Source organism: Bufo gargarizans, chromosome 2 (genome assembly GCF_014858855.1).
Source record: "Bufo gargarizans isolate SCDJY-AF-19 chromosome 2, ASM1485885v1, whole genome shotgun sequence".
NCBI lineage: Eukaryota > Metazoa > Chordata > Amphibia > Anura > Bufonidae > Bufo > Bufo gargarizans.
This window is the reverse complement of record NC_058081.1, coordinates 50,966,849-51,255,206: the sequence shown is the minus strand read 5'-3', so window position 1 is coordinate 51,255,206 and position 288,358 is coordinate 50,966,849. Positions and strand designations below refer to the sequence as shown.

The window sequence follows — 288,358 nt, the reverse complement described above, 5'->3', positions numbered from 1 at the left end:
ACTATAATACTGCTCCTATGTACAAGAATATAACTACTATAATACTGCTCCTATGTACAAGAATATAACTACTATAATACTGCCTCCTATGTACAAGAATATAACTACTATAATACTGCACCTATGTACAAGAATATAACTACTATAATACTGCTCATATGTACAAGAATATAACTACTATAATACTGCCTCCTATGTACAAGAATATAACTACTATAATACTGCACCTATGTACAAGAATATAACTACTATAATACTGCCTCCTATGTACAAGACTATAACTACTATAATACTGCCTTCTATGTACAAGAATATAACTACTATAATACTGCTCCTATGTACAAGAATATAACTACTATAATACTGCTCCTATGTACAAGAATATAACTACTATAATACTGCTCCTATGTACAAGAATATAACTACTATAATACTGCCTCCTATGTACAAGAATATAACTACTATAATACTGCCTCCTATGTACAAGAATATAACTACTATAATACTGCCTCCTATGTACAAGAATATAACTACTATAATACTGCTCCTATGTACAAGAATATAACTACTATAATACTGCCTCCTATGTACAAGAATATAACTACTATAATACTGCCTCCTATGTACAAGAATATAACTACTATAATACTGCCTCCTATGTACAAGAATATAACTACTATAATACTGCCTCCTATGTACAAGAATATAACTACTATAATACTGCCTCCTATGTACAAGAATATAACTACTATAATACTGCTCCTATGTACAAGAATATAACTACTATAATACTGCCTCCTATGTACAAGAATATAACTACTATAATACTGCCTCCTATGTACAAGAATATAATAATTATGCTCCTATGTACAGGAATATAATACTATAAACTGCTCCTATGTACAAGAATATAACTACTATAATACTGCTCCTATGTACAAGAATATAACTACTATAATACTGCTCCTATGTACAAGAATATAACTACTATAATACTGCCTCCTATGTACAAGAATATAACTACTATAATACTGCCTCCTATGTACAAGAATATAACTACTATAATACTGCTCCTATGTACAAGAATATAACTACTATAATACTGCCTCCTATGTACAAGAATATAACTACTATAATACTGCACCTATGTACAAGAATATAACTACTATAATACTGCTCCTATGTACAAGAATATAACTACTATAATACTGCCTCCTATGTACAAGAATATAACTACTATAATACTGCCTCCTATGTACAAGAATATAACTACTATAATACTGCCTCCTATGTACAAGACTATAACTACTATAATACTGCTCCTATGTACAAGAATATAACTACTAAATACTGCTCCTATGTACAAGAATATAACTACTATAATACTGCTCCTATGTACAAGAATATAACTACTATAATACTGCTCCTATGTACAAGAATATAACTACTATAATACTGCTCCTATGTACAAGAAATATAACTACTATAATACTGCTCCTATGTACAAGAATATAACTACTATAATACTGCTCCTATGTACAAGAATATAACTACTATAATACTGCTCCTATGTACAAGAATATAACTACTATAATACTGCTCCTATGTACAAGAATATAACTACTATAATACTGCTCCTATGTACAAGAATATAACTACTATAATACTGCCTCCTATGTACAAGAATATAACTACTATAATACTGCCTCCTATGTACAAGAATATAACTACTATAATACTGCTCCTATGTACAAGAATATAACTACTATAATACTGCCCTATGTACAAGAATATAACTACTATATACTGCTCCTATGTACAAAGAATATAACTACTATAATACTGCTCCTATGTACAAGAATATAACTACTATAATACTGCCTCCTATGTACAAGAATATAACTACTATAATACTGCTCCTATGTACAAGAATATAACTACTATAATACTGCTCCTATGTACAAGAATATAACTACTATAATACTGCCTCCTATGTACAAGAATATAACTACTATAATACTGCCTCCTATGTACAAGAATATAACTACTATAATACTGCTCCTATGTACAAGAATATAACTACTATAATACTGCTCCTATGTACAAGAATATAACTACTATAATACTGCTCCTATGTACAAGAATATAACTACTATAATACTGCCTCCTATGTACAAGAATATAAACTACTATAATACTGCTCCTATGTACAAGAATATAACTACTATAATACTGCCTCCTATGTACAAGAATATAACTACTATAATACTGCTCCTATGTACAAGAATATAACTACTATAATACTGCTCCTATGTACAAGAATATAACTACTATAATACTGCTCCTATGTACAAGAATATAACTACTATAATACTGCCTCCTATGTACAAGAATATAACTACTATAATACTGCTCCTATGTACAAGAATATAACTACTATAATACTGCCTCCTATGTACAAGAATATAACTACTATAATACTGCCTCCTATGTACAAGAATATAACTACTATAATACTGCTCCTATGTACAAGAATATAACTACTATAATACTGCCTCCTATGTACAAGAATATAACTACTATAATACTGCTCCTATGTACAAGAATATAACTACTATAATACTGCTCCTATGTACAAGAATATAACTACTATAATACTGCTCCTATGTACAAGAATATAACTACTATAATACTGCTCCTATGTACAAGAATATAACTACTATAATACTGCTCCTATGTACAAGAATATAACTACTATAATACTGCTCCTATGTACAAGAATATAACTACTATAATACTGCTCCTATGTACAAGAATATAACTACTATAATACTGCTCCTATGTACAAGAATATAACTACTATAATACTGCTCCTATGTACAAGAATATAACTACTATAATACTGCTCCTATGTACAAGAATATAACTACTATAATACTGCTCCTATGTACAAGAATATAACTACTATAATACTGCTCCTATGTACAAGAATATAACTACTATAATACTGCCTCCTATGTACAAGAATATAACTACTATAATACTGCCTCCTATGTACAAGAATATAACTACTATAATACTGCTCCTATGTACAAGAATATAACTACTATAATACTGCTCCTATGTACAAGAATATAACTACTATAATACTGCCTCCTATGTACAAGAATATAACTACTATAATACTGCTCCTATGTACAAGAATATAACTACTATAATACTGCTCCTATGTACAAGAATATAACTACTATAATACTGCTCCTATGTACAGAATATAACTACTATAATACTGCCTCCTATGTACAAGAATATAACTACTATAATACTGCTCCTATGTACAAGAATATAACTACTATAATACTGCTCCTATGTACAAGAATATAACTACTATAATACTGCTCCTATGTACAAGAATATAACTACTATAATACTGCTCCTATGTACAAGAATATAACTACTATAATACTGCTCCTATGTACAAGAATATAACTACTATAATACTGCTCCTATGTACAAGAATATAACTACTATAATACTGCCTCCTATGTACAAGAATATAACTACTATAATACTGCTCCTATGTACAAGAATATAACTACTATAATACTGCCTCCTATGTACAAGAATATAACTACTATAATACTGCTCCTATGTACAAGAATATAACTACTATAATACTGCTCCTATGTACAAGAATATAACTACTATAATACTGCCTCCTATGTACAAGAATATAACTACTATAATACTGCCTCCTATGTACAAGAATATAACTACTATAATACTGCTCCTATGTACAAGAATATAACTACTATAATACTGCTCTATGTACAAGAATATAACTACTATAATACTGCCTCCTATGTACAAGAATATAACTACTATAATACTGCTCCTATGTACAAGAATATAACTACTATAATACTGCTCCTATGTACAAGAATATAACTACTATAATACTGCCTCCTATGTACAAGAATATAACTACTATAATACTGCTCCTATGTACAAGAATATAACTACTATAATACTGCTCCTATGTACAAGAATATAACTACTATAATACTGCCTCCTATGTACAAGAATATAACTACTATAATACTGCCTCCTATGTACAAGAATATAACTACTATAATACTGCCTCCTATGTACAAGAATAACTACTATACTGCTCCTATGTACAAGAATATAACTACTATAATACTGCTCCTATGTACAAGAATATAACTACTATAATACTGCTCCTATGTACAAGAATATAACTACTATAATACTGCTCCTATGTACAAGAATATAACTACTATAATACTGCTCCTATGTACAAGAATATAACTACTATAATACTGCCTCCTATGTACAAGAATATAACTACTATAATACTGCTCCTATGTACAAGAATATAACTACTATAATACTGCCTCCTATGTACAAGAATATAACTACTATAATACTGCTCCTATGTACAAGAATATAACTACTATAATACTGCTCCTATGTACAAGAATATAACTACTATAATACTGCCTCCTATGTACAAGAATATAACTACTATAATACTGCTCCTATGTACAAGAATATAACTACTATAATACTGCCTCCTATGTACAAGAATATAACTACTATAATACTGCTCCTATGTACAAGAATATAACTACTATAATACTGCCTCCTATGTACAAGAATATAACTACTATAATACTGCTCCTATGTACAAGAATATAACTACTATAATACTGCCTCCTATGTACAAGAATATAACTACTATAATACTGCCTCCTATGTACAAGAATAACTACTATAATACTGCCTCCTATGTACAAGAATATAACTACTATAATACTGCTCCTATGTACAAGAATATAACTACTATAATACTGCTCCTATGTACAAGAATATAACTACTATAATACTGCTCCTATGTACAAGAATATAACTACTATAATACTGCCTCCTATGTACAAGAATATAACTACTATAATACTGCTCCTATGTACAAGAATATAACTACTATAATACTGCCTCCTATGTACAAGAATATAACTACTATAATACTGCCTCCTATGTACAAGAATATAACTACTATAATACTGCTCCTATGTACAAGAATATAACTACTATAATACTGCTCCTATGTACAAGAATATAACTACTATAATACTGCTCCTATGTACAAGAATATAACTACTATAATACTGCTCCTATGTACAAGAATATAACTACTATAATACTGCCTCCTATGTACAAGAATATAACTACTATAATACTGCTCCTATGTACAAGAATATAACTACTATAATACTGCTCCTATGTACAAGAATATAACTACTATAATACTGCTCCTATGTACAAGAATATAACTACTATAATACTGCTCCTATGTACAAGAATATAACTACTATAATACTGCTCCTATGTACAAGAATATAACTACTATAATACTGCTCCTATGTACAAGAATATAACTACTATAATACTGCTCCTATGTACAAGAATATAACTACTATAATACTGCTCCTATGTACAAGAATATAACTACTATAATACTGCTCCTATGTACAAGAATATAACTACTATAATACTGCTCCTATGTACAAGAATATAACTACTATAATACTGCCTCCTATGTACAAGAATATAACTACTATAATACTGCTCCTATGTACAAGAATATAACTACTATAATACTGCCTCCTATGTACAAGAATATAACTACTATAATACTGCTCCTATGTACAAGAATATAACTACTATAATACTGCTCCTATGTACAAGAATATAACTACTATAATACTGCTCCTATGTACAAGAATATAACTACTATAATACTGCTCCTATGTACAAGAATATAACTACTATAATACTGCCTCCTATGTACAAGAATATAACTACTATAATACTGCTCCTATGTACAAGAATATAACTACTATAATACTGCCTCCTATGTACAAGAATATAACTACTATAATACTGCTCCTATGTACAAGAATATAACTACTATAATACTGCTCCTATGTACAAGAATATAACTACTATAATACTGCTCCTATGTACAAGAATATAACTACTATAATACTGCCTCCTATGTACAAGAATATAACTACTATAATACTGCCTCCTATGTACAAGAATATCACTACTATAATACTGCCTCCTATGTGCAAGACTATAACTACTATACTACTGCCACCTATGTACAAGAATATAACTACTATAATACTACCTCCTATGTACAAGAATATAACTACTATAATACTGCTCCTATGTACAAGACTATAACTACTATACTACTGCCACCTATGTACAAGAATATAACTACTATAATACTACCTCCTATGTACAAGAATATAACTACTATAATACTGCTCCTATGTACAAGAATATAACTACTATAATACTGCCTCCTATGTACAAGAATATAACTACTATAATACTGCTCCTATGTACAAGAATATAACTACTATAAATACTGCTATGTGCAAGAATATAACTACTATAATACTGCTCCTATGTACAAGAATATAACTACTATAATACTGCCTCCAATGTACAAGAATATAACTACTATAATACTGCTCCTATGTACAAGAATATAACTACTATAATACTGCTCCTATGTACAAGAATATAACTACTATAATACTGTACCAAGGTCCCAGACTTATATCTCCATGATGAGTAGCTAATATTGGAATATTTCCCTTTAAAGGGAACCTGGCACCTGAATTTTGGATATAGAGCTGAGGACATTGGTTGCTAGATGGCCGCTAGCACATCCGCAATATCCAGACCCCATAGCTCTGTGTGCTTTTATAGTGTAAAAAAAAAAGATTTGATACATATGTAAATTAACCTGAGATGAACCCTGTCCCTGACTCATCTCACCTACAGGACTTATCTTATGTTAATTTGCATATGTATCAAATCGTTTTTTTCCCCACAATAAAAGCACACATAGCTATGGGGACTGGGTATTGCGGATGTGCAAGCGGCCATCTAACAACCAATGTCCTGAGCTCTATACGCAAAATCCAGGTGATAGGTTCCCTTTAAGAAGATTACCATGTGATCAGCTACAATAGCAGTTCCTCGTTAGTATAGTGGTAAGTATCCCCGCCTGTCACGCGGGAGACCGGGGTTCGATTCCCCGACGGGGAGGCTTCAACTTTTTTAAATAATTCAATTTTCAGAAAAAAGAAATAAAATAATAGAAGAATCAAGAAAACTGTAGAAAGGAGAAATAGTGTTTGGTCGTTTTACTTGGTAATAAAGATTTATTTGTTGGGAGGTTCCTAGGGAAGAAGCTATGCCTCCTATGTACAAGAATATAACTACTATAATACTGCTCCTATGTACAGGAATATAACTACTATAATACTGCTCCTATGTACAAGAATATAACTACTATAATACTGCCTCCTATGTACAAGAATATAACTACTATAATACTGCCTCCTATGTACAAGAATATAACTACTATAATACTGCTCCTATGTACAAGAATATAACTACTATAATACTGCGTCCTATGTACAAGAATATAACTACTATAATACTGCTCCTATGTACAAGAATATAACTACTATAATACTGCCTCCTATGTACAAGACTATAACTACTATAATACTGCTCCTATATACAAGAATATAACTGCTATAATACTGCCTCCTATAATACTGCCTCCTAGGTACAAGAATATAACTACTATAATACTGCTCCTATGTAGAAGAATATAACTACTATAATACTGCCTCCTATGTACAAGAATATAACTACTATAATACTGCTCCTATGTACAGGAATATAACTACTATAATACTGCTCCTATGTACAAGAATATAACTACTATAATACTGCCTCCTATGTACAAGAATATAACTACTATAATACTGCCTCCTATGTACAAGAATATAACTACTATAATACTGCTCCTATGTACAAGAATATAACTACTATAATACTGCGTCCTATGTACAAGAATATAACTACTATAATACTGCTCCTATGTACAAGAATATAACTACTATAATACTGCCTCCTATGTACAAGACTATAACTACTATAATACTGCTCCTATATACAAGAATATAACTGCTATAATACTGCCTCCTATAATACTGCCTCCTAGGTACAAGAATATAACTACTATAATACTGCTCCTATGTAGAAGAATATAACTACTATAATACTGCCTCATATGTACAAGAATACAACTACTATAATACTGCTACTATGTACAAGAATATAACTACTATAATACTGCTCCTATGTACAAGAATATAACTACTATAATACTGCTCCTTTGTACAAGAATATAACTACTATAATACTGCTCCTTTGTACAAGAATATAACTACTATAATACTGCTCCTATGTACAAGAATATAACTACTATAATACTGCTCCTATATACAAGAATATAACTACTATAATACTGCTCCTATGTACAAGAATATAACTACTATAATACTGCCTCCTAGGTACAAGAATACAACTACTATAATACTGCCTCCTAGGTACAAGAATACAACTACTATAATACTGCCTCCTAGGTACAAGAATATAACTACTATAATACTGCCTCCTAGGTACAAGAATATAACTACTATAATACTGTCTCCTATGTACAAGAATACAACTACTATAATACTGCTCCTATGTACAAGAATATAACTACTATAATACTGCTCCTATGTACAAGAATACAACTACTATAATACTGCTCCTATGTACAGGAATATAACTACTATAATACTGCTCCTATGTACAAGAATATAACTACTATAATACTGCTCCTATGTACAGGAATATAACTACTATAATACTGCTCCTATGTACAAGAATATAACTACTATAATACTGCCTCCTATGTACAAGAATATAACTACTATAATACTGCCTCCTATGTACAAGAATATAACTACTATAATACTGCTCCTATGTACAAGAATATAACTACTATAATACTGCCTCCTATGTACAAGACTATAACTACTATAATACTGCTCCTATGTACAAGAATATAACTGCTATAATACTGCCTCCTATAATACTGCCTCCTAGGTACAAGAATATAACTACTATAATACTGCTCCTATGTACAAGAATATAACTACTATAATACTGCCTCCTATGTACAAGAATACAACTACTTTAATACTGCTACTATGTACAAGAATATAACTACTATAATACTGCTCCTATGTACAAGAATATAACTACTATAATACTGCTCCTTTGTACAAGAATATAACTACTATAATACTGCTCCTTTGTACAAGAATATAACTACTATAATAATGCCTCCTATGTACAAGAATATACCTACTATAATACTGCTCCTATGTACAAGAATATAACTACTATAATACTGCTCCTATGTACAAGAATATATCTACTATAATACTGCTCCTATGTACAAGAATATAACTACTATAATACTGCCTCCCATGTACAAGAATATAACTACTATAATACTGCTCCTATGTACAAGAATATAACTACTATAATACTGCTTCTATGTACAAGAATATAACTGCTATAATACTGCTCCTATGTACAAGAATATAACTACTATAATACTGCTCCTACATATAAGAGTATACTATTGGAGACAGGAGATACAATTATGGGACATATCAGTCAATGATTTGGCAAGATCAGAAGTTCCTATGCCTCCAGTGTATTTGCAGGTCACTCTGAGGTTACTATACTGTGTGCCTGAGGTAGAGAACCAGAACCAAGGTCCCAGACTTATATCTCCATGATGAGTAGCTACTATTGGAATATTTCTTTTTAAAGGGAATCTGGCACCTGAATTTTGGATATAGAGCTGAGGACATTGGTTGCTAGATGGCCGCTAGCACATCCGCAATATCCAGACCCCATAGCTCTGTGTGCTTTTATTGTGTAAAAAAACCCTGATTTGATACATATGTAAATTAACCTGAGAAGAACCCTGTCCCTGACTCATCTCACCTACAGGTCTTATCTCATGTTAATTTGCATATGTATCAAATCGTTTTTTTCCCCCACAATAAAAGCACACAGAGCTATGGGGACTGGGTATTGCGGATGTGCAAGCGGCCATCTAACAACCAATGTCTTCAGCTCTATACACAAAATCCAGGTGACAGGTTCCCTTTAAGAAGATTACCATGTGATAAGCTACTATAGCAGTTCCTCGTTAGTATAGTGGTAAGTATCCCCGCCTGTCACGCGGGAGACCGGGGTTCGATTCCCCGACGGGGAGGCTTCAACTTTTTTAAATAATTCAATTTTCAGAAAAAAGAAATAAAATAATAGAAGAATCAAGAAAACCGTAGAAAGGAGAAATAGTGTTTGGTCATTTTACTTGGTAATAAAGATCTATTTGTTGGGAGGTTCCTAGGGAAGAAGCTATGCCTCCTATGTACAAGAATATAACTACTATAATACTGCCTCCTATGTACAAGAATATAACTACTATAATACTGCCTCCTATGTACAAGAATATAACTACTATAATACTGCCTCCTATGTACAAGAATATAACTACTATAATACTGCTCCTATGTACAAGAATATAACTACTATAATACTCCTCCTATGTACAAGAATATAACTACTATAATACTGCGTCCTATGTACAAGAATATAACTACTATAATACTGCCTCCTATGTACAAGAATATAACTACTATAATACTGCTCCTATGTACAAGAATATAACTACTATAATACTGCCTCCTATGTACAAGAATATAACTACTATAATACTGCCTCCTATGTACAAGAATACAACTACTATAATACTGCTCCTATGTACAAGAATATAACTACTATAATACTGCTCCTATGTACAAGAATATAACTACTATAATACTGCCTCCTATGTACAAGAATATAACTGCTATAATACTGCCTCCTATGTACAAGAATATAACTACTATAATACTGCCTCCTATGTACAAGAATATAACTACTATAATACTGCCTCCTATGTACAAGACTATAGCTACTATAATACTGCCTCCTATGTACAAGAATATAACTACTATAATACTGCTCCTATGTACAAGAATATAACTACTATAATACTGCTCCTATGTACAAGAATATAACTACTATAATACTGCTCCTATGTACAAGAATATAACTACTATAATACTGCTCCTATGTACAAGAATATAACTACTATAATACTGCCTCCTAGGTACAAGAATATAACTACTATAATACTGCCTCCTATGTACAAGAATATAACTACTATAATACTGCTCCTATGTACAAGAATATAACTACTATAATACTGCTCCTATATACAAGAATATAACTGCTATAATACTGCTCCTATGTACAAGAATATAACTACTATATTGCTGCCTCCTATGTACAAGAATATAACTACTATGTAGGCGGAGCTTGACTTCCGGCCAAGCCAGACGCATGTGAGAGAGCTCCTCTCCATGTGAGCCAGCAAACTGGTTTATTTCGCTTTCCAGCCTATCCAGAATGGGTAAAGTGGGACGGTATATCCCTAAAGACAAGCCAGAACCTGCCAGATTGGACCGAGGTCCCCAGGACATGGATAAATTCCTGAACAAGAGGCCTCCGGCCGCGAGTGCTGCCAAGATGGCGCTGCCTGAGCACGAGGACTGGTTGCAGGAAGCAGAGGGAGCGGACGGCGTCTCATCAGATCTGGACGCTGGACCCCGCACCTCCACCTCAGCGCCTATCTCGCGCCAATTCATCCAACAAGCCCTATCAGCAGCGCTAGCTCTGGTGATTCAAGACCTCACCGAAATCAAGAGCGACGTGAAACACATTGGGCACCGCGTCGAGAAGCTAGAGCATACACAGGCGGCCATCCTGACCTTTGCTCACACGCTGGGCGATAATAGTGCCGCGCTCGCTGCCTCCTTGGACAATGCCTACGCTCTGATAGAAGACCAGGAGAACCGCAGCCGACGGAAGAATATCCGGCTGCGAGGTCTCCCAGAGCGGGTGTTACATGATGCACTACCTGAAGCGGCAACCGCCATTTTCTCCGGCCTGCTAGGCGCTGAAAGAGCTGCTGAAATCTGCGTGGAACGTATCCACAGAGCACTCAGGCCGAAGCCGAGGGACAACGACCCATCGAGGGATGTGGTCTGTGGCCTGCTACGGTATGTTGATACGGCAGCTATCCTTAAAGCCGCAAGAGAGCAGAAAGAACCACTATACGAAGGAACCAAGATCCTCTTATTTCAGGACCTGGCACCCTCCACTTTGAATAAGAGAAGGATACTTCGACCGCTTACGGACCATCTAAGAGCTGTTAAAATGCCTTACAAGTGGCTATTCCCATTTGGTTTGACTTTCGCGTCCGAGGGCAAAAGATGCACGGTCCGCACACCAGCAGACTTACCAGCGGCGTGGACTCTGCTTCAGACGACCCCCCTGGACATTCCATCATGGCTCCCGTCGGCCGACACAGGAGTCCCATTGCCTGACTTGCCGGAAGAGCAAAGATGGGTTAAAGCTTCTACTAAGAGGAAGCTCAACAATAGGCCATAAGGCCTGCCGTCATGATTAGCATCCTTTGCCTCACCCGTGGACGGTAGCTTACCGAATCGGTGCGGCAGAGCGACTGGACATTGCAGACGATCTTCGGGTCCCTGAGCGCAAGTATCTGGTGCAGTCATTCATGCTATTTATGTTTGTAGCCTGTGTCGGGTCACCGGAGGCGGCCTAATGGTCCGAGGACTTGTCCTGAGATGTCCCGGGCAGATGGTCAGCGGGCGGTGGTTTCCTGGGTTGGGTAGGCCCGGTCGGGCGACCCGTGACACCGCTGCTGTACCGTCACATAGTCAATTTTGTGGTTAACACACATTTCATATTACGTATATCTGTTATACATGTTTTTACTGAGTTTGTTCCTGAGCCTGATGGTCCTATAGCAATGGTGTGGCAATAAGGAGTGTCAGTCCCTTTGATTGACCCCTGGCTCAGTCAGACTATTTCGCTATGGGTTGGCTAATCAGCGGAAAGTTTAATGCTCTGTTTGCTATGGCTCGTGGGTCAAGCCGGTTTACTCCCCCTGTATAACCGCTTGCCTTAGACCGGTATGGCACTCACCAGGGACCTTATGGCGCAACCCTGGTGCAAGCGCCTTACAATTGGCTGGCTTGGGCCATTCGCGCTTGGCCTTGTTTTGCTGGGCCGCGCGCTGGGCACAAGTCACCCGAACCTTATGTTGGAGATTTTCTCCACTCCCCGGTTGTTCTTGAGGTTAGATACTTCTCTTAGTTTCCCTGGTCACACGCATGATTCCCAGCAACTAATAGCCCTATGGTCTACACTCAGAATACGTCATGGCATTGATTAGGTGTACCTCCCTTAATGTCAGAGGATTTAACACACCGCAGAAGAGGTCGCGGGTTATACGTATGTTAAGGTCATCGCACACAGACATTTGTTTTCTCCAGGAACTACACTTCAAGTCAGCACGTGTGCCTACTCTCCCTAAGTCCTACTTCCAGCACTGGTTCATTAGCACGTTCAGCAGTGCAGCTAGAGGAGTTGGCAATGCCATATCAAAGAAAGTCCCTTTTCACTTATTATGCATACAGGATGATCCAGAAGGGCGCTATATATTTGTAAAAGGCTCAATAGGCACACAGGTAGTGACCTTAGCCAGCCTATACTGCCCCAATCGTGGCCAAACGAAGTGGCTTGTCAATACTTTAAAGAGGTTTGCCTCCTTCGCAGAGGGAATCAGATTAATAGGTGGGGATCTTAACATGACGCTGAATCCCTTATTGGACGCGTCCGATGGCTCCTCCCAACTGACCCAGGCAGCGTTGGGTAGGGTTAATGCCTATTTAGCAGAGGTTAACTTAGTGGACTCTTGGCGGTTGCTTCATCCTGCTGACAGAGACTATACCTTCTTCTCGGCACCACATGACACCCACAAGAGGCTGGATTATATCCTGATCTCGGGCAGCTGCGCAGACAGGGTGGAGCAATCTACCATTGAGCCGGTCACAGTCTCAGATCATGCCCCGGTGTCCACTTCGCTTCACTTCCCTACGTTGCCTACACAAACTAAACAGTGGCGACTGAATGAGACACTCCTAGATAAAAAGTCAGACTTAGACTCCCTCAGTCAGAAACTATCATGGTTCTTTACCGAAAACTCTACGGAGGGGATGCCACTTACTACTATCTGGGAGACACATAAACAGGTCATGAGAGGCGAGCTCATTGCACTGGGCAGTCGGGTTAAAAGGAATAGACAAGAGCATTTGAATTCCCTACTTAAGCAAATTGCGGCTATTGAGTCTGTTCACAAGCGCTCAAGAGCCCTAGAGGCTAGGGAACAGCTAGCCACCCTGCGTAAGCAACTAACGGATCATTTAAATGTATGTTACGCAAAAACATGCCAATACTCGCAATTTCGCTTTTACTCCCATGGGGACAAGGGCACGAAATTGATGTCCTCTCTCCTAAAACAGAAGAAGGACTCAATGTATATAGCAGGGATTAATAAGAGAGACGGTACCACTGTTCACAAAACATCAGATATAGCCAATGAGTTCCAAAAATTTTACCAAGACTTGTACGGTCTCCCTGAAGGGGTAGCAGGATCCTCTATGGATAGGGCCTCCTTGATCGATACCTTCTTACAGCACCTACAGCTTCCCACTCTAAATGAAGAGGAGGGTCAATCCCTTCTAGCCCCAGTAACGGAAGATGAAGTATTGAAAATTTTAGGCTCCATGCCTATGGGGAAGAGCCCGGGTCCCGACGGGTTCCCGGTGGGATACTATAAGAAATTCTCCAAAATACTAGCCCCTCGTCTTGCTGCCTGGTGCAATGAGCTCCTGAGTGGCTCACAGTTACACAAACAGTCCCTTGAAGCCACGGTCACCATTCTTCCCAAACCTGGGAAAGACCCTAAGTTGTGCGGCAGCTATAGGCCAATTTCGCTTTTAAACGTCGACATCAAAGTCTGGGCGAAAATACTTGCGACTAGAATTGGTGCCCTTCTTCCGAAACTCATTAACCCTGAACAAGCAGGCTTTGTCCCTGGCAGGGAAGGCAGTCACAATTCCTGCAGGATACTATCCACCATTCAGCTGGCAATGAAAAATCGCCTCCCCCTGGTCCTGCTGGGTGTAGATGCGGAGAAGGCCTTTGACCGGGTGAATTGGGCTTATATGATACAAACCTTGCAAAAGTTTGGCTTCCCAGTGCAATTTCAGAGAGCCATAATGTCGCTGTATGGTGATCCTAGCGCCCGGATCAGAGTTAATGGCACCTTATCACCTCCCTTCCCCATCAGGAATGGGACGAGGCAGGGATGCCCCCTGTCCCCTGCCCTGTATATTTTAGTCATGGAAACTTTGCTCCAGGCCATTCGAGAACATCCCGGCATCCGGGGACTCAAGCTGGAGAATAGCCCCACAGAATACCTTAACGCAGCCTATGCAGACGACCTCCTAGTCATGGTTTCCAACCCGGTCGAGGCCTTCCCGCATCTATTATCCCTGTTCGAACAATATGGACAAGTGTCTAACTTTAAAGTAAATTACACAAAATCAGAAGCCATGAATATATCGGCACCGGCCAAACAAATTCACCTGCTAAAGACGAAAACCCCTTTCATATGGCAAACGTCTCACCTATCTTACCTGGGAATTAAGATCCCTTGTAGATTAGAGGAGCTTTTCTGGCTGAACTATGCTGCACTGCTGAACGATACCCAACAACAACTGCACACGCTGAGAATCCCGTATGTTTCCTGGATGGGCCGTAAAAATCTGTTAAAGGCATTCATTATGCCCAAAATACTGTATGCCATGCAGATGCTGCCTGTCTTTCTTCCCTCCTCCTTCTTTACACAAATTAGAAGGCTCTTCAGCACCTTTCTTTGGGGGGGGGAGGGGAGCGAGACTGGCACATCGCACGCTGATTCTAAGGAAGAGTCAGGGAGGTATGGCTCTACCTGACGCTCAGTTATACTACCAGGCCATCCACCTGAAGAGGTGGCTACATATCCACGCCCCCTGGTCTACTATCCTAGGTAGGGAGCTTGAGATATCCCAGCTTGATAAAAAACAGAGAGCGGGGTTATGGGGTCTGAACTCATCTTCACTTCACTCCCATGTACTGCTTAAGGGCACAGCGGCAGTTATCAGACAACTGAACAAAGACAAAAGCTTGTTGCATGCTCTATCACCACTGATGCCGGCCGACCTCGCTCCATTCATTGTGAGAAGCACCGCTGATACTGTACCCTCTGCGTGGAATAAACTGCGCAGTTACACTGTCACGGAGTTCTTAGATGGGGCATCAGGTGCTCTCCCCGCACATCACCCCCTAAATCACACCTTATACTCTAGCAACTTTCTGGAGACCATAGAATACAATTCTATCAGCAAGCCACTATTAACTTCTAGACAGTCCGCCCCGGAAGCAACATGGTTCGAGAAGTTGATGCACTTAAAATCCCCCCCTAGTAAAATAATATCTAAACTATACTTGGCCCTTAATGTCCAATCCCCACCAGGGGTCCCACAGTACTTGAGAACCTGGGAGTCTGAGCTTGGATTAGACTTTTCGGAAACTGACATATTGCGCATACATGCCCACTCCCACGGATTCTCAAGATGTGTAAAAGTGCAAGAGCATTCCTACAAAGTGCTGACCCAGTGGTATCAAACTCCTAAACAACTGTTCTTAAAAGGTTTCAGTCAGTCCGACTTGTGCTGGAGGTGTAAGGAGGCGTCAGGGACACAAACACACATATTCTGGTCCTGCCCTAGGCTCCGCCAGTATTGGGACGGGGTCTCAGCAGTAATAAATGAAGTAATGGATGCTTGCATTCAGCTATCGCCTGAACTGGTACTTCTCTGGCTACCCACACCGGCCTTCACACCATCCAAAAAGAATTTAGCAACGCACTTGATTCAAGCAGCGAGGCTACTCATACCACAGAAATGGCTTAGCGAAGAGCCACCGACACTTCCACATTGGGAGCAGAAAGTAGATCAAATTTGCAGATTGGAGGAGTTGGCTGGGTGGGAGGCCAGATAACACGAGAAATACCTAAAAGTTTGGGGACCATGGCTGGAATTCCGTAACAACAGAGGGAGCCTGGACCCTCCGAGCATTAGTGAAGCAACTTAACCTGTAGTAACCTGTAACCCTCTAAGGGTCTTATCACAATGCCATTTGTACTTAACGGCGTATGTTAAGACTGGGCTTAGACTATTATACTTAGCCGAGAAGCTTCTTGAACTTGCGTGTACAGGAGGGCCTCATATTGGGGCCTGTTTACCCCATCCCTCCTCCGGCCTCTATCCAAGTTGCAGAAATGCAGTTCCTTACCCTTCCTTCCCTCCCCCCCCCTTCCCTGCCCTAGTTTGGGTATTGACCTTCTCCCTACCAATGACGCCTACGGTCGTCCCTGTTTGCGATCATTGGGATGGAAATGATTTGCACAGCATGAGTTTAGCAGATTCCTACTAAATAAAATCTTCCGGCGTCATTTGCACAATTTGCCCTTGATCTGACAGTCCTCAACAGCACCTTATAATGTCTACTTTGCCTTCATGTCAATTGCTTGTTAGCACTAAAGTTTTAAGCATTTCGATGTTAGCCTTAGCATACACTGTCATGTATTCACATGTATATGTTGCCTACACCTGCTCTTTGTATACATTTATGTGATCTGCTGTCACTTTGTATGTGCAAATGTGGTAAGGGGTTGGATCCTTCCACCCATTGTTGTCTCTTTCCAATAAAAAGAAATTTGACAAAGAATATAACTACTATAATACTGCTCCTATGTACAAGAATATAACTACTATAATACTGCCTCCTATGTACAAGAATATAACTACTATAATACTGCCTCCTATGTACAAGAATATAACTACTATAATACTGCCTCCTATGTACAAGAATATAACTACTATAATACTGCTCCTATGTACAGGAATATAACTACTATAATACTGCTCCTATGTACAAGAATATAACTACTATAATACTGCTCCTATGTACAAGAATATAACTACTATAATACTGCCTCCTATGTACAAGAATATAACTACTATAATACTGCCTCCTATGTACAAGAATATAACTACTATAATACTGCCTCCTATGTACAAGAATATAACTACTATAATACTGCTCCTATGTACAGGAATATAACTACTATAATACTGCCTCCTATGTACAAGAATATAACTACTATAATACTGCCTCCTATGTACAAGAATATAACTACTATAATACTGCCTCCTATGTACAAGAATATAACTACTATAATACTGCCTCCTATGTACAAGAATATAACTACTATAATACTGCTCCTATGTACAGGAATATAACTACTACAATACTGCTCCTATGTACAAGAATATAACTACTATAATACTGCCTCCTATGTACAAGAATATAACTACTATAATACTGCGTCCTATGTACAAGAATATAACTACTATAATACTGCCTCCTATGTACAAGAATATAACTACTATAATACTGCCCCTATGTACAAGAATATAACTACTGTAATACTACCCCTATGTACAAGAATATAACTACTATAATACTGCCTCCTATGTACAAGAATATAACTACTATAATGCTGACTCCTATGTACAAGAATATAACTACTATAATACTGCCTCCTATGTACAAGAATATAACTGCTATAATACTGCCTCCTAGGTACAGGAATATAACTGCTATAATACTGCCCCTATGTACAAGAATATAACTACTATAATACTGCCTCCTATGTACAAGAATATAACTACTATAATACTGTCTCCTATGTACAAGAATATAACTACTATAATACTGCCTCCTAGGTACAACAATATAACTACTATAATACTGCCTCCTATGTACAAGAATATAACTACTATAATACTGCCTCCTAGGTACAAGAATAAAACTTCTATAATACTGCCTCCTATGTACAGGAATATAACTACTATAATACTGCCTCCTAGGTACAAGAATATAACTACTATAATACTGCGTCCTATGCACAAGAATATAACTACTATAATACTGCTCCTATGTACAAGAATATAACTACTATAATACTGCCTCCTATGTACAAGAATATAACTACTATAATACTGCTCCTATATACAAGAATATAACTACTATAATACTGCTCCTATGTACAAGAATATAACCACTATAATACTGTCTCCTATGTATAAGAATATAACTACTATAGGGGCGGAGCTTGACTTCCGGCCAAGCCAGACGCATGTGAGAGAGCTCCTCTCCATGTGAGCCAGCAAACTAGTTAATTTTGCTACCTAGCTTGAAAAGAATGGGCAAAGTGGGTCGATATATACCCAGAGACAAGCCTGAACCTCACAGATTGGACCGTGGTCCGCAAGAAATGGACAAATTTCTGAACAAGAAACCTCCAGCCGCGAGTGCTGCCAAGATGGCGCCGCCGGAGCATGAGGACCGGCTACAGGATGCAGAGGGAGCGGACGGCGTCTCCTCAGATATAGACGCTGGGCCCCGTGCTTATTCCTCAGCACCCATCTCGCGCCAATTCATACAGCAAGCCCTGACCTCAGCGTTGGCTCCGGTGATACAAGATCTCAACAAAATTAAGAGCGACGTGAAGCACATTGGGCACCGTGTGGAGAAATTGGAGCACACACAAGCGGCCATACTAACTTCTGCCCAGACGTTGGGTGACAACAGCGCTGCACTTGCCTCCTCTCTGGGCACTGCGTAGGCTCTAATAGAAGATCAGGAGAACCGCAGTCGGAGAAAAAATATCAGGCTGCGGGGTCTCCCAAAGCTAGTGCTGCATGAAGCACTTCCGGAAGCGGCGGCCGCCATATTCTCCGGCCTATTAGGCGCCGAACGAGCCGCAGAAGTTTGTGTGGAGCGAATCCACAGAGCGTTACGGCCGAAGCCAAAGGACACTGACCCACCGAAAGACGTAGTCTGTGGTCTCTTGCGGTACACAGATACAGCGGCGATCCTTAAGGCCGCCAGAGAGCAGAAAGAACCGCTCTATGAAGGAGCCAAAGTTCTCTTGTTCCAGGACTTGGCACCGTCAACATTGGCCAAGCGGAGAGCCCTGAGGCCGCTCACGGACCATCTGAGGGCTATCAAGCTTCCCTACAAGTGGCTCTTCCCATGTGGACTGACTTTCTCCTCTGAGGGTAAAAGATGCACAATCCGCACTCCGGCGGACCTACCAGCGGCGTGGACCCTGCTCCAGACGACTCCCCTGGACATTCCGTCATGGCTCCCGTCTGCAGATACGGGAGTCCCACTGCCTGAATTGCCATCGGAGCAGAGGTGGATCAAAGCGGCGGCGAAAAGAAGATTCAATAACAGGCCCTGATCTGTATGCCTTGCTTTTAAGCGCTCATCTTGCTGGCAGAGGGCGGCTGCCTGAACCGGAGAAATTGGGCCAACTCGTGTCATAGACACTTCCAGCGATCGGTTGTGCAAGTATACACTGACACTTTATATGCCTGTTTGTTTGCTACCTACTGGGAGGTGTTCGGTCGCTACCTCGGGTCACAGGGCCCGGAATGGGATACACCTGGTTGCTGGGTGGCGGTTGTGCAGCTCCCGGGTGGTCCGACCCGGCTGGGTGGTCCACGGTACACTTCTATGCAACACCCTCCCTTTTACCATAGCTGTGGTGTGTAACTACACTCCAGACATCTCTATGTATACCCCGTATATCCGTTATAATAGTTTGTAGCAGTTCATATGATATGTTTCACTACTGCTGGGGTAATGTGGTATGGTCTGTCTGGGCCTACTAGAGAGCCTTGGGGTTGGTTGGACCATTAGATTGATGGCTAGGTTGATAAGCTATTCGTCTTATATATGATTCTGTTTGCTATGGCGTGGGAGACTAAACGGCTCCCTCCCCCCCGACCGTTGTTTGTCTTCGGACCTAAATGACAATCACCAGAGATTTATTGGCGCAATCCTGGTGCAAGCGCCTCAAAACAGGCTGGCTTGGGCCATTCGCGCTTTGCCTCCTTCTGATGGGCTGCGCGTTAGGCACAAGTCATCCGATTCCTATGTTGGAGATCTACTCCATTTCCCGGTTGTTCTTATCGGTTCTTGTTTTAACATGTTTCCCTGGTCGCACGCATGTACCCGAACTGCTGATAGCTCTATGGTACCCATCTAGCTTGTACTATGGCACTGATTAAATGTACCTCATTTAATGTTAGAGGGTTCAACACCCCGCAGAAGAGGTCACAGGTAATTCGCATGATGAGGAAATTACACACAGATGTCTGTTTCCTGCAGGAACTGCACTTTAAGTCAGCGCATGTTCCCACCCTCCCCAAAAATTACTTCCAGAATTGGTTTACTAGCGGGTATAGCAGGGCAGCAAGAGGGGTGGGCATTGCTATATCGAAGAGAGTCCCTTTCCAATTAAATTGCACACAAAACGATCCGGAAGGGCGTTATGTATTTGTGAAGGGCACAATAGGTACCCAGGTAGTGACCCTTGCCAGTCTATATGGCCCTAATCGAGGCCAGACAAAATGGCTCATTAATACCCTGAAGACATTCGCATCCTTTGCAGAGGGAATCAGGTTAATAGGAGGCGACCTTAATATGACTCTAAACCCCTTGGTAGACGCGTCTGATGGCACGTCTCAATTGACTCAGGCGGCCTTGGGACGGGTTAACGCATATTTGGCTGATGTCAATTTAGTAGAATCATGGAGGTTGCTCCACCCTGCCGAAAAAGACTATACGTTCTTTTCAGCCCCGCATAATACCTATAAGAGGTTGGACTATGTCCTGATTTCGGGTAGCTGTGCTGATAGGGTGGAGAGATCTACCATTGAACCCATAGTGGTCTCCGACCATGCACCAGTGACTGCCTCCCTCCAGTTTCCGACCCTACCAACACATGCCAGACAATGGCGGTTAAAAGAGACACTTCTAGACAAACAAGCGGACCTGAACAACCTCAACCAGAAAATGACCTGGTTCTTTAAAGAGAACTGTACAGAAGGTATGCCACTCACAACTGTCTGGGAGACGCACAAGCAGGTCATGAGGGGTGAGCTCATTGCACTGGGCAGTAAGGTTAAAAAAGACAGACAGGAGTATTTAAACTCTTTACTTAAAAAGATTGCCGCTATTGAATCGGTGCATAAACGTTCTAGAGCCCTGACGGCCCAAGAGCAGCTGACCATATTGCGTAAGCAGCTGACAGACCACCTGAACGTTGGATATGCTAAAACGTATCAATACACGCAATTTCGCTTTTATTCCCATGGGGACAAAGGCACGAAACTCATGTCCTCCCTTCTTAAGCAAAAAAAGGAGTCGATGTATATAGCGGGAATTAATACGAACGATGGCACTACCTTGCATAAAACATCAGATATAGCAGACGAATTTCAGAAATTCTACCGCGACCTATATGGTCTCCCTGATGAGGTATCTGGGTCTACTGCAGATAGGAGCACACTGATAGATAATTTTCTACAACACCTACACCTCCCATCCTTGACAAAGGAGGAAGGTCAAACTCTACTCTCCCCCGTAACGGAGAAGGAGATCACTAGCATCCTAGGATCTATGCCAATGGGGAAGAGCCCGGGCCCTGACGGCTTCCCAGTGGGATATTATAAAAAATTTGCAAGCACCCTTACTCCCTACATGGCTGCCTGGTGCAATGAGCTCCTGAACGGTTCTAGTCTACCTAAACAGTCCCTCGAGGCCACAGTCACTATTCTCCCTAAACCCGGAAAAGACCCAAAGTTATGTGGCAGCTACAGACCAATCTCGCTTTTAAATGTCGACGTCAAGGTCTGGGCGAAACTCCTAGCAACTAGGATAAGTGTCCTCCTACCGAAACTCATTAACCCTGAACAGGCGCGTTTTGTCCCTGGCAGGGAAGGCAGTCATAATTCCTGTAGAATTCTGTCCACCATACAGCTAGCCGTGAACAAACGCCTCCCTCTGGTCCTGCTTGGTATAGATGCGGAGAAGGCTTTCGACCGGGTGAACTGGGCCTATATGACGAGAACCCTGCAAAAGTTCGGCTTCCCCCAACAGTTCCAAAGCGCTATCATGTCGCTGTACGGTGACCCTAGCGCCAGGATTAGAGTCAATGGTACCCTATCACCTTCCTTCCCTATAAGGAATGGGACGAGGCAGGGCTGCCCTTTGTCACCCGCCTTGTACATCCTTGTAATGGAAACTTTGCTCCAAGCTATTAGGGAACACCCCGGTATTAGGGGTCTTAAGCTGGAGAATAGCCCTATTGAATACCTTAACGCAGCTTATGCCGACGACCTTCTAGTTATGGTCTCCAACCCGGTCGAGGCCTTCCCGCATCTGTTGTCCTTGTTTGAGCAGTATGGGCAGGTGTCCAACTTCAAAGTAAATTATACTAAGTCAGAGGCCATGAATGTGTCTACACCCGCTAAGCAGATCCACTTACTCAAATCCAAAACGCCTTTCCTGTGGCAAACCTCTCACCTGTCCTACCTGGGTACCAAGATCCCTTGCAAATTAGATAAAATATTCCCACTAAATTACGCTACGTTACTAAAAGATATTCAACAACAGTTGCACACATTGCGGATCCCGTATGTCTCGTGGATGGGCCGGAAGAATTTGCTGAAGGCATTCATTATGCCTAAGTTACTGTATGCCATGCAGATGCTGCCTGTCTTTCTCCCCTCTTCCTTCTTCACACAAATCAGACGGCTTTTTAGCATATTCCTCTGGGGGGGGAGGGGAGCGAGACTGGCACATCGCACGCTGATACTACGGAAAGCCCAGGGAGGCATGGCTCTACCTGATGCCCAGCTATATTATAAGGCCATACACCTGAAGAGATGGTTGCACTTACACGCCTCCTGGTCACACATTTTGGGTAGGGAGCTTGAAATCTCCCAGCTCGATAGGAAGCAGAGAGCAGGGTTGTGGGGCTTGAACTCCTCTTCGCTTCACTCACAAGTTCTACTTAAGGGTACGGCGGCCGTCATCAGACAATTGAATAAGGACGGAAGCTTGCTTCATGTCCCGTCACCACTGATGCCAGCTGACCTTGCCCCTTTCATTGCTAGACCCACCGCAGACAATATATCACCAGTGTGGAGCAAACTGCACAACTACACCATCACAGAATTCTTAGACGGAGCTTCTGGCACCCTTCAGGACCAGCACCCCATTCTCCGCGTTCTGTCTTCTAGTAACTTCCTAGATACCATTGAACTTAACTCTGTTAGTAAACCATTGCTGGATAGTAGACAGGGCACAGCAGACACTACTTGGTTTGAGAAGCTGATGCAGTTGGATTCTCCCCCTAGAAAAGTGATTTCCAAGTTGTACTTAGCACTTAATGTGCAAACCCCTACGGGGATCCCATACTACTTAAAGACATGGGCCACTGAATTAGATCTAGATTTCTCTGAAACTGACATTTTGCGCGTTCACGCACACTCCCATGGCTTTTCGAGATGCGTGAAGGTGCAACAACACTCATACAAAACGCTGACCCAGTGGTACCAGACTCTTAAACAACTATTCACCAAGGGCCTAAGCAAATCTGACCTGTGCTGGAGGTGCAAAGAGGCGACTGGAACGCAAACCCACATATTTTGGGCTTGTCCAAAACTTTGCACGTATTTGGGATGGGGTCTCAGCTACGATAGATAAAGTAATGAACACTCACATCCAGCTGTCACCAGAGCTAGTGCTTCTCTGGCTTCCCACGCCGGCCTTGTTCCCATCTAAACGGAGCTTACCTACACACTTGATACAGGCAGCGAGGCTACTTATACCACAGAAATGGCTCAGTGAGGATCCGCCATCTCTATCGCACTGGGAGGTGAAAGTGGACCAGTTGTGCAGAATGGAGGAGCTGGCCGGGTGGGAAGCCGGACGACATGAGAATCACTTGAAAATATGGACCCCTTGGCTGACATTTAGGAGTCATGAGTAAAGCTGTATGGGTGGTAGATAGTGAGTCTGTACACTAATTAGATACCCTCTTCTGAGCTTATCCTAGACCATTAGACAGTGGTACCGCCTATTAGAGCTCTTCTAAGGCAATGTTCACATAGGAAGCACTTGAGACATGCGAGTCCAGGGGGGCCTCCTACACGGGGCCTACTTATTCAATCCCCCCCCATCCCCAGTTACAGGATTGTGATCTTCCCTCTCTCCCCTTCCCTCCCTGCCCTATCCTTATCCGGATCCTGGCCCTCTTCTTAGCCTCTGTATACTTCTATTTCGAAATGGGCCATGTTTGCCTGGTTAATAGGGGACAGGGTTCACACTTAGTAGCAGTACCCAACCTGTATATACTTGAATAAAGTTTGAGCCTTCTTTGCACAAAGCGACCTTATGGTTGTGGCACTTTACATGTACTAGACTGTTTGCACAAGACGATTGCCTAGTACTTCATACTATGTATACCATGACTGTAAAACTCTAATGTACTGTATGAGGTGCTTATATGCATTGCCTGTCTATGTATGCCTTTATTGTCTCTGTATTGACTGTGCAAATGAGGAGAGGGGTTGGATCCTTCCCTTTGTTGTTGTCTTTACTCAATAAAAAGAAATTTGACAAAGAATATAACTACTATAATACTGCCTCCTATGTACAAGAATATAACTGCTATAATACTGCTCCTATGTACAAGAATATAACTACTATAATACTGCTCCTATGTACAAGAATAGAACTACTATAATACTGCCTCCTATGTACAAGAATATAACTACTATAATACTGCTTCTATGTACAAGAATATAACTACTATAATACTGCCCCCTATGTACAAGAATATAACTACTATAATACTGCCTCCTATGTACAAGAATATAACTACTATAATACTGCCTCCTATGTACAAGAATATAACTACTATAATACTGCTCCTATGTACAAGAATATAACTACTATAATACTGCCTCCTATGTACAAGAATATAACTACTATAATACTGCCTCCTATGTAGAAGAATATAACTACTATAATACTGCCTCCTATGTACAAGAATATAACTACTATAATACTGCTCTTATGTACAAGAATAAAACTACTATAATACTGCTACTATGTACAAGAATATAACTACTATAATACTGCTACTATGTACAAGAATATAACTACTATAATACTGTTCCTATGTACACGAATCTAACTACTATAATACTGCCTCCTATGTACAAGAATATAACTACTATAATACTGCCCCCTATGTACAATAATATAACTACTATAATACTGCCTCCTATGTACAAGAATATAACTACTATAATACTGCTCCCATGTACAAGAATATAACTACTATAATACTGCTCCTATGTACAAGAATATAACTACTATAATACTGCCTCCTATGTACAAGAATATAACTACTATAATACTGCCTCCTATGTACAAGAATATAACTACTATAATACTGCTCCCATGTACAAGAATATAACTACTATAATACTGCTCCTATGTACAAGAATATAACTACTATAATACTGCCTCCTATGTACAAGAATATAACTACTATAATACTGCCTCCTATGTACAAGAATATAACTACTATAATACTGTTCCTATGTACAAGAATATAACTACTATAATACTGCTCCTATGTACAAGGATATAACTAATATAATACTGCTCCTATGTACAAGAATATAACTACTATAATACTGCCTCCTATGTACAAGAATATAACTACTATAATACTGTTCCTATGTACAAGAATATAACTACTATAATACTGCTCCTATGTACAAGAATATAACTACTATAATACTGCTCCTATGTACAAGAATATAACTACTATAATACTGCTCCTATGTACAAGAATATAACTACTATAATACTGCTCCTATGTACAAGAATATAACTACTATAATACTGCTCCTATGTACAAGAATATAACTACTATAATACTGTTCCTATGTACAAGAATATAACTACTATAATACTGCCTCCTATGTACAAGAATATAGCTACTATAATACTGCCTCCTATGTACAAGAATATAACTGCTATAATACTGCCTCCTATGTACAAGAATATAACTACTATAATACTGCTGCTATGTACAAGAATATAACTACTATAATACTGCTCCTGTATACAAGAATATAACTACTTTCCCCTATCGTCCACCGACAGCACATCATTATGGGTTAATAGTTGGTCATCTTCTTTCTAGGACCGCCCACCTAGTAAAACAAGTAATCAATTAATTTAATTAATAGCCTCCCCTACAAGGGACACCTCCCAGAATGCCTCGGCGTGTTTTTTATTTGTCCTCTTCTATATAGGATGTAGCCCACCTACAGGAAGATTTCTGTGGCCGCAATACCTTGACACGGTTATGGCCGTGGGAGTGGGAATAGCCATGGTGTCCCCTGGCTCCACTCCCGACCGCTTTAGCGCCATCCCCGAAGCCCCTGGTTCTTCGGCAGCAGGTCCCGGTTCTCCGGATTGCAGCGCGACCGGAAGTCTAAAGCCGAACTTCCGTTTTTTTGCGGTGGAACGCATCGTGACACGCAGGCGCTTCCGGATGACGTCACAGGCGCACCCGGTCCTGTTTGCGCGCCAAATTCAAATCTTGTAAGGTATTTAAAGCGGTTTTTAGCTGGAGCTCGGTGCCAGGCAGCAGAGCTCCAGCATTTCAGAGGTATATGTGGATCTTTTCACTCTGTCAGGAGAAAGATTCTTTTTCTCTTTTGCCTCTATAATTTATTTGTCCTCCCTTGAATTGCAGATGTCCACCGCATCAAGCAGGGGGGAAAAGAGAGCCAGAAAGAGCAGACACAGGATGTGTCAGGCCTGTGAACAGCCGCTCCCTGATGATTTCCCGCAGGATCTATGTGTCAGGTGTCTCCGTGATACTCAAGATTCCTCGCCATCCAAAAAGAAACAGAGGTCTCAGTCGTCTCTCTGTATTTCGTGTCTTCACCAGTTACCCGCGGATCATTCCTCCAATATTTGTGAGAGTTGTACTCAGCCAGATAATCCGTCAGATGCCGAAACATAAAAAATTATGTCTCTGTTCAAAGAGTTCCTTAAACAATCTAAAAAGAAGAGATCAAAGAAGCCGTGTTTATCCCCATCAACTTCTGAGGAATCTCTTCGTTCGGAAGGCGAGATTTCTACCGACTCAGATACGCACTTCATTGAAGGTAATTTTTTGAAAGATCTAAGTTAGAAGCAGAAGGTCTCTCACAGTCTGTCATTAATACTCTGCTTGCCTCTCGCAAAGACTCGACTAACAGGAAATATTCTAAAATATGGAGGAAATTTGTTTCCTGGAGTTCTGATTCTGGCCACAATGACCTTGACGTCTCTTCAGTGCTGCAATTTCTACAGGATGGTTTTCATAAAGGTCTCAAACCAAACACCTTGAGAGCCCATATGACTGCCATTAACTCTATGACAGAAAATAGATTCCTTCATCACCCTCTAATCCTCAGGTTCTTCAAGGCAGTTAGAAGACTGCAACCAGTGCATAGGGACCCTACACCTATCTGGGACCTTTCCTTAGTCCTAAAGAGACTTACCTCAGCACCTTTTGAGCCTTTACAAGATGTAGATCTCAAATGGCTTTCTTATAAGGCTTTATTTCTGACGGCCGTCACTTCCGCTAAGAGGCTCGGAGAACTACAAGCCTTGTCATCCAGATCTCCCTATGTACGCTTTTTACCAGATGTAGTCCTACTGCGTACAATTCCGACTTTCCTGACGAAAGTGCCTTCTTCAGCTAACAAGAACAGGGAATCATTTCTCCCGGTATTCTTTCCTGATCCGATTAACGAACAACAGATACTTCTGAATACTCTAGATGTTAAGAGAACATTACAGATCTACCTCCAAAGAACTAAAGACTTCAGGAAAACCGAAAATCTTTTTGTTCTCTTCGCTGGTCCAAGAAAGGGACAACTGCCTTCTAAGGACTCTCTTGCGAGGTGGATAAAATCCACAATTATGGAAGCCTATTCTTTTGAAGCCATTCCTCAACCTTTTCCAATCAGGGCCCATTCCACCAGAGCTGCAGCAACCTCCTGGGCAGAAATGGCGCAAGTTCCCATTGAAGATATTTGCAACGCCGCATCATGGTCCTCGTCTCTGACGTTGGCTAAGCACTATCATCTGGACATCAATGCTAGGAGCTCAGCCTTTGGTACTGGGGTTTTGTCAGCAGCCGTGGATGAAAAAGTCCCTCCCTATGAGATCTATAAAAATCCCATGCTGTGCTGCCGGAGGACGATAGGGGAAAGGAAAAATTCGTACCTGGGATTTTACTTTCCTTGAGTCCGGAGGCAGCACAAGTTTACCCTCCCTAATAAATTGTTGTTTTTTTTTGTGCATATGTTTGTCTGAGTCTATTTTTTTAACACGCCGAGGCATTCTGGGAGGTATCCCTTATAGGGGAGGCTATTAATTTAATTAATTGATTACTTGTTTTACTAGGTGGGCGGTCCTAGAGAGAAGATGTCACACTATTAACCCATGCAGTGCTGCCTCCGGACTCAAGGAAAGTAAAATCCCAGGTACGAATTTTTCCTATAATACTGCTCCTACATATAAGAGTATACTATAGGAGACAGGAGGTTAAATTATGGGACATATCAGTCAATGATTTGGCAAGATCAGAAGTTCCTATGCCTCCAGTGTATTTGCAGGTCACTCTAGAGGTTACTATACTGTGTGCCTGAGGTAGAGAACCAGAACCAAGGTCCCAGACTTATATCTCCATGATGAGTAGCTACTATTGGAATATTTCTTTTTAAAGGGAATCTGGCACCTGAATTTTGGGTATAGAGCTGAGGACATTGGTTGCTAGATGGCCGCTAGCACATCCGCAATATCCAGTCCCCATAGCTCTGTGTGCTTTTATTGTGTAAAAAAACCCTGATTTGATACATATGTAAATTAACCTGAGAAGAACCCTGTCCCTGACTCATCTCACCTACAGGACTTATCTCATGTTAATTTGCATATGTATCAAATCGTTTTTTTCCCCCACAATAAAAGCACACAGAGCTATGGGGACTGGGTAATGCAGATGTGCTAGTGGCCATCTAGCAACTAATGTCCTCAGCTCTATACACAAAATCCAGGTGATAGGTTCCCTTTAAGAAGATTACCATGTGATCAGATACTATAGCAGTTCCTCGTTAGTATAGTGGTAAGTATCCCCGCCTGTCACGCGGGAGACCGGGGTTCGATTCCCCGACGGGGAGGCTTCAACTTTTGCATATAGAACAATACTAAGAAATAGAAGAATTAAAAAAACTGTAGAAAGGAGAAATAGTGTTTAGTGAATATAAGTACTATAAAACTGCCTCCTGTATAAAAGAATATAACTACTATAAAACTGCCTCCTGTATAAAAGAATATAACTACTATAATACTGCTCCTATGTACAAGTATATAACTACTATAATACTGCTCCTATGTACAAGAATATAACTACTATAATAATGCCTCCTATGTACAAGAATATAACTACTATAATACTGCCTCCTATGTTCAAGACTATAACTACTATAATACTGCCTCCTATGTACAAGAATATAACTACTATAATACTGCTCCTATGTACAAGAATATAACTACTATAATACTGCTACTATGTACAAGAATATAACTGCTATAATACTGCTCCTATGTACAAGAATATAACTATTATAATACTGCTCCTATGAACAGGAATATAACTACTATAATACTGCTCCTATGTACAAGAATATAACTACTATAATTCTGCTCCTATGTGCAAGAATATAACTACTATAATTCTGTCTCCTATGTACAAGAATATAACTACTATAATACTGCCTCCTATGTACAATAATATAACTACTATAATACTGCCTCCTATGTACAAGAATATAACTACTATAATACTGCCCCTATGTACAAGAATATAACTACTATAATACTGCCTCCTATGTACAAGAATATAACTACTATAATACTGTCTCCTATGTACAAGAATATAACTACTATAATACTGTCTCCTATGTACAAGAATATAACTACTATAATACTGCCTCCTATGTACAATAATATAACTACTATAATACTGCCTCCTATGTACAAGAATATAACTGATATAATACTGCTCCTATGTACAAGACTATAATACCGCTACTATGTACAAGAATATAACTGCTATAACACTGCTCCTATGTACAAGAATATAACTACTATAATACTGCTCCTATGTACAAGAATATAACTACTATAATACTGCTCCTATGTACAAGAATATAACTACTATAATACTGCTCCTATGTACAAGAATATAACTACTATAATACTGCTCCTATGTACAAGGATATAACTACTATAATACTGCGTCCTATGTACAAGAATATAACTACTATAATACTGCCTCCTATGTACAAGAATATAACTACTATAATACTGTACCAAGGTCCCAGACTTATATCTCCATGATGAGTAGCTACTATTGGAATATTTCCCTTTAAAGGGAATCTGGCACCTGAATTTTATCCCAGGACACGGAGGCTCATATTGCTGTCTCTCTCTTTACTGAGATTCCATAGCAGCAAAGAAAAAACTTTAAACATGCAGTAACCATGGCAACAAGCCCCACCCTGTCACTCCCAGTGTCCATATAACCCCTGGTCACACTGGAGCAGCCCTCTTTCTTTGCTGCTCCAGTTAAGTATACACTTCCATAGCAGTTGTTATGCCCTGAGGGGTTCCCACTTGGCATCCCTTGGGGCATCATATCATATCGTATTGTATATATATATATATTGTTAGTATTTTCTGTGACCTACAGTTTGGTTTCTGGGGTTTTTCGCCCGTATTAGTGCGTTTTTTCGCTTATTTGTAGGGTATTATTATTTCCATTTACCCCTCCGTCGCCGCTCCCCGCCGTTGCGGCGTTCTCTGCTGCGGCTGGGGAGGAGCGGGCACTCCGTTCTACCTATTTTCAAGTGCGGGGGTATTACCTCTTACCCCTCATCTTCCAGACCTGCGCTGCTAGTCCGCACTTCAGGGGGAGGCGGCGCCATTTCGCGCGCTTCTTCTCTTCTTCTCCTTCCTCCTCAGTCTCGCGAGATCTCGGGCGCTAGCTGCGGCCGAGGTCTCGCGGGATTTCGTGTGGTGTGCTGTCCGGAGCGGTTTCTCCTGCCTCAACGGAGCCTCCTGCAGCGCCGGTCCTGCTGTTTTACGGTCTACTGCTTTTCTGTCCGCCTATTTCCTTCCTTTTCTCCTCCTGCCTTCACAGGGTGATTAACCCTAGTTATGTCGCGCCATTCCCGCTCCCGCTCCCCCAATGTCGGTCCCTCTCAGGACCTGGAGGCCAGGGCCCACGTTTCCCCCTCAGCTAGGAGGTCTAGTCTCCCTACCAGGGAACCCCCTATTGTGGATGCCCAGAGCTTGGTCATTCAGCGCTCGATTTCAAGCGCTATCATGTCTGCCATGGGGTCAATGTCCACGGCAATTTCACAGTCTGTGACTCAAGCCCTAGCTGTTCAGCCCCCTCATGCCTCCAGAACAACGGAGAATGATGGCAATGTTCCATCCACTGACAACGCGCTAAGGTCGCGTAAAAGAGCCTGTCCGCGCCAGGCAGAACGTGCGCGAGGTTGGAAGTCGGCGCGGTCACAGCTCGAACGTGTTTCTGACTCTGATAGAGAGTCTGATGAGGAGGCACAGCGCTACTCCCTGCATGGCTCAGAGGAGGATTTGACCGGGGTCGCGGTTGATCCGGTGGATGTAGATTTGCCGCCGCCCCCTACTGCGGCATTCCCGGACGCCCCGTCTGGGTCCGCGGATCCTCTTTTGGATCCGTTGGGGGATCCTATGTTTGATCCCAATGCCTTACACCACCCGCGGTCTTCTGAGTGGCTCCCTGCCACGCATGTGGCCCAATACATTGAATCTATGGCCCGTAAGCCTCTCACAAAGGAGGCACGTACAAAGCTGCGGGCTGAATGCCCTAGACCCCTGATCCCGCATAAGGTTTGCGAGACGCCGGTGGTGGACCCGAAGATGGTCCAGTTTTTGACTAAGACAGGGTTTAATCCCCGTAAAGGCCTGGATTCCGCCCTTAGGGCATGCCAGGATAAAGTGCTGGACATTATGGGGCCACTGGCCAAAATTCTGGATATGGCCGAAGCGGCCAGGGCGGCTGGTAGTCAGGTCGACCCTGAGGAGTTAACTGGATGGGCTCAGAGGGCAGTTTGCCTTACGGGCAACGCTAACACCTCGTTAGCAATAGAACGGCGCAAAGCGCTTCTTATGAAAATTGAGCCGAAACTGGCTAATTTGGCCATTTCTGAGGCGGGCAAGGATGCCCAGGGGCTCCTCTTTGGAGAGCCTTTTATTAAGGAGCTTGGGAAATACGTTGGGGCTTTTACTGCCCTTGATAAGGCGCAAGCGTCCATGCGTAAGGTTTTCCCAAACCGTTTTTCAGCCAGGGCCGGCAGTTTCAGGGGCCGTCTGCCCGGCCGCTCCTCCTCCTATGCCCGTGGTTCGGGCAGAGGCTCCTTTGGCCACAGATCCTCGTTGCAGGACCAGCAACATCAGCCTTCCTTTTTTCCTACCCGGGGAGGCTATAACCGCGGCAGAGGATTCCGTGGACACCCTGGATCCAGGAAACCATACGGTGAGTCAATTGTTCAATGTTCCTCCGAGGTCCAATTGTCCTGTGGGGGGAAGACTCCGGCTCTTTTCCCATGCGTGGAGAAAAGTTACTTCCGACCCGTGGATTCTTTCCACGGTCAGGGGTTTTGTGATCGAGTTGGTGTCAAACCCCGTGGGGCTTGCCCCCCCTTGTACCCGCATGCCGTCCGGGCCCGCCCGCACCCTCATAGAGTCGGAGCTCTCGGCTCTTTGGGACAAAGGGGCGATAGAGTTGGCTCCCGAAGACACCTTGGGGGTCTTGAGCAGCATCTTTTTAGTGCAGAAAAAAGGGGGTCAGCTGCGCCCCGTCATCAATCTGAAGGCTCTGAACAGTTTTGTCAGGTACCGCCATTTCAAGATGGAAGGGATTCATCTTTTGAGGGACATGCTCCTTCCGGGAGATTGGATGGCGAAGGTAGATTTGAAAGACGCCTACCTCACGGTGCCGGTGGCACCGGAGTCGAGGGATTTGTTACGCTTTGCCTGGAGAGATCAGGTGTGGCGCTTTACGTGCCTTCCCTTTGGCCTCTCCTCCGCCCCCTGGTGCTTCACCAAGCTATTACGTCCTGTGGTAGCCTGGTTGCGCAGTCGGGGGGTGCGTCTGATAGTTTACCTGGACGACATTCTGTTCATGGCGTCCAGTCCGGCCACGCTTCTGTCGCACCTTCAGTTGGCCACCTCCCTCATCTCCGGACTGGGGTTCGTCATCAATCAGGAGAAATCTTGTCTGATACCGTCCACCACTATGGAGTTTCTGGGCTTCCAGATCGACTCGGTAGCACAATCCCTCAGTCTACCGCAGTCCAAGGTTCTGAGTATTCGGAAGGAGTTGAGGCACGCTCTGGCGTTACCTCATTTATCCCTGAGACATCTGGCCCGGATAATCGGGCTGCTGGCTTCTTCCATCCAGGCAATCTTTCCTGCGCCCCTCCATTACAGGGCGCTGCAGCGCCTCAAAATTGCCCACCTTCGGGAGGGTGCATCTTATGCCGATACCATCGTGCTGGATACGGAGACCAGGCACGAGTTGAGCTGGTGGATCCACAACCTCTCAATGTGGAACGGCAGAGCAATTTTTGGCCCTCAGCCGGACCTTGTCATCGAGTCGGACGCCAGTCTCCACGGGTGGGGCGCTCATTGCAACGGCGTCTCCACCGGTGGTCCTTGGTCCCGGAGCGAATCACGGCTCCACATCAATTCCTTGGAACTGCTGGCGGGATCTCTGGCGATCCGCAGCTTTGTCAACAACACGGTCAAGGTTTGTGTCCGACTCCGCATGGACAACGTGTCGGCGGTCCGGTACATCAACTTTATGGGTGGAACGCGCTCTTCAGTGCTCACTCATTTGGCCATGGATTTTTGGGACCAATGTTTCTCCAGGGGGATCATGGTTGTCGCGGAATACCTTCCGGGGCTCCACAATGTGAGAGCAGATTGGAGTTCGCGGTATCTTTCGGATGCCAGCGACTGGAGATTGGATTCAGGGGTTTTCGATGCCGTGTCATCCATATGGGGTCCATTCTCCATCGACCTCTTTGCATCGCGCCTCAACGCTCAGCTGCCCAGATTCTTCAGCTGGCGGCCGGATCCGGAGGCGGAAGCGGTGGACGCTTTCCTCCAGGAGTGGTCGACTCCGGTCCTATACGCATTCCCTCCTTTTGCTCTAATCCCGAGGGTTCTTCTCCATATCCGCCGCCAGTCGGCGGAGCTGGTCCTCGTTTTGCCTCTGTGGAAGTCCCAGTCGTGGTTTCCCCACCTTCTGGATCTTCTCATCGCCGAGCCAGTCTTGCTCCCCGCGTTTCCCCACCTGCTCCAGGATCCGGCGGGTCGGTTTCACCCTCTACTCGTCGACGGCACTCTACACCTCCTCGCGTGCCGAGTGTCGGGGGTCCCTGGGAGGTCTCAGGAGTTTCGGAGACGGCTCGCTTCTTGCTGGCAAGCGCTTGGGCACCCGGAACCAGACGAGCTTATCGCTCGGCTTGGGATTCCTGGGCTCGTTGGTGCCTCTCAGGGAATCTGGATCCCACTGAAGCTCCTGTAACGGCTATCTTATCTTTCTTGTCGGCCTTGTTCGATGAGGGCAAGGCATATCGGACTATCAATCTGTATAGGTCTGCCATCTCGTCTAGGCACTTGGGGTTTGACGGTCGTCCGGCGGGCCAGCATCCCCTGGTCTGTAGATTGTTGCGCGGTTCTCGCCTTTCTCGTCCTCCGAGGCCGCGGTTTTCCGCTACTTGGGATGTTTCCATCGTTTTGTCCTTCCTGCAGGATTGGCCCTCTAATGACGTCCTGTCGTTAAGGCAGCTCTCGGCGAAGCTGGTCACCCTCTTGTGCTTGATCTCCTGCAAGAGGGTTTCTGACGTCCGGGCGTTGGACCATGACGCCCGCTCTTTCTCGCCGGTGGGCGTGACGTTCAACATCTCCCGGCGTACGAAGACAAACATTCGCTCGGTTTCCTATCCGTATTTTCCGGAGTCTCCGCAGCTTTGTCCTGGCACTTGTCTGCAGGAATACGAACGTCGTACCGGTCGGTTGCGTGTTCCTGAGTTCCCTCATCTTTTTATCTCCTTCCGTAGACCTTTTCACCCGGTGACCAGTGTTACCCTTTCGCGTTGGGTCAAATGGGTCCTATCTCTGGCGGGTATCGACACCTCCATATTTACGGCTCATTCGGTTCGCAGTGCCTCGGCCACCTCTATGACGGTTTCTGGTGCCCGTTTAGAGGATGTTATGAGGTTAGCAGATTGGTCTAGGGCTTCTACCTTTCGTGAATTTTATTTTAGGCCACCATCTCATGCTTTCTCGTCTGTGGTGGCCCAGCTTTAAACTTGCAATATGAGCCTCCGTGTCCTGGGATAAAATTTCATGATTTTACTATTTCATGACGTAAAGTCATGATTTTATAAAGGACACGGAGGCGAGTATTGCCCTCCCGTTTTTCCCCTCCCTGGAATATCAGTTGTTTTATATGTCATAAGGATGTGTTGATTTGGTTCAGTTATATGAATCGCTTGATATGTGTTTTCCGGAGTCGGAATTGTATACTACCATATGTGTTTGTTTGGTTTTTTTTCCTAGGCTAATGTTCCAGCCAAGATGTCCGGAATTTTCGCGGCTTCGTTGCTCAAGGTTCCTGGCGGGTTGTCCGGAGTGTGCACAGTTTCGTGGGCATGTCGGATCCGAGCCTTCGTTCCAGTTGGTCTGTTCTAGTTCAAGAGACCTGAAGTCTGTTCGTCAGGCGTCCATCGGTTTGCAGTGGGTGGACCATCAAAGAAAGAGGACTGCTCCAGTGTGACCAGGGGTTATATGGACACTGGGAGTGACAGGGTGGGGCTTGTTGCCATGGTTACTGCATGTTTAAAGTTTTTTCTTTGCTGCTATGGAATCTCAGTAAAGAGAGAGACAGCAATACTCGCCTCCGTGTCCTTTATAAAATCATGACTTTACGTCATGAAATAGTAAAATCATGAAATTTTGGATATAGAGCTGAGGACATTGGTTGCTAGATGGCCGCTAGCACATCCGCAATATCCAGACCCCATAGCTCTGTGTGCTTTTATTGTGTAAAAAAAACCCGATTTGATACATATGTAAATTAACCTGAGATGAACCCTGTCCCTGACTCATCTCACCTACAGGACTTATCTCATGTTAATTTGCATATGTATCAAATCGTTTTTTTTCCCACAATGTCCTCAGCTCTATACACAAAATCCAGGTGATAGGTTCCCTTTAAGAAGATTACCATGTGATCAGATACTATAGCAGTTCCTCGTTAGTATAGTGGTAAGTATCCCCGCCTGTCACGCGGGAGACCGGGGTTCGATTCCCCGACGGGGAGGCTTCAACTTTTTTAAATAATTCAATTTTTTGAAAAAAGAAATAAAATAATAGAAGAATCAAGAAAACTGTAGAAAGGAGAAATAGTGTTTGGTCGTTTTACTTGGTAATAAAAATCTATTTGTTGGGAGGTTCCTAGGGAAGAAGCTATGCCTCCTATGTACAAGAATATAACTACTATAATACTGCCTCCTATGTACAAGAATATAACTACTATAATACTGCTCCTATGTACAAGAATATAACTACTATAATACTGCGTCCTATGTACAAGAATATAACTACTATAATACTGCCTCCTATGTACAAGAATATAACTACTATAATACTCCTCCTATGTACAAGAATATAACTACTATAATACTGCGTCCTATGTACAAGAATATAACTACTATAATACTGCCTCCTATGTACAAGAATATAACTACTATAATACTGCCTCCTAGGTACAAGAATATAACAACTATAATACTGCTCCTATGTACAAGAATATAACTACTATAATACTGCCTCCTATGTACAAGAATATAACTACTATAATACTGCGTCCTATGTACAGGAATATAACTACTATAATACTGCCTCCTATGTACAAGAATATAACTACTATAATACTGCCTCCTATGTACAAGAATATAACTACTATAATACTGCTCCTATGTACAAGAATATAACTACTATAATACTGCGTCCTATGTACAAGAATATAACTACTATAATACTGCCTCCTATGTACAAGAATATAACTACTATAATACTCCTCCTATGTACAAGAATATAACTACTATAATACTGCGTCCTATGTACAAGAATATAACTACTATAATACTGCCTCCTATGTACAAGAATATAACTACTATAATACTGCCTCCTAGGTACAAGAATATAACAACTATAATACTGCTCCTATGTACAAGAATATAACTACTATAATACTGCCTCCTATGTACAAGAATATAACTACTATAATACTGCGTCCTATGTACAGGAATATAACTACTATAATACTGCCTCCTATGTACAAGAATATAACTACTATAATACTGCCTCCTAGGTACAAGAATATAACTACTATAATACTGCCTCCTATGTACAAGAATATAACTACTATAATACTGCGTCCTATGTACAGGAATATAACTACTATAATACTGCCTCCTATGTACAAGAATATAACTACTATAATACTGCCTCCTAGGTTCAAGAATATAACTACTATAATACTGCTCCTATGTACAAGAATATAACTACTATAATACTGCCTCCTAGGTTCAAGAATATAACTACTATAATACTGCTCCTATGTACAAGAATATAACTACTATAATACTGCTCCTATGTACAAGAATATAACTACTATAATACTGCTCCTATGTACAAGAATATAACTACTATAATACTGCTCCTATGTACAAGAATATAACTACTATAATACTGCTCCTATGTACAAGAATATAACTACTATAATACTGCTCCTATGTACAAGAATATAACTACTATAATACTGCTCCTATGTACAAGAATATAAGTACTATAATACTGCCTCCTATGTACAAGAATATAACTACTATAATACTGCCTCTATGTACAAGAATATAACTACTATAATACTGCTCCTATGTACAAGAATATAACTACTATAATACTGCTCCTATGTACAGGAATATAACTACTATAATACTGCTCCTGTGTACAAGAATATAACTACTATAATACTGCTCCTATGTACAAGAATATAACTACTATAATACTGCTCCTATGTACAAGAATATAACTACTATAATACTGCCTCTATGTACAAGAATATAACTACTATAATACTGCTCCTATGTACAAGAATATAACTACTATAATACTGCTCCTATGTACAAGAATATAACTAATATAATACTGCCTCCTATGTACAAGAATATAACTACTATAATACTGCTCCTATGTACAAGAATATAACTACTATAATACTGCTCCTATGTACAAGAATATAACTACTATGGGGGGGCGGAGCTTGACCTTGAAGCTGAATGGCAGCAGCTTCCTGAGCTCCTCACTTCTGCTGGTGATTAAACCCCTTTATCTGCTATAAAAACGCACATTAATGGGGAAATTAAGCAAAGACCGATTCCAAGGAACATCTGGAGCTGACACCCGCCCGTTCGAAGCAGCCTGATATGGAGCAGTACCTCACAAAACAGGCAAAGCTGCGTCCCACCGAGAGCTCCAAGATGGCGCCGCGTGCACCACAGCCGTCAGACGCTGAAGACCCGTCTGAAGCGGGAAGCGCATCGGAGGCATCGGTATGCAGACTGCCGCAGAGGCGCTCAAACCTATCTAAGGAAGTTCTTAAGGAGCTTCTGGATGCGGCTCTGGCTCCCCTGAAGAGGGATCTAGAGGATATTAAAGAGGACCTCCGGGGCCTGGGCCATAGAGTAATGGCGCTTGAAAACTCACAAGAAGCGATCCTCCTGCATGAAGGAAAGACCTGCCAGGCTCTACAAGCGCACCGGGATATGCTTAATGAAGCCTTACTCCGGATAGAGGACCAGGAGAACCGGAGCAGACGCCGGATCCTGAGAATTAGAGGCTTGCCGGAATCCATTGCGCACGAGGCCCTCCGCAAGGTAGCGTCTGAAATTTTCGCCCAGCTACTAGGCCCAGACCGGGCAGCCGCGGTGGTGGTGGAGCGCATTCACCGCGCATTGCGACCAAAGCCATTAGACCCACCGCGTGATGTGATCTGCGGTCTGCTGAGCTATGTGGATACAGCAGACCTGCTCCGATCCGGCAGAGAAGCTGAAGACCTGAGGTATGCAGATTCCTCCATATTGTTTTTTCAAGATCTGGCGCCCACTACGCTAGCAAAGCGGCGTATACTTAGGCCTTTACTGGAGGCCTTAAAGGCATCCACCACACAGTTCCGGTGGCTATACCCATTTGGCCTAGCCATTTTAAAGAATGGTAGGCAGCTTACGGTCCGTACACCGGCAGATTTGAAATCCATTTGGGGTCCGCTGGGCCTGATGCCTATTGATGTCCCGTCTTGGATGCCTGCAGACCAAGGAGAACCCTTACCTGCTCCTCCAAGCGTTGAGACCTGGTCTGACGTCTCTCCAGGGAAGGCTGAAAGAAGCAAGAAAGGCCGCCAAGTTACCTGAGCTGCAAGTATTAGCCTCCTGCTATCCGCATAGGGCTCTTCATCTCCTCTTGTACAGCAGTTGCAGCTGTGCAGCATAATACCGGGCTGTATGCCCCTATCTCCAGATCCTGTGATCGCATCCGAATGGAGAAGTTCTGTTCTAAGTTATGGACGCTATCCTGTTTTGCTGTTCATAGTGGCCTGGTTACCTGGCTGAAGATTGGGACTGAATGTGTGGCCTACTGACCACATGAGTCCGTATAGCTACGTCCTGGTTCGGACTGTTAATATGGATGTAATACGTTCCATCCCAATTAGTCCAGTTATGGGGTTTCACCAGCCCCTCATCATATGAGGTTCATCCCCCCTCTGAAAGCCTCTCAGCGGCTCTCAGTTGTCCCATGGAAGCCCCCCTCTGATGTTAGATCCCGGCTTGACGTCGTGATGAGAAAGGGTCCAACATGCATCAGTTGTTTCATGGGACTTCTCCAATGCAAGTTAGATTGTTTGATCCAATTGATCATTTATTTGTCCTCATTTTGCTTTATCACCCATTTGTTGTCTCCCCCTGTCTGTCCGTCTGTCTTTTCCTTTTGTTCTCCTTCCATGCTCTATCAAGATTTACTACATATTCGCAGTATGTGTTTCTCAGGTGGCATATGCTCTTTTTTCCACTTTGTACTAGGTTGTCATGACTACCTTTGTCGTATCCTCACTGAATGCCCGGGGTCTGAACGAGCCATGTAAGAGATCTCAGGTATTGTCGCTTTTGCAAAAAGATAAAACTTCTATAGCTTACTTGCAGGAAACACATTTTAAAACTGGGAAGATCCCAAGGTTATCTGCTGCAAGATTCTCCCAATGGTACCACAGCACCCATTCTTCGGCTAGCAGGGGGGTCAGCATTGCAGTGCACAAGAGTCTTCCGTTCAAGCTTACTGCGACCTCCACAGATCCTGAGGGGCGCTTTCTATTCCTCAAAGGCCTGATTGCTGGACACCTCTGTTACCATTGGCGAATGTATATGCCCCTAATAGGGGTCAGGTCCCATGGCTCGTTCAGACCCTTAGACAGTTGAGCTCCTTTAAGGAAGGAATGCTTATTTTAGGGGGGGATTTTAATGTGGCCCTGGAACCGTCTCTGGACTCCTCTGCAGGCAGGTCGTCCATTACACACAGACTCTTGAGACGTCTCAAGATCTCTTTGAGGAGACTGGGGGTAATGGATGTGTGGCGCACATTGAATCCCTCGGGAAGGGATTATTCTTTTTATTCTCATGCCAAAACATCGTACCATAGGATTGATTATCTTTTTCTGTCATCAGCTCATGCCCCACTTGTCTCGGGTGCTAAAATTGGGAACATTGTATTATCTGACCATGCGCCAGTCTCCCTGACCCTATCTCTGACCGACCTCCCAAAGAAAGACTGGACATGGCGAATGAATGATACCCTTATTCAGGACCCTGATAGTGTCTCCAAACTGTCAGCTTTACTGGTAGAGTTTTTTAAGATAACAGCATCCGGCCCGTCTGCTCCATCTATTCCCATTATTTGGGAGACGCACAAAGCTGTGATTAGGGGAGAGCTGATTGCACTTGGCTCTCATATCAGGAAGAAGCGTTCCCAGGCCCAGAACCTGTTAGTGGCCCGAATCTCGGCCCTTGAGCTTTCGCACAAGCAGTCCCAGGCCTCCCAAGTAGCTGCTGAGTTATATGAAGCTAGAAATGATTTAAAGAATCTTTTAAATGTCACCTCTGCCAAATTACTGTTCAGAGCGAAGTTTAAAGCCTACGCTCATGGTGACAAAGGAAATAAGCTAATGACAGCGCTCAGTAAGAAGCAGCGGACAGACTCCTTTATTCCTGCCATTAAGGACGCAGCGGGTATTAAACGTAAAACCACACCTGAGATAGCGAAGGCCTTTTGTACCTTTTATTCCGACTTATATAATTTGCCTCCCCAAACCAGGCGACTCCTGATATGATTGCCGAGGCATCAGATGCTTTCCTTAGCTCAATTAATCTCCCATCACTGAACTCCTCTCAGGTCTCCCAGCTCACCTCTCCGATCACAGACGAGGAGATATTGAAAGTATTATCTTCTATCCCTTCTGGGAAAAGCCCCGGCCCCGATGGTCTAAATATCTCATACTATAAGACCTTCAAAGACACACTGCTCCCCTACTTTAACTCTCTATGCAACTATTTACTAAAGGGCGGTTCTTTGCCCTCACAATCCTTGATGGCCCATGTGACCATTCTCCCTAAAGTGAATAAAGATCCCCTTGAATGCGGCAGTTACAGGCCCATCTCACTATTGAATGTAGATGTCAAGTGGTGGGCGAAAATATTGGCCCAGCGTCTTCAACAGATACTCCCAGATATAATCTATGGTGAGCAGGTTGGCTTTGTCCCTGGCAGACGGGGCTCAGAGAACACCATTCGTCTAATGCATTTGATGTCTTGGGCGAGAGCTAAGGAGGTGCCCGTAGCATTGCTGAGCACTGACGCAGAAAAAGCTTTTGACAGGGTGAGCTGGCCCTTCATGTCCAAAACAATGTCAAAATTTGGAATACCAGAACAATTTATTTCTGCCGTTTTCTCATTATATTTGGCCCCCTCTGCCAGGGTCAAGGTCAACGGAACCCTTTCCCCATCATTTGGCATCACAAATGGCACGCGTCAGGGATGCCCACTTTCTCCAGCACTATTTGTATTGGTGATGGAGACACTTTTAAGCAAAATTCGCCAATCCTCTGGGATTGAGGGAATCACCATTGGAACTCAGAGACACCTGACAGCTGCCTTTGCGGACGACCTCCTGGTGATGACCTCAAACCCTAAGACGTCTTTCCCTAAATTGCTTGCTATTTTTGAAGATTTTGGTTTTGTTTCCAATTTTAAGATTAATTACTCCAAATCCGTGGCCCTTAATATCTCCTGCCCTACTAATGTGGTGCAACACCTGAAAAACTCCACCCCCTTCAAATGGGCCCCGAAAGAAATACCATTTCTTGGCATCCGTGTCACAGCGGATCCCAAAGAGCTGTTCCCATCTAATTACCTGCATCTACTGAAGTCTGTCAAGGCGCAGCTTCAATCCTTAAAAATTCCATTTATTTCTTGGATAGGAAGAAAAAATTACTTAAAAACTTATATAATTCCCAGGTTTTTGTACCTTATACAGACATTACCAATATGGATTCCGCAGTCCTACTTTACAGAAGTCCGCCGGACGGTGTCCCTCTTTCTTTGGAGAGGTCGGTCCCCTAGAATAGCCTATACCATTCTGACTAGGGAGAAGAGGTTTGGGGGCTTTGGGCTGCCTGATGTCCATGGGTACTATAAAGCAAATCTTATGTGCAGGGGCATGGACCTCCTTTCAGACCATTCTGGAAGTATTTGCTCACACCTGGAACGAGCGTTACTCACCGACCGTGAAAGGTTAATATTGTGGGGTATTCGCTCATGTTCCCCTACAGCTTCTAAATTACCAGTTGTTGTGGAGAGGGGTGCTACTCACCTGGTCTATGTTGTATGGCTCCAAGACGCTTAACTTCCCCAGCCCCGACCTTCCGCTACATCTCCTGCAGTCCTTTATCAATCCTACAGTACCGAATGCTACGGGAGTATGGGCTTTGCTCAGAAATCACACTTTACAGGAGGTGATGTCTACAGGGGGAGGGTTGGATTGGGAGGGGATACTCGGATTGCCCAGGGTTAAATCTATAGCATTTCTTCATCTTCATAGCTTTAGGAGAGATATCAAGCTTTTGAAGCTACAGACCTCTCACCTTACTTCACCCACTTGGCTGGAGGGGAGGCTGAGGTCCGCTCGACCCTCCAGCAAACCCTTCTCGGTTATGTATAAAGAATTACTATCTTCTGCGTATTCTGAACCCCACTTCATAGGCTCCTGGGAAAAAGAATTATCCCTTACACTGTCTGACCCAGAGAAAGCCTTTATATTGACCCACTCACACGGCTTTAGCCGTTGCATTAAAATTCAGGAGAACTCGTATAAGTTGCTCACCCGCTGGTATAAAACACCGGAGTTCCTTCATAGACTTAACCCGGAGATTCCTGAGGTCTGCTGGAGGTGTGGAGCGGGCATCGGCTCTCTCTCGCACATATGGTGGAGCTGCCCCAATATTCGCCCCTATTGGAGACAGATAGAAAATGAGCTGAACAAGATTTGCTCTACCTCCATTGTCCTGGATCAAAAGCTGATCTTACTCTGGTGCCCAAACGCGTCGCTCACTCCAGCTAAATCAGATTTACCCACTATACTTATTACAGCAGCCAAACTACTGTTATGAGGTGGATGGGAAAAATAGATCAGTTATACAGGTTTGAGGAGCTGGCCCATTGGGAATCACATACCCGTGCAAAGTTTCTGAGAACATGGCGCCCCTGGGAAAACTTTAAATGCCCTGCCAGTTAGAGCATCTTCCCCTTCCCCCCTTTCCCCCTCTTTCCTCATGTTTGTCTCCCTGTCCTTTTTCTTCTCATTTATTTTGACTAATATCTATTTTGATATTTGAGTAATGGTCCATGTGCTCACGTATAGATGATGTCTTTGTTCATCACTGCTTTGAGCAGATTGCTGAATGTATCTGAAGAGATGTGTCTTACTTCTGCTTTCTTTGACTCGTCCTGTATATGTATTGATGTAAAATGGATTTTGTGTCAGTATATTTATGTTTGCACATGATATGACCAATAAAAAGAAAATTGGTTAAGAACATAACTACTATAATACTGCCTCCTAGGTACAAGAATATAACTACTATAATACTGCCTCCTAGGTACAAGAATATAACTACTATAATACTGCCTCCTAGGTACAAGAATATAACTACTATAATACTGCCTCCTATGTACAAGAATATAACTACTATAATACTGCTCCTATGTACAAGAATATAACTACTATAATACTGCTCCTATGTACAAGAATATAACTGCTATAATACTGCTCCTATGTACAAGAATATAACTACTATAATACTGCTCCTATGTACAAGAATATAACTACTATAATACTGCCTCCTATGTACAAGAATATAACTACTATAATACTGCTCCTATGTACAAGAATATAACTACTATAATACTGCCTCCTAGGTACAAGAATATAACTACTATAATACTGCCTCCTATGTACAAGAATATAACTACTATAATACTGCTCCTATGTACAAGAATATAACTACTATAATACTGCTCCTATGTACAAGAATATAACTGCTATAATACTGCTCCTATGTACAAGAATATAACTACTATAATACTGCGTCCTATGTACAAGAATATAACTACTATAATGATGCTCCTATGTACAAGAATATAACTACTATAATACTGCCTCCTATGTGCAAGAATATAACTACTATAATACTGCTCCTATGTACAAGAATATAACTACTATAATACTGCTCCTAGGTACAAGAATATAACTACTATAATACTGCTCCTATGTACAAGAATATAACTGCTATAATACTGCCTCCTATGTACAAGAATATAACTACTATAATACTGCTCCTATGTACAAGAACATAACTACTATAATACTGCCTCCTATGTACAAGAATATAACTACTATAATACTGCTCCTATGTACAAGAATATAACTACTATAATACTACTCCTATGTACAAGAATATAACTACTATAATACTGCCTCCTATGTACAAGAATATAACTACTATAATACTGCCTCCTATGTACAAGAATATAACTACTATAATACTGCTCCTATGTACAAGAATATAACTACTATAATACTGCCTCCTAGGTACAAGAATATAACTACTATAATACTGCCTCCTAGGTACAAGAATATAACTACTATAATACTGCCTCCTATGTACAAGAATATAACTACTATAATACTGCTCCTAGGTACAAGAATATAACTACTATAATACTGCCTCCTAGGTACAAGAATATAACTACTATAATACTGCCTCCTATGTACAAGAATATAACTACTATAATACTGCTCCTATGTACAAGAATATAACTACTATAATACTGCCTCCTATGTACAAGAATATAACTACTATAATACTGCCTCCTATGTACAAGAATATAACTACTATAATACTTCTCCTATGTACAAGAATATAACTACTATAATACTGCCTCCTATGTACAAGAATATAACTACTATAATACTGCTCCTATGTACAAGAATATAACTACTATAATACTGCTCCTATGTACAAGAATATAACTACTATAATACTGCCTCCTATGTACAAGAATATAACTACTATAATACTGCTCCTATGTATAAGAATATAACTACTATAATACTGCTCCTATGTACAAGAATATAACTACTATAATACTGCTCCTATGTACAAGAATATAACTGCTATAATACTGCTCCTATGTACAAGAATATAACTACTATAATACTGCTCCTATGTACAAGAATATAACTACTATAATACTGCTCCTATGTACAAGAATATAACTACTATAATACTGCTCCTATGTACAAGAATATAACTACTATAATACTGCTCCTATGTACAAGAATATAACTGCTATAATACTGCTCCTATGTACAAGAATATAACTACTATAATACTGCTCCTATGTACAAGAATATAACTACTATAATACTGCTCCTATGTACAAGAATATAACTGCTATAATACTGCTCCTATGTACAAGAATATAACTACTATAATACTGCTCCTATGTACAAGAATATAACTACTATAATACTGCTCCTATGTACAAGAATATAACTACTATAATACTGCTCCTATGTACAAGAATATAGTTGGAATTTTACTTACGTAATTATACTTTCTTCGAGTCCGAAGGCAGCACAGAAGGGATATTTCCCGTCCCAGTCACTCTATCATAGGACCGCCCACCTAGAAAAATCTAACAATCAAACAATTAACAATTAACACAATTGACAATACCCTAGGTACTCTATATAACACGCCAAGGCACTGCATCCATTGTGTAATAACGTAGACCAGCTCATGCAAGTAAAATTTATTGGGAGGGTTAGTGTGCTGCCTTCGGACTCGAAGAAAGTATAATTACGTAAGTAAAATTCCAACTTTCTTCTTCGTCCTACAGCAGCACAGAAGGGATATAACATAGAAATTAAAGGGGGGGAAAGCTCTGTTTTACTGCTGACAAAACTGCTGTGCTGAAGGCTGAGTTCTCGGGTCCATTGCTGAGCCTGTAGTGATGCACAAACGTAGAGGATGAAGTCCAGGAAGCTGCATTGCAGATGTCTAGGAGATCAACTTGCTGTCTTTCAGCCCAAGATGTAGAGGTTGCCCTCGTGGAGTGGGCTCTTAACGGCCGAGGCGGTTCTTTACCATCTAAGATGTAGGACTCCGAGATGGTTGTTTTAATCCAACGACCCAGAGTGTCTTTTGAAGCTTTCATACCCTTCCTCGGACCAGAAAATAAAATGAACAAATTTTCTTCCTTTCGGAAATCTCTCAGCCTTTCAAGATAGCAAATTAATGCTCTACGAATGTCCAGAGTATGGAGTCTTATTTCCTCATCTGACTTAGGGTCAGGGTAGAATACAGGAAGAACAGATTCTCTATTGATGTTAGTTGAAGACGCAACTTTTGGTCTAAATGAAGGCATGGTTCTTAGTCTGACACCATTTGGCAAAATTTTCAAATATGGCTCTCTGGAGGACAAAGCCTGCAATTCCCCTAGTCTCTTTGCGCAAGTGATGGCAATGAGAAAAAGGATCTTGCAGGATAACCAGCTAAGATCCACTTCGGCAATAGGTTCAAAGGGAGGACCTGTAAGTCTATTTAGAACCAGTGATAAATCCCAGATGGGCATAGGCGGTCTCACAGAAGGCCTCAACTTTTTCAATGCTCTGAAATATCTAGCTATTAAAGCGTCACCTGCATATTGTCCATCTGTCCAAGCATTAATGGCTGTCATGTGGACTCTTAATGTATTAGGCTTTAGGCCTTTTTCGTGCCCTTCTTGCAGGAATTGCAAAATGGAGTTGGTGGAGACTAGTAACTCTTTTTCCTGCAACCAGGAAGAAAACTTTCTCCATAATCTGTTGTAAACTGCAATAGTGGACTGCTTTCTGGAGGACAGTAAAGTAGAAATGACCTCATCTGAAAGGCCCTTCTCTTTTAATCTTTCCCTTTCAGGTGCCACACGGTTAAATGCAACTTGTTCAGTTGAGGATGGTAAAGGTCTTCCTGTAGAAGAAGATCCGGGTACAGAGGCAAAGTCCAGTGATCGTTTTTCGAAAGTTGAGATACGGCAGAAAACCAAGCCCTGCGGGGCCAATATGGAGCTATTAGAATTGCTTCCGGTGCTTCTGAGAGGAGTTTCGGTATGATCTGAGGTAACATTGGTATGGGAGGAAACAGGTAGACAAACTTGTGGCTCCAATTCAGAGAGAAGGCATCCAGACAGTCGGGTCTGTCCGTTCTCCTGAGAGAACAAAACTTCAGGGTTTTCTTGTTCTTCCTCGTTGAAAACAGATCCCATTCTGGACGACCCCATTTCTCCACTATCTGGGCGAAATATTTCGGGTTCAATTCCCATTCTCCTGGGCACACCTTCTGTCGACTGAGTCGATCTGCTCTGATATTCTCGGAGCCCTTGATGTGAACTGCCACTAGGCTGTGTAGGACTGGCTCTGCCCAAGACATTATTTTGTCGCAAATGGACTGAAGAGAGAGACAACGCGTTCCCCCTTGTTTGTTCACATAATATGCCGCCGTTGCGTTGTCCGTCTGCAGGAGAACTGATCTGTGGTAGAGATGAGGTTCGAAATGCTGCAGGGCTAGTTGAATGGCTTTCAATTCCCTGAAGTTTGAGGATCGCCTCATTGTGGTTGAAGGCCATTCCCCTTGAATCCACCGATCTCCCATGTGCGCACCCCAACCCTTGCGGGAAGCATCTGTGGTTATCACTACTCTTTGAATGACTCGGAAATCTTTTCCTTTTTCCAGATTTTCTTCTCTTGTCCACCAAAGCAGCCCCCTGCGTGTTGCATATGATATCTTCATCATAGTAGTCAGTGATTTGGGATTCTTGTCCCAACAGTGAAGAATTTCTCTTTGCAGGTCTCTCATATGAGCCTTCGCCCATGGCACCGCCTCTATAGCCGCTGTCAACAACCCGAGGGTACTCATCGCCGAACGGATGGATATCTTCGTTGTAGAGATCAGCGACTGAATTCTGCGAATGATCTGAGCCACTTTGAGAGGAGGAAGAAATACCTTCATTACTTCTGAGTCTAACACAAGACCCAGGAACTGGATTCTCGTAGTGGGGACCAGCTGCGACTTCTTTTGGTTGACAATGAACCCAACTTGCTGAAGTAGATTCATAGCAGCGTGAAGATCCGATCTCAGAACCTCCTCGGAAGCTGCAATAAGCAACCAGTCGTCCAGATATGGCACTATCCTTAGACCTTGAACCCTCAGAGCTGCAATAAGGACGACCACTACCTTCGTAAAGATACGAGGTGCCGGAGATAGCCCGAAGGGAAGAGCCCTGAATTGATAGTGCCAAATCCGACCTAGAGTCTTGACCGCCACCCTGAGAAATCTCCTCGATTCTTTGTGGATAGGTATATGAAGGTATGCATCTTTTAGATCTATAGATGCCATCACCTCCCCAGGTTGCAGGATGCTCAGGACAGATCTTATGTTGTCCATCTTGAATTTTATCTTCTTTAAATGGTTGTTTAGAAACCTTAAATCTATGATGAGGCGCCACCTGCCGTCTGGTTTTGGAACGGGAAACACTCTTGAATAGACCCCCGAATACACCTCCTCTTCTGGAACTCTCTCCAGAACATTCATCTGTAGGAACTCCCGAAGAAGGGGCATGATTCTTGGATCCTCCGTGTTGTTTAACAGGAACCTTTCCCTTGGAAGATGAACGAATTCGAGTGAATAACCGTCTTTGATGATATTCCGAACCCAGCTGTCTGAAGTGACACTCTCCCATTTCATATAAAAGTTTCTTAACCTTGCGCCTACAGTGAGGGCAGGCTTGATGTCAGAATTTTGAATTGGAGGCAGGGGTTTCAGAGGGTTTCTTCTTTCCCTTGTCCTGGTAGCGGGAGCGAAACCTCTTCCCTTGCTCCTGTCTATTACGACCCTGAAAAGAAAATCTTCCTCTCTGCGTACGAAATCTGGTAGATTTGGGCCTGAAAGTTTGCGGAAAGGCTAAAGCCTTCTCTTTTTTATTTTCTTCCAGGATCTTATCCAACTGGGATCCTATTAACTTTCCCGGTTCAAATGGGAGAGCGCAAAAGTTGGATTTAGAGGAAGCATCACCCGTCCAAGGTTTTAACCAAATCGATCTTCTTGTGGAATTCGCTAAGGCCATGTTCTTGGCTGAGATCTTTATGACATCAAGCGGAAAATCACAAAGGAATTCCGCAGCCGTCTTAAGGGTCGATACTTGGTCCAGCAGTTCATGCCTTGGTACCCCCTCTTGGATGTCTCTGGTTAGTTCGCTGAGCCAGACTCTTAACGCTCTTGCCACAGGCACTGAGGACATAGCTGCCTTCTGTAGAGAAGCCAGGTTGCAATGAGATCTCTTTAGGAAAGTGTCAGCTTTCCGATCCATAGGATCCTTTAATAGAGAAGAATCGTCTGATGGAAAAAAAGATCTTTTGGACAGACGTGCAATGGCTGGATCAACTTTAGACGGTACTTCCCATTCCTCTGATGCGGCCGGGTCTAACTTGTATAAAGACTTGAAGCGAGGTCCTAAGTCCAGGCGTTTATCGGGTCTTTTCCATTCCCTTTCCATGATGGTCTTTAGAACCGGATGAGCAGGGAGGACTCTGGATTTCTTCTTAGGGAAGTAATACAGGTTACCCTTATCCTGTACTAAATCTTCTTCATCATTAGTTTCCAGACAACGCTTTACGCGTCTGATGAGTTTTTCTGCTGAATCCTTTTTCAATAGAAAAAATTCTTCACTACCTGAATCTGAATCTGAGGATAGGTCAGATTGAGATACAATAGCTGATGATTGAGACATGTCATCTGAATGATGATGATGATGATGGCTTCTTTCCTTCTTACTGCCAGAAGTAGACGCCAAATTCTGCATATTTTCTCTGAACCAGGAAAAAAATTTTTTTGCTTCTTCTGCTAACGGGTCCTGTGGGGTACAATCCAAACAGATATTGGATGTCGCTTCTGGAGATAAAGGCTGTAGACAAGTGATGCATAGCTTAGATCTTGCGGGCTGCGGATCAGGCGTGCGTAACTTCTCTGCACAGATATCACAGATGTCATCATGTAAATCATCAGGAAGCGGCAATCTACAACCTGCACAAACACGGTGCTTTGTCTTTTTGTGGCTCTTCCGGCTCGACATCTAAGAAAAAAATAAATGTATTAGATGCAAAAATATAGAGCATAAGGGAGGCAGACAGAGCAGCAGTACCCTATGGTAATACCTTCAGAGACTCAGAACTCGGCTGCCCCGCACAGCAGGAATGTGCACACAGCTTCTGAGTCTCTAAATAGGCACCAGAGTTTGAAATTGCCGCCCAAAACACGCCCCCAACGTGATGACGTCACAGGACCTGGACGCAGCACAGGAGAGGAATGTGGCTAGAGATAAGGGAACTGAGTGCGCGTGTCTAAACAAACAGAGACCGCAGCGCATAGAGAAATTAACCCTTCCTGAACTTACCCAGGGTAACACCATCAGACCAGAGCCAGGCATCGCCGGCAGACAGCCTAATACTTACCCGGCTGCAAACGTCTGTACACCGGGAATCAGGTCAGCCAGGCAAACGCACTGGACACAGACCGGCGACCTGCTACAGGTATTACCAGGCAAACGCACTGGTAGGCAACAGCCACAATACACTATAACAGGTCTGGGCTAGGAAACCACTAGCCAGACCGACGGAGCCTGAACAACGCAAGGCTCGAGTCCTTTCCAGGTGGGCAGCAAGGTGAGACAATCACCTGCTAGAGTAAGGACTAGAAAAAACACAATGGATGCAGTGCCTTGGCGTGTTATATAGAGTACCTAGGGTATTGTCAATTGTGTTAATTGTTAATTGTTTGATTGTTAGATTTTTCTAGGTGGGCGGTCCTATGATAGAGTGACTGGGACGGGAAATATCCCTTCTGTGCTGCTGTAGGACGAAGAAGAAAACTACTATAATACTGCTCCTATGTACAAGAATATAACTACTATAATACTGCTCCTATGTACAAGAATATAACTACTATAATACTGCCTCCTATGTACAAGAATATAACTACTATAATACTGCTCCTATGTACAAGAATATAACTGCTATAATACTGCTCCTGTGTACAAGAATATAACTACTATAATACTGCCCCTATGTACAAGAATATAACTACTATAATACTGCTCCTATGTACAAGAATATAACTACTATAATACTGCTCCTATGTACAAGAATATAACTACTATAATACTGCCTCTTATATACAAGAATATAACTACTATAATACTGCTCCTATGCACAAGAATATAACTACTATAATACTGCTCCTATGTACAAGAATATAACTACTATAATACTGCCTCCTATGTACAAGAATATAACTACTATAATACTGCTCCTATGCACAAGAATATAACTACTATAATACTGCCTCCTATGTACAAGAATATAACTACTATAATACTGCTCCTAGGTACAAGAATATAACTACTATAATACTGCCTCCTAGGTACAAGAATATAACTACTATAATACTGCCTCCTATGTACAAGAATATAACTACTATAATACTGCTCCTATGTACAAGAATATAACTACTATAATACTGCCTCCTATGTACAAGAATATAACTACTATAATACTGCCTCCTATGTACAAGAATATAACTACTATAATACTTCTCCTATGTACAAGAATATAACTACTATAATACTGCCTCCTATGTACAAGAATATAACTACTATAATACTGCTCCTATGTACAAGAATATAACTACTATAATACTGCTCATATGTACAAGAATATAACTACTATAATACTGCCTCCTATGTACAAGAATATAACTACTATAATACTGCTCCTATGTACAAGAATATAACTACTATAATACTGCTCCTATGTACAAGAATATAACTACTATAATACTGCTCCTATGTACAAGAATATAACTACTATAATACTGCTCCTATGTACAAGAATATAACTGCTATAATACTGCTCCTATGTACAATAATATAACTACTATAATACTGCTCCTATGTACAAGAATATAACTACTATAATACTGCTCCTATGTACAAGAATATAACTACTATAATACTGCTCCTATGTACAAGAATATAACTACTATAATACTGCTCCTATGTACAAGAATATAACTGCTATAATACTGCTCCTATGTACAAGAATATAACTACTATAATACTGCTCCTATGTACAAGAATATAACTACTATAATACTGCTCCTATGTACAAGAATATAACTGCTATAATACTGCTCCTATGTACAAGAATATAACTACTATAATACTGCTCCTATGTACAAGAATATAACTACTATAATACTGCTCCTATGTACAAGAATATAACTACTATAATACTGCTCCTATGTACAAGAATATAACTACTATAATACTGCTCCTATGTACAAGAATATAACTACTATAATACTGCTCCTATGTACAAGAATATAACTACTATAATACTGCCTCCTATGTACAAGAATATAACTACTATAATACTGCTCCTATGTACAAGAATATAACTGCTATAATACTGCTCCTATGTACAAGAATATAACTACTATAATACTGCTCCTATGTACAAGAATATAACTGCTATAATACTGCTCCTGTGTACAAGAATATAACTACTATAATACTGCCCCTATGTACAAGAACATAACTACTATAATACTGCTCCTATGTACAAGAATATAACTACTATAATACTGCTCCTATGTACAAGAATATAACTACTATAATACTGCCTCTTATATACAAGAATATAACTACTATAATACTGCTCCTATGCACAAGAATATAACTACTATAATACTGCTCCTATGTACAAGAATATAACTACTATAATACTGCCTCCTATGTACAAGAATATAACTACTATAATACTGCTCCTATGCACAAGAATATAACTACTATAATACTGCTCCTATGTACAAGAATATAACTACTATAATACTGCCTCTTATATACAAGAATATAACTACTATAATACTGCTCCTATGCACAAGAATATAACTACTATAATACTGCTCCTATGTACAAGAATATAACTACTATAATACTGCCTCTTATATACAAGAATATAACTACTATAATACTGCTCCTATGCACAAGAATATAACTACTATAATACTGCCTCCTATGTACAAGAATATAACTACTATAATACTGCTCCTATGTACAAGAATATAACTACTATAATACTGCTCCTATGTACAAGAATATAACTACTATAATACTGCCTCCTAATGTACAAGAATATAACTACTATAATACTGCTCCTATGTACAAGAATATAACTACTATAATACTGCTCCTATGTACAAGAATATAACTACTATAATACTGCTCCTATGTACAAGAATATAACTACTATAATACTGCTCCTATGCACAAGAATATAACTACTATAATACAGCCTCCTATGTACAAGTATATAACTACTATAATACTGCCTCCTATGTACAATAATATAACTACTATAATACTGCTCCTATGTACAGGAATATAACTACTATAATACTGCCTCCTATGTACAAGAATATAACTACTATAATACTGCTCCTATGTACAAGTATATAACTACTATAATACTGCCTCCTATGTACAAGAATATAACTACTATAATACTGCTCCTATGTACAAGAATATAACTACTATAATACTGCTTCTATGTACAAGAATATAACTACTATAATACTGTCTCCTACTGTCCCGAGTAAAGGGGCTGAAGATTTATGTCAATGCAAGATTTTAGATTTTCCTTTACAGTAAATTAGTAAAGATTTTGAACATACTGTTCTCACTTTCTCATTATGGGGGACTGAGGGCAGAATGATGGGGGGGGGGGGGGGGGGGGGGGAAGACACTCAAGAGCCAAGATAACAAAATGTGAAATGAAAGGGTCTGAAGACGTTCTTCATGAGTTGTAATACTCCTCTCTATGTAGAAGTATACATCTACTATATCACTGCTCTTATGGTCTCTCACCATTCCTGCCTCCTCTATGGAAATGTTATCTCCTGGGGTTGGTCACAGGTCATAGTCCTCTCTGGATCTGTCCTCTATCATCTCTAGGGTCTCTGGTACCTGACAGTCCTCCCCTCCCCCACCACCTCATCCATCACTATGGATGGAGCCTGCTGTTCCCTCCTGGTCCTCCATCCCAGCATTCCTGGTACTGCTCACCTCTCACCTCTGGTCAACAAGCAGAATAGGAAGGAATCATCAGATACATCTTACTAACCAGGAACATTCTGGTTGTCGCTGGTGAATAAAGTTGATTATAATCAAGGATGGAAGCATGGGGGTGCAAATCTATGACATCAGTGCTCCTACTGCAGGTGAGCCCACACACTGCGCAAGCGGTCAGTCTACGGTGGAAATATCATGCTGGGTGAATATGTATTGATATATACATTTCACATTGAAGTCAATGAGAGAAATATCTGTATACAGTGAGCCCCCCTAGTGGCGGTTGTATAAATCTGTATACAGTGAGTGCCCCCTAGTGGTGGCTGTATAAATCTGTATGCAGTGAGCTCCCCCTAGTGGTGGCTGTATAATCTGTATGCAGTGAGCTCCCCCTAGTGGTGACTGTATAAATCTGTATGCAGTGATCCCCCAGGAGTGGTGACTGTATAATCTGTATGTAGTGATCTCCCTCTAGTGGTGGCTTTATAAATCTGTATGCAGTGAGCTCCCCCTAGTGGCGACTGTATAAATCTGTATGCAGTGAGCTCCCCCTAGTGGCGACTGTATAAATCTGTATGTAGTGAGCCCCCAGGAGTGGCGACTGTATAAATCTGCAAACTCTCTGATCCATGATGGTACCATTAGAATGATACATGTTATAGGGAGGATGGGAGTTATACTTTACCATCTCTGAGCTGGAGCATGCACTCAGCGTACATGCTGGGCTGGGGACGTGGAGCCAGGATTATAGATCTTGCACTCAGTGTATACAGTGCCTTCAAAAAGTATTCATACCCCTCGAACGTTTCCACGTTACACCCACAAACTTCAATGTATTTTATTGGGGTTTTATGTGATCGACCAACACAAAGTACAAGTATGTGTGAAACTCGAAAAATTTGAATATCGTGCATTACTGCAATTCCTTTTAATTTTCATTAGGCCACATGCACACGACGTTGTTTTTTGCGGTATGCATATAGCGGATCCGTGTTCCTGTTTTTTTTTACATCCACATCCGTTCCGTTTGTCCACAAATTTTGTAGGTTGTGTTTCCGTGTGTCTTCAGCGGTCCGCCCAAAAACCTGAAGGCTGTAATTCTTGAAATTTAATTTATATTTCCCAGCAACCATCCACAAAAAAAAAAAAAAAAGGATGCGAATGACATACGGATGGCTTCCGTTGGCCATCCGGATTTTTTGGCGGACCTATTGACTTCAATGCGTCTGCAAAACTTTTATTGCGGAGAAGAATAGGACATGCAATACTTTTTTTGCGGACGGGAAACACGGACAGCAGACGCGGAAAAGAAATGGTTGACTACACCGCAATTTTAATGGCTACATAGAAATGCATGGGTAACCATCCGATCAGCCCAAAAAAACCGGAACGGACGCAGAGAAAAACAACTGTTGTGTGCATGTAGCCTTACTGAAATAAATGGACTTTTGCACGATATTCAAATTTTTCGAGTTTCACTTGTATCTGTGACGTGAGAAGATAATGATACGTGGTTTTCAAAATTTTTAATAAATACAAATGTAGAAAGTGCAGCGTGCCTATGTATTCAGGCCCCTGAGTCAGTACTTTGTAGGACCACCTTTTGCTGCAATTACAGCTGCAAGTCTTTTGGGAGATGCATCTACCAGCTTTGCACATCTAGAGCCTGACTTTTTTGCCCATTATTCTTTGGAGAATAGGTCTCGCTCAGTCCGATTGGATTGAGGGCGTCTGTGAACGGCAATGTCCACGTCTTGCCCCAAATTCTCACTGGGATTTTGATCTGGTCTTTGACTGGACTATTCTCATAATTATGCTTTAATCTAAACCATCCCATTGTAGCTCTGGCTGGATGTTTAGGGTCGTTGTCCTACTGGAAGGTGAACCTCTGCCCAAGTCTTTTGCAGCTTCCTCCAGGATTTCTCTGAATTTAGATCCATCAACTCTGACCAGCTTCCCTGTCCCTGCTGAGGAAAAGCCTCATCACGGCACGATGCTGCCACCACCATGTTTCACAGTGGGGATGGTGAGTTCAGGGTGATGTGCAGTGTTACTTCCATTTAGTCTAAAAAGTTCACCTTTAGTCTCATCTCACCAGAGCACCTTCTTCCATATGTTTGCTGTGTCCCCTACATGGCTTGTGGCAATCTTCAAACGGGACTTCTTATGGCTTGCTTTCAAAAATGTCTTTCTTCTTGCCACTCTTGCATAAAGGCCAGATTTGTGGAGTACACGACTAATAGTTGTCCTGTGGACAGATTCTCTCACCTGAGCTGTGGATCTCCAGCTCCTCCAGAGTGACCATGGGCCTCTTGGCTGCTTCTCTAATTAGTACTCTCCTTGCCTGGGTTGTCAGTTTAGGTGAACGGCCATGTCTTGGTAGGTTTGCAGTTGTGCCCAGATTCCTTCCATGTTCGGATTATGGATTGAACAGTGCTCCATGATATTCTTTTTTTTTTATAACTTAAACCTGCTTTACACTTCACAACTTTATCCCTGACCTGTCTGGTGTGTTCCTTGGTTTTCATGATGCTGTTTTAGCACTAACGTTCTCTAACAAATGTCTGAGGCCTTCACAAACAGCTGAAGTTATACTAGGAATAAATTACACACAGGTAGACTCTATTTACTAATCAGGTGACTTCTGAGGGCAACTGGTCACACTGGATTTTATTTAGGGGTATCACAGTATAGGGGACTGAATATAAATGCACGCCACACTTTCTAGATTGTTAAGTAGTAAACATTTTGAAAACCTTGTATCATTTTCTTTTCGCTTCACACAGAGGCCTCATTCACACATACATGGATTTTCACGGACCACGGTCCTTTTTATACCCGGCCTACTATCCTGCTGAGTTCACTGCGTCATTGGTCGCACTCAGCAGGATGGGTTTTCAGGGACCGTGGTCTGTGAAAATCCACGTATGTGTGAATGAGGCCGTACTTGTTCTTTGTGTTGGTCTCTCACATAAAATCCCAATAAAATACATTTAAGTTTCTGTGTGTAATGTGACAAAATTTGGAAAAGTTCAAGGGGTATGAATACTTTATCAAGGCACTGTATTCTAGGTTTGGAGATGTAGAGTGCGGACCTAAGAGCTTGCACTCAGCGTACATACTGAGTTGGAGGATGTGGAGTCTAGACCACAGAGCTTGCACTTAGTGTATATGCCTGGGTTGGGGGATGTGGAGTCCTGGCATTCCTGAGACCTTATGCAGAATATTAGGGGAGTGAAGCTGGTGCATTCTTAGATAAGGGGGTGGGGGTGGGGATGGGAAGGGGTCTGGAAATAAGGTCCTGTTATGAAGATTAGGAGAACACACAAAGAGAAGGTCCATGCCCCGATCAGACGTGATGGGAGAAGATACCTCTACTCTGCCACCACCATATACGCCTGCACCCCCAGTACCCCGGGAGCCCTTGGACTGCTGGGCATGTGCCGTGCTGATCACTGCCCACAACCTGTTGGTGGGAGCCGCCAATCTGGGGATCTTCATCGTGATGTGCGGAGGAGCTCTGGTGCCATCTGCTGTCATGCTTCTCTATGGGTTCCTGTGCCACCCGCGGGTCAGTACCATGATATGTCTTCTCTTATTCTGTCATTGTCTCCCTTTAGCATGTTGGGTTTGTGGTCAGAGACCTCCCATCCACGGATGGTGGAAGAACTTGTCCATGGAACCTCACAGCAGAGACATCCTGAGACTTGTACTTTCACTGACAGTGGAGGGCCATGTGGTACCTGAAAGCCTTCTTAGAAGTCCTGGACCTGGTGCCTCTGTATGGACGCGATCCGTAGAAGGTTCTATACTCCTCATTGTATCCAGGGATTGTCAGTATGGCCAGTCAGCAGATGATGGGAGTTACAGCACTTTTTGGTCACTGCTGTTCCATTTCTTGCTGATACATTTTTCCACTACTCTTTCCAGTTTTGGAAAGTGGGTGGCAATGTTGGACGTTGTCCTGGCGAGGTGGTTAAAATCAGATATATTTTCTGAGACCTCGATGTCACTCCAGAGAAAGTGCAGAAATTAGAGGAACCTCTCAGCATATAAGGTCTCATTCACATGTCTGTATCCGTGGTGCCATTTGTGAAGATGTCCATGTAGAATCTGTGTTTGGTCCGTGTGTCCTCCGTCTTCCACAGAGCACTGCTAGGCTAAAAAAGTTTTCCCAGAGCATCTCCTAGCAACGATCCATAAAAAAACACGGACCAAAGAGGGATGGCATCACGTACCCACAGACTATAACATGGGTGAGGGATCCGTAATCACAGGGCATGCTCCTGTGATGTCACCACCGACCCATGGGACGTGGAAAACCAATGATGTGTGAATGCACACATTAAAGTCAATGGATGTGAGAGCAGTCTGTGGAGAACATGGACAACACACGTGTGTGACTCACTAACATGTGAAAGAGGCCTGACTGATCAAACACTGGGTGACATTGGGTGGATTTGGTGCAAATTAGGGCAATGCAGAAAACCGACAGGGATTTATAAATGACCCCTATATTTCATGAGCTTTCCATGCAGCAGACTGGCACTGAGCAGAAGCAGATGCATAGCTCTGCAGATAGTATCACACAGGATAGGATTAGATACACAGCTCAGCAGTCAGTATCACACAGGATAGGATTAGATACACAGCTCAGCAGATAGTATCACACAGGATAGGATTAGATACACAGCTCAGCAGACAGTATCACACAGGACAGGATTAGATACACAGCTCAGCAGACAGTATCACACAGGATAGGATTAGATACACAGCTCTGCAGACAGTATCACACAGGATAGGATTAGATACACAGCTCAGCAGACAGTATCACACAGGATAGGATTAGATACACGGCTCAGCAGACAGTATCACACAGGATAGGATTAGATACACGGCTCAGCAGATAGTATCACACAGGATGGGATTAGATACACAGCTCAGCAGACAGTATCACACAGGATAGGATTAGATACACAGCTCTACAGATAGTATCACACAGGATAGGATTAGATACACAGCTCTGCAGACAGTATCACACAGGATAGGATTAGATACACAGCTCAGCAGTCAGTATCACACAGGATAGGATTAGATACACAGCTCAGCAGACAGTATCATACAGTAAAAGATTAGATACACAGCACAGCAGACAGTATCACACAGGATAGTATTAGATACACAGCTCAGCAGACAGTATCACACAGGATAGGATTAGATACACGGCTCAGCAGACAGTATCACACAGGATAGGATTAGATACACAGCTCAGCAGACAGTATCATACAGTATAAGATTAGATACACAGCTCAGCAGACAGTATCACACAGGATAGGATTAGATACACAGCTCAGCAGACAGTATCACACAGGATAGGATTAGATACACAGCTCTGCAGACAGTATCACACAGGATAGGATTAGATACACAGCTCTGCAGACAGTATCACACATGATAGGATTAGATACACATCTCAGCAGACAGTATCACACAGGATAGGATTAGATACACAGCTCAGCAGACAGTATCACACATGATAGGATTAGATACACAGCTCTACAGATAGTATCACACATGATAGGATTAGATACACAGTTCAGCAGATAGTATCACACAGGAGAGGATTAGATACACAGCTCAGCAGACAGTATCACACAGGATAGGATTAGATACACAGCTCAGCAGACAGTATCACACAGGATAGGATTAGATACACAGCTCAGCAGACAGTATCACACAGGATAAGATTAGATACACAGCTCAGCAGACAGTATCACACAGTGCAGGATTAGATACACAGCTCAGCAGACAGTATCACACAGGATAGGATTAGATACACAGCTCAGCAGATAGTATCACACAGGGTAGGATTAGATACACGGCTCAGCAGACAGTATCACACATGATAGGATTAGATACACGGCTCAGCAGACAGTATCACACAGGGTAGGATTAGATACATAGATCAGCAGACAGTATCACACATGATAGGATTAGATACACAGCTCAGCAGACAGTATCACACAGGGTAGGATTAGATACACGGCTCAGCAGACAGTATCACACAGGATAGGATTAGATACACAGCTCAGTAGATAGTATCACACAGGATAGGATTAGATACACGGCTCAGCAGACGGTATCACACAGGATAGGATTAGATACACAGCTCAGCAGACAGTATCACACAGGATAGGATTAGATACACAGCGCAGCAGACAGTATCACACAGGATAGGATTAGATACACAGCTCAGCAGACAGTATCACACAGGATAGGATTAGATACACGGCCCAGCAGACAGTATCACACAGGATAGGATTAGATACACAGCTCAGCAGACAGTATCACACAGGATAGGATTAGATACACGGCCCAGCAGACAGTATCACACAGTACAGGATTAGATACAGGCCTGTGTATATATGGTCTCCATACCATTGCTGTACACAGCCTCCCTCGCACATTCCTCAGCTGGTATCAGTCTCTCGGTACCACCACCCGCCTGTTTACATTATTAACCCTCTCGGTACCACCACCCGCCTGTTTACATTATTAACCCTCTCGGTACCACCACCCGCCTGTTAACCCTTTTCTCTTCTTGGTTTCCAGTTCCGCAAGCCTAAAGAGACGCTGTGCCCGGCGATGCTGACCCCGGCCGCCTGCGTGTCTCTGCTGGTCTTCGGGGTCCTGTTGGTCTTGCCCTTCCTGATCCTTGGATTGGCCGGTTACGCTCGGATCGTACGCTGCTTCCAGCTCAGCTCCTGCTTCCTGCCCTACAGCCGCGCCATGTATCAGGGAACCCCACCCCAAAGACCCTCGGCCAACGAGAGCCCCAAGGATGGCAAGGCCTGGGTATGAGGAGGCCCGGGGCCACAGAGACTATACCACACCACTGACCCCACCGTTTATAAGGACGACCGCGCCGTACTGTGATTACCTCAAGGACATGAGCCTAGAGGTGGCCCTGACGGTGCAGAAACATGGCTGCCACTGCTTGCTGGGACTAGTAGTTTCATTATGGCGGGTGGGGGGCTCCTCCGTTATTTCTGGGGCATCGTGATGTAATCTCAGGTTTTACATATCATGTTAGATATCTTCATTGTAAATACAAACTGTTGCTGAACTACAACTCCCAGCATGCATGAGGCTTGTGGACGTCATGCTGAGAGGTTTAGTTTCACAACAGCTAAGGGCACACAATTACATATGTGAGGACTTATGCACCAATCACAGCTAGAGCTGCACTCACACTTCTGCTCCTCCCCATGCTCTGTCTATAGCAGACACAATGCAGTGCAACGGAGTAGAGTGCATGACCTCCCCGTTATACTGAGAGGGGTGGGACTGTCAGCACTGCGCAGGCAGCTTCGGAGGTGACCGGAGTATAAGACTCATCATTAGAGATGGTTTCAGGTTATGAAATTCATTCACGCTTCGTTTACTGGTAAAAGGTGAGTTGCGTTATGGATTCTGTTACCACGGACCGTAACGCAATTCTGCTTCTACCACCAAACGAAGCGAGAACGGATTTTAAAATAAGACATTCGCTGATCTGTACTTCTCATGGATTGCGCTCACTGTTATGCGGTGGGGCAGTGTCAGGCGGGGATCAGCCATTCCACGGTCATGAGGCTCCAGCCTAAGGCCTCACGCACACGGCCGTTCCGTGCATTGGGGGATCGAATTTGCGGTCCTCAATGCACGGGCGACATCTGTGCGGCGGCCGGATCGAGACCCATTCAACTTGATTCGTCAGTACCTTAAAAAAAATGGAGCATGTAAAAAAAAAATTGCGGTGCGGAGGCACGGACAGAAACATCACAGAAGCACTCCGTAGCGCTTCCGTGCCTCCAATCCAAGTGAATGGGTCCGCATCCGTGATGAGGGAAACACGCGGCTGGTGCCCGGGCAACGGCCGTGTGCATGAGGCCTAAAGGGGACGACAGTGGGATCTGCACAATGTCCACATTATCCCATGTGAATCATGTACTGCCGCAATGTGCAAAATAAAAGATTTGTTCCCACTGTATGGCGGTTTTATTGGGGCACTTCACTGTATGGCGGTATTATTGGGGCACTATGTGATAGTATTAATTCCTATAGAAACATAGAATGTGTCGGCAGATAAGAACCATTTGGCCCATCTAGTCTGCCCAACATACTGAATACTATGGATAGCCCCTGGCCCTATCTTATATGAAGGATGGCCTTATGCCTATCCCCTGCATGCTTAAACTCCTCCACTGTATGTGCAGCTACCACTTCTGCAGGAAGGCTATTCCATGCACCCACTACTCTCTCAGTAAAGTAATACTTCCTGATATTACTGTTAACCTTTGCCCCTCTAATTTAAGACTATGTCCTCCTGTAGCAGTTTTTCTTCTTTTAGATATTCTCTCCTCCTTTACCTTGTTGATTCCCTTTATGTATTTAGCAGTTTCTATCATATCCCCTCTGTCTCGTCTTTCTTCCAAGCTATACATGTTAAGGTCCTTTAATCTTTCCTGGTAAGTTTTATCCTGCAATCCATGTACCAGTTTAGTAGCTCTTCTCTGAACTCTCTCCAAAGTATCAATATCCTTCTGGAGATATGGTCTCCAGTACTGAGCACAATACTCCAGATGAGGTCTCACTAGTGCTCTGTAGAGCGGCACTAGTATTAACCCCTTTTGAGATGTAAGTGAGCAGCGCTCTGAAGCGCTGCTCTGAACAGTGCCCGGCGCATGCGCATTAAGCAGAGGTTGCAGCGGCCTCTAAGACGCAGACTGTCTGTACGCAGGCGCGGTGTGACCCCAGCCGGGCGCATGAGCTGAAGATTAGACGGTGGATTGAATTGGGCATGCGCAGGATCTTGAGTCAGGGAGAGTAGTAGCCGCCGCCCAGCGAAGTGAATATTGATGAGCTGGGCGGGGCTTCAGAACGGCAGTTGGGAGCGGCTGGCTGGGCGCAAGTGGAGATGAAACGCCGCCCCTTGGGCAGATTGGAGACGAGTCAAGCAGGTTATAAAACTTTAGTTTTCTGTATTTATAAGGTGGTCGGGGGGGATACTTAGATGATTGTAATACACTTTTTAAGACCTGTACTGTCATATATATATACCTAAATATGCTTATTGGGCCTGTCAGTGTCCCTTTAAGTATGGTTTCCATTAATTTCCCCACTATTGATGTCAGGCTTACTGGCCTATAGTTGCCCGATTCCTCCCTACTACCTTTCTTGTGAATGGGCACAACATTTGCTAATTTCCAATCTTCTGGGACGACTCCTGTTGCCAGTGATTGGTTAAATAAATCTGTTAATGGTTTTGCTAGTTCACCGCTGAGCTCTTTTAATAGCTTTGGGTGCATCCCATCAGGCCCCTGTGACTTATTTGCATTCATTTTAGACAGCTGACTTAGAACCTCTTCCTCTGTAAAGACACATGCATCAAAAGATTCATTAGTCTTCTTTCCTAACTGAGGTCCTTCTCCTTCATTTTCCTTTGTAAAAACTGAGCAGAAGTATTCATTGAGGCAGTCAGCTAGTTCTTCATCTTCTTCCATATACAGTCAGGTCCATAAATATTGGGCCATCGACACAATTCTAACATTTCTGGCTCTATACACCACCACAATGGATTTGAAATGAAACAAACTAGATGTGCTTTACCTGCAGACTGTCAGCTTTACCTGCAGACTGTCAGCTTTACCTGCAGACTGTCAGCTTTAGGGTATTGACATCCAAATCAGGTGAGCGGTGCAGGAATTACAACAGTTTGCATCTGTGCCTCCCACTTGTTAAGGGACCAAAAGTAATGGGACAGAATAATAATCATAAATCACACTATTACTTTTTAATACTTGGTTGCAAATCCTTTGCAGTCAATTACAGCCTGAAGTCTGGAACGCATAGACATCACCAGACGCTGGGTTTCATCCCTGGTGATGCTCTGCCCGGCCTCTACTGCAACTGTCTTCAGTTCCTGCTTGTTCTTGGGGCATTTTCCCTTCAGTTTTGTCTTCAGCAAGCGAAATGCTCAATCGGATTCAGGTCGGGGATTGACTCGGCCATTGCAGAACATTCCACTTCTTTCCCTTAAAAACTCTTTGGTTGCTTTTGCAGTATGCTTCGGGTCATTGTCCATCTGCCCTGTGAAGCGCCGTCCAATGAGTTCTGAAGCATTTGGCTGAATATGAGCAGATAATATTGCCCGAAACACTTCAGAATTCATCCTGCTGTTTCTGTCAGCAGTCACATCATCAATAAATACAAGAGAAGCAGTTCCATTGGCAGCCCTACATGCCCACGCCATGACACTACCACCACCATGCTTCACTGAAGAGGTGGTATGCTTAGGATCATGAGCAGTTCCTTTCCTTCTCCATACTCTTCTCTTCCCATCACTCTGGTACAAGTTGATCTTGGTCTCATCTGTCCATAGGATGTTGTTCCAGAACTGTGAAGGCTTTTTTAGATGTCGTTTGGCAAACTCTAATCTGGTCTTCCTGTTTTTGAGGCTCACCAATGGTTTACATCTTGTGGTGAACCCTCTGTATTCACTCTGGTGAAGTCTTCTCTTGATTGCTGACTTTGACACACATACACCTACCTCCTGGAGAGTGTTCTTGATCTAGCCAACTGTTGTGAAGGGTGTTTTCTTCACCAGGGAAAGAATTCTTCGGTCATCCACCACAGTTGTTTTCCGTGGCCTTCCGGGTCTTTTGGTGCTGCTGAGCTCACCGGTGCGTTCCTTCTTTTTAAGAATGTTCCAAACTGTTGTTTTGGCCATGCCCAATGTTTTTGCTATCTCTCTGATGGGTTTGTTGTGTTTTTCAGCCCAATGATGGCTTCACTGATGGTGACAGCTCTTTGGATCTCATCTTGAGAGTTGACAACAACAGATTCCAAATGCAAATAGCAAACAGCAGACTGGAAATGAGCTCTGGACCTTTTATCTGCTCATTGTAATTGGGATAATGAGGGAATAACACACACCTGGCCATGGAACAGCCGAGAAGCCAATTGTCCCATTACTTTTGGTCCCTTAACAAGTGGGAGGCACATATGCAAACTATTGTAATTCCTGCACCGTCCACCTGATTTGGATGTAAATGCCCTCAAATTACAGCTGACCGTCTGCAGGTAAAGCACATCTTGTTTGTTTCATTCCAAATCCATTGTGGTGGTGTATAGAGCCAGAAATGTTAGAATTGAGTTGATGTCCCAATATTTATGAACCTTCCATATACCTTCCTTTTGTTTTTAATTTGGTAATTCCTTGTTTTAGTTTCCTTTTTTCATTTATGTATCTGAAGAATGCCTTCTCGCCTTTTTTCCCTGACTGAGCTAATGTCTCTTCTGCCTGTGCTTTAGAAGCTCTTATAAATTGTTTGGCCTCTCTCTGTCTAATCCAGGGTTTCTCACCTCCGGTCTTCGGGACCCACCTACCAGTCTGGATTTGAGACTATCCCACAGAATGAATACCTGTGGTAAGTCCTGATGCATTGACACTAATTATATCACCTGCTCAATACTAAGGAAATCCTGAAAACATGACTGGTAGGTGGGTCCCGAGGACCGGATTTGAGAAACCCTGGCCTAATCTTAGGCCCCTTTCACACGGGCGAGTATTCCGCGCGGGTGCGATGCGTGCGGTGAACATATTGCACCCGCACTGAATCCTGACCCATTCATTTCTATGGGGCTGTGCACATGAGCGGTGATTTTCACGCATCACTTGTGCGTTGAGTGAAAATCGCAGCATGCTCTATATTGTGCGATTTTCACGCGACGCAGGCCCCATAGAAGTGAATGGGGTTGCGTGAAAATCGCATAGCATCCGCACGCAAGTGCGGATGCGGTGCGATTTTCACGCATGGGTTCTAGGTGACAGTCTATTCACTGTATTATTTTCCCTTATAACATGGTTATAAGGGAAAATAATAGCATTCTGAATACAGAATGCATAGTATAATAGTGCTGGAAGGGTTAAAAAATAAAAGTTAACTCACCTTCTACTCTTGATCGCGTAGTTCCCGGTCTCTTCTTTACTAGCTGTGGGCTAAAGGACCTGTGGTGATGTCAGATCACATGCTCCATCACCACAGTGATGGACCATGTGATTGGAGCATGTGATCTGACGTCACCACAGGTAATTTAGCCCACAGCTCATTCAAGAAGTAAAGAGACCGGGAACTACGCGATCAAGAGAAGAAGGTGAGTTAACTTTTTTTTAAATGTATTTTTAACCCCTCCAGCACTATTATACTCTGCATTCTGTATTCAGAATGCTATTATTTTCCCTTATAACCATGTTATAAGGGAAAATAATACAATCTTCAGAACATCAATACCAAGCCCGAACTTCTGTGAAGCGAATTCTGGCATAAATTTGCTATTAAAAAAATGGCGGTAAAAATAATTTAATTATAGAAAAGTGAATGTACACAGAGCTATACACAGGCGTGGGGGAGAGGTGGAGCCTCCCGGTGCCGCCATCTTGAGTCACAGGTACTGGGGGGAAGTGACGCTCTCCAGCTCCACCTGTATGGACACGATGTGGTGACCGGGGACCATGGCCAGGCCCAGGACGCGCGGCTCTCGCACAGGGAACGAGTCTGCAGGGGAAGGAGGGAGAGGGTTAATGGGTGGAGCTTGGCACTTCTATCAAGGCCACCGCCATCTTAAAAGGGGCTCACCTGAGGGTCGGAGGAACTCCTGCGCGGAGCCCAGGATGACGTTGCAGTCTCGGTCGGTGCACAGGAAGCAGCCGATGAGCGAGCGGCCGTCCGTCATCTCAATGCGCATGTTCCGGTTCAGCAGAGACTCCAGCTTCTGCCGGGCGCCGTCACCCGCCTCCACGTCCGAGTCCTGGGGGCAAAAACAGGCGACGTCACTGGGACACACAGGCTCATAACATTACCCGGCACCCAGCTCTCCCACAGTCCTGACTGACAAGTCCATGCGGGGAGGCAGCAGAAGACGGTGGAGGGCAACATAAGTGAGGCTCTGTAACCCGTCAGAGGCTGGGAAAGCTGGGTGCCACAGCCTCCATATTGGATACCACCCAGCTTTCCCATGCTCCTGACTGACACGACTTCCATACTGTCTACCACCTAGCTTTCCCATGCTCCTGACTGGCACAGCCTCCATTTTGGATACCACCCAGCTTCCCCTGCTCCTGACTGGCACAGCTGACATGGCCTCCATATTGGATACCACCCAGCTTTCCCATGCTCCTGACTGGCACAGCTGACACAACCTCCATTTTGGATGCCACCTAGCTTTCCCATTCCCCCGACTGGCACAGCTGACACGGCCTCTATATTGGATACCACCCAGCTTTCCCTGCTCCTGACTGGCACAGCTGACACAACCTCCATTTTGGATGCCACCTAGCTTTCCCATTCCCCTGACTGGCACAGCTGACACGGCCTCTATATTGGATACCAACTAGCTTTCCCTGCTTCTGACTGGCACTGCTGACACGGCCTCCATATTGGATATCACGTAGCTTTCCCATTCCTCTGACTGGCACAGCCTCCATTTCGGATACCACGTAGCTTTCCCTGCTCCTGACTGGCACAGCTGACACTGCCTCTATATTAGATACCACCTAGCTTTCCCTGCTCCTGACTGGCACAGCTGACATAGCCTCCATATTGGATACCACCCAGCTTTCTCATGCTCCTGACTGGCACAGCTGACACGGCCTCTATATTAGATACCACCTAGCTTTCCCATTCCCCTGACTGGCACAGCCGACATGGCCTCCATAATGGATACCACCCAGCTTTCCCATGCTCCTGACTGGACCAGCTGACATGTCCTCCATATTGGTTACCACGTAGCTTTCCCATTCCTCTGACTGGCACAACTGACACTGCCTCTATATTGGATACCACGTAGCTTTCCCATTCCTCTGACTGGCACAGCTGACACGGCCTCCATATTGGATACCACCCAGCTTTCCCATTCCCCTGACTGGCACAGCCTCCATATTGGATACCACCCAGCTTTCCCATTCCTCTGACTGGCACAGCCTCCATATTGGATACCACCCAGCTTTCCCATGCTCCTGACTGGCACAGCTGACACGGCCTCTATATTGGGTATCACCCAGCTTTCTATACCTGCCTTCTACAATCAGCCTTGACATTCGGGATCCTGGGAAAGCTGGATCTTAATAAGACGTAATGAAGAGCGGCCATTGTCACCCAGCTTTCCTGGATGAGAACCCTGACACCTACACGTTCAGGCGGAGCTGTCACTCTGAGGTCGGGGTCACCCAGCTTTCCCGGGGTCCTGAGAGTCGCCGTCTCATACATAACTAGCGGGGTGTGTCATTCAGGGGTCAGGGAGAGCTGGGTGCCGCCAGCACAAGGGCCATCACCCAGCTCCTCCAAAGTCCTGATCGGCAGCGCTCCTGTACTCCTCACAGCTGACATTCTGGGACCCGGGAGAGCTGGGTGACAGCCCCTGTGCGAGGGTACGTGGCGGCCATATTGGTTGTCACCCAGCTTTCCCAGGAAACGGCTCGCCATGTTGAGCCCCTCCCGAGTACACTCCTCTGTATGCCTCTGAAGGGGGCATGAGGCACTGCTCTACCTCACACCGCAGCCATGACACTCACCCCGGCCGGAGGGCTGCAGCCATTCTCCTCCAGTACAGCGGCCATAACTCCTCCGCACAGGCTGACGGGGAAGAAAGAAAAGACTACATCTCCCAACATGCTTTACAGGAAGGTAGGAAGGAAATGATGTAGTTAATGTGAGACCAGAACAGGAAATTACGTCAGAGCAGCGGCTGGAACGCGGAAACGTAGAAAGAGGACTAATAACGGAAGTGACGTTGGGAGACGCCGGATGTGACCATGGGAGCGTCCCGTTGCCGGGGTAACGCCAGAAAGCAGCTAAGTGTCAGGCATGAGTCCCGCCAGAGCGTCGTATTATACACCCCGGGAGGTCTCCCGGCACTGCACGATCAACGACCTGTGGGTGTCCTTCCTGGGCCGGGTCTACGACCTCACCGCCCTAGCCAAGGAGCACCGAGGTGACCGGAGACCCCTGTCTTCTCCTGTCTGCTGCTCTCCCCCGTCTTCCTTCCTGTGCCCTTATGTTATAATCCCCAACCGCTCTCTGCTCCCCTTCTGTTCCACCTGGCCTCTCCTCTCCCTGTGCCTCTCCTCTCCCCACCGTCTCCCCGCGTTTCCATGTCGCATCTCCTCAGCCCTCCGCGTCGTCTCTCCTCGCCCATCCTCTCCCTATTGCCCCTCTTCCAGTCCTTTCTCCTTCCCCCCTCCATCTTCTTCTCCCCCCCGTTGACTCTCTTCCCCCCCGTTGACTCTCTTCCCCCCCGTTGACTCTCTTCCCCCCGTTGACTCTCTTCCCCCCGTTGACTCTCTTCCCCCCGTTGACTCTCTTCCCCCCCGTTGACTCTCTTCCCCCCGTTGACTCTCTTCCCCCCGTTGACTCTCTTCCCCCCGTTGACTCTCTTCCCCCCGTTGACTCTCTTCCCCCCGTTGACTCTCTTCCCCCCGTTGACTCTCTTCCCCCCGTTGACTCTCTTCCCCCCGTTGACTCTCTTCCCCCCGTTGACTCTCTTCCCCCCCCGTTGACTCTCTTCCCCCCCCCGTTGACTCTCTTCCCCCCCCCGTTGACTCTCTTCCCCCCCGTTGACTCTCTTCCCCCCGTTGACTCTCTTCCCCCCCCGTTGACTCTCTTTCCCCCCCCGTTGACTCTCTTCCCCCCCGTTGACTCTCTTCCCCCCGTTGACTCTCTTCCCCCCGTTGACTCTCTTCCCCCGTTGACTCTCTTCCCCCCGTTGACTCTCTTCCCCCCGTGACTCTCTTCCCCCCGTTGACTCTCTTCCCCCCGTTGACTCTCTTCCCCCCGTTGACTCTCTTCCCCCCCCCGTTGACTCTCTTCCCCCCCCCCCGTTGACTCTCTTCCCCCCCCGTTGACTCTCTTCCCCCCCCGTTGACTCTCTTCCCCCCCCCGTTGACTCTCTTCCCCCCCCCGTTGACTCTCTTCCCCCCCCCGTTGACTCTCTTCCCCCCCGTTGACTCTCTTCCCCCCCCCGTTGACTCTCTTCCCCCCCCCCGTTGACTCTCTTTCCCCCCCCGTTGACTCTCTTCCCCCCCCGTTGACTCTCTTCCCCCCCCGTTGACTCTCTTCCCCCCCCCGTTGACTCTCTTCCCCCCCCCGTTGACTCTCTTCCCCCCCCCCGTTGACTCTCTTCTTCTCCCCCCCCGTTGACTCTCTTCTTCTCCCCCCCCGTTGACTCTCTTCTTCCTCCCCCCCCGTTGACTCTCTTCTTCCCCCCCCCCCGTTGACTCTCTTCTTCTCCCCCCCCCGTTGACTCTCTCTTCTCCCCCCCCCGTTGACTCTCTTCTTCTCCCCCCCCGTTGACTCTCTTCTTCTCCCCCCCCCCCGTTGACTCTCTTCTTCTCCCCCCCCCCGTTGACTCTCTTCTTCTCTCCCCCCCCCCGTTGACTCTCTTCTTCCTCCCCCCCCCCGTTGACTCTCTTCTCTCTCCCCCCCCCCGTTGACTCTCTTCTTCTCCCCCCCCCCCGTTGACTCTCTTCTTCTCCCCCCCCCCCCGTTGACTCTCTTCTTCTCCCCCCCCGTTGACTCTCGTCTTCTCCCCCCCCCCGTTGACTCTCTTCTTCTCCCCCCCCCCCCGTTGACTCTCTTCTTCTCCCCCCCCCCCCGTTGACTCTCTTCTTCTCTCCCCCCCCCCCCGTTGACTCTCTTCTTCTCCCCCCCCCCGTTGACTCCCTTCTTCTCCCCCCCCGTTGGACTCCCCCCCCCCCCCCGTTGACTCTCTTCTTCTCTCCCCCCCCCGTTGACTCTCTTCTTCTCCCCCCCCCCCGTTGACTCTCTTCTTCTCCCCCCCCCCCCCCCCCGTTGACTCTCTTCTTCTCCCCCCCCCCCCCGTTGACTCTCTTCTTCTCCCCCCCCCCCCCGTTGACTCTCTTCTTCTCCCCCCCCCCCCCCCCCGTTGACTCTCTTCTTCTCCCCCCCCCCCCCGTTGACTCTCTTCTTCTCCCCCCCCCCCGTTGACTCTCTTCTTCTCCCCCCCCCGTTGACTCCCTCTTCTCCCCCCCCCCCCGTTGACTCTCTTCTTCTCCCCCCCCCCCCCCCCCCCGTTGACTCCCTCTTCTTCTCCCCAGTCCCCTCCATCACCTCTGCTGTTCTTGGGCCCCTAAATTAGATGGGTACTTATAGGGCCTCTGTCACCCCACTAGTCTTTTTTTGGGGGCTAATTATAATCCCTATACTGCGATATATCAATCTATATAATGCTCTTACTCATTTTGGTTCAGTAGTTAATTTAAAAAACTGACTTTTATAATATGCTAATTACCTGCTCGTCCTCTGGCTGGCCCTGTCTGCATTCAAAATCTGGCGCCTACGCCGTACCGGTCTTCTGTCGGCGCAGGCGTACTGAGAGAAAGACGCTCGCTCGGCCGCTCCTTCCTAGTGCGCCTGCGCCGGGTGTAGATATGACGTCATCGGCGCAGGCGCATTGAGGATGGAGCGTCCTCCTCTCAGTGCGCCTGCGCCGACTGAAGACCGGTACGGCGCAGGCGCCAGATTTTGAACGCAGACAGGGCCAGCCGGAGGAGGAGAGCGCTCGCTGGCCATGTCAATCAACAGGAGGAGGGGGCGTCTTTATGAAAGCAGGATGCGGCGGCTACCAGCAAGTAACCCCCTACTTGCTGGTAGAGAGGTAATTTACATATTATAAAAGTGTGTTTTTTTAATTAACTACTGAACCAAAATGAGTAAGAGCCTTATATATATATATATATATCGCAGTATAGGGATTGTAATTAGCAAATAAAAAGACTTTAGTGGGTGACAGAGGCCCTTTATGTGGAGGACGTTCCTCGGGGACTGTTCACACTGATTCCTGCCTTGTCTTCTGTCAGGTGACATTTTACTGAAGCCGATCATCGAGGCGGCAGGAAAAGACATCAGTCACTGGTTCAGTGTGAAGACTGGAGAGGTAAGTGTCCATCACTGCCTAGAGCGGGGGCCCTGGGAATAGTCGGGGCCCCTACAGGTTACGTCAGGAAATGGGTAAACTTTCTAATATACTTTGAGTAAATGAAACACAAACGCTCTGCTTGTTGTCAGCGAATGAGAACATTCTAGTTTGCATTCAGAAGCTCCAAATATGCACGCCTTGTCCAGCACACAGCTGAGGGTTTGTTACAGTCGTACCCAGTCTGTAAAATCCTCTATGAGCTGACCACATTATCGGCACAGATCTCTCTCCTGGGCCGTTTGTTACAGTGTATCAGCGCAGCTCTCAGCCTCGGGTCTAGACGCACACAGGGGTGTTCTTACTTCGTGCAGGTGTAGCAAACCCTCAGCTGTGAGGAGTATTCGCTGTAGGAAGAGGTTTCAGTGCCTGGCTATCAGGCCATGATGGGAGTTGTAGTTTTGCAGGAGCTGACTAGCTTCAGGTTGGAGATGGCTGTAATCTAATGGTCAGCACATGGGAATATTCTTGTGTAGTTGTGGTCACGGTCATTTACATGTATTTATGGAAGACCCCTTTAAGGTTATGACCGACTACCAGCAGAATATTATCCACGAGGCAGATCTGGTGCAGACTATAAGCCATCTGCAGTTATGAACAAGGCAATTAATGGCCGTCATTTACGGAAAGTGTGAGTGATCGCCCACCAGGGGGAGCCCACAGCATACAGATTTACCATTGAGCTCCCCGATAATTGTTATAGGCGGAAAGGATTGTGACACAACACACAGTCCTGGGGGGACAGGGGACGACCACCGCTACCCCCTTGTCCTGATCCGTCATGATGCATTACTTACTATAAATGTCTCCTCCTTTCATTCATCTCCACAGATTAAGACCCACATAGACCCACAAACTGGCTGCTTGAAATACTACACACCTCAGGGACGTTTTCTTCACGTGCCGCCCTCCTTCCCCTGTTCAGATTGGGACACTGATTTTGGACGCCCCTGGTGGCGAGACCCCTCTTATGAGGTCGGCATCTTGTCATCCAAAACCAGGATCCTCCGAATCATCAACACATTGACATCCCAAGAGCAAATTCTCGAGGTAAGTCAGCGATAGCAACAGTGACCCAGAAATATCTGCCCCTCCTCCTGCAGGGTGATACATATAGAAGGAGCTATGAGTCTGCCCCTCCTCCTGCAGGGTGATACATATAGAAGGGAGCTATGAGTCTGCTCCTCCTCCTGCAGGGTGATACATATAGAAGGAGCTATGAGTCTGCTCCTCCTCCTGCAGGGTGATACATATAGAAGGAGCTATGAGTCTGCTCCTCCTCCTGCAGGGTGATACATATAGAAGGAGCTATGAGTCTGCTCCTCCTCCTGCAGGGTGATACATATAGAAGGAGCTATGATTCGGCTCCTCCTCCTGCAGGGTGATACATATAGAAGGAGCTATGAGTCTGCTCCTCCTCCTGCAGGGTGATACATATAGAAGGAGCTATGAGTCTGCCCCTCCTCCTGCAGGGTGATACATATAGAAGGAGCTATGAGCCTGCTCCTCCTCCTGCAGGGTGATACATATAGAAGGAGCTATGAGTCTGCTCCTCCTCCTGCAGGGTGATACATATAGAAGGAGCTATGAGTCTGCTCCTCCTCCTGCAGGGTGATACATATAGAAGGAGCTATGAGTCTGCTCCTCCTCCTGCAGGGTGATACATATAGAAGGAGCTATGAGTCTGCCCCTCCTCCTGCAGGGTGATACATATAGAAGGAGCTATGAGTCTGCCCCTCCTCCTGCAGGGTGATACATATAGAAGGAGCTATGAGTCTGCCCCTCCTCCTGCAGGTGATACATATAGAAGGAGCTATGAGTCTGCCCCTCCTCCTGCAGGGTGATACATATAGAAGGAGCTATGAGTCTGCCCCTCCTCCTGCAGGGTGATACATATAGAAGGAGCTATGAGTCTGCCCCTCCTCCTGCAGGGTGATACATATAGAAGGAGCTATGAGTCTGCCCCTCCTCCTGCAGAGTAATACATATAGAAGGAGCTATGAGTCTGCCCCTCCTCCTGCAGGGTGATACATATAGAAGGAGCTATGAGTCTGCCCCTCCTCCTGCAGGGTGATACATATAGGAGGAGCTATGAGTCTGCCCCTCCTCCTGCAGGGTGATACATATAGAAGGAGCTATGAGTCTGCTCCTCCTCCTGCAGGGTGATACATATAGAAGGAGCTATGAGAATGCCGCTCCTCCTGCAGGGTGATACATATAGAAGGAGCTATGAGTCTGCCCCTCCTCCTGCAGGGTGATACATATAGAAGGAGCTATGAGTCTGCTCCTTCTCCTTCAGGGTGATACATATAGAAGGAGCTATGAGTCTGCTCCTCCTCCTGCAGGGTAATACATATAGAAGGAGATATGAGTCTGCCCCTCCTCCTGTAGGGTGATACATATAGAAGGAGCTATGAGTCTGCCCCTCCTCCTGTAGGGTGATACATATAAAAGGGAGCTATGAGTCTGCTCCTCCTCCTGCAGGGTGATACATACAGAAGGAGATATGAGTCTGCCCCTCCTCCTGCAGGGTGATACATATAGAAGGAGCTATGAGTCTGCCCCTCCTCCTGCAGGGTGATACATATAGAAGGAGCTATGAGTCTGCCCCTCCTCCTGCAGGGTGATACATATAGAAGGAGCTATGAGTCTGCCCCTCCTCCTGCAGGGTGATACATATAGGAGGAGCTATGAGTCTGCCGCTCCTCCTGCAGGGTGATACATATAGAAGGAGCTATGAGTCTGCCCCTCCTCCTGCAGGGTGATACATATAGAAGGAGCTATGAGTCTGCTCCTTCTCCTGCAGGGTGATACATATAGAAGGAGCTATGAGTCTGCTCCTCCTCCTGCAGGGTAATACATATAGAAGGAGATATGAGTCTGCTCCTCCTCCTGCAGGGTAATACATATAGAAGGAGATATGAGTCTGCCCCTCCTCCTGTAGGGTGATACATATAGAAGGAGCTATGAGTCTGCCCCTCCTCCTGTAGGGTGATACATATAAAAGGGAGCTATGAGTCTGCTCCTCCTCCTGCAGGGTGATACATACAGAAGGAGATATGAGTCTGCCCCTCCTCCTGTAGGGTGATACATATAGAAGGAGCTATGAGTCTGCCCCTCCTCCTGTAGGGTGATACATATAGAAGGGAGCTATGAGTCTGCTCCTCCTCCTGCAGGGTGATACATATAGAAGGAGCTATGAGTCTGCTCCTCCTCCTGCAGGGTGATACATATAGAAGGAGCTATGGGTCTGCCCCTCCTCCTGCAGGGTGATACATTAGAAGGGAGCCATGAGTCTGCTCCTCCTCCTGCAGGGTGATACATATAGAAGGAGCGATGAGTCTGCTCCTCCTCCTGCAGGGTGATACATATAGAAGGGAGCCATGAGTCTGCTCCTCCTCCTGCAGGGTGATACATATAGAAGGAGCTATGAGTCTGCTCCTCCTCCTGCAGGGTGATACATATAGAAGGAGCTATGAGTCTGCCCCTCCTCCTGCAGGGTGATAGATATAGAAGGAGCTATGAGTCTGCTCCTCCTCCTGCAGGGTGATACATATAGAAGGAGCTATGAGTCTGCTCCTCCTCCTGCAGGGTGATACATATAGAAGGCGCTATGAGTCTGCTCCTCCTCCTGCAGGGTGATACATATAGAAGAGCTATGAGTCTGCTCCTCCTCCTGCAGGGTGATACATATAGAAGGAGCTATGAGTCTGCCCCTCCTCCTGCAGGGTGATATATATAGAAGGAGCTATGAGTCTGCTCCTCCTCCTGCAGGGTGATACATATAGAAGGAGCTATGAGTCTGCCCCTCCTCCTGCAGGGTGATACATATAGAAGGAGCTATGAGTCTGCCCCTCCTCCTGCAGGGTGATACATATAGAAGGAGCTATGAGTCTGCTCCTCCTCCTGCAGGGTGATACATATAGAAGGAGCTATGAGTCTGCCCCTCCTCCTGCAGGGTGATACATATAGAAGGAGCTATAAGTCTGCCCCTCCTCCTGCAGGGTGATACATATAGAAGGAGCTATGAGTCTGCCCTCTCCTCCTGCAGGGTGATACATATAGAAGGAGCTATGAGTCTGCTCCTCCTCCTGCAGGGTGATACATATAGAAGGAGCTATGAGTCTGCCCTCTCCTCCTGCAGGGTGATACATATAGAAGGAGCTATGAGTCTGCCCCTCCTCCTGCAGGGTGATACATATAGAAGGAGCTATGAGTCTGCCCCTCCTCCTGCAGGGTGATACATATAGAAGGAGCTATGAGTCTGCCCCTCCTCCTGCAGGGTGATACATATAGAAGGAGCTATGAGTCTGCTCCTCCTCCTTTGGGGTGATGTAACCAGATGATGTTGGTATTGCAGGTGTGTTCGGAGGAGACGATATGGGAGATCCTGGCCCGGTATTTGCCGTACAACGCCCACGCTGCCAGTTACACCTGGAAATATTGTGGGGTTCCGCTGAACATGGAGCAGACGCTGGAGGAGAACGGGCTCCAGGATGAAGATGAAGAGTTTGAGGAGCTGAAGATCGATTGTGACTCTTATACGGCGAGTCTACACTTGTACTTCAATGATGATCTGACACAACTGTGAAGTGTGGGGAGGACGCCAAAAACACAGCTCCCCATGATGATGAGAGTAGTAGTGTCCATGTGATGTGCAGTAGCCAATCTATAAGTGAATCCCCCTGCCTGTAGTAACCGCTCTGGTCGGGTCACGTGCCATCTCCTCATGTGCCGAATAAAAGATGTTTTATAATACCTGGACGCGGGTGAAGGACTCTTACTCTTGGGGGGGGGGGGGGGGGGGTTCTAGGTTTGTGTAAAGGGTATGTAGACTTTTGCAACAAAAATGAAATGTTCGTTATTTTTTTTCGGATGCCTCTAAAATTAAAGAAAAAAAGATGAATCAGCCTTGCAGATAATCCCAATGATAAATGTGCCGTTTTGTGTATACAGCTCATACGCAGAGCTATGTCTCCATGGCCGGATCCTGCTGTCACGTGTTCCTCCGTATCAAATGTAGAAAAAGTAGATGAGGAATAACTGCAGCGTCTGACTACACAGAGTTTGTAGTCTGTAACCATGGAGACACCTTGGTTTGCACAGGAGCTGTATACACAAAAGCACATAATAACTTGGTGCACGCCATGTACGACACTTTTGGTGCAATTTCTGCCTGAATTGTGGCAATGCCCGCAACCTCGACTTGTTGTCTGTGAATGGAGACACTGATATTAACGTCTAGAAGCTGGAATCCTATACAGGTCTTATACTTCTCACAGCTGAGGGTTTGTTACACTTGTATTCAGCCTAAAGAATCCTCTGTCAGAGGATCCCCCTCCCCATGGGTGTTTTCATTCTGTTTGCACCAAAATGTTGGTATCATAAAGTTTAATTTTTTTCTTGCATTTTTACCCAGGTCTTGCCACTTTTGGAAAGTGGGTGTGGTTTGCTATGCTAATTAGCGGTACTCCAGATTCATCAAAAACCATTAAAAAGCCGCAAAGCAGGGGATTTGGAGCTCTGTATCAGAAAAATTGCTGTTACAATTGACTGAAATGGAAGCTGTAATAATCTGTTTGCACTTCGCTCCCCCTAGTGGTGGCTGTGTGAAAATGCAATGTTTTCAAATCTGGAAGAAAAGGAGGCCCCACTTCCCGGACTCCATAGCAGTTGCCTCCATTGAAAGAACACTGCTGAATGTAAGGTTTTGCAGGTTTGGTAGATCTTCTGGGTCACTGTGGCCTGCACAGTCTTCAGCCACGTTCTAGCACAGGGGTCAGCAACCACTGGCACTCCAGCTGTTGTGAAACTACAACTCCCAGCATGCTCCATTCACTTTCTATGGGCGTTATGAGATCAGCCAAGCAAGCGTGCATGCTGGGAGTCATAGTTTCACCACAGCTGGAGTGCCGGAGGTAGCTGATCGGAGCACCATACCTGTAGCCTATGCTGCAGACCTCTGCTGTTTGACCCATAGTCCATCACTACAATGGAGAACACACAGAGGGTGCGGCACGTCCTAACACTTGTCTGTGTCATATACCATGTGGCCAAAAGTATGAAAACTTCTCCCCAGACCTGCTCCCTGGCCTTGGCTGCCTTGCTCAGTTCCCCTGCTGACAACATCCACTGTGACGCAGCTGCAGCCAATGCCTGCCCACAACGGCGACCTGATCCCTTTGCTACTTGTCAATTGGTCACGTGACGCAAGGGGACAGGACACCACTGCGGCCATTTATTGGCTGCAGCTGCGTCAAAGCGAATGTTGATAGCAGGGGAAATGATCGAGGCTGGAAAGCGAAGGAGCCGGGGCGCAGGTAACTATTCTTCCCTTTCGAGGTCTTGCCAGGGGGAGGAGGGGATTTCCCAAAAACTAAAGATGACCAAACCTTTAAAAGAGTTTTTTTTTTTTTGTTTTTTTTTTTACTGATGACTCAGGTTATTAGTATCTCCGACACCCTGGACCCCCACTGATCAGCTGTTTGAGAAGGTACCAGGACTCCTGTGGGCACCGCTGACTTCTCTTCGCTCACCAAACACAGCGCCGTACATTGTATAGCGAGCTGCCACTAGGCCACGTGACCGATGAACATGTTGTCATTCGGCCCAGGAAAAGCAGGAAGAAGGCCACAGCGCCACTGCCTTCTCGAACAGGGGGTCCCGGGTGTCGGACCCCCACCGATCAGATACTGATGATATATCCAGAGGATAGGACATCAGTAAAATAAAAAATTGGGAAAACCCCTTTAAGGCCTTGTTCACATTTCAGTTATTTGATCAGCCAAAACCAGGAGTGGAGGCTGCACAGAGATCAGGTATAAGGGAAAGATCTGCTCCTGTTCTGTGTTTTTGACCGGCACCTGGTTTTGGCTCCCAATTACTGAAGTGTGAACAAGGCCTAAGCTTGTGTGCAGCTACTCCATTCCATAAAGTCCCTGACACCCAGATTGATGTCACTTCTAGATGCAGTTCGGAATGATGTAAAATGTTGTGTGTGGTCCCGCTTTGTCTTTGCGTGGTCACTGTTTTGTGACTCGTAGACGCTTTCATGCCACATTACTAGCACTTACAGGTGACCCTGGTAGATCAGAAATTACTCAAACTTGTGGGAAGGTGGCATCCTTTGACAGTACCACGTATAACGTCTCTGAGGTTTGTCTGGAGATTACATGGCTGTGTGCTGGATTGTATGCACCTGTTTGCAAACGTGCACTTAAAGGGATTGTGTCAGCACGATTTCTCATATTAAACTGCCAGCAGGCTCCCTGAGGTCTCCTGGAGGATGTTAGATATAGACCTGTGTCTCACATATGAGCGCTGCGGCCCTAGAAAGCGAAAAGAGCCCAAGGGGCTGTCCTAGCGGTTAGTGGAGCCCAGCCGCCCCCATTCTGGCTGAGCCCCGCACCTCCCCTCATCCTGATGTCCTCTGACGTCAAGCAGACCCTGCACTATAATCTCATGCAGGTGCAACAAGATGTCACTTGAGCTCCCGCACGGTCTGCGATCCCTCTACCGGCTTCAGCTTCCTTTAACCTACTGCGCAGGCGCAACAAGAGGTGATACTTTTGGTCATTTAGCGTACAGTATATTACTGCATTATGGTTTATAAAGCACCAAAATAAAACCTAAAAAGGGGTTTGTAAGTCATAAAAATCAATTGTAACCGACAGTGCAGCAGTGATGAGCCTGTACAGCCCATGTTACCGCTGCAACTGATCACTGTGATTGGCTGCTGTGGTCACCTGCACTATAGGGGATATCATCGATGCAGTGGGTTCAGAACGGGGACTAAAACTTTTATTAGTTTAAGACCTTTTCATGCCTGCTGTAATAATTTTTCTTTAACTCAGACAACCCCTTTAAGGGTACGGCTACACAACGACATTTGTCGCGCGACAAAAGGGTACAACTACACTGTGATGTGTCGCAGTAATGTTGCGCAACATTTTTTGTAATGATATCTATGGTGTCGCACTGTGACATGTGAGATGCTGCAACTACGACACGACTTGGATGGATTTTTGGGCAACTGTTGTGTCGCAGTCGCAGCATGTTGCATGTCACAGTGCGACACCATAGATATCATTACAAAAAATGTTGCGCAACATTACTGGGACAAATGTCGTTGTGTAGCCCTAGCCTAATCATGTTTTGCAGCATAATATACACATTAGGATCGAAGCGTTCCTCCAGCAAAAAAGTAAACTCGACGGGAAGGCCCAAAAAACATTTAGGCCCCTTGCAGACGAGCGTGTCCGGATTAGGTCCAGATGCGTTGCGTCTGCGATCAGGGAAAATCGTGCGAGTAGGTACGCAATTGCCGTCAGTTTTTACTGTGATTGCGTTCCGATGTTCAGTTTTTATAGTGTGGGTGCAATGAGTTTTGCACGCGCGTGATAAAAAAACTGACTGTACCCAGACCCGAACCTGGACTTCTTCACTGACGTTCGGGTTTGGGATCGGTGTTCTGTATATTTAATTATTTTTTTCAATTATAAAATGGTAATAAGGGAGGGAAAATAATAACATTCTTTAATACAGAATGCTAAGTAAAAGGTCCATTGTGGGGTTAAAAATAAAAAAAAATGTAACTCGCCTCATCCACTTGATCGGGCAGCCAGGCTGGTCTTCTTTCTTCTTCTTCTTGCAGGACCTGGCTGGAAAAGGACCTTTGATGACGTCACCATGCTCACCACGTGGTGAGCGCAATTACGTCATCGAAGGTCCTGAAAGAAGAAGAAAGAAGACGATGCCGACTGCGCCATCAGGTGGATGAGGTGAGTTAATTGTTTTTATTTTTAACCCCCTAAGCCAGTGGTACCCAACCTTTTTTGCACCAAGGACCAGTTTCATGCAAGTCAATTTTCCCAGGGACCGGGTGGGGGGGGGGGGGAGAAGGGGGCGGTGGTTATGGGGCGGGGCTTAGGGGGTGGGCGGGGATCTGACTGATTCACGCGCATAACAAAGCACAAGGTGCATATTAAAATATATAACACTATATAACGACTATATAAACTGACTATGGTCTCTTCTGCACTGTACCGTATTTTTCGCCCTATAAGATGCGCCTAGTTTTTGAGGAGAACAATAAGAAAAAAATATTTTTCATTACACCTCAGGTCAGACCAGCAATCAGACCCCCAATATTAATCAGACCTCAGATCAGACCCCCAATGGCTCAGATAAACCCCCAAACCTTTAGCCATCTATCAGCCCCCAATGTCAGCCATAAACCTCCCCAATGACAGCCATAAACCCCCCCCAATGTCAGCCATAAACCCCCCAATGTGAGCCATAAACCCCCCAATGTGAGCCATAAGCCCTCCATTAGCCCCTCATGTCAGCCATAAGCCCCCCATTAGCCCCCCCCCCAATGTCAGCCATAAGCCCCTTATTAGCTCCTCATGTCAGCCATAAGCCCCCCATTAGCCTCTCATGTCAGCCATAAGCCCCCCATTAGCCCCTCATGTCAGCCATAAGCCCCCCATGTCAGCCATAAGCCCCTCATGTCTGCCCCATGTCCCCCAGGTCAGCCATCAGACCCTAGTGCAAATAAAATAAAATAAACCACTTACCTCTCCTGCTCCTAGTCACCATCGCGATCCTCTTCATTCTGCTGTCGGCTGGCTGTGTATAGCAGCGCACAGTGTGAGGTCACAGAGAGACCTCACGCTGTGCGCAGCCGATAGCTGAGTCGTGGACCAGGAAGCGGTGAGTACAGATCCTTCACCGCTTCCTGGTCCTTCTGTACTAATGAAGCGCTTCCATAATGGAAGCGCTTCATTAGTACAGCGTTAAAGACTGCCCTGATCGCCGCGGCCTGGCAAACCATCCTCCAGGGCCCGTTCCTGGGCCGCGGCCCGGCGGATGGGGACCGGTGCCCTAAGCAACATTTTACTAAGCATTCTGTATTAAGAATGCTATTATTTTCCCTTATAACCATGTTATAAGGGAAAATAATACAGTGAATTTACTTTAATGGGGTCCGGAGTTGATCACTATCATCTCCTAGCAACTATGTGTGAAAATTGCACCGCATCTGCACTTGCTTGCGGATGCTATGCGATTTTCACGCACCCCTTTCACACGGGCGAGTTTTCCACGCGGGTGCAATGCGTGAGGTGAACGCATTGCACCCGCACTGAATCCGGACCTATTCACTTCAATGGGTCTGTGCAGATGAGTGGTGATTTTCACCACATGGTTGCTAGGAGATGATAGTGTTTCCTGTCCGTCAAAAAAATAGGACTTGTCCTATTTTTTTGACGGACAACGGTTCGCGGACCCATTCAAGTCAATGGGTCCGTGAAAAAACACGGAGGCACACAAGATTGTCATCCGTGTCCGTGATCCGTGTCCGTTTTTTTCCTATCATTTTCAAGGCAAACTTGACTTAGATCACGGAACAACGGAAACCGTTTTTGCAGACCGCAAAAAAAAACTTCCGTGTACATGAGGCCTAAAAGGAATGGCACTGAAAACATAGGTGACAGACCTCCAAGTTCTGCTAGAAGTGCACCCATGAATATTGGCACTACTATATACAGCCTCTTTAGGGGATAAATTGGTTAGACAGAGGGGCGGCTCTGGATATAGTGTTGTTTTACTGCAAAAGTATTTCACATTATCCCTCACAGATTTCTTATGTTAATGTTTTCCAGGATCCTGATGTTGATGATCTATCCTCAGGATTGGTCCTTAATATCCAATTAGTGAGGACTTCCAGTTCCGGCGCTGGGATGTGAGCATGCAGGAGTGAGTTGCTCCTGTTCCCACCAAGAAAACAGACATTTAGCATCACTAGATGTACAGTCCTGGCCAAAAGTTTTGAGAATGACACAAATATTAGTTTTCACAAAGTTTGCTGCTAAACTGCTTTTAGATCTTAGTTTCAGTTGTTTCTGGGATGTAGTGAAATATAATTACACGCACTTCATACGTTTCAAAGGCTTTTATCGACAATTACATGACATTTATGCAAAGAGTTGGCCCTTCTTTTTCAGGACCTCTGCAATTCGACTGGGCATGCTCTCAATCAACTTCTGGGGCAATTCCTGACTGATAGCAAACCATTCTTTCATAATCACTTCTTGGAGTTTGTCAGAATCAGTGGGTTTTTGTTTGTCCACCCGCCTTTTGAGGATTGACCACAAGTTCTCAATGGGATTAAGATCCTGGGAGTTTCCAGGCCATGGACCCAAAATGTCAACGTTTTGGTCCCCGAGCCACTTAGTTATCACTTTTGCCTTATGGCACGGTGCTCCATCGTGCTGGAAAATGCATTGTTCTTCACCAAACTGTTGTTGGATTGTTGGAAGAAGTTGCTGTTGGAGAGTGTTTTGGTACCATTCTTTATTCATGGCTGTGTTTTTGGGCAAAATTGTGAGTGAGCTCACTCCCTTGGATGAGAAGCAACCCCACACATGAATGGTCTCAGGATGCTTTACTGTCGGCATGACACAGGACTGATGGTAGCGCTCACCTTTTCTTCTCCGGACAAGCCTTTTTCCTGATGCCCCAAACAATCGGAAAGAGGCTTCATCAGAGAATATGACTTTGCCCCAGTCCTCAGCAGTCCATTCACCATATTTTCTGCAGAAGATCAATCTGTCCCTGATGTTTTCTTTGGAGAGAAGTGGCTTCTTTGCTGCCCTTCTTGACAAAAGGCCATCTTCCAAAAGTCTTCGCCTCACTGTGCGTGCAGATGCGCTCACACCTGCCTGCTGCCATTCCTGAGCAAGCTCTGCACTGGTGGCACTCCGATCCCGCAGATGAATCCTCTTTAGGAGACGATCCTGGCGCTTGCTGGAGTTTTTTGGACGCCCTGAAGCCTTCTTAACAAGAATTGAACCTCTTTCCTTGAAGTTGTTAATGATCCTATAAATTGTCGATTGAGGTGCAATCTTAGTAGCCACAATATCCTTGCCTGTGAAGCCATTTTTATGCAACGCAATGATGGCTGCACGCGTTTCAGGTCACCAAGTTAACAATGAGTTAACAAGACGATTACTGAAATGATCTCAGCAGGTCCTTTAATGACAGCAATGAAATGCAGTGGAAAGGTTTTTTTGGGATTAAGTTAATTTTCATGACAAAGAAGGACTATGCAATTCATCTGATCACTCTTCATAACATTCTGGAGTATATGCAAATTGCTATTATAAAAACTTAAGCAGCAACTTTTCCAATTTCCAATATTTATGTAATTCTCAAAACTTTTGGCCACGACTGTACACACTTGGTGTACAGGATGATGAGCGCTACCTTCGAGGAACCCATCCTGCTGCGAGAGCTGTCTGCGACCTCCTCAGAGCGTGATATATGACCAGAGGATCACTGTCGTAGCAGTGAACTGCCGCCATCTTGGGCTGCGCATGTGGTAGGGGAAACCTTGGCAGCTATGCTCTGTCCCAGAGGGGATACTTCAGCAACCTGGTAACAATGTCTCTGCAGGGCACTCCGTACCTCCACCAATAAGCTGTTCCTTGATGTCTTTGACCCTGGAACTAACACCTTGAATGACATAGGAAGCACAGCTCCGTTCAAAGTGTAGTGACCATGTGGGTTTACTGCATCTCAGCTCCTATTCACTTCAATGGCCACCACACTTTGAACAGAGCCATGCTTCCTGTTCCATTCAAAGTTCCAGAGCCAGATGCACATGAGGTTCAATGTAGATAAATGTGAGGTTATGCATCCTGGTGCTAACAATCTTGATCTGATAAATCCTTACATTTCCCTTCATTGGAATTAAGGGGCCTAGGACAACGCCTGAAAAGCATCACAATAGCATTATCCCTCCTCCACCAAACTTTACAGCTGGCACAATGCCGTCAGGGAGGTAACGTTCTCCTGGTATTCACTAGACTCATCCATTAGACCACCAGGTCGATTCAGTACTCCTCAGAAGACATTTCCACTGCTCCAGAGTCCAGTAGCGGTGTGCTTTATACCACTGTGCTTTGCAGTGTAAGATTAGTGTGCAGCTGCTCAGATATATAAAACCCATGCCATGAAGCTCCTGGTGCACAGTTTTGTGCTGATGTTAATGGCAGAGGAGGTTGGCGACCTATGCACTATGCACCTCAGCTCTCAGCTCCCCAGCTCTGCAATATTACGTGGACTCCACTTTGTGGCTGAGTTGCTGTGGTTCCTTAAATCTTCCACTTCAAAATAATACCAGTAACAGTTGATCATAGAAAATCTAGGAGGAAAGAAATTTCATGAGCTGACTCTCTGGAATTCAGAGAGCTCTATACAACAGCCCATTATTTCACTAATGTTTGTAAAGGCTAGGGGCTGGATGGGACTGAATGAAACACCTGAACTCAATGACTGAGAGGTGTCCCAATACGTTTGTCCACTAGGAGCGTCAGAAGGATATGGGTGCACTTGTAGATCATAGAGTAAAACACCATAATGTCAATCAACTGCTTCTAAGGCCAGAGGAATATTGTCATGTATTAAAAGGGGCATGGACTAGTGAGACAGGGATATAGTATTACCATTATACAAATTGTTGTGGCCTCATCTGTAATACAGACTTCAGTTCTGGGTACCAGTTCATAGAAAGAATGCCCTGGAGCTGGAAAAAGAACAAAGAAGGCAACTAAAATGTTAAGAGGCATGAAGGGTTGACACTGGCCGACAATCAGGGCAAATATTGGGAAGGAACATTCCCAGGAATGCTCATTCTTGATAATTGTAAAAGTGGCACTGATCACCAGATGAGTGAGCAACGCATAGAGCAAAAGCATCACTGGTGCATTTCTGGGCAGCAGATCATGCCATGTAAACAGTGATTTGCTGCCTAGACCTAGGTCATCGGTATCTGATAGGTGGGGTCAGACACCCGGGACCCCTGCTGATCAGCTGTTTGAAAAGGCACCCGCTCTCCTGTGAGTGCCGCAGTTTTCTTGCACCTTTTCCTAGGCCAGTGACAACATAGAAGTGGGGCTGGCGCTGTGCTTGGTGAGCTGTGAGAAGACCGCGGGGCTCACAGGAGCTCCGATGTCTTCTCAAATGGCATATTGACGGGAGTCCCAGGTGTCTGACCCCCAACTATCAGATACAGATGACCTATCCTGAGAATAGTTCATCAGTATTAAATTCTCGGAAAACCCTTAGAATGTTAATAGATTGTTCATACAATTGATCTTCACTCACTTTCCCAATTTTTCTTCCCATGTAGAAGGACAATTAGCCTAAGGGGCTAGAAAAGGTCTGCCTGTGCAGTACACATGTTGTGTTAAACCATGCCCAGGCATCTTTAAAGTTTCCTGCCATCAGCTTTTTTCAATTAGACATGGAAACGTATCCACTACTGAGCACTCTCGATTTTAATCTTTTCTTTCTAAGGGTTGTATTACATCAACAGATTATCTGACAGATTTTTTGACCAATCATTGGTCAGATGGCCGTTTACACACAAAGATCTTTTGTTATAAACAACTATTGGTCTGATTTCACCGAAATTCAGTAATTTGTTGGTGTAATACAGGCCTAAATCTGGATTTACATTGGCTATAGCCATCTCTCATCCTCATACAGAATGTTGGTTTCTGAGCAGCAGATAGCTGTTTAGACCGCATGATCTGCTGCCCAGAAACCATGATCGGTAATGCCTGCATGAACGACAGGATCACCCGGTGAGCGTTTTGCCCATTCATCCTGGCGATCGGCAGCACATTTACTTGGTCAGATTGTCGGGAACGACTGTTTGCAGGAACAGTCATTCCCAATAGTCTGCCCAATTCTCGGGCCGTGTAAACGAACCTTAAGGCAGGGATCTGCTACCTCTGGCACGCCAGCCAAGTAGGTGTGCATGCTGGGAGTTGTAGTTCCACAGCAGCTGAAGTGCCGAAGTTTGCTGATCCCTAGGTTAGAGCCTCTTGTAGACGACATTATTTTGTATAGAACATGTCCTATGCTTGTCTGTATTGTGTACAAGAATAGTCATTTCTAATGATGGGAGTGAGCAAAATGGAGACTGCACACGGAAAGTGTCTGTATTTTGCGGGTCTGCGGTTCGCAGACCGCAATACAGACACGATCGTGTGCATGAGCTTTAACACTGTACAAATGTATTTTTCCTCATGCATTATGCAAACAGCCCATTGATTTCAATACGTGTCAGGTAACGTTTCATTACCCTGTGGCGGCACTGTAGGGATACTGAGCCCTTGCTGCAGATTTGAGTTGATTGCTGGAGAGTCTAAGCTGCAGGACATTCTGTGACTAATTTATTGTCTGTGGAACCTGCTAACAAAAATTGATTATCCAAAGTGGGGAACCCCTTTAAGGCACAGTATATACAATATACAGACTGTAAAGTAATAGTAATGTTACACTCTGTGCTGCCTCTACCACGGTGGATCCCTAGACCCTGCAATCCTGCCGCAGTGATTATTTTCCTTTTAGCCTCCTGCATTATGAAGCTCGTCAGTCTGAGCATTTATTATCATGCAATCATTTCTTCTCTCAGCCGCCACATGAAGGGCTGCTCCTCCAGAATGTCCTGTCTTCATTCATTTGGTTGCTGTTATCGTCTCTCTGCCTTCCTTTTTTACTCTTCTGAGCGCCACTGCCTTTCGTATATTTCCCATTTTCATAAATTATCAAGGTTTTGAGCATAAATTACGGTATACATCTGTCCGACAAGTCACATGGGGTCTGGGCACGTTTTGTGTTTATGATGATAGCTAAGGATGGGGTCTGCAGCTTGTGTTTTACAGACCACTCACGTAGCTATGCACAGAAGATCAAAATGTTCTTTTTAGTGCACAAGTGAAAATCTGGAGCTGTTGCTACTCTACGGCTCCCCCCCCCCGAATGTTGCTGTATAATCAGACTTATGACACTTTCTGAACTGCATTGTGACTGAAGCCTATATTTTTTAATAAATGAGGCTAATGTAATAATGATGACCGACCGCCAATGGAATATCATTACACCTTAGTACTATTTTGGTTGTTTTTGAATTCTTCTCTCGAGTCCTTTCTCGTTGTTTTTTCTCCGATTCCAGACAAGGCATTCAGCTTTGCACGCAGAGTTAAATCTTAATGTGAGTCTGATGTCAGACTGAGCATGACTGCTGAATGCCTCACCCCTCCCTAAGCTCACAAAAGAAATATATATTTATTGTCTTTCTTTTAGCTGAAAGGAAGAAGGAAAAAAAAATAAACAAGTGAGCGGCATGCTGCAGGAAGCCATTTTGAGTTCTATATCAAAGAACAAAGAAGACTGAAATCATGAAATCTATTAGTTTGCACAAGAAAGATGCCCGTAAATTAAAATGAAACACTTGTGTGGGGGAGGTGTAATAGAATTATATTTCCTCCTGTTGGTTTGTGGAATAAATTGCTATGTAAATGCATCCCTTCTTCAGGTTGATTTAATCTCTTCACCTCCAGGTCTGAGCTGATGGCGCATCCCTGCTCGATGTCATGTACCCCTCTTTATTTAAATTGGCGACAAGAGGGTTTCTAAACCATCAAGGGTAACGAAGATGAGGACAGATTAGATTTTTTCTTTCGCTAACCAATCCTTTGTTTCCCATGAAATAAACGGCATCAGATAAGCCACATGTGGCCCATAGTTTTCAAACTGTCCGAAAACTGAGCCATAGGCTACTATTACTAAAGGGGGTTGAAAACTAGTGCATCTGCAGATGATAATTCCAACAATTGACAGGATATGCTGGAAGTCGATGACTGCAGGGGGTGTGTGAAGTATGTGCATCAGGTCAGGAGTGGCGCTGTGCAGAGAGTGAAGTAACTGCGGCACTTGATGAAATGTTTCATGGAGTGCGTTATGTCATTTAGTAGTTCTCAGGGGAAGTTCCTCTTTCTGAACCTCCACCAATTAGAGTGGAGTGCTTTACACTGCCCAAAGGTCGGGCAGATGATCGACAATGAGCGTCTGTACGAAAAAGGTGTGACGGTGCCGGTGATTACCCGATGAATGAGCAAAACAGTCTTTCATCGGGTTACAGGATTGTTCATGCGGACACCTAAATCAAGGTTTGCCAGAAGCAGATCATGGCATCTAAACAGCGATCTTCTGCTGGCAATGATTCTGTATGAGGACGAGCGATGGCATTAGTAATCACTACACGTAAACAGAGGTCTCCTCCACTGACAAACAGGCGATTGTCGGGAAGTAACGGTGCCTTCCCGACAATCCTCTCCTCAATTTGGCAGTTTAAAGGGACCCTAGACCTATTCGAAGAGGAAATCTCATTGAAAAAATATGTATCAATATAAGAAAGTTCCTGTCCACTGGAAACCTCCCAGGAGGCAGAGGGCAACTAACAAATAGAAGTTGATGCTTTTTCCGGAAATAGAGATCTTTTACCAAATGCCGGCCTCTCTAAACAGAAGATTCATACTTACCTGTTCTCTGCGCTGCCTCCTTGCCTTGTTTTCTTCCAGCACTGTATAGGCATGGTCACATGCTCCACAGCAGCCAATGATTGGCTTCAGCAGAGGAAATTATTATGGCTGGCACTACTCTATAGTTGGCTTCCCAGATATACCGGCTCAATAAGTAGAGAAAGTCAGTGGTGCTCAATGTAAAAAGTAATAAATTGCAAAAATAGAAAAAAATATAAAAAACGCTCCATGGCACTCACCGATCTTTATAAATCCCATTTATTAGTCAATTCTATTTGTGCAACCACAGGAGGAAAGACAAGTGATCTGTATCACCAATAACAACCATACGATCGTTACATATAAATGCGCGTCTTTACCCATCAGACTATGTGGGGCAATTAACTGATCTGAACAGAGGCTGCATCTTACCCTTGAGGTGGCTGCTACATGGGACCTCAACCTAATTCACTGCCTGAAGAGGTATTTCCTTGCAGGTCCTGTTAATGTTTTCTGCTATATCTTTGCTATGGTACTTGTTGCTGGTCTTCTGACGCTTCCCTTGCTTTATCTTTTAAACTGATGTGCGGCACTTTCATTTCTTTACCGGTACTGACTTCATCTTCCTCCTGACCTTGCTTTATCTTGATGTTTCACGTTCAAGTTTGACTACCTGCTGATGACCCCTGGCTTGCCCTGGATTACGTTTTCTGTACACTGCACTACAGCAGACAATTTGAGACTACCCCGTGGGAACACAACCTGTGGATTCCCTGCAGTGCTTGGTTAAAACATCAATACCAGGGATAACACCTTGGTGTAGCTGGTGACAATTGGATTGAAGCTTAAAGTTCACTTCCAGTTCAAGCATAACTGTATCTACATCATCTACCATAAGGTGTGTAACACAATCTGTTGTTCAAATCTAAAAGCATGTCATAATTTACCTCTCTAAATTGACGGCCAACCATTTTCAGACTCAAGCTGCTGTCGTCTGAACACCAGCCACCAGCTGTCTTCTTTAACTCCCACAGGGAAATAAGTGGCTGCCAGACTCCGATGCTCTCTGGAGGAAACAAAGAATGGCCAGATTACAATCCAACCTGTTGATTCCTTATTTCCCTCGAAAGGAAATGTCAAGGGACTATTGGACAATCCTTGTAGACATTAAGATTCCTTTCAGGTCCTGGCGAAATTGATGGAATCTGAAATCTAAGGTCTATTTTTGGTTTTAAATCCATGTAAGCATTTCTTTGATTTATATGGTTTACAAAGGCATGCTAACCACGTGAAGGCCATCTTGTCGAATGGGTCAGAGCCTTCAACCACAAATGAGATGTGATTTAATAGGGGACTGAAGAAGTGTTTTCCAGACCTGGCACAACAATTCTGGGCTTTGGATTCCTGCCTTGCCTTTAAATAACAGACACTCTTCAGTGCTTTACCAATAAAAAATCAATTACTAGGTTGGTTTAAGTAAGTGCTGAGTAATACCCTTCACCACAGGCAACAGAAAGGCTTAGACAAAGGATGTATCAATAGTGGTCCTCAAGAACCAGCAATGGGTCGTGTCTTGAGCATAATCATGCACGGCTCAGCTAATGCAATTCCCTGGGTTAAAAATTAACTCTTGGACAATACTTACCTGGGGTGGGTAGAGTACCTAAAGCAATAATAATTTGGATGCCTTTTTATTTTGTCACAAAAAAAATGTATTGGTGTTCGAGAGACTTAAAGGGGCTTTCTGAGATCTTTGAACTGATAACCTATCCTCACTATCTGGTTTGTGTGGGTCCGACACCTGGGACCACCGCCGATCAGCTGTTTGAAAAAGCATCGGCGCTCGCAACTGCGGCCATGTCATATTCATTGATCAAATGGATGGCGCTTTGCTTGATGAGCAGAGAGAAGGCCGTGGTGCCACTGCCTTCTCAAACAGCTGATCAGCGGGGATCACGGTTGACAGACTCCCACCAATCAGATACTGATGACCTATTCAGAGGCCACCAGTAGAATGAAGTGACAGTGGTGCTAGTAAAGTGCCGTACCATTTCAGATCCAGTTTGTTTTTTTCAGATCCCGTTATAGCCATTGGACGACCATGTGGCCTTTGGAAATAAGCTGATTGGAAAGGAAGGGCCAATGGTTATTTCCGAGAAACACTGCTACAAGTAGAGGCCACGGATCACAGCAGTTAGACCCCTACCGATCAAACATTAAGGGGGAGGGGTTGTCTGGGATTTTTCTATTGATGACCTCTCCTCAGGATAGTTGATCAAAATCTGATTGGTAGGGGGTCCGACTCCTGGCACCACCGTGACCAGCTGTTTGAACAGACTGCGGCCTCTTCCTGGGCCAGTGTCATTACCTGTCACAATACTTCTTTGCAGCTCAGTCCCATTTAAAGGGAGTCTGTCACCAGATTGTAACCTTATAGACCGCTTACATTGCGCTCTAGCATAGCAGTCTATGATTCTAATGGTACCTTTGATATTTGCTTGTGAAGTTCCCCCAAGGCAAAAACGGGCTTTTATTCAAGGGCTCTCAAGTGCCCAGGGAGGGGTTCACCTCGTTGGAGCCCAGGCTGTTCTGCCTCTTTTCGCCATATCCCCGCCCTAGCCTCTTTCTTTGCCTGCCCCGCTCTTCCTTTGCGTCCTCCTTCTCTGCAGCGAGATCCCGCGCCTGCACTATCCATTGCTTCGCCGGGGCATGCGCACTGCTATGCCCATTGTGGGCACGGCATCGCAGTAGCTAACACTCATGCGCCGGCCAACGGCGAAAAAAAGCGGCGGGGAGGCGGACCAGAGACACCCACAATGGGCATCGCAGTGCGCATGCCCCGGCCAAGCAATGGATAGCGCAGGCGCGGGATCTCGCTGCAGAGAAGGAGGACGCAAAGGAAGAGCTGGGCGGGCAGAGGAAGAGGCTGGGATATGGCGAAAAGAGGCAGAACAGCCTGGGCTCCAACGAGGTGAACCCCTCCCTGGGCACTTGAATAAAAGTCTGTTTTTGCCTTGGGGGAACTTCACAAGCAAACATCAAAGGTACCATTAGAATCATAGACTGCTATGCTAGAGCGCTATGTAAGCGGTCTATAAGGTCACAATCTGGTGACAGACTCCCTTTAAGTGAATGACCCTGAGCTGCAATACAATGTATAGCACTGTGCTTGGTAAGCTGTGAGAAGTCTCCAGTGCTCACTGGACCGCCACGGTCTCTTTAGCTGATCAGTAGAGGTACCTAATGCTGGACCCCGACCGATCAGATATTGATGGCCTATCCTGAGGATAGGCCATCAATATAAAAATCCTGGACAATGCCTTTAATGACATATCCTACTAACGTCCTAAGTGAAGCAAGCCTTCTTCTATATCTCATTACTAGTATCAGCTGCTCCCGTGTACTAACTAGGCCTCAGTGACTGTGTTGCTGAAGGACATTATGTCAGAAAGGAAAAGACATCCCATGTTCACACAGCTATTCAAAGACAAGGCCCGTTTAATTTTCATTACTATGGACACAACCCCAAGTCCTCTTCAGCACACGGGAGCACCATTAGGAGACTTCATACAGTAAGTCTCTAACACAATATATCACCTTTTGAATTATTCCTTGCATTTCCTCTATTTAAAACGCTTTTCAAAAAAGAAATGCTGGGAAGTCTTTCGACAAACCGATCTCCCGATCCCCAAGGATGCAGTTGTATTAGGCGTACCTATTACGCCGCATTATTGCTAATGTAATATCACATTAATGTCAAATAACTAGATTGTCCAAAACTGCTCTTCCTCTTAAGAGCCCAAACACGATTTGCAGGGCTTCTGATAAAAATCCTGCCATCAAGCGCGGCTCTCTCTCTGCTGCCAGCTACACTCCACTTCAGGGTAGCCTTCGTACTGACAAGGACACCCCTCCATGGATTTCCCTCCCCTCTGACATGACCCCTTTGCCTGGTATGCTCTGCTCTGAAGCTTCTGTACTGCAGCTACTGAATTAGGTTTTACAACTGAGCCATTGATCCTCCACAGGTAATTAACAATAATTTTAGGCAAACCACACAAGTTCGCTGTCGACTGCAGATATCTTCTACATGCCCTTAGGTATGGTAGTGATGCCAGATATACCCATTAAAATGCCGCAAAGCTGTGAGGAAGGTGGAGCAGGCTTCAAATCAGAATATTTGCACATGGCCATGTGACATTATGTCACCATAGATGCAACATCGCTGCGGCCTAGTAAACAAACGGGACCAAAGGAAACCGATTCTGTGGGGCAGAACATCAACATAAGTCTGTTAATTTTTATTTCAGAAATCTCTTAGCCGTACTGCAGAAATATGGCAGCATTACAGACTAACAGAAAAAATGGCGTGTTAAACAGGCAGGAAGTGCTTACAGACTACCTTCATTTTGGGAGCCAGTACAACTTCATTTTCTGACACTTCTACCATCTCAACACAGCACATGCAAACGAGCTACTCATACGATCATCAGCTGTCCTTTACACAGCTGGAGCCAAAATATCACGTCAACGGTGTAATATACCAACGGAGGAGCAGATGGGCACCGGAACGCTGTAGCATCAGAGCACTAACTAAAGGAAGATGAGGCTTTACAATAATCACACAGCAGCAGTTCCTCCTGGGAAGAACAAGAATTTGTTGGCCTACATATGGGAAGAGAGGGACTTAGACGTGTTACAAGAAATAAACCCAAATTTCACAGGACAGATTTATTTTATGCCAAGAACTGGGCGCGCTCACATAACAGACAGAACATACGGTACATTATAAACTAACACTACAGATATAAGGTAGGTGATCGGTCAATTGCTCTTTTCTCCTCCCTGACCACCCATGACAATTTAATTTTATGAGCCAGCTCCTCCAACACGAAGAAGAAAGCTGCAGCATTGCAAGTGAAAAGTATTCCACAAGGTTCATTCGCATCAAGGAGAAGCTACGTAATAATACATGGTCGTGCCCAGTCCTCCTGCACGGCACGGCGGGCGCTTCTCTGGTTGATGGAGCTACTCAGGGTGGCACAGCCTTATGCCTTACCAGGAGTGGACACAATTTATCAGGCTAGAACTGTTGCAAGGCCCCGTTGAAATCAGTAGGATCACAGCCTTCGAACGTGATATGTTCTAGGTTAACATCTGACACAAAGTCAGCATTATCTATCAGTTTCCTATATATAACAAGAAGGATAGCACAGCATACAGCACTAATTTTCCTGTCAAAGTATCAAACTCCATTATAAATAAAAGGGGTCCTTCGGGTGCTAATGATGAACCTTGTGTGAACATAAGCCCTGTTCACAATGCCATCAGACGATCCGTTCCGCGCATCCGTCAGCAATCCCGACAGGTTTAAAGAAAAGATAGAACAGCATGCAGCTCTACTCTTCCCGGCAGGAAGACTTTGGGGTCCGTCGGTGACTGTGCAGCAAAGCAATGCCACATCTGTTACACGACAGACACCTACTCTGTTCGCACCTCCGCCAGAGGCTTCATTCATGCCTTCTCCAGTCTGGGTCGATCTGGCAGAAAGAATAGAACAGCATGCAGCACTATTCTTCCAGTCAAGACGACAAATTAATGGGGTCCGCTGGCGACTATGAAATGTCGATCTGTTCCACAACAGACCCCCAACTCACACCTCTGTTCGGTGCCTCTGTCAGCAGTCTTGTGCATTTGACAGCACGCAGCACTATTTTAGACGAGTCAACGAGGTCCATCGGTGATTTCGCGATCGCGCGACGCTGGATCTGTCGCGCGTCAGACACGAAACTCTGTTCACACTGCTGTCAACGGTCTCGCCGCACTTGACGGAAAGAAGCATGCGCCATACAGCGGTATTTTCCAGTCAACAGGTCGTAGGGCCCACGTCCACCACGTGATGCCTCCGACAACCAGTTGCAGGCGTGAACAGAGCCGCAGATGGTCAGCTTTGTGCATGACTACCAAAAATAAATTAGCATAAAAACCTTTATTAAAAGAAAAAAAACACACAATACAAAAAGAATCAGCTTTACAAAAGCTCCATCTTTGTCTGTAACTACAGAAAAATCTATAAATTGCTAGATTTTTATGTATTTCAGTAATGTTTTTTTGTCGACACTACTTCTCCTCCCCCATAACTCCCCCCCCCCCTTCTTCTTAGCAAGATCCTATTTGACTGCACATTTACATCTGTCTGGCCTTACTCTGACATAGCCACACCCATGTATTATTATATGCCTATCATAGCCTATATCTATATATTTTTTTTTATACTTTTTTTTGTGCCAGCTGTCCCCCCCCCCCAGCCATTTTGTGCAGCTTTCACCAGAGAGAGGCTGCTGTGTATAATAGAAATGGTCTTAATAAAAAAGGGGGAGTAGCTGCTGTGTGATTCAGGTGGGGGAGGGATGAGGAAGGTTTATAAATATCTCACACAGCCTCATTTTATTATTTTTTTTTTTACTTTACATATAATAATTGAAGGGGCGGCCATCTTGGTTCCCTGTCAACTTTCCTATTTGATCTGAATAAAAATAAATCCCGATTCTTTTACTAAAGATTTATTTTTTACCCTCTCAAGACTTTTCTTCCTGAATATTTTTAACCCCTTTAAGTTTTCTTAAAGGGGAGGGGGGCAGAGATTTGAGAGATTTTTTTTTTTTGTGCTGGTTCACAAATAAAACACGGGGTTTTGGACAAAGAAAGAAAATCAGATTTTTTTATATCCTCCCCCCACCTTTTTTGTGTTGATGTTTTTGACCCCCCCTTCTAAGCGATTTTTTTTAATGATTTGTGAGGAATTTCTGAGGAGAATTTTCGAGAATACCGTTGGATGAAGTCGTCTTTAGGGTTATTTTTGAATATTCCGGACATTTTTTGCAGTTTTTCCTGTCAGGAAACTTTACCGTGAGGCAAGCGGGCGAGCGAGGAACAGAAAGCGGGCGGCCGATGTCTTCCTCCCCGCTGAGGGACGAAGAAGAGGAAGAGGAGATGGCCGTGTCCGAAGAAGGGGACGGCGAAAAGGAGGAGGAAGAGGATGATGAAGAAGAAGAAGAGGACGAAGAGGAGGAGGAAAGAGAAGTCGACAACGAGGACGATGAGCCCGAGGCGACACCGAGGCGCCATAGCCCCAGCCTTCTCTTCCCGCCAACGTCCTCCAGGGAGCCGGGGAGTGTTGAAACCTACGACGCGCCAACCGTCGCCGCTGCCGCAGGTAAACAGGGAGCGACTGACGGGGAAGGGGGGTGAAGGGGACTTGAATGCGGGGGCGGCTTCAAGTCCCCCCTCTTTGCTAACCCACCGCATTAACCGTTGGACGGTCTCACTGCGTACACGAGGGGTGGGGGGACGAGGGGACTAGAGACGAATGTCCCCCCCTATTGTTTGACTTGGTGACGGCAGCCCCCTGTGTCCACCTCAACCCCCCCTCCTCCTCACAGTGATGTGGTCTGTCCCTTCACCTTTAAATAGAGTGACACCACAGTGTGTTCCCGCCATTTTCTTCGCATGTCGTCCATATGTCTCTATGTGGGACCGGTTTAATGCTTCTGTGATGGTGCGTCCTTTATTAATGGCTTGTGGGGGCCCTGTGGATTGTAAGACTGGTGTTAGGTGTGAACTTGTGATAGTACAGACTATATGTGGTGCAGTAGAAGGTAACACTACCTGTTTCATAGCGCTGTTGATAAAGAAAACGGAAAAGTCACCACAGGAGTGGTTAGCTGTCCCACGAGTGTTAGATATCAAACCAAATTCTGTCCAGCTACGACAATGGAGGCTTGAATACCCAGTCGTGCGGCAACCGCATTGTTGGAATGCTGTCCTGTGAAGAAAAACTCACGAAATGAGGCAGATTTTATGCTTTTCGTGATTTTGCTTGTCAGACGACGTAACTGCGCAGTCTGGAGTAACTGAAAGGTCACCTCATGAGGGGTTTGCAGTCCCACGAGTGTTCGATTTCGAAGCACAGTTTGTCCAGTTACAACATTGGAGGCTCAAATACACACCCGAGTAGCAAGCGCATTGTCTGAATGCTGTCCCGTGAAGAAAAACTCAAAAAATGAGGCCAATTTTCGCTTTTCTTGATTTAGCTTGTCAGACAACGTAACTGCGCACTGTGGAGTCCAGTCTGTCTTTCTTAATATGTAATCATATGTATACACCCGTGTTAGCAACAATGTTAGAATAGCAGAATAACAGAAATAATTGAATTGCCGCATTTGACACACAACTGAACAGACTCAATTGTCTGCAAAAATAACGTCCTCGGTTGGAATCTGTGATGGAGGCTGCGGACGGAGCCTACGAAGCACACGTGAACATAGCCTTACGTTATAATGTTTTTGTGAGGCGTTAGTCATACGTTGCTGTATGACCATGCTTTTGCCACAATTTGGAATAGTGTTGTGGTTTTGCCTTGGTTTTGTGCACATCATAATAAAAAAAACAATATAACCGCTACTTGTGGCTGTGCCCTAAATGTAAGCTCTTGGTTTCACTATATGGCATCACTACATGTGGCTCACGTCTGTAATCACTTTTCTTAGGCCTTTGAAGTTATGTTGGCACTTTACTCTCGGTTCAGTAAAGGGTGAGGCTACATTCACACGACAAGTGAAAAAAATGTCAATTTGAATGGGTCCGTAGTCCGTCCACACCGCAATCTGGAAGGTGCGGCGGCAGGGAGAGAAACCCTGCGGCAACAGCCGTGTGTATGAGGCCTATGAAGTTATGTTGGCACTTTACTCTCAGTTCAGTAAAAGGTGAGACTACGTTCACACGACAAGTGAAAAAAATGTCTGTTAAAAACAGAAAAAGGGTCAGTTTTTAATGGACGTTTTTTTCACTGATACCTCTGAGAAATGTCTGTCAGGCTGCATGCACTCGATGGTGAAAAACGGACGTGTGACGGATGCTTTTTTTAACGGATGTCACATGTCTATTTTAAAAACAATGGTCGTCTATGGGGTTATTCACACAGCAGTTTTTTTTATGGCCAGTGAATAACGAACATAAAAAAATAATACATGTTCCATCCAGTCCGTTTTCACTGACTGACAGCCCCCATACAATTTGAATGGGATCGTTTCTCAGAAAGGCATCAGTGAAAAAACATTCATTAAAACCTGACAGTTTATCAATTTTTAACAGACTTTTTTTCCCCCACTGTTGTGTAAATGTCTTAAAACGGTCCCCTTCAATCGTATGGGGCTGTCGGTCAGTGAAAATGGACACAATAGATTATGTTCTATTTTTTTTACATCTGTTATTTGCTGGCTGTCTAAAGAAAAGCTGTGTGAATAAGGCCGGGTTCACATCACCATTTACTTTTTCCGTACTGATCCGTCAGAAGAACAGAAAAATAAAGAAAAAAAATGGATCCTATATTTTAAGCATCTGTTGTGCGTGCAGGACTTTTTTTTTCCCGTCTAAAATAACAGATCTCAGATGGAAACGGATGCTTTTTTTTCTCTTGCTGGATGATGGATCAGAATAATGGAAAAATAATCGATGATGTGAACCCGGCCTAACCCCATAGACTACCATTCTTCTTAAAACGCACTTTGCACGTCCTCTTTTCACTGTTGCGTGAATGTAGCCTAAAGGCTGTATTAGACAGCTCGATTCTGCCGGCGATTTGTCGGGAAGGAAGCGTTCTTTCGCGACAATCGCCTACTTGCTATTACATGCAGCGATCGCCTCCTCAGTATAGGGATCTTTATACCATCTCTCTTCCCTAGACTGAATCATTGTTTGCCAGCAGCAGATCGTGATTAGACACCACAATCTGCCGCCTACAAACTATAATTTTTAAACCTGTCAAAAGATTTGGATTGCCCGATGAATGAGCATTTGGTCGGCAGCAGTAACTTCTAGATGTTCGCTAATGAGCATTGCTACGAACGCTCGTGAGCGATCATCTGGCAGAAAATTCACCCGTCTAATACATCCTTTACACTTCTTGCAGTACTTGTCCATTATCATTGGGGTATGCTGGGCCACTGTTTCCACTACACAACCTGTGTTCAGGTCATTGCGAGTCATGGCTTCTGTCATACGACGGACACAAACAAGGCCCTAAAGAAGTCCTTGCCGTTGGCAGTGATGGAAATGCCAATGGATGCTCTGAATAGAACCACACAGTTGCCTTCAGCTGCCAAGTGCACGTGTAACAGGTCAGCCAGTTTCATAGGTACAAAACTGCTGACAGGTGCCATTTAAATGTATCTGTAGGGCTTCAATCACCCTGTAGTGGCCAAGTGTGTCCTCTTGGTCTCGGCTAAACCGGTGAATGGTCCACTCCATAGGAAAATGCAGAAGACCTCCTCCTTAGGCCTCATGCACACGGCCGTTGCAGTCCACAATGCACGAGCACTATCTGTGCAGCTACCACAATGGATCCAGACCCATTCGCCGCAATCTGGAAGGTTAAGTGCACGGAGAGAATCTCTGCGGATGCACTCCGTAGCCTCTGTTCCGCACCTTTAAGTGAATTGGTCCACAGTCGTAATGCGTTGAGCACACTGCCAGTGCCTGCATATTGCGGACCCACTGTTTGAGGGCCGCAATACAGGCACGGCCTGGCAACAGCCGTGTGCATGAGGCCTTATACAGATGGCCTCTGCAAAATGTATTATTTATTTTTTAATAATACAATGGGGCCACTCCTTCCATCAAAGGTTTAATTAGCGCGCAATGGTCAATGATCCTTATTTGTGATAAGGCCTCATGCACACGACCTTGTCCGTATTTCGGTCCGGAAAATAGGGATACCTTCCATGTGCCTTCCGCATTTTTCTCACTCCCATCGATAGAAATGACTAGTCTAATCCGCAATATGAACCAGAATAGGACATGTACTGTGATTTACAGAACACCACACGGATCCGCAGAAAATACGGATGTGCATGACACCATAGCAATAAATGGGTTAGCGTGCTGTCCATAAAAATTGCGAATAGCTCACGGATGAAAAATCCGGTCGTGTGTATGAGGCCTAAAAGACTGCATTTCGATTTCATAAAATGGCCCCGTTTTAGCATTCACATTGTGGCCACAATTCTCAGATCTTCTGTGGTTCTCCTCTACTGGATTTAGATTTTTATAAGATCCTTGAGAATCTAAGTCTAGTCTAAAAGAACCACTGGAAGTTCTAGTACTGAAGCCCAATTTCTTCTGTTTGGGAAAAAAATGCTTCGTAAGGGTGAGATCTGCAGCAAATCCGCATTAAAAACCACAAATAACACTTGAATATTTTGGTGCGGAAACGCACAGAAAGCTGCGTTTATTTCAGTTTGTAAACCTGCACCTGAGTACAGGTACTTTTAAAGAGGTTGTCCACATCTCCATTTCTGGATCCGGCAGTTTGTTTCGGCATAGAGCAACCTGTTTGATCCTAATTGACTGGAATGGGGTACGGCGGTGATCTGGCTGATTTCCGCCAAAAATGGTAGGTTTTGGCCAAAAGAAAACTTGTGCATGCAGAGGGTCCGGCTGGCTGCTGTGTGCCGTTTCAGCCTGCCGGATCCACAAATGGAGGTGTGAACGAGGCCTTACTTCTTCTAAAAATAGTGCCACACCTCTCCACAGGCTGTGTGTGGTATTGCAGCTCAGCTGCCTTCACTGGGGCTTAGCGACAGGGGAGGAAGCCTACCATGGTCCACCAGATTTACTATAACTGTTGCCACCCCATGCTGATGTAAAACTGAGTTTCTGGTGCACAAAATCTGCCTCTGAATTAATTAGGCACATCTTATTCCAGGGTGAAGACCGGCATACTGAACATCAGTCTTGATAAGTGTCCCCAGTTGGTTCTTGCTCACGTATGATCACCCTTTTGTGAGAAAAATGCAAGTCATTGGGTCTGTAAATAAAAAAAACTGCTGCACACTAATATGGTCCATTTTTCACTGATGGTTGCTAGGAGACAACATATTTTATTCTTTCTTTTTCCAGGTGCGTGAAAAGCGCATGAAAAATTATGAAGTCCGTGCGAAAAAAAAAAAAGCCTCATGCACACGACCATGTATTTTGCAGTCCGCAAGTCTGCACAATATGGATACCAGCTGTGTGTATCCTGCAATTTCCACGGGCCCCATTGTCACAATGCCTATAACTTATAACAAAGTGGCCAGACTCGCTCCATACTCTCCAGACGCCAAAGGGTTTACATAACCCTGTACCCTGTTGGGTCCCAGGGTAATCTCCTTCAGAGGGTGCAGGAGTATTGCACAGACCCCCCACCTATTCTAATAGAAGAGAGGGCAGTTGTACGCAGGACCTGTGGGCCCATTCCTGATACCATGTGGTGGTAGAAAAGCATGAATGTACCTCAGTGTGGGTTTCTCTGGGAAATAACGTGATGTATTTACCCCACACTATAAAGAAAGCATTTGACTTTTCGCTCTTTATGCAGTCTCTATTCAATCCACATTCATAATGAAAAATAAGTTTTTTACTTAGACTTTTACTTAACCCTATATGTGGTTTCAAGTTCGACGTACTAGGTTCGGGTTATCTAAGAATTCCGTTATGGATTCTGCTACCACATAAATTATGGTCCGTGGTAGCGGAATCCATAACGGAATTCTTAGATAACCTGAACCTAGTACGTCGAACTTGAAACCCCAATTTCGCTCAACACTACTCACGGGCATCTTCGCAGATAAAACACTGAACGTTTTTTCTCTGACCTCAAACTGATGTGTGAAAAAGGCCTTAGGTGGATATTATTTATCTGGCTGGTGGGGATCTGACTCCTGACACCCCTGCTGATCACTGGCCTCTTCCTTGGGCAGTGACGTCACGTTGAACGGTCTCGTTCAAGTGAAGAGGCCTGGGCTGCAATGCCAAGCACAGCCACAATCCAATGTATGGCGTTGTGAGGAGGCTGCAGCCTTTTCCACCAGCTGATCGGGCATGGGGTGGGGTGTTGTTTTATGATTGACGCTCCCTGAGGAGCACTGTTCCTAAACCAATGCATCAATTTGCTTTTTTTCTTTGTCCATTTTGTAAAATATTAGGGAGTGTTCCGTCTTCACAGTATTGGCAGTAGACTGATGGGTATTACTGTATGATTTAATTGCTTTTAGCTTTCATTTGCCTGCAGCATTAGTACAGTGCTCCAGTATCTTCACGTCGTTCTCATGGTCTGCTTGGTCACAACGTTCACTGGTCAGACAACGCTTGTCATCGGCCTTGAAGAGTCTCAACAGCAGAATTCATTAACCTTTTGTGTTTTGTAGATCTTTAGGTTATGTCTGGGAACTGTTCATTAGATCCAGGGATTGTTTTGGGATACTCTGTGGTATAGTATCTCGGTGTGGCCATCAGACAGCACCTCCTCTGCTCATTTTTATTGCAGACCCCCTTCTTCCTTCTAGCTCATACTTCCACCCCGGTGTTCCACCAGTATTTTTATAATCACTGCCAGACCTTTCCATTGCAAGCCTTGGATTTCTATATATACACACCGGGGGAATGTATGAGGTGGGAGATTTAAAATATGTATGAAAGGTAATGCAAAATTAAATGTAGGTAATTATAGTTGGCAATCGGAGGGTCTTATAGGTGTTGGGCTTGAAACGTAGTCCAAAACAGATTTTTACAAGAAAAAAAAAAAGTGAAACAAAAAATCCTGGTGCAGTACCCTGTACCGATGCAAGAAAGCCCAGTGTTTGTTTCTGGTCTTCCATCTGGTATAACCTATGGGCAGACTTCCTCCCTCCTTGTTTGTTGTGGTACCCTTTGTGAGGAGGATAATCCGACATTCCAAGGGGCTGGCCCATCATTGTCAGATAGGTGAAGGTTGCACCTCTGGGACCATCTCCAGAATGGAGAGAAGCGAAGGAGAGCACACTGGTAGGGATGAGCGAGCCCAACGGTTTTGGTTCGGCGTTCAGGTTCTTGTGGAATTCCATTATGGATTCCGAAATATAACGGAATTCTATGACAGAAGGCAAAACCATCTGGTTTCCGTTATGCAGGATGGAAAACAAAGTCCTGTACTGCATAACGGAAACCAGACGGATCCATCATGCTGCCCATAGACTTCTATTATGACGGAATGCCTCTTAAAGGCTTCCGTTTTGCATCCCAACATAGAATTCCGTTATATTCCGTGATCCATACGGAATTCCACCAGAGCCCGAACGCCAAACCTGAAAACGTTGGGTTCTCTCATCCCTATCTACACACTGCGCGACAGCCTCCCCATTCATTGCTGTTGGAGTTCCAAAAATAGTCAAGCGGGCGTGCTTGCCTTTTTTCAGAAGTCCTATAGTGGTGAATAGAGTGCATAACATGCAAGCACGGCCTCCGCTCCAGTCACCGCTATGGGACTGCTGGAAATAGCTAAACCCGTGCTCAGCTATTTTCGGTGAACAGAGGGTGGCCTTGCATGCACGGCGGCTGGCTGCTCTCTGCTCACTTTGGGGGCCCTGATGTAGAGATGGGAATTTGTCCCAGACATGCGACCTGCGCTAATCTATTCTAGTGATATGCCTTTAATGTCCCAGATAGACCAACCCCATTACGGTCCTTTTACATGGGCAGATGAATTGCCTGCAGGAAGTAGATCGGAGCTCATTTTACTTTCACTTTGCAAAAGTTTGCAATTATTAGGAGGAGTTTGAACGAACGATCATTCCTGCGATCATTCATTCAAACCCTTCCTCTCATTGAGTGATATTGTTTATCACCACCAGCATTGGGAACAAAATTAGGTTCCTTGTCTAACGTGAAGGCTAGCCCCAGATAAAACTGAGTGGTATTGTTAGTTAAAACTAAGTTTTTTGATCACGACTGTAAACTAGGCCATATGATTACTTGGTAACCGAGGCGAAGCCGTGACAATATCAGTTTCCATATAAAAAGAGCGTTTGTCTTAGATAACAGATTAAACCTTTTAGTTAGCAAGTAAGCATAGCGAATCTGTAGAACACATGACTAAGTCTAAGTGTACTCTGCCATCGGATTCCCCTCATTCATCATACATTATCTAAGATCACATGAACGTTTCTCGGTTTGGCACCTGTGATAATAAGGACAAAAGGACCTTTACTGAAAATATCACACATAAAGCCCTGTCCACATCGGCATTCTGGAAATTATGTCGTGGTGCCCGTTGTGTCGCATGATAGACACCAATGGGGTCCATTGGGTTCTGTCATTGCATCCATTATTTATTGGCAACAAATAGTGCTGCATGGGACGGCGCCTGTAAACGTAACCTTAGGTTCTTATTACATGGGCCAGTGGTCGGATAAACGCATGTTCCCAATCACTGCCTGCTGTAGCCATCATGGTGATCATCTGAAAATGAGCAAACCGTTGTACTAACCGTCGCTCATCCACCTTTCAGTTTGCTTCTACCAAAGTGAAGGCCCTTAAACGTGTGCTAAACGACTTCTTCTGTTGTTCCATGTGAAAGGACCCTTCAATTGTTCCTGATCTTGGCAATACTTTGGGATCCACTGAGATGTCATGTCCATTCTATATTTTGGTTGCACTTTGTGCTATAATAAAAGAAAAAAAAATTTAAAAACAAGCTATTTTTCCTAGATATATAGACTAAAAATACTAAAATTTAAAAAGGTATAAAAATAAAGCATTTAAAAAAAAATAATAAAGTGAACAGATAAAAATGAAGGCTTTTGAAGCCACATGTACTAATAAAATGAACGTGTTTGGTCAGGAAGGGGAGTGAATGGCCCAGTCTGGTACTGGCTATGCATAGACGTAAGATGGCTTACTTCAGATCAGATAAGGAGTCTGAAGGCCGCCATATACATTAGTTTATTGTTGACTAAACCCAACACGAGCCTCAGGTTTGTCCGACAGTCTAATGTGTGCGGGGAGCTTCTGACTCTTTCTCGATGATGTTATGAATATTTTAGAATGATCCTTTTGTTCTCCGGGAAGATAAGCAATCACCTGCTGCTGTGGCTTTCTCCCCTCTTGCCATCGAATACACATGTTCAGCCAAGGATGTGTCTGGTGGAGTCAGGAGAGATAGCTGTGTGTATATAGTGTGTGTATAGCGGCCTTTATGTCCCTTTACATGGGACAATACAGCAGACGATTGTTGGGAAGGAAGCATTCCTTTCCGGCATGTGTCTGCTCATCAGTGGAGGAGACACATTTACATGCAGCAATCCCCTCCACAGTATGAAGTGATTGGTAATGCCATCGCTCATCCCCATACAGACTCATTTAGAGGCTGTTTACACAGCATGATCTGCTGCCGGCAAGGAACAATTTTTGTAACCACATGCATGATCCTATTACTTGATGAATTAGCGCTTTGCTTATTTATCGGGTAGTCGGCGGCACCTTTACACCACCAGATAATCACTAACGAGGGTTCCTATGAATGATCATTAGCAGTTAAATGGCGGATTCTTGGCCCGTGTAAAGGGCCCTTTAGTCAGACTTTCTTTGAGGCTGAGATTCAACAATTGTTTTCAAAAGACATCTAGACTTTTGATCTTAATTAGGCTACTTTCACACTAGCGTTCATGGGTCCGTTCGTGAGCTCCGTTTGAAGGAGCTCACGAGCGGACCCAAACGCCTCCGTCCAGCCCTGATGCAGTCTGAATGGACGCGGATCCGCTCAGACTGCATCAGTCTGGCGGCGTTCAGCCTCCGCTCCGCTCGCCTCCGCACGGACAGGCGGACAGCTGAACGCTGCTTGCAGCGTTCGGGTGTCCGCCTGGCCGTGCGGAGGCGAGCGGATCCGTTCAGACTTACAATGTAAGTCAATGGGAACGGATCCGCTTGAAGATGTCACCATATGGCTCAATCTTCAAGCGGATCCGTCCCCCATTGACTTTACATTGAAAGTCTGAACGGATCCGCTCAGGCTACTTGCGCACTTGCGAAATTTTTCTAAGTTATTAATGCAGACGGATCCGTACTGAACGGAGTCTCCGTCTGCATTAATATGATCGGATCCGTTCAGAACGGATCCGATCAAGCGCAAGTGTGAAAGTAGCCTTAGGGATGAGCGAATCGACTTCCGATGAAACATCCGAGGTTGATTCGCATAAAACTTTGTTCTAATACTGTACGGAGCAGGAGCTTCGTACAGTATTAGAATGTATTGTCCCCGATAACTTCATACATTTATTTTTACTGTAAAAATAAAAACCATTTCCCGAACTCTGGTTCGGTTCCAAGGTACCATGTTTTTTTAGAGTAAAAATTAATTTATGAAGTTATTGCGCCGAGTCCCGTGAGACTTTGCGAAGCAATAACTTCGGCTTATCAGAGCCAATACATTCTAATACTGTACGGAGCTCCTGCTCCCTACAGTATTAAACTAAGTTCTATGCGAATCGACTTCGGATGTTTCATCGGAAGTCAATTTGCTCATCCTTGATCATAATCTTACTGCATAGCCTCCATGTACTTCAGATGATTAGATGGTCTTCCTTTAGTTAACCTTAGCCATGCACAGAAGAAAAATGTTGGCCGATTTATTTTTCTTAGTCTTTCTGATAATTGACCTATCCTTCCTTTTTTTTTTTTTTACTATACTTTTCTGTCTGATAGAGAAAAGAAAGTTAAAAAAAATGTTGATCTTACCGTACCCCTTGGCAGATATTGGGGAAATGATGGATCAAAAATATTTGAATTACAACATGCTCTATCATTTATGGAATAGTCATCATTTGGCTGGACCTTCTGAATAGTTGTTGGGATGTTTTATAATTGGATTTTCCTCATGGATGAAAAATGATTCTTTGAATTGGTATTTTAATAGAAGGTGCTGATGGATGGTTTGCATCCCATGCCCCCCATCAGTAGCCATTTTCAAGAACGTAGTTGACAAAAGGTCTGACTGAGGGTCCCCATCCACAACCACTGTTACATATTTATCTGCCCAGCCACCACCTACATTTATTAAGGGAGTTCTCCACATCACTAAATTGACTGAGAGCTCCTGCCCTGACTCAAGGGGACCTCCTCCTCCCCACACTTATTGACAGTATGGAGGTGTGTGGGTGGTGGTTTAGGAGGGCTCTCCCTGAGTCTATTCAGTAAGTTTAGAAAGGCCACAGCCTTCAGTTCATTTAGTAACATAGTTTATAAGGCTAAAAAAAGACATTTGTTCATCCAGTTCGGCCTGTTATCCTGCAAGTTTATCCAGAGGAAGGCAAAAAAAAAACCTCTGAGGTAGAAGCCAATTTTCCTCACTTTAGGGGAAAAAATTGCTTCCCAACTCCGATCAGGCAATCAGAATAACCCCCTGGATCAGCGACCCCTCTCTAGTAGCTATAGCCTGTAATATTATTACGCTCCAGAAATACATCCAGGCCCCTCTTGAATTCCGTTATTGTACTCACCATCACCACCTCCTCAGACAGAGAGCTCTATAGTCTCACTGCTCTTACCGTAAAGAATCCTCTTCTATGTTTGTGTACAAACCTTCTTCCCTCCAGACGCAGAGGATGTCCCCTCGTCACAGTCACAGTCCTGGGGATAAATAGATGATGGGAGAGATCTCTGTACTGACCCCTGATATATTTATACATAGTAATTAGATCTCCTCTCAGTCGTCTTTTTTTCTAAAGTGAATAACCCTAATTTTGATAATCTTTCAGGGTACTGTAGTTGCCCCATTCCAGTTATTACTTTAGTTGCCCTCCTCTGAACGCTCTCCAGCTCTGCTATGTCTGCCTTGTTCACAGGAGCCCAGAACTGTACACAGTACTCCATGTGTGGTCTGACTAATGATTTGTAAAGTGGCAGGACTATTTTCTCATCACGGGCATCTATGCCCCTTTTTATGCAACCCATTATCTTATTGGCCTTGGCAGCAGCTGCCTGACACTGGTTTCTACATCTTAGTTTGCTGTTAACTAAAATTAGTGATGTGGGGAACTTTCTTAAAGTAACACTCCCACAAAAAATATTTATTCTCTGACTGGCTAGAAAGGTACATGATGTAAACTGTAATGAAGGTCATCTTCTTACCAGAGACTGTATTTGTGAGTTATCCCCTCTCTTCTGATTCTCAGTTGTCATGTGACTCTCCAAATAACACAGCATCTTATGTGTGGACAGGAAGTCTGTTTCTCTATCTATTCCTATGGCTGGTTTCACACGGGCTTTGCGTGAAAATGTGCGGGTGCGTTGCGGGAACACGCGCGATTTTTCAGCGCGAGTGCAAAACATTGTAATGCGTTTTGCACTCTCGTGAGAAAAATCGTGCATGATTGGTACCGAAACCCGAACTTCTGTGAAGTGTTCTGTGAACTTCTGGGATCAGTGTTCTGTAGATTGTATTATTTTCCCTTATAACATGGTTATAAGGGAAAATAATAGCATTCTGAATACAGAATGCATAGTAAAATAGCGCTGGAGGGGTTAAAAAAAAGAATTTAACTCGCCTTAATCCACTTGATCGCGCAGCCGGCATCTCCTTCTGTCTTCATCTTAGCTGTGTGCAGTAACAGGACCTGTGGTGACGTCACTCCGGTCATCACATGGTCCATCACCATGGTAAAAGATCATGTGAGGGATCATGTAATGACTGTGACGTCACCAAAGGTCCTGTTACTGCACACAGCTAAGATGAAGACAGAAGGAGATGTCGGCTGCGCGATCAAGTAGATTAAGGTGAGTTAAATTATATATTTTTTTTTTTAACCCCTCCAGCGCTATTTTACTATGCATTCTGTATTCAGAATGCTATTATTTTACCTTATACCCATGTTATAAGGGAAAATAATAATGATCGGGTCTCCATCCCGATCGTCTCCTAGCAACCGTGCGTGAAAATCGCACCGCATCTGCACTTGCTTGCGGATGCTTGCGATTTTCACGCAACCCCATTAATTTCTATGAGGCCTGCGTTACATGAAAAACACAGAATATAGAGCATGCTGCGATTTTCACGCAACGCACGAGTGATGCGTAAAAATCACCGCTCATGTGAACAGCCCCATAGAAATGAATGGGTCCGGATTCAGTGCGGGTGCAATGCGTTCAACTCACACATCGCATCCGCGCGGAATACTCGCCCGTGTTAAAGGGGCCTATAGGAACCTTAAGCCTGATGCATTCATGGTGCGTTCGGGGAAACTCGCACCATTTTGCAAGCAAATTCAGTCAGTTTTGTCCGCGATTGCGTTCAGTTGTTTAAACAAAAAATTTAAAACCCTAATTAAAGTCTTGACTAACTAGCAGTATGAACAGACCCCAGAGGTAGGTGAGTTAATACACATGAATACCTAATGCCCTAACTCACCCTATAGGACCCTGGTACTAATGTCAGGACTGAGACAACCTGTTCCTCCAAAAGGAAGGCCCGAACAGGTGTCTCCCTCAGGCTTTAATACAAATGACAGGGAAATGCAACACACAAAATAACCCAAACAAAATACAAAAGGGAAAGAAAACACTTAACTTCAAGTGGCTATGGCAGCACCAAGAACTCAGCCGAGATCCACACATCAGCTATCCACAACTCAAACTGAAGATATAAACCGCACAGCATAGTGGGAGAAACAGCAATAGAGAAGGTTAAATGACCATAATAGTCACACCTGGGAAAAGAAGGTGTGGCAAGCACCAGAAACAACGTGTCAGATTAAACCACCGATCTCCTGCCACCTGTCGTGGGATTATCCGTGACAGGAGGTTATAACTGAAATACCGTCTCTAGTAAGAAGATTACTTTCACTACCATTTACATCAGGTACCTTTTAATTTTTTGCACACTTTACCCGAGTCCCAGTTCTCTTTTCTCAGCTCGTCAGCCACACACAAGGTGGGCGCTGGTCACACAGTCAGCACTGCTGTTCTCTGTTGCGATGCGTTGATCAGATGGGAGATGGCAATGATGCACTTGGAAACTGTGCACGCCACACAGCAGGGGCTTGTGAGTCACATGTGGCTCGTGGGCTACAGGTTGAGGACCACTGTCATAAACACTCATTATAACTCTATTCTTATCAGTTTGATAAGAATATGGCTCAAAAGGTATCCTGACTATTTACAACTGATGACCTCTTCTCTAGATAAGTCACCAGCATCTGATCAGTGGGGGTACAAAACCCAGTACTCCCGCTGATTGAGAAAACCCGGTGCTCCTGTGAACGACACAGCCTTCCTGCTGCTTACCCTCTCTGCCCATAACCGCTCCCCATAATGTGATTGCAGGGAGAAGATGTTTTCTACGGCAGCCTGAGGAGCTTATGAGGCCGAGTCCCCAGTTACAAGGCAGTGCAATACAGTATGTATTGCAGTGCATTGTCGAAGCAATCAGACCGTCAAAAGTTGAAGTCCCCTAGTATGGCTAAAATAAAAAGTAAAAAAGAAATGTGTTTTATAAAAATAAAAAAATAACATTTCAAGTGTAAAATTTTTAAAAAAACTTTTCCCTCATCAAGCAATTTACTATTGTAAAACAAAAATAGAGAAAAAAATAGACATTAGGTATTGCTGTGTCTGTAACTTGCCATGTCCGGTCAAGCAATCATATGTTCTATGTGCCCCAAAAAGGTAGCAATTAAAAGTCACCTTATCCCACAAAAAAAAAAAAACAAGCCTTCACCATTGTCAGAAAAAACAAAAAAAATGGCTTCCAAGAAAATGGCATCACAAAAACATGATTTTTTTTTCAAAAATTATGTAATTATGTAAACTTAACAAAACTTGCTGCCTTTTCTTTATCCTGCTTCCCAAAAAGCAAAATTAAGTGATGAAGAAGTTGTATGTACTCCAAAATAGAACCAATGAAAATGGCAGCTCATCCACCAAAAAATAAGCTCTCGCGCAGATCCTCTGAGAGAAAAACAAAAAACATATGGTTCACTGAAAATAGCTGTATTGGTGCCTCAAAGACTGTTTGATAGCAGCATAGTGCCCATAACTACTTCATCAAAATCTGCACTGCAAAAGCTAAAAGCTGGTCTTTCCCTTCTATACCCTGCAGTGTAAACAGCAGTTTATAGACACATTTATGGCATTTACGTACCCAGTAGAACGGTCTAACAATTTAAAAGGCATGGTGTTTCTCAAATGGCATAAGGTGGGGCAGCATATCGGGCACTGAAATGCCATATCTGTAGTAAACTTACAATTTTCACTTTGCACAGTCCCCTGCTCATTACTTTCTAAAAAATACCTGTGGCTTCAATGCTTACTCCACCCCTTCAGGGGTGTAGTTTCTAAAATGGGGTAATTTATTGTGGGTTTTAACTTTACAGGTACCTCAGGGTCTCTGCTAATGTGATGTAGTGCCATTCCAGAAAAAGCTAAATGGCGCTTCTTCCCTTCTGAGCCCTGCCCTGTGTCCATACTGGAGCTTACATCTACATGCATGGCCTATCAATTTCCAAAAGTGTAAGGGCTCTTTCACACAAGCGGATCACGTGTGTGGAATCCACTGCGTGAAAGAGAGCCAAGCCCCGTTCCGGACAGCAGAGACACAGAGCATTACCATGACTGATCATGCTCTTTGCCTCTCTGTGACCTTTTTACTACAAAATCACAGTGACAACTTTATCTCTCTGTGATTTTATAGTAAAAAGATCACAGAGAGGCATGGAGCATTATTAATCATGTTAATGCTCCGTGTCTCTGCTGTCCAGAATGGGGCTTGGCTCTCTTTCACGCAGCAGATTACCCGCACGGCATCCGCTCGTGGGAAAGAGCCCTAAAAGTAATTATCCTAATGGCACCAGCTGGGGACAGCATATTGGGACACTGAAATTCCATCTATCAATGTACCCCTTAATACCTTGAGGAGCGGAGTTTCCAAAATAGGACTACTTCTCCGGGGTTCCATTTATTATTTCAACCAAGAGCATCTACAGTTTTTAGCAAAAATGGTGTAAATTACCACATTGGGCCTCAAAATGTGCATGGTGCTCTTTTACTCCTGAACCCTCTCATATTTGTTTTAAGGTTGAAAAAAGGCATAAGTCCAAGTTCAACCATGGGATAGGTGGGGATATGAATTTTAGGAAAGGAGTACAAGATCCAAAATTCTACAGATTTACATAAGTATTAATCTAAGCCTTTTTTAAGACTGTCCACTGCTGTGACCACCTCCTGAGGTAGACTACTTGACAGATATAAAGTTCTTACAGTAAAGAAGCCTTGACGCTTCTGGAGACTGAACTTTTTCTTCTCCAGACGGAGGAGGTGCCACCGTTAATCATGTCCCGCCTTAGACGTCTCTTCATAAGACTAAATATAATTATTTTTATCTTTCTTCATAACTAAGACCCTCCATGCCACTTATCAGTTTAGTCGCTCTCCCTTGTACTCTCTCCAGCTCCACGGCATCCTTTCTATGGACTGGTGCCCAGAACTGAACTGCATATTCCAGATGAGGCCGCACCAACACTTTGTAAAGTGGTAGTATTACATCCCTGCCTCGTGGGTCCATGCCTCGTTTAATACATGACAATATCCTGGTAGCCTTAGAAGCAGCTGATTGACATTGTATGCTGTTATTTAATCTACGATCTACAAGGACACCCAAATCCTTCTTTACAATTGACTCTCCCAGTGTTACTGTCACGGATCAGCGGGTGTGAACCCACTGTGCCACTGACTGGCTATACTCTGGATAGGTGTGTCTAAGCAACTACCTGGTTTTCCCTAGAACCTCAGAAAGATATGAGCCGTTAGGGTAGTTGCCAGGGGCTACTCCAGACCAATCCCCGAGTCAGTGGCAGCTGGTCCAGGCGGACCAGGAGATACCTGGGTACGTACCAGAAGTACACACGTAGTCAGGCAGGTGGGGTCGTTACCAGGAGCAACAGTGTAGTACCGAGGGATGAGGTACAGGCTTAGTCAGACAGGCAAAAGGGCAGGTGGCACAGGTACAGGTCAGGCAATCCGGGTCGGCAACAGGAGAGACAAGGCAAGCATGCAGTGATCAGACAATAAGCAGAGTCCAGGAACGAAGTATAAATTAGGAGCACACAAGAGCATCAGGAACCAGCAAACTCAAGGACCTTGACACTGAGGCATCTGGAAAGAGGGCTGAGCAACTTAAATACCTGCAGGAGAGCGAGGGTTGGTCAGCAAGGTCACCTGACCTAACCCACACAGCCCAGGGAGTGATGCGCTCCGCCCTTAGTGTAGTGCAACATGAAACTAGCTGACCTCATGCTCTGTCCAGGGCTGTGGGAGCTGTGGAGCAGAATCCTCAAAAGCAATACCACCTACAGACACAGAGCCCAGGACCGCAGCGGTGAAATGGAAAGCACCGACCACAGATCACCGCTGAAGGCGGCGCCAGGGAACGCGGTGATGAGCAGGGGAACAGTGGCGTACAGCAGCCACGGTTACAGTTATATCCCCTAGGACATATGATGCTTGGAGATTATTACTACCCAAATGCAGAACTTTACATTTATCCACATTGAATCTCATTTGCCAAGTTGATGCCCAATCGCTAACCCTAAGCTCAGACCTGAGCGTTTTACAGCGCGTTCCTACGCGCTGTAAAACGCTCAACAAGGAGAAACCAATGATTCCCTATGGGAATGGTTCTCACCTGGGCGTTTTACAGCGCGTACGATCGCGCTGTAAAACGCCCGACGCTCAATCAAGTTCTTGAGCTTTTTTGGGGCGTTTTGTCGCGCGTTCCCGTACATAGATATTCGGGAACGCGCGACAATGTGTGTTCGCTTGTCTCTGTATGCGCGATTGTAAACGCCCGTACAATCGCGCATACAGAGCGCTCCTTTCAGAACGCTCAGGTCTGAACCCAGGGTTAAAGTGTCCAAGTCAGCTTGTAGTTTATGGACATCTTCCATAGACTGCACGGTACTGCATAGCTTGGTGTCATCTGCAAAAATAGAAACAGTACTACTACCCCTATCCTCTATATCATTAATAAATAAGTTAAATAATAGAGGACCCAGCACTGAACCTTGGGGTCACCACTTATAACCCGGGACCATTCAGAATATGAATTATTGACCACAACTCTCTGGACACTGTCCTTTAGCCAGTTTTTAATCCAATTACAAACTATACTTTCCAAGCCTATAGACCTATATTTTACCTATTATTAAACGTCTATGAGGGACAGGATCAAAAGCAGGTGCGCAACTACCATAGCGGCAGACCATGCCTCTGCAATGGGGCCCAGTCTTAGTTGTGATTATCTCCTCTTCTACTGGAGGTGAAAACTTGATCAGGACTCTACCCTCTAAAGGAACAACTTTTAGCAAATGAGGCAGTGGAAAAATGGCTCACGGGTCATTGAAAAGGGTTAAGGCAGAAACCATTCTGTCCTGCGTAGAAAGCCTGGTTTGATCCTTGCTTATGGGGCCCTTTCTTCTCTATGTTCGCTACTGGTCAAAAGGTTTTACAAAATCCAGAACCGCTACATCCACCACAACTCATCTGTCCAGGCTTCTAATCACCTCACTACATCCACAGCCACCCCTCTGTCCAGGCTTCTACTTACCTCACTACATTCACAGCTGCCCCTCTGTCCAGGCTTCTACTCACCTCCTCATGAACACAAATCAGGTTAGTCGAACAACTTCTATCCTTGGTAAACCCATGCTGGTTATCACTTATAATATTATTTATGGTCATATACTCCTGAATATAGTCCCTTAAGAGTCCTTCAAGGATTTTTTTCCACAATAGAAGTTAAGCTTACTGGTCTATAATTACCTAGGAAAAACCTAGAGCCCTTTTTTAATATGGGCACCACATTTGCCTTGTGCCAGTTGCTTCGCACTGTACCAGTCCCTGGAGAAACTCTGAACAGGGGAACAATTCTGAACAGGGGCACAGCAATGACTGAACTGAGCTCTTTAATAACTCTTGAGTCTAATCCATCGGGACCCGTAGCCTTGTTCACATTTACCTTATTTAACTTAGCTTGGACCATATCTACATTTAGCCAACTGAGTATATTACTGGATGTACTAACAGCACTGGCACTGATGACACCAGCTCCTCAGCACTGGCACCACCCACATCAGCTCCTCTCTCTTCTTTTGTGTCTACAGAACTAACAAAAAAAACTTTAGAAACTCTACCTTTTCCTGATCCTTAGTGATCTCCCTGTTACCATTATTTAAGGGACTTACCTGCTATGACCTTTTTTAGAATTTTATATTTAAATATTTTTGGGGGATTTTTTGCCTTCTTTGGCCACCTGGCGTTCATTTGGTATTTGTTGCAGATTTTATCTAATCTTTTAACAGAGTTCATTAAGCTCTTTTTAAATTTAAAAGTCATGAGTGGACCACTGAAATTTGACCTTTCACTACTCCTCTTGTTTGCCTTCTGAATTTGAATAACTTGTACAAAGAATCTTTGGCGTCAAATACTGGTGACTCATGCTTCAGTCAGCATATTCTATTTATCATAATCAATGCAAGTTCAAGGACCTCATGGAGGTAAGATGTTGATTGCATTTGCATGACTGAACCTATGAGATGTAAATAAGGTGCCTCTGGAGAGGTGTTAGTACAGTATTGATATTGTAAGTGGAAGACCATAGATGTTGCGCCCCTCTACATCTATTCAAGCGTAGTTTCTCAATTTTAGCATAAATAGCTACTTTAAAGAGGACCTTTCACCGATTATGACACTGTGAACTAAGAATACAGACATGGAAAGCGGCGCCCAGGGATCTCACTGCACTTACTATTATCCCTGGGCGCCGCTCCGTTCTCCTGCTATGTCCTCCGGTATCTCCGGTCACAAAGTTATGGTAGGCGGAGTCTGCCCTTGTTCTTCTGTAGCGCTGGCCAATCGCATTGCAGAGCTCACAGCCTGGGAGAAAATAACCTCCCAGGCTGTGAGCTCTGCTCTGCGATTGGCCAGCGCTAGAGCAGAACAAGGGCAGACTCCGCCTACTATAACTTAGTGACTGAAATCTCCGCCTACTATAACTTAGTGACCGGAGATACCGGAGGGCATAGCGGGAGAACGGAGCGGCGCCCGGGGATAATAGTAAGTGCAGTGAGATCCCCGGGCGCCGCTCTCCATGTCTGTATTCTTAGTTCACATTGTAATAATTGGTGAAAGGTCCTCTTTAAAACCTCTTTTGAACCAGTCCTCCTCTCTTACTACATGGGCCAATAATCAGGGCAATTATCGGGAAGGAGTCTTCCTAGGAACGCTTGTTCCTGTTGATTGCTCTGTCCAAAGATGTTGCTGATCACTCGAATGAGCAAATGTTCATCAGGCGAAGGCATTGCTGGTGTTGACACCTAAATCTTGGTTTCTGGGCAGCAGATTGTGCTCCCATAAAGCAGAAGTGATTGCTGAGTGTAAATGCATCTTTCACCTACTGTACCGAGTAGGCAATTTTTGGAAAAAAAAAACAGTTGGTTCCTGAAAATTGCGTTCAGTGTCGGCCCATTTAAGCCTTAAAGGCTATGTACGCCTTTTGGAGGAAATTTTTGTTTTATGATTGCATTTTACTTATTTTTGGCTAAAAATCATATTTTCAATTGGCCTTTATTAGAAATATTAAGCTGTCTTGTCACAAAGAGTTAACTTTTTTTTTTTTTTATGTGACTGGTACTTTCACATGGAGGTCATCTAATAAACCTCATCTCTAAACTACTAAGAGGTCATAAACACATTTAAGCCACATTCTTATCAGTAAGATAACTGAGCTATAGTGAGTGTTCATAATGTCAGAGAGCAGAGATAATGAGCCCGTCTGCTCCTCAGATGACGGAAAAGACAGAAAATCCACAGGCTACTACTACAGCATCTCAGCTATCTACATAAAAAAGATTCCATATTTTTAATGAAGACCAATTGAAATAAAGCAATAATAAAATAATATTGCCCCCAAAGGTGTACATAGCCTTTAAGATGCAAACCTCGCCATCGTCAAGCTGTAGGTACACAGCTGAGTCCTGACCACAGACGTTGGGTCATCACAGAAGAGCCACCTGACATAATACCGGCAGTGGTCAGCAACGTCTGTATATGAGAATGCTACTGAATATGATGGGTGACTGCATTACATTCCCTTGTGTAGTCCTCTGAACGACTCTGGGTTCTTGCTGATCGGCAGCCATTATCAAGAAGAAAATCGCTCTCAGACGTTCCTTATACATTAAGAGGTCTGCCTTCAAAATTAAAAAGCAATTAAGAAACCAACAGATGGAGGAAAGCAGCAGCAGCAGCGCTCCGTGGATTGTTTTATTGGATCCTAATGTCTGCTTTATTTTTGCGGCTTCTCCTTCAAGCTGATTTTTTTTATTTTTTATTATGTGTTAGCTTGATGACAATCCGTTTGCAATAACAAGGGCAGGGAAGAGAAAGGGACGCACACGTAGGCCTTTTTCGCTCGCTGTGAATTTTGCTACACCAAGAAGGTCCAGCCATAGGACTTTTGGATTGCTAGTGATGGGTAAGGCTACTTTCACATCAGCGTTTTTCCTTTCCGGTTTTGGGATCCATCCTAGGATCTCAATTTCGGAGGAAAACTCTTGTTTTTTGTCCCCATTAATTGTCAATGGGGACGAAACGGAACAGAGTGCACCATAATGCATTCCGTTCGGTTTGTTTGTGTTCCCATGCCGAACAGAAAAATGCTGCAAGCAGCATTTTTGGGTGCGTCATGGAACGCGGAGCAAGACTGATCCGGCATGTAAGACAATGGTGTCGGATCACTTTTCTCAGACGCAAAAGAAAACGGATCCGGCGCCCGTTGACTTACAGTGGTTTTAGAGATAATACAACCAGATCATAACTGATGCAGCTGATTGTATTATCCTAACGGAAGTGTTTTTGCTGATCCAGGATGGATCCAGGAAAAAGGCAGATGTGAAAGTAGCCTAACACAATCAGTGGCAAGTTACGTTATTGTCTCAGTATAGCTACGGAAGTAAGACTAAGCAATACAAAAGCAGAAGCGACGCGCCATAGCGTCTCATCTGGTGGGGCTGTGCTGTTGTAGTGCAGGCATATTACCACGCTCCGGTCTCCCTGCGGGATGTGCTGGGAGTGAAAGCCAGAGCGGTGTGAGAAGTACTGCCCAAGAACAGGAACTAGAACGGCAGCAGCCACTAGGGGGCGCTTATCATTTATCTCTGTGGCTGTGTGAAGGAAAACCGGACAGAAAATAGTCTTTACAGTTGGAGGTGCCCTTTAATAGTTTCATGTTCTGAAAACACCTCCTATATAGGTCTCTGAGCCCAGAGAAGCTTAGATGTAATGAGTCTGTGAAGGTTCTCATTTATCCAGGTCATGGTATATATCTGTAAAGAATAAATCAAGGCAACTGGACGTACTGTAGATTTCTTGAAAACGTTTCACTCGTTCTTCCAACGAGCTTTCTCAATTCTGAGTGACTGTACAAAAATTCTGGGAATAAATATGTAACTGAATCCACATCTGGTAATTATACCCAGCATTGGGTCAAAGGTGTTGATTCCATTATCCTAATTGGAGTCAGTAGGTGATAAAGACTTCCCAGAAAAAGTCAAGACAGCATTGTATGTGGCAGACAATAGATGTCTAACCCCCCCGCCTCTATTCAAGCTTGGCTTCTCCATTTTTACGTAGATGGCCTCCTTCACGCCTCGTTTGGCGTAATGAGTTACGTTTGGCTCCTCCGCAGGTGCAGTACTCCCTGGTGCGGCAGTTAAACTGGGGGCTATGCATTATATACATCAGAGGCTATGGATAAACTAGTCGGACACCCTCTTTAAGGGAACAGACCGCTATACGTATGCTACAATAACATTCATTGCCTTTTCATCCAGGTGAAGGGTACACACCGGGAGAAGTATCAGTCAGTAATAAGTCAGTAACAATAAGTAAGAACTGGGTTTTGCGAGTCATCTGACTGGCTTTCTCAGAATGACTTGTACAAGAAATCTCCGATATTAAAGGGTTTTATGCTTTTTCTATATTGATGACCTGTCCTCAGTATAGGTCATCAATATCAGATAGGCGGGGGTATGTAAGAAGCTATTTATGTCAACAGTTAAGCTTGGAAAGGTGGAGAGGTGCGACATCTATTGTCTGACACAATGCTGTGCAATCCACGTCTTACCTCCATGAAGTGCTGGTCCTCGTATTGATTATGATAAACAGATTGTGCTGAATGAATTATGAGTTGCCAGTATTTAATGCTGGAGATTTCTTGTACAAGTCATTCTAACAGAGAAAGCCAGTCTGCTGACTAGCGAAACGTCTTCAAGAGAAAATACATCGTCTAGTTGCTCTGACTTATTACTACTGATACACCATGGCCTGGATAAATGAGAACCCTAGGGAGAAGGCTAGTCATTTCCATTCCATTATGGCTTATTTTAAGATTGTCTTACACCTTCTCTTTCTGTAAATAAAAAATAAAAATAATTACCGTGCAATCATTTTTTAAATTCTAGCTTTCTTGAGAAAGCTGGGTGACCATCAACTCCTGCGATGGTTAGCGCCGAGACTCAAGAATGGCATATCTAGACGGAGATGCATTCTAGATAGACGGTTTTCAGTAATTAAATTTGCCGTTTAGGACTTTGGTCGGCAACCTTTATTGGAGCTGTAATGGCAGACCTATTGGTTTGTCATACAGAAGGGGGGGACTCAAGGGCTTAAGTTATTTTATTGCAGAGCTCCGTGTCATCTCTGTAATCCTCCTTAAGATCTCTCCGTCTGTTTTTCAGCAGAAGATGAAGAGCTGTCTCCAGCCCCTTCTCCTGAGATCGTCACCAAGAAAAAGAGGGGACCCAAGAAGAAGATCCGAGACAAAGAAAGAGAACCGAGAGCCATAAAAGGGCGGAAACGCAAAAAGCCTGTGAGGGATTTTATTCTAATTTCTGTTTTTCTTATCCCACTCACATATGTGTAGTAACGTATAGGCCTATAGACCAGGGCCGAGGAGCAGCTGATTACTGGGAGTGAATCGTTCTTTCCTGACAACTGGCTGCTCGTTCAGTGGAGGTGAAGCTCTGCATTTACAGTCAGCGATCACCTCCACAGTATGAGGAATTGCTAATGCTATGGCTTCTCCTCATACAGTTGCATTTCTTCTGGGCAGCAGATGCCGTTTAGACACTCAATGAACGACTGTTTCACTCGATCATCGGGTGATGTGTGGCACCTTCTAGACTGGCAGATTATCAGAAACGAGCGTTCGTAGGAAATGAATGGGATCATTTTTAACGGCCGTTAGACAGGAGTGCACCCGCCTAACAGCCATTAAGAGCGAGTACCACTAGTGAAAAATGCCCTTTTAGCGGTTAAAATAGAAGAAAATAGGTTGCCTCCTCCACTTGCATGTGCACAGTCAGTCGCTCCTCTCTTGATGCAGAAGGACCTGAGCTCCCGGCATGATGACGTCACCACGCGCTCCCAGCCAGAAAATCGATGCAAAAATGGATGGAAAATGACCATGAAAAACTGCCCATTTTACATGGCCATTTTTGTTTTCACTCGTGTGAATGTGGGCTTAGGGCTTTTTCACACGAGCGGATGCCGTGTGAGTAATCCGCTGCGTGAAAGAGGGCCAAGCCCCGTTCCGGACAGCAGAGACACGGAGCATTAACATGATTGATAACGCTCCGTGCCTCTCTGACCTTTTTACTACAAAATCACAGTGAGACAAAGTTGTCACCGTGATTTTGTAGTAAAGAGATCAGAGAGAGGCAAAGAGCGTGATCAATCATGTTAATGCTCCGTGCCTCTGCTGTCCGGAACTGAGCTTGGCTCTCTTTCACGCAGCGGATTACCCACACGGGATCCGCTCATGTAAAAGAGCCCTTATTCTTTTGCTGCCAGGGTTTTGGGGAAAATGTTCATAACTGATTTAAATAAAACCTGAATTAGGCCTCTTTCACACTACAGTTTTTTGCGTTCCGTATACGGTCAGTTTTTTGCGTTCCGTATACGGTCCGTATATGGAACCATTCATTTCAATGGTTCTGCAAAAAAACGGAATGTGTTCCGTATGCATTCCGTTTCCGTATTTCCGTTTTTCCGTTCCGTTGAAAAGATAGAACATGTCCTATATTTGGCCGCAAATCACAGTCCGTGGCTCCATTCAAGTCAATGGGTCCGCAAAAAAAAACGGAACACATACGGAAATGCATCCGTATGTCTTCTGTTTCCGTTCCGTTTTTTGCGGAACCATCTATTGAAAATGTTATGCCCAGCCCAATTTTTAATATGAAATTACTGTATACTGTATTTGCCATACGGAAAAACGGAACGGAACAACGGAACGGAAACGGAACCACAACGGAAGCAAAAAACGGAACAACGGATCCGTGAAAAACGGAACGCAAAACACTGAATTCAACATACTGTAGTGTGAAAGAGGCCTTACAGTGAAACCTTTAAAACGGTCAGAAAAATTTGCTTTGTTCTGTCCTGGGAATCTGGTCTGGTGGTAGATTTCTCAAAAAGGTGAGATTTCATTGTATAAGGTAAAAGAGATGAGCAAATTTCTTATAATTTGATTTGGGTTTATTTCGGCTGAATTGACGGTCCAAGTTGATTCTGGTCAGATTTATTCAGAAAGTGCCCTGATTACAGACTCTCCCCCTCTCTCACCTTAATTCTCCCAAATTGATAGACATAGAATTTGTGTTCGGTGGAATCAGAACTTTTTGAAAAATTCTGGTTGAATTTTCGAATCGCTCATCTATATTGATATTATACCCACATATTTTTTGAAAGAACATCCCTGGTACATACACTACCAGAAAATGAAGAAAGAACCCCTGGAAAACTTTAAGGAGCTCTCCAGGATTTGTATATTGATGACCTATCTTTAGGATAGGCAGGGTCACATTAATACTGGATGGCATCTCCCCTTGCTGGGATACAGGTGGCCACTCTGGCATGGTGATGGTCATACAGATGCTGGATCCTGTAGTATGTAATTCCAAGCTCTTCCACCTTGGACCGGCAGTTCAGCCACGGTGGTTGCTGGCTGCTGGGCACGGGAGATCCATAACACCATCCAGTCCCAGACATTCTCGATGGGGGAGAGATTTAGCGATTAAGCTGGTCAATGGAGCTGCTGGAGACCCTGAAGAGCGCATTGTGTAGCACGGGCAATGTGTGAGTTGGCATTACGTTGTTGGAACACCACATCTCCTGACTGAGTCAAAAAATGCAATAGAACTGGTTCTACGATGTCCTGTAAGTACTGAAGGCCGGTTAATCTTCCCTCCATGAAAACAACGGCCATATTAGCTTATTGCGTCCCACACCATGACACCTGGTGTTAGTTCTGCAGTCTGTGCACTACGTATGATGGTAGTAGGTGTTCTGCAGCCCTCCTGTATTCAGATGTGGCCATCATTAGTACCAAGCAGAACCTGCTTCATCTCTGAACACTAATGTTTGCCATTGATATCTGCATCACTGTTCCTAGAAGAAGAACCTTCTGCCATTATTCACATAGTGCCATTAGGTACCATGCCTGTTCTCGTTAGTAGATGTGTTATTCCAACAAGATAACACCGCCCACATGGTGCCCGTTCTACACAACAAGCTTTTCAGGGTATCTACCAGTTCCCAAGGCAACTCTTCTCACATCAGACATGTCTGGGAGGGCCATGGATCTCCCACGCAGAGCAGCCAAAAACCACCTTGGCTAAACTGTGGGTCCAAGCTGAAAGAGCCCGGAGTGACATATCGCAGGAGGAAATCCACCATCTGTATGACCGTCACCATGCCAGAGTGGCCGCCTGTATCTCCGTAGTAATTTGACCCTCTCTGCTGAACCACATTAAGTTTTCCAGGTGTGTTTTATTTTTTTTATTTTTTTCCATTCCATTGTTTTTTTTTTTTAAAAGGCCACCCAGAACTTCAACTCATGGGTGCTTTCGTTTAATTTTGCATCAAATCTAACATTTTGTAATGTAAAAATCCACGTTAAAGTCTGACCCAGGGTCCATAAATATCACTTATGACCATGTCTACATGCACAAAACTTAGCATCCCCAGGAGAGACCAAACATATCAGCGACCCAGAGCCCAGTAAACATTTGAGTCACGGAACTGACAAGTTGCTCAGGGGATGAATACATATGCAACTGCTCGTCTTGTCTGATGGTCAGAGGTTCCTGCATCCCCCTCCGCACTGGAGTCACTGGAAGCTGCCCATGGTGGTGATGGCAATAACAGGCTGTGCTCCTTCTTCCTGCTCTTAGTTGCAGCTCCCTGATCCTCCTCTCTGACCTCAGACAAGTGCCGCTTTGACCCAGTTATCAAGACCGGTCTTGATTTCCCCTGTGTAGCCGAAGGATGCGCCAAAATTATGCTGCGGCGCTGGTCTCGGCATAGATTTCGCGTGTCCTCACACAGGCTGTGCGACAGACAAAAATTTACGGAAGCCTTCCCATCTTCGTTCATGGCAGAAAACTGGCGTGAATGAAGATAAATGTGCCGACCCTGCTGGCCAAGCCCCCTCCCAACCTCGCCACGCCTTCCTTTTTCGCCTGTTCAAAAAAGGGGTTAGAAGGAGGAAAAGTCACAAGTTATGCCATAAAAATGGCATGCGACAAAGATTTCCACTTTTTCACGCCACAATGGTGGTGTAAGTAGCATGATAAATGTTCCCCCGAGTCTTGGAAGAAGGGATGCAAATGATCTCTTAGCAAGCTCTGCCTCCAGATGTAAGGTAGCTGGCCTATGGCTGGTATTAGACCAGCAGATGCGGCTGACGATTGTTGCGAAGGAAGCGTTCCTTCTCCACAATCGCCTTCTTGTCAGTGGAGGAGACCACTGCTATTGCATGCAGTGGTCTCCTCCACAGTATGGGAAGGAGCGATCACTAATGCCATCGCTTGTCCCCATTCAGACTCATTTGCGTGATTAGACGGCACCTTCTGCCGCCAGCAAACAATGATTTTTTTAGCATGCATAATAATTGTAATTGCCCGATGAACTTTTAGGGCTGTATTACAAAGGCAGATCATCGCTAACGAGTGTTACTACGAACGTTCCATTAGCGATGATTTACCCGAATGTCTGCAGGTGTAAAACAGCCCTTTCAACCTTTAAACAGGCCTTAAGACATGACCTGGATAATAATTAAGCCAGCGCCTCATATGCAGACAGCTGTTTCGGGGTGATTGCTACTCATCAGTGCAGAGCAGAGACAAATCTCTTTTTGCACCAATACTCTCCCTTGCCCTGTACTGAATCGTGAGAAGCAAGGGCTGCTTGTTTATATTTTTACACTGCTAGGTAGAGGCTTCCACCTAGCAGTGAACCCGGTGATGTCCCCGGCACTAATGGGCAGGCTTTAGCTCTGCCCTAGTCTGTAAAACAGGCTAGGGCAGCGCTAAAGCCTGTCCATTAGTGCTGGTGACATCACTGGCAACACTGCTAGGCGGAAGCTTCTGCCTAGCAGAGACCCGGTACATCACCGGATCTAATGAAAAAGCCCTTTTCCTGCACAATTCAGCACAGGGCAAGGGAGAGGGGCTGCCCGGGTGAAAAAGGGGATATGTCCAGGTTAAGCTGTGAACCCGGACAACCTCTTTAACTGAGTGAGAGGCCTAGGTCAGGATTCGGGAAACTATGTCTGCTTATGGAGAGCACCTAAATGGTGTGAGAAGTCTTATAGGTCATACATACTCCTTTGGAATTATGGGAAGAGAGTATGCAAATGAACTCGTAGCAAGCTCTGCCTCTGATGCAGCTATCCTAGGTAGCTATCCTGTAAGTCAGTCTTCAACCTTTGAGTAGGCCTTGAGACGTGACTTGGATAATAATTAAGCCAGCTGTTTTTGGGGGATTGCCCCTCATCAGAGCAGAGAGAACTGGATTTACTGAGCGGGAGGCCTAGGTCAGGATTCAGGGGCTACTTTATTTCCTTATATTCGAGTTCTGCCAATCGAGTCGTAATGTATCTTATATGTACTTGGCAGTGAGAGGGTTAATCCAGGGAAGGGTGGTGGGTCACATAAAGAATTGTCATACCCTACTATTCCTCCCCCCCCCTCATCCCCAAATTATTTATCATCTTCGCCTTTATCTGATGTTCCAGGAAAGCGATGACGACCTTAACTGGGACGTGGGGATGGGAGACCATGTCTCTCAGGACAGCGATGGCGAAGCCGGAGGAAAGAAAAGGAAGAAGAAACACAAAGAAAAGAAAGAGAAGAAAACTAAGAAAAGGAAAGAAAGATGAGGAGGTGGTGGTGGAGCGGAAGGTCCGTCCTCGGCGCATTGCAGTCGGTGGGGGGAGGGGGGGGGGCGGTGTTGCTGCATTGTAATTGTGCTGTACCCTAATGGTGGTCCATGCTGCTGTATTCCCTCAGGTGGAGCAGAAGTCCTCCGTGGTGCTGCTGGCCAGCTGGGGCTTGGAGGACGTCGATCACGTTTTTACAGATAGCGATTATCACACACTGACGAACTACAAAGCCTTCAGCCAGTTCATGAGGTACATTCGCTGCTCTCTGTGTTGCACTGCGCAGGGTGTAGGGCTTTCATCTATACGTGACCCTGTCACACGCCTGCTGTGTCCATATCACCCTGCAGGGGGTGGGGCAGGCAGACTCTAGTGGGAGGAGCCTCTGCATGACTCCATTCTGTCTGTCACTTTGCTCTGAACGGGTTCTTGCTTCTGTCCATGTAGCCTTGCAGCAGCAGCTCGCTTCTGTTTATCTCTGTCATCTCTGGATGTCACCGGCTTCCATTCCCATTGCATTATGTCACCCTGTAACTAAAGGGATAGACCCATGGCTGTTTGTCACTGTGTACCTTTAGGCCTCTCATTGCCAAGAAGAACCCCAAAATCCCCATGTCCAAGATGATGACCATTCTGGGTGCCAAGTGGCGGGAATTCAGTGCCAACAACCCTTTCAAGTCGTCACCTGCGGCAGTGGCAGCGGCGGCGGCAGCAGCTGCAGCAGCAGTGGCCGAACAAGTTACCCTCCCTGCCAGCGTTCCCCAGGCAATGCCAATCCGCAGAGCCAAGACCAAGGAGGGCAAGGGTGAGCCCTGAGGAGCAACCGTTCCCTGGCAAAGCAGGAAATGCCTGTTGTTTGAGCTCTGCAGCATCCATGCATAATGAACCCCTGCCCATTCCTGCAGAGCACCGTCACCTCACCCCCACGTAGTCTCTGTCAGTATCCTCTGCTCACTGTTATTTCCATCTCAGGTCCAGGCCATAAGAAGCAGAGCAAGAGCACCCGGGTGGCAGAGCCCAAGAAAAAGCCGGGCAAAAAGAAAATGACCCTTCTGAAGATTAAACTGGGTGGAGTGAAGCGCAAAGCTGGCAGTTCGGTGGGTGAAAAATATGCTGATTTTGGTGGAGGTAGTTGTGGGGCTGTCATGTATGGTAGGGCAGTAAGTTATTACAACTGTAAAGACCGCTACCACATTTAAAGGGGTTTTCTGGGAGTGCAATATTGATGACCTATCCTCAGGGTAGGTCATCGGTAACAGATTGATGGAGGTCTGACTCCCAACACCCCCGCCGATCATTTGTTTGAAAGAGCCTCGGAGCCTGGACGTGCTCTGCAGCTTCCTCGCGGCATCCATAGCACAGTGCCGTGCGTTGTATAGTGGCTGTGCTTGGTATTGCATCCCAGGCTCATTTGCTTGAATAGGACTTAGGCTACTTTCACACTAGCGTTTTTGCTGGATCCGGCAGGGTTCAGCAAATACGCTTCCGTTACTGATAATACAACCATCTGCATTGTTATGAATGGATCCGGTTGTATTGTCTGTAACATAGTAAAGACGGATCCGTCATAAACTCCACTGAAAGTCAATAAGGGACGGATACGTTTTCTATTGTGTCAGAGTAAAACGAATCCGTCCCCATTGACTTTCATTGCTGCAGTTTGCTGTCTGGTATGAGAACGCAACCAAATGGAACGGAATGCCTTTTGGAGCGCTCCGTTCTGTTCAGTTACGTTTTGTCCCCATTGACAATGAATGGGGACAAAATGGAAGCGTTTTTTCCCGGTATTGAGACCCTATGACGGATCTCAATACCGGAAAATTTAAACGCTAGTGTAAAAGTAGCCTTAGCCGCACAAAGACATGTGATGTCAGTGGTATAGGAAGAGGCCACCGCACTATACTGGGCGCAGCAGACTGTTCAAACAGCTGATCGGTGGGTGCCAGGAGCCAGACCTCCACCAGATATCAATATTAAGACCTTCTTGATGCATTGATTTCCTGTTTTTGCGTTTTCATTTTTGACTCCCTGCCTTCTCGGAGCCGATTTATTTTTCCGTTCACAACGCCATGTGCTTTCTAATAGCATTTACTATTGCTTATGCTGTAGTGGGAAGCTGGAAAAAATATCCAAATGGGGTGAAATTATAAAAAAAAAATGCAATTCCACAGTTCTGTTAACATTAAAACTGACCTCTGTGCTTCATTCCTGGGGTCAGTATAATTACAGGAATACCACATTTATATAGGTTTTTCTTGTGTTCTAATACCTAAAAAAAAAAAAAAAAAAAAAAAAAAAAAAATTTACATTTTTTTCTTTTCTTTGCCTCCCCATAACTTTTTTTTCTCGTGAATGGCATTGGTGGACACACCACCATGGATATATGCCCAGCTGCCAATAGAAGGCGACACTAGGAAGGAAAAGTGTTGGCTCAAATATACTCTCTGCACAGACACTAAACTAACCAGTTCTAGTCTAGTGTCCGTAGGAGGCAGACATGACCTGCTCTGTTTTTATCGCAGGTCTTGCTGCTTTTTTATTTTTTATTGATTTTGTTATTTTTCTCCGCAGGCTTCTGCCTGCTGCAGGATGGGGCTTCATCGTGGACTCCACTTTAGTAGCCCCCCTGCGTGCACGTACCATTGTACTTCGCCAATTACCCAGTCCCCCATTACTGCATCCGCAGTGGCATGATGGCAATTCCACCTCAGTGCGAGCTTGCTGAAGGGGTGACCCTGCGGTGCCTGAAGAGGTCGGACGGTAAGTACTCTCCCCTGCGTCCTGTCCCATGGGGTCTCCAGGGTTAGTTCCCTCTTCTGGCCAGGGGGTGGGCCCCTGGGCTCCCTTCTCCTTCCTGACCACCCATCCTCCTTCCCGGCCTTCCCTTCTACTTTAGTCCCCGGTTTCTGTTGGGACTAGGCCTCATTTTCTCTGGCCTGTCCTCGGGTCCCAGGTGCTCTTTTTGACCAGTTTTTCCCCTCCCTGGGCTTTGCTTTATCTCAGGAGCTCCCCCCACCTGTTTTTTCTTTCCAGGAGGGCCGCGGTTCCTACCCACCGACGGCGCACCTTTCCAGGCACTTCATTAATCGAGGCCCCGGCTTTTACCTCGCCTAGGCTGCATCCTCTCCCGTCCACCCTTTGCTTCCTGGGCTTTTTTCTTGGCCCCTCCCCGCTTCTGTCGGCTCTTGGGAGGGGTCTTCTCCCCTCCTATCCCACTCAAGCGCGGGCTTTTGCCCTGGGGGCAGAGTTTACATTTCTTCTGCTTCGGGCCTCCATCTTGCCAGCACTTTGTGGAGATCTCCCTGCTCTCTTCTGCAACTGCTGCAGCACCTCTTCGGGGACACAGCATCTGGGGTTTGGTAGGACAACCTCTGGCTGGCTACTTTTATTTTATTTTTCCTCAGGCTCCCACTCAGCCCTCATGTCCTCTTCCAGAGAAGACTCCCGCTCCCCCCCCGTGGTCGCCACGTACTTTGCGTGTACCCATTGCAATAGGAAGTTGCCATGCGGTCAGCCTGACCCTGTTTGTGCACAGTGCATTGCCCCAGGCCCTCTCAGGACGCCCTGACCACCCCCTCTGTGTCGGTCCCTCCTGAATGGGCCTCTTCCCTGTCTCAAGCCATAGGGAACCTACTAGTCTCTCCCAATCCATGGTGGAGCCGCTGGACCGCTTGCCTGGCCAACTTGCGGCTGCCTCGGCCCCCCACAGGGACCACTCCGCGGAAGGGGCATGCCAACGTTCAGACACCAGGTCCCGCAAACGACCTCAGGGTTGTCTCAACTATGTCCCGCTCCTCCTCTGCATCCTTTGGTGACTACCAGGACAAGTCTGAGGCTGGCTATGAATCTTCCCCTGCTGCACCTTTCGCCGCCTCGGGGGACACCTCTGACTCAGATTCCGAATCAGAGCAGAGTACATCCCTGTCTGCAACCATGCAGGATCTCATCAGGGCAGTTCGGGACACTTTTCACGTGCAGGAAGACCCCTCGTCCTCGGCTCAGGGATCTGTATCTTTCCGCCATTCTAGGTGGATCTCGATGCACTCCTGGCCAAGGAGTGGTGTCACCCGGTTAGGCGTCTTCAGCCTGCCAAGAGTTCGGACGTCCTCTTTCCCTTTCCCGAGGAGTCCATTACTATGTGGTCTGTCCCTCCTCAGGTAGATCCACAGGTGGCCCGTCTTGCTTAGGCCACCACCCTCCATTTGGCCAACGCTGCTTCCTTGTCTGATTCATCGGACAAGAAGATAGACTCCTTGTCCAAGTCTGCGTTAGTGGCAGCGGGTTCTGCTATATGTCCCACCTTTACTGCATCGTGGGTGGCAAAGGCCTGCGTGGTCTGGGCTAAACAGCTTGTTTGGTCCTTACCCCCGGATTCTACGCAGGGGGAGCTCCATCTCCTTGCCTCTTATCTTCTCCTGGCATCCCGGTATCTTTGCGATGTTTCCCTGGAATTGGCACGCCATGCTAGCAGGGTGGCCGCTAACTCTGTGGCCATTCGCCGCACGGTCTGACTACGTGGTTGGGCAGCGGATGCCGCCTCCAAAAAGGCGCTCATTTCTCTTCCCTTCCTGGGTGGTAGGCTTTTTTGGAAGCACTTGGAGGAGCTTATTTCTGAGGCCAAGGGTCGGAAAAGTTCTCTCCTGCCCCAGAACCGTCCCAGCTGCCGCCGTCCTATGCCTACCTCATGATCACAGAGTTTCGCTCCTTTCGGGACTCCTCCTGTTCGTCCTTCCTTCAAGGCCAAGCCCTCCTGGCACACCCTCCCTAAGCCTTTCAAAACCCCAGTCTGCAAAGCCATCATTTGCATGACTGTTTTCTCCCGCTCGAGTTGTCTCCTTCAGTGGGCGGTCATTTGCTATCCTTTCAGGATCACTGGAGCGCAAGCGTGGACGACGCATGGGTTCTGGAGGTAGTTTCCTCCGGATACAAAATAGAATTTTCTGCCCTTCCCACAGGCCATATCTTCCAATCGTCGCCGCCCAGGTCCCCCTCCCAGACGGCCGCTTTTTTTCAGGCCATTCATTCCCTTCACGCACATGGAGTGATTGTTCCTGTCCCTACCTTGGAACGTTTTCAGGGTTTTACTCCAATCTCTTCACTGTTCCCAGGAAGGACGGTTCTCTTTGCCCCATTTTGGATCTGAAGGCGCTCAATTATTTTGTCTGAGTGTGTCACTTTCGCATGGAGTCCCTCAGGTCGGTGATTGCTTCCCTCGAGGTGGGCGAGTTTCTGTCGTCCATCGACATCCGGGATGCTTATCTGCATGTCCCCATAGCTCTGTCTCATCAAAAGGTACCTTCGCTCGCGGTAGGTTCTCTGCATTTTCAATTTGTGGCATTGCCCTTCGGCCTGGCGTCTGCCCCGAGGGTCTTTACAAAGGTGTTGGATCCCCTCGTTGCACTTCTCCGTGCCAGGGGAGTTGCAGTAATACCCTACCTGGATGGTCTTCTGGTGAAGGCTTCGTCCCGGGAGGACAACCTGTCCAGCCTCCACATCACCCTGTCCATGCTATCCCAGTTCGGCTGGCTGGTGAACCACTCCAAGTCCTCCCTTGTTCCCAGCAAGAGGATGGATTTCCTGGGCATGGTCTTCGACACTCGCCTCGGACTAGTGTTCCTTCCCCAGGACAAGGTAGTGGCTCTCCAGTCAGGGGTGGCTCGCCTTTATTAGCCGTCTCCTCTGTCCATCAGGGTGTGTTCTGGGCAGGATGGTTGCCGCCTTCGAGGCAATTCCTTACGCCCAATTTCACACCTGGTCCCTTCGGTTCTCTATTCTTTCCCGGTAGAACAAGTCTCCGTCAGGCCTCGACCTTCCGATTCGCCTTTGCCCTCAGGTCCGCCGGTACTTACGTTGGTGGCTGAATGCCCAAACTGTCTCCCTCGGGAGATCCTTCCCCCCCCGTTGGCAGATGATCTCCACCAATGCCAACCTGGTAGGCTGGGGGGCTGCCTTAGGGTCTCTCACAGCCCAGGGTCAGTGGTCGATACAGGAGAGATCCCTGCAGATCAAAATCCTGGAGCTCAGGGTCATTTACCTAGCTCTCTCCTGTTGGACTCCCCTCCTCCGCTTTCATCCTGTCCAGATTCAGACGGACAACTCCACTGCGGTGGCTTATTTAAACCACCAGGGGGGCACCATAAGCGTGGCGGTCCTGAAGGAAGCCTCTCACATCCTGGAGTGGGCAGAGGGACATGTTCCCGCTCTCTCCGCTGTCCACATCCCTGGAGTCGACGGTTGGGCAGCCGACTTCCTCAGTTGCCAACGTCTCGACCTGGGCGAGTGGTCTCTCCATCCAGGGTTTTTATACAGCTCTGTCAGCGTTGGGGAATCCCAGACGTGGATCTTTTCGCCCCCCAGTCTGAATCACAAACTTCCGCTTTTTGTCGCCAGGTCTCAGGATCCTGAGGCTCTTTCGGTAGACGCCTTGGTGCTCCCGTGGTCCCAATTCAGTCTCCTGTATCTCTTCCCTCCCCTTCTGCTTCTTCCTAGGGTACTCAGACGCATCAAATTAGCTCGGGTCCCGGCCATATTGGTGGCTCCGGACTGGCCCCCCCCAGGGCGTGGTACGCAGATCCTGTCTTCCTGCTCACCGATGCTCCATGGAGGCTACCACTGCGTCCTGACCTCCTTTCGCAAAGTTCCGCTGTTCTACCAGAGTTTCATTTAACGGCGTGGTTGTTGAAGCCGCGGTCCTGAGGTTCCGCAGCCTCTCAGAGTCAGTCATCCAAACTATGCTTCATGCAAGTAAACCCCATTCCGCCAGGATTTACCATCGTACTTGGAAGGCTTATTTTGCCTGGTGTGAATCTGGCGAGGTTCACCCTCTTCTTTTTTCCATCCCTAAGATTCTTGCCTTTCTTCAGGCAGGCCTTGAGAAAGGTCTCCGCCTGGCCTTCCTCAGAGGCCAGATCTCGGCCTTGTCTGTTCTTTTCCAAAGGCCCTTGGCTTCTCGTTCCCAAGTGAAAACCTTCCTTCAGGGGGTGGCTCATTGCGTCCCTCCATTCCGTTCTCCAGTGAAACCATGGGATTTGAATCTGGTCTTAGATGCCCTTCAGTCCTCTCCCTTCAAGCCCTTGATGGAGATCTCCCTTTCTTACGTCTCATTTAAGGTTGCCTTTCTAGTCGCGATTACCTCCATTCGCAGAGTCTTTGAGCTGGCGGCACTCTCTTGCCGGTCTCCCTTTTTGGTTTTGCACCAAGACAAGGTTGTCCTTCGCCCAGTCCCCTCCTTTCTTTCCAAGGTGGTTTCCGCCTTCCATATTTTTGAGAAAATTGTCCTGCCTTCATTCTGTCCCAACCCCTCTCATCCCAGAGAGCGATCTCTCCACCATGTGGATGTGGTTCAGGCGCTCCGTCTGTATCTCCAGTTAATGGAGTCCTTCTGTCGTTCTGACTCTCTCTTTGTCATCCCTGAGGGCTTACGTAAGGGTTTACAAGCCTCCCGTTGGATTCAGTCAGCTGTCAAGGAAGCCCTATGTGGCAAAGGGCCGTGATCCCCCTTTCCGGTTGACCGCTCACTCCACTAGGGCGCTCCGGCATCTGGCCTCTGCCTCCCAGAGCCACCTGAGCCTCAGTTCACACCTTCTCCAGGTTGTACCACATCCATTCCTTGGCCTCTGCCGATGCCAGTTTGGGTCGCAAGGTTCTGCAAACGGCTGTGCGCTAGGTTTTTCGCATGGCTGTTTCTTCCCACCCTCGGGGACTGCTTTCGGACGTCCCATGCCATTCACGAGAAAAATAGATTTTTGTACTTAACGTAAAATCCTTTTCTCTGATACATTTGGGGACACAGATCCCACCCTTGTTGTTTTTTTCTCTTCGTTAGACTCTGCGATATTGGTCCTCTTTCTGGTTTAGGACATGTTGGCTTCACTTTTCGCTCTAGATTTTGGTGCTCCTAATGCTTTAGTACCAACTGGTTAGTTTTGTGTCTGTGCAGAGGGTATAGCCCATCTGGGTGGAGCCAACACTTTTCCTTTCTAGTGTCGGCCTCCTAGTGGCATCTGGGCATATACCCATGGTGCTGTGTCCCCCAATGCATCTAACAAGAAAAGGATTTTACGGTAAGTACAAAAATAAAATTTTTACATTAATTTCTATGGAGCTGTGTGAGGGTAGTGTAGCACCGGATATAGAACTTTCGATACCCAATCGATACTTTTACATCGCACCATGTTCTCCTCAGCCGGCACAGTGGAGAAGGCTATGACGCGACTGCCGCTGGCCACCAATGAGACGATAGTAATGAGGAGGAGGGAAGCGGCTGTTAACACTGCGCCACCAATGAATATAATTAACCTGTTAATACAAACGTAAGCGTATCACACAGACGGCACCCAGCCTCAATAACTGGGCATGCAATCCCACGATCTCCGTCAATTGACCCCTCAAATAATTTTTTCCCCATTTTCCAATAACAGACATGGTAAATTAAATGGTGCCCTTAAAAAATACAATTTATCCTGCAAAAATTAAGCCCTCATATGGCTGTATAAACGGAAAATTATAAAAGTTAAACGTAGGAAGGAAAAAAATCAAAACGCAAAACCAAAAATGGGCCCATTGCTTAAGGGGTTAAACACCCGACATCCGAAGTACATGCAGATGCTGGCAAGGGGCTAATCTAAAGCGCTGTACATGCTCTGTAACTACCAGTAATACAATGGCCATGTCATTTCAGTATATCACTTGAATAAGCAACCCAGAGACATATATGGCGCCGCTTATCTCTGGGAAACCTGTGGCCAGTTGAATTTTGCCCATTTCATGCAGATCTGTTAACAGTCTCTCATATCTGTCAGGTTTAGATGAGGAGAGGCCCACTGGGACTCCATACTTTAGTAGAAAATTAATTAGGACACATGACCTGAAAGACTCCCGTCAAGCCTCATATTGTAATGTTATTTGTCATGCTCTGGTCTCAGCAGGGCCCCACAATGATTAAAGGGGTAGTCCAGATTTTATTTAAAGCCTGAGTCCCAGCAGCTCCTGTAAGGGCTGTGACCTCCTCGCAGCTCACCAAGCACAGAGCTGTCCATTGTATAACATCTGTGCTTTGTATCGCAACTCTGACCACGTGACCGATGAATGTGGCGTCACATGGCCTAGGAAGAGGCCTAAGCGCTCATCGAGTGCTGCGGCCTCTTCATACAGCTTATCTGCGGGAATGCCAGGAGCTGGACCCTGGCTGATCTCGTATTAATGACCTATTGTAAATCCTGGAGAACCCCTTAACCTATAGAATAGAGAGGTATGCAGTTTTATAATATATATGGGATTAGATCACTGCTCACTTATCCCAGTGCAGTAGACACCTGTGTGGTGCATCCCTGGGTTATCAGAATAGGACTAAACATGGGTCGGTCTCATTAACAGGATAAAGCCCTAGTTTGATCGTGTGCCTTTCTAGGGCACGGTTTTTGCTTGTTTTGGTCATGGTTTTGAATTTGATCCTCCCCTCTACCCAAGGTATCATTACTTTTCATCTTTTTCACCCTATAAGACGCACCCGCCCATAAGACACACATAAGTTTTAGAGGAGGAAAATAAGAAAAATATTTTTCATTAGACTTTAGTTCAGAGCCCCAATTAGACCCCTAATATTAATCAGACTTCAGATCAGACCCCCAATGTTTCTAAGACCTCCATTCAGATCTCATATCAGAGCCCCATGTTAATCAGACCTCGGAGCCGGCAAAAAAAGTGTGGAGCCGAGGAAGACCAAGAAGCAGTGAGTACAGAGCCCACACGGGGATCTCTACATTCACCGCTCCCTGGTCCTCCCGTACTAATGAGTGCATCCATAATGGTAGTACTCATTATTATTATTTGCCCCATAAGACGCACTGACACCCCCCACCCCACCCCCCACACACACACACACTCTGGGGGGGGGGGGGGAGTTCTTCTTATAGGGTGAAAAATACTGTAAATACATTAAGCATTGTAAAATCCCATTTATCCAGCACCTCAATCCAAAAATAGGCCAAAATTGGATTAGCAGGAGCTCACCTGATGGTCCAGCGCTTGACTTCTTAGTGACTCTGGTGGTTAGTCCATGACATCTCTGTGATAGGAACTGGCATATTTATAGATAGGAAGGGCGAATGATTCAATAGTTTCCAATAATCGAACACCACATGCACCTATAATATGGCGTATTATTGGAACTTTGATATGTTTGATATGATGTTTCATCCTTCAACCTGTTGTATCAGGTTCACCAAAAGGCCACAAATGTAAATCGGTGAGAGCTGTCCATGTTTTCCCGCAGAGCGAGGAGATGGAGCACCCGGAGGTGTCCGACATGGAGGACTCCAGCGTCCACAGCTCTTCTGCCCCTTCCGACAGCTCAGGAAGAGTAAAGAGAAAGAGAGGGAGACCGGCTGGAAAGAAGAAGAAGAAAGGTAAAGTGTGGAGAGGTGAGAGAACTGTAAGAAAGCCCCAGATATTTGGTCGCTCAGTTCAGAAACTTCTCACTTTCTCTTTTTCCACATCAGTTGTCGTGGAGGAAGGGATCTCTGCGGGTGAGGGCTATGAAACGGACCACCAGGACTACTGCGAGGTCTGCCAGCAAGGGGGCGAGATCATCTTGTGTGACACGTGTCCCCGGGCTTATCACCTGGTGTGCCTAGAACCAGAATTAGAGCGAGCCCCCCAGGGCAATTGGAGCTGCCCCCATTGTGTAAGTAAAAAAATATTTGGTGGGTACAATTTATGGAGCTTCTCACCTGAGGTCCAAATTCTGTGCCGAATAATTTCCTAATTGTCAGAGCGCTGTTTTTCTGATACAGAGCTGCAAACCCCCTGCTTCCTTTCAGAAGTCTGTAGTTAAAGGTAGCCTGTCAGGAGGATTTAGGCTCCAGGTGGCACCAATCGGTTATACAGCACGGTAATAGGTTGACAATCATGCCCATATCGTAGAAAAATCTGTTTGAAACCGCGCGCTATATCGGCTTGAAAGAGTCAACTGGGCGTCGCTGTAATCCTGAAGAGTCAGGCACTCTGAACACGCCCCTTCTAGACTGGCTGCCATCTTGGGCACTGCACTAGTTGACTTCTAGATCTCTGTAATCCCGCCTTCACGGTTTTACCCGCGTTTCAGCACAGACTGTTAGCACCTTGAGCTGGTAATACCGAAACATGAACAGTGCATTCAGAAAGTCTTCAAACCCTTTTTCACATTTTGTCATGTTGCGGCCTTGTGCTAAACTAAAGTTCAAGTTTCTCCCCATCATTCTGCTCTCAATGCCCCATATATAGAAAAGTGAGAACAGAATGTTAGAAATCTTTACTAATTTACTGAAAAGTAAAATCTAATATGGGCAATGTCTTCCTGGCGCTTGTACCCTCCTTCTCTAAACATGGCTGCGGTATCGCAGCAGGACCGCATAAAATTCTGCACAAATATACAAAACTTGTGACCAGTTGTAACATAAGTTACCTTACTTGTGGTTATAGTTCCGCGGCGTCTATCTTCCTCTATATGCAGTAAGGGGATCAAGCTGTGTATGGGTCTGGTGTCTAGGCTGTGGAACTCGCACTCTCGTCGAGCGGATAGTGACGTCACTATATGAACTGCACATAGTTGTCATCTCCCCTATTATTTGGCCTCACCACCTCTATCCCACAGAAAATAGAACCGGCAAACTTCCCATCATGTTTTTCTTTATAATGCCGTGACCGTGGGTGTCCCTCAAACTTCCTTTGACTATTATAGAAATGTTCTCCCACCCTTTTCTACAATTGTATTTTTGTACGGCCAATATAGACCTTGTTACAGGGGCATGTTATTACATATATCACCCCCCAACTATTGCATGTGATATGTTCTCTTTATATTATAGAATTTTATTGTTTTTTGACATTTTGCAACCTACACATTTTTTGCATGGATAAAAGCCTTTTTGTTGCCCTTCATCCTTATGATGTTTCACACTGTTGTTATTCTTTCTAGTCCTACATCTCCTCGTAGACGTCATCATATTTCTTATGTTTTTTGCCTTCTGATAAATGAATCTCGGTACAGTGGGAATTCACTCTCCAACCACTTTATCCTCCTTTAGGGCATTCCAATATTTGTTGACAATTTTCTTAAAAAGTGCCACTTGGCCATTGTATGGTATAATAATGGGTGGCATTATCTTTTCCTCCTCTATTTCAGTTTTTACCCTCCCTTTTTCCCCGAATAGGATTTATCTATTAAGCTGTCCTATTTCTATCTTTTGTTCTATTGGTTTTTCTGTGCTATAACCCTTTAATTCAAATCTTTTTTGCATATATTCCACCTCTTTCATACTCTTCTACTTTAGTACAATTCCGTTTTATACGTAGGAATTGGCTTCTCGGTATGTTTTCTAGCCAACGTGGGGAATGGCAACTTTCTTTGGAAACGAAACTATTTGCATCTGTTGGTTTATTAAAAGTTTTTAAGAGTATAAATAAAAATTATTTTTATTTGGAATTTGCGCCTAGTTTTAGTAGTAAAGAGATTATTTTTTGGGATTTGACAGTTTTTATTGAAGGAAATAAATTATGTTCAAAAACATGCAATCCGGGGGAAGGTAGTGCACGGTATCCTATATACTTATTGAAAATCTCACATTTACATAAGTCTTCAGCCCCTTTACTCAGGATAGAAGTCCCCTGTACAGCCTCCAGTCTTCTTACACATGGTTTGGGGGATTTCCTGCAGATCCTCTCCAGCTCTGTCAGGTTGGATGGGACTGTTGGTGGACAGCCATTTCCAGTTCTTTTCAGAGATGTTTGATTGGGTTCAGGGTTTTGGCTGGGCCACTCAAGGTCATTCACAGAGTTGCCCCTAGGCCGCTCCTGTGTGGTCTTGGCTGTGTGCTTAGGGTCATTGTCTTGTTGGAAGGTGAACCTTCTGCCCAGTCTGAGGTCCAGAGCACTGTGTATCAGATTTTCATTGAAAATATCTCTGTACTTTGCTCCACTCAGCTTTCAATATAATAATATTAGCAAAGACATGTGCACTCTGCGGTCTTACTAAACTCTCAAACTGATGTTAAAATTGAGAGATTAGCCAAGATATCCTACTAGGAGGACATGTCTGAGCCAGAGCACCGCGCCAAGGTTTCTCAAGTAGATCGGGTCCTAACACTCACCTACCTGAGCCGTATGGGCAATACCAGTGGCTAGTGGGCGAATTACAGGAGCGTGAGGTCCGACTCGCAGACAACTCACCAGTTACCTCTAGCATGGATCCATGCTAACAATGGCAGGAGGGAGGAGTCTGCGAGTCCCACTCAAGAATGGCTGATATGGCCCAGGCCACGAAGGTGCACCTAAATGTAGCCTGTGGATGGAAAGCAGGCACATTTAAATTGGAGTTTATACACCTCCAGGCATCTCTATATACAAACAAGCTGAAAAAAAATATATATATGGTGTGGTGTTAAACAGGCAGGAAGTGCTCAAACCCATATGCATGTATATACAGGGGAGCAAATCCTGCACTTGTGGCCTGTTTCTAATAGCAATCCCCAGCAAACATGCATACAGTGTAGAATGCCCGCAGTGGACCACAAGTACCATAATAAACATCCTACATCCACTCAGCTTTCCCCTAAACTTGACCTGTCTCCTTGTCCCCCACAGCATGATGCTGTCACCACTATGCTTCACTGTAGGGATGGTATTAGGCAGCTGATGAGCAGGGGTGTTTTCCTCCAGACATGACGCTTACAATTAAGGCCAAAAAGTTCAATCTTGGTTTCTTATCTTGTTTCTCAGCTGTCTGAGAGTCCTTTTGGTTCCTTTTTCCAAACTTTCTTGTGTCTTTTTTTCTGGGGAGAGGCTTCTTTATGGCCACTCTGTCATAAAGCCCAGATTGATGGAGTGCTGCAGTCATGGTTGACCTTCTGGAAGGTTCTCCAATCTGCATATAAGATCTTTGGAGCTCAACTAGAATGATCATTGGGTCTCACTAAGGCCTTTTTCAACTGATTACTTCCATAAGTGGCCTCCATAATTCTTACTTCCATAAGAATTATGGAGGACACTGTGCTCTTGGGTACTTTCAGCGCAGTAGAAATTTTTTGTCCCCTTCTGCAAATCTGTGCCTCCACACAATCCTGTGTCTGAGCTCTACATGCAGATCTTTCCTCCTCATGGCTTGCTTTTTGCTCTGATCTGCATTGTCAGCTCTGAGGACTTATATAGACAATCCAATCAACTGAATGTACCATAGGTGACTCCAATCAAGGTGTAGAAACATCTCAAAGATGCCCCCAGAGCTAATTGTCAAGTGTCACAGTAAAGGGTCTGAATACTTTTGTCCATGGGAAATTTTAGTTTTTCATTTTTAATAATTTTTTTAAATTCTGTTTTCCTGTCCTCGCTATGGGATATTGAGTGCAGAATAATGGGGAGACTGGATTTTTTAAATTTAATGCACTGTAAAACTCTCAAGTGATAATACAATTCACTTCACTGCTAATGACCGGTAAGTGACATAGCGTTGGCTCTGAGGCATCAGTCAAGCTAGGAGGGGTGTGTGATGCACCAGAGTGCCTGACTCCGGCCTGGCTAGCAGCAACCCCCAGTTTCAAGTCCAGTTTTCAAACATATTTTTCTGCATTATGCATATATGCATATAAAAGGTTGGTGACAGTATGGGGCCTCAATTTGGTTCCCTTTAATTTGGGGTGTGGGATTTCAGCTGCACCATAACACCACCTTTCCAGTAACTACCCTAGAAGAAGACGCATCCGTTCTTATGCTGCTTGGTCTCCTATTGAGATAGGAATGAAAATTATTTAAAACCGTATCAGCATTTAATGTGCAAGCCATTAATACTGTGCAGTTCTGGTTGCAGGAGAAAGAGGGAGTCCAATGGGAAGCCAAGGAACTGGAGGAAGAAGAGCTGGAGGAACGTAGGCGAAATAGGCGGGAAGAAGAAGACGACCACATGGAGTTCTGTCGAGTGTGTAAGGATGGTGGAGAGCTGCTGTGCTGTGATGCTTGTGTATCATCCTACCACATTCACTGCCTCAACCCTCCATTGCCCGACATTCCACATGGGGAATGGCTTTGCCCACGATGCACGGTAAGAACTGAGGAAGGGCGAGGCGGTCCTGAGGACATGTATACAGCAATCTCGAGTGCCAGTCTTTATTTCTCCCACTTACAATACTTATGTGGCCAGGTGACTACCAGTTTAGATTATCAGTATCTGATCGGTGCGGACTAACACCCAGGAACCCTGCCGATCAGCTGTTTGAGAAAGCAGTGGTGCTCGCATTAGCGCCACCTCCTTCTCCAGCTTTCCCTAGGCCATCTGATGTCAGGTTCATCGGTCATGTGGTCTAGTACAACCGCAATATATGGCACTGTGTTTGGAGAGCTGCAAGAAGGGCTGCCACTCTACTTCTACTGCTGGTGCCTTCTCAAACCGATGATCGGCAGGGATCCAGAGAGTAGGTCATCAGTTAAAAAATCTCAGAAAATCCCTTTAACGGCACAAGCAATCCTTTAGCTATTGAATTCACCCTGTAAACCCATGTTCAAGAACTCAAGAGAATGAATAGATGAAATGTTTTAAAAAGCTCTCTGTTTTTCTGTTGGTCCACAGTGCCCAAGGCTAAAAGGTCGGGTCCAGAAGATTCTGCACTGGCGTTGGGGGGTTCCTCCAGAAGGAGTCCAAGTTCCTCAAATACCAAGTGCTACTGCCGATCAGGAACCCCCCAGAAGCCTGCAGGGGAGGTCAGAGAGAGAGTTCTTTGTCAAGTGGGCAGGAATGTCGTATTGGCATTGCTGCTGGATCACAGAGCTTCAGGTGCGTGTGTTCTCGTGAGGCGTTCATCTCGGTCTGATGCATTTCTAGTTTAGCCTTGGATGGAGTGAGAAAAGTTCTTCAGTTCACAGACATCTAGGCATTTGGACAACTTCTCATTGAGATGACAGCCCATAGAATAAAAAATGACATTTGTCAAAATATTCACTTTGGAAAATGTGCATGCTCTCAGCCAGTCAGATGTTTCTCCACTACTGTTCCTCCTCCTCCTCTCTCACAGCTTGCCTCTCACAGACATAGAGAAAGAGAAGCTGCTTCATCCCCCTCCTTCCCCCAGTCTAGTATTTTCTGTATTACTAGAGAGGGATATTTTTGTCAGTGTCCTTTAGGCGGTTACCGCTCCCTCTTCATCGTTTTCTTTACTGCTCTCCTTTCAGCTGGAGATATTCCACACGGTCATGTACCGCAACTTTCAGAGGAAAAACGATATGGATGAGCCACCGCCTTTTGATTACGGCTCAGGAGAAGATGAGGGAAAGAGCGAGAAGAACAAAGATGCCGAATACTCCGACATGGAGGAAAGGTTCTACCGATACGGCATCAAACCCGAATGGATGATTGTACAGAGGATTATCAACCACAGGTAAGAGGGAAGGTGTCTATCCTTAACCAAACAGATTTAATGTTTTTTTTTCCGAATGTTTAAGGCCGAATGCACACGGACGTGAGCGGTCCGTGGTATCCCTGCCTGGCATCCTGCTGACAGCAGGAGTGCACAGTGTCATTGGTTGCTATAAAGCCGTGCGCTTAATGCCGCCGCTGCACTACAGTAATACACTCGTATAGCTCATATGAGTGTATTACTGTAGTGCAGCAGCGGCATGAAGCGCACAGGCGTCATAGCAACCAGTGACGCCGTGCGCTCCTGCTGTCGGCAGGATGCCAGGCTGGGATACCATGGACCGTTCACGTCCGTGTTCCACGGCCGTGTACATGAGGCCTTAGTCGCATCCCACAGCAAAAGCCATGGTCCACAGAGAGCTTCCAAAGCATCAGAGGGATCTCATTGTTAGAAGGTATCAGTCAGGAGAAGGGTACAAAAGAATTTCCAAGGCATTAGATATACCATGGAACACAGTGAAGACAGTCATCTCCAAGTGGTGAAGATATGGCACAACAGTGACATTACCAAGAACTGGACGTCCCTCCAAAATTGATGAAAAGACAAGAAGAAAACTGGTCTGGGAGGCGACCAAGAGGCCTACAGCAACATTAAAGGAGCTGCAGGAATATCTGGCAAGTACTGGCTGTGTGGTACATGTGACAACAATCTCCCGTATTCTTCATATGTCTCGGCTATGGGGTAGAGGGGCAAGACGAAAGCCTTTTCTTACGAATAAAAACATCCAAGCCACGCTACATTTTGCAAAAACACATCTGAAAGGGGTTATGGTCTGATGAAACCAAGGTTGAACTTTTTGGCCATAATTCCAAAAGATATGTTTGACGCAAAAACAACACTGCACATCACCAAAAGAACCCCATCCCCACAGTGAAGCATGGTGGTGGCAGCATCATGCCGAGGGGCTGTTCTTCAGCTGGAACTGGGGCCTTAGTTAAGCTAGAGGGAATTATGAACAGTTTCAAATACCAGTCAATATTGTCACAAAACCTTCAGGCTTCTGCTAGAAAGCTGAACATGGAGAGGAACTTCATCTTTCAGCATGACAACGACCCAAAGAATACATCCAAATCAGCAAAGGAATGGACTCACCAGAAGAAGATTAAAGTTTTGGAATGGCCCAGCCAGAGCCCAGAGATTGAAAATCTGTGGGGTGATCTGAAGAGGGCCGTGCACAGGAGATGCCATCACAATCTGACAGATTTGGAGTGTTTTTGCAAAGAAGAGTGGGCAAACCTTGCCAAATCAAAATGTGCCATGCTGATAGACTAGTACCCAAAAAGACTGAGTGCTGGAATAAAATCAAAAGGTGCTTCAACAAAGTATTAGTTTAAGGGTGTGCACATTTATGCAACCATATTATTTTATTTTGATATTTTTTCTGCCCTCCACCTAAAAGATTTCAGTTTGTTTTTCAATTGAGTTGTACAGTTTATAGGTCACATTAAAGGTGGAAAAAGTTCTGAAATGATTTATCTTTGTCTCATTTTTTTTACATCACAGAAACCTGACATTTTAACAGGGGTGTGTAGACTTTTTATATCCACTGTACATTTAATATGTTCAGAAGTAGAGGGCAGATTGCAGGGACTATGACTGCAGGATCAGACTACACAGAGTTTGTTGTCTGTTGCCGTGGAGACGCATAGTCTGCATAAGAGCTTTAGGAACAAAATTCTAAGAAATTTTTACCCCTTAGTGGAAAGGGCAATTTTTCCTTTTTTGCGTTTTCGTTTTTCAATCCCTGCCTTCCCAGAGTCATAACTTCTTTATTTTTCTATTCACATAGCCGTTTGAGGAGTTGTACTTTGTAATGTCACCATTTAATGTAGCATACAGTGAAGTGCGAAGTTGGAAATAGGTTCCAAATGGCGTGGAATTTCTTTTTTTTTTTACGGCATTTCCTATGCGTTCAGCATCATTACAGCAATACTACCTTCATATCATTTTAAAATTGAAAAAAAAAAAACTTTTGTGACATTTTTTTGCTTTTTATTTTCATATTATTTTATTTAATTTTGTTCGGGAGGTGAAGAAAAATGGCAAATCTGCCATTTTGATTTTCTTCCGTTCTCCATATGGAATAATATTTTTATGTTGCAGCCATTTTCAGATGCACAGATGTCCTTAATGTTTAATTTCTTTATTATTTCTTTATGCGTTTTTTATTCAAGGGAAGGGGGGGTGATTTGAACTTTTATACTTTTTTATTTATTTATTAATTTTTTGCTTTTTTAAAAGTGTATAACAAGCAATCATGGTATTTTATCCATTACAGAATACAGCATTCAGTATATTCCAATGAAGTGCTGCCACCTACAGGCCTGCATTGGAATATACCAGTGGTAGGCGCCGCATCCTCAAGCAAGCCTAGGATTATCACTGTAAGGGGGGAACTAACTCTCCTTAGGGAGAGAGCACCTTAATCAGCGTGAGGAGACTTATAGGCCATACATGCTCCTCTGGAATTCTGGGAGGGAAGGGATGCAAATGAGCTCTTAACAAGCTCTGTCTCTAATGCCACCAGATGTAAGGCAGCTATCCTATAAGTCAATTTTCAGCTCTAAAAATAAGCCTTGAGACATGACTTGGATATTAAATAAGCCAGCACCTCTTCTGCAGACAGCTGTTTCGGGGTGTTTGCCCCTCATCAGTGCAGAGCAGAGAGTACTGGCTTAACTGGGTGAGAGGCCTGTGTCAGGGGGGGAACTAACTCTCCTTAGAGCCTGTATGGCCTATAAGTCTCCTCACACTGATTGAGGTGCTCTCTCCTTAAGGAGAGTTAGTTCCCCCCTGCCCCGGACACAGGCCTCTCACCCAGTTAAGCCTGTGTTCTGCTCTGCACTGATGAGGGGCAAACGCCCTGAAACAGCTCTCTGCAGATGAGGTGCTGGCTTATTTCTTATCCACGTCATGTCTCAAGGCTTATTTCAAGAGCTGAACATTGACTTATAGGATAGCTGCCTTACATCTGGTGGCATTAGAGACAGAGCTTGTTAAGAGCCCATTTGCATCCCTTCCCTCCTAGGATTATCACTGTAACATAACAGCTTCCCCGATCTCAGTTAGGGAAGCTGTTACCGAAGCAGGAGCACGTGGCTCCCACATTTTCACCGCTTGGATGCCGTGGTCACATAGGGACCCTATGGCCGATCACAGACATTAGCCTCGGGCCTGGCAGCTATGGCGGCGCTGCGCTAGTGGTCAGGCACCATCTTTAAAGTGACGACAAGTGGTTAATTAAGACCAAAGTTGCTTAATTTTTTATTTTATTTTAGATTTATTGGGGCACAAGTTTTGGTTGTGGAGGTGAACATTGCCTTTGCCTCTTCTGATCTGCCGCCTCGTCTAGCGATTAGTGTGGGTCACAGATCCTCACAGTCACATATTGACGGCATATCCCAGGGATGCGCCATCAGTGTTACTTTTGGAAAACCCCTTTAAGTTGCACCGTGATGTGAAAAATATTTTTGGGGAAATGTAGTTCCATACCTATGTCCGATGAGATAATCTGCTCTTGTCTTGCAGTCTGGATAAGAAAGCAACGTACAGTTACCTGGTTAAATGGAGAGACCTTTCTTATGATCAGTCAACATGGGAGGAGGACAACATGAAGTTACCGGATTATGATTACCACAAGCAGTTATATTGGAGACAGAGGTATTTTGGATGATCATACTGGGGAAGAGGGGACCAGGGGACCTTTTCTTCTGCCAAATGACCATTTTGGCTCTGCTATATCTTGTGCCTTGTATCCCGTAGCTGCTGTGAGGTGGCCAAAAGAAATGTATTAATGTGCTTCTTGATATCTGTGTCCTTCCCCCTCCCCAGGGAACTGATCATGGGTGAGAGTAACTCCTGTCCTGCAAAATACAAGAGGAACCACAAAGAGCTGTACATGGAGAACGTGCCCAGGTCCCCCACCAAGGATGTGAGTATGATCAGTGGCTGAAGACTGGAGGTCGGGTCCTTTTACATATCCGTCATATGTGATTCCTCTTCTCTTGCGCACACAGCCCACAGTGAAGTACGAAACTCAGCCGCCGTTCGTGTCGTGCACAGGGCGGCACCCTTCATATGTACCAGCTGGAGGGATTGAACTGGTTGCGGTTCTCTTGGGCACAAGGCACGGATACCATTCTGGCTGACGAGATGGGCCTGGGAAAAACCATACAGACCATAGTGTTTTTGTATTCTCTCTATAAAGAGGTGAGAAAAGTGGAAATGTCACCGCTTTTACTGTAAAAAAACGTTCCGGACGCCACGTACATCGCAGCGGACAGCTTTGCAAATAGGGGTTGTCCCTTCTAGGACATTGATGTCATTAGGAAGACGCCATTATTGTCAGATACATTTGGCTGCCACCTCTGATATCTGATCCTATCCCCAGAACAGGGACCTCAATAGTGAATGCAGCAGGAAGCATGCGCATGCGCGGTCTACTCTCCACCACTTCAGGGCTACGTTCTGGAGATGCGAGTGGGGGTCAGCCACAGGAGAGATAACAGCACCCCGTTCTCTGCTTCAGTTGTGTTTTGGCAGCAATGTCTTTTTGAACCGTCAGGAGACAGACAGCCATACCTGGGTCCTTATGGGTTGGGGACAGCTTTGCACGCCGCATCCCTAGGCAGCAGATTGAGCACCATGTGTAGTGTTTGAAGTGAGAGCAGATGGAGAACATTAAGACTTTCTTTTTCCCTGCAGGGACATACGAGGGGCCCTTTCCTTGTTAGCGCCCCACTTTCCACCATCATAAACTGGGAGCGGGAGTTCCAGATGTGGGCACCAGACTTGTACGTTGTGACTTATACAGGAGACAAGGACAGTCGGGCTGTGATCCGAGAGAACGAATTCTCCTACCAGGACAACGTGATGAAGGGAGGGAAGAAGGCCTTCAAGATGAAGGTGAGAATGTCGTCTATTATAGAAGTGATTACTTATTATCATTAACGCCGCTGGGACGGATATTGGGCTTTGTTGACTTTATCCATTGATTTTCTTTCTTCCTGCTCTTGCTATATCATTTATTCCTTTGGACAACCCAAGGCTCAAGCTCAAGTGAAGTTTCACGTTCTTCTCACCTCGTACGAGCTGGTCACGATTGATCAGGCTGCTCTAGGATCCATACGTTGGGCCTGTCTGGTAGTGGATGAGGCTCATCGTCTCAAGAACAACCAATCAAAGGTGTGTATGATGGGAGTTGAGGCTAAGGGAAACTCTGGGTTTATAAAACAGCACAGATAATGCATAGAAATATGGATATATATATTACTGTAAATTGTATTACTTGCAGTTTTTCAGGGTGCTGAATGGATATCAGATTGATTACAAGCTGCTCCTCACAGGGACCCCTCTGCAGAACAACCTGGAGGAACTTTTCCATCTTCTCAACTTCCTCACTCCAGAACGATTTAAGTAAGTGGTGAATTTACATGCTCCCTTCCATGATAGAAGTCTAGGCAAAGCTATGGTGCTGACCATGGGGCCATGATAAATGCATGAGAAGGTCCATATTTTACCACATGCCTGGTGGGAAATACTTCCTGCCTTATTTCTCAGGTCTGATTATGGTTTTATTTCCTTGCAGTAATCTGGAAGGATTCTTAGAAGAATTTGCAGACATTTCCAAAGAAGATCAAATCAAGAAGTTGCACGATCTGCTGGGTCCACACATGCTACGCCGACTTAAAGCCGATGTGTTTAAAAACATGCCGGCAAAGACTGAGCTCATCGTCAGGGTGGAGCTCAGTCCCATGCAGAAGTAAGTAAGACCTTCCATGTCAGTAACAAACCACATGGACTTAAAGGCCGTGGATACCTTCAAAGGCATATTTTTATGATTTGTGTTTTACTCATTTTAGGCTATAAATCATTTTTTCAATTGGTATTTTTAAAAATGTTCAACTGTTTCTGAGATACAAGAGTTAAAAAGGAGTCTGTTTGCAAGCTGTCCCTTTGTGCTGACGGCTCATGTGTAGCTCTTATCTCTGATCTCCTGAGCTCAGGATAGAAGAAAGAGGAGGTCAGTAGAAGAAAGAGGAGAACTACACATGAGCCATCAGATGACAAGATTCAAAGAAAACACTGAAGACTGATTTTTTTAACTCTTGTATCTCAGAAATGGCTGAAGGTTCTTCATAAAGAACAACTGAAAAAATGATTTGTAGCCTAAAATGAGTTAAATGCAGTCATAAAAAATAACCCTCGAAGGTTTACCTAGCCTTTACTGTGATATGTCCTCCATATCTACGGGGAATTATCTGGACTGTGCTTCACAGGAAGTATTACAAGTTTATCTTGACTCGTAACTTCGATGCTCTCAACTCACGAGGAGGAGGGAACCAGGTCTCATTACTGAACATCATGATGGACCTGAAGAAGTGCTGCAACCATCCATACCTCTTCCCTGTGGCTGCAATGGTGAGTGTCTGTTACATTGGTGGCATATCAGTAGGATAAGCCACCAATGTCCGATGCGGGTTCCACCTTGGGACCTGCCGTTATCTCCAGAACAGGCTCCCGAAAGTGAATGAGAGCTCGCATGCTCTACATTCATTTCTATGGAAATTTCAAAAATAGCTGAGTAAGCGAGTGCGGCTCATTCACTTTGAGAGGTTCTGGAGATAGATGTGGCTCCCACTTCTGGGATCCTTGTCTATTGGACATTGGGGGCATATCCTAGTGATATACCACCAATGTATGAAATGAGACAACCCATTTAAATTAAAGGGGTCTCTCCATTTTCCTGTAGGACCCCTTAGTCCTCAGTAGGAAAGATTTTTTTTCGACACATACAATGTAAAATTAAAGAGGTTTTCCACATCCCTAGTGTAGGTCATCAATAGGAGATCGGTGGGGGTCAGACACCCAGCACCCTGACCGATCAGCCATTTTGGGCTGAATGCTCTATCCACTGTGCAGTGTTGGGTGTATTGTATTTCTGCTCTCTTTCTGGGGGTAGATCTGTTGTACTCCGACATGGCCACTACACAGTGAACAGTGCCTGCTGCTTCCAGCTCTGTCCGCTGTATAATTTCCTGCGCTGTGTACCTCCATTGATTGCGAGCTGAGCTGCAGTAACCCAACATGGCAGCTACACAGTGAAAGGTGCTTCCTGCTTTTTGCTCCCTCCACTGCATAGTATCCAGTGCTGGCGGCTGCCGGAAACAGCTGATCAGTGTGGATGGCGGGAGTCGTATCCCCACTGATTGGATATTGATGACCTATCCTGAGAATAGACCATCTGTATCAAAATAGACAACCCCTTTGATGTAGGCCCAGCCCCAGGACATAATAATTGTTAAAGGGGTTCTCCGGGAATTAAGAAAATGAAAATACGTAAATATTACTTTATTATAAATATATTCCCAAATACCTTTCATTAGTTATAATGGCTCGTTTTGTGTGGGGAACAATCATTAGGAGAAATAAAATGGCCGCCGTCCTATTACTACACACAAAACCTGTCCTAATCACAAAACAGGACAAGTTACTTCAGAACACTGAGCTAAAGAGCTGCCTCATCCTCCTCCTCTCTGCTCTGCTTGTCAGGGATTATGGTCCTGAGCTGATAAGATCTTCAGCTGAATCTCTGTAGGAATGGAGTCCATGAGGAGACATGAAGTACAGAGAGGAGATGGGGATGTGGCTGATGAGCAGCAGCACTTGTATGCAGTCTCCATTACCACAGTCTGTCCTGTCCGTCCTCTCTGTACTTCATGTCTCCTCATAAACTCCATTACTACAGAGATTCAGCTGAAGATCTTATCAGCTTTATTCAGGATCATATTCCCTGACAAGCAGAGCAGAGAGGAGGATGAGGCAGCTCTTTACCTCAGTGTTGTGAAGTAACTTGTCCTGCTGTGTGATTAGGACAGGTTTTGTGTGTAGTAATAAGACGGCGGCCATTTCATTTCCCCTGATGATTGCTCCCTAGACAAAATGAGCCATTATAACTAATGATAGGTATTTGGCAATATATTTATAATAAAGTAATATTTAAAGGGGATATCCAATGTTTAAAACTAGCCCGGGTCCCTCATATAGCGGCACCTGCATTACTCCTGATCCCTGCACGTCCGCTGCTGCATCTCCGGCGATGGGGGGAGCAGCCAATAGCAGGCCGCAACAGGGATGAGCCTCTCTAGCATCGCGGGTGACACTAGGGAAGCTCGTCCCTGTTGCCGCCTGCTGTTGGCTGCTCCCCCCATTGCTGAATGTTTTTAAGCCTCGCGACGGGGAGGTGCAGGGTGGCCATGTGGGGATCTGGAGCAACATGGATGAGGGAGAGCGGGTTAAGTATAATCTTTATGAGGGACCCAGGCATTGGGGGGCTTGTTTTAAACTTTGGATAAGTATTTTCATTTTCTTAATTCCCGGAGAACCCCTTTTAAGTCTAAGGAGGTTCACCCTTTAGCTTCCTGTGTGATGGACTCCATTAGGGCACACTACCATAGAGTGAGGCTAATCAATGTACTGTCTATTTCTTCATTCTTCTCCAGGAGTCTCCCAAACTCCCGACTGGTGCCTATGAGGGAGGCTCTCTCATCAAATCTTCGGGCAAGCTGCTGCTTCTACAGAAGATGCTTCGGAAGCTGCACGAACAAGGGCATCGAGTCCTCATCTTTTCCCAGGTCTAGTCTTCACACATGCCTCAATGCTTCTGTGTACACGGGTGTTGGAGGTTCCCCCCTGCAGGTTCCATCAGTACGACATAGACGACACTTTTTTTTTAATGGCATTCATTGCACGGGATGGATTACAAGATATTTTCATAGTTTGACATTTTCATTTTCTCTTAGTCCCACTACATGGACTAAGTGCCCTTTTACACGGAGATGATAGAGCGGAAGTCATCGGGATTGAGACGGTTGACCGCTCATTTGCAGTCCCTGTTTACATGATGTCTTGCCAATTATTATTTTTTTGAAAGATGCGATCACCCAACCAATGAGCATTTGCTCGTTTGTCGGGTGATTGGCGCCACCGTTACATGGGCAAATTATCAGGAATGCGCACTCAAGCAAAGGTTAGTTCCCGATAATTGCCCCGAACCTCGGCCTATGTAAAGGAGCCCTTATATCAAACTGGTGTAAAGTAGAACTGGCTTAGTTGCCCATAGCAACCAATCAGATTCCACTTTGGAAAATAAAAAGTGGAATCTGCAAGGGGCAACCATTATCCCTTTATTGCTTGTTCAATAATCTGAAATGCTTCTGTACTGCAGTATATAGTGCCTGCTACACGTACATGTATGTCAGGAAGGGGTTAAGCCTTTCAGCATCCTGCGATTTTTCAGTTTTTTGTATTTTTGTTTTTCACTCCCCGCCTTCCCAGAGCCATAACTTTTTTATTTTTCCCTTCACGTAGCCGTATGAGGACTTTTTTTTTGTGTGGAATAAGTTGTACTTTCTAATGGCAACATTTAATTTGGCATACAATGTAAAATTTCAAATGGGGTGGAATTGGGGTGGGGGGAAACGCGATTCCGTCACATTTCTATGGGTTTTGTTTGTATGGCGTTCCCAGGGCGGTAAAACTGAGCTTTTCCCTTCATTCTCCAGGTCAGTACAATTACAGCGATACCACATTTATATAGTTTTTCTTGTATTTTTTTTTTTATATTCTTTTTATTGAAGTTTTCAATTATAATCAATAAATCAGAACATTAGATTTTTTTGAAGCCTTTTGGGATCTTAGTCTCTTGTTCTTTTTTATTCTTGTCGAATACATACATATAAATTAAAGGTGTAACAAAAACACAACAAAAATATGTAAAAATATAACATAACACTGATATGAAGACGCAGGTGTAATAAATGTATTGTTACATTTTGTGTATTATTCATACTCACATTTTATAGATGCTCTAAATATTTAGTTTCCCTAGGGGACCTTTTTAATCTTTCTTGTTTTTCTTTTTTTAATACTGAAAAAAATATAAGAACCTTGTAAAAAGTTTTTTTTTCTCCATATTTTGACACAGATACCTTTTTTTTTTTTTTTATAGTTATGTCTGCGGAGCTGTATAAGGGCTCTTTTCTCTCCTTTTTTTTTTTTTTTGCGGGACAATTTGTGCTTTTTATTGATACAATTTTGGAGTGTGTCTGACTTTTTGATCACTTTCAATTCAATTTTTGTTGGGAGGTGAAGCAATGAAAGAATGGCGAATCGGCCATTCTTTTTTTGAGCCACCCTAGATGATTATAAGGCCTCGTGCACATGGCCATAGTTTCAATCCGCATCCGATCTGAGTTTTTTGTGGATCAGATGTGGAATCATTCCTCTCAATGGGCCTGTAAAAGATGCTTCCTTAGCACACCCGTGAGTTGTCTGCATCCATAAGTCTGTTCTGCGGCCCTGTGTTTTGTGGATCCTCGATTTGTGGACCGCAAAACACTTACAGCCGTGTGCATGAGCCCCAATAAGCAACTAGTGTTGAGCGCCGCAAGCTTCGGATGCTTCATCTGAAGTCGCTTCCTTCAAAACCTCAGAATAATACTGTACGGAGATCCGTCTCCGTACAGTATTAGAATGTAAGGGCTTCGATGAGCTGAAGTAAGTTACTCACGAAGTCGCGCTTGACTTCATTGAATAACTTTGGTAATTGATTTTTAAAGAGGAAAACCACTTTAAAACTTGAAATTGAATTCTGTTTTGGTTCCGACTAGTATCTCGGAACTGCAGCCTGAGTTCGGTTTCAAGTTTTAAATTGGCTTTCCTCTTTAAAAAAAAATTACCAAAGTTATTCAACAAGGTCACACGCGACTTCGTGAGTAACTTACTTTCGCTCATCAGAGCCCATACATTCTAATACTGTACGAAGACTGATCTCCGTACAGTATTATTCCGACGTTTTGAATGAGGCGACTTCAGATGAAGCATCCTGAAGCACGCTTCGCTCAACACTATAAGCAATCATTAGATTGCTTCTACAATACATTGCATCGAACTGCAATTCATTGGAGATCTTCTATGTTCTTATAGAGCAGTGCCACCTGCAGGGCTCCATAGGAACTGCAGCTCTACAGCTTCTTCAGAGAGACCAGGGCTTTCACACAACCAATGGCTCCCCCGATTGCCGCTAGGGGGAGCCGTTCACACCCTGGGAGCGCAGAGCTCTCGGGGAATACCGCATCAGATGCTGTGGTAACATTGGGCCATGACATCTGAAGGGTTAAATGTCCCTTTCAGTATTCATTAGCCCTGGGCGTCTGCTGTCTTTTTAAAGACCGGACGTCCGCTGTACATGTATGGCGGAGGTTCAGAAAGGGTTAAAATGCCCATACATAAAAATCGACCCCAATTAGTAATTTTGCCCATAGCACTATGATAATTATTTTTTAATTCTTAGCCGTTCACTTTTTACTGAAACCTCTTCTCTTTCCATTTTTCAGATGACCAAGATGCTGGACCTCTTAGAAGACTTCCTGGACTACGAGGGCTACAAATATGAGCGAATAGATGGAGGGATCACTGGTTCGTTGAGACAGGAAGCCATCGATAGATTTAATGGTGAGTATTTTGGCTGCTGTGATTTTGCTTTCGCTCCTAAGATCCTCCTCTGTCTTCACCCGCTCCTTTGTTTCATAGCTCCCGGTGCTCAGCAGTTCTGCTTCTTACTCTCCACACGTGCCGGGGGTCTGGGGATCAACCTGGCGACTGCAGACACCGTCATTATCTACGATTCCGACTGGAACCCCCACAACGACATTCAGGTAGATATGCTCTGAGCCATCACACATGGTGCCTTAAGCTGGCCATACACGTTAGTCAGATGTCTACCAGCTTCTTTCTCCCCTCTCCCATTTACAACACATTCATTCCCGGCTGATCAGGAGAAATAATTGCCGGCTGATTCAGTCTTTGTGTGACCGTTATGTGTATGGCTGGCTTTAGACTAGCTTACAGGAGATGTCTTGTCAGATCCTTCCAGAATGTAGCCACCAGAGTGATCGGCTTCGGACACCCTGACAGCAGCCAATTTTGCTGGTGGAAGTCTTGACTTGCCAGATGAGTAGCCATCCATGTGGCGGTTCAGGTCGGAAGCATGAGGCAACCCCTTTAATGTCCAGCCTGAAACACCATTTATTTTAAATAGGTATATCTATATAATGACCGGAGGTTGTCTGATACAGAGCTACAGATCCCCTGTATAGACATTATTATGATTATTTATTTTAAAGCGCTGTAGATCCAGCTGGGGTTACAAAGAAATAAAAAAAACAGGAAACTACGGTATTAACAGACTGGTACAGAGGGGTAGAGGACCCTGCCCGCTAGAGCTTACACTCTATAGGGAAGAGGTAGAACACAGTAGGTGAGGGTATAGAATGCTCATGTGGCTGTGTGGTGGCAGCATGCTCATTGCAGACGGTAGGCTATCCTGAAGCGGTGGTTTTCAGGTTACTCTTAAAGGTTTGGATGTTGGGGGAGAGTCTGATGTGTTGGGGTAGAGAGTTCCAGAGTAGGGGCGAGGCACATGAGAAATCTTGTAGTCAATTGACTGAAGAACAGATGTAGGAGGAGGTTCTGTGAGGATCTGAGATTACGTGTGGGGATGTATCTGAAAAGCAGGTCAAAGATGTAAGAAGGAGACGGGTTGTAGACGGACTTATATGTAGTTGTAAGTATTTTAAACTGAATTCGCTGGGCCAAGGAGAGCCAGTGAAGGGATTGGCGGAGGCGAAACGCGGGAGAGGTGGATTAACCAGGCAGCAGAGTTGAGAATAGCTTTGAGGGGAGCGAGGGTGCTTGATGGGAGCCCACAGAGGAGGATGTTGCAGTAGTCCTGGCGGGAGATGACGAGAGCATGCACTAGTATTTTAGTTGACTCAGGGATGAGGAAGGCGCGAATACGAGAGATGTTCTTAAGTTGTAAATGGCAGGTGGAGGGAAAGGGTTTGGATGTGTGGCTTAGAGGACAGGGCAGAATCCAATGTTACCGACAGCGGGCCTGCGAGACTGGAGAAAGTGTTGTGCTATTAACCATAATGGACAGGTCAGGTAGGGGGGCTGAGTGACATGGGGAAAGACAATGAATTCAGTTTTCTCCATGTTGAGTTTTAGGAAGCGGGAAGAGAAGAATGAAGATATAGCCGACAGACATGCTGGGATTCTGGATAGCAGGGAAGCAACACCTGGGCCAGAGAGGTAGATTTGAGTGTCGTCCGCATAGAGGTGGTATTAGAAGCCATGGGACTCTATGAGGCCGAATGTATAAGTGGAGAAAAGAAGGGGACCCAGGACAGAGCCTTGAGGGACACCAACAGAAAGGGGGCGTGATGAGGAGGTAGTGTATGAATGGGAAACGTTAAATGTTCTGTTGGTGAGGCACGAGGAGATCCAGGAGAGGGCTAGGTCTTTGATGCCAAGGGAAGAGAGATTTGTAGGAGGAGAGAGTGGTCAACAGTTTTGAAGGCAGAGGAAAGGTCAAGAAGGAGGAGTACAGAGTAGTGAAGTTTAGCTTTTGCAGCTAGCAGATTGTTGGCGACTTTGGTTAGGGCAGTTTCAGTGCAGCGATTTGGTCTGAAGCCGGATTGCATCTGATCAAAATGAGTGGCATGAGAGGTTAGAGGACAATTCGAGATGGACATGTTGTTCCAGGACATAGGCAGAATTTTATCATGTTACTCTACCTTCAGCCACCACTAGAGGGAGCTCACTGAAAACTGTAAATCACTGGAGATTTGGGCATAGCTTGATTATTTGAGAAGTGGCCTTGATGCTGCATGCTGGGAAGCTTAGTAGGAAAGTTTCTGTGCTTGTGGCCACATGACCACTTTCAGCCAATGTGCTGAAAGTTCGGCTTCATTGACATTTAGGGCACCGTCTGCAGACTTGTCGACACTACAGCACCCAATCACCTTTTAATTCTTTTTTTTTTTTTTTTTTTTTTTTTTTTTAAGGCCTTCAGTAGGGCTCACCGAATCGGCCAGGCCAACAAAGTGATGATCTACAGATTTGTGACGCGGGCGTCGGTCGAGGAACGTATAACACAGGTGGCCAAGAGGAAGATGATGTTGACCCACCTAGTGGTGAGACCAGGGCTTGGCTCCAAGGCTGGTTCCATGTCCAAGCAGGAGCTTGATGACATCCTGAAGTTTGGGACAGAAGAACTATTTAAGGATGAAATAGAAGGTAAGACTAAGCGCGTTCTTGGTCTCCTGCCACAAATGGCAGCCTCTGTACCAGCTTTTCGCAAACCACAATGAGCATTTATATCTGCCTTGTGAGATCCATCCTCCTCTACTTTCTTGTGTCAGTCTTAACTATACTGGCATGCTATTCGTGAACCAGAAAGATCAGGATGAACGGAGCTGTCCTAGTTGCAGTGAATGCAATTTCAGGAGGAGGTGACATCACAACCTTGTGTAGATATTCGTAGCTGTCCAGGCAGAGAAGAAAGACCAGAGACAATAGTTTGTTAATGAGTGGGCAGCGTCCACACCCACCCACCTTTTTAAGGTTAGTTCCCCTCCCCCAAGCCCACCTCATTCCCCATTTTGTCTTTACTGTTGCAAGTGCAGTAACTTCCATTTTTGCCACCTCAAGATGCGCTCTACAATGAAGGTGAGTTATCACACCTAATGCTCAGAAAAAGGTAGAGGAGATGCCCACAGCCACCTACAGATGTCAGCTTGGGTGCTGTGAGCAACTTACCCACTTTTCATTTGCTCTCAGCCTGTGCAACCAAGTAGGAACATCAGATGACTCCATTGGCTGCGGCAGTCAGTGCTTCGCTGGTCACGGCAGGTCACTTTCAGCACGGAACGAAAAGCAAGGGAGCCGGCGTAGATTTAAGCAAGTGGCATGTCCAAACGTCAGCGCACGGTTATTAAGAGCGGCGTCTAAATTGCCAAACTTAATAAATGACCGCAGAAGTGTACATGAGATGTGTGGCATCTCGGACACTTTGCTGCTGCTGTATTTGGGCTCAGGCACACGGCTGTAGTTTCTGTCCGCATTCGATGTGGACCCATTCATTTCAGAGGGGCTGCATCCGGACGCCTGTTCCGCGGCCCCCGCAAAAAAACAAGGACACGTCCTATCCTTGTTTTGGACATTTCTACAGAAGTTAAAAAATAAATGGCGGCATGCGTTCAGCTGGGATCTGTGTTTTGCGAATCCACTATTTGCGGACCGCAACTCACGGCCGTGTGCGGGAACCCTTACACTGCAGTTTTTCCGCACGATAATCTACCCGCAAAAAACGTGCGTAATCTTTGCAGGTAGCCTTACTAGGTCAGTCCTCTCCTGTCTTCCTAGAACAGTTACAGGGGGTGTCTGACATTTTGGGGGTCATTTATCAAGACCGCCGTTTTAGACACCGTTCTTAATAAGTCCCTGCGCTGGTGCCGGCCTCTACATAGCTTCAGCGCATCAAGCGCTGCATCTCCTCGTCGGCCGGAACAAGACATCTGGCGATGGTAGGGTGGTGGGGCGCTATGTGGGGGCTGGCAGCCTATAGCAGGCCACGACAGGGACGAGCCTACCTAGCATCATTCACACTTCTAGGGAGACTCGTTCCCGTCATGGCCTGCTATTGGCTGCTCCCCCCCATAACCGGATGTTTTGATCCGCGCGACAGGGAGATACAGCAGCAGTCATGCGAGCATCAGGAGTGGCGCGGGTGCCGGGGAGCGGGGTAAGTATAACCTATATGAGGGGCCCGGGCATTAGGGGGGACATTATAGGGGTTGGATAACCCCTTTAAATGCATTGGATCCACAGAAATAACCTTTGCAAAAGTATACACACCCCCTCGGTAAATCACTGACTTCTAACCAGTTGTCTCCCTTCCAGGTGATAACAAAGAGGAGGACAGCAGCGTCATCCACTACGACAACGGGGCCATCGCGCGGCTCCTGGATCGCAACCAGGACGAGACGGAGGACACCGAAGTGCAGAACATGAACGAGTACCTCAGCTCCTTCAAAGTCGCTCAGTACGTGGTGCGAGAGGAGGAGAAGGTGAGCACCGGCCTCCATGTTTGCTGCTTATCTGCCGGTCAAGGGTGGACATTCTCCACGTTTTACTTTACCTTTCAGTTGGAGGAGCTGGAACGGGAGGTGATCAAACAGGAGGAGAACGTGGATCCCGATTACTGGGAGAAGCTGCTCCGCCATCACTACGAGCAGCAGCAGGAGGACCTGGCACGCAACCTGGGCAAGGGCAAGAGGGTGAGGAAGCAAGTGAACTACAACTGACGCCGCGCAGGAGGATCAGGGTAAGAACCCCCTCACAGAGTCTCACTTCCATCAGTTGTTCTATAGTTGTTTCAAGATCTCTGCTTGCTGCTAGTGAGTGAGAACATTTTCCTTGACACTCAGAGGCTAAAACACCCCTGTAGATCCAATACTTCTCACATCTGAGGGTTTGTTATAGTTTAAGCGACTGCCTAAGCAGCCTGATGCATGTTACCTGCACTGATACATTGTAACAAACCATCAGGACAGGAGAGTGAAATTTTCCTAGGCCTCTGATAGCGTTGTCCCCGATCCCTCTTTACAGATAACCAGTCTGAATACTCCGTGGGCTCTGAGGAAGAGGATGAAGATTTTGATGAGAGAGCCGAAGGTGAGGGCGGCAGAGGGACCATTGGAAGCCATATATCGGTGGTATCATTGCTGACATCTTTTGTTGTGCCGTCACAGGACGCAGGCAGTCTCGCCGACAACTGCGCAACGAGAAGGACAAGCCACTGCCGCCTCTACTGGCCCGGGTCGGTGGGAATATAGAGGTAAGTCACACCTATCTATTGAGACTGCTTGCATAGCTTTTTGTATGTTTGATATTGCATGAAAAGAAGTATTATTGCAGTGGTAGACCTCCCCTTTAACCTCTTCCCGACATCCGCTATCCATGTATGGCAGATGTCGGGTCTTTAAAGATGGCGCGCGGAGCGGAACAAGCACCATGGCCGCCGGTTTCCTGCTGTTTCATACAGCAGACACCTGCGGCTAATGTCCGCGATTGACGGTAATGCCAATCGTGGACATTTAAAGGCTATATACTCCTTCGGAGGCAATTTTTGTTTATGATTGCATGTTACTCATTTTTGTCTAAAAATATATATTTTTTTCAATTGGCCTTTATTAAAAATATTGAGCTGTTCTGTCACAAAGGGGTAACAGTTTTTCTAACTGTGTGACTGGTACTTTCACTTTGTGCCGCTCATCATAATAAACCTCGTCTCTAAACTACTAAGAGGACATGAACACTTAGTTGAAGGGAATGTTTCATCAGAAAATGACCTGCTGTTTAAATCACTTTTTTATGTTTAGCATGTATGTAAATCATTTTTGATGTTATTTTTAATTTTCCATGTCACTTTTTATAATTTAAACTAAAAAATCCTGCAGTTTTCACATTGGCCACCATGTCTAATAATAGGCATCACTACTTCATCTGCACAGATCACTTTACTGCAGTTATCTACTTATCTATCAGTCTAATCCTGCCTGTAATGATACCACCTCTGTGTGTAGATAAGACAAGATCCACCATTCACGAGAGGTCCACAGGTCACAGAGCATGCCTAGAAAACTCTCTGGTCAGTCCCCTCCTAACCGTTGTGTCTATGGACCATGGGGCTGCCGTAAAGCAATTTTTAATGCTGTGTAAATGCTGTTAAGAACAGCTCAGGCAGAATGGCCGCCCCCATAATCATGTTCATAAAATAAAATAAATAAAAATCTGCAAACAGAAAATAGAAGCAGATTTAAAAAAAGGATGTGTGTTACTATTTGGTTTTAACTGGCAGATAACATTTTTGGTGACACATTTCCTTTGAGCCACATTCTTATTAGTAAGATGAGAACTGAGCTGTACTGAGCGTTCATAATGTCAGAGAGCAGAGATAAGGAGCCCGTCAGCTCCTGCTCTGACGGAATAGACAGAAAATCCAACGCTCTCTACAGAAAAAAGGATGACCTATTTTTAATAAAGACCAATTCAAAAAAATATTTTCAGCTCAAAATGAGTACAATGCAATAATAATAATAAAAAAAAGCCCCCTAAAGGTGTACATAGCCTTTAACCCCTCAGATGCTGTGGACAAACGTGACCACGGCATCTGAAACAGCGCGCGCTGCTGGGTCAGGCGCGATTTCCCCCAGCGGAGATCAGGGAAGACGTTCTATAGTAATAATGAGGCTGAACCTCTACTAGTCTTACAGGCTCATTTGTATTTCACAGTTCATGCCAGCAGGTGGCAGCACTGAACAGTGATATCATTATTTCAAAAGATCAAATTTTTTTTTCAGTATTAAAACGCAAGAAAAGCTTTATATACATAGTATCGCCGTAGTCCTACTGACCTGGAGAATGAAGAGCACAAGTCAGTTTTACCGCATAATGAACGCCGTAAAAATAAAACCTGTAAAACTGGCAAAATTGCCTTTTATTTTTTCAAATTCCACCCTATTTGGAATTATTTTCCTGCTTCCCACTACATTGTATAAAATATTAAATGGTGATATTAGAAAGTACATCTTATCTTGCAAAAAAACAAGCCCTCATATGGCTGTGAACGGAAAAATAAGAAAGTTATGGCTCCGGGAAGGCAGGGAGCGAAAACACAAAAGCGGAAAATCGCTGCTTCGAGAAATGGTTAAAGGGGTATTCCCATCTTAGACAATGGGGGCACCGCTGGGACCCGCACCTATATCGAAAACTGAGCGGAGAGTGCTGTGGCTGGAGGACCCCAGATTTCCCGCGGTCCGTCCACCACCAAGCGCTAATCCCCGCCTCTCCCCTAGAAGTGAATGAGAGCGTGCCGCGCATGCGCGGCCCATGCTCCCATTCATTTCTATGGGGCAGACAGCAATAGCCGAGCCAGCGCTCGGCTATTTTCGGCTGCCCCATAGAAATGAATGGAGGGCGGCTGCGCATGCACAGTGCGCTCTCCTTCACTTTCGGGGCTCTATAAGACCATGGGGGCATATCCTATCGATATGCCCCTATTGTCTGAGATGAGAAAACCCCTTTAAGATGGACAAGTTTCTAGTGCAGTTGCCAGGTTTGGGGTGGCGCCAACGCTACGCTGGGTCCCCCAGACACAGTCAAGGTGTCTCCATGTGTTGCTGCCCACCTAAAGGGTTGGTAAGGCGTGGTGCACCTCAATGGGAAATATGTCCAGAGAGTCGGGGTCTGCAGTAACCAGTCTGCTTCTGTACTGGACGAAATCAGGTACAAAACAGTACAGGTGAGGCATAGGGCTGGCTTCTCCAGTCTCCGCCCGGGCAAAGAAGGGTTTGATGCTGAGGAAAGGCCTGAGCTAGCTGTCCTTCTTTCTCTTCAGAAGGCTGGCATCCTGGTCAAGGGCCCACGGTCTGTAGCTCAGTAGTCTGGCTGGCTCCTTGGTCACTGGTCTCGTGACCCATGGTCTGTTGCTCAGCGTCCCCATCTTAGTGTCTTCTTCTGGTCACTCATGAAGGCTGACATGAGTCTTCCCCTCCAAGCAATGGTCCCTAACTGCAGAACACTAGGGGCTCTGACTGCTCTCCTTATATACAGTTTTATCTAGACTAGAACCTTCTAGTGGGAGGGGTGGAGTAGAGAAGCTCAGCACAAACAGATACATTGTAAGGGTTCATGCACTCGAGCGTATTTTCTTTCCGTTTTCATTCTGGTTTTTTTGAGGACCGTATGCGGAACCATTCACTTCAATGGGGCTGTAGAAAATACAGAAGTTACTCTGTGTGCATTGCGTTTGTCCGCATGGCCGTTCCGCAAAACATTAATGCATGTCCTATTATTGTCCGCAAATCACGGTCCAAGGCCCTTTTAAAGTCAATGGGTCTGCAAAAAATACGGAATGCACACAGAACACATCCGTATGTAGAAATGCTATGCCCAGCCCATATTGCTCATGTGTTTGGTGATTAATAAGTTACTGTTTCTGTATACGATCCGCAAAAAACGGATCAAATACGGAAACTCTACGGATATGTTTTGTGCAATAATGGAACGGAAGAGGACTTAAATCAGAGAAAAAAACCCCTCAGATACGGAACAACGGGTTAGTGAAAAACAGACCGCAAAACAACAACGGTTGTGTGCATGAGCCCTAACACTTTCCGTCTCCCATAGACTTACATTACAGCTTCAATGATGCTCAATGGCGATGACACAGCAGTTTTTCCAGACAAAAACAAATTTCCAGATATAATAACATAGCTAAAACCAGACATTCACAAGGTCAGGCTGTCTGGTTTTGGTGATAAACAAGTCTGGCTTTTTCCCATCAACGCATGGTCTCTATTAAACCCTATGGCAGCTGTGGAAATTACCAGTGTCTAATTCAAAGTCCTAACAGTCTCTCAGTATTCATTAACCCTTTCCACAGAGCCTTAAAAATACAGCGATAATGAAAAAGATGTATATCACAACATACATATAAAATGCAGTTACACAGTATTAAACAGTGCGTGTCAACCCTTTCAAGAAAAAATAAAGTAAGAAGTTTATAACTTTGCATTGGGGAAACTGGGCAAATGTCCACAAATGTCCAGACTTCAAAGTACCCCCTGCTCCAGGGCCCTACACTAGGACCTTGGAGGTTCTGTTCATAGAGTAAATTCCTCCCCACAGACGCATGTTGTGTACATGACTCTGTATGTTCCTCTGTATGTTCTCCCAGGTTCTGGGGTTCAACACGCGGCAGCGGAAGGCCTTCCTGAACGCGGTGATGCGCTGGGGGATGCCACCTCAGGACGCCTTCACCACACACTGGCTGGTGAGAGACTTGCGGGGCAAGTCAGAGAAGGAGTTTAAGTAAGTTACCCCCCCCCCCCCCCGTATCTGCCGATCTGCTTCATCACTATGTATACAATTCATACACACCTCACACTACATACATACTGCTACATGACTGTATACTCTCCCCATACATGTATATACACCTCACACTACATACATACTGCTACATGACTGTATACTCTCCCCATACATGTATATACACCTCACACTACATACATACTGCTACATGACTGTATACTCTCCCTATACATGTATATACACCTCACACTGCATACTGCTACATGACTGTATACTCTCCACATACCTGTATATACACCTCACACTACATACTGCTACATGACTGTATACTCTCCACATACCTGTATATACACCTCACACTACATACATACTGCTACATGACTGTATACTCTCCCCATACATGTATATACACCTCACACTACATACATACTGCTACATGACTGTATACTCTCCCCATACATGTACACACCTCACACTACATACATACTGCTACATGACTGTATACTCTCCACATACCTGTATATACACCTCACACTACATACATACTGCTACATGACTGTATACTCTCCCCATACATGTATATACACCTCACACTACATACATACTGCTACATGACTGTATACTCTCCCCATACATGTATATACACCTCACACTACATACATACTGCTACATGACTGTATACTCTCCCTATACATGTATATACACCTCACACTGCATACTGCTACATGACTGTATACTCTCCACATACCTGTATATACACCTCACACTACATACTGCTACATGACTGTATACTCTCCACATACCTGTATATACACCTCACACTACATACATACTGCTACATGACTGTATACTCTCCCCATACATGTATATACACCTCACACTACATACATACTGCTACATGACTGTATACTCTCCCTATACATGTATATACACCTCACACTACATACATACTGCTACATGACTGTATACTCTCCCCATACCTGTATATACACCTCACACTACATACATACTGCTACATGACTGTATACTCTCCACATACATGTATATACACCTCACACTACATACTGCTACATGACTGAATACTCTCCCCATACCTGTATATACACCTCACACTGCATACTGCTACATGACTGTATACTCTCCACATACCTGTATATACACCTCACACTACATACATACTGCTACATGACTGTATACTCTCCCCATACATGTATATACACCTCACACTACATACTGCTACATGACTGTATACTCTCCCTATACATGTATATACACCTCACACTGCATACTGCTACATGACTGTATACTCTCCACATACCTGTATATACACCTCACACTACATACATACTGCTACATGACTGTATACTCTCCCCATACATGTATATACACCTCACACTACATACATACTGCTACATGACTGTATACTCTCCCTATACATGTATATACACCTCACACTACATACATACTGCTACATGACTGTATACTCTCCACATACATGTATATACACCTCACACTACATACTGCTACATGACTGAATACTCTCCCCATACCTGTATATACACCTCACACTGCATACTGCTACATGACTGTATACTCTCCACATACCTGTATATACACCTCACACTACATACATACTGCTACATGACTGTATACTCTCCACATACATGTATATACACCTCACACTACATACTGCTACATGACTGAATACTCTCCCCATACCTGTATATACACCTCACACTGCATACTGCTACATGACTGTATACTCTCCACATACCTGTATATACACCTCACACTACATACTGCTACATGACTGTATACTCTCCACATACCTGTATATACACCTCACACTACATACTGCTACATGACTGTATACTCTCCACATACCTGTATATACACCTCACACTACATACATACTGCTACATGACTGTATACTCTCCACATACATGTACACACACCTCACACTACATGACTGTATACTCTCCACATACCTGTATATACACCTCACACTACATACATACTGCTACATGACTGTATACTCTCCCCATACATGTACACACACCTCACACTACATACATACTGCTACATGACTGTATACTCTCCACATACCTGTATATACACACCTCATACATTGCCGTGTGCTCACTACATTCATGTATACTCACCAGACATTTCATGCACACTGCTGTATATGCTTCACTACACGTATGTATGACACACGCAGCATAGTTGCACTGGCTGTGTGCTCACTACATAGAGCCGTTTCCCATGTGATGATGTCCTTACTCATCTGATGCCGCTTGGTGACGTCTGTTTCCTGGTGGTGGTGACAGAGACCCTCACCTCCTCCCTCACACAGACAGACATTATAACCTGCACCTGGCGACACCGGGGTGGACAGAGCTGTGTCCTCATACCCACCGCCCGATGCAGGACAGAAATCCCAGAGGCTGAGCGGGCCAGGATGCTGTGGCACGTCTGATGGGGCTCCTCTGTGTGGAGCCATTGTACTGCTAACCTGTGGATCATGAAATGTAAAGGTATCCTGTCAGTGGCCAGCAGGGGGCAGCGCCGCCTCACTTATACATCAATTCCTTACCTGCTGCCATAAACGTGACAGCTGAACTGTGCGCATTGGAGATCCGGCGGGACGGTTCTGTCTGCATCTGCTTGTATAATGCCGCAATATACTGCAGCGCTGTGATGCAGATCAGGTGCTGGGATAAAGGCATATCCCTGTATTGCTATTAGATTAACCCCTTCCGGTGCAGGTACAGGTGCTGTGCCCACGCCATCATTTGCTGGTGCTGTTTGTACTACCTAACCGACACCCCATGACCCGGACACCTAAGTGGTTGTACACAGGAGACTGGCTCGCCATGTTAGCCCAGCAGTGCCCCGTGACACTGCCTGCCTGCTCGTGAGCTCCCGGATCTCCCTGCCCCCTACAGCTGATCACTATAGGAAGCGAGCAAAGCAATCACATCAGTGGAGATCATTTTGGTTGTGAAACCCCCTCACAGTCATAGCAGTGGATATAGTTTTGGTAGTTATATCCCGTCATAGTCATAGCAGTGGAGGTAATTTTGTTTGTGATACCCCCTTACAGTCATAGCCATATAGATACTTATGGTAGTCCCAACAGTATAGATACTTATGGTAGTGTTAACCCCATGCAGTCATAGCAGTGGAGCTAATATGGGTAGTGATACCCCCTCGCAGTCATCGCCATGAAGATATAATTTTGGTTGCGTTAACTCCTCATAGTCATAGCAGTGGAGATAATTTTGTTTGGGATACCCCCTTGCAGTTGTAGCAGTGGGAAAAGCTATGGTTGTAAGACTCCTTCACAGTAATGTCAATGTGTAAATTTGGTTGTGTTATCCCCTCGTAGTGATAACAATGGACATCATTTTTGTTGTGATACTACCTCTCAGTCATAGCAATGGAGGTAATTTTGGCTGTGATACCCCTCGGTGTCATAGCAGTGGAGATAAACTTGGTAACGATACCCCTCGCAGTCATAGCAGTGGAGATAATCTTGCTAGTGATACCCCTCGCAGTCATAGCAGTGGATGTAATTTTGCTTGTCATACCCCCTCATAGTCATAGCAGGTTCTGTCCTCAGCTGTGTCTCTCTTGTATCCTAGAGCCTACGTATCTCTGTTCATGAGACATCTTTGTGAACCGGGCGCAGACGGCTCTGAGACCTTTGCTGATGGTGTCCCCCGAGAAGGGCTGTCCCGCCAGCAGGTGTTGACCCGTATCGGTGTCATGTCCCTGGTGAAGAAAAAGGTAAGCTTACCTTACAAGATGAACTCCACAAGAAAACACGGGTTAAGGGCTGATTCACATGACCATGATCGGTGCGGGAAATACTGCCCTAGTGTCAGCCACATCTCCTGTAATTTATGGTACAGTCAGCTCCTATCTGATTGCAGGTCTATTGTACTGTACTCACATAATAATATGAGTACAGTACATTAGACCTGCACTCAGATAGGAGACGACTGTATCATAAAACACAATGCAGTCAGTTTGGGTCTGGGGAGCCGCGTTCGGTCTGGGAGATGTGGCTGACACATGGACTATATTTCCTGGACCGTGCATGGTCGTGGGAATCTCACACATTTCATCTGCATTTACTGTCACAGGTGCAGGAGTTTGAACACATTAATGGACGCTGGAGCATGCCCGAACTAATGCCCGATCCCAGCCTGGACTCCAAGCTGTCATCACGGGCCTCCTCACCCACTATAAAGACCAGCACCACCACTCCAGAGCCCAGCCTCACCAACACCCCGTGCACTTCTAAACCAGGTACAAGGGGGCTCTCTAATGTGCTGCTATATGGGGATAGAGTTGAACCATTTGAATGGGTTGCACTTATTGACTGTTATTGCCTTGAGCGTGACAGTATGTACTATAGAGGAGGGGGCCGGGTATCCCACCTACTGTTCCTCTACAGCTGCGTTTGTATTATTCTGTAGCCACTCCAGCACCCAGTGAGCGTGCCGAAAATGGGGGGACTCCGGTCGACAGAGAGGATGCAGAAAACCGAGAACAGAAAGAGAAGGATGTAAAGGGGGTAGAGAAGAGAGAGATGGAAGGAGATGTCACTGCGACTGTGCGGGTAAGAACGGCAATGCCCATCAGGCCTGAGGACATAGAGACTAATTCCCACTTTATGCTGTCACAAGACAGGCATTGAATTTTAAGCAGAAATCATTCAGATTTTATGTAAAGGGATACTTCCATCAGAAAGGCGTATTTTTTTAAAAAAATCATAGAAACTAATTTTTTTTTTTTACATTTTTGGCAGTTCTTTTTTTGCTATATGACTGAAAATTACGATAAGACCTCCTATGTAGATGGGTAATCCATTATCAGTTTGCTGCTATGAGGGGAAGATATTATCTGCAGGGTAATCCTCATGGTAATAGTAGGCGCCGAACTGGAATGACACTATGAACAGGGCTGCGGAGTCAGAATCAGGGAGTCGGTATTGTTAGGGTGGAGTTGGAGTCTGAAAAATTTATCTACTTCGACTTAAAAAGAATAGTCAATTGTGTAACTAATTCATTAACTTTCATATGAATTCAGAAAAGTTTAGAAGTGTTAATCATAAATCTATTTTATGTTCCCTATTTATCAAAAACAGTGATAAGCAGTGTGTTCTAGTGGAGATAGATAATCAGTTCCCATCTCTCCTGGGTTCTCCCCTGTCCTTATACTATAAACAGTGATAAGCAGTGTGTTCTAGAGGTGATAGATAATCAGTTCCCATCTCTCCTGGTTTCTCCCCTGTTATACTATAAACAGTGATACGCAGGATGTTCTAGTGGTGACAGATAATCAGTTCCCATCTCTCCTGGGTTCTCCCCTGTCCTTATACTATAAACAGTGATAAGATGTGTGTTCTAGTGGTAATAGGTAATCAGTTCCCATCTCTCCTGGTTTCTCCCCTGTTATACTATAAACAGTGATACGCAGGATGTTCTAGTGGTGACAGATAATCAGTTCTCACCTCTCCTGTGTTCTCCCCTGCCCTTGTACTATAAACAGTAATAAGCAGTGTGTTCTGGTGGTGATACATAATCAGTTCTCACCTCTCATGTGTTCTCTCCTTTTTTATACTATACACCAGGGATCAGCAACCCTCGGCACTCCAGCTGCTGTGAAACTACACCTCCCAGCATGCAAACATGCTCAGCTGTACTCACAACTCCCATAGAAGTTAATGGAGCATTCTGGGAGTTGTAGTTTCAGAACATCTGGAGTGCCGGAGGTTGCTGATCCCTGCAAGCAGGGTGTTCTAATGGTGATAGATAATCAGTTTTTACCTCCCCTGTGTTCTCTTCTGTCCCTTATACTAGTGATAAGCAGGGTGTTCTAGTGGTAATAGATAATAATCGGTTCTCACCTCTCCTGGTTTCTCCCCTGTCATACTATAAACAGTGATAAGCAGGATGTTCTAATGGTGACAGATAATCAGTTCTCACCTCTCCTGGGTTTCTCCCTGCCCTTATACTATACACAGTGATAAGCAGGGTGTTCTAGTGGTGATCGATAATCCGTATTCACATCTCCTGTGTTCTCTTCAGTCCCTTATACTAGTGATAAGCAGGGTGTTCTAGTGGTAATAGATAATAATCGGTTCTCACCTCTCCTGTGTTTTCTCCTGTCCATATACTATAAATAGTGATAAGCAGGGTGTTCTAGTCGTGATAGATAATCCGCTCTGGAGTATAAAACAGGATGTAACTCAGGATCAGTACAGGATAAGTAATGTATGTATAGTGACTTCACCAGCAGAATGGTGAGTGCAGCTCTGGAGTATAATACAGGATGTAACTCAGGATCAATACAGGTAAGTAATGTGAAGTTATTCCATCATATCTGTTTTGTAGACCCCTACTCCTCAGGATACAGCGAGTCCATCTTCCAGCATTGCACCTGATAAGAGTGATGAGAAGCCGATACCAGAAACATCAAATCAGCCACATGGGATACAAGATCCTGGATCTCAAGCATCGGTGGTGGACAACCGGAACGGTCTGTATACTGTACATTGTGTATGTAACGAGCTGACGCAGCGGTGCTGTGTTCCCCTAGTGTGAGACTATGGAAGCTGCTGTACCGCTCTGTATTACAGTATTTTATCCCCATAGTCTTATATGATCAATATACGCCACCATAACAGAAACTTGCATTTTGCTGAAATGCCTTGTTTTTTTTTTTTTTGCTCAAAATTTTCCATTACTTCTAGATGATTTCTAATTATTAACATAGACTATGTTCATTTTTTAGCACCTCAGCCAGAGAAAACACAAGATGGCGCCACTGAGAAGGATCTTACAGCTGAGAGACTGGACGCCGGACAGGGGGAGACGCCAAAGGGTGAGTCTTAAAGGGGCTCTCTGTTTTTCTACGCTTATTTTACTGGCATCGGCTGACCATCTTATGCAAGAATGCCCATTGTTTTCTGGTCTGAGGGCCCTGTTGTCAGATTGAACCACTGCCAAGGGCCACAATAAAATTTAAAGCACTAATACCATCTGAGATATTTTATGGTAGATCAAAAGTACCTTCCATAAATGTCTAATAGGTGCTGGTTCCACTTCCAGAAGTCCCAGTTACCAAGAGATTGGGGATCCCCTTCTCTCTCATTTGCACTCCAGAAAGGAGGAGACCAGGCATACATACCTCTGACTCCGTTGTAGTTTATGTGAGGTCTCCGTGGCCACATTGTGCATTAGTGCTTACCTTTCCCTGCGCCCAGGCATACATAATTCTCTGAGCAGCCACCAGACACAGGCAAGCTTGTCTATGGCCAGGTGGTTGGGGGCCACACAGAGTGGCATTGAGGGCTGCATGTGGCCCCTTGGCCACAGGTTGTGCACCCGTGATCTAATGTGTATGAGGGCTCCTCCTGACTTTTTCCCAGTGCCAGATGTTGGCCTTCAACATGTCCAATGCTTTTGTTCTTGGGGAGCTCTGGTGAGCATGCACCCGTATGGGAAGATTAGGAGAGATAGCTGTCGTCTGAGCTAAAATTCGACCAAAAAGAAACATAGTGGGAAGTAAGGGAAAGGACGTCACAGCAGTACAGTGCTGGCAGATTCCACACAAGGGATGCACCCCCTGCTTCTGAGTGAAAGGCATCTAGCTGTGCAGCTAAATCAAAGAATAATGTGGCTGAAAGAGACTTTAGGGAAGCCCAAAAAAGACCTGTTTCTTCACAGTTTTGATTGTACAAAGAAGCACAGTCATTATACAAACTTTTTTTGAAAACTCAGGTACACTTTAATGTCACATATGCCAGATAGGTGAGATTACTTGAATGTTGAGATGGAACAACCTCTTTAAGTAGTCATATGTCAGCATAGAAGTAAGATATCTGAAAATTGGATTTTTATGTTTGCAGTGTACAGTGACATGTAATGGACTACATAATGACACTGGTACTTCTGCTGGCATCTAGGGGTCTCCAGCTGTGCTGAAACCACAACTCCTTGCATGCTTTGAGAGCCTAGCAGTTAAGAGATGCTATAATTTACAGTATGAACACAGCTGGAGACCCACGGGTTGTAGACCACGTGTGTGGAGAAGCCATGTTCTAAACACATACGCATAATGGCACATTCTGATGGGATGTAGCATCGGTAGACATGTCATCTACCCACATGGTGGCGTAGCCACAGTGAGTCATGCCAATTGTTCTGCTATCTTTCAGGACCAGAGGAAGTCAAGTTTGAGAGAGAGACTCTGAAAGAGCTGAAGACCAGCAATCAGCGCGACGAGACGAGGAGCAGTAATGGCAGGAAGGAGGAGAGCCGGCCCGAGAGGCCGCGCTTCATGTTTAATATTGCGGATGGGGGATTCACAGGTACCGGGAAGGGAATATGTCCACTTCTGAAACCCAATGTTATCGGCCCAGTGCGTCTAAAGTAATTTGCACAAGGTCTTGATGCCATTCTGTGTATACAGCTCCTCTGCAGAACCATGGGGGAGATTCATCGTCTTTCTGCGCCACTTTTGCATAGTAAAATAAAAAATGTGCAGACCTCATGTTTGTGACTTTTTAATCGTCAGTTACAATAAAATTTGTTGTGAGTGGCATTTCTGCGCCCCCCACGCCCCCTGTCTTTCTGAAAAGGGGGCATGGTGCAGGTGGGGGGGGGGGGAAAGGGGCCCACCATGCCCGACACATTTCTCTTCATTTGTGCCGTTTTCAGGCGCATATGAAGACAGAAATCTACTGCGGCTCGGATTTTATTCAGGCACACGGCCCGCCGGACAATGCACTTATATATGCCTTGTCATAAATTAGGCGCATTGTCCGGCGGCGCAGATTGGAGTAAAACGCCGGTCTTTGATAAATCTTCCCCCATGTGTCTCAGAATTGCAGTCTGGTCATGTTTCACTCCTTTCCATCTACTGCACTTGGAAGAGAGTGTGACTGCAGGATCAGACTACACTGGGTTTGTTTGTAGTCTGTAACCATGGAAACGGCTCTGCACAGGAGCAGTAGACTTCTAAACAAGGCTGCTCGTAAAGCCGCTTCAGTCTTTGTTTTGGATGCGCTAAAATAATCAAGTTTTTATACCCATTGAGAGAGATTAAAATGTGTTTTCAGAACTTCACACCTTGTGGCAGAACGAGGAGCGGGCGGCCATCTGCTCTGGCAGGCTGAACGAGATCTGGCACCGTCGCCATGATTACTGGTTACTGGCCGGAGTCGTTATGTATCCTTGTTCTCTTACACTATTATTGCTCTTTTTAAGTCAACGATGATGAAAATCTTTGCCACTATCTAATAGACTTTGCATTTCAATCCCTCCCCTCGCTCGTTCAAGACCTCTGCTTGCTCTCAGTGAATGAATATCTCAAACTTTTCACAGATGTTTGCTACAGATGTAGCCAATCTAAGCAATCCTCTCTGGACTCCAGGCTGATGTATTTGACCTGCACTGACACATTGTAGCAAAACTGTCAGGACTGTTCTGATGTTGTGTGTAAAGGCGGTGGCTAAAACACAGGAAAGTACTGATACTTTCCTCACAGATCCTCCACCGCCATCATTCTGCCACTGCCTGGGTCCCCGCTCCTTACTGCTGAGCAGGAAGTATAGACCAGTATGGATCTGGGCGGCAGCGAGGGAGTCATGAAGTATCGGTTCTTTCATGTTTTTGACCCCTTAACACAGAATGACGGACATGTACATTATTTGTATGTGGAGTATGGAGCTAGCTCACGAGCCGATTCCAGTCCACACATGGCGAGTATTGGCTGTGTATTACAATTGACACCCACCGGCGGTGACCAGGATCAGAGATAACTCAGATCCCAGTCATTTAACGCCTCAGTCGGTAGCGAGTGCAGCATCTGGGTGGTTGGACAGAAGGTGGGGCCTCCCCTACCCTGCGGTGAAATGTCTAGTCTAGAATGGACACAACTAGGGTTGAGCAAAGCGAGCGACTGATCCAAGGTCCAACGTTGATTAGCTCCAAACTTTATTTGAATGCTGTACGGAGATTAAAATGTATGGGCTCTGGAGATGGAAATTCTCGCCCCGGACTCCGGTGAATAACTTCGGGATTTGATTTTTCAACTTGAAAACCATTTGCAAACATGGATCCGAATTCGGCTTTGGTTTCGAGGTACCAGTCGGTTCCATTGTAAAAATCGAATGCTGAAGTTATTCACCGAAGTCTGGCGAGACTTTGGAGACAATGATTTCCCCTCGCTGGAGCCCATACATTTGAATACTGCACAGAGACGAATCCCCGTACAGTATTCAAATGAAGTTTTGAGCGAAGCAACTTCGGATCTTGGATCTGAAGTGCGTTTCGCTCATCACTAGATACAACTGATAACAAACCAGTATGCCACGTCCCATTGCAAGGTGGACAGAGAAATAAGGCAAAGAACAAACAGCAGGTGGCGCTGTAGAGATACATTTTATTGAATAGCTCCATGGCTTTAATACATGCAGTTACAAAAGTGCTCAGATCCCGCTGCTGGTTTTAAAAATGTAAAGTATTTTCCTTGGAACCCCCCCCCCCCCCCCTTTAAATCTAATCAAGTCAGATATATTGCAGAAATTTCTTACAGTTCCGCCACCAATGTTCAAAACAGGAAGTGTTGTCATAGGGACAGAAGCCTGGACGTCCCACCAGAGATCCTTATTGTCTTTTAGGCGCGGTCAGTCTTCCTTAACCCTCTCCCAGACATGGATATGCCCGTTGGCAGGACCTCCAGAATGACCCGCCCTTTGCCATAATTAACGAGCCATTCAAATCCGAGACCAACAAGGGGAACTTCTTGGAGATGAAGAACAAGTTCCTGGCCAGACGATTTAAGGTACGAGACCTCAGGGAGCTACCACTGTCCATCCATCTAATATCTTATATTTTACTCCAGAGCTGCATTCACAGTTCTGCAGACATTAATCACACAGCATCCTCTGCTTCTGTTATGTCTGCACAGAGCTTGTCTGGGACTTTGCTTTTTTAGGGAGGGTCATCGTCCACCAGACACTGTACAGAAAGCCCATGTAGGAGAAATGAAAGGTTCACCTGTGGTGTCTGTACACAAGCTTGCTGACTGTCTCCAGTAACACACTGTAGCTCAGGATCAGTACAGGATAAGTAATATATGTACACAGTGACTCCACCAGCAGAATAGTGAGTGCAGCTCTGGAGTATAATACAGGATGTGAATCAGGATCAGTACATGATAAGTAACGTATGTACACAGTGACTCCACCAGCAGAATAGTGAGTGCAGCTCTGGAGTATAATACAGGATGTAACTCAGGATAAGTAATGTATGTACACAGTGACTCCACCAGCAGAATAGTGAGTGCAGCTCTGGAGTATAATACAGGATGTGAATCAGGATCAGTACATGATAAGTAACGTATGTACACAGTGACTCCACCAGCAGAATAGTGAGTGCAGCTCTGGAGTATAATACAGGATGTAACTCAGGATAAGTAATGTATGTACACAGTGACTCCACCAGCAGAATAGTGAGTGCAGCTCTGGAGTATAATACAGGATGTAACTCAGGATCAGTACAGGATAAGTAATGTATGTACACAGTGACTCCACCAGCAGAATAGTGAGTGCAGCTCTGGAGTATAATACAGGATGTAACTCAGGATCAGTACAGGATAAGTAATGTATGTACATAGTGACTCCACCAGCAGAATAGTGAGTGCAGCTCTGGAGTATAATACAGGATGTGAATCAGAATCAGTACATGATAAGTAACCTATGTACACAGTGACTCCACCAGCAGAATAGTGAGTGCAGCTCTGGAGTATAATACAGGATGTAACTCAGGATAAGTAATGTATGTACACAGTGACTGCACCAGCAGAATAGTGAGTGCAGCTCTGGAGTATAATACAGGATGTAACTCAGGATAAGTAATGTATGTACATAGTGAGTGCAGCTCTAGTATAACACAGGATGTAACTCAGGATCAGTACAGGATAAGTAATGTAATGTATGTACGCAGTGACTGCACCAGCAGAATAGTGAGTGCAGCTCTGGAGTATAATGCAGAATGTAACTCAGGATCAGTACAAGATAAGTAATGTATTTACACAGTGACTGCACCAACAGAATAGTGAGTGCAGCTCTGGAGTATAATACAGGCTGTAACTCAGGATCAGTACAGGATAAGTAATGTATGTACACAATGACTCTACCAGCAGAATAGTGAATGCAGCTCTGGAGTATAATACAAGATGTAACTCAGGATCAGTACAGGATAAGTAATGTATGTACACAGTGACTCCACCAGCAGAATAGTGAGTGCAGCTCTGGAGTATAATACAGGATGTAACTCAGGATCAGTACAGGATAAGTAAGGTAATGTATATACACAGTGACTGCACCAGCAGAATAGTGAGTGCAGCTCTGGAGTATAATACAGGATGCAACTCAGGATCAGTACAGGATAAGTAATGTATGTACACAGTGACTGGACCAGCAGAATAGTGAGTGCAGCTCTGGAGTATAATACAAGATGTAACTCAGGATCAGTACAGGATAAGTAATGTATTTACACAGTGACTGCACCAGCCGAATAGTGAGTGCAGCTCTGGAGTATAATACAGGATGTAACTCAGGATCAGAGATGTATATTTCTATGTATAATCTGTAACATGATGTTATAAGGTGGACATACTTTACTGCACCCATGACCGATCCAAAAAGTTGAGCTCTTCCTGTAAGAAACCATTGTCCCATTTTCTTTTCTCAGCTCCTGGAACAAGCGCTAGTGATCGAGGAGCAGCTGCGCCGCGCGGCCTACCTGAACATGACACAGGATCCGTCCCATCCAGCCATGGCCCTGAATGCCCGTTTCTCAGAGGTGGAATGTCTGGCGGAGAGCCACCAACACCTGTCCAAGGAATCCCTGGCAGGGAACAAACCGGCCAATGCCGTCCTCCATAAAGGTAAATGGGACGTAGGAGTAAGAGAGGAAAGGAGAGAAGGAAGAGCGGGTGGGGGCCGTGTCCATGTATCCATGTACGTGGAGCGTGAGAGAGATTACTGCATCCACCAAGCTCTTCTTGTCATGGAGCATGTTCCCAACCATTTGATCTTGTACTTCAGTCACATCCAGAGCAGCATTCTGAATTTTGCTGGTCCCAGTCATCTGCTAGGCCTCACATCTTGCTGCCACGTGTCAGGAAGTTGCACGCCCTGCTGGATTGCATTGCGTGAGACGTACCCTTTGCTCCAGGACATACATCGGAATGGGATCCTAGCCGAGATGTCTGGGATGTGGCCGTCAGCAGTTTTCTAGTGAATGCAGATTTGGATGTGACTGGAGTATAAACCGTGATTAGTCTCCTGTATGCGGAGTACAGGTAACAGTTAGACTTTCTGCAGTGAATGCAGGCGTCTGCCATGTTCATCCACCTCTCCTCTGACCATGAGCTGGCAGGCAGAAGAGTAAAGAAGTGAACCTCTCATCCAAGACCAGTGGTCTCCAACCTGTGGCTCTTCAGAAGCTGAGAAACTACAACTCCCAGCATGCCCTGGAAGCCAGCGGATGTCGGGGCATGCTGTGAGTTGTAGTTTTCCAACAGCTGGAGAGCCGGCGGTTGGAGCTGCTGAGCGGGGTCGGGGTTGTGGGGTAGTGGTCCGGTGCCTTGTCTGAGCTCTCCCTCTATTCAGTGTTGAACCAGCTGGAGGAGCTGTTGAGCGACATGAAAGCCGACGTAACGCGCCTGCCTGCCTCCCTCGCACGCATCCCACCCATCGCCGCCAGACTGCAGATGTCCGAGCGCAGTATCTTGAGCCGACTGGCAAGCAAAGGGAGCGAGAGCGCAGCTCCTCCGGTGAGAGACCAGGCTGGGGTTGTCAGCAGATTTGTGGGCAGCAATGCTCTGGGTAAGCGGTAAGGAAGGGTGGGGGTGGTGGTCAAAGTCCATCCATAGTCTTCTTAACTTGTGGCACTCTAGCTGTTGCAGGGCATGCTGGGAGTTGTAGTTTATTAACAGCAGGAGAACCCTCTGGTTGAAGCAATGCTGTCATTTGCAGCTTAAGACTCTTTATATAATCCTGGAGGTTTCCTCAGGGGTAATACAAAGTAGCTCAAAGATGGCATTACTCCGGGCAAATACCAGACGCCCAGCGTTTACCCAGTGATAACACCGACTCCCATACTTACCTGAGGTCCTCGGTGTTACTGAAACCCCATATTCTGTATAAATAATATCCTTTACATCACCCTGCACAAGAAGTGCTAACTTACACAGATCCCGAGCCCCGACTTCATTTTACAGTTTATATGTAAAATTGTCACAGCACTGATCCAGTATGAATGTAATTATGAGAAAGGTGCAGTCACTGTGTACATACATTACTGATCCTGAGTTACATCCTGTATTATACTCCAGAGCTGCACTCACTATTCTGCTGGTGCAGTCACTGTGTACATACATTACTTATCCTGTACTGATCCTGAGTTACATCCTGTATTATACTCCGGAGCTGCACTCAATATTCTGCTGGTGCAGTCACTGTGTACATACATTACTTATCCTGTACTGATCCTGAGTTACAGCCTGTATTATACCCCAGAGCTGCACTCACTATTCTGCTGGTGGAGTCACTGTGTACATACATTACATTACTTATCCTGTACTGATCCTGAGTTACAGCCTGTATTATACCCCAGAGCTGCACTCACTATTCTGCTGGTGCAGTCACTGTGTACATACATTACATTACTTATCCTGTACTGATCCTGAGTTACAGCCTGTATTATACCCCAGAGCTGCACTCACTATTCTGCTGGTGGAGTCACTGTGTACATACATTACATTACTTATCCTGTACTGATCCTGAGTTACATCCTGTATTATACTCCAGAGCTGCACTCACTATTCTGCTGGTGCAGTCACTGTGTACATACATTACTTATCCTGTACTGATCCTGAGTTACATCCTGTATTATACTCCGGAGCTGCACTCAATATTCTGCTGGTGGAGTCACTGTGTACATACATTACTTATCCTGTACTGATCCTGAGTTACATCCTGTATTATACTCCGGAGCTGCACTCACTATTCTGCTGGTGCAGTCACTGTGTACATACATTACATTACTTATCCTGTACTGATCCTGAGTTATATTCTGTATTATACTCCAGAGCTGCACTCACTATTCTGCTGGTGCAGTCACTGTGTACATACATTACTTATCCTGTACTGATCCTGAGTTACATCCTGTATTATACTCCAGAGCTGCACTCACTATTCTGCTGGTGCAGTCACTGTGCACATACATTACTTATCCTGTACTGATCCTCAGTTACATCCTGTATTATACTCCAGAGCTGCACTCACTATTCTGCTGGTGCAGTCACTGTGTACATACATTACTTATCCTGTACTGATCCCGAGTTACATCCTGTATTATACCCCAGAGCTGCACTCACTATTCTGCTGGTGGAGTCACTGTGTACATACATTACTTATCCTGTACTGATCCTGAGTTACATCCTGTATTATACTCCAGAGCTGCACTCACTATTCTGCTGGTGCAGTCACTGTGTACATACATTACTTATCCTGTACTGATCCTGAGTTACATCCTGTATTATACTCCAGAGCTGCACTCACTATTCTGCTGGTGCAGTCACTGTGCACATACATTACTTATCCTGTACTGATCCTCAGTTACATCCTGTATTATACTCCAGAGCTGCACTCACTATTCTGCTGGTGCAGTCACTGTGTACATACATTACTTATCCTGTACTGATCCCGAGTTACATCCTGTATTATACCCCAGAGCTGCACTCACTATTCTGCTGGTGGAGTCACTGTGTACATACATTACATTACTTATTACTGATATAACGGAATAGCGAGTGCAGCTGTAGAGTATAACATAGGATCAGTACAGGATAATATAATGTATGTACAGTGACTCCGCCTTTTTCATTATTTTATTCGTATATAAACTGTAAAATGGTGTTGGAAGGAGGGTTACTTCTGGATCCAGTTTGCTGACAACCTATTGAGTGTAGTTGCCTTTTTACATGTAGATTGTCAGAAGCTGTTGCTATAGTTTAGTTCAGCTTTGGTGCCAGCAATACAAGTTTCCATCACCCATGGCGGGTCCTCTTTATATCGAGCAAAACCTGATATTCTACATTATTCCTAGTGCTCTGCTTGAGTGGGCGGAGCATGTCTCACAGTCTCTGTCATGCCCCACCCATTGTATAATGATTGTATTACAGTGAAGTGAGATGGGGGTAGTGGTTCTGTATATATAAGACAGTTGTAGGGACAGGACGTCATCCGTGTTTGTGAAACAATCAGACTGAATTCTCTCTGCCCCCCCAGGTTTTCCCCCCTGGTCCTTACATCACGCCTCCTCTCTTCGGGGGCCATTTTCCAGGCAACCCACCCACAGCACCACATACTGGGACAAATTATAATCAAATGCCCCTGGGGTCTTTTTTGTCAGGTAAGACGTCGGTGATCTTCGTTCTCTCCTTTCAGTCTCTCTCTTCTTTCCATTTCCATTCTCGTGTTGTTTGTTATGTGTGTGTTGTATTCTCCGGCATAATGGATGTCTTGTTTTTATTGTTGTTTTGCGTATTTTGGCCTGCAGCTTAAGATACTGCCGCACGTTCAGGTTTCCTGATGCCGAATTGGTCTTTATTAAAAATATGGCTTCCTTTATTCTGTACAGAGCTGAGATGCTCTACAAGCACCCTTTGGATTTTCTGTCTTTTCCGTCAGACCAGGAGCTGACGGGCTCCTTATCTCTGCTCTCTGACATTATGAACGCTCATTACACCTCAGTTCTTATCTTGCTGATAAGAATGTGGCTTAAATAAGTGTTTATGACCTTTTGGTAATTCAGAGATAAGGTTTATTAGATGACCGGCACAGTACCAGTCACACAGTTAGAAAAACAGTTCACCTTTTGTGATAGAACGGCTCAATATTTTTAATAAAGGCCAATTGAAAAAATTATTTTTAGACAAAAATGAGTAACATGCAATCATAAAAAAAAAATTGCGTCCGAAGGTGTGCATAGCCTTTAAGGCACTGTTAAAAGTGAAGTCTGCACCATATAAGACGTGCGATGCCGGTTTAGTGTCGTCTGTGACTGATCATGGGGTCGCTGGGCTGATAGTGACGAGATATTTCGGGTGAGAGTGTGCGCCCTAAGGGCTCATTCATACGACCATAAGGGCTCCGTGCCCGTATTGTGGACCACAAACGGATGGGATACATTCTATCTTTTCTGGAGTGGAGCCGTGGATCGAAAGCCCGTGGAAACACTACAAAGCGCTTCTTTGGGCTTTTAGGTCCATGCAGACCGCGGACCCATTCAAGTCAGTGAGTACGCAATATGGGATTCACGGAGCCGGTGCCCGTGCATTGCTGTCGGCAACACGGGCGCGGAGCCCTTACGTGTGTGAGAATGAGCCCTAATAGTGATGACTATGACAATAACATGGTTTTCACTGGCAACGGGGGTCCAAATAAAGGGATACTAATCAGGTTAAAAGGAGCTTTTTGGATAGTTTACTACTAAGGTTAATAGTAAATCAGTACAAAAAGCTACTAAAAAGATAAAACAATAGAAATAAAATTAAATCTATGTTGCCCTGAAAATTTCTACATTAAAGCTGAAAATATTCCCGTCCTTTAAGGGGTTTTCTCACTTCAGCAAATGGCAAAAGGCACTTCCGAATGTATTGTGATTGTCCAAAATGGATTAATTTTTCCATCACATTATACTTTGCTTGTTTCCATGGTTACGACCACCCTGCAGTCCATCGGCGGTGACCGTGCTTGTACACGATAGGGAAAAATCACCGGCCTCTGATGACCAGGACCATGGGAGCGCACATAGGCTGGTGCTTTTTCCTATAGTGTTCAAGCACGACCACTGCAGCTGGATTACAGGGTGGTCATAACCATAGAAACCAGCAGTGTATAATGTAATGGAAAAATTGAATAAAGCCAGCAAAGGAAGCGGCAATATGGATAATCATAATACATTAGTAAGTGCCTTGTATTTACTTTCTTTACATGATAAATGCTATTTGCTGAAGTGAGAAAACCTCTTTAAATGAAATGTCAGAAGCATTTAGGCCCCTAAACCGCCACCAACCTGTTCTCTACGACGGTAACCGGTCGAAGGTTGAAGTGATCTCCTTTTATATTGTGGCCGATGCAGCATAACGGAAAAGCGGCTTCGGAGACCCACGCGGTGAAGTGGGGTGCACTTGCCTTAGGTAGCCTGCGATGACGTGCCTGTCTTGTGGGACGTCAATCAAGTCCAGAAGAGGACTTTCCAGCGTGACTCTCCCAAGAAGTGGCTCCACCCCCATGACTCCATGTATCACTTGCTGTTTTATCAGTTCTTTATTATATTATGCTATGTCGGCCAGAATATAGAAGGATGTCATTGAGAACCTGGGTAAGAGTTGCAGAAAACCTTTGCGCCGCAATCTGCGACAAATATATGCGAAAAATTTTTATGCCCCTCCTCCTTTTAGCCCAAAGATTGGAGCCTCTCCCCTATGAATTAAAATTCAGCTTCCCCCCCTTAGCATGAAGAGCGTTGGAAGATAATTTGGCTGTAAATGGCAAACCAGTGCTGGGATTTCCCACTGTGAAGGAGGCAGGGGCAGCTGCTTCGTGTTCAGCTTGCTGTGTGTGTATGTACTAGTAAAGGTAAAGACTCCATGGTCTTTTAGACTCTTGGATGCAGGAGGAGGTTTCTTTTATCTTCTCTTATGTTGGGTAAGAGCGATTTATTGCCTTTGCTGTTTTGTTACTTTCGTAGCTTAGTCGTTTCTTTCAAAATTCTGCCAGTTGCCCGTGGAAACAGACAGCAGTTTAACCCCGCCCCGCTGTCAGACATACCGTATGACCTAACAGCTGAGCTGTAACCATGTATCAGAGCTTCCCACAAAGTCAACAGAAACCAGACAGATTTATGAATGCTGCTCTGGATGTGATATTTATTTTTTATTTTCCCCAGCTTCTAATGGTCCTCCCATCCTGGTAAAGAAAGAGAGAGAGATGGACCTAATGGAAAGGAAAGACGGAAGATCTGGTGAGGTGATTTGTATTGACGACTGACCGCTTTCCCCGCCTGGTGTTTGCTATTACATGGGAAAGCATTGTGCAGTTCTTGACGGGAAGCAGTGACAGATATGACCGGCCAGGTGTGACAGCTCTGCAGGGTCGTGGCCCAGATTTCCTTCATAAAAAGAAGCCTACAATGAATCCAACCCCGCAGGGTGGCATGGACGATGGGTCTCTTTCTTCAATGAGTGCCAGTTATGTGAGCAAGGTGAAATTGGATCTGCGTCCCCCTGCCCGCCCCTTCCCTATCCCTCCAAGGGTAACACAGGCAACAGTGACCTTGCCCCCACCGTTCTTCGGGTGACCCAAGTGAAAATGGGCAGTGGTCTCCAACAACACTTTGAGTCTGTCGTCAGTCTCTCTATCCCTGTGTCCTCTTGGCCATCACCCTCTGGTGTCCTCTGTTCTTGCTAATGATGTATACCATGTATATATACAGACATACACACATTGCTTTCAGTATACCTCTGCCTGGCCTTGCAACGCCACACGTGGTTGTTTTTATTTCATGGTCCGCTTTTGTCTTCTGATGTACATATAAATTATACTTTTTATTTCAGCCTCCTGGAGTACTCGACTATTTATTTTCTCTATAATGTATATGTTTTATAAGTGGGTGGAGTAGAAAAAAGGGCATAATTTTCATTTGACTTCGGACTGCGTTTTGAAGGTGGTGGTCACCTGTCACTTGATCTTTACCCTTTCACCCCTGTATGGGAATCTGAACTTCACTGCAGGGGCCACCAAATCGCTGCCCCTAGGACTAATCTCTGTTCAGAGGCTGATGATCTGGGCAAGGAGGAAGTCAAGAGTCACCAAAGTGAAGCCTAGTCGGAGGTCAAGCCAAGATCAGGACAGGCAGAGTTCATGCAATACGCTAAACAGGCAGTAAGTCAGGGCAGGAGAGGCACAGGATCAAGGGAAGGCCTCTCCCCTATGAATTAAAATTCAGCTTCCCCCCTTAGCATGAAGAGCGTTGGAAGATAATTTGGCTGTAAATGGCAAACATTGAAAAATGTAATGATGAAATATGTAAGTGATTACAATATAAGGCTACATTCACACGACCGCAAGTGCTCTCTGGTCTGCAAATAGCAGAGCCGCAAAACACAGATGACGCGTGCGTTCCGCTTTTTGCGGACCGCACATGGCCAGCACTATTTAGAAAATGCCTATTTTTGTCCGTGATTGCGGACAAGAATATGACATGCTCTATATTTTTGCGGGGCTACGGAACTATGGATGCGGACAGCACACAGCACATTGAAATGAATGGGTTCACACCTTGCGGAACGCATGCTGACCCAGAATTGCGGTTGTGTGATTGCACCGTTAGAGCAAAAAGAGAGGTTTATTAGGGACAACTGTGCAATTGAAAACAGACTCTAGGACCCTGCTGGACTGCATCTAGCCTGGCTACAAGATGAGATACGGCCTCTAGCCTGGCTACAAGATGAGATACGGTCTCTAGCCTGGCTACAAGATGAGATACGGTCTCTAGCCTGGCTACAAGATGAGATACGGTCTCTAGCCTGGCTACAAGATGAGATACGGCCTCTAGCCTGGCTACAAGATGAGATACGGCCTCTAGCCTGGCTACAAGATGAGATACGGCCTCTAGCCTGGCTACAAGGTGAGATACGGCCTCTAGCCTGGCTACAAGGTGAGATACGGCCTCTAGCCTGGCTACAAGGTGAGATACGGCCTTTAGCCTGGCTACAAGATGAGATACGGCCTCTAGCCTGGCTACAAGATGAGATACGGCCTCTAGCCTGGCTACAAGATGAGATACGGCCTCTAGCCTGGCTACAAGATGAGATACGGCCTCTAGCCTGGCTACAAGATGAGATACGGCCTCTAGCCTGGCTACAAGATGAGATACAGCCTCTAGCCTGGCTACAAGATGAGATACGGCCTCTAGCCTGGCTACAAGATGAGATACGGTCTCTAGCCTGGCTACAAGATGAGATATGGTCTCTAGCCTGGCTACAAGGTGATATATTACTTCTAGCTTGGATACAAGATGAAATACGGCCTCTAGCCTGGCTACAAAGTGAGATACGTCCTCTAGCCCAGTGTTTCCCAACCAGTGTGCCTCCAGCTGTTGCAAAACTGCAACTCCCAGCATGCCCGCACAACCAAAGACTGTCCGGGCATGCTGGGAGTTGTAGTTTTGCAACAGCTGGAGGCACACTGGTTGGGAAACACTGCTCTAGCCTGGATACAAGATGAGATATGGTCTCTAACCTGGCTACAAGGTGAGATATGTCTTCTAGCTTGAATACAAGATGAGATACGTCCTCTAGCCTGGATACAAAAGTTAGATGCGGCCTCTAGTCTGGATACAAAGGTTAGATACGGCCTCTAGCCTGTATATAAAGGTGAGATACGGCCTCTAGCCTGGATACAAGGTGAAATTAGGCCTCTAGCCTGGCCACTAGGTGAGATATGGCCTCTAGCCTGGCCAACTGGTGAGATATGGCCTCTAGCCTGTCTACAAGGTGAGATACGCCCTCTAGCCTGGCTACAAGATGGTTGGGCATAGAGGCGTACTGGTTCTATATAATATCATGCGGCACCTTTTGCCCAAATATGTTGCAACTGGTCTTGTAGATCCTGCACACTTGTAGGCTGGTAAAGCTGGCATTCCAGCTGGTCCCATAAATGCTCGATTGGTAATACATCTGGTGAGTGGGCAGGCAAGGAAGTATTGTAATCTGGTGGAGACATTTCTGGGAAACTCTTGCTTTGTGCGGGCGAAAATAATTCTGCGGAAAATGCCAGTTGGAAGCCCTGCCATGAGAGGAACACATGTGATCGTAGATTGTTCTGCATAGCCGTATCTTTACTAGGGGTGACTGACTGTTGTATGTGACGGCTCCCTAGGTCATCAGTCCAGCAGTTGTCAGTCCTGCTATGAGAGAAACACATGTGGCCGCAGGATGTCCTGCCCATATCGCTGAGCTGTTAGCGTCCCTCGTATCACTGCTAGGGGTGACCGACTGACGTATGCGATGGCTGCCAGGTCATCACACCAGCAGCTGGGGCAGTGTCGTTCAACAGCAAAGGCAGGATTGAAGCTCTCACCACCAGGCCTCCATACTTGAATCCGACCATTGTCAGATCCTTTTCTAAAGCTGATATGGTTCCAGTCCATTGCAGTCCAGATTTCTCACTCACTACACCACTGCAAACAAAGTCATCGGTGACTGACAATGGAAGGGCAGGTAAAGGGCTCCATGATAGGGTAATGAAGGGGCCACCTGTGTCTGAATGGTGGACAACGAAACCATAGGATCTGCTCATGCTTGTTGAAAGATTAAACGATCCTCACTTCTGATAGTCTGTCTGGGCCACTCAGAGCCTGTTTGCCAAGTCCACATGCCCTCATGTAACCACTACTTTCAAGCCTCCTAAATCCTAGGTCGGAATGGCTTAGATGGCAGGCAATCCATCAAAATGACCATCCTGCTTCCAATAACACACCCCTCTTAACTGGGCAAAATGTCTTCAAGTGCATTGTAGAGGCATGTCTAGCAGTCAATGATCTCTTACCAAGAGATACACTACCCAAATGTAGCCTCTGAGAGCCTTTTTATAGGGCAGAGAGGGAAGCACTTTTGCACCCTCTTGTGGCAAGACCCAGTGTCTGCTCAGACCACACCATTAATCATTTACACATCTGCATGAGATATAACTGTGGGCTGAGTTTATCTTGGGGTGGTATTTTTTTTGTCACTGGACGTACCGTATATTTACTAAAGTCATACCTTCAATATTTAAAAAATAAAATAAAGTGAAGATGTTTTGGACTCTTGCCTAAAATCTCCTGTTTGGTATCTACAGCCCCTATTCTTAATTCTCTTGCGTAGGCTTTGTAAAAGCCATAGTATGGCACTAGTGGCACTCTTTGGAGCCATATTGTATCTCCATATATTGTGTTTAGTGATTAGCTGGTATCTTCGATAGAATGGCGAAGTCTTCACCATTAAAGGGGTATTTCCATCATAATGACCACTGTTAAATCTGTTAATCATTTGACAGTGATCATTTTTGTAAATATATTTAATTAACCAATTCCCACCCTTTAGGAGAAAATGTATCCCCATTTACCTCCTTGTTGTCATTCGGTCTCCCCTGGTTACGGCCAGCGCTCTTCTCCAGAATCCCTGTGGCCACACTTGTGCAGAGGACTCCTCCTTTTCTCCCGGCCGGGCCGCTCGCTGTCGTGAACGCGCACGCCACAGTACATGCGCCATGGTGACTTCTTCCTGGCCAGAATAGTACAGTGGCGCGAACTATACTGGCCAGGAATAAGTCACCATGGCGCATGCGCGGCGGCGTGCGCATTCAGTCCACACGCGGCCCGGCCTGGAAGAAGACGTCAATCAAGATGAAGCCCGCCCCCAGCCAGAATCCAGGAAGTGAACAGCGCACTGGCAGCAGGTAAGTATGAAAAGGCGCCATGGGAATACCCCTTTAAAGGTTTTTAACACAATGACGTTGGTCTCCGTTCTTCTTGCTCAATTGATGACCGTTACAGTGTTTTGTTGAAAGGGTTTTCTGAGATTTTTATACTGATGACGTATCCTCCAGATAGGTCATCAGTATCTAATTAGTGGGGGCCGACACCTGGCACCCCCCGCCGATCAGCTCTTGAGAAGGCACCTGTGAGTGAAGCTGCCTTCTTGTAGCTTACCAGGCACAGTGCTGTACATTGTATAGCTGCTGTGCTTGGTATCACGCTCTGCCCTATTTACTTGAATGGAGCTGAGCTGCTCCTAGGCCATGTCACTCGGCCTAGGAAAATAAGAGAGGAGGCTGCGTTGCTCACAGCACGCATTAGGATAGGTCATCAGTATAAAAATCTCGTAAAACCTCTTAAACAATGCTGGGTTCACTGTTGTGGCCAGCAATTGGCTGCGGTGGTCATATGGTGTATGGACACCATCGCTGAAGCAGAAAGGTGCCTGGGGAAGTTTCTATATTGTAACAGCAGGGAATTTGGAACATAAGCATTACTTATTTTCTTTTGCAGCATTGTAAGCTATTTTTAAATGGAGTTGGACAACCCATATTAATTTATACAGGTGAAAAAATTTGATGTGTAGCGATGAGGCCAACTCCACCAGTTGTGGTCAACTAGTAAAGATGCTTTAAAATATCCTCAAACATTGTAAGGAGAACACCAAGAAGACACACTGTTAGTGATGATCTTCATTATGTTTTATTCATGAAACCTTGGTCCAAACCTGACTACTTGCTTTACACCCAATTATCTAAAACAATTTGTTTCGCCAGTTCAGCTCCCGGAAAATCCATAATAACCACACCAACTGATCTCCTTCTGCTGCCCAATGGTGTCTTAAGGTTAAGATAGTCAAGAACTCTTGGGTTGATCTTACGAGCCAGAGACTCTGGGGTGTAAAGAAGCCAGTGGACTCCTGAGCAGTATGTCAAGTAAGCTCTTTCAGGATCCCCATTTTGAGCAACTGTTAGATGCCTCTCAACTTCAGCCCATTTCACGGAGTCATCACTAACTTGATAAGCATCTGAAATGCTCATTGGTCCAGGGTATGGAGGACCAAAATCTGGACCTTCACCTTTCGATGAGAAATCTTGTAGGATTACCACTTTCCCTCTGGCTTCGCCTAATGTTGGAAGGCTATTTGACTGAAGGAACCAGTGCGCTCCAATCTGGTTCAAAACCTCGGAAACACTCTGGTAAAAACTCCTGGTGTTTTGATATGGTTCATACTCTTCCTTCACTCTCATCAAAATTGTCTCACTTGGGTGCTCTGTTAGAAAGTTAACAGTATCCAAGAGAACCTGGAAGAAATCGGTACGCTGGTAGGACACACCATGAAAAATAGGCAACCCATCTTGGTAATGACGACATCTGATGTCCAAAAATCTAATTCCAGAATCATATTGGTTTTTTAGACTCCAGCTTTGACATTCAGCAAGGGGACCTCCAAAAAAAGCCATTGTGTCATGGGTTCCTGGTATGGCTAAGGCTGATAGTGGCAGGTGGTCAGGAAGATGAGACATCCAGTTTGGCCAGGTGACTGATGGTGCTTCTGTACGATCAAAGGCTGGAGTCTGGTCTCCTAAAACCCCAATAACCTGATGACAAATAGAGTAATCCAATCAATGGTATATACTCAGTAACTAATTACATTTCTTTATTTAAACAATTTTCTGCAATATACATCTAGTTAAAATTTTGCTTGCATATTTTTTTTTATTATATCTATACAGTAGCCTCTCCCTAAAGAAAATAAATGGTACGAACCTTTTGAGATTCAGTTTGGTTCGGACCTCAATCATTTCGGCCTGAACCAAAGTGGCTCAAATTGCCTGAAAATTAGTATATAACACCCTCTAGTCTCCTAGGACTCGTAATTTATGAATTCCCCCCCGGCTCTTAAATACAATGACAGTAATAGTATAGCATATCTGAATGAGATTCTCTGGGGGACGTGATAATAAAATTTTGTTTAGGGAGGCGTGCAAACTATATTTTAGGGTACATCCACACTCATCTGGGCATGATGAGTCTGGGCATGAGAAACAGTAAGTCGGTGTGGTTTTTTTCATTGCTTAAGGGGGATGCGCAGTCATGGGCTTTTTGTCTGCCGACCGGATCACAGTCTCTCCGGTCGGTGGATGAATTTTTCGAAGTTTTGGGTCTTATCTATGACGATCTGCGTCGGACATCCCTGGCCGATACCAAGCTGCGTTGCATTCGTCAGGGAGATCGTTCTGCTGAGATTTATTGCTCTGAGTTTAGGAGGTGGGCTACGGATACTGAGTGGAACGATCTGACTCTCCATAGTCAGTCAGTTTTGTCAGGGTTTATCAAGGAGGCTGAAGGACACTTTGGCCTTTCATGAAACTCCTGAGTCTCTAGGAGCTGCTATGTCTCTTGCAGTACGCATTGATAGACGCCTGAGAGAGGGATCCAGGGGCCCCCACTCTCAGGACGTACTATCACATAACGTATCGTCCTCCTCTGACACTTTGGGTAAAGATACTCCTGAGTTCAGGTCTGGGGATGAACCCATGCAGTTAGCGGGAGCTACTCCTGGATCCGCTTTTACGCATACTGCTAATAGGAAGGGAGTGTGTTTTTTCTGTGGACAGAAGGGACATTTTATCGGAGTATGTCCATACAGTCAGTGTAAAAAAAAAAAAGAAAAGGGACGTTTAATTCCCATCTGACTCTTGGAGGGGTGGAAGGAGAGTCTGAAAATTAGCATTTGTCTTTTACTGGTAGTAAGAAATTTCTCCTGACTGCTGAGGTGGTGCTAAAGTAAAAAACTGTAGGGATTGAGGTGTTTATCGACAGCGGGGAAGGGGTGAACCTGATTGATGCTCAGTTCGTCCTTATGCACGGGTTGTCACCAAGTGCATTAGAGAAAAACATTTCCGTTTTTGCTATTGATTCTGCACCTCTAGCTTAGAAGTGGTTATCTCAGATGGTGCATGACATCCGATTAAGAGTGGGTGACTTTCATCAGGAATTTATCTTGTGTTTTTGTGTTGGAGGGTCTCCCTGCTCCGGTGGTTCAGAAGCACAATCCAACCATCGATTGGTAAGCTAGACAGATTCTGGATTGGGGTGATTATTGCGTTGTTGACAATTGTCTTAATCTTTTTCTGTTTTAACTACTAAGACATTGCCTTTGGTGGGGGAGGATAGGTAGATGGTAAGAGGTTTATGAGGTGGTATTTCCTCGTGAACCATAAAGATGGGTTGAGCAGAGGGGGAGAGGGGAGGGAGGGAGTTATCGCAGGAGCCACTGAGGGTAAAGATGGTAGAAAAGGGTGTTCTACTCGGGACTGGTTTGTATGACTGTATATTATAATATAGGGTTATGGCACATAGGGTATTGATGTGGAATGTGAGAGGGTTGGCGGATAAGATAAAAAGGAGAGCAGTTTTTGATCTAGTAACTAAACATCTTCCTGCAATTTGTAGGTTTAGTTGAAACTCATTTGATATTAGAGAAAATGGATTATATGAAAAATAAATGGGCTCAGTATGAATATAATTCATGCCTTTCAACATACTCACATGGTGTTAGTGTATATATTGTGACAAAGTGAGAGGTTTGGTCTGGGAAAACTGGTATTTTCCTCCCAGCATGTGCTGCTGGGCTGATTTACAGCCAGGTGAGGTCAAATACCGGACCGGATTTTAAATGCCGGTCCAGGTTTTGGCAGCACCTGGCTGTCCTTGAATAGGCAGCTGGGCTCAGAAGCGAGGTCTCTGTGTTGGGATCTGGGAGCCTGGTGTCTGGATGGAGGCTTACTACCTGTTTGGCGTGAAAACAGGTTGGTGCTGCTGTCAGCAAGGACTCTTTGAGGCAGAATTGCCGCATGGTGTGGATTACCACCAACACCGCAAAGGTGACTTTTTGTTTGAATATGACTGTTTGTTTTGTCACTTGCCTAAAGTGTGAATAAAACACTGAACTGTTTTTGATTCAAAGAACTTGTTGTTGCCTCTATACTGCGTCCGCTAATCCTGTCTACCAGAGCGAGTCCCCACAATATACATAAGAAGATAGAATATGAACCAATGGGACAGATGATAGATAGGGAGGGAAGATTTGTTTTTTTATGATGTTGCTGGAATGGGATGATCTGTGTGTTAGCTTTTGTATGTATTCCTCCACCATTTGAAATGCAGGTTATGTCACAGTTAGCCAAATTCGTATGCAACAAGAGTAAGTGTCCGATACTAGTAGGACTATTCAGTAGGACTATCGGCTGTGTATCCACCTGACTTCTCCACAACGCAACTGATGGTCCCAACCCCATTTATAAGGCAAGAAATCCCACTTATTAAACCTGACAGGGCACACCTGTGAAGTGAAGACCATTTCAGGTGACTACCTCTTGAAGCTCATCAAGATAATGCCAAGAGTGTGCAAAGCAGTAATCAAAGCAAAAGGTGGCTACTTTGAAGAACCTAGAATATGACATATTTTCAGTTGTTTCACACTTTTTTGTTATGTATATAATTCCACATGTGTTAATTCATAGTTTTGATGCCTTCAGTGTGAATCTACAATTTTCATAGTCATGGAAATAAAGAAAACTCTTTGAATGAGAAGGTGTGTCCAAACTTTTGGTCTGGTCTGCACACTGTCCCTAAGATCGTTTTTTGTCAGACATTGCAAGACTCAACCGCCCTTATTTAGAGCCTTACACAGACTGATATTCTGCAGGGGCACCTCCCTGCCCGCTCCAGCACTGATGGGCTCATCCACGCTGTCTGTCAGCCTGTGAGCCAATCAGGGTAAGCTGTCCCCTCCCACTTCCTCTCTGGGTCATGTGAGCAACATCATCCTCCTTCTCCCTTAGTGCTTTTTCCTGCCCGCTTGTCCAGTAAAATAGCGCTACATGTCGTTTTACTGGATTTATCTGAAGCAAACCTGAAAATCTTTGAGTTCGTCTTGCGGACAAATTATTGTTACAAACTGATTCGCTCATCTGTAGCATTGCCAATTTTAGTCCTGTACAATGCGGTTATAGAAGAGCTGGATAGGACTAAACATGGCGCCAGTCATGTGATCAGTCATGTGACCCTCACAAGTATCATGTGACCTGGCTTACAGTTAACTGCCTAGGAGTCTAACAGGTGAATAGTAGAGTATTGAGGAGCAGAATATATACAGTATATACAGCATTACTACCTGCAGCAGTATCTCATCATGTATGTCAGTGTCTGCGCACAAACTGATCTGTGTGTGTTTTATTTTACACTAAACTTTATTAAAAACATGACCATCACCTAGAGACAGGCTGCCATTTTATACCATCACCTAGAGACAGGCTGCCATTTTATACCATCACCTAGAGACAGGCTGCCATTTTATACCATCACCTAGAGACAGGCTGCCATTTTATACCATCACCTAGAGACAGGCTGCCATTTTATACCATCACCTAGAGACAGGCTGCCATTTTATACCATCACCTAGAGACAGGCTGCCATTTTATACCATCACCTAGAGACAGGCTGCCATTTTATACCATCACCTAGAGACAGGCTGCCATTTTATACCATCACCTAGAGACAGGCTGCCATTTTATACCATCACCTAGAGACAGGCTGCCATTTTATACCATCACCTAGAGACAGGCTGCCATTTTGCAAACCACTTACAGACATAAAGCCATGTAAATACACCCAGTAATGTAGTTACTGCAATAAACAACATGGAAAATGATGATTGAATCACTAGTCCTATTTACTTATCACATGGATGTGTCCTATGTGCTGACCCAACACATGTATGTTGTGTAACACTGCTGACTCCTAAATGTCAAGCATTATATGATGTGGAGTGTCACATGTCTGATGCCATGTTTCAGTTGTGCCATGCATACATTACATAGGACTAATGCATGGGCTATATACAATTCTACTGCATATAGTGGTCTGCCTGTTATCACAAACGCATGTATGCAGATTTTTTTTAAAAACTGTATGATTTTCGATTATATAAAGAAAAACAAAAAACTGAAATACCCCTTTAATTATTATAAAACAGAATATAATACCTCTAATTTTGATTTGACTCACCAAAGCATACAGCAGCAATATTACAGTGCGATCCATGACTGCCAAACGTATCTGTAATTACCAAGGAAAGTATGACTGAAAGCTTAAGTTTTATATACATGTCATGGTGTAGTAGTGTATATACTGGATCTGTGCTGTGTGTATATACATGTCATGGTGTAGTAGTGTATATACTGGATCTGGGCTGTGTGTATATACATGTCATGGTGTAGTAGTGTATATACCGGATCTGGGCTGTGTGTATATACTTGTCATGGTGTAGTAGTGTATATACTGGATCTGGGCTGTGTGTATATACATGTCATGGTGTAGTAGTGTATATACTGTATCTGGGCTGTGTGTATATACATGTCATGGTGTAGTAGTGTATATACTGGATCTGGGCTGTGTGTATATACATGTCATGGTGTAGTAGTGTATATACTGGATCTGGGCTGTGTGTATATACATGTCATGGTGTAGCAGTGTATATACTGGATCTGTGCTGTGTGTATATACATGTCATGGTGTAGTAGTGTATATACTGGATCTGTGCTGTGTGTATATACATGTCATGGTGTAGTAGTGTATATACTGGATCTGGGCTGTGTGTATATACAGGTCATGGTGTAGTAGTGTATATACTGGATCTGTGCTGTGTGTATATACAGGTCATGGTGTAGTAGTGTATATACCGGATCTGGGCTGTGTGTATATACTTGTCATGGTGTAGTAGTGTATATACTGGATCTGGGCTGTGTGTATATACAGGTCATGGTGTAGTAGTGTATATACCGGATCTGGGCTGTGTGTATATACATGTCATGGTGTAGTAGTGTATATACTGGATCTGTGCTGTGTGTATATACATGTTATGGTGTAGTAGTGTATATACTGGATCTGGGCTGTGTGTGTATATACATGTCATGGTGTAGTAGTGTATATACTGGATCTGGGCTGTGTGTATATACAGGTCATGGTGTAGTAGTGTATATACCGGATCTGAGCTGTGTGTATATACATGTCATGGTGTAGTAGTGTATATACTGGATCTGTGCTGTGTGTATATACATGTCATGGTGTAGTAGTGTATATACTGGATCTGGGCTGTGTGTATATACATGTCATGGTGTAGTAGTGTATATACCGGATCTGGGCTGTGTGTATATACTTGTCATGGTGTAGTAGTGTATATACTGGATCTGGGCTGTGTGTATATACATGTCATGGTGTAGTAGTGTATATACTGTATCTGGGCTGTGTGTATATACATGTCATGGTGTAGTAGTGTATATACTGGATCTGGGCTGTGTGTATATACATGTCATGGTGTAGTAGTGTATATACTGGATCTGGGCTGTGTGTATATACATGTCATGGTGTAGCAGTGTATATACTGGATCTGTGCTGTGTGTATATACATGTCATGGTGTAGTAGTGTATATACTGGATCTGTGCTGTGTGTATATACATGTCATGGTGTAGTAGTGTATATACTGGATCTGGGCTGTGTGTATATACAGGTCATGGTGTAGTAGTGTATATACTGGATCTGTGCTGTGTGTATATACAGGTCATGGTGTAGTAGTGTATATACCGGATCTGGGCTGTGTGTATATACTTGTCATGGTGTAGTAGTGTATATACTGGATCTGGGCTGTGTGTATATACAGGTCATGGTGTAGTAGTGTATATACCGGATCTGGGCTGTGTGTATATACATGTCATGGTGTAGTAGTGTATATACTGGATCTGTGCTGTGTGTATATACATGTTATGGTGTAGTAGTGTATATACTGGATCTGGGCTGTGTGTGTATATACATGTCATGGTGTAGTAGTGTATACTGGATCTGGGCTGTGTGTATATACAGGTCATGGTGTAGTAGTGTATATACCGGATCTGAGCTGTGTGTATATACATGTCATGGTGTAGTAGTGTATATACTGGATCTGTGCTGTGTGTATATACATGTCATGGTGTAGTAGTGTATATACTGGATCTGGGCTGTGTATATACAGGTCATGGTGTAGTAGTGTATATACCGGATCTGGGCTGTGTGTATATACTTGTCATGGTGTAGTAGTGTATATACTGGATCTGGGCTGTGTGTATATACAGGTCATGGTGTAGTAGTGTATATACCGGATCTGGGCTGTGTGTATATACTTGTCATGGTGTAGTAGTGTATATACTGGATCTGGGCTGTGTGTGTATATACATGTCATGGTGTAGTAGTGTATATACTGGATCTGGGCTGTGTGTATATACATGTCATGGTGTAGTAGTGTATATACTGGATCTGGGCTGTGTGTATATACATGTCATGGTGTAGTAGTGTATATACTGGATCTGGGCTGTGTGTATATACATGTCATGGTGTAGTAGTGTATATACTGGATCTGGGCTGTGTGTATATACATGTCATGGTGTAGTAGTGTATATACTGGATCTGGACTGTGTGTATATACATGTTATGGTGTAGTAGTGTATATACCGGATCTGGGCTGTGTGTATATACATGTCATGGTGTAGTAGTGTATATACTGGATCTGGGCTGTGTGTATATACATGTCATGGTGTAGTAGTGTATATACTGGATCTGGGCTGTGTGTATATACATGTCATGGTGTAGTAGTGTATATACTGGATCTGGGCTGTGTGTATATACATGTCATGGTGTAGTAGTGTATATACTGGATCTGGCTGTGTGTATATACAGGTCATGGTGTAGTAGTGTATATACTGGATCTGGGCTGTGTGTATATACATGTCATGGTGTAGTAGTGTATATACTGGATCTGGGCTGTGTGTATATACATGTCATGGTGTAGTAGTGTATATACTGTATCTGGGCTGTGTGTATATACATGTCATGGTGTAGTAGTGTATATACTGGATCTGTGCTGTGTGTATATACATGTCATGGTGTAGTAGTGTATATACCAGATCTGGGCTGTGTGTATATACATGTCATGGTGTAGTAGTGTATATACCGGATCTGGGCTGTGTGTATATACTTGTCATGGTGTAGTAGTGTATATACTGGATCTGGGCTGTGTGTATATACATGTCATGGTGTAGTAGTGTATATACTGTATCTGGGCTGTGTGTATATACATGTCATGGTGTAGTAGTGTATATACTGGATCTGGACTGTGTGTATATACAGGTCATGGTGTAGTAGTGTATATACTGGATCTGTGCTGTGTGTATATACATGTCATGGTGTAGTAGTGTATATACCGGATCTGGGCTGTGTGTATATACATGTCATGGTGTAGTAGTGTATATACCGGATCTGGGCTGTGTGTATATACTTGTCATGGTGTAGTAGTGTATATACTGGATCTGGGCTGTGTGTATATACATGTCATGGTGTAGTAGTGTATATACTGTATCTGGGCTGTGTGTATATACATGTCATGGTGTAGTAGTGTATATACTGGATCTGGGCTGTGTGTGTATATACATGTCATGGTGTAGTAGTGTATATACTGGATCTGGGCTGTGTGTATATACAGGTCATGGTGTAGTAGTGTATATACTGGATCTGGGCTGTGTGTATATACATGTCATGGTGTAGTAGTGTATATACTGGATCTGGGCTGTGTGTATATACATGTCATGGTGTAGTAGTGTATATACTGGATCTGGGCTGTGTGTATATACATGTCATGGTGTAGTAGTGTATATACTGGATCTGGGCCGTGTGTATATACATGTCATGGTGTAGTAGTGTATATACTGGATCTGTGCTGTGTGTATATACATGTCATGGTGTAGTAGTGTATATACTGGATCTGGGCTGTGTGTATATACATGTCATGGTGTAGTAGTGTATATACCGGATCTGGGCTGTGTGTATATACTTGTCATGGTGTAGTAGTGTATATACTGGATCTGGGCTGTGTGTATATACATGTCATGGTGTAGTAGTGTATATACTGGATCTGGGCTGTGTGTATATACATGTCATGGTGTAGTAGTGTATATACTGGATCTGGGCTGTGTGTATATACATGTCATGGTGTAGTAGTGTATATACCGGATCTGGACTGTGTGTATATACATGTTATGGTGTAGTAGTGTATATACCGGATCTGGGCTGTGTGTATATACATGTCATGGTGTAGTAGTGTATATACTGGATCTGGGCTGTGTGTATATACATGTCATGGTGTAGTAGTGTATATACTGGATCTGGGCTGTGTGTATATACATGTCATGGTGTAGTAGTGTATATACTGGATCTGGGCTGTGTGTATATACATGTCATGGTGTAGTAGTGTATATACTGGATCTGGGCTGTGTGTATATACAGGTCATGGTGTAGTAGTGTATATACTGGATCTGGGCTGTGTGTATATACATGTCATGGTGTAGTAGTGTATATACTGGATCTGGGCTGTGTGTATATACATGTCATGGTGTAGTAGTGTATATACTGTGTCTGGGCCGTGTGTATATACATGTCATGGTGTAGTAGTGTATATACTGGATCTGGGCCGTGTGTATATACATGTCATGGTGTAGTAGTGTATATACTGGATCTGTGCTGTGTGTATATACATGTCATGGTGTAGTAGTGTATATACCGGATCTGGGCTGTGTGTATATACATGTCATGGTGTAGTAGTGTATATACCGGATCTGGGCTGTGTGTATATACTTGTCATGGTGTAGTAGTGTATATACTGGATCTGGGCTGTGTGTATATACATGTCATGGTGTAGTAGTGTATATACTGTATCTGGGCTGTGTGTATATACATGTCATGGTGTAGTAGTGTATATACTGGATCTGGACTGTGTGTATATACAGGTCATGGTGTAGTAGTGTATATACTGGATCTGTGCTGTGTATATACATGTCATGGTGTAGTAGTGTATATACTGGATCTGGGCTGTGTGTATATACATGTCATGGTGTAGTAGTGTATATACCGGATCTGGGCTGTGTGTATATACTTGTCATGGTGTAGTAGTGTATATACTGGATCTGGGCTGTGTGTATATACATGTCATGGTGTAGTAGTGTATATACTGTATCTGGGCTGTGTGTATATACATGTCATGGTGTAGTAGTGTATATACTGGATCTGGGCTGTGTGTGTATATACATGTCATGGTGTAGTAGTGTATATACTGGATCTGGGCTGTGTGTATATACAGGTCATGGTGTAGTAGTGTATATACCGGATCTGGGCTGTGTGTATATACATGTCATGGTGTAGTAGTGTATATACTGGATCTGTGCTGTGTGTATATACAGGTCATGGTGTAGTAGTGTATATACCGGATCTGGGCTGTGTGTATATACTTGTCATGGTGTAGTAGTGTATATACTGGATCTGGGCTGTGTGTATATACAGGTCATGGTGTAGTAGTGTATATACCGGATCTGGGCTGTGTGTATATACTTGTCATGGTGTAGTAGTGTATATACTGGATCTGGGCTGTGTGTGTATATACATGTCATGGTGTAGTAGTGTATATACTGGATCTGGGCTGTGTGTATATACAGGTCATGGTGTAGTAGTGTATATACCGGATCTGGGCTGTGTGTATATACATGTCATGGTGTAGTAGTGTATATACTGGATCTGTGCTGTGTGTATATACATGTCATGGTGTAGTAGTGTATATACTGGATCTGGGCTGTGTGTATATACAGGTCATGGTGTAGTAGTGTATATACCGGATCTGGGCTGTGTGTATATACTTGTCATGGTGTAGTAGTGTATATACTGGATCTGGGCTGTGTGTATATACAGGTCATGGTGTAGTAGTGTATATACCGGATCTGGGCTGTGTGTATATACTTGTCATGGTGTAGTAGTGTATATACTGGATCTGGGCTGTGTGTGTATATACATGTCATGGTGTAGTAGTGTATATACTGGATCTGGGCTGTGTGTATATACATGTCATGGTGTAGTAGTGTATATACTGGATCTGGGCTGTGTGTATATACATGTCATGGTGTAGTAGTGTATATACTGGATCTGGGCTGTGTGTATATACATGTCATGGTGTAGTAGTGTATATACTGGATCTGGACTGTGTGTATATACATGTTATGGTGTAGTAGTGTATATACCGGATCTGGGCTGTGTGTATATACATGTCATGGTGTAGTAGTGTATATACTGGATCTGGGCTGTGTGTATATACATGTCATGGTGTAGTAGTGTATATACTGGATCTGGGCTGTGTGTATATACATGTCATGGTGTAGTAGTGTATATACTGGATCTGGGCTGTGTGTATATACATGTCATGGTGTAGTAGTGTATATACTGGATCTGGGCTGTGTGTATATACAGGTCATGGTGTAGTAGTGTATATACTGGATCTGGGCTGTGTGTATATACAGGTCATGGTGTAGTAGTGTATATACTGGATCTGGGCTGTGTGTATATACATGTCATGGTGTAGTAGTGTATATACTGTATCTGGGCTGTGTGTATATACATGTCATGGTGTAGTAGTGTATATACTGGATCTGGGCCGTGTGTATATACATGTCATGGTGTAGTAGTGTATATACTGGATCTGTGCTGTGTGTATATACATGTCATGGTGTAGTAGTGTATATACTGGATCTGGGCTGTGTGTATATACATGTCATGGTGTAGTAGTGTATATACCGGATCTGGGCTGTGTGTATATACTTGTCATGGTGTAGTAGTGTATATACTGGATCTGGGCTGTGTGTATATACATGTCATGGTGTAGTAGTGTATATACTGTATCTGGGCTGTGTGTATATACATGTCATGGTGTAGTAGTGTATATACTGGATCTGGACTGTGTGTATATACAGGTCATGGTGTAGTAGTGTATATACTGGATCTGTGCTGTGTGTATATACATGTCATGGTGTAGTAGTGTATATACTGGATCTGGGCTGTGTGTGTATACATGTCATGGTGTAGTAGTGTATATACCGGATCTGGGCTGTGTGTATATACTTGTCATGGTGTAGTAGTGTATATACTGGATCTGGGCTGTGTGTATATACATGTCATGGTGTAGTAGTGTATATACTGGATCTGGGCTGTGTGTGTATATACATGTCATGGTGTAGTAGTGTATATACTGGATCTGGGCTGTGTGTATATACATGTCATGGTGTAGTAGTGTATATACTGGATCTGGGCTGTGTGTATATACATGTCATGGTGTAGTAGTGTATATACTGGATCTGGGCTGTGTGTATATACATGTCATGGTGTAGTAGTGTATATACTGGATCTGGGCTGTGTGTATATACATGTCATGGTGTAGTAGTGTATATACCGGATCTGGACTGTGTGTATATACATGTTATGGTGTAGTAGTGTATATACCGGATCTGGGCTGTGTGTATATACATGTCATGGTGTAGTAGTGTATATACTGGATCTGGGCTGTGTGTATATACATGTCATGGTGTAGTAGTGTATATACTGGATCTGGGCTGTGTGTATATACATGTCATGGTGTAGTAGTGTATATACTGGATCTGGGCTGTGTGTATATACATGTCATGGTGTAGTAGTGTATATACTGGATCTGGGCTGTGTGTATATACAGGTCATGGTGTAGTAGTGTATATACTGGATCTGGGCTGTGTGTATATACATGTCATGGTGTAGTAGTGTATATACTGGATCTGGGCTGTGTGTATATACATGTCATGGTGTAGTAGTGTATATACTGTATCTGGGCTGTGTGTATATACATGTCATGGTGTAGTAGTGTATATACTGGATCTGGGCCGTGTGTATATACATGTCATGGTGTAGTAGTGTATATACTGGATCTGTGCTGTGTGTATATACATGTCATGGTGTAGTAGTGTATATACCGGATCTGGGCTGTGTGTATATACATGTCATGGTGTAGTAGTGTATATACCGGATCTGGGCTGTGTGTATATACTTGTCATGGTGTAGTAGTGTATATACTGGATCTGGGCTGTGTGTATATACATGTCATGGTGTAGTAGTGTATATACTGTATCTGGGCTGTGTGTATATACATGTCATGGTGTAGTAGTGTATATACTGGATCTGGACTGTGTGTATATACAGGTCATGGTGTAGTAGTGTATATACTGGATCTGTGCTGTGTGTATATACATGTCATGGTGTAGTAGTGTATATACTGGATCTGGGCTGTGTGTATATACATGTCATGGTGTAGTAGTGTATATACCGGATCTGGGCTGTGTGTATATACTTGTCATGGTGTAGTAGTGTATATACTGGATCTGGGCTGTGTGTATATACATGTCATGGTGTAGTAGTGTATATACTGTATCTGGGCTGTGTGTATATACATGTCATGGTGTAGTAGTGTATATACTGGATCTGGGCTGTGTGTATATACATGTCATGGTGTAGTAGTGTATATACTGGATCTGGGCTGTGTGTATATACATGTCATGGTGTAGCAGTGTATATACTGGATCTGTGCTGTGTGTATATACATGTCATGGTGTAGTAGTGTATATACTGGATCTGGGCTGTGTGTATATACAGGTCATGGTGTAGTAGTGTATATACTGGATCTGGGCTGTGTGTATATACATGTCATGGTGTAGTAGTGTATATACTGGATCTGGGCTGTGTGTATATACAGGTCATGGTGTAGTAGTGTATATACTGGATCTGGGCTGTGTGTATATACAGGTCATGGTGTAGTAGTGTATATACTGGATCTGGGCTGTGTGTATATACAGGTCATGGTGTAGTAGTGTATATACTGGATCTGGGCTGTGTGTATATACAGGTCATGGTGTAGTAGTGTATATACCGGATCTGGGCTGTGTGTATATACTTGTCATGGTGTAGTAGTGTATATACTGGATCTGGGCTGTGTGTATATACAGGTCATGGTGTAGTAGTGTATATACCGGATCTGGGCTGTGTGTATATACTTGTCATGGTGTAGTAGTGTATATACTGGATCTGGGCTGTGTGTGTATATACATGTCATGGTGTAGTAGTGTATATACTGGATCTGGGCTGTGTGTATATACAGGTCATGGTGTAGTAGTGTATATACCGGATCTGGGCTGTGTGTATATACATGTCATGGTGTAGTAGTGTATATACTGGATCTGTGCTGTGTGTATATACATGTCATGGTGTAGTAGTGTATATACTGGATCTGGGCTGTGTGTATATACAGGTCATGGTGTAGTAGTGTATATACCGGATCTGGGCTGTGTGTATATACTTGTCATGGTGTAGTAGTGTATATACTGGATCTGGGCTGTGTGTATATACAGGTCATGGTGTAGTAGTGTATATACCGGATCTGGGCTGTGTGTATATACTTGTCATGGTGTAGTAGTGTATATACTGGATCTGGGCTGTGTGTGTATATACATGTCATGGTGTAGTAGTGTATATACTGGATCTGGGCTGTGTGTATACATGTCATGGTGTAGTAGTGTATATACTGGATCTGGGCTGTGTGTATATACATGTCATGGTGTAGTAGTGTATATACTGGATCTGGGCTGTGTGTATATACATGTCATGGTGTAGTAGTGTATATACTGGATCTGGGCTGTGTGTATATACATGTCATGGTGTAGTAGTGTATATACTGGATCTGGACTGTGTGTATATACATGTTATGGTGTAGTAGTGTATATACCGGATCTGGGCTGTGTGTATATACATGTCATGGTGTAGTAGTGTATATACTGGATCTGGGCTGTGTGTATATACATGTCATGGTGTAGTAGTGTATATACTGGATCTGGGCTGTGTGTATATACATGTCATGGTGTAGTAGTGTATATACTGGATCTGGGCTGTGTGTATATACATGTCATGGTGTAGTAGTGTATATACTGGATCTGGGCTGTGTGTATATACAGGTCATGGTGTAGTAGTGTATATACTGGATCTGGGCTGTGTGTATATACATGTCATGGTGTAGTAGTGTATATACTGGATCTGGGCTGTGTGTATATACATGTCATGGTGTAGTAGTGTATATACTGTATCTGGGCTGTGTGTATATACATGTCATGGTGTAGTAGTGTATATACTGGATCTGGGCCGTGTGTATATACATGTCATGGTGTAGTAGTGTATATACTGGATCTGGGCCGTGTGTATATACATGTCATGGTGTAGTAGTGTATATACTGGATCTGGGCTGTGTGTATATACATGTCATGGTGTAGTAGTGTATATACTGGATCTTGGCTGTGTGTATATACAGGTCATGGTGTAGTAGTGTATATACTGGATCTGGACTGTGTGTATATACATGTTATGGTGTAGTAGTGTATATACCGGATCTGGGCTGTGTGTATATACATGTCATGGTGTAGTAGTGTATATACTGGATCTGGGCTGTGTGTATATACATGTCATGGTGTAGTAGTGTATATACTGGATCTGGGCTGTGTGTATATACATGTCATGGTGTAGTAGTGTATATACTAGATCTGGGCTGTGTGTATATACAGGTCATGGTGTAGTAGTGTATATACTGGATCTGGGCTGTGTGTATATACATGTCATGGTGTAGTAGTGTATATACTGGATCTGGGCTGTGTGTATATACATGTCATGGTGTAGTAGTGTATATATATACTGGATCTGGGCTGTGTGTATATACATGTCATGGTGTAGTAGTGTATATACTGGATCTGGGCTGTGTGTATATACAGGTCATGGTGTAGTAGTGTATATACCGGATCTGGGCTGTGTGTATATACATGTCACGGTGTAGTAGTGTATATACTGGATCTGGGCTGTGTGTATATACATGTCATGGTGTAGTAGTGTATATACTGGATCTGGGCTGTGTGTATATACAGGTCATGGTGTAGTAGTGTATATACTGGATCTGGGCTGTGTGTATATACAGGTCATGGTGTAGTAGTGTATATACTGGATCTGGGCTGTGTGTATATACAGGTCATGGTGTAGTAGTGTATATACTGGATCTGGGCTGTGTGTATATACAGGTCATGGTGTAGTAGTGTATATACCGGATCTGGGCTGTGTGTATATACATGTCATGGTGTAGTAGTGTATATACTGGATCTGGGCTGTGTGTATATACAGGTCATGGTGTAGTAGTGTATATACTGGATCTGGGCTGTGTGTATATACATGTCATGGTGTAGTAGTGTATATACTGGATCTGGACTGTGTGTATATACATGTCATGGTGTAGTAGTGTATATACTGGATCTGGGCTGTGTGTATATACATGTCATGGTGTAGTAGTGTATATACTGGATCTGGGCTGTGTGTATATACATGTCATGGTGTAGTAGTGTATATACTGGATCTGGGCTGTGTGTATATACATGTCATGGTGTAGTAGTGTATATACCGGATCTGGGCTGTGTGTATATACAGGTCATGGTGTAGTAGTGTATATACTGGATCTGTACTGTGTGTATATACATGTCATGGTGTAGTAGTGTATATACCGGATCTGGGCTGTGTGTATATACATGTCATGGTGTAGTAGTGTATATACTGGATCTGGGCTGTGTGTATATACATGTCATGGTGTAGTAGTGTATATACCGGATCTGGGCTGTGTGTATATACATGTCATGGTGTAGTAGTGTATATACTGGATCTGGGCTGTGTGTATATACATGTCATGGTGTAGTAGTGTATATACTGGATCTGGACTGTGTGTGTATACAAGTCATAGTGTAGTAGTGTATATACTGGATCTGGGCTGTGTGTATATACATGTCATGGTGTAGCAGTGTATATACCGGTTCTGGGCTGTGTGTATATACATGTCATGGTGTAGTAGTGTATATATGGGATCTGGGCTATGTGTATATACATGTCTTGGTGTATTAGTGTATATACCGGATCTGGGCTGTGTGTATATACATGTCATGGTGTCGTAGTAGTATATACTGGCTATGGGCATGGTATATATAGGTGTAGGTAGTAGTTGGGTACTGTACCTGCTGTCTGGTGCCGGCTCTCTTGTGGTCACCTGTCAGCTTCTCACTGTTTTGTAGGTAAGCCGGTCGTTATCAGCAGTATCACCCTGGGGAGTAAGCTGTAGTTTGAGGAGGAGGAGGCTTTGGTAATTGACAGGTGTAGAGGGGTATGGAGTAGAGAAGTTTAGAATAGTTCACATATTGGAGACACATATCTATAAGTAACTGTACAGAGAAAAAGATAGAGAGCGTAGGCTACAGCAGCATCTCCAAAAAAGTTACCTCTTTATTCAAAATTCCATGGCACGGTGTACAAAAACATGCAACGTTTCGGCTACATCTAGCCTTTGTCAAGCATATAATACAAGTGATGTTGCCCACATATAAATAGTTAAAAACATACACTCCCACAGAGTTATTAACTATTTATATGTGGGCAACATCACTTGTATTGTATGCTTGACAAAGGCTAGATGTAGCCGAAACATTGCATGTTTTTGTACACCGTGCCATGGAATTTTGAATAAAGAGGTAACTTTTTTGGAGATGCTGCTGTAGCCTACGATCTCTATTGTTTTCACCTTGACTTCCCTGGATCTGGAGTCTTCAGCTCAGCTGCTGCATTCCTTCAACTAAAGCTCTGGTAAGCCTTCTGCGTGCTGCTCCTGCCCTCTGTTTTCTGTACAGAGAAAAAGGAGAGCACTGAAAAATAGCACAATATTGACCAAATCTATAGGGAAGTTTCTTTTGAAACACATCAAGCTAAATCTAGAGGTAAACTGGAAAAAAAGCTGCATGATTTGTGGTTTTGACGTTGGCATAAGATTGGCAAAGTGTGTAAACTTTTTACATTTTACTACTCTAGCCTAGGGAAGGTGGAACTCTTAGAGTATCTTTGAAGGGCTTGTCCGTTTTCCCATATTGATGACTTAGGATAGGTCATCAATATCCTTTCCCAGCACCGCCACCAATCAGCTGTTTGAAAAGAATGCAGTGCTCGTACAATTCTGAAGAAAGAAGCCCAGTACCTGATGACCAAGGGGTTGCTCGTAAATCAGGTCATTGGATGCTCGATTATACGAGCCAATTATTGGGAACGAGCGTTCTTATGAAAAGCTTGTCTGCGATAATTGGCCTGAAAATCAAGTAGTGTAATGAGTCTAAAGGCCCTAAGATAATTTTACCATCCACTGGTATCACACAGTACCAGTAAGGGTCTGGCAAGCAATATTTCTCATCATCCCTTCAAGAAACATGGTATGGATTTTAGTCTGGAGAATCCTTATACCATGAGGTAATGTTGTTCCCAAATACTGAAGCAGAACCCATTCAACTAGATGTAATGCCCTCCACAATAAACGGTGCAGAATGCTTACACCTAGAAGCAATGTCATCCTCCAGCACCGGAGCAGAATATATGACACCATAGGTAATGCCCTCCCCAAATGCTGGCGCAGAACCCATTCAAATAGAGGGAATGTCTCCAAACACTGGAGAAGAACCATTATAACTAAAGGTAATACCCTTTCCCAAATTCTAGAGCAGAACCCATACAACTAGAGGTAATTTAATCTCCAAGTGCTGGATCTGAACCCATACATCAAGAGGTAATGCCATACCCACACACTGGAGCAGTGCCCCCACAAATAGAAGCAATGCACTTCCCAACTACACAGTCAGAACTAGAGGTAATATCCTCTACAAACACTGGAGCAAAAGTCTTGAAACTAGAGGTAATGCACTCCCTAGATACTGGAGCAGAACCCTTCTATCTCAATTATTTTTTTAAATACTCACATATTTCATTGAAATTTGTCTTTCTTAAACCTTGATTGTAGAATACGAGAACCTTGGTGGTCAATGGAAACTAAATCTTCTCTCACTGTTACCTCACTAGATCCCCATTTTTAAATTCTAAATCTAGAATGTGGTTTCCTCTGGTTGATGACTTGTGGTCCATTAAGAGTCTCTATCACATTCGTACTCTTGCTTTTCCTGCAGACCCATGGAGTTTCTAGCGCTTTCTTCTCTACTTCCATATGTCCCTAAGTAGGTCTAGATCTAGGTCTCTACCTTGGTCTTGATCTAGATTTTAAAGGTCATATGTCAGCGTAAGCAACCTTATTAAACCAAGCTTTATTACCCAATAGGGCTTCCTCTGATGATTAAAAACAGTCTCTACCTTCCCCTGATCCATTGTGGCAATTTAGGAGAAATCTAGCTCTACTCTTCTGCTTTCCAAGATGCTCCCCCCTCCACTTTAGAGTCTGGCCCTGTCAATTATGTGAAGGACGGAGTGTATTGTAAAGAAAAGTGTAGGAGCCAAGGTGCAATGAAGGCTTAATTTACATATTTCTAAACCAAAATTTCCTTCCAATGGATCGAGAAAAGAAAGGTATGGTTTTAATCAGCTGGAGAAGCCCTACAAGGTGTTGTGCCTGATCCTGCAGAGAGATGCCCTTTAAGATTCAATTCCTGTAAAATAAAATGTCACAGTTCAGCTCAGAATCAGAGAAAAAAAAAATCTGATAAAATAAACTTATTTGGTTTCTTATTAAAATAGCAAAAGAAATGGAAAAACTGACACGTGTCTGTGTACAAGGGTAAAATTAGAAGGTTAATCAGATGCTGTACACCTGGTAGCAATCCCAGCATAGAAATGACGGCCCCTGGGTCCTGTCAATCAAACTGTTAATAAACTATTAACATCTAAAGGTGGTTGGAAAATGCCACATTGTGGAATATCTGACAATAGACATTGGGTGGTGGCCATTAGATCCTGGTGATTTAATGGGAGCTACCAACCATCTTATGTCTAAGGGAGCAGCTTGACCATCCCTTCGAAGCAGAAGAATCAGGAATTGGACTGGTTGGATTTTTGGGTTTCTGATCCTTTGCTTCTTCAGAGATAAGTGGCACCAGAGTTGTATTCTAGCTGTATCTCCCTCCATTCATAGAAATAATATGGATGTTTGGCCTATTAATGAAAAAGTCACTGGTACTGCTTAGAGATTTCCGTGACTGGCAATCATTGAATAGCTCTCTAGTTAGAACATCATTTTGATGGGACTTCCAAACAACTGAATTCTTAGATAACCCGAACCTGCAAATCACAAGTTCACTCAACACTAGACATGAGACCTTCTGTGATTATGTATCAGATGTACATGTAACTATTCTAATGCTGGTCACCCAGATGGTCAGGTGGGTGCTACTGCTCCATCTGAAACAGCATACAATGCTTTGTTTGAGAAACCAATTTTCAAATATTGTCACAGGGCACCAAAGGCGCACTCGGTCTCCCATCAGCCGCAGACCTGCTGCTTAGCTTCGGGAGAGAGGATCTGTGTTTGGCCTCGTTCCCGGGGCGGCTTTGCTAGCTGGGAGTCGGTGCTCGACTTGTCTGTCTGTCGGTCATGTGACGCTGGCCACGTCACATGACCCTCACTCCCCACTATAAATACAGGCAGCCTGCTGGCCACAGGTTGCCTGTTAATTCTAGGTTCCTGGCTTTTTGTTGGACTACTGAATACTCACCTGTTCCTGTTCCCTGATGATCATTTGCCTGCTCCTCCTGTACTGCGCATCCCTCCTGGTATTGTGACCTCGGCTCCCACCTGACTACTCTTTGCGGACTCCTCTGGTACGTCTCTACTCTCCTGGTATTTGACCCCGGCTTCTCCTGACCATTCTTTGCTCAACCCTTTGTACTGTGTAGCTCTCTTGGTTCTGACCCGGTCCGTTCATGTTCCGTATTTTGTCTTGTCTGTCTTCCCTGCACATATCCTAAGTAAGGGACTGTCGTCCAGTTGTCCCCTGTCATCAGGACTCGTGAGGCAAGTAGGCAGGGCCAGGGGTGAGGGTGGAGCGCAGTGGTCACTATCCTTGCCCCTGTGTGTGTGTGTGTGGACGTGACCATTACAAATATCTTATTAGGGAGGTTAAAGATTGGGAGGCTCGTTCAGGACCTCCATCTACAACTTGTGTCCCTCTCTCTCTCTCGAGGACCTGGCACATCCATGCCTTACATGAGCAGCCTATTGTTTTTATTGAGTATCCTGTAATGCTGCATTTTACCTGTGGCGGCACTGTGCTGGAATACAACCCTTGCTGTCAGGTTCCATCACCAACTTGACTTGAACAGATCCAGGGGCGGATTGGCCATAGATCTTACAGGGAAATGTCCCGGTGGGCTGATGCCCAGAGAGCCACCTGGGCCTTCCTCACAGCCGGCCAGTGGAAGTTTTTGGGGATGTATTTTGTTTCTGCTGGCAGTATTTTATGATGCAATAAATGAAGGTGGAGGCAGCATGTCCGGTACAAAAAGATCCCTTTATTGGGAGCCGCTCAAGTGAACAAACGTGTAGAGGGTAGTGAAGTTTCGGCTGACTCACAGCCTTTGATAAAGGCTGTGAGTCAGCCGAAACGTAACTACTCTCTGCACGTTTGTTCACTTGAGCGGCTCCCAATAAAGGGATCTTTTTGTACCGGACATGCTGCCTCCACCTTCATTTATTGGATTGTATACATAGGAGCCCTGATGGATCTTGGACACCAGGTAGGCTGCTGCATTCCGGATGACCATGAATTCTGGTGAGTGCGATTCCACAATACTTTTTTAGTACCGTATTTTTCGCCCTATAAGACGCACTTTTTCCCCCCCAAAATTGTGGGGGGAAAGGCAGTGCGTCTTTTGTGGCGAATACTTGACTTTGTATACCGCCGACCGCATGCTGCGCAGCGCGGTGGCGGGTGTATTAGTGGGCATGGATGAGGGAGGAGGGGCCGGCATCCAGCTCTGTAACTACAGCGGGCCCGGTGCAGTCACTGTACTTACGATACTAACTTTCCGGCAGGCAGCGGGCAGGAGGCTGAACTGGCGGGCGGGCGCTTACAACGTAACTCACTATGTCACGCGCCGGCTCCGCCCACTTTATGAATGAAGAAGGGAGAGCCGGCGCGTGACATAGTGAGTTACGTTGTAAGCGCCCGCCCGCCAGTTCAGCCTCCTGCCCGCTGCCTGCCGGAAAGTTAGTATCGTAAGTACAGGCTGGATAAAAGACTGTTAGCATTGCCTGCAGTTAGGATTCCTACAGTGAGCGGGCCCGGTGTAGCAGAATACAGTGACTGCACCGGGCCCGCTGTAGTTACAGAGCTGGATGCCGGCCCCTCATCCCTATTGGGGGTCATTCTATGGATGGCACTGTTATGGGGGTCTGTGGACACATAGCGTAAAATGCTATTTATGTGTCATCAACAGATCCCCCATAACAGTGCCATCCACAGTCCCCAATAACAGTACCATCCACAGTCCCCAATAACAGTGCCATCCACAGTCCCCAATAACAGTGCCATCCACAGTGCCCCCCATAACCGTGCCATCCACAGTGCCCCCCATAACCGTGCCATCCACAGTGCCCCCCATAACCGTGCCATCCACAGTGCCCCCATAACCGTGCCATCCACAGTGCCCCCATAACCGTGCCATCCACAGAATCCCCATAACCGTGCCATCCACAGAATCCCCATAACCGTGCCATCCACAGATCCCCATAACCGTGCCATCCACAGATCCCCATAACCGTGCCATCCACAGATCCCCATAACCGTGCCATCCACAGATCCCCATAACCGTGCCATCCACAGATCCCCATAACCGTGCCATCCACAGATCCCCATAACCGTGCCATCCACAGATCCCCATAACCGTGCCATCCACAGATCCCCATAACCGTGCCATCCACCGACCCCCCATAACAATGCCATCCACCGACCCCCCCATAACAGTGCCATCCCCAGATCCCACATAACACCATTAGGCACACCTTTTGGTTCAAATTTTTTTATTTTATTTTTTCCTCCTTAAAAACCTAGGTGCGTCTTATAGGGCGAAAAATACGGTATTTTATGATGGACTGTGGTATCTGGCTTTGTTGGGGTGGTATAATGTGCCACAATATGGTATTGCTGGCTCTGCCTTCTATCACTTTGGACCAGACTACAAAACGGGGCCACGTTTAGTATTTTTTCCAGGGCCACTTTAAGTTCCCAGTCCGCCCCTGAATAGATCAGATCACTGGTGGTCCTTGGGGAACCACAGATAGCAATCAGCTCATTTTTGAAGAACCCTGTAAAGACTTTCCTCTCTGGATGTTAAGGGCAGTTTTAGAAGGCCATATATGTAAGTATTTTGCAAAGTTAACTTACACCTTTAAGGCACTCCTAGAAATTGTACTGCCAAGTCAGCTTATCCATCTTCTAGCTTCTGAAATGATTAAAATTTACTATTTCTGAATAGGTTTGAATGAGTTTGACTTTCTTTCAATGTCATGGGCCACTGACTATAGGAATCAGCAGTGGTCTGATCTCATGGACCCCCAACAACTTGTTTCATGCTGGTAGGCTTTTCTTTACATGATTTTGCTGCCCTAAATATCCTGGCTAAGTTAGAGAGGTTGCACCATGTTTGCTATGCCCTAGCAGGAAAAATTACTTGAATATAGGTAAAATTTACAATGCAGCAGCACCCTGCAAACCTGATAAAGTACAATAATGCCATAGTCACAAAAAATATTATAATTGCTAATGCTACGCTTATTTAAAAAGTGAGATGCTTGGCAAATACATTTTGTACAAAACCATTTGAGCCCGTCTGCTGAACGTCAAGGCGATGTCTGTAAGACGGGTCCTAACACTAAATACTACCTGTTATGCGCCATAATGGCCGCCAGGAAGTGTTGGATCCACATGCACGCTGGGTCCACTCTGCCTTTTACCATTTTTGGTGCCAAAATGGCCTCCATTACTTCCAAGGGATGCAGTTACCAACATGCTCGCCGAGCCCACTCCATACCTCTCCTGGTGCCAGAAGGCTTCCAATAAATGTAGTGAGAGCAGGCCACAGCTTTATACTGAAACTATACTAAATATAGATACCATCATAATTGTATTTATGTCAGAAGAACATGGAGGTAACTAGTAGCACCTAATAGCTGCTATGGGACCCAGATTCTCTCTCTCTCTCTCTCTCTCTCTCTCTCTCTCTCTCCTACCTGTGATGCTAATGAGATGACTGCAGAGGTGTGATATCTATCTTATTTATAAAACACTGACATGGACCATTAGGAAAAACACACTTTTTTTTTTCAATGTTTATTGTCGAAACTTGAGTTGAACATCGATTCATTTTATGATGATACAGTAATTTGTCCATTATTTATATTTATCAACAAGATCTGAAAATCCTGTTAAAGCTTGTAGATGGTTTGGGGGCAGAGCTAGTGCCTGTGCTGAATGGCTGTGTCTGGATGAAGCTCCTGCTTTCAACCTGCTGTGGGGACAGCATTTTTAAGCTGACGGTTGACAGAATGGTCAAGTACGGTGGACTCAAGCACGGGGAACCTGCCCATCAAGCCAAAGTGACCCCTGCTGTGTTGGACATGACTAAATTCCTGAGAAAACACCATGCAGCCGGATCAACTAAAGATCCCAAGATGGCCGTGACTCTCAGCAGCATCGCGGGCTCCCGCACTTTGGGACAATCTGACTGCGAGGACGACTCCGGAGAGGCCGGTGAGTCACAAAACCTCCTGATCTCATGTCACTTTATTAAACAAGCCCTGGAAGAGGCTTTAAACCCTATATACTCCAAATTGCAGGAGGTGGCCCATGACTTCCAACAGATAGGCCACAGGGTGGACTCACTGGAAGCCGCACAAGCCGCTACCATAGATCACAGTGCAGCGGTCACTCTGTGCCAAGTGCATATTAACCAGCTTTACTCATCCCTGGAAGACCAGGAGAACCGGGCAGGCGAAATAATCTCCAGTTCAGGGGAGTTCCTGAATCGCTCTTAGCCGCAGACATCTCGTCTGCGATCATGAAGATAGTCGCCTCTTTGCTAGGGGACTTTGATCCTTCCTTGCTAATTATAGAAAGGGCCTATCGAGCATTACACCCGCGCCCTAAAGATAACTACCCACCAAGAGGCATTATCAGTCGTTTCCTGAACTTTCAGGACAAGGAGGCAATACTCAAAGCAGCTAGAGCAGCGCCATCCATCCTCTTGGACGAGGCCCCTATCCAGATCTACCAGGACCTATCTCTGTCCACTCTTCAAAAGAGAAGAGCCCTGCGACCCCTTACGTCCCTCCTCAGGGAAAGACAGATTGCTTAAAGATGGTCCTTTCCATTTGGCCTTTCATTTATTGTCTCCGGTAAGAGGATCAACATCTCTTCATTTTCGGATCTCCCAGAAGCCTACAACGCACTGGAAATCGCTCCGCTGGATCTAATGGACTGGGATAAAGTGCAGGACATCACCACACTACCATCTCTTCCGGTCCTTCAACCCTGGGAACTCTCTATTACCCCAAAGAAACAAAAGACCAAGAAAAGCAAGGACTCTGTAACCCCTAAGAAGCGCCTGCTTCACAAGATGGTTCCTGATTTTTCTTCATCTAATCCACTATTTGAACCCCTCAGGGGTCTCTGACCTGATACTACCTCAACTCGCCTCCTTTCCATATTTGTACTGGTAACCAATGGGCTGTCTTTCTGTCTTACCTTATATACCTTGCTCTCCCTAGCCCCTCTCCTCCACCTCTTTTTTTTTTTTGTCCCCTAATTGCTTCTTTCCACCTATGTCCACATTTTGTCTCTCGTTACCTATCTTCTACCTTCTAACCCCCCCTCTGTGATCTGTTGTCCTTTGTGCTCATAATCCCCCACCTTACTGCAGGTTCACCCTCCCCCCCTAATCTTTTATTACTTCTTGTATAACTACTCATTATGGTACTGATCCTTCCAATATGGTTATTAGTTCTGGTTGATTTCTTCTTAGTTAGAATGTTGGGCTTTCTATATTTGCCACAATACATGTACTCAGCATAGATTTTTGCCTATGACCAGATGAGATATGGCTGATTTAAGTGTAGTTTCCGACAAGGTCTAAGGTCTCCCTCTAAACGTTGCCAAATATTCTCCCTTCTATGGAAGGAAAAATGCTCAGTAGTGTTCCTCCAGGAGACCCACTATAAACATAACAATTACCCCAACCTTTCCTTCTCAAAATTCCCGACATGGTACCATTGTGGTGCAAATGGCGCAGCTTCACGGGGAGTCAGTATTGGGTTTCATAGGGGCAATCCCTTCACATATCTGAACCATATTCAAGACCCAGATGGTCGTTATATTATCCTGAAAGGTCGGGTTGGCGAGACGCTTTATACCTTTGTCAATGCCTATGCACCCAATACTGATCAATCCCGGTGGATTGCTGACCTTCTTTCCTTAGTGAAGATATATAAGGAAGGCATTCTTATTTTAGCAGGTGATCTAAACCTAGCCTTTAATCCTCTGACACCTCCTCGAAGAAGTCTGCCCTATCCTCTAGGGCAGTGATGGTGAACCTCTTAGAGACCGAGTGCCCAAACTGCAACCAAAAACCCACTTATTTATCACGAAGTGCCACACCAATTTCATATATCTTCCATGTACTTTATCATTTAGCTATAATAACCTGCCTACATTAAGTGCACTGCTTGTGCTGTTCATAGCATGTCCTGCACTGATGAATGGCAGGAAAAGTCTAAGGCATATTGGTACATCATAGACTTTCTCCAGGGTGGGGGTGCCCACAGAGAGGGCTCTGAGTGCCGCATCTGGCACCCGTGCCATAGGTTCGCCATCACTGCTCTAGGGCGATCCATGCTACTCTGGCTAAATTTTTCAATCTTGGGTTAATTGATGTATAGAGATGTTTGAATCCAAATGTCATTGACTATTTTATTTTTACTCCCCAGCTAACAACTCTTACAGCAGAATTGACTATATACTGGTGTCGAAGAAGCATCTGCAACTCTGTTCCTCAGCTAGAATCTGGGTTATGGTGCTTTCCGACCATGCACCCATCTTTTGCACCCTCTGCCCCCCCCCGGACTGGGTAGGTCGTCTTGCTGGAGGTTCAATGAGTCCATTCTGGGTAATGAACTTCACAAAAATCGATTATCATCTGTCCTGAAAGAGTATTTCACCCTTAACCAGTCCCCCTCCATTTCCCCCATGTCATGGAACCATGAACCAGACGTACAACAAGAGATGAGTGGAAATAAGAAGGCTTTATTGAAAATAAAGCTGTAAGGCAAAAGTCCAAACGGATGGCTAAACCGAAGCAGGGTCTTGCGAAACCAGAGATCAGGAACCAGAAGGGTAGTCAGATGAAGCCAGGATCAGGAACCAACAGGGTAGTCAGACGAAGCCAGGATCAGGAATCAGCAGGGTAGTCAGACGAAGCCAGGATCAGGAACCAGAAGCAGCAGCAGTCTTAGAAGCATGTGAGCACAGGAGGACCAAGCAGGGAACTGAAGCCACAGACCTCCTATATATATGAGCTAGGCATCCAGCTCCTCCCAGTGGGAAGGAGGAGCCGCAGGGTGGGAGGCTACAAGAAACCCAGAAACCAAGATGGCCGCCAGCACATGTCAAACGAAGGAGAACAGCAAGGAGGTAAGACCATGACAGTACCTCCCCCTCAAGGGCCCCTCCTCCGCGGAGTAAGGAACGGTTTCTGAGGGAAGCGTGCGTGGAAGGCTCGGAGCAAGGCAGGAGCATGGACATCTGCGGAGGGAACCCAGGAACGCTCCTCTGGACCATAACCACGCCAATGGACCAAAAACTGCACCCTCACCTCATACTCCTCACGATTGCCCACTTGGACCGGACGAGGCCGAGGAATCGAGGAAGTGAAACGATTACACACCAGTGGCTTCAAGAGGGAGACATGAAACACGTTGGAGATCCGCACGCCAGGAGGAAGCGCAAGGGCATAGGCTACCGGGTTTACCCTGCGAAGCACTCGGAAGGGACCAACAAAGCGAGGCGCCAGCTTGGGAGTGGGCACTCGAAGGTTGAGGTTGCGGGTGGACAACCATACGCGGTCTCCGACCTGGTAGGAAGGAGCGGGCGCTCGTCTGCGATCAGCCTGGAGTCTCTGGCGCTGCGCAGAGACCTCAAGGGACCTCTGGATCTGTACCCAAGAAGCACGTAGGACGGAAAGGTGATCCTCCACAGCCGGAATATCCTGGGGAGAGAATACCTCCGGTAACACGGCAGGTTGGAACCCATAATTGGCCATGAAGGGAGACGTCCCAGAGGAAGAGTTCACCGCCGTGTTCCTGGCAAACTCAGCCCAAGGCAGGAGGTCAACCCAATTGTCTTGGTGATCGGAGACATAGCAACGAAGGAATTGCTCCAAGGCCTGATTGGATCGTTCTGCGGCCCCATTGGACTGAGGGTGGTAGGCCGATGAGAAAGAGAGATGAATCCCCAACTGGGAGCAAAAGGCGCGCCAGAACCTGGACACAAACTGACTCCCCCGATCCGACACAATCTCCTTGGGCAAACCGTGCAACCGGAAGACCTCCCTGGCAAAAATCGAGGCCAACTCTTGTGCAGAGGGTAACTTCTTGAGAGGTACACAGTGGCACATTTTGGAAAACCGATCCACTATCATGAGAATGACCGTATGGCCTCGGGATGCAGGGAGGTCCACAATGAAATCCATCCCCAGGTGTGACCATGGACGCTCCCCGGTGGCTATGGGTTGCAAAAGGCCCAACGGAAGGTGCCGAGGGGACTTACTCTGGGCACAAACGGAGCATGCCGCTACATATGCGGCGATGTCGGAACGTAGAGAAGGCCACCAGAACAGACGTGAAACAGCCCAGGACAGCTGATTCTTTCCAGGATGCCCCGCGGCCTTGGAGTTATGGTAGGTTCGCAACAACCGAGTGCGCAACTCCTCAGGCACAAAACACCTGCCGTTGGGTCTCCCAGAGGGAGCACCAGATTGAGCCGCCAAAATCTGCTCACCCAGGGGAGAGGTCAGGCTGGTGCGAATGGCGGCCAGGATCTGATTCGGAGGTATGACCAAAGTCGGAATCGACTCCTCCCCGGACAGCTCGGAGTACTGCCGTGATAAGGCATCCGCTCTGATGTTCTTGGAACCGGGTAGGTAGGAGACCACGTAATTAAAACGTGACAAGAACAGAGCCCATCTGGCCTGACGTGGTGTCAATCTCTTGGCCTCAGAGAGGTAGGTCAGATTCTTGTGGTCCGTCAGGATGAGAACCGGAACCACCGAGCCCTCGAGCAAGTGCCTCCATTCTTTAAGGGCCTGCACGATGGCCAATAACTCCCTGTCACCAATCTGATAGTTGCACTCCGCGGAAGACAGTTTCCGGGAGTAAAACCCACAAGGAAGCAGAGGACCCTCTGGTGTTCTACGCTGAGACAGGAGGGCGCCTACTCCCGTCTCAGACGCGTCCACCTCGAGGACAAACGGCAACCCAGGGTTGGGATGCGACAGAATCGGAGCCGACACAAAGGCGGACTTTAGAGCCTCAAAAGCTCGGATGGCCTCGGGCGGCCAGACCTGGGGATTACTGCCCTTCCTGGTCAGATCCGTGAGAGGCTTGGCTAGCATGGAAAAGTCCCTGATGAACTTCCGATAATAATTGGCGAAGCCCAAAAAGCACTGCAGGGCACGAAGACCACTGGGCTGGGGCCACTGTAAGACAGCCGAAACCTTCTCAGGATCCATGGAGAACCCCTCAGCGGAAATGATGTAACCTAAGAAGGTTACCTGGGATCGGTGAAATTCGCATTTCTCAAGCTTACCGAACAGCTTGTTCTCTCGTAACCGTTGCAACACTCGTCTGACATCCAGAATGTGGGCCTCCATGGATTCAGAATATACCAAGATGTCATCCAAATAGACCACCACACACTGCTGCAACAGGTCACGGAAAACATCGTTGATGAATTCCTGGAAGACTGCGGGCGCATTGCACAACCCAAAGGGCATAACCAAGGATTCATAATGACCGGTCCTGGTGTTAAACGCTGTCTTCCACTCATCGCCCGCCTTGATCCTTACCAGGTTATATGCCGCCCTCAGGTCGAGTTTGGTAAAGACCGTGGCCCCTTTGAGGCGATCGAACAGCTCGGAAATCAAGGGTATCGGGTAAACGTTCTTGATCGTGATGCGATTGAGACCCCTGTAATCGATGCAAGGCCTCAACTCACCGCCCTTCTTTTTCACAAAGAAAAATCGAGCCCCTGCCGGGGACGAGGATTTGCGAATGTGTCCGCGTGAAAGCGCCTCCCTCACGTACTCCTCCATGGCCTCATTCTCCGCTACCGACAGTGGATAGACTTTGCCACGAGGAGGAACGGCACCAGATTGTAACTCTATGGCACAATCGTATGGGCGGTGCGGAGGTAGGGCAACCGCACGCACCTTATCGAATACATCCCGGTACTCCTCGTATTCAGGAGGCAACAGAGAGTCCGAGGAAGTACACAGCAACTTGACAGGCCCATGGATGCAACTAGCCCCACACTGCGGTGACCACGAGAGGATCTCGGCCGATTTCCAATCGAAAGTCGGATTATGCTTCTGGAGCCAGGGGTACCCCAAGACCACCGAGTAGTGTGGAGACAGACCGACTCTCTGTGAACGGCACCAATGGCCATCCCCACTGGAAGGGTCTCATGAGTCACGTGTGGCGGCAGAAGGGGTCTGCCGTCTATCGCCTCAAGAGCCAGTGGGGAACCTCGAGGCTGCAGAGGAATGGAATTGGCGGCAGCGAACACACTATCAATGAACAAACCACCAGCACCAGAGTCCACCAACGCCTGGGTCGTCACCGAGCCCCCGACCCAGGAGAGGACAACAGTAATCAGTGGTTTGTCAACACGGGAAACCGGGGACGAGGAGACTCCACCCAAGATCTGCCCCCGACAGGATCTCAGGTGCGAGCGTTTTCCCGGACGGTTCGGGCATGCCAACCGAAAATGCCCACCGAGACCACAGTACATGCATCGGCCCTCGCGTCTCCGGAGTACCCTCTCCCCCTCGGACAGGCGAGCAAACCCCAGCCGCATGGGTTCACCCCCAGACAAGTCATCCCCAGGAGGCGTGGGAGGAGAGGGAGGCACGGGTGGGACAGCAAACGTAGGCGCCAATCTATTAGAAGGCCTCCGCAGGCTCTCCTGAAAGGAAGGTCTCTCCCTGAGTCTGGTGTCAATCAAAATCAGGAAAGAAATAAGAGACTCGAGCTCCACAGGTAGGTCCTTAGCTGCAACCTCATCCTTCAAGGCATCCGAAAGACCATGAGAGAAAGCAGCGACCAGAGCCTCATTATTCCAGCCCACCTCTGCTGCCAGGGTACGAAACTCAATGGCGTATTCAGCTACGGATCGTGAACCCTGTCTGATGGACATAAGGAGCTTCGCAGCAGAGGCAGCACGAGCCGGCACATCGAATACCTTCCGAAGAGAAGCAACAAAACCGGAAAACTCGGCAACCACCGGATTGTTGTTCTCCCATAAAGGGCTGGCCCAGACCAAGGCCTTGTCCGAGAGCAGCGAGATCAAGAAGCCCACCTTTGATCTCTCAGTAGGAAAGGCATGTGGCAGCAACTCGAAGTAAATGCCCACCTGGTTAAGGAAACCTCGGCACTGAGTTGGCTCTCCCCCAAAGCGCTGTGGAAGGGGGGCAGAACCGGTCATACCCCGAAACACCGCAGGCGCAGCAACAGGTGTCGGGGTAGACTCTGGCGCAACAACCGGAGCGGCAGTAGGAGCGGGCCCAGGAGCGACAACCGACCCATCGGCAACGGAAGCTAAATGAGCCGTGCGTTCAAGCAGGGTTTGCAACGCCACAGCGAACCGACCCAACAGGTGATCCTGCTGATCAAGTCTGGCAACCAGCGTAGGTAGCGAGGGTGGCCCTGTACCGTCAGAATTCATGGCTTGGTCCTAATGTCATGGAACCATGAACCAGACGTACAACAAGAGATGAGTGGAAATAAGAAGGCTTTATTGAAAATCAAGCTGTAAGGCAAAAGTCCAAACGGATGGCTAAACCGAAGCAGGGTCTTGCGAAACCAGAGATCAGGAACCAGAAGGGTAGTCAGATGAAGCCAGGATCAGGAACCAACAGGGTAGTCAGACGAAGCCAGGATCAGGAATCAGCAGGGTAGTCAGATGAAGCCAGGATCAGGAACCAGAAGCAGCAGCAGTCTTAGAAGCATGTGAGCACAGGAGGACCAAGCAGGGAACTGAAGCCACAGACCTCCTATATATATGAGCTAGGCATCCAGCTCCTCCCAGTGGGAAGGAGGAGCCGCAGGGTGGGAGGCTACAAGAAACCCAGAAATCAAGATGGCCGCCAGCACATGTCAAACGAAGGAGAACAGCAAGGAGGTAAGACCATGACACCCCAATGTACTTTGGGACACACACAAAGTTTATATCAGGGGTCAAATTATCAGTCTCTGCTCCTTTCTAAAGAGAGAATCTGAAAAAAAAGCTAAATTCCTTCCTCTCACAGATTAACTCTTTAGAAAAAGCCCACAAAGTTTCTCTGCTTCAGCTCCATCTGTCCGAACTGACTTCCCTTTAAATCGAAACTGAAGAACCTTTTTTAATGAACGTTCTGCTAGGTTCTATTTATCCTCCCAACAAAAGTTCTTTGCCCATGGAGACAAAGCCACTAAATTTCAAATGCAGAGAATAAAGCGTAGAAGGCTTGCAAACTATGTCCAAAGCATTACTGCTCCTTCGGGTGCCTCATTATTTAGATCAGAAGATATTGCAGAGCTCTACTATGAATCCCTCTACAATCTCCCTCCTTCCCCCCTTCCAGACCTTTGCTATGATAAAGAACACAACATTTCTTCCTTTCTCAAAACATTAAATCTGTCACGACTGAGGATGGGGAAAACCCTCAGCCGTGCGGTATCAGCAGATGGAGTCGCTGCAAGGCCAGGACAGAGAATTAGGGAGCAGGTCACCTACTACACATCCCTAATTCTGACCCTGTCTCCTATCCATATGAGCCAACCCTGAAGGTAGGAGGGCTCATACTCCGGAACCTGATATTCCTGCTCGCCCTCAGGGTGGCCCTGGACTAGGAGCAGGGTAAGACGACCTGTTCCTCCTAGACACAGAGGAACAGGAGTCTCACTGGCCAAGCTATAGAGAGGTTGCCAGATGCAACCGCATGCCTATTGCAGCAAGCTGCCTAGCACCGCTCAGGCTGCTCTGCTGCCACATACACAATGTTGCCAGCGGCAACCACAGGTGAGGCAACATACTTTAGCCCTCACCTGTGATTGACAACAAAACCATAGACCGCAGGCAACTGCATGCGGTTATAGGAGTCACGACCATGACCATGGTCGTGACACTCCCACCCCTCAAAGCCCCCCCACCAAAAAAAAGGAAACTAGTGAGGGACTCAACAAGGGGATAGGAGAAAGGGAATCAGTGTCAGTAACTGTGAGTCTCCCCAGGACTGCTGCCGGACCCTAGAACAACACACAGGAACCAGGATCCGACTGCCAGCCTCTGGAACAACACACAGGAACCAGAGACCAGCAAAGAAACAGCCCAAGGAGACCGCACTGACCCTGCGCCCACTCTCTATTAACGTCCCCACTGCAGTCGCTGCCAACAGACACTCCTACCCAGTACACAGCCGGAACACTAACGGAATGCTGCCAGCAGACGACCAGAGATAGGAACATAGAGAGGGACGAGGGATCACCAACACGGACACGGAAGGTAAGGTGGCGGGGAATAAGCCACCAACCGCGCCATTAACGGTGATCCCCAAAATGCTCTCCCTCCGGAGAACGCGCATGCAGGCCGAAAGCAGATGGCGCTGCATGCTGCACCCTCTTTCGAAGGCGTGCAACCACACACCAAAAAACACAACGGTGAGGGAATAAAAATAAGGGGACGCCAAAACAGAACACGGTGAAGGGATGGCGGGGAAAAGCCACTCACCGCGCCGTCAGCGGCGAAACCCCCACAACTCTCTCCTTCCGGAGAACGCGCATGCACCCCATCAGCATATGGCGATGCATGCTTCACCCTCTTTCGAGGGATACGCCACGTGAGGAGCCTTGGTGGTCATACTGTCACGACTGAGGATGGGGAAAACCCTCAGCCGTGCGGTATCATCAGATGGAGTCGCTGCAAGGCCAGGACAGAGAATTAGGGAGCAGGTCACCTCCTACACATCCCTAATACTTACCCTGTCTCCTATCCGTATGAGCCAACCCTGAAGGTAGGAGGGCTCATACTCCGGAACCTGATATTCCTGCTCGCCCTTAGGGTGGCCCTGGACTAGGAGCAGGGTAAGACGACCCGTTCCTCCTAGACACGGAGGAACAGGAGTCTCACTGGCCAAGCTACATAGAAAGGGGAAACATAAACAGACATATGGCAATGACAGGTAAGTGAGACTAGTACCACACTTACCTGCCACAGACACACAACCTGGAACCCACGTGCAAGCGCTGCTATCCACAACCAACACAAAGGACACAGCACACAACAGACATCACACGGGAACCCAGTAAACCATATGCTGCAATAACACATAAACCATAAACTAACACCAGACATAAAGTTTATGACCACCAGAGTGGCCCTCACTGGCAGATGGTAAATAACCAGGAGGATGTCTCCAGCAAGCATGGCTGAAGCACCCTCTCTGACTACTGCCTTCCACTGAGGCTTTATAGGGCCAAGTAGCCACACCCACAGTCAGACACACCCAGTGCACACACACACTAGGAAGGAAGTTAACCCTTCCAACACCAGGGAAGGGAAGACATCAACTTAAAGGGGAAGTGCACGCAACACATATAACACCCCGTGCACACCGATAAAAGGCACACCTATATAGATAGGTTGCCAGATGCAACCGCATGCCTATTGCAGCAAGCTGCCTAGCACCGCTCAGGCTGCACTGCTGCCACATACACAATGTTGCCAGCGGCAACCACAGGTGAGGCAACATACTACAGCCCTCACCTGTGATTGACAACAAAACCATAGACCGCAGGCAACTGCATGCGGTTATAGGAGTCACGACCATGACCAGCTCTTTCATCAGTTCAACAGGCTGCACTTGCTGCTCCATTTACCCTGCCAGTCCTAACGGAGGCGCTCAAATCCTCCCCTACAGGGAAATGCCCAGGACCGGATGGTCTACCTCTGTCTTATTATCGCTCTTTTTCAGACACACTCCTACCTAATTTTCTCCCTGTTTGTAACAGAGCTTTACATAACAATCCTGTTTCAGCTGACATGACTAGAGCCACCATAATGATCATTCCTAAACCTGGGAAAGACCCATCATCCTGTTCAAACTACTGTCCCATCTCTTTACTAAACACCGACCTCAAGCTATTGCCCAAAATGTTGGCTAACAGGCTGGAGCAGCTACTCCCTTTTTTTAGTCCATCCGGATCAGGTGGGATTTGTGAAGGGAAGAGAGGGGAAGGACAATGTAATGAAAAATTGCCCTTTATTTTTCATCCCACAAGGCGATCCCATTGGTCATGGTTGGCACAGATGCCGAGAAAGTTTTGACAGAATTCACTGGTCATATATTAGGCTCACTGTAGCCAGGTTCAATATCCCAGTGCAATTCTCAAATGAATTTTTGGCTATGTATCATTCTTCCACGGTGTCTGTGTGTCAATAAATGGCATCTTATCTCCCTGCTTCCGCATTAGGAACGGTACCAGACAGGGCTGTCCCCTCTCTCCCCTTATTTTCGTATTGGTCATGGAAATGTTGTTGCAGGCCCTAAGACAACCAAAAGACATTGTAGGTTTTTGTGTTGGGGATCAAGAGATTAAACTGGCGGCCTTTGCTGACGACCTCCTGATCCTCACGACTAACCCGAAAAAATCCCTTCCCGCTATCCTTTCCCTACTAGACCTCTTTGGTTCCATTTTCCAGTTTAAAAGTCAACCCCGCTAAATCCAAACTCCCTCATAGGGGTTTCTCCCTGGCAGCTCTTAGGTCTTTCCAATCTCAATCTCCGTTCAATTGGTCCACACAACAGCTAACATATTTAGGCGTGAAGCTCTCCCCTAACACTGCAGACTTATATAAACTTAACTACCTACCACTCTTACAATCTGTGGTTGCCCAGATGGACTTGTTGGATCTCCCGTACCTCTCCTGGTTTAGCAGGAAAAATATGGTATCAGCGCTGGTACTGCCCAGACTGACCTACCTAATGTAATCTCTGCCAATTAAAATTCCGAAATCCTTTTTCATCTCTTTCAATAAAATAATCTGTAATTTTAGCTGGTGGGGAAGGCGTCCTAGGATCTCCTTCAACACTTTGACCAAACCTAAGCGAATGGGGGGAATTGGCCTTCCCGATCCAGAAATGTGCATGAGAGCTATACATCCTACCAAAATAGTAGATTGGATCAGATCCCCCCCCCACAAGGCATGGGTCCACATGGAAAAAACCTTTCTCCCTTCCTCCCCTTGTGCTCTCCTTCTATGTGGTAAAACCCTCCCATTACTAAAGAAGGTCCCAAATTCTATGATACAGAGCACATTATCAGTCTGGGATTGGTTCTCCTCACACAATAAGCAATTGACAATGCCCTCACCTCTTATCACTCTAGGAGATATAATTGATTTAGCCCCTAATGCTCTGAAGGAGAGTTGCCCTCTCTCAATTAGACTCTCATCTACATCTTTATCAGAATTACTAAATAATGAAGGATGTGTTAGACCTCTGTTAGATTTCAGTGATGGTTTAGGAAACTCCACATCTCTCACCTTTCTACAGGATTTCCTTAACTCAGAAATGATCTCCCTCCTTAAGTCATCTCCTTTACAGCCCCCTGTCTTCCTGGTTTGAGATAACACTTGGTGCAAAACACCCTCCCAAAAGAGCCATCTCAATTCTATATAGCCGCTTGAAAACACCTGTATCCCCCATCAAACCAGCAATAATCGGTATTTGGGAGCGAGATCTGGGTCGTCTTTTGACTCCTACAGAGACTTCTATGGCTTTTTTGACCCCACAAAACTCTCCTCAGCCTGGGACTTAGAGGTTTAAATAAATGGCGAAGATCTCTCTTTCTTATGCTATTAGCTGCAGCCAGACTTCTGGTAGCATCTTCTTGGCTCTCCCCTAAAGTCCCAGATGTGGCAAAGTGGGTCCAAAAAGTTGACCAGATTTATAGATTAGAAGAACTCTCTCACTGGGAGCTCCGTTCCCGATTCTCTTTCCTAGCTATTTGGTCCCCTTGGAAACAATATAGAGGGTTCCATTGACCCATATCTGTATCTTTATGTATCATCATGTCTCTGACTGTCTACACACTATATTATGCCCTATCTGTGGCTACCTGGCTTGCTTCTCATAAATCATGCTTTTATGTTTGTGTATTGTTCTGTATTATTTTCTCCTTTGTGCTCCTCAACATGCATATTTTGCCTATGCAGGCTTTTTTGTAACTCAGGTCCCACCGAAGTTGACCTACCATTGTTATCTCATTTTGCATAATCAATGTCTACAATCTTGATGTAATGTGCCTTTTATCTCTTTGGTGATTGACCTAAAAAACAATAAAAATTGTTAAATAAGAAAAAAAAAAAGCTTGTAGATGGTTTCAAGTTTTTCTTAATTTTGCTCAACATACAACATTTACAATAAACAGGTCGAAATTGATAGGCTAACCTAGGTAGCCTACTTCAATATGTGGTCAATTTTAGTAGATTAGTTAACAGTTAAATTGATACTAGTGTCCTCCAGTATATCTTCTTCTATATGGTGACTGAGTTCTTTCTTTAATAATGGTTTGTATTCTCTGCTGACCAGAAACTATTGCACGGGTGTTGAGTTGGGGCTTCAAGAGGATAATGTAGACCTTGGGTGTGAAGATGCAGAAGAGTAGGCCGGCACTGGATGACAACATTGCAAACATTTCTGTTGCTACTGCCAGCTTTCCCTGGATGCTAAGGTAGGTTGGAACAAAACTTATCCAAACGATCAGGAACACCAACATGCTGAAAGTTATATGAGTAGCCTCATTAAAAACCCCAGGTAGCTTCCTGGCTAAGAATGCAACAATGAAACATATGGTAGACAGAAGTCCAAGGTAACCTAGCACGAACCAGAAACCAAAACCGTAGTTACATCGGATAATAATTTTTCCTAACAGAGACAAGGCATCATGTTCTACAAATGGTGGGTCCACTGAGAATAAGAAGCAACAAAGAGCAAACTGGACAAAAGTGAAAAACATGGCAAAAAAGATGGGCCACCGTGGTCCCATAGGTACTTTAAGGCAACCACCTGGCTGGTTGGCCCGGAAGGCTAGAACAACAATAATAGTCTTGGCTAATAGGCAGGAAATGCAGAGAGTGAACAGGACACCAAAGGCAGCCTGTCGAATAACACAGATCTGATTTCCTGGTGGAGCAATAAGAAGAAGGGGGCAAAGAAAAGACAGCGTAAGAGTAACAAGAAGAATAAAGCTAAGAGTGCAATTGTTAGCACGTACCAAAGGAGTATCTCTGTTTTTGATGAAAAGAAAAAGTACAAAGGCGGGCAAAAAGGAGCCCAAGATAGATGTGCTTCCCAGAGACATTCCTAGTGGTTCATAAAGGTGCAGAAATTCCACCTCACGGGGAAGACATTTTTCATGTGCAGAATTTGGCCACTCTTCTTCAGGGCAAAGGATGCAATCTATAGCATCTGCAAGCAAAATATTAAAGTTAAAAATGTTCTCTAGCATGGATAACTGGATACCTACTCTTCTGTAAGATATAATCTAATGTTTGTACTTACTGGTTTGGTTGGATATTTCTCCAGTGGCACATGGAATGCAATCAAAGCAGCAATGGGGTTGACCAATTTGTGGAGCCTTCCAAAATCCAGGAGGACATTTCATAGAGCATACAGAAGTGGGGATCTAAATACACAAATGTATAGTTTTGTCATTATTCTGGACAAAGCTTTCCTTTTCTGTCAGGACTATGTAGGACATTCTCTTACCTTATCGAACTGCCTTCCCCATTGTATTGCACTTAGGTTGATGAATAGGTCTTGTCCGAACTGAGCACCACTTTCATAGCTTCCTACCCTCACCCAGTTGGCACCTCCTGATAGTTGCTCTTGCCAGTTAATTAAGTCGTAGATGGCTGGTGCATTTCCAAGAGAGTCAAAATATAAATTCTCACCAATGTTTCCTTTCAGCCTCACTCTACGAAGGTAGAAGAAAAGCTGCAGGAACACAACAGTATTAGTGAGTAACCATACAGGCAGCCATATTAAATATTCTTATTTTCCATTTGTATGGTCTTCCCATACTTACCTCCCAAGGACTAAAATCATGCATTTTCACACAATGGCTTCCAGCCATTTGTCTACAAGCAGCCATGTCTTTGAGAGTTTTGGCTACCATAATCACTGCCTTATAGACATTATATGTAACTCGAAGATCCTCTATGTCTGAAAATATCTGTAGAGTAGCTGGGTCTTCCAACCCTGTACACAAAGACTTTGTTGAAGATGGTGATGCTAAAGGAGCAGGTGGGAAAGTTGACGAAGGGACAGAGAACCTAGAGATAGCTCTAGTCTGATACAATGATGTGTTGTTCATTTCTTTGAACCATTGACAACTGAATGCTTCCTCCCAGAATTCCATAAAAAATGCATGATTATTATAGCGACTCGGATGAAGTCCAAAAACAAACTCTCTGAATCCAGGAGCAGCCCCATTACGAAGAACAATTCCAAGAGTTCCTCTTAATAATTTGGAGAGAGAGGAAGCTACTAATTGGGGAGATGTGGACCATGCATCAGTGGTCAACCAGATTCTATCTTTATTATCCCCATTGTGGGCAAGTTCCAACAAAACAGGATTTAGATAGGCTTCCAGTGAGAAGACAACCACCACATTGGCTTTTGATTGTCTGATAACTTCTGATATCCGTTTCACATCTTTTGGTGAAGATTCTGAAGGAATTTTCTCCCAGAAGGCTAGACAAGCACTTAAAGCCTCTATCTCTTCAAGAAAAGTTTGACGCAATAGAGAAGAACTGGTTTCTTGGGACAGGACACCCACCCAAGACCAGCCAAACTCTTGGAGCAGTCTAGCCATACCTTTTGCCTGTGAAGATAACATAGGGGCAACACTCAGCGCTGAAGGGAAGAAGAACCTGTTGATGAATTCAGCTGGAGGTGTGAAATAACTGATCTGCAAGGAAAAAAAGGTGAGAACATGTGATTTTGAGCAATTTTTACTCAAGGTTTTACTTGAGACATTAGTAGTAATTAACATTGGCATGAATCAATGTTATAAATCTTCCAGTTATCAATGGCACGGTATTGGAAGTTAAACAAAACAAAAAACACACACACTCATCTGTCTGTGGTTCTGCCATGCCCACACCACAGCCCTGATTCCTGCAGTATCAAGAAGTGGATTGTTCCAGTGAATGCTGTGGACATTTACTGGCTTCAGTGGTCACATCTGCTTGAACAGTATATTAGTGCTGTAACGTATCATCAAAGCAGGTGTGACCACTAAGGTGACTGCAGCGATCACTGGATCAAACCACTTTTTGGTACTGCATGCACTGGAAGCGGCTGGGAATGGAGCATGGTGGGATCCCATACTGGTGTGTTATTTTATGGAGCACACATTAGTATCCTAGTAGTTGTTGGTTCCTAGGCCAGACAACCCATTGAGACTCCACATTTGGATGCTATCCATGAGACCTTCTTGGTGCAAGCATTTTTCAAACAATTGGATGTTATGAGCATTAGTATTCTTGTGGGTTTTTGACTATCTTGGAGCAACCGGATTTCTGCACTACTGATTCACTGGTCAATATTCGTTACAATGTGACGTCCCAGTTTTATACTAATTTTACTGGTAGACAGTGAGATGAATGAGTAGTCATGGAGATGTCCATGTTGACTCTTCGATGGAAACCGACCTGTTCACTCATGTTTTTATATTTCTGAATACAGGACTGCATACATTAGGTAGGGGCATTTGCATTACATGATGAGTATTGTAGTGAAGGAGCAGGGTCTTCCCCGGGCAGTACATATTTTTATCATAATATTGTATGAAGACATTTTGTGACCCCCTGAGTGATATCCTCACCTGTGGGTAATTGTAGAGTCCCAAAATATTGGCTACACTCACAGCTGCATCTCCACCTGCATCGCCCAGCACTGCGGCCAGTCTTGATGGTGGAAATAGGCAATGATAATTTAATGGTCCTCCAGACCCTCCAGAAAGGAGCCATGATGCTCCCCCCAATGCTCCTTTTGCCGCACTACATGAGTCCATTACTGCTGCCCCTAGTGTTAAATTCAGCAACACCCCATAAGTTCTGTTCACTTCCTCCACGGCAAACAGAAAGGCAAGGATCCAGCGGAAGGAACGAAAGCTGAACCTGGTGTGGAATAAATATAAGAAGAACTCAGTCTATAGATGTATGTTACAGATGTACAGGAAATGGGCAACCTGCGTGACAAAGCCAGCGACATAATGGTCTGTGGAACGCTTGTACAGGATAATGATAATGACACTGACACTTGGGGTACATGACACTGACACTTGGGGTACAGGATAATGACACACTGACACTTGGGGTACAGGATAATGACACTGACACTTGGGGTACAGGATAATGACACTGACACTTGGGGTACAGGATAATGACACTGACACTTGGGGTACAGGATAATGACACTTGGGGTACAGGATAATGACACTGACACTTGGGGTACAGGATAATGACACACTGACACTTGGGGTACAGGATAATGACACGCTGACATGGGGTGACAATACAGGATGTTACAGATAGTCAAATGACAGGTAACGAGACAGGGAAGAGTCACAATGAACTAATGGCAGAGAAGACGTGGACCAGAAGATGTGGTGTCCAGCACAAGGACCTTGTTGCCCTCACCGTTGGCAGGAATGAGATCTCGGTGGATTGGTGAAGGTCTCTGGCTGTGTCCCTGGACTAAGATGTAGGGGGAATATTCCACCCAGGAGAACATCTCCCTCCTGAATGTAGCCGGCTACCGTCTGTTGCTGTAGGACACACTCTGATTTCGAGGACAGAGGTCCGGAGAGAACCAGACACAGAATTAGAGCAGGAATCTTCATGGTCCTCAAATATGTACAATGAGACAGGTTAGTCCACTGTGTCTCAGAGAGGGAAAGCAGCGAGAAATGCAGGAACATCAACAACACAGACTGTATTAAAGATCTGCAGAGTCAAGGTCCATCCTGGTGGCTACCACATAGTAAGCCTCATGAGCAGCAATGATGTAACTGATAGGCTCCATGTATATATATATATATATATATATATATATGTGTGTGTGTGTGTGTGATCTCATAGAACCCCAGGGTATTCTCAGGGCATTAGGGATTAGGAAAGACAAATATCAATTAAAGTATCTCTGTAGACTCACCTCTCTTAAAGGAGCAGTGACACATATGAAAATAAATATTTCTCAGCACTGGAGATACACTGCCTGTCCCCCAAAAAAGTTGCCACCAAAAATAAAAAAAGGCCACACACTGTAATATTTCATTGAACCGCCTTTAGCTTTGATTACGGCACGCATTCGCTGTGGCATTGTTTTGATAAGCTTCTGCAATGTCACAAGATTTATTTCCATCCAGTGTTGCATTCATTTTTCATCAAGATCTTGCATTGATGATGATAGTCTGACTGCTGCGCAAAGCCTTCTCCAGCACATCCCAAAGATTCTTAATAGGGTTAAGGTCTGGACTCTGCTGTGGCCAATCTATGTGTGAAAATGATATCTCATGCTCCCTGAACCGCTCTTTCACAATTTGAGCCCGATGAATCCTGACATTGTCATCTTGGAATATGCCCGTGCCATCAGGGAAGAAAAAATCCATTGATTAAATAACCTGGTCACTCAGTATGTTCAGGTAGTCGGCTGACCTCATTATTGGAGCACATACTGTTGCTGAACCTAGACCTGACCAACTGCAGCAACCCCAGATCATAGCACTGCCCCCACAGGCTGGTACAGGTGGCACTGGGCATGATGGGTGCATCACTTCATCTGCCTCTCTTCTTACCCTGATGCGCCCATCACTGTGGAACAGGGTAAATCTGGACTCATCAGACCACATCACCTTCTTCCATTGCTCCAGAGTCCAATCTTTATGCTCCCGAGCAAATTGAAGCCTTATTTTCTGCTTTGCCTCACTGATTAGTGGTTTTATAACAGCTACACAGCTGATCAGTCCTAATCCCTTGAGTTCCCTTCGCATTGTGCGTGTGGAAATGCTCTTACTTTCACTATTAAACATAGCCCTGAGTTCTACTGTTGTTTTTCTTCGATTTAATTTCACCAAACGTTTAAGAGATCGCCGATTACGATCATTCAGGATTTTTTCCCCGCCACATTTCTTCCTCGAATACGATGGGTCCCACTATCCTTCCGGTTTTTAATAATGCGTTGGACAGTTCTTAACCCAATTTTAGTAGTTTCTGCAATCTCCTTAGATGTTTTCTCTGCTTGATGCATGCCAATGATCTGACCCTTCTCAAACAGACTACATCTTGTCCACGACCACGAGATGTGTCTATCGACATGGTTGTTTAAGAAATGAGAAGCAACTCATTGCACCAGTCGGGGTTAAATAACTTATTGCCTGCCGAAAGATAATCGCCCGGCAGTAATTATATAAGGAAACTATTTGCTTAGTTAAATCCAGGTGGCGACTTTTTATTTAATTTTTTTGGACAGGCAGTGTGTATAGTAGTGATACAATTCGGGGGGGGGGGGGGGGGGGGGGGATCATGGATTTATTTTACAGTTCTTACAGGAATAGTGCAAATTGAAATTTCTGATAATAGGCAACAATAGACTGGCAATTAGCAAACAATTTAGGTAACTAATATACATCAGGCAATCGCTTAAAGGAAGTGTCCATCCTTGACATAGGTCCAACATTCTGCACTGATTCAGTTCTTTGAGGTGATCAGAGCTCCATTTTTCTGATACAGAGGCCTACAGCAACTGCATAGAAATAAAGCTCAATGATAAGTTTTAGTTGCCTCCAGCCACCACTAGAGGGAGCTTATGAGCCTACTGCACACTGTGTTATTTTTGAGCTCAATGTATGCATAGTATGCAGTAAACTCTTAAAAGGATTGTCCCACGAAAAATATTCTACATTTTTCAAACCAGCACCTGGATCTGAATACTTTTGTCATTGCATGTAATTAAAACATTTGTATAGCTGCTGAGTTATTCACTGAAATCTATCTGTATAGCGCCACCTGCTGTTTATTCTTTTTCAAAATTCTCCAGTCCAGCTCACTGAGGTCGACATACATGCTCACTTCCAGCCTTCAACGCCTAACAGCTGCAGCAGAAAGGACACCCCCCTCCTTAAAAAGTAGATGACCCCCTAGGCTGCCATAGTATTGGAGCAATTAATGTGGAGATCTATGGATCCATGTGAGGTACAGGGCTGGTTCTAGCTATGTTATAAAGAGTCTGTAATGTACTAGATTCCTACTGGAATACCACATGTCGGTGAATGGTTAACAGCTGGAGATACTTACCGTCCTTGGTCCTGGTTTCCTTTTATGTCCAGTACAGGGTGCATTTGACATTGATCAACCTTAGAACCTTGTGTGTTAAGGACCCTTGAGCTAACTGAAAGTCCTACAGAGACTCCATTCGCTGGTCAAAATGTTGCAGTATATATGTTGGAGGATTAAAGGCTCTCTTATTTCACCTGTTGGATGCTATCACTCATTGGTGTCTGGTCTAGAATATGCATTACTTTAGGGGTCTGGTCTGAGGTTAAAAAAAAAAATTGTCGCAAAAGTTGTAAGGGATGGGTCTCAAAAGCGAGGTGCCAAAGATGACTCATCACCAGTAAACTCTGAAGTCTTCAGGATCAGTTGTCAGGGTGGTCTGGACTGGATGGAGAACATTAAAATTTAAATGGTTTGGGCATTTTGGGATGTGAGGAAAGGGGGTTATTTGAATTCTTAGTTTTTTATTTTTTAAAGCATATTTTTACATTTTTTTAAAACTTTTATTATATAACCCAGGTGACTAAAAGAAGCAATTATTAAATTACTTCTCCCTTGCATTAAAATGTTATTGTGGATTCGCTATGTTCTTATGGAGCTCACAGCTTTCACATACAACCAACAGCTCTCCCGATCGCTGTGCGGGGGAGCAGTTCAGCCCCGGGAGCGCAGTACTCATGGGGAAAGCTGCCTCAGATATCATGGTCACAATTGAACACAACATCTGAGGGGTTAAATAACTGTGATTGGCGGTATCACCCATCGCAGACATTAGCCACAAGCGTCTGCTGTTTAAAACAGCAGAAACCCAGCGACTATGGCGCCGGCTGTGCTCGCGAGCAGGCACCATCTTTAAAGACTCAACGTATGGCGGTGGTCAGGAAGGGGTTAATGTTTATCAGATGAGAAATAGAGCAGCTAAAACAAAATACGCACGCCTTGCAAAACGTCTTTCTGCAAAATTACTATACACCACAAATGTTATCTCACCATTAATTCAGACCATGGAACCCAAAATTAATTCAGACTCTGGGCAGCAAAATTTATTTAGATCCCAAAATTACTTCAAACCCCAAAATAAATTCAGAAAGGGGAGAAAGCCGCACACAGACACCCCATCCTTCTCTCTCCCAACATCATCTGTCAGGAGTCAGAAGCTCCCCATTAAACTTACGTCCAAACCCTCTGTTATTGACGTATTCGGCCGACAATATACTAATTTGTATGGGGGTCTTAAGACCCCAAAATAATTCATATCCAATTTCCGACTTAAATGCAATAAAACAGGTATCTACTTCCCTTTCCTCTTTCTTCTTCTTTTGTCTTTAGGGCCCTGCACACCAGTCCTGTAACTAACCAGTGTCAGGATGTTATCCTTAGACCCTAATATGGCAGGGGCCATGTGTCCGGTGTATGGACAATGCGCAGAACCTTTTATGAGGTCCCACCAAACTCCAGTTGGGAAATGCTACACTTCCATAATGTAGGGACACCTTTTGTTCATACATTTGCAGCGAGCCCTGGAGAAGATGGTTCATAGGATGGGAGTGGTAGTGGCCTGATGATGATGTTTTACCATGTACTCCCTCGGGCTGTCAATCCCTGGGGTCAGTGCGGTGGAGGGGCCCCTCTATATTCCCTCAGGGCAGTTTCATTAGCTAATGCTCCTGCCTGATGGTAGTTTGGGGTGCCATTGATGTAAATGTCTGTGTGAGTTCAAGGCAGAGCTTGAAAATGATGCAATGGCCAGCGTTTTGTGTTAGGAGAGTTAGTAACCAGGCCAGATTGAACTTAACAAACGTCTCTTTACTATGCAACAAATGGGAGTTGTATTACATCCAGCAATTATCTGCACACAGTATAAATTCCTCCTAGATGTCCAAACATGAGATGAGCAAGCAGTTTGTAGCAATAGCCCTCTCATTACTTCTTCTCTCTCTAAAGGCTCTGTGTCTGGCATCTCTGGCGAGCAACTGTAGCTGTGGTGTCCTCTCTTCTGGGGTGCCTAGGGTGTCTAAACATGTTATTCCCTTTCCAGCAGCAGGATTTTAGATGCATTAAGATGGATTACCTTGCTGAATCTCATGCTGTGGCCATGCAGATTCTCCTTCAAAATGGGAGGAGAGGAGCAAATTATGTCTGCTCCCTACCTTCACACCTTTTACAACTACTCTAACTGGAATCTTATGGAACCAGTGGAGGGGCCAGCCCCCACCCTAACCTCCAGAGAGGACTGGGCCAGGGTAATTAACTCTATCCATGCTTAGCTCATGCTAGGACATACTGAGTACAAGGTGCATTACATTAACATTATAAACAGTGCAAACCAATTGTAGATAACCCCTATTGTATTGGGGTACTACACACCCCCTTGCTGAAAATCAAGCCATCCTCGGGTTGTGCTTAGTGTCTTCCCTGGTAGATGGCAGCAAATGCCTGAAGATACAGATCAAGATGGCTCCCCCCCCTCCCAATACTGTGGAGAAAAATATGTTAAAGGCATACATACATTCACAATTCACAAGGCTATATACTAGCTACCAGGGAGTAAAATAATAAATTAAAGTCTCGAGGAAGTCCTTGGTGGAGGCAAGTGGCCTCTCTATTTATTCTAACTAAATCCCTGACTGCAGGGCTCAGCTGCATTACAGTCCTGGTATGTGCATCAGGGATGCAACAAATCCTGCTGCCCTTGCAAGAGTCCCTGAATCACCAACCGCAGGCACACCACCGCTTAGATGCGTTAGAGTCTCTGATGATGGGTCCAGACTTGAAACATTGCTTGAAACAGAAACACAATGATATCCCTTGTTTGCAGCTCTGCCAGCATACAGTCCTGGTAACACAAATAGGGGGACACAAGGAGCTCAGGTCCAATTCTTGGGTAGCAATCTTCAAACATTGCATAACTGTAACTCAGACGGTTTGGCTTAACCTGAAAATAAAGGTGATGTCCCTTAAAGTTGGAGAGACTAGGGATGGCAGAGTAGGGCCAACATCACACAAAACATGGGCCAATTTGTCTCACCCTTTGGTGACCTCTTTTAGGCCCCATTGTCTAGGCCCTAAGCCTGGTTGGTACCCACAGCTTCTTTTGAAGCAACTAGATCCTTAAAAGTAGGATCCACAGAGCTGTTTTCTGCGGCTTGTACCTCCAGTAGAATTTCCATCTGTGTACCTCCTGTGGTGGAACTTGGAACTGCAGAGTTCATTTCTGGGTGCTGTTCTAAAGACCTTTGGAGTCTTCTTGATGTCAGATTCTCCGGGCAGCAATAAAGGATAGTTCTTTGGTCTTTCATAGCAAAGAGCTTTGCATTTGATTGCACTTTCCAGCAGCAGGGTCCAGAACTCATCAAGCTAGGTTACCTTGCTGACTCTCACGCTGTGGCCATGCAGATCCTCTTTTAAAACAACCCCTCTTTCATATTCTAGAGCTCTTGGTGATGTAGAAAGTTTGCTGGATCAATGAGAGTGCTGTGCCTTTGCACACTTCTTTCTCTCACTATGTGCTCAGGGCAGACAGGAGGGGAGGACCTATGATCATTCAACTCATTAGGAGGACTGTGAGAAACATGGCCCTCCCCGAGCTGAAAGTCCTCAGGCAGCAGAAAAATACACAAAAGCTTTGACTTAGTGTAGTTAAAGGACCTTTGATGATGAAACAGGAGACTACACAGAGTGTGCTATATTGTACTGTAACTTGTTTATTGTGATGTCTATACTTCTATCATAGCTCATGGCCACCCACAATGCCTATCAATATTTCTAGGCAAACATCTGGGGCTTGGGCCTTGAATGTTTTGCCCAGTGCCCCACTTATGAATACTAAAGGCCTGGGGCTGTTCTCCAAGCTTGGTCTCCATAAAAACAGTATACTACACAGTAGCTCCCATTTCCGCCGTTCACTCTCATAGGCAACAAGCCTCTAGGCCTGAAGCCTATGAGACTGTAGGGGGGTGCAGACAAGCGTAATGACAATATTGCAACTGCTTCCATTGAAAACTGCTTCAGGTATTGTGACTGCTTCCTGAGGCCTGCATCGCAGATTACAGGAGCGAGGTGAATATTTATATATAGGCACTACGGGGGGCAATAGGCTCTAATGGGTGCAATAAGCACTATTGGGGAACATATAACTACTGGAAGCACATAACTATTGGAGGCACTAGTGGGGTTCCTATAGGGGGCATTATACCTTTATAACTGCTGAGAGTACAGGGGGTGGATGATGGAAAATTGAGTAAAGAGAAATGTCTTTGTGGGAAACTCTGCAGAGACAAGATGTAACTGATATAACATGGTGGTCTGCTTCCAGTGGAGAAGATGAGAAAAGAGAACATCTACATCAGAGGAGGACGTCACTGGATGTAATAGATATGTGACGCTGAATTCTCCTGTATGTGCAAAATGTCCATCTAAATATGTCTTTATCGCTTTGTCTTGGCGGGAGGGGTATACTGTGTAGTATACTGTTTTTTAAGGAGACCAAGCTTGGAGAACAGCCCCAGGCCTTTGGGGCACTTTTAATCTGCCCCTGGGGGCATCTTATGGTCAATTGCGTCTTATAATGAAAAATACAGTATTTACTATAACAGACATGTCAGGAGAGGTGGAAAGTCCTCTTTAATCATTATGTATAGGTGTGGACCATGGCCAGTACACGGTCCCCTACTTGAGGATGGGGCATTGACTCACATGGACTCTACAAGGTTTCTCTTGAACAACAGTTTGCTCAGGTTGAGGCAGTGAGCATATAGTTTCAGTCTCTTACAGAGGGTACACACTTGATAGTTACACACAATATTGCAAGCACAGAGCTTGGCGGTTACACACGTACAGAGTGAGGCGCTGGGCTTGGTGGTTACTAATAGCAATGGGACTTTTTCCAGAGCAACTCCATATGTGGTTTCCAACACCGATGGGACAGTCTCTATACTCCACAGGCAGTTGCCAAAAGTAATGGTCTCAAGTACACAGTATACACACATCATTATTGGTTATATTTTGGCTTGTATAATGGTAGCGTAGACTTGTCCCTTAGTGAATGATGGTTGTCCCTTATTTTTATTTTCCCTCTTGAGCTGACTTTGTGGTTTACATACAGTATGTATGTACGCAAGATTCACTGGGGTGTGTTTTTGCATCTCTCGCCTAGACTTCAATCATGGCTTCTCCCCTGCTAGGTCTATAGTGACTTGGACGTTCCACTGTCAGAGTCCTCTCCAAACTCCTCTCTCAAGGCAGGTTCTTAACTCATGTACTCCTAATTTGTAGCCTTGCAGGACTTTACAGGGAGTGCAGAATTATTGTATTTTTGAGGATTAATTTTATTATTGAACAACAACCATGTTCTCAATGAACCCAAAAAACTCATTAATATCAAAGCTGAATATTTTTGGAAGTAGTTTTTAGTTTGTTTTTAGTTTTAGCTATTTTAGGGGGATATCTGTGTGTGCAGGTGACTATTACTGTACATAATTATTAGGCAACTTAACAAAAAACAAATATATACCCATTTCAATTATTTATTTTTACCAGTGAAACCAATATAACATCTCAACATTCACAAATATACATTTCTGACATTCAAAAACAAAACAAAAACAAATCAGTGACCAATATAGCCACCTTTCTTTGCAAGGACACTCAAAAGCCTGCCATCCATGGATTCTGTCAGTGTTTTGATCTGTTCACCATCAACATTGCGTGCAGCAGCAACCACAGCCTCCCAGACACTGTTCAGAGAGGTGTACTGTTTTCCCTCCTTGTAAATCTCACATTTGATGATGGACCACAGGTTCTCAATGGGGTTCAGATCAGGTGAACAAGGAGGCCATGTCTTTAGATTTTCTTCTTTTATACCCTTACTTGCCAGCCACGTTGTGGAGTACTTGGACGCGTGTGATGGAGCATTGTCCTGCATGAAAATCATGTTTTTCTTACCTTGCAGACTTCTTCCTGTACCACTGCTTGAAGAAGGTGTCTTCCAGAAACTGGCAGTAGGACTGGGAGTTGAGCTTGACTCCATCCTCAACCCAAAAAGGCCCCACAAGCTCATCTTTGATGATACCAGCCCAAACCAGCACTCCACCTCCACCTTGCTGGCGTCTGAGTCGGACTGGAGCTCTCTGCCCTTTACCAATCCAGCCATGGGCCCATCCATCTGGCCCATCAAGACTCACTCTCATTTCATCAGTCCATAAAACCTTTGAAAAAATCAGTCTTGAGATATTTCTTGGCCCAGTCTTGATGTTTCAGCTTGTGTGTCTTGTTCAGTGGTGGTCGTCTTTCAGCCTTTCTTACCTTGGCCATGTCTCTGAGTATTGCACACCTTGTGCTTTTGGGCACTCCAGTGATGTTGCAGCTCTGAAATATGGCCAAACTGGTGGCAAGTGGCATCTTGGCAGCTGCACGCTTGACTTTTCTCAGTTCATGGGCAGTTATTTTGCGCCTTGGTTTTTCCACACGCTTCTTGCGACCCTGTTGACTATTTTGAATGAAACGCTTGATTGTTCGATGATCACGCTTCAGAAGCTTTTCAATTTTAAGAGTGTTGCATCCCTCTGCAAGATATCTCACTATTTTTTTACTTTTCTGAGCCTGTCAAGTCCTTCTTTTGACCCATTTTGCCAAAGGAAAGGAAGTTGCCTAGTAATTATGCACACCTGATATAGGGTGTTGATGTCATTAGACCACACCCCTTCTCATTACAGAGATGCACATCACCTAATATGCTTAATTGGTAGTAGGCTTTCGAGCCTATACAGCTTGGAGTAAGACAACATGCATAAAGAGGATGATGTGGTCAAAATACTCATTTGCCTAATAATTCTGCACGTAGTGTATGGTGACGTTATTGTCTGAGCTGTCTCTCCTCTCTCCTTCATTCAGACAGTCCTTTCTCACTTCCAGTAAATTATATCGTCCAGAATCTTTCTTCAATTAGTATCAGAACGTGGATGCAACGTTTTCCCCCTAGATGGCGGCAGAGCACCAGTAATTGCATTGATATGCACAATACCCCTCACAGACTCAACAGAACTAACCACTCAGATTGACGATACACTTAGGCCCCTTGCAGACCAGCGTGTCCGGATTAGGTCCGGATGCTTTGCGTCTGCGTTCAGTGAAAACTGAGCAAGTTCGCAGTCAAAGTCATTCAGTTTTGCCTGCGTTTGTGTTCCGTTTTTATTGCGCGGGTGCAATACGTTTTGCATGCACGTGATAAAAAACTGAATGTGGTACCCAGACCCGAACCCGGACTTCTTCACTGAAGTTCGGGTTTGGGATCAGTGTTCTGTAGATTTTATGATTTTCCCTTATAACATGGTTATAAGGGAAAATAATAGCATTCTTTAATACAGAATGCAAAGTCAAATGTCAATTGATGGTTAACCCCTTAGTGACCACCCATACGTGTTTTTACGGCGGTCACTAAGGGGCCTTAGGCTGGGCTGCCGCGTTTTTACGGCGGCCCGGTCTAAGCGCTGCACGGCTCCCCCGTGCAGCGGGGAGCACGGACCCGGCTCTCACATGAGAGCCGGGACCCTGCTCTAACAGCCCGGACCGGCAGGAGTGCCGATCCGGGCTGTTTAACCCTTTACATGCCAGGCGCAATGGCGCCCGCTGCATGTAAAGTGGTGACAGAGGGAGCGGACTCCCTCTGTCTCCCATCAGCACCCCGAAAATAAGATCGCAGGGTGCTGATGTGTTCGGAAGCTTACCTCACTTCCGATCAGGGCCCCGAGCCTGTCTTCAGTTATTTCCAGCAGGCCGTGCCTCTCTGGCGCCACCTGCTGGTCAAGGTTTGAATAGCATCGCTATTGAAATGCTATTGAAATGTAATGCCTTATAGAGATAATGCATTACATTTTAAAAGCAATCAAAATACTGTATATTATAGTCCCTTTGTGGGACTTTTAAGTAGTAAAAAAATAAATAAATAAATACACATTTATTAAATAAAAAAAATTCCATAAAATAAAAAAATATGCTTTTTTTTTCATTGAAAATACGCTTTTCAATGAAAAAAATTGCAAAAAGAAAATATCCCCCATATGTTTGGTATTGCCGCGTCCGTAACGACCCGGACTACATAAATATTACATAAATTATCCCCTATGGTGAACGCCGTAAAAAATAAAAATTAAAAAAGAAAGAATTTCTAATTTATTCTTAGTTTCCACCGAAAAAAACGTAATAACAAGCGATCAAAAAGCGCCATTTACTCCAAAATGATACCAATGAAAAATACAAGTTGTCCCTCAAAAATCAAGCCCTCACACAACTCCATAGAAAAAGAAAAAAAAAAGTTATGGGTCTTGTGAAGTGGCAATGCAAAATCATTTTTTTGGTTAATAAAAGGGGTTTTATTGGAAAAAAAAAGTAGTAAAACGTAAAAAAAATTATAAGTATTTAGTATCACTGTAATCGTACTGACCCAGAGAATAAAGATATTATGTTATTTGTACCGAAAAATGAACGCCGTAAAATGTATAATGTAAAAACGCAGTGGCAGTATTGCTATTTTCCCCCATCTCCCTCCCAGAAAGAGTTAATAAAAGTTAATCAGAAAGTTATGTGTACCCAAAAATGGTTCCATTAAAAACTACAACTTGTCCCGTAAAAAACAAGCCCTCATAAAGCTATATAGACGAAAAAATAAAAAAGTTATAGCTCTTGGAACGCGACGATGAAAAAAGGAAGAAAAACGCTTGGTCATAAAGGCCCAAACAGGCTTGGTCACTAAGGGGTTAAAATATAGTAAAAACTTTACTCACCCCATCCACTTGATCGCGCAGCCGGAATCCTCTTCTTTGTTCTTCTTGAAGGACCTGCAAAAGGACCTTCGTTGACATCCTTCTATCTTCATTCAGCAGGACCTGCGCTGACGTCACCGCGCTCACCACGTCACAGTCTCTAACCTCTGATTCACCACCTCTACAGCCACAGCCTCCAGTTCTTCCCTGCACTGGTGTAACTATATGGGTCGCAGTTGCGACCGGGCCCCTAAGCCAGGGGGGCCCAGAGGGCCCCCTTGCCAGTGGTACTGTACTTTTCCCTTTATAAGATGCAGTGCATCTTATAACGGGAATAATAGTGAGCGCTATCATAATGGAAGCGCTCACTAGTCTGCAGGAGGAGGGGGAGAGAAGCGCTGTAAGTGCTGTCCAGTACTTACCCCTCCTCCTGCTCGCTCTTCTCAGGGCCCGCATTGCTGTGTCCTGGCTGCCTGCAGCGTCAGGACGTACAGAGCTTACTCTAACCTGATGCTGCAGGAGGTCAGGTGACTGCAGCGTGGGACCTGAGAAGAGGAGACAGCCAGGACAGGGAGAGTGGCGGCAGGAGAGGTAAGTTACTTTATTATTTTACAGTCTGATCTGAGGTTTGATATGGAGGTCTAATGGGGGGTCTGGAGGTCTGACTGGGGCATCTGGAGGTCTGACTGGGGGTCTCGAGTGGTCTAATGGGGGTCTGGAGGTCTGACTGGGGGGTCTGGATGACTGGAGAGTCTGGAGGTCTGACTGGGGGTCTGGAGGTCTGACTGGAGGTCTGATTGGGAGTCTGGAGGTCTACTGGGGGTAAGATTTGGGGGTTTGGAGGTCTAGTGGGAGTCTGGAGCTCTAATGGGGGTCTGGAGGTCTGATATGGGGTCTGGTATGAGGTCTGATATGGGGTCTGGAGGTCTGATATATATGGGTATGGATGTCTAATGGGGGTCTTATATGGGGTCTGATATTGGGTCGGGGTCTTACATAGAGGTCTAATGGGGGTCTGATCTGAGGTCTAAAAGTGGGGTCTTATATGGGGTCTGACATAGAGGTCTAAAGGGGGTTTGGTCTAAGATGGGGGTCTCATTTAGGATTTTATATGGGGGTCTGATCTGAAAGGGGTATTTTTTGTACTGGGGCACAATATAAAGGGGTGTTTTTGTACTGACGCTCTGTGTAGTACGAGTATTTTCAGGGGGACTGTTTCTGCAGGAAAGTATTGGGGAGCTCAGTGGGCACAGTATTGGGGTGTCAGGATGGGCTGTTGAGAAGGTGAGACGGATGATGGAAAAGTAGGAAAGTAAGATGTCTGTTGGTTAAACTCTGCAGAGACGAGGCGCTGCTAAAAGAAGTCACCATGGTGGTCTGGTCTGACAGGAGAAGAAGAGGAAAGAGAATATCTACTTCAGAGAGGAGACGCCACTGGATGTAAGAGGTACACATGTGGCGCTGTGTGACCCTGTATGTTCTGTAGCGCTGTATGGAATGTTTCCCCAGTCTTTAGAGGGGTTGTCCGCTTTTTTTTGTACGAGCGCTGCCTTCTCTGCTCTGTTTACCTGCTCATCACTGCAAATGCTATGACGAAGCAGGTGAACAGAGCAGAGAAAGCAGCTCTCACATGAGCGCTGTCCTCTCTTCAAACAGCTGATCGGCGGGGGTGCTAGAGGACCCCGGCCGATCTAATATTGATGACCTATTCTGAGGATAGGTCATCAGGAGTAAAAAGAGGACAACCCCTTTAACAGTAGGAATGGAGGGAAGGGGTTAGGTTGAGAATTTGGCATGGGGGGGAGCGGCGTTTCAATATTTGCCTCAGGCAGCGGAAAAGCTAGGTGCACCAGTGCTGAGTGAAGGGGGGCCCAAGATGAACTCTTGCACCAGGGTCCCCTGACTATCCAATGTGGGACAACTCTGCTTTTATTGGAGACCAGGTGCCTGCCTTTACCTCACACAGACTCTCAGCACTCCAGTCTAGCATACCTCCCAACCGTCCTGGATCCGGCGGGACAGTCCTGGATTGCAGTGGCTGTCCCGCGGTCCCGGTATGGGAGGAGGGGAGGTATGTCCCGCTCTCTGCCAGCTGTCAATGCGTCCGATAAAGCTGAGAGCCGTCCATCTGCTCCATGATTCCTCCCCCTGTCTGCATTCCACACTGCAGGTCTGGGCAGAGGCCGGGCGAGAGCTCCGTGTATTATCCTGCTGCTGCTGCTGGGAACGAGTTGAGTGTGTGGAGTTTATTTTTATTTATTTTTTACTGCCTGTTAAGGGGGCACTTTACTGGGCATATTACTGTCAGGGGCACTTTACTGGGCATATTACTGTCAGGGGGAACTTTACTGGGCATAACTACTGTAAAGAGGGCACATATCTGGACATAACTACTGTGAGGGGGCACATATCTGAGAATCGCTAGTGTGGGGGGACACAAATCTGAGCATCACTACTGTGAGGGGCACATATGTTGCATAACTACTGTGCGGTGGCATAAAGGTGGAATAAGTACTATGTGGGGGCAGTTAGGGGACTGGGCAGGTTTAGGTGTTTAGTTATGTTTTGGGCGGAGTTAGAGGCTGCCATTAATGCCTAGGTTAAAAAATAAACGACTAATACCCACAGTCCCACTTCCCTGCCACCTTCTGGGATGCAGGCCGCAGTCCTCTTCTGGTCTGCCGCCTGAGCCACCTACGTCTTGGCACAGGCGGATGTGATGACTTCCCGACTGCCTGTGCCAATGTACTGCCCCATAAGCCTCAGACCTGGTAAACTAGGCCTTAAGCCATTGGCTTCTGTGCCCTGCCACAATACTCAACTGCTTCGCCATCCTGAGAATGCCAATACAGTTGCATTGAGGAAGGGGACCTGCTGCCTCCAGCCGGGTACAGAGGTCAGAGCATTGTGTACCCGTCCGTCAGTTGAGTGTGTGGAGTTTATTTTTATTTATTTTTTACTGCCTGTTAAGGGGGCACTTTACTGGGCATATTACTGTCAGGGGCACTTTACTGGGCATATTACTGTCAGGGGGAACTTTACTGGGCATAACTACTGTAAAGAGGGCACATATCTGGACATAACTACTGTGAGGGGGCACATATCTGAGAATCGCTAGTGTGGGGGGACACAAATCTGAGCATCACTACTGTGAGGGGCACATATGTTGCATAACTACTGTGCGGTGGCATAAAGGTGGAATAAGTACTATGTGGGGGCAGTTAGGGGACTGGGCAGGTTTAGGTGTTTAGTTATGTTTTGGGCGGAGTTAGAGGCTGCCATTAATGCCTAGGTTAAAAAATAAACGACTAATACCCACAGTCCCACTTCCCTGCCACCTTCTGGGATGCAGGCCGCAGTCCTCTTCTGGTCTGCCGCCTGAGCCACCTACGTCTTGGCACAGGCGGATGTGATGACTTCCCGACTGCCTGTGCCAATGTACTGCCCCATAAGCCTCAGACCTGGTAAACTAGGCCTTAAGCCTACGAGGGTAGAAGGCAGCGCAGGAAACCATTGGCTTCTGTGCCCTGCCACAATACTCAACTGCTTCGCCATCCTGAGAATGCCAATACAGTTGCATTGAGGAAGGGGACCTGCTGCCTCCAGCCGGGTACAGAGGTCAGAGCATTGTGTACCCGTCCGTCAGCAGTGCAGGGATGGGGTGGCTTGGGTGGCCCACTGGGCATCAGCCAACTAGGAATTTTCCTACTGGATCTATGGCCAGTCTACCCCTGGTAGTGAGTGTGTCATTGAGCTTAGCATTTGCAGGGAGTGCTACACTTTCACAAAAATATTTAAAGATATAATACTCAATTTTTTATATTGTGTATCATTACACATCACATTAATCGTCATCACTGACATCATGTCCCACACTGTACTGCTGCTTCAGCTACTACTACAGATCTTCTGCCTTGTCCATCATGATCCATATTGTACTGCTGCCTCTGCAGCTACTACTACCTCTGTTACTGCTACTACTACTACCCCTACACAGCCATAGATCTCCTTCCCTGTCCATCATGTGTTATACTGTACTGCTACCTCTGCTGCTGCTACTACTATTACCCCTACACAGCCATAGATCCCCTGCTTTGTCTATCATGTTTTATACTGTACTGCTGCCTCTGCTACTACTACCCCTACACATATGCACATATCCTGCCTTGTCCATCATGCTTTATACTGCACTGCTGCCTCTGCTGCTACTACTACCTCTGCTGCTACTACTACTACCCCTATATAGCCATAGATCTCCTGCTTTGTCCATCATGCTCCATATTGTACTGCTTCCACTTCAGCTACTACTGGCCCTGCTACTACTACCCCTACACAGATACACATCTCTCTCCTTGTCCATCATGTTCAATACTGTACTGCTAATTTTGGGAACTCTACTCTGTAGAGTTTAACAAACCTGAAACCAAGCGATAATTTTTTGACCCCTTGTTAAAAACTAGCCATTGCTTCTTCCAATAACCACGTATGTGTATACACATCGGCAGACATCTGCACCCAATAAGGGATCATTTATGGACCTTTCTTAATTTTAAAAAGCATTGCAAATCTGACAGCTTTATTAAACAAGCTGCTGACGCCGGCTACCATCTGTTATTCCATAGACATATACAGTGCATTTGGAAACTCTTCAAATTCTTTCGCTTCATTCACGTTTTGTTACATTGCGGCCTCGTGCTAAAATATTCAAGTTTTTCCCCATCAATCTGCACTCAATACCCCATAATAAGAAAGTAAAAACAGAACTTTAAAAATTGTTGCAAATGTATTAAAATGTCACATGGATATAAGTATTCACCCCCTTTGTTATGACGATTGACATTTAGCTCTGGGGGCCTCCCAGTTCTCTGGATCATATTTGAGATGTTGCTACTCCTTAATTGGAGTCACCTGTGATAAATTCAGGTGATTAGACAGGATTTGGAAAGATACAATCCTCTCTATGTAAGATCTCACAGCTGACAATGCATATCAGAGCAAAAAACAAGCTGTGAGGAGGAAAGAACTGCCTGTAGAGCTCATAGACAGAATTATGTGGAGGCAGAGATCTGGAGAAGGGGACAAACATATTCTGCTGCTCTGAAAGTTCCTAAGAACACAGTGACGTCCATACTTCCATGTGATGTCCATGTCGTAGTTTTATTCCAGTATCCTCTAGCCGTGCGCTGCTTAGCCTCTGCCGGAACTCCGTCCCCATTATAGTCAATGGGGACGGAGAGGCAGTCCAGGGGCACATGTTTACTAGCAGCAGGACGGATCCAACAGGCTGTTCACCCGACGGAACTGTCAGAACTATTGAGTATGAATAAAGTCCATAATTATAAGGCCTATATAAGTGAATGGACATGAGCCTAAGGGACAACCATTTTGTCTTATTTTAAGGCAGAGTGAATTCAGGATTTTTTTTTTACTCTGAAATTGCTAACCTAAGGTTTACGATATATACCAAAGTGTTTACCTAAGTCTGTTTTGTGAGAAGGAGATGTCCCAAGGTCTAATGAAATGTGATGGCCTAGATAAGACAATGTATTTGAATTCTGATGATTTTAGTAAATAGAAAGACTCTAATCTTTCTTTGTGATTTTTATATTAATCAATATAGGAGTAGATTGATTTTATATAATCAATTTTAATAGGTGTGCTGAATATATAGTATATATATAAGAGTATAGTCCTCATAGATATATTCAATTGTAAGATTAGAAATGAGGTATAAACTCCTCTGTCATGTTTAGAATCTGTCTCAGTGGAACACACGAATTAATTATTTCTTTCCTGGAATGGATGTGGACACAGGTGATCATGAACAAACCCTGTCTCATCCAAGAACAATGAATTGAGATAGCCATATTTGTTTTATTTAATCAAGTCTGGTCAAAAGACTTAAGGATACACAAGTTAGTTGACCAAGTATAAAACTCATTGTCTCTTTAAGATCTTCTCAAGGTTTGTCTGAAACCTTAGATTACATGTTAGTGCTATTATATATGAATAAGAGAAATAAATGAATGCTTCGATTTTTTTGTATGGAATACTAGTGCCATCTAGTGTTAGGGTAACAAAGATCTAGGGTATATTTTTCCCTAGAGGATGGTTCTATTAATTATAAAGTGAGGTCACTAGTTAATGATAAAACTTGGCCAAGCCCTTTCTAAGATAGGATAAAAAGATGGTATGGGCTGACAGAAGGGGTCGATCTCGCTCTCTCTCTGAACATCATCTTGACCATCTTGCCAGTCATTGGAGGCAGCCATCTTAGAACCATTGAAACTGATTTCTGCTAGCTGACATTTTGGTATAGTATAACCTTACCTATATTTTATAGGATAATTAATTAATATAATACATATCTATAGATATATTCAATTAACCATACTTTGTGTATAGTATCTGTTTTGGAATAAGATTGGGGTGTACCTGCAGCATCATCCTGAAAATTAATCCAATACAGGGAGATTAAAAATATACTAGTGAAAACACGGTATTATCTCCAAGGAACTGAATTCAGTTCTAGACCAGTATGGTTGATAATATATATATATTTATATAGATAAAAGATAAACCAGATTTGGGTTTAATCGGACATTTGTCGGCTGAGAGAAATCAAGTATTAAATTGACTTTTAAAATAAGTGAGGGGTATTATTATAAGAAGGCATAATTGTGTGTATATATATATATATGTTCTCAATTATTTTTGTCTTTACCACTATTTTGCATATCATTGATTGAATTTTATTACCGCCAATTTTATTATATATATTATTTTGCACTATAAATTGTATTAATAAATTACATATATATTTTGTCTGTAACTGGGTTTTGTCTTCAATTCAACGCAGATCACGAGCTTGTTTTAGCTTGATATTTATGATAATAAGTTAGAATCTCCTTTATTGCCGATTTTAATTTATTCACATAAATCATATAGACTGTCAATCGGAGACAGCATAAATATTCCGACATTAAATTGGAGGTCCCACCGAGATCTGCTTGTAATAGAAACAAAATTTTGGGGTGCAAAATATATATTTGATAAAGTTATTGTGGTACTTGTAGTGCAACAAGTAAAAAAATGTCTGATAACAATGGCGAGGCTAGCCAAGGCATGCAGGCTGCTGCTGCAGTGGTAAAGACTGATATGCATGATAGAAAGACTCAAGAATTAATTGAATATATTGTGTTGGGTCATATGCATGACAGGTTGGATATTAAGAGAGAGTTAAAGGATTGGAGGTTTGAATTGGAAAAGAGAGCTGTAGAATATGCAGATGATATCTGGTCTGATAAATCCCGATTTGCTGATTATCTCTGTCACATTTCCCAAGCTAAACATAAGAAAGATAAGGATTCATTAATCCTTCAATCTTGGCCTGAATTTGTATATTTAGTTATTGAAATAGCAAAGCAATTAGAAAAAGCAAAATATAAAAATGTTGAACAGGCATATGAAATTGATAAATTTCAAAAAGATTTATCTGAAATGGAAAATAAGGCGGCCATGGTTTCTGGTGAATTAGCACAATGGTCTGCTAAATTATCAGAATATAATGACAGAGACAGTCAACAGCAAGAAGTTATTAGGACTCTGGAATGGAAATTAAGTCAGGCTACTAATGAATTGTCTAAATGTCAATTGTCTATGGTGGATCTAGATGAGGAATGTAAAAAGTTGTATAAGGACAATAGAAATTTACAAACAGAATTAGATAACCGGGATCTTGACCCTCTTCAATTCAGACAGCCTAAGGATTCTAATAGAGTGCAGGTAAAATATTCCAGGGGGGAATTAGATGCAGAAAGTAAATATGACAACCCCTTTAATGGAGAAGAATTATTGGCTCTGAGAGAACATTCTCTTCCTAAATTAAGACCGATTTCACCTCCTAGGTCCTCTAAAAGTTCAGTACAGAGATCTTATCAACCCATGATAGACACTACTAAAGTGATCAAATTTCTCAAGGAAACTGTGGGTCAATTTGCAAAAAAGGGTTCACCCTCCATAATAAGTCATTTGGAAATATATGAGGAGGCCATGAAAACTTTACATTTAGAAAAGGACATACAGAAACTTGAATTTATTACCTGGGTATTCGAACCAAAACACCGGTATTTCTTTAATTCCCTTAGAGATATGGGTAGGGATTCTTGGTCAGATGTGGTCGCAGAAATAAAAACTGAATTTGGTCCCTATAAGTCCGCTACTGCTGCAAGGAGGGCCTTATTTACCCTGAAATGTAGACATAATCAAAGTCCCAGGGAATTTTTGTCAGTCCTCAAAAATGCCTATAGTTTATCTGAAAAAGATCCCAATTTTGAAGGTAGTGAATTTATCCAGTTATTTTATGACTCTTTGCCCAATAAAATAAAATTTATTTTGGCCAGGGATTACCATCCCAGAAAGACTCTGGATTGGTTACTCACTGAGAGTACAACTCTGTACGCTGCAATACAAAATTGTGATGAGTCTCCTGATAGAAAATTTAAAAAAGCGAGTGAGGAAATAGCAGAAACTCACATAAAAAGAGATCAGGGAAAATTTGAAAGCCCTAAAAGAAGTTATGCTGATGTGTTAAAAACTCCTAGACCTTCCGAGCCAAATAAAATTCAGCCTAGGCCAGATGGGAATAAGGGTCCAAATGTTGCTGAAAAGAACCCAAACCACCAGAAGGAGTTTAGAAATAGACGGTTCCCTCCTTTTCAAAGATATCAGAATAATTATTATAGGGGATATCAACGTAGGCCAGAAAGGGCTCAAAGTGGTTCTGAGTCAGATGGTTCTGGGAGATCACAATCATATCGGTACCAAAATCAATCTCCCAAAGGTTATGGGAGAAAGAGAAGTAACCTATATGATCGAATGGATCAAATCCAAGATCAGTTTGGTATGTTGATGCAGCGGATGGAGGAATTGTCTAAAACAATCACTGCTAACCCTAAAAATCCTTTTTTAGGGGTAACCCCTCCTATAGAGAATCCTCCCCAAATATAAAGGGGGAGAAGCAGGTAAGTATGTCAAATGTTGCAGAGGTTGATGACTTAAATGTATGTAAAGTGGAGCAATCTAATATAATTGTCTTTCCCTTTAAAAGGAATTTAACCCTTACAAAGCCACATGGCAAGGGGGAGGGGAAACCTGTTTGTTCTGTCTTACAGCACACAAAGTCTTCAGCTGCACAGAAGAAGACATGCGATCCTGCTCATAAAAGGAAGGAGGAGGAGTTGAGGACAAGTCTAACTGCTGAGCAGGAAAACCATTTCAATAATCATTCCAAATATCTTTGTTCCATACAGGAAATAGATAATAGATATTATATGAAAGTTGAATTATTTGATAATTTCTCGCCAATAATAGCCTTGATAGATACAGGTAGCCAAGCAACTTTATTATCTGTAAAATACTTCCAACAATTGCAGGATGTATCTTCTAACAGGTATAAGTTAAAAAGTTTTAATGCTAACCTGGTAAGTGTCTCAGGCAATGCCCTCAAGGTTTTAGGTAAAGCTTGGCTGGATTTTAAAGTAGGAAACAAAGTAATTAGCCATCCTACATTGATCGTGGATATGCCCATTGATAGATTAATTATTGGCATTCGATTTCCTGAAAAGATTAAGTCCAGTTATTGATTTTGTTAATAAGGTGATATGGTCTCAAGTGAGGATGCCCATTAATTATGAACAATCACAATCCTATCACAATAGGCGTAACTGCCATGTGATAGAGGAAAGGCCGGATTCCATTGAGGTACATTTCCGAAATAGCCAAGTCCCTGATGTCTCTTTCCTGCAAATCACTCCAAATTCCACTATAGGTGAACAGGAAGATAACACCATATGTGTGTCTCCTGAACGAGTAAAAGATGTCTGTTTGGAAGGGGATGTTCTTACAATCCACCTACACCCAGAAACTACTGACCCTATTGGGTTTAATGGTCACGAACAATTCCTAGTGGGAATGGAAAAGGTGGATGATGAGATGTTCTTCCCAGTACAGGTGAATGACTTAGGAAGAACTAAGAGGGCTAAATTGGATTTGCGCCATGAAAACAGTTATATTAGTAGGGATCTACTAAATCAAGTGGCCAATTCTAAAGTGATTCGATATCCAAATCCACAAGATAATTGGATACATGACTTAGATAATGATTCTGATGATCATAATATAATTGCAAAATGTATATTAACCATTTCTATTGCAGGAAAATCGGCTACTCATTTATTCCTGGTGCTTGATGAACCCAGATATCCTATGTACATTGGCAACGATATTTTACATCGTTTTGCTATCCATGTGGATATAGTGAATTCCACATTGTGGACAAGATTAAAAGGGAATCCTGAAGGTTTTATGGATGAACATGAAGCACTCAAGTCATCCCAGATACTGCCTTATGCAGTCAGTGTATTAGTGCCACGAGATATAATCATCCCTCCAGGTACTAATAATTTCCTGTTACCCATTCAGGTGTCAAAAGGCCAAAAATTAAAGAATGGTGATGCATTGATATGCCTATCAAACAGAATGCAACAATTAGGTATTTCAGTAAATCATACCCCTATGGTGAATTTACAAACCTTTAAAACCCAAATAATTGTGAATAATGGTATGCCAAATGAAGTTCATTTGTCTAAAGACACTATCATTGGTATGGCATTAGATTCAGATTATTATACTTTTGGGTTTCAGAATATAATTATTGGCCTAATACCTGAATCGTATCTAACAGAAGAACAATTGGTTGAACAAACATTTTATTCTTCTCCTGAAGGATTGTTCACCATTAGTTCAGTATATCCTTTTAATCTTGAAGAAGGTACCTGTAAGGTAGAGGAATCCTCTCTTACCTTTGATCATACAATCAATGAGCAGGAAGCCCAGGAATATCATGAGTTTGCTGAAAAAGCAGGTAAGTCAAATCATGACCTCACTGACAGATTGGAGGAAACCTATGAAATAGGTCAACCAGAAGTTTTTCCAGGGTTTATGGAAATGGTCCAGCAACAAATCTCATTAGCTGATGGATGCTCCAATGACCCAGAGCGACAACAACTAAAGGAAGTTCTCTTAGAATTCAAGGATATCTTTGCTAAAGATTCCTTTGATTGTGGTCTGACTGACATACACATTGCCAGGATCCAGACTGATCCTGAGGCACCTCCCGTTTATATCAAGCAATATCGTCTTCCACTAGCTTGTTACGACTCGCTAGCGGAAATAATCCAAAATCTCAAGGAGAGAGGTATTATAAGACCAGTGCACAGTTCTTATAACAATCCTATTCTTGGAATTCTTAAACCGAATGGTCAATGGCGTTTATGTGCTGATCTTCGTCAGCTAAATAAACGTGTATATATGTCCGGCTGGCCCGTGCCATATATAGACCAATGCTTGGTACAAATGCAAGGCGCTAGGATCTTTACCACCTTAGATTGCGCTCAGGGATATTGGACCATCAAAGTGAGCCCTGAAGATCAATACAAATTAGCCTTTACTTTTGGTAAAGAACAGTTTGCCTGGACTAGACTACCGTTTGGGTACATAAATTCAGGTCATGAATTTGCTGTATTTTTACATAAGGCTATGCCTGATGCCACAGAAAGAGGAAATTTAACTTATGTAGATGACATTTTGATGAAAAGTACTTCATTTGACCAGCATATTCAAGAAATTAGGCATGTACTGAATCAGTTGAAAGAGGCAGGTGTGAAAATTTCTTTACAGAAAGCCCAGTGGTGTCGAACTAAGGTAAATTTCCTTGGACATGAGGTTACCTGTGAAGGCCTGAATCCCCAGAAGAAAAAGGTGGAGGCTGTTATGAAATCTAAAACGCCTACCAACATTAGTGAATTAAGATCATTTCTGGGTATGATGAATTACTCCCGTAAATTCATTGATAACTATGCTGAGATTAGTAAACCATTGCTGACATTGTTAAAGAAAGGTGTACCCTGGACATGGGGGGAGGATCAGGAACAAGCTATGTCTGAGCTTAAAAGGAGACTCACCCAAGCCCCATGTCTAGCTTATCCCGAGGGGGGTAAACCCTTTTATCTGGAAACTGGTTTTACAAATCTTAGTATTAGTGCTGTCCTATGCCAAAAACAAGATAAATTGCATAAAGTTATAGCTTATGCAAGTAAATCACTGTCACCAGTAGAAATAAAGTTTAGCAACTGTGAAAAAGCTTTACTAGCCACAGTCTGGGCGCTTCAAAACTTTAGAAGTTTTGTACAGGGTGAGAAAATCATTGTTGAAACGGCCCATCAACCCCTACAATATCTACAGAGTGATAAAATTAGGGATGGTAACTTGTCTAACAGCAGGATCACTGCTTGGACCTTGTCTTTACAAGGATGGCCGTTGGAAGTTCAGTATAAGCAAAATAAAAAGTGTCCAGTAGCCCAAGGACTTGCTGAACTGCATAATTGCGCTGCTAATTCTCAAACGGAAGAACTGATAGATGATTTTCTAGAGGAACAAAAATCTTCCCCTTACAAAGTGTATGAAGACGACTATTGCTCTCTACTCCCCTGTGCGTACATAGATGGTTGTGCTTACCATGCCATTGTAGGGGATGAAAGAAAACTAGTGGCAGGAATTGGAATTACGTGGATAGATGGGTGCCCGAGTATTTCAATAGGTTATAGTATTGGTGCTAAGAGTAGCCAGGTAGCCGAATTAGCAGCTGTCTACCAAACCGTTAAAATTGCTATAGAGCACAATATAAAGGAATTCGTCATTGTTACTGATTCAAATTATGTGCGGAACAGCTTTGTAGAATATATGCCCACATGGAAGAGGAGTCATATGTTACGGTCCAATAACAAACCAGTGAAACACGCCAAGTTGTTTTGTGCCATAGATGAGCTAGTCCGACATAATGATCTAACCATTTATTGGAAAAAGACTAAAGGTCATTCCAAAACCCAAAATAAAGATAAAGAGGGTAATGACCTAGCTGATAAACTAGCTAAACAAGGAGCCATAAGTGGTGATCATGTGAATATAGATCATTTACTAGAGATGATTCCCATTGACGCTATCACTAGACAACAGGCTAAGGCCCAAACTGAAAATAGTATAGTTCAATGGAGCCAAGAATCTTCTAGTGAGGATCTGATTAAAAGCCAGAAGGAAGATGTTATATTGGGAATCTTCTATAAACATATTGAGGATCCTAATAATAATCCCATATCGGAGGATAATTATACCCAAAAAGAAGACCTCCGATTACTTATGAAATCCAAATCCCAATTTAGTATTCAGGATGGGTTATTAATGAGAACCTCTAAAAATGGTATTCAGCAGTGGGTAGTTCCTACTACATTTAGAGGTTTAATGTTACAGCATGCCCATGATGCACCTACAGCTGGTCATCGTGGAGAAAAGATTACATATGAGTCACTACGTGATTATGCCTACTGGCCTCATATGTTAAAGGATGTCCAGAGTTATTGTCAAGGTTGTTTGGTATGTGCGCAATTTCAACCGCAAGGTCCTAAACATCGTGCTCCACTTCAGAAGAAAGGTTTTTCATTACCATGGTCTGACATCCAAATCGATTTTATTGGTCCTGTTACCCGGTCATCCCGAGGAAATAAATACATGTTAACCGTCACTTGTGTGTTTACAAAATGGGTAGAGTGTCTACCGGCCCGCAATAACACAGCCGAGACCTGTGCATTTTTGTTGATTAACCATGTATTTTCCAGATTTGGGTTACCATTAAGGATTGATTCAGATCGTGGATCACACTTTGTAAGTGAGGTAATGGCGAAGATGTGGAAGATGTTGGGTGTGAAGAGAAAATTACACATTGCTTATCGTCCAACATCTAGCGGATCCGTTGAGCGCTATAACCAGTCTATTGTCAACATCCTTAAGAAATATGTTAAGGAGTCGGGTAAAGACTGGGATATAAGGTTACCATTAGTACTCATGGCCATTAGAGCTACTCCAAGTACGGCTACCCAGATGTCACCTTTTGAGCTGATGACAGGAAGAAGAATGGTACTTCCTCAACATCTGTTGTATCGCACATCAGATCATAACCTGATCAATGCAGCCACGACACATCAGTATGTGGAGGACCTTCGTAAGTATCTTCAACACGCGTTTGCTTTCGCGCAGAAGAATCTTGAGAAAGCCGCCGTAAGTAACAAAACTTATTATGACTTGAAAACGACCAAAAAGGAATATGAGGTAGGAGATAGAGTGTATCTCTATAACTTTGCCCGGGATCGGGTAAAAGAAAGAAAATTTCTCCCATCATGGAAAGGTCCGTATGATGTAATTGATAAAATATCACCTGTAGTTTATAAGGTGAAAATTAATACCAAAGATGGTTTCATCGAGAAATGGGTCCATGTAAATCAATTGCGAGTATGTCATCCAAGATCAGAACTGAGAATCATAGAAGATGACGCTGAATAAGAGAATGAATAAGGATGCGTTAATCTGATTTCTCTCAGTTCACAGATGTTCCAATTCTGGGGTTTCCATATAAAGCATTTTACATAGCAACGCTAGGGAAACTGTATATCAAAAGAAAAAATAAATAAATATATATATATACTGTATTCATACTTTCATTTTCCTTTATAGAAAAAGGACGGGCGGAACCAGACGTGATTCCTGGCGATGATGATGACAACAAAGATACAGATATCGTGCAGATGGTGTTGATTCAAGAGGTCCAATTAAAGACGGAACTAATCATCAACCCGAATCTACAGTCGTGTTTCAGATGTCCCAGGATTGTGAATGATGGCTAAGAAGATTATATTTCAGGAATCTTTGCGAAACTGGATCCAAGGACATTCATTGGATGAAGATACCGGATATCACCATTTTAGCTTGGGAAAGGAACCAAATTGGTACATTATGCATGAGAACAAAGTCACAGCAATAATGGCATGATTGGTGCCAAGTTTTGCATTTTTCTCACATGCTAAAACCATTGGACACAGAATCTCTGTGATAATATACTTTTCCAGGATTGACGTTATGATGCGATAAAAGACTCAGATACAATATTGATGAACATGAAAATTCTTCCGACCTTCTCCCAGTTAGGTCTTAAGGGGATCCTTGACTAACGTGGGAAGAAGGGGGGGGATTTGTCAGAACTATTGAGTATGAATAAAGTCCATAATTATAAGGCCTATATAAGTGAATGGACATGAGCCTAAGGGACAACCATTTTGTCTTATTTTAAGGCAGAGTGAATTCAGGATTTTTTTTTTACTCTGAAATTGCTAACCTAAGGTTTACGATATATACCAAAGTGTTTACCTAAGTCTGTTTTGTGAGAAGGAGATGTCCCAAGGTCTAATGAAATGTGATGGCCTAGATAAGACAATGTATTTGAATTCTGATGATTTTAGTAAATAGAAAGACTCTAATCTTTCTTTGTGATTTTTATATTAATCAATATAGGAGTAGATTGATTTTATATAATCAATTTTAATAGGTGTGCTGAATATATAGTATATATATAAGAGTATAGTCCTCATAGATATATTCAATTGTAAGATTAGAAATGAGGTATAAACTCCTCTGTCATGTTTAGAATCTGTCTCAGTGGAACACACAAATTAATTATTTCTTTCCTGGAATGGATGTGGACACAGGTGATCATGAACAAACCCTGTCTCATCCAAGAACAATGAATTGAGATAGCCATATTTGTTTTGATTTAATCAAGTCTGGTCAAAAGACTTAAGGATACACAAGTTAGTTGACCAAGTATAAAACTCATTGTCTCTTTAAGATCTTCTCAAGGTTTGTCTGAAACCTTAGATTACATGTTAGTGCTATTATATATGAATAAGAGAAATAAATGAATGCTTCGATTTTTTTGTATGGAATACTAGTGCCATCTAGTGTTAGGGTAACAAAGATCTAGGGTATATTTTTCCCTAGAGGATGGTTCTATTAATTATAAAGTGAGGTCACTAGTTAATGATAAAACTTGGCCAAGCCCTTTCTAAGATAGGATAAAAAGATGGTATGGGCTGACAGAAGGGGTCGATCTCGCTCTCTCTCTGGACATCATCTTGACCATCTTGCCAGTCATTGGAGGCAGCCATCTTAGAACCATTGAAACTGATTTCTGCTAGCTGACATTTTGGTATAGTATAACCTTACCTATATTTTATAGGATAATTAATTAATATAATACATATCTATAGATATATTCAATTAACCATACTTTGTGTATAGTATCTGTTTTGGAATAAGATTGGGGTGTACCTGCAGCATCATCCTGAAAATTAATCCAATACAGGGAGATTAAAAAGATACTAGTGAAAACACAGTATTATCTCCAAGGAACTGAATTCAGTTCTAGGCCAGTATGGTTGATAATATATATATATTTATATAGATAAAAGATAAACCAGATTTGGGTTTAATCGGACATTTGTCGGCTGAGAGAAATCAAGTATTAAATTGACTTTTAAAATAAGTGAGGGGTATTATTATAAGAAGGCATAGTTGTGTGTATATATATATATATATGTTCTCAATTATTTTTGTCTTTACCACTATTTTGCATATCATTGATTGAATTTTATTACCGCCAATTTTATTATATATATTATTTTGCACTATAAATTGTATTAATAAATTATATATATATTTTGTCTGTAACTGGGTTTTGTCTTCAATTCAACGCAGATCACGAGCTTGTTTTAGCTTGATATTTATGATAATAAGTTAGAATCTCCTTTATTGCCGATTTTAATTTATTCACATAAATCATATAGACTGTCAATCGGAGACAGCATAAATATTCCGACAGAACAGCCTGCCCGAGGTCCGTGTCGCTAGTGTGAAAGTAGCCTAAAATGGAAGAAGTGTGGAACAACCAAGACTTTTTTTTTAAAGCTGCCCCCCTCCCCATAAAACTAAGTAATCAGGGGAGAAGGGCCTTGGTAAGAGAGGTGACCAATAGTCACTCTGACTAGGCTCCAAAGATCCTGTGTGCAGATTGGAGAAGCTTCCAGAAGGCCAGTGATCACTGTAGCACTCCACCAATCTAGGCTTTATGGCAGAGTGGCCAGAAAAAAAGCCTCTCCTCTCCAAATGGAATATCTCTGGAGAGACCTGAAAATGGCTGTCCATCGACGGTCCCCATCCAACCTGACAAAGCTTGAGAGGATCTGCCGAGAAGAATATCAGAAAGTACCTAAATCCAGGTGTGCAAATCTTGTGGCATCATCCCCAAGGAGTCTGGAATCGCTGCCAAAGGGGCCTCAACTAAGCCTTCAGGCAGTACTTTTTTTTCCCATCTAAAAAAATGGATCTCAGATGGAAATTACTTAAATGGATTACAACTGATGCAACCGGATCCTTTATTTTTTTTTACAGGATCCTTTTTTTTTTTCTCTGACGGATCAGAAGATCGAAAAGCTAAATGGTGATGTGAACTCAGCCAAAGTCCTGATTAAAGGGGCTGAAGACTTGTGTCGTGAGTAAAGGGGCTGAAGACTTGTGTCCTGAGTAAAGGGGCTGAAGACTTGTGTCCTGAGTAAAGGGTCTGAAAACCTATGTCCTGAGTAAAGGGGGCTGAAGACTTATGTCCCAAGTAAAAGGGCTGAAGACTTACTTCCCCAGTAAAGGGGCTGAATACTTATGTCCTGAGTAACGAGGCTGAAGACTTGTGTCCCAAGTAAAGGGGCTGAAGACTTATGTCCCGAGTAAAGGGGCTGAAGCTTTTTGTCCTGAGTGAAGGGGCTGAAAACCTATGTCCTGAGTAAAGGGGGCTGAAGCCGCTGCAAACCTGTGCCCATATTGTGGCCCACAAACAGCGTGTCCACAATACACGGGCATTGGCCGTGTGCTCACCATATCACGGATGCGGACCCATTCACTTGTATGGGTCCGCAATCCGGAAGATAAGGTGCAGTGTGGAACGGAGGCATGGATCGGAAGCCCTCAGAAGCACTATGGAGTGCATCTGTGGGTTTTCTGTCCGTGCCCACGCACTGCAAAAAAATAGTGCATGCACTACTTTTTTGCGGGGCAGACCTTCAGATACGGATTGCGGACCACATTCAAGCAAATGGGTCCAGATCCGCAGACAGTGGTACATTGTGGACCACAATTTTCGTTGGTCCACAGCATGGGCCCAGGCCGGCATACCTTTGTGTGCATGAGCACTAATACACATATAATCCAACAATACATTATGACACACATATTATCCTATAATACATAGTAATAAAAATATAATCCTATAATAAAATAATATATACTGTAAAAAAAAAATCTTATAATGCACTAGAATACAAATATAATAACACAATCATACACATATAATCCTAAAATAAATAATAATACATATACAATTCTGTAATAAATAATAATATATGTAAAATCTTACAATACATAGGAATACATATCTAACAACAATCATACTTATATAATCTCCCTCCTTCCCTATTCTTTCCTTGTTAGTCTCCTTCTGTTTTGTTGATCATGTATCAATAATGTTATATTTACATTGGAAAAAATATTTCATTACCTTTTTATTTATTTTCCGGATATGTATATGGATATATATGTATTTTATTTGTCAGATTTTTAGAGAAATCTTTATTATTACTATTCATTTGGAGTGACGTAACTCCAAAATATATATCCTTAAAATTCCTTTAAAAATAAAATATTTACACATACTTATATAATCCTAAAATAAATAATAATAAATATAAAATACAAAAATACATAAGAATACATATGTAATATAATCATACACATAAGTAGTAAGATGCGGGATGTTTCGTCAAAGTGACAGGTACCACGCCCCTTTTACACGCCCCCTTTTTATATAGCTTGATATCAATTTGATATCAAACTATAGACTTTTTATATCTAGTTTGATATCAAGTCTATATCTCTTGAAATTGCTGTCTTGAAATTGCTGAGCACAAATGTTTGCAAGACACATTGTTCAATTCATGAGTGCCTCAGACCCTGTCATCGACACGCCCGCTTGCAAAGCACATTTTCAAACGATACGGGCCTAAATGGCTTATCTACAAACACATTGCACAATTCAAGATTGCCCCAGCCCCTGTCATCGTGTTGCTCTACAAGGCCATAGCCCCCTGTCAGGGACATCAAAAACACATTATATCATTTTATACATTTTATAAGTTTCATTTTAAATAAAAATGCAAAAAATTTATCTACCTATCTATACTTATATCTAACAATTATCTATCTAACTTTCTAACTAACTAGCTATAATCTATCTTTCTAGCTATTTCTATCTATCCATTTTATCTATCAATCCCTATCTATAGTCTATCTATCCATCTAGCTGTTTTATATCTATCTACTTACCTATAGTCTATCTATCATCTATCTGTTTTCTATCTATCTACTTATCTATAGTCTATTTTTTCCATCTATCTATCTATTATCTATCCTTCTATCTATCAATTATCTATATTTCTGTCTATCAATTATCTATATTTCTATCTACCTATCTATAGGCTATCTTTACATCTATCTGCTATCTATCTTTCCATGTATCTATCTACATAGCTATGTATCTATACATCCATATACCCCATCTATCTAAAGTCTATCTATCAATTTATCTACCTATCTATCCTTATATCTAACAATTATCTATCTAACTTTCTATCTACCTAGCTATAGTCTATCTTTCTAGCTATTTCTATCTATCCATTTTATCTATCAATCCCTATCTATAGTCTATCTATCCATCTATCTGTTTTATATCTAGCTACTTATCTATAGTCTATTTTTCCATCTATCTATCTATTATCGATCCTTCTATCTATCTATCTATCTATCTATCAATTATCTATATTTCTGTCTATCAATTATCTATATTTCTATCTACTTATCTATAGGCTATCTTTACATCTATCTGCTATCTATCTTTCCATGTAGCTATCTACATAGCTATCTATCTATACAGCCATATACCCCATCTATCTAAAGTCTATCTATCAATTTATCTACCTATCTATCCTTCTATCTAACAATTATCTATCTAACAATTATCTATCTATCTTTATATCTACCTAGCTATAGTCTATCTTTATAGCTATTTCTATCTATCAATTTATCTACCTATCTATCCTTCTATCTAACAATTATCTATCTAACAATTATCTATCTATCTTTCTAGCTACCTATCTATAGTCTATCTATCCATCTATCTGTTTTCTATCTAGCTACTTATCTTTAGTCTATTTTTCCATCGATTTGTTATCTATCCTTATATCTAGCTATCAATTATCTATATTACTATCGACCTATCTATAGTCTATCCTTACATCTATCTGTTATCTATCTATCTTTCCATTTATCTAGCTATATATCTATCTATCTATCTATCTATGGATCGATACAGCCATATACCCCATCTATCTAAAGTCTATCTATCAATTTATCTACCTATCTATCCTTCTATCTAACAATTATCTATATATCTTTATAGCTACCTAGCTATAGTCTATCTTTCTAGCTATGTCTATCTATCCATTTTATCTATCAATCCCTATCTATAGTCTATCTATCATCTATCTGTTTTCTATCTAGCTACTTATCTATAGTCTATTTTTCCATCTATCTATCTATTATCTATCCTTCTATCTATCTATCAATTATCTATATTTCTGCTATCTATACAGCCATATACCACATCTATCTAAAGTCTATCTATCAATTTATCTACCTATCTATCCTTCTATCTAACAATTATCTATATATCTTTATAGCTACTTAGCTATAGTCTATCTTTCTAGCTATGTCTATCTATCCATTTTATCTATCAATCCATTTTTATCCAGACAACGGTCTATCTATCTATCTATCTATCCAGCTAGCTGTTATCTATACATTTATCTATACAACTATCTATTATCTATGTATATATACATCCATATACCCATCTATCTAAATTCTATCTATCTTTCTGGCTACCTATCTATAGTCTATCTATCCATCTGTTTTCTATCTATCTACTTATCTATAGTCTATTTTTCTATCTATCTATTATCTATCCTTCTATCTATCTATCAATTATCTATATTTCTATCTACCAATTATCTATATTTCTATATACCTATCTATAGTCTATCTTTACATTTATCTGTTATCTATCTTTCCATTTATCTATCTATATATCTATGTATCTATACAGCCATATACTTCATCTATCTAAAGTCTATCGATCAATTTATCTACCTATCTATCCTTCTATCTAACAATTATCTATCTATCTTTCTATCTACCTAGCTATAGTCCATCTTTCTAGCTATTTCTATCTATCCATTTTATCTATTAATCCATTTTTATCCAGACAACAGTCTATCTATCTATCTGTCTATCCAGCTATCTGTTATCTATCCAGTTATCTATCCAACTATCTTATCTATTATCTATCTATCTATCTATCTATCTATCTAGCTATCTAACAAATGTATCTTGCTATCTATCTAACTGGCTGTCTTTCGATCTGTTTTCCCTATTATTCTAGCCATTTTTCTAAAAATGTATCCATTGCTCTGTCTTTCTATCTATCTTTCTATCAATTTTTTCTATCTATCCAGCTATCTAACAATTTATCCATTTATCTATATATGATCAATTTATCCGTATATCGGTGCCAATATAGACAGACAAACCCCACCACGCTGTCAATACACAATTTGAAATGTTTACACAATACAAAATTTCAAAAATGTTGTACAATATGCTGTAAAAAATGTAAAAATGATCATTGTATCCGTATATCTATCTATCTATCTATCTATCTATCCCAATCTAACGTTTCAATAGATAAATATTTTATCTATCTATATACCTATCAATCTATATAACAATTTATCCATTTATCTATCTATCCTTCTATCTATTTCTACAATTTTTTCTATCTATCCAGCTATCTAACAATTTATCCATTTATCTATATATGATCAATTTATCCGTATATCGGTGCCAATATAGACAGACAAACCCCACCACGCTGTCAATACACAATTTGAAATGTTTACACAATGCAAAATTTCAAAAATGTTGTACAATATGCTGTAAAAAATGTAAAAATGATCATTGTATCCGTATATCTATCTATCCCAATCTAACGTTTCAATAGATAAATATTTTATCTATCTATCTATATACCTATCAATCTATATAACAATTTATCCATTTATCTATCTATCCATCTATCTATTTCTAACCATCTAGCTACTGTAACAGGGCTATCTATCAAACATCTATCTATTTACATTTCTATCTATCAAACATCTATTTATCTATCTATCTAAATGGCTGTCTTTCTATCTTTCTTTCTATCTAGTATCTATCTTTCAATCAATCTATCCATTTATCTAACAATTTATCCATTTATCTATCTATCTATCTATCTATTTCTAAACATCTAGCTACTATAACAGGGCTAGCTATCAAACATTTATTTACATTTCTATCAAACATCTTTTTATCTATCCACATAGATAACTGTCTTTCTATCTATTATATATCTAGCTTTCTTTCTATCTATTATCTATATGTCTTTCTATCTATTTTAGCTATCTATTTATCTAGCTTATAACATCTAACTTCCAATCGTTCTGTCTATTTTCCTATCAATCTATCCATTTATCTAACAATTTATCCATTGATATGTCTGTCTATCTATCTTTCTATCATTTTTATAGCTATCCAGCTATCTAACAATTTATCCATTGATATGTCTGTCTATCTATCTTTCTATCATTTTTATAGCTATCCAGCTATCTAACAATTTATCCATTGATATGTCTGTCTATCTATCTTTCTATCAATTTTTCTAGCTATCCAGCTATCTAACAATTTATCTATTTATCTATATATGGTCATTTTATCCGTATAGCTGTGCCAATATAGACAGACAAACCCCACCACTCTGTCATTACACACAGCAATGTTGCAAAGTTGTATTCATTTGAAATGTTTACACAATTCAAAATTTCAAAGTGTTGGACAATATGCTGTAAAAATGTTAAAATGCTCAATTTATCCGTATAGCTATCAATCTTTCTATTCTTCTATCAATCTATCTATTTATCTTTCTATCAAACATCTATTTATCTTTCTATCTAACCGTCTACCTTGCCACTATCTTTCTAGCTATCACATATCTATTTATCTATCATTTTATCTATCTATCTACATATCTAGCTATCTACCTATTTGACTATTTATCTAACAATTTATCTAGACATCTATCTATCGATCAATTTATCTATGAACAATCTAACTATCTACCTATCTATCTATTTTATCTATCTATCCATTCTATCTATCTTTATATCTATTACCTATCTTTCCATTATCTTTCTATCTATAACATATCTATTTATCTATCAATTTAGCAATCAACAATCTATCTAAATATCTGCCATTTTATTTATTTAGCTTCTAATAGCTATCTAATAGCCTATCTTTCTTTAAATTTTATATAACATTTATAGTGTTTGACATAAAGTTTTAGTTTGATATAGCATTTTTAGTGTTTGATATAAAGTTTATATCGCTTGATATTGTTTGATATAAAGAGTATTCGTCCATTAAGGTCTTACCACGTCTGTCAGCTTCTTACTACAGAGGGCAACATCTTCCCAGACATTCTTCTCAGATTACTGTTAGTGGTAAAACAGGGCGTTTGAGTACAGCTTACTACAGATGGTGAAATCTAATGTCAGGCAGTTACAAATTAAAAAATAAATTTGCTCTTAAATTTATATTGATTCTTGCTACATTTGTATTCGTCCATTAAGGTCTTACCACTTCTGTCAGCTTCTTACTACAGAGGGCAACATCCTCCAAGACATTCTTCTCAGATCACTGCTAATGCTAAAACAGGTTGTTAAGTTTCATTTTGATAAAAATCTTTTTGGATATGCCCATTTCTAACACTTTGATAAGTTTTTAATATAAAATTAAGATTTTGACATAAAAAGGCCTATAATAAACATATAAATTCTTATAAAACATAATCTAACTATTTGAAATTTGTAAAGCGTGCCAGAGCCCGAATTGTGCGGAGCAGTCTAATAATACACGTTGCCCGATATGTAGGACGTACAGCCGATCAGCTGCATGTTTTGAAACACATAGAAACCTGTCACTTAGTGATAAAGCTCTTTGTAAGAAAAAAACTTTTTGCGGATTTTGACGTACAGCCGATCAGCTGCATGTTTTGAAGGGTAGTCAGGAGTCGGGTCCGTATAGTGTGGTTGCGTAAATGAAATTGGGTACATGCAAGCCTGTTTCTTGCATGCATTCAAAATCGTAAAAGATGTACTTGTCAGTCATTTTTTTGGGGGGTGTATGGCTGCATGTAACAAACATGGTCGTCAAATTTGTCAACCTGGCCGCCGCAGATGGTGCATTTTAAACCGTTACATTTGTGCTCATCGCCGTTGTCTATATATTTGTAACAAAATCCGCAAAAAGTTTTTTTCTTACAAAGAGCTTTATCACTAAGTGACAGGTTTCTATGTGTTTCAAAACATGCAGCTGATCGGCTGTACGTCCTACATATCGGGCAACGTGTATTATTAGACTGCTCCGCACAATTCGGGCTCTGGCACGCTTTACAAATTTCAAATAGTTAGATTATGTTTTATAAGAATTTATATGTTTATTATAGGCCTTTTTATGTCAAAATCTTAATTTTATATTAAAAACTTATCAAAGTGTTAGAAATGGGCATATCCAAAAAGATTTTTATCAAAATGAAACTTAACAACCTGTTTTAGCATTAGCAGTGATCTGAGAAGAATGTCTTGGAGGATGTTGCCCTCTGTAGTAAGAAGCTGACAGAAGTGGTAAGACCTTAATGGACGAATACAAATGTAGCAATATTCAATATAAATTTAAGAGCAAATTTATTTTTTAATTTGTAACTGCCTGACATTAGATTTCACCATCTGTAGTAAGCTGTACTCAAACGCCCTGTTTTACCACTAACAGTAATCTGAGAAGAATGTCTGGGAAGATGTTGCCCTCTGTAGTAAGAAGCTGACAGACGTGGTAAGACCTTAATGGACGAATACTCTTTATATCAAACAATATCAAGCGATATAAACTTTATATCAAACACTAAAAATGCTATATCAAACTAAAACTTTATGTCAAACACTATAAATGTTATATAAAATTTAAAGAAAGATAGGCTATTAGATAGCTATTAGAAGCTAAATAAATAAAATGGCAGATATTTAGATAGATTGTTGATTGCTAAATTGATAGATAAATAGATATGTTATAGATAGAAAGATAATGGAAAGATAGGTAATAGATATAAAGATAGATAGAATGGATAGATAGATAAAATAGATAGATAGGTAGATAGTTAGATTGTTCATAGATAAATTGATCGATAGATAGATGTCTAGATAAATTGTTAGATAAATAGTCAAATAGGTAGATAGCTAGATATGTAGATAGATAGATAAAATGATAGATAAATAGATATGTGATAGCTAGAAAGATAGTGGCAAGGTAGACGGTTAGATAGAAAGATAAATAGATGTTTGATAGAAAGATAAATAGATAGATTGATAGAAGAATAGAAAGATTGATAGCTATACGGATAAATTGAGCATTTTAACATTTTTACAGCATATTGTCCAACACTTTGAAATTTTGAATTGTGTAAACATTTCAAATGAATACAACTTTGCAACATTGCTGTGTGTAATGACAGAGTGGTGGGGTTTGTCTGTCTATATTGGCACAGCTATACGGATAAAATGACCATATATAGATAAATAGATAAATTGTTAGATAGCTGGATAGCTAGAAAAATTGATAGAAAGATAGATAGACAGACATATCAATGGATAAATTGTTAGATAGCTGGATAGCTATAAAAATGATAGAAAGATAGATAGACAGACATATCAATGGATAAATTGTTAGATAAATGGATAGATTGATAGGAAAATAGACAGAACGATTGGAAGTTAGATAGATGTTATAAGCTAGATAAATAGATAGCTAAAATAGATAGAAAGACATATAGATAATAGATAGAAAGAAAGCTAGATATATAATAGATAGAAAGACAGTTATCTATGTGGATAGATAAAAAGATGTTTGATAGAAATGTAAATAAATGTTTGATAGCTAGCCCTGTTATAGTAGCTAGATGTTTAGAAATAGATAGATAGATAGATAGATAGATAAATGGATAAATTGTTAGATAAATGGATAGATTGATTGAAAGATAGATACTAGATAGAAAGAAAGATAGAAAGACAGCCATTTAGATAGATAGATAAATAGATGTTTGATAGATAGAAATGTAAATAGATAGATGTTTGATAGATAGCCCTGTTACAGTAGCTAGATGGTTAGAAATAGATAGATGGATAGATAGATAAATGGATAAATTGTTATATAGATTGATAGGTATATAGATAGATAGATAAAATATTTATCTATTGAAACGTTAGATTGGGATAGATAGATATACGGATACAATGATCATTTTTACATTTTTTACAGCATATTGTACAACATTTTTGAAATTTTGTATTGTGTAAACATTTCAAATTGTGTATTGACAGCGTGGTGGGGTTTGTCTGTCTATATTGGCACCGATATACGGATAAATTGATCATATATAGATAAATGGATAAATTGTTAGATAGCTGGATAGATAGAAAAAATTGATAGAAAGATAGATAGAAAGACAGAGCAATGGATACATTTTTAGAAAAATGGCTAGAATAATAGGGAAAACAGATCGAAAGACAGCCAGTTAGATAGATAGCAAGATACATTTGTTAGATAGCTAGATAGATAGATAGATAGATAGATAATAGATAAGATAGTTGGATAGATAACTGGATAGATAACAGATAGCTGGATAGACAGATAGATAGATAGACTGTTGTCTGGATAAAAATGGATTAATAGATAAAATGGATAGATAGAAATAGCTAGAAAGATGGACTATAGCTAGGTAGATAGAAAGATAGATAGATAATTGTTAGATAGAAGGATAGATAGGTAGATAAATTGATCGATAGACTTTAGATAGATGAAGTATATGGCTGTATAGATACATAGATATATAGATAGATAAATGGAAAGATAGATAACAGATAAATGTAAAGATAGACTATAGATAGGTATATAGAAATATAGATAATTGGTAGATAGAAATATAGATAATTGATAGATAGATAGAAGGATAGATAATAGATAGATAGAAAAATAGACTATAGATAAGTAGATAGATAGAAAACAGATGGATAGATAGACTATAGATAGGTAGCCAGAAAGATAGATAGAATTTAGATAGATGGGTATATGGATGTATATATACATAGATAATAGATAGTTGTATAGATAAATGTATAGATAACAGCTAGCTGGATAGATAGATAGATAGATAGACCGTTGTCTGGATAAAAATGGATTGATAGATAAAATGGATAGATAGACATAGCTAGAAAGATAGACTATAGCTAAGTAGCTATAAAGATATATAGATAATTGTTAGATAGAAGGATAGATAGGTAGATAAATTGATAGATAGACTTTAGATAGATGTGGTATATGGCTGTATAGATAGCAGAAATATAGATAATTGATAGATAGATAGAAGGATAGATAATAGATAGATAGATGGAAAAATAGACTATAGATAAGTAGCTAGATAGAAAACAGATAGATGATAGATAGACTATAGATAGGGATTGATAGATAAAATGGATAGATAGACATAGCTAGAAAGATAGACTATAGCTAGGTAGCTATAAAGATATATAGATAATTGTTAGATAGAAGGATAGATAGGTAGATAAATTGATAGATAGACTTTAGATAGATGGGGTATATGGCTGTATCGATCCATAGATAGATAGATAGATAGATATATAGCTAGATAAATGGAAAGATAGATAGATAACAGATAGATGTAAGGATAGACTATAGATAGGTCGATAGTAATATAGATAATTGATAGCTAGATATAAGGATAGATAACAAATCGATGGAAAAATAGACTAAAGATAAGTAGCTAGATAGAAAACAGATAGATGGATAGATAGACTATAGATAGGTAGCTAGAAAGATAGATAGATAATTGTTAGATAGAAGGATAGATAGGTAGATAAATTGATAGATAGACTTTAGATAGATGTGGTATATGGCTCTATCGATAGATAGCTATGTAGATAGCTACATGGAAAGATAGATAGCAGATAGATGTAAAGATAGACTATAGATAAGTAGATAGAAATATAGATAATTGATAGACAGAAATATAGATAATTGATAGATAGATAGAAGGATAGATAATAGATAGATAGATGGAAAAATAGACTATAGATAAGTAGCTAGATAGAAAACAGATAGATGATAGATAGACTATAGATAGGTAGCTAGAAAGATAGATAGATAATTGTTAGATAGAAGTATAGATAGGTAGATAAATTGATAGATAGACTTTAGATAGATGTGGTATATGGCTGTATAGATAGCAGAAATATAGATAATTGATAGATAGATAGATGGAAAAATAGACTATAGATAAGTAGCTAGATAGAAAACAGATAGATGATAGATAGACTATAGATAGGGATTGATAGATAAAATGGATAGATAGAAATAGCTATAAAGATAGACTATAGCTAGGTAGATATAAAGATAGATAGATAATTGTTAGATAGATAATTGTTAGATAGAAGGATAGATAGGTAGATAAATTGATAGATAGACTTTAGATAGATGGGGTATATGGCTGTATAGATAGATAGCTATGTAGATAGCTACATGGAAAGATAGATAGCAGATAGATGTAAAGATAGCCTATAGATAAGTAGATAGAAATATAGATAATTGATAGACAGAAATATAGATAATTGATAGATAGATAGATAGATAGAAGGATCGATAATAGATAGATAGATGGAAAAATAGACTATAGATAAGTAGATAGATATAAAACAGATAGATGGATAGATAGACTATAGATAGGGATTGATAGATAAAATGGATAGATAGAAATAGCTAGAAAGATAGACTATAGCTAGGTAGATAGAAAGTTAGATAGATAATTGTTAGATATAAGGATAGATAGGTAGATAAATTGATAGATAGACTTTAGATAGATGGGGTATATGGATGTATAGATACATAGCTATGTAGATAGATACATGGAAAGATAGATAGCAGATAGATGTAAAGATAGCCTATAGATAGGTAGATAGAAATATAGATAATTGATAGACAGAAATATAGATAATTGATAGATAGAAGGATAGATAATAGATAGATAGATGGAAAAAATAGACTATAGATAAGTAGATAGATAGAAAACAGATAGATGATAGATAGACTATAGGTAAGTAGATAGATATAAAACAGCTAGATGGATAGATAGACTATAGATAGGGATTGATAGATAAAATGGATAGATAGAAATAGCTAGAAAGATAGATTATAGCTAGTTAGTTAGAAAGTTAGATAGATAATTGTTAGATATAAGTATAGATAGGTAGATAAATTTTTTGCATTTTTATTTAAAATGAAACTTATAAAATGTATAAAATGATATAATGTGTTTTTGATGTCCCTGACAGGGGGCTATGGCCTTGTAGAGCAACACGATGACAGGGGCTGGGGCAATCTTGAATTGTGCAATGTGTTTGTAGATAAGCCATTTAGGCCCGTATCGTTTGAAAATGTGCTTTGCAAGCGGGCGTGTCGATGACAGGGTCTGAGGCACTCATGAATTGAACAAATTGAACAATGTGTCTTGCAAACATTTGTGATCAGCATTGTGAAGCAAAATAAACTTGATATCAAGCTATTTGAAAAATTTGTGATCAGCAGTTTCAATATTGTAAATGTGCTTTGCAAGCGGGCGTGTCGATGACAGGGTCTGGGGCACTCATGAATTGAACAATGTGTCTTGCAAACATTTGTGCTCAGCAATTTCAAGACAGCAATTTCAAGAGATATAGACTTGATATCAAACTAGATATAAAAAGTCTATAGTTTGATATCAAATTGATATCAAGCTATATAAAAAGGGGGCGTGTAAAAGGGGCGTGGTACCTGTCACTTTGACGAAACATCCCGCATCTTACTACTCACATATCATTTTATAATAAGTAATAATACATATTGTACTGTTCTGAAGCGAGGTAGGACCGCGTGGTGGTGACACAGACGTAACAGTCCCAATGCAGTAACGTAGAGGTTTATTTCAGCTCCACAGGGATTCAGCAAGACAAGAGAAATAACACCAAAACGCATTCGCCTGGCTCGGCTGGGATAATGACTGAGGCCTCGGCCTCACGCTACCAGGGTATGGTAACACTCGGCTCTGTTACCAGCCTGTAGACTGCTGGTGTCTCTCAGCTGGGTTGTTAGCAGAGAGACACTGTTGGTTCCCTCAGACTTTTATGTACCTGCAATGAGGGACTCTTTCCTCAGCTGAACGGGCTGCGTCTCCCCCACTCTATGTAATAGAGTGAATCCCACCACCACCTATTCACCACTCCAACCAAACCGGCCCTGATTTTACCATTTACCAACAGTTCAGCAACAAGGCTCCTGAACAAAACAATATTATCCGGCTTTTAATATCTCGCTCAGCTTAGCTTTCCGGACGAGATATACGCTCCCTCCAATACAATTCCTGCTATCTGCCTACACATCCCCCCTCCTCTATAGACCGGAGGTCTGGGCCCTTTGAGCCACCATGCAATGGATTCTTCACAGCGCGTCTGCATTTCCCTGTGACTTGCCTGATCTATGTTCTAGGGAAAAATTTTAATTCTGTAGCGCGAGAAACCAACTTGTAACCCTGGCATCCTAGCATTCTTTTCCCTATTAAGCTTCATCCAAACTAGTGGGGCATGGTCTGACATTAGTTTAAATTTCCTACCTAGCAGGTAATACTTCAAGGATTCTGATGCCCATTTATTACTAAGCATTCGCGCTCTACAATTGCATAGTTCTGCTCAACCGGCATCAACTTCCTGCTTAAATATAATACCAGTTGTTCTTCCCCGTTTATCGTTTGGGATAGCACTGCCCCCAGTCCTGTGTCAGAGGCGTCCGACTGTACTAAGAACTCCTTGGTGAAGTCCGGTGCCACCAACACCGGTCGTTCACACAGCCGATTTCAGACAGTGAAACCATTTCTCAGCTTCTGGGGACCAAGACACCATTACGGACTTTGTTCCTTTTGTCTAGTCCGTCATGAGTGCTGTTATTGCTGAAAAATTAGGTACAAACCTTCGGTAGTATACAGTGATCCCTATGAAGGCCGCTGCTTTTTTTTTAGTTACTGGCATCGGCCAATTCTGTATCGCCTCCACTTGGGGCTTAATTATACCCCTGCCTATAACATTTGGCTTCTTCCAGTTCTCTTCTGCATTTATTGTAAGACCTGCGTCACTTATAGCATCTAGTACTGCCTGTACTTCACGGAGGTGACTTCCCCAATCTGCACTAAACACAACCACATCGTCTAGGTAAGCTGCTATGGGGTCTCAAAATCAAATTCATCAACCTCTTAAATGTTGCTGGCACCCCATGTAACCCAAACGACATGTTCTTGTACTGGAACAAACCTTCTGGGGTGGAAAAAGCTATTTTTTTATTTGGCTCTATCTGTTAAGGGAATTTGCCAATACCCTTTGGTCAGATCCAGAGTCGTCATATATCTGGCCCTGCCTAGTTTATCGATCAATTCGTTGACTCTGGGCATGGGATATGCATCAAATTCAGAGATTTTTTTTAGCTTCCTAAAGTCATTGCAAAATCGCCACGTCCCATTTCGTTTGGGAATCAACACTATCGGGCTGGACCACCCATTTTGTAACTCTTTTATTATCCCCAATTCTAGCACACGTTTCACTTAGATCGAGACTTCTCGACGGGCTTCTGGTATTCTATACAGTTTCAGGTTTACTTCTATCATGTTTTACTAGGTGGATCCTACTGGGCAGGTCCGAGAACTTCCTTTTATTCCTCTGCAGGAACTGTTTTACTTCCTGCTGTTGGGTCCCGGAGAGAGTTTCTCCTATTTTAATTGTGGGAGCTGAATGTGGTGACATACTACTCTTGGCACTGGCAGCGACCAAGGCCTCCCTGTCATTCCAATGTTTTATTAAGTTTACATGATGCACTTGGTATTATTTATGTCTTCCTGGTTGATGTACCTTATAATTTACTTCTAAGACCTTCTCTACTACCTCATAAGGACCTTGCCACTTTACCAAGAACTTACTATCGACTGTTGGCACCAAGACTCACACCCTGTCGCCCAGATTGAACTGTCTGATTTTCGATGCCCTGTTATATACTCTACGTTGCGCCTCTTGCAGGTGCTCTCTAACAATGGGCAAAACCTTTTCCATTCGATCCTGCATTTGCCCCATGTGTTCAATAACACTTTTATAGGGGGTGGCCTCAGCTTCCCAGTTTTTTTTTGCCACGTCTAACAATCCCCTTGGGTGTTGAGCATAAACCAGCTCGAAAGGTGAGAAACCTGTAGAAGTCTGCGGCACCTCCCGTATGGAGAGCATCAGGTATGGGAGGAGACAGTCCTTGTCGTGACCGTCTTGTTCCACTACCTTTTTTAGCATATGCTTCAGGGTCTTATTAAATCTCTCCACTAACCCATCCGTTTGAGGATGATATACCCAGGTACGTATGTGCATTACTTTCAACAACCGGCACAGCTCCTTCATTACCCTGGACATAATTCGGGTGCCTTGGTCGGTCAGGATTTCTTTTGGGATTCCCATCCTAGAGAACATAAAGAACAACTCACGTACAATACTCTTAGAAGCTGTATTTCTCAAGGTAACCGCATAATCTACAACCACGAGGATGTACTGGTGTCCCCGGCCCAACTTTACAATAGGCCCTATTAAATCCATGCCTAACCTCTCGAAGGGTATCTCAATGATAGGGAAGGGTAGCAGGGGACTGCGAAAATGCTTCACAGGTGCCATTATCTGGCATATCGGGCAGGACTTACAGTACTCCTCGACTTCCCGATAGACCCCCATCCAGAAAAAACTCCGGAGAACCCTTTCTTGGGTCTTCTCGGTTCCAAGGTTTCCCCCTAGGACATGGCTATGTGCCATCCCAAGTACTTTGCGTCTATAGGACTGAGGGACCAGTAACTGCTCAACGATTTCCAGGTCTTTCTTGACCACTCTATACAGGAGATTATTATTCATAGCAAAGTGAGGAAATTGCTGATCAGCCTCTGGACTTTGGGGAACACCATTAACAACCACTACATTTTCCTTGGCATGTCTAAGGGTATCATCCTTCAGTTGGGCGGTACCAAAGTTATCACTTGTTACCTCCAACTCGGGTATTTCTCGGGAGGTGGGGTCAACGTCATCTTCCCCCGCTAAGACCTGTAGTGGATATGTCTTAACATCATCGTCCGGTGGAGGATCCTGGTCTCTCTCTGCTACAGCCCCATTTTTCCATAATGCCCAAAACAGAGGGAAATCCCGCCCCACAATTACATTATGCATAAGGGTTTTTACCACCCCAACTTCATATTTTACTGTTCCCTGTGGCGTCTTTTTTTTTACGAGGGCCACAGGATACCTTCGGGTGTCACCATGAATACACATTACATTCACAAATCGTTCCAGGACACAGGTTTCGGGTACAAGGCTGGCATGCACTAAGGTCACTAAACTACCCGAGTCTAGCAAAGATGTGATCGGGCAGCCGTTCACAACAAGTTTGCACACTTGTGGCTCAGTCTCTAGGCCCATGGTAGCCAGACACGACGGGGCTGCAAACAGGGATTGGCTGTAGTTACAGTCCATAGGCTCCGTGGCCAGTGGACACTGGGCCATGACGTGATCAAAATCCCGGCACCTTCAACACTGGACCTGCTCCGGTCTCCACTAGTTGGTCCGCCCCCTGGGGATCTCCTTGGCCAACCCACCGCTGCAGCTTACTGGGGAGGGCCCAGGAAAAAGGTCGACGACCACCCTCTCAACAATCTGTGCTGGAGTGCAGACATCTGGTTCCAGACATTTTTTACCAGATGGAAAAGATCAAATATTTGGGATCGAGGCGGCTGGTCTGACTGGTATGCCCAAGCCCTGACTCTTCTAGCCCGTACTGCTGCTGTGACCCCCAACCGAGCGTCAATTTCTACTCGCAATTTTGCATAATCTCGGACCTCTTGTTCACTGAGGTCATGATAGGCATTCTGGGGTTTCCCAATCAGATAGGGTGCCAGTACTGCAACCCAGTCTTCCTTGGGGAGTTTCTCCCTTTGGGCTGCCCTCTCAAAGATGGTAAGGTAAGTCTCAACATCATCCCCGGGAGTCATTTTTTGAAGGGAGTGTTGCACAGCCTCCCTGGCACCCCAGCTTGCAGGGCCCCTCCCTAAGTGGGTCTCAGAACGTGCCAACACCACCTCTTTTAACACTGCCATTTGTTCCAGCATTAGACGTGTGGCTTGTTCCTGGGATTGGTGCTGCTGCTCTAAGGCCCATTCTTGGGCCTGCACCAGAGTTTTTAGCACTTCTTCCATAGGGTGGGTTTGTGACTGCATGGTCGATAGGGACTTTACCCAGGACATCAACATTACACCATATAACTCCTACCAGAATCTTCGTGAACCCGCCGGTCCACAGGCAGTGCTCCTCGGAGTAGCTGCAGAGTTTTCGTAGACCCTCCGATCCATAGGCAATACTCTCCGGAGTGATTGCAAAGTTTTCTTGGATCCGCCGATCCACAGGCAATGCTCTTGGGAGTGGTTGCAGAGGGTTTCGTGGACCCACCGATCTACAGGCAAAGCCTCCCTTGTAGTCGCTGAGGAAAATGTTTAGCGTCTATATGTGTCACGCAGTAGCTATTGGCAGCGGCTCTGCAGTGCCTGCATCCTCCACCACTTGTAATGTTCTGAAGCGAGGTAGGACCGCGTGGCGGTGACACAGACGTAACAGTCCCAATGCAGTAACGTAGAGGTTTATTTCAGCTCCACAGGGATTCAGCAAGGCAACAGAAATAAAACCAAAACACATTCGCCTGGTTTGGCTAAACAGAAATAACGCCAAAACGCATTCACCTGGCTGGTATAATGACTGAGGCCTCGGCCTTACGCTACCAGGGTATGGTAACACTCGGCTCTGTTACCAGCCTGTAGACTGCTGGTGTCTCTCAGCTGGGTTGTTTGCAGAGAGACACTGTTGGTTCCCTCAGACTTTTATGTACCTGTAATGAGGGACTCTTTCCTCAGCTGAACTGGCTGAGTCTCCCCCACTCTCTGTAATGGAGTGGGAGTGGTAAATCCCACCACCACCTATTCACCACTCCAACCAAGCTGGCCCTGATTTTACCATTTTCCAACAGTTCAGCAACTAGGCTCCTGAAGAGTGATGGCCAGTTCGCAGTGTTCGCCAGCAAACACATGCGGGCTGCCATCTTAACTCACAAGTCCGGCGATGCACAGGTAAGCCCTTACCTGTGCCTGTGCCGCAAGCTGGTCTGAAATCAAATGCGGTCACCGGGAGCAGGCAGTTCCGAGAACAGCCGCCGGGGGCCTTCATCGGGCTGTTCTCGGAACTGCCTGATCCCGGTGACCGCATTTGTTTCAGACCAGCTCGCGGCACAGGCACAGGTAAGGGCTTACCTGTGCATCGCCGGACTTGTGAGTTAAGATTGCAGCCCGCATGTGTTCGCTGGCGAACACTGCGAACTGGCCATCACTGCTCCTGAACAAAACAACATTATCCGGCTTTTAATATCTCGCCCAGCTGTCTGCCTACAATATATAATACAAATAAGAATACATATGTACTATAATCAGACATATAATACATAAGAAGACATATATAATGACTATCATACATATATATTCCTATAATAGTAATAAATATAAAATCTTATAAAAAATTATAATATATATAATTAGAGTTGAGCGAACACCTGGATGTTCGGGTTCGAGAAGTTCGGCCGAACTTCCCGAAAATGTTCGGGTTCGGGATCCGAACCCGATCCGAACTTCGTCCCGAACCCGAACCCCATTGAAGTCAATGGGGACCCGAACTTTTCGGCACTAAAACGGCTGTAAAACAGCCCAGGAAAGGGCTAGAGGGCTGCAAAAGGCAGCAACATGTAGGTAAATCCCCTGCAAACAAATGTGGATAGGGAAATGAATTAAAATAAAAATTAAATAAATAAAAATTAACCAAAATCAATTGGAGAGAGGTCCCATAGCAGAGAATCTGGCTTCCCGTCACCCACCACTGGAACAGTCCATTCTCAGATATTTAGGCCCCGGCACCCAGGCAGAGGAGAGAGGTCCCGTAACAGACAATCTGGCTTCATGTCAGCAGAGAATCAGTCTTCATGTCATAGCAGAGAATCAGGCTTCCCATCACCCACCACTGGAACAGTCCATTCTCAGATATTTAGGCCCCGGCACCCAGGCAGAGGAGAGAGGTCCCGTAACAGACAATCTGGCTTCATGTCAGCAGAGAATCAGTCTGCATGTCATAGCAGAGAATCAGTCTTCATGTCATAGCAGAGAATCAGGCTTCACGTCACCCACCACTGAAAGAGTCCATTTTCATAAATTTAGGCCCAGCACCCAGGCAGAGGAGAGAGGTCCCGTAACAGACAATCTGGCTTCATGTCAGCAGAGAATTAGTCTGCATGTCATAGCAGAGAATCAGGCTTCACGTCAGCCACCAATGCAACAGTCCATTGTCAGATATTTAGGCCCAGCACCCAGGCAGAGGAGAGAGGTCCCGTAACAGAGGATCTGGCTTCATGTCAGCAGAGAATCAGTCTTCATATCATAGCAGAGAATCAGGCTTCATGTCACCCACCACTGTAAGAGTCCATTTTCATAAATTTAGGCCCAGCACCCAGGCAGAGGAGAGAGGTCCCGTAACAGACAATCTGGCTTCATGTCAGCAGAGAATTAGTCTGCATGTCATAGCAGAGAATCAGGATTCACGTCAGCCACCAATGCAACAGTCCATTGTCATATATTTAGGCCCAGCACCCAGGCAGAGGAGAGAGGTCCCGTAACAGACAATCTGGCTTCATGTCAGCAGAGAATCAGTCTTCATATCATAGCAGAGAATCAGGCTTCACGTCACCCACCACTGCAACAGTCCATTTTCATAAATTTAGGCCCAGCACCCAGGCAGAGGAGAGAGGTCCCGTAACAGAGGATCTGGCTTCATGTCAGCAGAGAATCAGTCTGCATGTCATAGCAGAGAATCAGGCTTCACGTCACCCACCACTGCAACAGTCCATTTTCATAAATTTAGGCCCAGCACCCAGGCAGAGGAGAGAGGTCCCGTAACAGAGGATCTGGCTTCATGTCAGCAGAGAATCAGTCTTCATGTCATAGCAGAGAATCAGTCTTCATGTCATAGCAGAGAATCAGGCTTCACGTCACCCACCACTGAAAGAGTCCATTTTCATAAATTTAGGCCCAGCACCCAGGCAGAGGAGAGAGGTCCCGTAACAGACAATCTGGCTTCATGTCAGCAGAGAATCAGTCTGCATGTCATAGCAGAGAATCAGGCTTCACGTCAGCCACCACTGCAACAGTCCATTGTCATATATTTAGGCCCAGCACCCAGGCAGAGGAGTCTTCAAACAGCATAAGAGACTGCTGCATAACTTGAGGCTGAGACAGTTTCCCTGGTATGCATGGGGGTGATGTGACAGACTGATGGGGTTGGTTTTCAGGCGCCATCTGTGCGCTTTCTGCAGAAGACTGGGTGGGAGATAATGTGAACGTGCTGGATCCACTGTCGGCCACCCAATTGACTAATGCCTGTACCTGCTCAGGCCTTACCATCCTTAGAACGGCATTGGGCCCCACCATATATCGCTGTAAATTCTGGCGGCTACTGGGACCTGAGGTAGTTGGTACACTAGGACGTGTGGATGTGGCAGAACGGCCACGTCCTCTCCCAGCACCAGAGTGTCCACTAACACCACCACGACCATGTCCACGTCCGCGTCCCTTACTAGATGTTTTACTCATTGTTATGGTTCACCACAACAACAAAAATATTATTTGGCCCAATGTATTGTATTCAAATTCAGCGGGATATAAATTTGAGGCCTAGTATTTAGGCGCTGGGTGACCGGTATGGATTTAGTGACAGAATTAGACTTGGAAATACACAGTAGCGGGTGTGTGTGAAGTTATTCTGAATGACCCTATGTGCACCTTGAATATTATATACCCTTTTAGGGATAGATTTCAAATAGCTCTGATATAGCAGAAACCACTAAATTATGAAATTGCTAAATTGGGAATTGTATTTCAACCCAGAACAAAAAATGTGCTTTGACGGACACTAAATAACTTTCCCAGCCACAACAGGACAGCGGTAACGAGAGATTTAGCGGGATATAAATTTGAGGCCTAGTATTTAGGCGCTGGGTGACCGGTATGGATTTAGTGACAGAATTAGACTGGGATATGGCCAAAAAATAACCACACTATTGCTGGTTAAATGCACTTGGTGTGACAGCTTGACCAACCACACTACTGAGGGTTAAATGCACTTGGTGACGGGCGCAGCTTGCCCCTGATGTAGTATATGGCCAAAAAATGAACAGACTATTGCTGGTTAAATGCACTTGGTGTGACAGCTTCACCCTGATGTAGGCTTTAGCCAAAAAACAACCACACCATTTAGGGTTAAATGCACTTGGTCGCAGCTTGGATGCACTTGGTCGCAGCACCGCACAAGACACAAAATGGCCGCCGATCACCCCAGAAAAAAGTGACTGACAAACGGTCTGGGCAGCCTAAAAACAGTGAGCAATTGAGGATCAGCAGCTCAATGATGCACAGCTGCAGATCGATCGATTAATCAAGTCCTTTGGAGAAGTTAATCTGCCTAATCTCGCCCTACTGTCGCAGCCGCAACCTCTCCCTACGCTAATCAGAGCAGAGTGACGGGCGGCGCTATGTGACTCCAGCTTAAATAGAGGCTGGGTCACATGGTGCTCTGGCCAATCACAGCCATGCCAATAGTAGGCATGGCTGTGACGGCCTCTTGGGGCAAGTAGTATGACGCTTGTTGATTGGCTGCTTTGCAGCCTTTCAAAAAGCGCCAAGAAAGCGTCACAAAAGCGCCAAGAAAGCGATGAACACCGAACCCGAACCCGGACTTTTACGAAAATGTCCGGGTTCGGGTCCGTGTCACGGACACCCCAAAATTCGGTACGAACCCGAACTATACAGTTCGAGTTCGCTCATCCCTATATATAATACAATAATACATAAAAATACATATATAATGACAATCATACACATATAATCCTATAATGAATAGTCCTACATATATATTTCTCTAATAAATAATAATATATATATAAAATCTTACAATACATAGTAATACATATCTAACAGCAATCATACTCATATAATCCTAAAATAAATGATAATACATATAAAATCTAATAATACATAAGAACACATATGTGATATAATCATACACATATAATCCTATAATACATAGTAATACATATAAAATCTCATTAAAACTATAATACATATAAAATACCTAAGAATACATATCTAATGATAATCATACACATATAATCCTATAATACATAGTAATACATATACAATTCTATAATAAATGATAATACATATCTTCCTATAATACATATAAAATCCTAATAAACTCCATACATAAATAATACTTGTATTAATTATATGTTTCTGTATGATATCTCTTTATACATATAATAATCATGAAAATAGCAATTTTCCTGTGAAAATAATAATTTTCCCCCGTGGGAACCCCTCGGGGCCAGATTTCAGAGCTTATAATGACAGTGTATTTGGCTGCAATGAGCAGCGTTCTGAGAGTTGCTGTAAGTGCTTTCAGTCTATGGGGAGGTCTTCTCCTGGGTGGACGCACATGAGTCTTTCTACCGTCACACACTACCCCAGGACTATTACCTGAGCCCCCTCAGTGACGCAGTGCGGAGCAGCTGGGGAGGGAGGGGTAATTATCCATCATTAAAGCTTGTGGTAGACATCTGCCTCCACCGATGGCTCCTCCTGGGAGAGCGCGGCGTAAAACGCTTTGTTTTGTGCATACACTGACATCTCACACACAATTAACTCCCAGCATTTACTGTGATCAGGGACATCCCTGGCCGATACAAATGTAGCAGAGCTGATTTTAAGTGACTCTTTGAAATTTCTGTGATACAGTGATGCTTGAAAGTTTGTGAAACCTTCATAATTTTCTATATTTCTGCATGAATTTCACCTAAACTACATCCGATTTTCATAGAAATCCTAAAAGTAGATAAATATTACCAAATCACACAAATAAGTCAAAAGTACTAGACTTGGTCACTTATTTATTGAGGAAAATGATCCAATGTCACATCTGTGAGTGTATGTGAATCTTAAGGACTAGCAGATAGTTTCAAGATGAAAAAAGACAGGTGAGGGGTGGGCGACCTGTTTTATTTAAAGGGGTTATCCCATGATGGATGTAATAAATGAAAATAAATCATATAGTACATGACAATTGCAGTGGCCGGGTTTGGGGTGGCACCAACGCTACGCTTGGTCCCCCAGACACCATTGAGGTGTCACCATGTGTTGCTGCTCTCTGGAATGGATGGTAAGGACTGGAGCACCCCAATGGGAAATAAGTCCAGAGAGTCAAGGTCTACAGTAACCAGGGATTCAGGTACAAAACAATACAGGCGAGGCATAGGGCTGGGTTCTCCAGTCTCCTTCCTGGCAGAAGAAGGGTTTGATGCTGAGGAAAGGCCTGAGCTAGCTGTCCCTCTCTCTATTCTCTATCAGAAGGCTGGTACCCTGGCCAATGGCTGGAGGCCCACGGTCTGTAGCTCAGTAGTCCGGGTGGCTCCTTGGTCACAGGGCTGGAGACCCATGGTCTGTGGCTCAGCGTCCCCATCTCAGGGTCTTCTTTTGGTCACTCATGCAGACTGGCATGAGTCTTCCCCTCCAAGTACTGGTCCTTAACTGCAGAACACTAGGGGCTTTGACTGCTCTCCTTATATACCATTTATAGAAAGACTGGAACCTTCTAGTGGGAGGGGTGGAGTGGAGAAACTTAGCACAAACAATTACAAAGTTACCACTCCTGTCTCTCATAGACTTACATTAGAGCTTCAATGATGCTCAATGGCGATGACACAGAAGTTTTTTCAGACAAAACCAAGATTCCAGACAAAACAACATAGCTAAAACCAGACATTCAAAAGGTCGGACTGCCTTGTTTTGGTGGTAAACCAAAACATGCTTTTTTTAAACCCTATGATAGCTGTGGAAAAGTTTCAGCTTCTCATTCAAAGTCTCAAAAGTCTCTCAGTATTCATGAACCCTTTCCACATAGCCTTGTAAATACAGTGCAAAGGAACAGGATATATATCACAACATATAAAATGTAATTACACAGTATTACACAGTTTAAGTTAACCCCTTAGTGACCAAGCCTGTTTGGGTCTTTATGACCAAGCGTTTTTCTTCCTTTTTTCATGGTCTCATTCCAAGAGCTATAACTTTTTTATTCTTTCGTCTATAAAGCTTTATGAGGGCTTGTTTTTTACGGGACAAGTTGTAGTTTTTAATGGCACCATTTTGGGGAACACATAACTTTCTGATTAACTTTTATTAACTCTTTCTGCGAGGGAGATGGTGAAAAATAGCAATACTGCCACTGTGTTTTTGCATTATAAGTTTTACGGCGTTCATTTTTCGGTACAAATAACATAATATCTTTATTCTCTAGGTCAGTACGATTACAGTGATACTAAATACTTATAATTTTTTTACGTTTTACTACTTTTTTTTACAATAAAACCCCTTTTATTAACCAATAAAATTATTTTGCATTGCCACTTCACAAGACCCATAACTTTTTTCTTTTTGGAGTTCTGTGAGGGCTTGATTTTTGAGGGCCGACTTGTATTTTTCATTGGTATCATTTTGGAGTAAATGCCGCTTTTTTAACGCTTGTTATTATGTTTTTTTCAGTGGAAACTAAGAATAAATTTGAAATTCTGTATTATTTTTTTACGGCGTTCACCATAGGGGATAATTTATGTAATATTTATGTAGTCTGGGTCGTTACGGACGCGGCAATACCAAACATATGGGGGATATTTTCTTTTTGCAATTTTTTTTATTGAAAAGTGTATTTTCAATGAAAAAAAATGCATATTTTTTTATTTTATGGAATTTTTTAAATGTAATAAATGTGTATTTTTTTTATTTTTTTATTACTTAATAGTCCCACAAGGGGACTATAATAAACAGTATTTTGATTGCTTTTAAAATGTAATGCATTATTTCTATAATGCATTGCTTTTGAATAGCAATGCTATTCAAACATTGACCAGCAGGCTGCGCCAGAGAGGCACAGCCTGCTGGAGATAACTACAGACAAGCTTGGGGCCTGATCGGAAGCAAGGTAAGCTTCCCAACACATCAGCACCCCGCGATCGCATTTTCGGGGTGCTGATGGGAGACACAGGGAGTCCGCTCCCTCTGTCACCACTTTACATGCAGCGGGCGCCATTGCGCCCAGCATGTAAAGGGTTAAACAGCCCGGATCGGCACTCCTGCCGGTCCGGGCTGTAAGATCAGGGCCCCGGCTCTCATGTGACGCGGCAGCCCAGCCTAAGGCCCCTTAGTGGCCGCCATAAAAAGGCATATGGGTGGTCACTAAGGGGTTAACCCATTCAAGTAAAATAAATTAAGAGGTTTATTACTTTGCATAGGGAAAATAGGCAAATGTCCAGACTTCAGAGTGTCCCTGCTCCAGGACACTACACAATCTCTTTCTAACAAACTGAGAAACAGCCATGTACCAGACATCTCCACATGCAGATTTTTTCAAGATGGCAGCTCAGGGGGCGTATCCATTCTCAGGGAGTGTATCCTTTCTGTTGTAGTTGGTGGCAGTAGAAGGATAGAACTTAGCATGTGGGTCCACCTCAGTGATCAGGACAGAGAAATTTGAAAAAGATCAAACAGTAGGTGAGGCTAAATTTTGAATTACATACAATTGCATGCAAGTGGGATAACCTAGGTCTATATCAAGGTCTGATTTTCACAACATATCTTCGTGGAGGTGTATCATGGCACAAACAAAGTAGATTTCTGGAGACCTCAGAAGAAGAGTTGTTGATACTCATTAGGCTTGAAAAGAGTAAAAATCCATCTCTAAAGAGTTTGGCTTCCACCAAAACACAGTCAGATTGTGTACAAATGAAGAAAATTCACGCCAAGAGGAAGGAGTGTAATAGGCCTTACTCATATTAAAGTTAATGTTAATGAGTCCACCATCAGGAGGACGCTGAACAACAATAGTGTGCATGGCAGGATTGCAAGGAGAAAGCTATTTCTCTCCAAAAAGAACATTGCTGCCCATCTGCAGTTTGTTAAAGGATACTGGAACAATGTTTTCTGGGTGGATGAGACCAAGATAGAACTTTTTTTGTTTTAAAGGGACACTGACAGGCCCAAAAAGCATATTGAGTTATATATATCACAGTACAGGTCATATGAAGTGTATTAGAATCATCTAAGTATCCCCCCCGACCACCTTATAAATACAGTAAAAAGAAGTTTTATAACCTGCTTTCATCGTGTTTAATCTTCCCAAGGGGCGGTGTTTCATCTCAACTTGCGCCCAGCCAGCCTCGCCACAATTGCCGTTTGAAGTGCCGCCCAGCTAATCAATATTCACTTCGCTGGGTGGCTACTAGTGTCCCCGGCCATCTTCAGCGCATGCTCCTGGCACCCTCACTGGCCAGGATCGCATCGCGCCTGCGCACAGTCTGATTCCCAGAGGCCGATGCAGCCTCTGCTTAATGCGCATGCGCCGGGCACAGCAGCGCTTCAGAGTAGCCGCCCAGCTCAGTGAATATTGATTAGCTGGGCGACGCTTCAAACGGCAGTTGTGGCGAGGCTGGCTGGGCGCAAGTTGAGATGAAACACCGCCCCTTGGGCAGATTGAACACGATGAAAGCAGGTTATAAAACTTATTTTTACTGTATTTATGAGGTGGACAGGGGGGATACTTAGATGATTCTAATACACTTTATATGGCCTGTACTGTCATATATATACCTAAATATGCTTTTTGGGCCTGTCAGTGTCCCTTTAAGAACACCAGAGGATTTTTCATTTTTGAATTTTCGTTTTTCACAAGTTGTACCATTTAATATTGCATATGATGTAGTGGGAAGCTGAAAAACATTCCATATTGGAGAATTGGGGAAAAAAAGTGCAATTCTGCCATAGTTTTCAAGCTTTTGTTTTTAAGGTGTTCCCTATGTGGTAAAACTGATTTGTGTCCTTCATTCTCCGGGTTAGTATGACTACAACAATATCACATCTATATAGTTTTTCATGTGTTTTAATACTTTAAAAAATAACTTTGAAAAAAATAACTTTTTTCTTTTCACTGACCCCATAACTTTTTTATAGGGATAGTTTTTAGTGCGACGGTCTGTAGTTTTTATTGATACCATTTTGGAGTGTGACTTTTTGATCACTTTTAATTCACATTTTTTGGGAAGTGAAGATATGAAAAAAAAACGGCGAATTGGCCATCTTGATTTACACTTTAATTTATATTAACTTATGATTTTGGGATGTGGTGATGCCTATGATATTTGTTTTTTGTTGTTTATTTTTATTTTAATAATTTGGAAAGGGGGACAATTAGAATTTTTTTTTTTTTTTTACAATTTAATTTGCAATCTTCAGATCACTTTGCTGTTATTCTATGGAGCCTTGCCACCTGCAACGTGTAGTTGCAGTTTTGACTGTACAAGCGGGTCCCACCAGATACTGAAAGCAAAGGTTTGTATACTTTTAAAACTCGCCGACATGTGAAATTGAATAATTTTCCAAAACCAGCATCACCTTTGGGAAGTGTCTCCCTATGAGTCAAGCTTCGACTTTTCAATAAGCCTTATAACATGACCAGGGAATATGGCCAAACCAAATATCCATCCATAGACAGCTGTTTTGGGGTGCTTGATCCTCATCAGTACAGAGTACGATTGCCTGGCTAAGTGTGACACCTTGGAAGCTGCTTAGGCAGGGTGCTGAATCTCCTCAAATAGACCAGTCCTGTATGGAGACTTTCTGGAAGTACTCCATGGTATGCCCAAAACAAAGATGGATATCTGGCCTGGCTATATTTGCTTGTCAAATGCCAAGGCTTGTTGGAAGGTCAGATCTTGACTTATACGGAGGAACTTCCACTAGGTAGCGCTAGTGAGATGGGTATCTTTCTCTGTAGATACCACTTTGCATATTAATTTCCCATGGAGCATTGCCAATAAGTCTCCATACAGTACTGTTCTCCTTAAGGGGATTCAGCACCCTGCCTAAGACTCATTTGTTTGATATGGTTAACTTTATCTAATTTTAGAACTTGTGTGAAAATCTTATGTAGAAACTTCTGAAAGGTTCACAAACTTTAAAGCACCACTGTAACTCTCTGAGTTGATGTAATGAAAGACCAATTTATAATACTGGTGTCTCCTTACTTGAA

At 43.9% G+C, this 288,358-nt stretch overlaps 7 protein-coding genes and 4 non-coding genes across 11 annotated transcripts; 8 read left to right on the top strand and 3 right to left on the bottom strand.

Moving 5' to 3' along the window:
- Positions 1 to 7,083: 7,083 nt before the first annotated feature.
- Positions 7,084 to 7,155, top strand: TRNAD-GUC. The gene has a single exon. It is a non-coding gene; the product is annotated as a tRNA-Asp (tRNA).
- A 3,022-nt stretch (positions 7,156 to 10,177) lies between these two features.
- TRNAD-GUC lies at positions 10,178 to 10,249 on the top strand. Its single transcript has one exon. It is a non-coding gene; the product is annotated as a tRNA-Asp (tRNA).
- Positions 10,250 to 30,170: 19,921 nt separating this feature from the next.
- TRNAD-GUC lies at positions 30,171 to 30,242 on the top strand. Its single transcript has one exon. It is a non-coding gene; the product is annotated as a tRNA-Asp (tRNA).
- A 2,209-nt stretch (positions 30,243 to 32,451) lies between these two features.
- On the top strand, positions 32,452 to 37,045 carry LOC122925596. Its single transcript, XM_044276954.1, has 2 exons — positions 32,452 to 33,649; positions 36,745 to 37,045. The coding sequence occupies exons 1-2, from the start codon at positions 32,452 to 32,454 to the stop codon at positions 36,747 to 36,749; spliced, it is 1,203 nt and encodes a 400-aa protein (XP_044132889.1). The 3' UTR covers positions 36,750 to 37,045.
- Positions 37,046 to 37,435: 390 nt separating this feature from the next.
- On the top strand, positions 37,436 to 37,507 carry TRNAD-GUC. The gene has a single exon. It is a non-coding gene; the product is annotated as a tRNA-Asp (tRNA).
- Positions 37,508 to 59,433: 21,926 nt separating this feature from the next.
- TMEM88 (transmembrane protein 88) lies at positions 59,434 to 63,321 on the top strand. Its single transcript, XM_044276953.1, has 2 exons — positions 59,434 to 59,646; positions 62,688 to 63,321. The coding sequence occupies exons 1-2, from the start codon at positions 59,434 to 59,436 to the stop codon at positions 62,934 to 62,936; spliced, it is 462 nt and encodes a 153-aa protein (XP_044132888.1). The 3' UTR covers positions 62,937 to 63,321.
- A 5,142-nt stretch (positions 63,322 to 68,463) lies between these two features.
- On the bottom strand, positions 68,464 to 70,824 carry NAA38 (N-alpha-acetyltransferase 38, NatC auxiliary subunit). The gene is made up of 3 exons (XM_044282892.1): positions 70,690 to 70,824; positions 68,756 to 68,927; positions 68,464 to 68,674 (listed from the first exon to the last, which is right to left on the bottom strand). The coding sequence occupies exons 1-3, from the start codon at positions 70,786 to 70,788 to the stop codon at positions 68,562 to 68,564; spliced, it is 384 nt and encodes a 127-aa protein (XP_044138827.1). The 5' UTR covers positions 70,789 to 70,824; the 3' UTR covers positions 68,464 to 68,561.
- A 69-nt stretch (positions 70,825 to 70,893) lies between these two features.
- On the top strand, positions 70,894 to 78,870 carry LOC122929351 (cytochrome b5 domain-containing protein 1). Its single transcript, XM_044282891.1, has 4 exons — positions 70,894 to 71,108; positions 73,993 to 74,069; positions 74,940 to 75,158; positions 78,469 to 78,870. Exons 1-4 carry the CDS (start codon positions 70,982 to 70,984, stop codon positions 78,697 to 78,699), a joined length of 654 nt encoding a protein of 217 aa, XP_044138826.1. The 5' UTR covers positions 70,894 to 70,981; the 3' UTR covers positions 78,700 to 78,870.
- Positions 78,871 to 97,754: 18,884 nt separating this feature from the next.
- On the top strand, positions 97,755 to 184,542 carry CHD3 (chromodomain helicase DNA binding protein 3). The gene is given in 43 exon segments (XM_044278900.1): positions 97,755 to 98,699; positions 122,122 to 122,252; positions 127,464 to 127,595; positions 127,597 to 127,629; positions 127,738 to 127,859; positions 128,186 to 128,412; positions 128,580 to 128,704; positions 137,881 to 138,013; positions 138,107 to 138,291; positions 142,447 to 142,677; positions 143,203 to 143,406; positions 143,802 to 144,007; positions 147,575 to 147,706; positions 147,878 to 147,977; positions 148,063 to 148,107; positions 148,109 to 148,255; positions 148,751 to 148,951; positions 149,093 to 149,230; positions 149,340 to 149,461; positions 149,634 to 149,807; positions 150,325 to 150,466; positions 152,548 to 152,679; positions 155,443 to 155,560; positions 155,639 to 155,763; positions 157,954 to 158,185; positions 159,851 to 160,017; positions 160,096 to 160,251; positions 160,253 to 160,274; positions 160,559 to 160,624; positions 160,702 to 160,787; positions 164,691 to 164,824; positions 168,475 to 168,619; positions 168,979 to 169,144; positions 169,315 to 169,457; positions 171,235 to 171,379; positions 171,635 to 171,724; positions 173,061 to 173,213; positions 173,964 to 174,072; positions 175,558 to 175,690; positions 177,604 to 177,799; positions 178,527 to 178,690; positions 181,209 to 181,332; positions 183,874 to 184,542. Coding segments are annotated over 43 exon segments (6,102 nt in total). The 5' UTR covers positions 97,755 to 98,434; the 3' UTR covers positions 183,975 to 184,542.
- Positions 184,543 to 189,245: 4,703 nt separating this feature from the next.
- LOC122925594 (1-phosphatidylinositol phosphodiesterase-like) lies at positions 189,246 to 194,616 on the bottom strand. Its single transcript, XM_044276952.1, has 2 exons — positions 194,581 to 194,616; positions 189,246 to 190,106 (listed from the first exon to the last, which is right to left on the bottom strand). Exons 1-2 carry the CDS (start codon positions 194,614 to 194,616, stop codon positions 189,246 to 189,248), a joined length of 897 nt encoding a protein of 298 aa, XP_044132887.1.
- A 32,522-nt stretch (positions 194,617 to 227,138) lies between these two features.
- LOC122925593 (extracellular calcium-sensing receptor-like) lies at positions 227,139 to 231,539 on the bottom strand. Its single transcript, XM_044276950.1, has 6 exons — positions 231,337 to 231,539; positions 230,520 to 230,814; positions 228,717 to 229,601; positions 228,398 to 228,625; positions 228,191 to 228,314; positions 227,139 to 228,097 (listed from the first exon to the last, which is right to left on the bottom strand). Exons 1-6 carry the CDS (start codon positions 231,537 to 231,539, stop codon positions 227,139 to 227,141), a joined length of 2,694 nt encoding a protein of 897 aa, XP_044132885.1.
- Between the last annotated feature and the right edge of the window lie 56,819 nt (positions 231,540 to 288,358).

What these genes read in the sequence shown, in the direction of transcription:
- TMEM88 (XM_044276953.1), top strand. Translation starts at nt 59,434, where the DNA reads ATGGGAGAAGATACCTCTACTCTGCCACCACCATATACGCCTGCACCC. An exon ending in GGTTCCTGTGCCACCCGCGG is followed by an intron (nt 59,647 to 62,687) that starts GTCAGTACCATG and finishes CTTGGTTTCCAG; the next exon opens with TTCCGCAAGCCTAAAGAGAC.
- LOC122929351 (XM_044282891.1), top strand. Translation starts at nt 70,982, where the DNA reads ATGAGTCCCGCCAGAGCGTCGTATTATACACCCCGGGAGGTCTCCCGG. An exon ending in CCTAGCCAAGGAGCACCGAG is followed by an intron (nt 71,109 to 73,992) that starts GTGACCGGAGAC and finishes GTCTTCTGTCAG; the next exon opens with GTGACATTTTACTGAAGCCG. An exon ending in TCAGTGTGAAGACTGGAGAG is followed by an intron (nt 74,070 to 74,939) that starts GTAAGTGTCCAT and finishes TCATCTCCACAG; the next exon opens with ATTAAGACCCACATAGACCC.
- NAA38 (XM_044282892.1), bottom strand. Translation starts at nt 70,788, where the DNA reads ATGTTGGGAGATGTAGTCTTTTCTTTCTTCCCCGTCAGCCTGTGCGGA. An exon ending in GCTGCAGCCCTCCGGCCGGG is followed by an intron (nt 68,928 to 70,689) that starts GTGAGTGTCATG and finishes TTTTGCCCCCAG; the next exon opens with GACTCGGACGTGGAGGCGGG. An exon ending in GGAGTTCCTCCGACCCTCAG is followed by an intron (nt 68,675 to 68,755) that starts GTGAGCCCCTTT and finishes CTTCCCCTGCAG; the next exon opens with ACTCGTTCCCTGTGCGAGAG.
- LOC122925593 (XM_044276950.1), bottom strand. Translation starts at nt 231,539, where the DNA reads ATGAAGATTCCTGCTCTAATTCTGTGTCTGGTTCTCTCCGGACCTCTG. An exon ending in GACTCTACAATTACCCACAG is followed by an intron (nt 229,602 to 230,519) that starts GTGAGGATATCA and finishes TTTTCCTTGCAG; the next exon opens with ATCAGTTATTTCACACCTCC. An exon ending in AGAAATATCCAACCAAACCA is followed by an intron (nt 228,098 to 228,190) that starts GTAAGTACAAAC and finishes TTTTGCTTGCAG; the next exon opens with ATGCTATAGATTGCATCCTT.
- LOC122925594 (XM_044276952.1), bottom strand. Translation starts at nt 194,616, where the DNA reads ATGGATCGCACTGTAATATTGCTGCTGTATGCTTTG. An exon ending in TATTGCTGCTGTATGCTTTG is followed by an intron (nt 190,107 to 194,580) that starts GTGAGTCAAATC and finishes ATTTGTCATCAG; the next exon opens with GTTATTGGGGTTTTAGGAGA.
- LOC122925596 (XM_044276954.1), top strand. Translation starts at nt 32,452, where the DNA reads ATGTCTGCCATGGGGTCAATGTCCACGGCAATTTCACAGTCTGTGACT.